Genomic DNA, 224,416 nt, shown 5'->3' with positions numbered 1-224,416 from the left:
TATACTGTGCTAGGAACACAGTTGTCTTGCTGCGTTCTTGGTGTACATAATTATGTAGATGAATAAATGGGGAGAGTATAAAATCCAGCCCTATACCAGTAAGGTCTCTACAGAGGTATAGGTAAGAAAAACACGGCCCTAGTGTCTAACTTTTTTAATTCTTTACCAATTTAATAAATTTTGGTATCGTTTTAAAGAAGAAACAACCAGCTTTCAGAAAAAGTTGTGTGTTTTTAATTTCTAATTAAAAAAATTATCCTAATATTATCTTAAAGTCATCGTTGAAAATCGCGTATTTTCACAAAGTGAAACAGGTATGAAAAACACGGCCCTAGGGTCTAACTTTTTTTTATTTTTTGATACTTTTTTTAAAGTTTTTGTATTATTGTAAAGAAGGAACAACCAGGTTTCAGAAAATGTTTTTGGTTTTTAATTCCCACCTTCATAAGCTATGCAAATAATGTCTAAAAGTCACCGTTGAAATTCGCGTAATATCGCTCAGAAGCGCAACTATGGAAAAACACGGCCCTAGTGTCTAACTATTTTAATGCTTCATCAATTTAATGTATTTTGGTATCATTGCAAAGAAGGAACAACCAGCTTTCAGAAAATGTTTTTGGTTTTTAATTCCCACATTCATAAGCTATGCAAATAATGTCTAAAAGTCACCGCTGAAAATCGCGTAATATCGTTCAGAAGCGCAAGTATGAAAAACACGGCCTTAGTGTCTTTCTAATTTAATTCTTTATCGATTTAATAAATTTTGCCATCGTAACAAAGAAGAAATAACCAGCTTTCAGAAAATGTTTTCGTAATTAATTTCCTATTGTAAAAAGTTATGATAAAATTTCCTTTAATTCATCTTTGCAAACGCGCTATACCGTAAAGTGATACAGGTATGACGACATGCCCTGTGGCATAATTCCAATATTTTTAAATCAACTTTGTAAATGAAGGTGTTGATGCAAAAAACGGAACAAAAGCTTTCACGACCTGTTTCTAGATTGAGAAAGTATTAAAAATTGTCTCGAATTTATCGTTGAAATGCACACAGTGCCACAATGGGGCTAAGTGATGAAAAACACGGCCCTGTGAATATTGAATCTTGTGATCTAATTACTATATTTTTAAATCAATTAATTAAATAAATGTGTCAATGCAAAGAAGAGAACACAAGCTTTTACATGGTGTCTTTGTTTTAAATTTATATCTTAAGAAATTATAATTAAATGGTCTTAAATTCAGCGCTGCAAACGCTCTTTACCGCAAACGAAGGGACACATTTATGAAAACGTGGTCCTATGGTCTTCTATAAGTCATACCTGATTAAGTAAATAATGGTATTGATAAAAAAAAACCAGACAACACGCGTCTACGAAATGCAAAATGATATAATTTCTCAAAACAATAACTTTAATTCAAATGCCATCTTTTAATTGCACATTGCATAGGTGTGAAGAAAGTGGCCATATGGTCTTATTTTATTCATTCTTATTCAATTTCAAAGAAAATAGTTAAGCTATTGTTGTAAAGAAAAGACAATAAGCTTTCAAATATTTTTTGGATTTAGATTTAAAAAAAATGTCTTGAAATCATCGTTTAAAGTCCAGTCCTTTACTCAAGTAAATACAGGAGAAACAAGGCCTATTGGGTAAGTTACGGTATAATTCCCGTTTCATTTTTATTATAGTTATATTGCAAATAAATGGAATGAAATAATATGTACTACTGAATTATAAGAAAAAAACCCACTTATAATAAATATTAAAAAAAAGCCGTAAAATAAAACAGGATCGAAGTCGAAAATGCTGAAAGAATATCATAGGTAAATCCTTATGGTTATTCATAGTTTTTGGTCATCATCCTCATTTTGTGATCCATTGTATCCAAATTCATCTATGACATATTGAATTTAAAAAAAAAATTGTTTCAAAAAGTTTCCAAAGTTTATTGGCATATCGGCATAAAATAGCATTTAAGAACATAAATATTGCAAAAGCATAAATCAACTGTAGAGAATAACGGAATAATAATTAATATACATTATGTAATTAAATTTCACAACATAAATATTGTACAAGATAAGTATTTCTTAATTCATGGCTTCTTAAATGTAGATTGCTTCTTTAGTTGTTCTATTGCTAACATTAGTCGTTTAAACATCTCTAAATTTGGCCATGATATATAACCTCAAGTTTTTCAAGCGTAAATGTCTGGATTAACTACAGCATAATTAAAAATGTTATTCATTTTCAAATACATAAGCGTTACAGCATTTGCATAGTCTTGTTTCCTCTCGCAATACCTGTATATCTTCTGACTTTGAATTCTAACTTGTGAGGAGATAACCTCATTGAAGAAAAAATGTTAGAAAAAGTATCATTTTCAATTTTATCAAGATATTCTTCGTATTCAAATTAATTTGATTCATATAAAAGTCTATAGATTATTAAAAAACAAAAACACGTCAGAATGTGTATTGCGCGATACTCGTTGTGGAAGTCACAATCTTATATCTACATGACACCTGTACTCCACCTAGAATCTTCCTGTCACATTTTCCCCTACATCTCACTGAAATGTACCTGTTTATTTGCCAAATTGATGCCACACATAAAACGTGTTGTGTTTGTTACAACACACACGTAACATTTGTTATTGTAGTTGTATAGTTGTATTGTATCTTCCATAAACACAAAACATTAAAACAGTCACCGTTTTATAAATTATTAAACACATGTGAGTACTGGTAAACACAGGAACTTGTAACATAGAAACATTTCCAGTTGTATTACAAATTAAAATAAAATATAAAAAGGAGAAAAATAAAAAAAAATGCTTAAGATAACAATGAATGTGTATTGACTCTTGTATTAAAAACTATCAAATTACAGCCGCAAATTTATTTAACATTTATTTCTTTGGTATTAACAAGGTTGGTAATTTTCCCTAATGAAGATGGTGCATTTTGTGATCACCGGTGCTTTTTATGATTTATTGGACCCTCCACTTCCCACTTTCAGTGGTCAGCCAATTGATCTTATGTTTCAAAAGATAATGTGTGATAGTGATGTTTTAAATCTAATTTACGTAAGCAAATTCTTCACGATTATAATTATTTTTTAAGGAACCCACCGGCAATACAACTGGACTGATCTTTTATCTGCAATAAAAGAGTTGTTATTATAATTGCCAATAGTATTTGCAGCGCTGAATTTATGAAACTTTAATTCTATTTTCTTAAGATATCAACTTAAAGATAATATAAACGAAAAAACAAGAACATCATGTGAAAGCTTGTGGTCTCTTCTTTGCATTGATACATTTATTTAATTAATTGATTCAAAAATATAGTAATTAGATCACTGGGCCGTGTTTTTCATCACTTAACACAAGATAAAAATTAAAAAAAAAACAGCTTGTGAAAGCCCATGATATACAAAGTTGATTTAGAAATATTGGAATTATACCACAGAGCCATGTTTATACTTATAATCACTTTACGGTATAGCGCGTTTTCAAAGATGAATTCAATGCAAATTTATCATAACTTTTCACAATAGAAAATTAAGCACAAAAACATTTTCTGAAACCTGGTTGTTCAAGATAATTTTTAAACTAGAATTTAAAAACCAAAAACATTTCCTGAAAGCTGGTTGTTTCTTCTTTACAACGATACCAAAATTAATTAAATTGGTAAAGAATTAAAAAAAGCCGGATTTTATACATACCTAATAAATGGAATACAAAATTAAGTGGTATTGTTATTCCATAAACACCAATATTAAAACATGGTGTCAGAAGTAATTCAAAGTGCGAGGCGCTGAAAGACTATCTTCGGGCAAATATGTGAGAGTTGCAAATTTTATTTGAACTATGGGAATGGTTGAAGGGCACATAAATAAAAGTGAAAAATGTTCCGAGAGCGCTTCTGCCCAGTAAGGGCAAGGAAACAAACATATCTATATCTTTATGGCGTTTTGTGTCATTTTGTTTTTGTAAATGTCACTTCAATCGTCGTAATCCCCCATCCCCATGTATTTAGTGTTACAATGCATGCCCCATTTCAATCGTTTCTTACGGTTTTTCGTTGCGTTGATTAGATAAGAAAATACAATATCATTTCCTTTTATTAACATACACGTTTTGTTTAGGGAAAATCATTTTTTTACAAACAACTTCAGCAATAATTCCATTCAAAATGCACAGCTTACCACTGAAGTCGACATATCCCAATGTATTTGAAGTTACAGTAAATGCTCTTTTCAATCGCGTCTAAAGGTTTTTGGTGCTTTGATTAGATAGCATACGTTAGACAAGTTTTATAAACTTACACGTTTTAATTGTTTAAGGAAAATGATTCTATTTTTACGAGCAACTTTATCAATATAATACCTTTTAAATCAGAGCTTATCAGATGGTCGTTTTCCCGCGGTGAGGACAAACATGTGGTCAGTTAATGTAGTTGAAACTATTTTTAGATAATCGAACTTGTCTGTTTTATGAATGAGAATATGATTGTGCTTTTTAAAGTTTATTCATAAATTTAATGTTATTAATGTTTTATGTAAGTACCTGTGTAGAAATAGTATTAGTGCTGTTATGAATGCTTCGTACTCTTTGGATGGTAAACAAGTTTAATCCGAACTACTTTGCTTCACTAAAACGTATGCATTACTCACTGTCGTATCAGGGCATGTGTGCTTATAAAAATTGAAAGCCTAATGTCTAAAATATGCCAAGAATACACCGGAACGAAGCTTTTATGCAAAAAATTGAAAACATCTTATTAGAAATATAAACGCCTAAAAATCATAAAATGAATAGTATTTTGTTATTGTGTAGCAGGTAAATTACGATGTATAGTATTTGAAGCAATAGCAACGCGAAACCTGAGATACAACTATTCTAACACTCAGACACCTTTTTTGTTTCTTATCTCATAAAAGTAAAATAAAACAGAACCATTACAAATAAGCGTGCTTCAGTGTCATGTCAGGTTAAATAACAAACCCTGCAGGCGATGGGACACTTAATTACGGTCGGTAATAATTTCTGGAACATCTTGGGCTAAACTCAGAGTGAATATCATTATGTTACCTTAAATTCCTCCCAGAGCCTCCATTATTTTGACCCACATTAATCTGATCAATATAGCGATCTAAAATAGTTATATTCTGCTAAAAATAAAACGCCGGGATACAGAAATACAGCGCGGAAATAGCCGGACAAATAAGAACTCATACTCGGACTGCAATACAATTAATCTATTTTTATGGTTTCGACGTCATTCTGCTAAACAAAGAGCGCATTGAGACAAAAAATAGATTAAAACGACATGAAAAGAAGTAGTTCTTTGGAGTTAGCGGTCTTAAGGTATGACGTCACTGCTGCCCTATAGTTGAAAGATCATTTTGGAAGAACTGTCATGGCGGACTGTGCAATTTTTAGAGATTGTTTTTCAAGTGGAGAGATTTTTCTTGACCCCCCCCCCCCCCTTTTTTTATTGGCTCAAAAGGTAATCTATAGCTTGTACTTTAAGAATATAAATGTTTATCATAGTCTCTGCATTCGCTCGAAATGCCTTTAAATGTTGTCTAAAAATAATAATTTCACATTCAATTATTGAGGAAATGACAATGGTGGTGTGTAACATGCTCGCATGCGCAGATAGTCTAAAAATGAATTTCAGGGAGACCATTCAATGGAACAGTTTGTTACAAAATTAAAAACGTTGGCAATAGACTGTGCATTCGGTGATGGTTAAAAAAATGATATGATAAGAGATCAAATTGTTTTCGGTGTAAAATCTTCAAAAATAAGAGAAAAGTTAATAGCAGAGGGCGAAAAGTTAACATTGACAAAAGCAATACAAATTTGCCAAACATATGAGTATGCACAAACGCAACTCAAATCAATGGACAGCAATGAACAGTTAATAAATGCTGTATATGAAAAAGCAATTTGAAAATGGAGTCAATGCAGGGGGACGTTGAGACACTCAAGTTTAAGGTCAGGATAACGGTCCACAACGGCGGGGTCATAGTAAACGGCTTCCCAGGTTGGTCAGACAGCTCCCGACGAAACCCACATATTTTTCTAAATATATCCCCATGCGTCAATCGAGTCCGGCACCAACTTGGCCAGGGCAGGCAACCTCCAACCCTAATCATGCCCCCACGTCCCCCCAAACACAAGCAGTACTTCGCCGAGGGGACACCAGGAGTCGTCGCCGGAAACGAGACCACAGCACAGTGCACCAAATCCACCCTCAATCATCAGCGGCACCGTTCCGTTTAGAGAACCACTACCAGTTGCATCAAGTGCAAGTCATCAAAACCAATATGTGTCATTATCACAGTGTTCAACAAAAAGCTCCTGTCAACAGTGCTCAGAGTAAACAACCGGCACGTGGTCGTCCGAGAAGCAGGTCAACTGGGCCTACTAAACCCCGTGGAAGAAGCTCGACAGCCTCGGTATCTCGTGCTACAGCAAAAATAGCTCCCAAAAAATTCACCTAATGATGACGCTATAAAATAGTCAAATAGGGCAGCGATTTTAGGACAGGTTGTGAAAAGAGAGTGTGAATAGTTGTCATTTTATAAATATTGGCTATCTTAATGTATGTGGGGTGATAAGAAAATCAGAATACACAGAATTTATCGAATTAGTTAATAATTATGACATTCTTTGTTTAGGTGAAACCAAATTGGATCAAAATAATACTATATTTATTAATAACTATACCTTTATATCGTTTGCAAGAAAGCAAAAAGTAATACGCAAAAGTGGTGGTATTGCGATGTTGATTAAAGATTCTATAGCACAATATGTAACAATCATTGAATCAGAATCTGAATACATATTTTGGTTTAATATTGATAAATCTGTACTACGTTCTCGATTTGAGGAACATGTATTTGTGAGAGCTATGTACATTCCACCTGAAAGCTCGCCTTATTTTTCACATGAAATTTTCGACCTTATGGAAAATTAAATTAGTAACTTTTCATTGAATAAGAAATACATCTTACTAATTGAAGATACTAATGGTAGGACAGTGTGTCTAGCAAACTATTTTCTTTTTGATTACGAGACATTGAATTTTTTCAACGCATTTTCTCAATATAAATATAAAAGTTTAACAAAAACAGAAAATCAAAAGATACGAGAACGAACAATATAGGACATAGACTATTAAACATATGTAAAAACAATAATATAATCATACTAAACGGAAGGTTCTCATCAGAAAAAAACTTTGGTGAATACTCCTTTAAAAGCCTGTCGGTGATTGACTACTGTATTTCAAGCTTTTGTTGCCAGACAATTTTTCTAACTTTGAAATTAAAGACACTGACAACTTATTGTCAGATGGCCACTCACTTTTAAGGACTTTTAAGCTCACGTCTAAATAATAATAGTACGATAAACGAACCTGAGTCAGAGCACAGCCTTCAAACATGCCCTAAATGGCAAACTGATAAAAAGGAGATGTTTTGTAACCAACTTAATCAAGAACACTTAGCTGTTCTTATGCAGGAACAAATGAATTAAATGTAGTAGTTACATAAACAAATAAATTTATAAGTAAGCATAAAGAAATAACAGCGCGTAAACTTCATAATTTTAAAACCCACGATATTATTTTTAGACAACATTTAAAGGCATTTCGAGCGAATGCAGAGACTATGATAAACATTTACCAGAGTACTGGTCGTATCTTAACAGAGTGAATAAAAAACTAGCAATGCTCTTACCCCCCTTATCAGATAATGTATAACCATTTCAATCAAAGCACTGAATGTGCTGATGGACGGTGACATTGTTCGGTCTGCTGCAAGTAAAGAACTAAGTCCTTTCTCTTATAAACACAGAAAATCATCGGAACCTAATCTAGAATATAGAAGCATAATTTAAACACTCTTATGTGAGGACAATTGGACAATGCTTCAAACCAAATATCTAAGCTGGATATTTATTTTCCAAACATAATTATTCATCTTAATGCTGTAGCTTTGAAAAGTTGATGAAAAGGTCACCTGGCAATATCATCGTTAATGTTTGTTTGCAGAACTACTTCATGGTCAAAATTTCATTCCAGTTGCATAACCAATACGCCAAAAGGACACAATCAAGATAACTGAAGCATAACATTAACAGATTTTTTTTTTAAAACAGTACACATGGTCCAAAGTTCAATGTTGTACTCAAAATTAAAAACGTAGGCCTTAATTGAAGCAACTGTGCACAAGATGATCAATTTGCAAGAAAAACAATTGTTGAAAACTGACATGAACTTGGTATAAATGTGTACAATACATTGAATCTTACTAACTGAAGTACCACATAGTTTACAATTTATTTTAGCTAAGCAGTGATTTTGTATTTTTCCATTAAAAATATTACTGGGTATGTCTACTAAGGTATATTAGCTTAAATATACCACCCGTTTGGAGTAAGCCTTCGTAGCACAGTGGATACAACACTGGACTGCTATTTTTTTACATTTTGGTCCTTTCTCTATAGTTATGATTCAAAGCTTAACACATTCTATTAAATAATTGTCCTGAGTTACATTACAGGAAAAATAAATTTGGTGCCAATCTGGTGTACTGTCCCTTAAAAGTAACCCGAGAACAACAATGATGAATTGTTTTCCAAACATAGCAACATTTTATTGCAGAGGCCACAAAAATAAAAAAAGTAAGTGAAAATGTCACAATCATGGTAAGCCAAACACAACATTTATAATTATTATTAAAGCAGTACATTTTGTCCAATCTGTAAACATATGAAAGAGGGTCAAAAGGTCACAGTAAAGAAGATCTGAGGACAACATTGATATTTGTTTTGCAAAACTTACTGAACTTTCGTTGCAGTACCTTAGAAAAGAAAAAGATGGTCAAACGGTAGTTATCAAGGTTATACAAGTACAATATTGATATTTGTTTTAAAAGTTATACACATGGTCTAAATTTCTTTGCTGTTAGAATAGAAATAGAATGTATGTCAAAAAATCATATTCTATGTCATCAAAGCACAACATTGCTTTTTGTTTTGAAAACTGTACCAAAAAACTTCCATTGAAGTAGCTTAAAAATAGAACAGTATTTCGAAAGAACAACGTTACCCAAGCACAATTTTGATTTTTGATTTCGAATAAATGGTCTTAATTTCATGGCTGAAGCTTCGAATTTAAATGTGTGTCAAAAGGCCACAATCAAGGTCATCAAAAGACATCATTAAATATTGTTTTCAAAACTGTCTAAAATGCTATAGCTATAATAATAATAATAATAATAATATCTTTATTTTAAGAAGGTGACATATTAAGATCATGTACAAAACTACAGAATCTTATTTTCGATATGGCCCTCTGAAACAGAATGAAAATATGGCAAATAATCATAAGACAAACATGAAGACGATGCTAACAACGATGACGATGATGATGATGATTATAAGTATGCTGTTGATGCTGACGATAATGATGCATATGATGACATGATGATGATGTTGAATCAATATTAGACAGATACTCTCAGTTAAATATAATTATGAATAAAACATCACAATTTGTATAATCACAAGTTTCCTATGAGGTACTGTTTGACCTTTATTTTATACGTATTAAAGATTTTTGATTCTCGTATTTCCAAAGGTATATTATTCCAAACAATTCTGCTGTAATATGTAAACGATGCTTTCATATAATTAGTACGAGGTCTAGTTTGTAAAACAATATCTTTGTGTGCCATTGATCTTAGCATATATACATTATTGTCTGAAACTGTTACTAATTCTGACATATATGATGGAGCCATGCTATTCAACGTCTTGTAAACTAATACTGCTGCGTGGTATTTACATCTATCCGAGAAGTTTAGCCATTTAAATAGATTTGTTGATGAATCTCGTTTAGATTTACCAAGTATGATTTTTGCAATTCGTTTTTGTAAGTTATTTATTTTATTCACATATGAATTGGTTCCCTTGCCCCAGACCAAGCAGCCGTAATCAAAATTTGGCAGAATATATGCATTGTAAAACATTCGTTTTGTATCAGGTGTGAGGAAATATATTATATTTTTTAGAAGTGCAATTTTCTTATTCAGATTTTTACAAACATAATCGATTTGCACATGCCAGTTTAGTGTATTATCTATATACAACCCTAATAACTTTTGCACAACAACATTAACTATTTGAACATCATTAATACAAAGTTCAAGATTCCCAGTGTTTTTTAATTTATTTGCAGACCCTATTAACATGCATTTAGTCTTGGAAGGATGCAATGACATATTATTTAGTTGACACCACTTATTAACATAATTTAAATGATGTTGTAATTTATTTTGAATATCCGTCAACTGATATCCAGATTCATAAAGTGTTGAGTCATCTGCATATAGATCTATATTTAATGTTGGATGCATAACTGCAATATCATTTATGTATAAAATAAAAAGCAAGGGTCCCAGTATGGAACCCTGGGGTACCCCAGATGTAACAGTGAGTTTTTGCGATTTAATTTTGCCAATCTTTACAATTTGGTTTCTATTTTCAAGATATGATTTAAACAAATTCAATGCTATTTCAGAAAAATGATACAATTTCAATTTATAAAGAAGAATTTCATGATCAACTAAATCGAAAGCTTTTTTCAAATCCAAAAATATTGCACCAACTAGTTTACCACTGTCAACATCTTTAAGCCAAGTATCTATAAGTCTTATTAGAGCAGTGTTACATGAATGGTGTTTTCTAAATCCAGATTGTGTTTTGTGTATGACATCGGTTTTCTCAAAGTACAACTGTACCTGTGTCGCTATATGCCTTTCAAAGATTTTTGATATAGTTGGGAGTATTGAAATGGGGCGGTAATTATTGGGGTCCTCTTTGTTGCCCGACTTGAAAATTGGTATTACTCGTGCTTCTTTCAGTTTATCAGGGAAAACTCCATGCGCTATACTACTGTTGATAATTGATGCTATACAAGGTGTAATAGTATCACCACATTGCTTCAAAATTTTGGGGCCTACTCCATCTATGCCTGTGGCCTTTCCAACATTTAATTTATCAATAATAGTATGGACTTCATAAGGGGTAATATGTTTAATCTCAAACCTATTTGTACCTAGTTTTGTATCTAGAATATGTTTTAAGTTTCTAAAATTTGTATTCAAAAACTTTCAAAAACTCTAAAAAATAATATGGTCAAAAAGGTCCCAATCAGGGTCATCCGAGAATGAAATATACAAATATATGTTTGTTTTCAAAACAGTACAGATGTCAAGTTTTCATTGATGTAGCTTTCAAAAACGTATTCAACAACTTCAGGAAATGTGTAAATAACTTAGCCTTTGTCGATCTTACTAACATATTTGTTTGACGAGTTGTATAATACAGTCTATTATAAGATGACGAGTCTAAGTATCTTTTTATCAAAATATTCTTTAAGTAAAGACAGCAAAAACAACTAACCTGTTTTACTTCTCTAGTAAACAAGAGCTGTCACAGAGACTGCGCGCTCGACTATTACACCGCTGTTCAGTGTAAGGATTAAAAAGTTTTGGCGAAACATGGATCACTGTAAAATTAGATTAGATTTCAATGCAATATATTATGTATTTGTTGTGATATTAACATGAATGTGGTTACATGGAAAATTTTAAGTCCAATAATAATGGGCCGTTATTTGCAAACTATAGTTATCTAACTTGGTTATTCAAGTAGGTTGGGTGGTTGAGTACCATTGTCTAAAGTCTCAATGCAATACATGAGTAGTTGCTGAGATATAAACCATGTGTGCTAACATGCAAAACCTTAACCAGTATTTCCAAGTTGCATAATAAAGGGGCAAAAATGATAAAATATAAAAGATAGAGTTATCTTTCCTGATTAATTAAGAAGGTTGAATAGTTGGGAGACTGTGTATAAGTTTGAATGCAATACATGATGTATTTGAATTTATATGTCAAATAATAAAGCAAAACCTTAACCAACATTTTTAAGTAGAATAATAAAGGGTCATTATTTACATTAAGTGCAAACTAGAGTTATCTAACTTGGTTAATTAGGAAGGTTGGATGGTTGAGTACCATTGTAGAAATTCTTAATGCAATACATCAAGAAGTTGCTGAGATATTAACCTATGTGTGCTTACATGCAAAACCTTAACCATAATTTCTAAGTCAAATAATAAAGGCCCATTATTTGAATTAAATTCAAATAAGTGTTATCTAACTTAGTAGGTTAAATAGTTAGGAATACATATCTAAAGTTTCAATGCAATACACGATGTATTTGCTGAGATAATGACTTAAACGTGCTTACATGCAAAACCTTAACCAGTTAAGTGGCCGACGCCGACGCTTGGGTGAGTAGTATAGCTCTCCACATTCTTCGAATAGTCGAGCTAAAAACAGGATACCATTAAAGCGATGCTATTCTCTGCACTACAAGCATGCATTGCAAAAAATTTGTATTTGGAAAAATTTCAAACCAAGAAATCAAGAAGTTTCCGAGTTGAATAATGACAGTAAATCGGCCGTTCTCCCGTTGTGAAAATGAAAAATGTATTAACAATTTGAATAACGGAAAATGCCCGTCTCAATTTGATTGCGGTTTTATCCGCATAACTGCATAACTCACAGATTGTATTAGGAAAAATTTCAAACCAGAAGTTTTCGAGTTGAATAATCGGCTTAAATAATGTTAAAAATATGCCAAGAATACACCGGAACTAAGCTTTTATGCAAAAACATGAAAACATCTTATTAGAAATACAAACGCCTAAAAATCATAAAATAAATAGTATTTTGTGTAGCAGGTATATTACGATGTATAGTATTTGAAGCAATAGCAACGCGAAACCTGAGATACAACTATAGAACTCATACTCGGACTTGCAATAAAATTAATTTATTTTTATGGTTTCGACGTCATTCTGCTAATAAAAGAGCGCATTGAGACAAAAAAAATGGATTAAAACGACATGAAAAGAAGTAGTTCTTTGGAGTTTGCGGTTAAGGTATGACGTCACCATTGCGACATTATGTACTTCAGTTGTGTGGAAAATTCTCAATAAAAAAATACCTTGAGTATCTATTATTGCTTGATTTATCCTAGGAGTAAGATTGTATTATTGGTCCCAGATTTATTATTTAGAATATAGATTTAAGCATGAACTGCTGCCCTATAGTTGAAAGATCATTTTGGAAGAACTGTCATGGCGGACTGTGCAATTTTTAGAGATTGTTTTTCAACTGGAGAGATTTTTCTTAGGAATAATTTGACCCCCCCCCCTTTTTATTGGCTTAAAAGGTAATCTAAAGTTTGTACTTTAAGAATATAAATGTTTATCATAGTCTCTGCATTCGCTCGAAATGCCTTTAAATGTTGTCAAAAAATAATAATTTCACATTCAATTATTGAGGAAGTGACAATGGTGGTGTGTAACATGCTCGCATGCGCAGATAGTCTAAAAATGAATTTCAGGGAGACCATTCAATGGAACAGTTTGTTACAAAATTAAAAACGTTGGCAATAGACTGTGCATTCGGTGATGGTTAAAAAAATGATATGATAAGAGATCAAATTTCTTTTCGGTGTTAAATCTTCAAAAATAAGAGAAAAGTTAACATTGACAAAAGCAATGCAAATTTGCCAAACATATGAGTACGCACAAACGCAAGTCAAATCAATGGACAGCAATGAACAGTTAATAAATGCTGTATTTGAAAAAGCAATTTGAAAATGGAGTCAATGCAGGGGGACGTTGAGACACTCAAGTTTAAGGTCACGGATAACACCAACCGAATCAGTGACAACGAATCAAAGACCTCAGATAATAAAGACAACATAAACCAGGTAACTTACAGAGTATTGCAAATTGACTGGAAATCTAGGCAACGAAACATTATTATTTTCAATCTTGACGAAAAAGACAATTAAAACCCCCTATGAATCAGTGGAAATTTTTCTATAACTTCACCATCACAAATGCAGAAAGATTAGGCAGCAAGGACCCACCTAAACACTTGGTTAACCGTCGTCCCCAGAACAGACCCAGAATAAGGCCACTCAAATATACAGTTTCATATGTATATGACGCGGACGAACTGATGGGGCGTGGCTTCCTCCTAAAGAATAGCTATGGACCGCGATTACCCACCGGAAATCTCGAAGAAACGTAGGGAAATTTGGCCCATATATAAGGACATTCGAAAGCGTTATGGTAAGGAAGTCCAATTTAAATTTCCAGCAATGATCGTCCACAACGGCTGGGTCATAGTTAACGGCTTCCCAGGTTGGTCAGACAGCTTTAAACAACTCCCGACGAAACACACATATTTCTCTAAATATATCACCATGCGTCAATCGAGTCCGGCACCAACTTGGCCAGGGCAGGCAACCTCCAACCCTAATCATGCCCCCACGACTCCCCAAACTTATGCACAAGCACTCACCAGTACTTCGCCGAGGGGACACCAGGAGTCGTCGCCGGAAACAAGACCACAGCACAGTGCACCAAATCCACCCTCAATCATCAGCGGCACCGTTCCGTTTAGAGAACCACTAACAGTTGCATCAAGTGCAAGTCATCAAAACCAATATGTGTCATTACCAGTGTCAAACCGTGCTAAAGTTATTCCAAGTATGCCACAAAATATTAATAAATCAAATATCCAAAGTGTAAAATCACAAAGTGTTCAACAAAAAGCTCCTGTCAACAGTGCTCAGAGTAAACAACCAACACGTGGTCGTCCGAGAAGCAGGTCAACTGGGCCTACTAAACCCCGTGGAAGAAGCTCGACAGCCTCGGTATCTCGTGCTACAGCAAAAATAGCTCCAAAAAAACCCATCTACCTAATGATGACGCTATAAAATAGTCAAATAGGGCAGCGATTTTAGGACAGGTTGTGAAAAGAGAGTGTGAATTGTTGTCATTTTATATATATTGGCTATCTAAATGTATGTGGGGTGAAAAGAAAATCAGAATACCCAGAATTTATCAAATTAGTTAATAATTATGACATTCTTTGTTTAGGTGAAACCAAATTGGATCAAAATGATACTATATTTGTTAATACCTATACTTTCATATCGTTTGCAAGAAAGCAAAAAGGAAGACGCAAAAGTGGTGGTATTGCGATGTTGATTAAAGATTCTATAGCACAATATGTAACAATCATTGAATCAGAATCTGAATACATATTTTGGTTTAGTATTGATAAATCTGTACTAGGTTCAGAAAACGGGTCTACTTCCGGTACGACAAACTTTTCATCGAGGTAACCAAATTCTTATACAGGAACAAATGAATTAAATGTAGTAGTTGACGAAATCAGTAACTTATTCATTAATAGTTCTTAAAAGGTGTTAACAAAATGCAAAACCAACTATAACGTCAATAATAATAATAATAAAACTTGGTTTGGTCCAGAATGTCATAACACAAGATGTACATATAATTTGGCTAAATCGAAATATAAAGGAAGCCGGTCTTTGCGCAATAAACTTTCTGTAAGAAATGCTAGTCACGCTTATAAAATACGATGAGTAAGCATAAAGAAATAACAGCGCGTAAACTTCGTAATTTTAAAACCCACAAACCCAAAGAGTGCTGGTCGTATCTTAACAGAGTGAATAAACAACTAGCAATGCTCTACCCCCCTTATCAGATAATGTATAACCATTTCAAAAATCTGAATGATAGTAGAAATCAAGAAGTTTTCGAGTTGAATAATGACATAGTAAATCGGCCGTTTTCCCGTTGTAAAATTGAAAAATGTATTAACAATTTGAATAACGGAAAATGCCCGTCTCAATTTGATTGCATCCATAACGAACACATTAAAGCTACATGGTCATCACTTATGCCAATTTATGTAAAATTATTTAATATTATCTTGGAGACCGAAGTTTGGGCAGCGGGAAGTTTTGGCAAGATTGTAAAAAATACAGACCAATAACAATTCTAAGTCATCTTGGAAAGTTATTCACATCGCTGTTAAATGATAGATTAAATAAATATTTGGAAGAAAATAAAGCTGGTTTTAGAGCAAAGTATGCAACGACTGATCATATTTTTGTTTTGTATAAACTTATAGATATACTACGTTCTAGAAAGAAAAAAATATACGCTGTTATGTCGATTTTTCCTCTGCATTTGACAATATTAACAGAGTTAATTTGTGGAGAAAACTACTCCAGTATGACATATCAGGCAAATTCATTCGTATGATGTACAATTTGTACAGCGATATCAAATCCTGTGTTTCCGGTGATAATAACATACTATCACCATTCTTTGAAAGTAAAAAGGGGGTCCGACCGACAAGGAAAAAAATTGTCACCGGTAATGTTCCAATGTATGGTTAGAACAATCTACAAATATAAACCCTAATTTACATAAATGTGTCAAACAAGTCCTTTTCGACCAGTTTAAACAAGATTGGCCCTTTGTAATAAATAATTCTTCTACTCACTGTTCAAGGAAACCCTCGAATTAGAAAAATACTTTTTAAATCTTGCTCCTAATTTGAAACTCTTTATAAGTAAATTCCGTATGGCGAGCCACAAATTCCCGATAGAAATAGGAAGGTATAATAATGTTGACTACGCAGAAAGATACTGTCATATTTGTAGGTCAGACCTTGGTGTTGAATACCACTACTTACTAGTTTGCCCATCCTTTTCGAATGTCAGAAGAAAATACCTACCAACCTATTATTTCAATAGGCCAAATACAATTAAATACAAGAAACTGTTAACTTGCACAAATGTTTAACTATTGACAAGAGTAGCCTTATTTATAAAACATTAAATACGCAACGCATGTGTAATTTCTTTAGGTTTAAATTAATTATACTGAGTTCCTCAATAACGTTTGTAATTTATTTATACGATATGCTTGTCCAAGGCACAGCCTTTGGAACCTGGCACTATATTGAATATCCCTTTTATCCCTCATATTTTGTAAAGATATTTAAAATAACTGTCTCCCTCTTTTCCATGATAAGATACATGTACGACCATGAAAAAAATACAAAACTATTTCATTTCCGCTTCTCGAGACAAAGCCTCCCTTCTTCGTATTTATATTTTATTGACACTGCTGACTAAACTTATTTGTCCTCATGTTGTCATGTATGTATGACCTGAGTGTAATAAAGATATTTGTTGTTTGTTGTTGTTGGTTAATTATCTTTCAAGATACGCCCCAAAAGGCGGCAACTCATGCATTTCAAATGCAGCGTTTTGACATTGAAGTCAAATATCGACCGGGCAAGGTAATACCTATTCCTATTACGTTATCAAGGAAATCTGTACCTGCCCAAGTCTGACTGAAGACATTGCCATACAGGTCAAATATGGTTATGGCTAGTTAACCGATAACTGATCGGAAAATGACAGAAATTAGGACAGAGACAGACAAAGACTCACAACTTGTACCATTGAAACAAGTTATTTTACAAGGTTTTGTAGGTCAGAAATAATTGAGTACTGGAATCATAGAGATGATGGAATCATTTTGAAGGGAAACAAAGTTGTTATACCAAATTCTCTTAGAAAAATATGTTTAGACATTGTTCATTCAGGTCATTGTGGTATTGACATGTGCTTAAAAAGAGCACGAGATGTCATGTTTTGGCCTCGAATTTCAGAGGAATTTAAAAGATTAGTTTTGAGCTGTCCAATATGCTTTGAGCATAGAGACTCAAACGCAAAAGAACCATTGCAACCTCATGATATCACAGAATATCCATGGCAAATGGTAGCCACAGATCTGTTCTCAATAGACACTCAAAATTATCTACTTTTGTAGATTACTACTCACATTTCTACCCATCAGAAATTAATGTAAAAATATGCAAGAAAATCTTAATGAAAGCAAAGAAAGATCCTTTGATTGCCATTTTAGGTCCACTCCTCCCAATATTGGCTACTCCCCTGCAGAATTGTTAATGGGAAGGTCATTTTTGCCAACTCAGAAAATGAAACTACATCACAGAAAGTTAGATCTAAATTGGCAGATTATATGGAGAAAGACAAAGTCTTTAATAATAGAAATGCTAAAAGAATGCCGATTTTGGAGTAAAGCTGTTGTGACTGAAAAGATAAATGAACGCTCGTATATTGTGAAAACAGAGGATGCCGTAACAGAAAACACCTTTAAAAACAAATGAGCACTTTATTTCACAACCATAGATTGACTTTCAGGGTAACAGCGAAAATGAAAATTCAGCACAAGCTGAAAACCCTGTGGCACCCTCGAACTTTTATAATCAAGATTTGTCACAACGTGAAAATGTTCAAACGCCTAATTCTCCAACTTAACCCGTAAATGAATCTGTCAAGCCAGTGTATATCACAAGATATGGCAGACAGGTTCAACCCAAAGTGATTATGTTAAAGTATATTGTTTCAATTATAATCACATTCGTTTTGATAAACTGTTTATTGGCAATTAGTGTTTTCTGATGATTATATTTATGTGTTGTTGAGTGATTGGAATTTTATTTGAAATTAAAACTGTTTCAGGGTCGCATTTAATGCGGTCTTTACAGCGGACGACATTAACAAAGAAGGCTTTTAAAAACTGTGCGACAATATAGACAATGAAGGAAATCGAATACTTGTGTTTTCCTTAATTCACGTATTTAAAGCGAATGTTGCAAATTGTTGTGTGTGTTTTATTAGAAGTTATATATTACATGTTAAAAGAGCTTTCATTGGTTTGTAATGTTTTTATTATCGATATATCGGCTTTTTTGTGGCGAAAAGTAAGATAATTTTGGCAAATTAAGTAGTAACATAGTAATAAGTTACACATAGTAACATAGTAATTAAGTAGTATTATTATATTAATTTAAATCTTAGTTGTATATGGATTACTTTTCTAATCGTAGGCGATAGAACGTATCCTTCGACATTTAGGCCACACCAAGTGTAGGCGATCTTGCAATGGCCCGTGTGTTGTTCAATGAATAATTTACTGAGTTAGTGAGTTCGTAATTGAACGAATGATTGAAAATCAAGAAATGTGTTTGAATAGGGCGGACGACATAGAAATACAACAAAATTCAACAATACATCTGTTTCAATAGTGCGAACGATATAGAATAAGAACAAAACCTCTGTTTCATACGGAATGTACGGAAAGCCGTTATTAGGGCCATCCCCTATGAATGTGTTGATCTGAAACGCGATACTCGACAGTACGATGATGAAAACGCGAAATCACGAAACTACGATGGTGAAAACGCGACAGTGCGAATGATGAAAACACGACAGTACGATAACGAAAACGCGATAATACGATAATGCGATAAACTATCGTGTTTTCACCATCGTACTTTCGCGTTTTCACCATCGTAATATCGTACTATCGCGTTTCCATCATTGTACTGTCGTGTTTTCATCATCGTACTATCGCGTTTTCATCATCGTATAATCGCGTTTTCATCATCATTTCATACATGTACACGCTCAAAAGAGAAGGTATTCAAGTACAGTAGTACAAGCAGTAAATATGGATGAGATTATACAAACGCATTTTGAGAAAATTCTTGTTTTATTGAAATCGGATGTGAGTTTATTGCAGATAATTTGTATCTTTTTATTGTTTAGTTTTTAAAATTACTGTGAGGCAATTGTTTACACTAAAAATTGACAGTATTTACTTAACCAGATGCCTTTGCTATACTTGACCTTTTTCACAGATCAGTGATATGAAATGGGTATATTTATCATAAAATGTGCCGCTTGTCCTGTGAACATGGAGTCGACTATGTCTGGCAGTGTTATGATTTTAGAACTGCATCTGTCAGTTCGATCCCCACGCTCGCGATAGGGTGATATGCAGATTCGACCACGGGTTTTCATCATCGTACTATCAATCATGATTTTCATATAGCTACATTTGCTAGTGAGCCAAATCAATATAGTTAACTAATCACTTTGTATGCCTTTTCAGCTATCGTCAATTGAACAAACATTTACAGAGAATGAATTTAAGGAGACGAGGCGTGTGATGTGCATTGCAGCATGGGAAGATATTCTTGGCGACTGGAAAGCAGAGGGATATTTTCACCGCAAATTAACCTTCACATGTAAGTTACACAATTGTTATTAACTGACATTAAGTATAAAATGTAACATGATTTATCTATTGGTTTGTTAGTATGTAGAAAAGACGGTAGAGGGATTGTTATATTGGCTGTCGAAACGGAAACCATTTCCGAAAAAGGCATAACGTATGGACGATAAGTTAGTTCCTTATTCCTTATTCCTTTTTCGAATAAGGAATAGGGAACTGGTTCCTTATTCCTGATTCAAAATAAATAATTGTAGATATGCATAAAATCACTTCTTTGTGATATTTTCATCCCAATTAAACAACTTTGTGAATAAAATAATACACGATAATAGAAAAAATCAAATATTCCTTATTCAAACTCGAATAAGGAATAAAAACTTTTTAAGTAATACATTTTTTTCCAATAACTATGCAGAAGTGGTCTATATAAAAAGTTTGCAGAAATGCATTGTCTATTCAAGAAGGTTTCAGTGCTTCAAATGCTTTAAAAACGTTCCAAAAACCGAATAAGTAACAGAATTTACGAACAAACCTCAATTTCAAAGTGCTTATTTTGCTAATTTTTTGAAGAAATATCAAAAATTAATCTTTTTAAACAACTTGAATAAATGCATTTACTTATTTAAAGCGATGGAGAGTTTCAATTTCTTTATAACGCACACTAAGTCGAATAAGGAATAAGGAACTAGTCTAACTCGAATAAGGAACAGAAACGGTAAATTTTCAACTTTTTAATTAAGACATAAACTTTGCAGAAGTGGACTACATAAAAAGTTTACAGAAATGAATTGTCTATTCAAGAGAGTTTTAGTACTTAAAGTGCTTTAAAAACGTACCAAACTCCGAATAAGGAACAGAAATCTGGAAAACTGCAAAAAAATTAACTTACTCGTTTTATCACTTTTCGACAAAATAACTATGCAAAAGTGGTCTATATAAAAAGTTTAAAGAAATGCATTGTCTATTTAAGAGAGTTTTAGTGCTTAAAGTGCTTTAAAAACGTACCAAACTCCGAATAAGGAACAGAAATCTTGAAAACGTCAAAAAATTAACTTATTCGTTTTATCACTTTTGATCTTATCAAATAGTTTGAATAAATGCGTTGTCTTATTGAGCAGGATGGAGAGTTTCAATTTCTTTATAACGCACACTAAGTCGAATCAGGAATAAGGAACTAGTTCCCTATTCCTTATTCAAACTCGAATAAGGAACAGAAACGGTGAATTTTCAACTTTTTAATTAAGATATATTTTGATCAAATAACTATGCAGAAGTGGTCAACATAAAAAGTTTACATAAATGCATCGTCCAATCAATAGAGTTTAAGTACTTAAAGTGCTTTAAAAACGTATAGACCACTTCTGCATAGTTATTTTGTCAAAAAGTGATAAAACGAGTAAGTTAATTTTTCGAAGTTTTCCAGATTTCTCTTCCTTATTCGGAGTTTGGTACGTTTTTAAAGCACTTTAAGTACGAAAACTCTCGTTTTTAAAGCACTTTAGTACTATAACTCTCTTGAATACACAATGCATTTCTGTAAACTTTTTATGTAGTCCACTTCTGCATAGTTATTTGATCAAAATATGTCTTAATTAAAAAGTTAAAAATTCACCGTTTCTGTTCCTTATTCGAGTTTGAATAAGGAATAGGGAACTAGTTCCTTATTCCTGATTCGACTTAGTGTGCGTTATAAAGAAATTGAAACTCTCCATCCCTTTAAATAAGTAAATGCATTCATTCAAGTTGTTTAAAAAGATTAATTTTTGATATTTCTTCAAAAAATTAGCAAAATAAGCACTTTGAAATTGAGGTTTTTTCGTAAATTCTGTTACTTATTCGGTTTTTGGAACGTTTTTAAAGCATTTGAACCACTTAAACCTTCTTGAATAGACAATGCATTTCTGCAAACATTTTATGTAGACCATAGTTATTGGAAAAAAATGTATTACTTAAAAAGTTTTTATTCCTTATTCGAGTTTGAATAAGGAATAAGGAACTAGTTGCGTAAACTAGTTCCTTATTCGATTTTTTCTATTATCGTGTATTATTTTATTCACAAAGTTGTTTAATTGGGATGAAAATATCACAAAGAAGTGATTTTATGCATATCTACAATTATTTATTTTGAATAAGGAATAAGTAACCAGTTCCCTATTCCTTATTCGGAAAAAGGAATAAGGAATAAGGAACTAACTTATCGTCCATGCATAACGTCTGGTTATTTTCGAGATTCTCTTAATCTCCAAAACTCATGAGAAACAGTGGGGTGGAGAGAAACGCATCTTCATTATTAGCAGTTTAACAGACGTGCACTTTTTTGATTTATGGAGTACGGTATAATGTACATTTCAGTGATTATGTGTGTATGTGTTTTCAGAGAATGTGTAAGATTTTGCTTCACACAAATACTTCAACACGAGCTGGATACGGTCCGACAAGAATGGAACGACCATCCAATCAGACGTCAGAACGGAGACGAAATCAATGGCAGGCCAGAAATCCTTTACCAACATCCGGACTTATATGGTATGCTTATTATTATTATCAGGAGCGATAGATGCGAACTCTTCGTCTTCACTGCCATACATGTTCAACTTTATGGTAAGCTGCATTTCAAAAGAAAGCATTCTAGTTCTAAATATATATATACAACGGTGCGGGATTCGGTGGTGGAGAAACTCGTTCCTGTCCAAATGATAGAATTTTAATTATTATTATTTAAAACAAAACGGAACACGCGACTCAGTATTTTTAAAAGTGAAATTTATTAAATATTCAAAAACAATATTTGTAAAGGATATAAGCCGAATCGGTGATAAAGACCTAATATGTAAAAATACATGATTTCAACACTTCTATTGCTAAATATTTGATAGTAACCTATAACCGAAAAATAATACATGGTATTCTGTCGTTTCCTTTTTCATTTCGCACCTGAAGGCACAAGAGACTATGAGTTTCCAGTAGAAATGGCAGATGTAGTCACCTTCCGCTCCTTTTGCAAAACACTGGCTGTGAAGAGGCCCTGCAAACTACCCTAATTGGGTTGTTAGAAACCATCGGAAAAATGCCCCCTGAAATGATGCAAAAGACCTTATTCATCCTTATTCGAGTTTGAATAAGGAATAGGGAACTAGTTCCTTATTCCTTATTCGACTTAGTGTGCGTTATGAAGAAATTGAAACTCTCCATCCCTTTAAATAAGTAAATGCATTCATTCAAGTTGTTTAAAAAGATTAATTTTTGATATTTCTTCAAAAAATTAGCAAAATAAGCACTTTGAAATTGAGGTTTGTTCGTAAATTCTGTTACTTATTCGGTTTTTGGAACGTTTTTAAAGCATTTGAAGCACTGAAACCTTCTTGAATAGACAATGCATTTCTGCAAACTTTTTATGTAGACCACTTCTGCATAGTTATTGGAAAAAAATGTATTACTTAAAAAGTTTTTATTCCTTATTCGGGTTTGAATAAGGAACTAGTTGCGCAAACTAGTTCCTTATTCGATTTTTTCTATTATCGTGTATTATTTTATTCACAAAGTTGTTTAATTGGGATGAAAATATCACAAAGAAGTGATTTTATGCATATCTACAATTATTTATTTTGAATAAGGAATAAGGAATCAGTTCCCTATTCGGAAAAAGGAATAAGGAATAAGGAACTAACTTATCGTCCATGCATAACGTCTGGTTATTTTCGAGATTCTCTTAATCTCCAAAACTCATGAGAAACAGTGGGGTGGAGAGAAACGCATCTTCATTATTAGCAGTTTAACAGACGTGCACTTTTTTGGTGTATATTTATGGAGTACGGTGTAATGTACATTTCAGTGATTATGTGTGTATGTGTTTTCAGAGAATGTGTAAGATTTTGCTTCACACAAATACTTCAACACGAGCTGGATACGGTCCGACAAGAATGGAACGACCATCCAATCAGACGTCAGAACGGAGACGAAATCAATGGCAGGCCAGAAATCCTTTACCAACATCCGGACTTATATGGTATGCTTATTATTATTATCAGGAGCGATAGATGCGAACTCTTCGTCTTCACTGCCATACATGTTCAACTTTATGGTAAGCTGCATTTCAAAAGAAAGCATTCTAGTTCTAAATATATATACAACGGTGCGGGATTCGGTGGTGGAGAAACTCGTTCCTGACCAAATGATAGAATTTTAATTATTATTATTCAAAACATAACGGAACACGCGACTCAGTATTTTTAAAAGTGAAATTTATTAAATATTCAAAAACAATATTTGTAAAGGATATAAGCCGAATCGGTGATAAAGACCTAATATGTAAAAATACATGATTTCAACACTTCTATTGCTAAATATTTGATAGTAACCTATAACCGAAAAATAATGCATGTTATTCTGTCGTTTCCTTTTTCATTTCGCACCTGAAGGCACAAGAGACTATGAGTTTCCAGTAGAAATGGCAGATGTAGTCACCTTCCGCTCCTTTTGCAAAACACTGGCTGTGAAGAGCCCCTGCAAACTACCCTAATTGGGTTGTTAGAAACCATCGGAAAAATGCCCCCTGAAATGATGCAAAAGACCTTATTCATCCTTATTCGAGTTTGAATAAGGAATAGGGAACTAGTTCCTTATTCCTGATTCGACTTAGTGTGCGTTATAAAGAAATTGAAACTCTCCATCCCTTTAAATAAGTAAATGCATTCATTCAAGTTGTTTAAAAAGATTAATTTTTGATATTTCTTCAAAAAATTAGCAAAATAAGCACTTTGAAATTGAGGTTTGTTCGTAAATTCTGCTACTTATTCGGTTTTTGGAACGTTTTTAAAGCATTTGAAGCACTGAAACCTTCTTGAATAGACAATGCATTTCTGCAAACTTTTTATGTAGACCACTTCTGCATAGTTATTGGAAAAAAATGTATTACTTAAAAAGTTTTTATTCCTTATTCGGGTTTGAATAAGGAACTAGTTGCGCAAACTAGTTCCTTATTCGATTTTTTCTATTATCGTGTATTATTTTATTCACAAAGTTGTTTAATTGGGATGAAAATATCACAAAGAAGTGATTTTATGCATATCTACAATTATTTATTTTGAATAAGGAATAAGGAATCAGTTCCCTATTCGGAAAAAGGAATAAGGAATAAGGAACTAACTTATCGTCCATGCATAACGTCGAGATTCTCTTAATCTCCAAAACTCATGAGAAACAGTGGGGTGGAGAGAAACGCATCTTCATTATTAGCAGTTTAACAGACGTGCACTTTTTTGGTGTATATTTATGGAGTACGGTGTAATGTACATTTCAGTGATTATGTGTGTATGTGTTTTCAGAGAATGTGTAAGATTTTGCTTCACACAAATACTTCAACACGAGCTGGATACGGTCCGACAAGAATGGAACGACCATCCAATCAGACGTCAGAACGGAGACGAAATCAATGGCAGGCCAGAAATCCTTTACCAACATCCGGACTTATATGGTATGCTTATTATTATTATCAGGAGCGATAGATGCGAACTCTTCGTCTTCACTGCCATACATGTTCAACTTTATGGTAAGCTGCATTTCAAAAGAAAGCATTCTAGTTCTAAATATATATACAACGGTGCGGGATTCGGTGGTGGAGAAACTCGTTCCTGACCAAATGATAGAATTTTAATTATTATTATTCAAAACATAACGGAACACGCGACTCAGTATTTTTAAAAGTGAAATTTATTAAATATTCAAAAACAATATTTGTAAAGGATATAAGCCGAATCGGTGATAAAGACCTAATATGTAAAAATACATGATTTCAACACTTCTATTGCTAAATATTTGATAGTAACCTATAACCGAAAAATAATGCATGTTATTCTGTCGTTTCCTTTTTCATTTCGCACCTGAAGGCACAAGAGACTATGAGTTTCCAGTAGAAATGGCAGATGTAGTCACCTTCCGCTCCTTTTGCAAAACACTGGCTGTGAAGAGCCCCTGCAAACTACCCTAATTGGGTTGTTAGAAACCATCGGAAAAATGCCCCCTGAAATGATGCAAAAGACCTTATTCATCCTTATTCGAGTTTGAATAAGGAATAGGGAACTAGTTCCTTATTCCTGATTCGACTTAGTGTGCGTTATAAAGAAATTGAAACTCTCCATCCCTTTAAATAAGTAAATGCATTCATTCAAGTTGTTTAAAAAGATTAATTTTTGATATTTCTTCAAAAAATTAGCAAAATAAGCACTTTGAAATTAAGGTTTGTTCGTAAATTCTGCTACTTATTCGGTTTTTGGAACGTTTTTAAAGCATTTGAAGCACTGAAACCTTCTTGAATAGACAATGCATTTCTGCAAACTTTTTATGTAGACCACTTCTGCATAGTTATTGGAAAAAAATGTATTACTTAAAAAGTTTTTATTCCTTATTCGGGTTTGAATAAGGAACTAGTTGCGCAAACTAGTTCCTTATTCGATTTTTTCTATTATCGTGTATTATTTTATTCACAAAGTTGTTTAATTGGGATGAAAATATCACAAAGAAGTGATTTTATGCATATCTACAATTATTTATTTTGAATAAGGAATAAGGAATCAGTTCCCTATTCCTTATTCGGAAAAAGGAATAAGGAATAAGGAACTAACTTATCGTCCATGCATAACGTCTGGTTATTTTCGAGATTCTCTTAATCTCCAAAACTCATGAGAAACAGTGGGGTGGAGAGAAACGCATCTTCATTATTAGCAGTTTAACAGACGTGCACTTTTTTGGTGTATATTTATGGAGTACGGTGTAATGTACATTTCAGTGATTATGTGTGTATGTGTTTTCAGAGAATGTGTAAGATTTTACTTCACACAAATACTTCAACACGAGCTGGATACGGTCCGACAAGAATGGAACGACCATCCAATCAGACGTCAGAACGGAGACGAAATCAATGGCAGGCCAGAAATCCTTTACCAACATCCGGACTTATATGGTATGCTTATTATTATTATCAGGAGCGATAGATGCGAACTCTTCGTCTTCACTGCCATACATGTTCAACTTTATGGTAAGCTGCATTTCAAAAGAAAGCATTCTAGTTCTAAATATATATACAACGGTGCGGGATTCGGTGGTGGAGAAACTCGTTCCTGACCAAATGATAGAATTTTAATTATTATTATTTAAAACAAAACGGAACACGCGACTCAGTATTTTTAAAAGTGAAATTTATTAAATATTCAAAAACAATATTTGTAAAGGATATAAGCCGAATCGGTGATAAAGACCTAATATGTAAAAATACATGATTTCAACACTTCTATTGCTAAATATTTGATAGTAACCTATAACCGAAAAATAATACATGTTTTCTGTCGTTTCCTTTTTCATTTCGCACCTGATGGCACAAGAGACTATGAGTTTCCAGTAGAAATGGCAGATGTAGTCACCTTCCGCTCCTTTTGCAAAAAACACTGGCTGTGAAGAGCCCCTGCAAACTACCCTAATTGGGTTGTTAGAAACCATCGGAAAAATGCCCCCTGAAATGATGCAAAAGACCTTATTCATCCTTATTCGAGTTTGAATAAGGAATAGGGAACTAGTTCCTTATTCCTGATTCGACTTAGTGTGCGTTATAAAGAAATTGAAACTCTCCATCCCTTTAAATAAGTAAATGCATTCATTCAAGTTGTTTAAAAAGATTAATTTTTGATATTTCTTCAAAAAATTAGCAAAATAAGCACTTTGAAATTGAGGTTTGTTCGTAAATTCTGTTACTTATTCGGTTTTTGGAACGTTTTTAAAGCATTTGAAGCACTGAAACCTTCTTGAATAGACAATGCATTTCTGCAAACTTTTTATGTAGACCACTTCTGCATAGTTATTGGAAAAAAATGTATTACTTAAAAAGTTTTTATTCCTTATTCGGGTTTGAATAAGGAACTAGTTGCGCAAACTAGTTCCTTATTCGATTTTTTCTATTATCGTGTATTATTTTATTCACAAAGTTGTTTAATTGGGATGAAAATATCACAAAGAAGTGATTTTATGCATATCTACAATTATTTATTTTGAATAAGGAATAAGGAATCAGTTCCCTATTCGGAAAAAGGAATAAGGAATAAGGAACTAACTTATCGTCCATGCATAACGTCTGGTTATTTTCGAGATTCTCTTAATCTCCAAAACTCATGAGAAACAGTGGGGTGGAGAGAAACGCATCTTCATTATTAGCAGTTTAACAGACGTGCACTTTTTTGGTGTATATTTATGGAGTACGGTGTAATGTACATTTCAGTGATTATGTGTGTATGTGTTTTCAGAGAATGTGTAAGATTTTGCTTCACACAAATACTTCAACACGAGCTGGATACGGTCCGACAAGAATGGAACGACCATCCAATCAGACGTCAGAACGGAGACGAAATCAATGGCAGGCCAGAAATCCTTTACCAACATCCGGACTTATATGGTATGCTTATTATTATTATCAGGAGCGATAGATGCGAACTCTTCGTCTTCACTGCCATACATGTTCAACTTTATGGTAAGCTGCATTTCAAAAGAAAGCATTCTAGTTCTAAATATATATACAACGGTGCGGGATTCGGTGGTGGAGAAACTCGTTCCTGACCAAATGATAGAATTTTAATTATTATTATTCAAAACATAACGGAACACGCGACTCAGTATTTTTAAAAGTGAAATTTATTAAATATTCAAAAACAATATTTGTAAAGGATATAAGCCGAATCGGTGATAAAGACCTAATATGTAAAAATACATGATTTCAACACTTCTATTGCTAAATATTTGATAGTAACCTATAACCGAAAAATAATGCATGTTATTCTGTCGTTTCCTTTTTCATTTCGCACCTGAAGGCACAAGAGACTATGAGTTTCCAGTAGAAATGGCAGATGTAGTCACCTTCCGCTCCTTTTGCAAAACACTGGCTGTGAAGAGCCCCTGCAAACTACCCTAATTGGGTTGTTAGAAACCATCGGAAAAATGCCCCCTGAAATGATGCAAAAGACCTTATTCATCCTTATTCGAGTTTGAATAAGGAATAGGGAACTAGTTCCTTATTCCTGATTCGACTTAGTGTGCGTTATAAAGAAATTGAAACTCTCCATCCCTTTAAATAAGTAAATGCATTCATTCAAGTTGTTTAAAAAGATTAATTTTTGATATTTCTTCAAAAAATTAGCAAAATAAGCACTTTGAAATTGAGGTTTGTTCGTAAATTCTGCTACTTATTCGGTTTTTGGAACGTTTTTAAAGCATTTGAAGCACTGAAACCTTCTTGAATAGACAATGCATTTCTGCAAACTTTTTATGTAGACCACTTCTGCATAGTTATTGGAAAAAAATGTATTACTTAAAAAGTTTTTATTCCTTATTCGGGTTTGAATAAGGAACTAGTTGCGCAAACTAGTTCCTTATTCGATTTTTTCTATTATCGTGTATTATTTTATTCACAAAGTTGTTTAATTGGGATGAAAATATCACAAAGAAGTGATTTTATGCATATCTACAATTATTTATTTTGAATAAGGAATAAGGAATCAGTTCCCTATTCGGAAAAAGGAATAAGGAATAAGGAACTAACTTATCGTCCATGCATAACGTCTGGTTATTTTCGAGATTCTCTTAATCTCCAAAACTCATGAGAAACAGTGGGGTGGAGAGAAACGCATCTTCATTATTAGCAGTTTAACAGACGTGCACTTTTTTGGTGTATATTTATGGAGTACGGTGTAATGTACATTTCAGTGATTATGTGTGTATGTGTTTTCAGAGAATGTGTAAGATTTTGCTTCACACAAATACTTCAACACGAGCTGGATACGGTCCGACAAGAATGGAACGACCATCCAATCAGACGTCAGAACGGAGACGAAATCAATGGCAGGCCAGAAATCCTTTACCAACATCCGGACTTATATGGTATGCTTATTATTATTATCAGGAGCGATAGATGCGAACTCTTCGTCTTCACTGCCATACATGTTCAACTTTATGGTAAGCTGCATTTCAAAAGAAAGCATTCTAGTTCTAAATATATATACAACGGTGCGGGATTCGGTGGTGGAGAAACTCGTTCCTGACCAAATGATAGAATTTTAATTATTATTATTCAAAACAAAACGGAACACGCGACTCAGTATTTTTAAAAGTGAAATTTATTAAATATTCAAAAACAATATTTGTAAAGGATATAAGCCGAATCGGTGATAAAGACCTAATATGTAAAAATACATGATTTCAACACTTCTATTGCTAAATATTTGATAGTAACCTATAACCGAAAAATAATGCATGTTATTCTGTCGTTTCCTTTTTCATTTCGCACCTGAAGGCACAAGAGACTATGAGTTTCCAGTAGAAATGGCAGATGTAGTCACCTTCCGCTCCTTTTGCAAAACACTGGCTGTGAAGAGCCCCTGCAAACTACCCTAATTGGGTTGTTAGAAACCATCGGAAAAATGCCCCCTGAAATGATGCAAAAGACCTTATTCATCCTTATTCGAGTTTGAATAAGGAATAGGGAACTAGTTCCTTATTCCTGATTCGACTTAGTGTGCGTTATAAAGAAATTGAAACTCTCCATCCCTTTAAATAAGTAAATGCATTCATTCAAGTTGTTTAAAAAGATTAATTTTTGATATTTCTTCAAAAAATTAGCAAAATAAGCACTTTGAAATTAAGGTTTGTTCGTAAATTCTGCTACTTATTCGGTTTTTGGAACGTTTTTAAAGCATTTGAAGCACTGAAACCTTCTTGAATAGACAATGCATTTCTGCAAACTTTTTATGTAGACCACTTCTGCATAGTTATTGGAAAAAAATGTATTACTTAAAAAGTTTTTATTCCTTATTCGGGTTTGAATAAGGAACTAGTTGCGCAAACTAGTTCCTTATTCGATTTTTTCTATTATCGTGTATTATTTTATTCACAAAGTTGTTTAATTGGGATGAAAATATCACAAAGAAGTGATTTTATGCATATCTACAATTATTTATTTTGAATAAGGAATAAGGAATCAGTTCCCTATTCCTTATTCGGAAAAAGGAATAAGGAATAAGGAACTAACTTATCGTCCATGCATAACGTCTGGTTATTTTCGAGATTCTCTTAATCTCCAAAACTCATGAGAAACAGTGGGGTGGAGAGAAACGCATCTTCATTATTAGCAGTTTAACAGACGTGCACTTTTTTGGTGTATATTTATGGAGTACGGTGTAATGTACATTTCAGTGATTATGTGTGTATGTGTTTTCAGAGAATGTGTAAGATTTTGCTTCACACAAATACTTCAACACGAGCTGGATACGGTCCGACAAGAATGGAACGACCATCCAATCAGACGTCAGAACGGAGACGAAATCAATGGCAGGCCAGAAATCCTTTACCAACATCCGGACTTATATGGTATGCTTATTATTATTATCAGGAGCGATAGATGCGAACTCTTCGTCTTCACTGCCATACATGTTCAACTTTATGGTAAGCTGCATTTCAAAAGAAAGCATTCTAGTTCTAAATATATATACAACGGTGCGGGATTCGGTGGTGGAGAAACTCGTTCCTGACCAAATGATAGAATTTTAATTATTATTATTTAAAACAAAACGGAACACGCGACTCAGTATTTTTAAAAGTGAAATTTATTAAATATTCAAAAACAATATTTGTAAAGGATATAAGCCGAATCGGTGATAAAGACCTAATATGTAAAAATACATGATTTCAACACTTCTATTGCTAAATATTTGATAGTAACCTATAACCGAAAAATAATACATGTTTTCTGTCGTTTCCTTTTTCATTTCGCACCTGATGGCACAAGAGACTATGAGTTTCCAGTAGAAATGGCAGATGTAGTCACCTTCCGCTCCTTTTGCAAAAAACACTGGCTGTGAAGAGCCCCTGCAAACTACCCTAATTGGGTTGTTAGAAACCATCGGAAAAATGCCCCCTGAAATGATGCAAAAGACCTTATTCATCCTTATTCGAGTTTGAATAAGGAATAGGGAACTAGTTCCTTATTCCTGATTCGACTTAGTGTGCGTTATAAAGAAAGAATAAGAAACTCTCCATCCCTTTAAATAAGTAAATGCATTCATTCAAGTTGTTTAAAAAGATTAATTTTTGATATTTCTTCAAAAAATTAGCAAAATAAGCACTTTGAAATTGAGGTTTGTTCGTAAATTCTGTTACTTATTCGGTTTTTGGAACGTTTTTAAAGCATTTGAAGCACTGAAACCTTCTTGAATAGACAATGCATTTCTGCAAACTTTTTATGTAGACCACTTCTGCATAGTTATTGGAAAAAAATGTATTACTTAAAAAGTTTTTATTCCTTATTCGGGTTTGAATAAGGAACTAGTTGCGCAAACTAGTTCCTTATTCGATTTTTTCTATTATCGTGTATTATTTTATTCACAAAGTTGTTTAATTGGGATGAAAATATCACAAAGAAGTGATTTTATGCATATCTACAATTATTTATTTTGAATAAGGAATAAGGAATCAGTTCCCTATTCCTTATTCGGAAAAAGGAATAAGGAATAACGAACTAACTTATCGTCCATGCATAACGTCTGGTTATTTTCGAGATTCTCTTAATCTCCAAAACTCATGAGAAACAGTGGGGTGGAGAGAAACGCATCTTCATTATTAGCAGTTTAACAGACGTGCACTTTTTTGGTGTATATTTATGGAGTACGGTGTAATGTACATTTCAGTGATTATGTGTGTATGTGTTTTCAGAGAATGTGTAAGATTTTGCTTCACACAAATACTTCAACACGAGCTGGATACGGTCCGACAAGAATGGAACGACCATCCAATCAGACGTCAGAACGGAGACGAAATCAATGGCAGGCCAGAAATCCTTTACCAACATCCGGACTTATATGGTATGCTTATTATTATTATCAGGAGCGATAGATGCGAACTCTTCGTCTTCACTGCCATACATGTTCAACTTTATGGTAAGCTGCATTTCAAAAGAAAGCATTCTAGTTCTAAATATATATACAACGGTGCGGGATTCGGTGGTGGAGAAACTCGTTCCTGACCAAATGATAGAATTTTAATTATTATTATTCAAAACAAAACGGAACACGCGACTCAGTATTTTTAAAAGTGAAATTTATTAAATATTCAAAAACAATATTTGTAAAGGATATAAGCCGAATCGGTGATAAAGACCTAATATGTAAAAATACATGATTTCAACACTTCTATTGCTAAATATTTGATAGTAACCTATAACCGAAAAATAATGCATGTTATTCTGTCGTTTCCTTTTTCATTTCGCACCTGAAGGCACAAGAGACTATGAGTTTCCAGTAGAAATGGCAGATGTAGTCACCTTCCGCTCCTTTTGCAAAACACTGGCTGTGAAGAGCCCCTGCAAACTACCCTAATTGGGTTGTTAGAAACCATCGGAAAAATGCCCCCTGAAATGATGCAAAAGACCTTATTCATCCTTATTCGAGTTTGAATAAGGAATAGGGAACTAGTTCCTTATTCCTGATTCGACTTAGTGTGCGTTATAAAGAAATTGAAACTCTCCATCCCTTTAAATAAGTAAATGCATTCATTCAAGTTGTTTAAAAAGATTAATTTTTGATATTTCTTCAAAAAATTAGCAAAATAAGCACTTTGAAATTAAGGTTTGTTCGTAAATTCTGCTACTTATTCGGTTTTTGGAACGTTTTTAAAGCATTTGAAGCACTGAAACCTTCTTGAATAGACAATGCATTTCTGCAAACTTTTTATGTAGACCACTTCTGCATAGTTATTGGAAAAAAAAGTATTACTTAAAAAGTTTTTATTCCTTATTCGGGTTTGAATAAGGAACTAGTTGCGCAACTAGTTCCTTATTCGATTTTTTCTATTATCGTGTATTATTTTATTCACAAAGTTGTTTAATTGGGATGAAAATATCACAAAGAAGTGATTTTATGCATATCTACAATTATTTATTTTGAATAAGGAATAAGGAATCAGTTCCCTATTCCTTATTCGGAAAAAGGAATAAGGAATAAGGAACTAACTTATCGTCCATGCATAACGTCTGGTTATTTTCGAGATTCTCTTAATCTCCAAAACTCATGAGAAACAGTGGGGTGGAGAGAAACGCATCTTCATTATTAGCAGTTTAACAGACGTGCACTTTTTTGGTGTATATTTATGGAGTACGGTGTAATGTACATTTCAGTGATTATGTGTGTATGTGTTTTCAGAGAATGTGTAAGATTTTGCTTCACACAAATACTTCAACACGAGCTGGATACGGTCCGACAAGAATGGAACGACCATCCAATCAGACGTCAGAACGGAGACGAAATCAATGGCAGGCCAGAAATCCTTTACCAACATCCGGACTTATATGGTATGCTTATTATTATTATCAGGAGCGATAGATGCGAACTCTTCGTCTTCACTGCCATACATGTTCAACTTTATGGTAAGCTGCATTTCAAAAGAAAGCATTCTAGTTCTAAATATATATACAACGGTGCGGGATTCGGTGGTGGAGAAACTCGTTCCTGACCAAATGATAGAATTTTAATTATTATTATTTAAAACAAAACGGAACACGCGACTCAGTATTTTTAAAAGTGAAATTTATTAAATATTCAAAAACAATATTTGTAAAGGATATAAGCCGAATCGGTGATAAAGACCTAATATGTAAAAATACATGATTTCAACACTTCTATTGCTAAATATTTGATAGTAACCTATAACCGAAAAATAATACATGTTTTCTGTCGTTTCCTTTTTCATTTCGCACCTGATGGCACAAGAGACTATGAGTTTCCAGTAGAAATGGCAGATGTAGTCACCTTCCGCTCCTTTTGCAAAAAACACTGGCTGTGAAGAGCCCCTGCAAACTACCCTAATTGGGTTGTTAGAAACCATCGGAAAAATGCCCCCTGAAATGATGCAAAAGACCTTATTCATCCTTATTCGAGTTTGAATAAGGAATAGGGAACTAGTTCCTTATTCCTGATTCGACTTAGTGTGCGTTATAAAGAAAGAATAAGAAACTCTCCATCCCTTTAAATAAGTAAATGCATTCATTCAAGTTGTTTAAAAAGATTAATTTTTGATATTTCTTCAAAAAATTAGCAAAATAAGCACTTTGAAATTGAGGTTTGTTCGTAAATTCTGTTACTTATTCGGTTTTTGGAACGTTTTTAAAGCATTTGAAGCACTGAAACCTTCTTGAATAGACAATGCATTTCTGCAAACTTTTTATGTAGACCACTTCTGCATAGTTATTGGAAAAAAATGTATTACTTAAAAAGTTTTTATTCCTTATTCGGGTTTGAATAAGGAACTAGTTGCGCAAACTAGTTCCTTATTCGATTTTTTCTATTATCGTGTATTATTTTATTCACAAAGTTGTTTAATTGGGATGAAAATATCACAAAGAAGTGATTTTATGCATATCTACAATTATTTATTTTGAATAAGGAATAAGGAATCAGTTCCCTATTCCTTATTCGGAAAAAGGAATAAGGAATAACGAACTAACTTATCGTCCATGCATAACGTCTGGTTATTTTCGAGATTCTCTTAATCTCCAAAACTCATGAGAAACAGTGGGGTGGAGAGAAACGCATCTTCATTATTAGCAGTTTAACAGACGTGCACTTTTTTGGTGTATATTTATGGAGTACGGTGTAATGTACATTTCAGTGATTATGTGTGTATGTGTTTTCAGAGAATGTGTAAGATTTTGCTTCACACAAATACTTCAACACGAGCTGGATACGGTCCGACAAGAATGGAACGACCATCCAATCAGACGTCAGAACGGAGACGAAATCAATGGCAGGCCAGAAATCCTTTACCAACATCCGGACTTATATGGTATGCTTATTATTATTATCAGGAGCGATAGATGCGAACTCTTCGTCTTCACTGCCATACATGTTCAACTTTATGGTAAGCTGCATTTCAAAAGAAAGCATTCTAGTTCTAAATATATATACAACGGTGCGGGATTCGGTGGTGGAGAAACTCGTTCCTGACCAAATGATAGAATTTTAATTATTATTATTCAAAACAAAACGGAACACGCGACTCAGTATTTTTAAAAGTGAAATTTATTAAATATTCAAAAACAATATTTGTAAAGGATATAAGCCGAATCGGTGATAAAGACCTAATATGTAAAAATACATGATTTCAACACTTCTATTGCTAAATATTTGATAGTAACCTATAACCGAAAAATAATGCATGTTATTCTGTCGTTTCCTTTTTCATTTCGCACCTGAAGGCACAAGAGACTATGAGTTTCCAGTAGAAATGGCAGATGTAGTCACCTTCCGCTCCTTTTGCAAAACACTGGCTGTGAAGAGCCCCTGCAAACTACCCTAATTGGGTTGTTAGAAACCATCGGAAAAATGCCCCCTGAAATGATGCAAAAGACCTTATTCATCCTTATTCGAGTTTGAATAAGGAATAGGGAACTAGTTCCTTATTCCTGATTCGACTTAGTGTGCGTTATAAAGAAATTGAAACTCTCCATCCCTTTAAATAAGTAAATGCATTCATTCAAGTTGTTTAAAAAGATTAATTTTTGATATTTCTTCAAAAAATTAGCAAAATAAGCACTTTGAAATTAAGGTTTGTTCGTAAATTCTGCTACTTATTCGGTTTTTGGAACGTTTTTAAAGCATTTGAAGCACTGAAACCTTCTTGAATAGACAATGCATTTCTGCAAACTTTTTATGTAGACCACTTCTGCATAGTTATTGGAAAAAAATGTATTACTTAAAAAGTTTTTATTCCTTATTCGGGTTTGAATAAGGAACTAGTTGCGCAAACTAGTTCCTTATTCGATTTTTTCTATTATCGTGTATTATTTTATTCACAAAGTTGTTTAATTGGGATGAAAATATCACAAAGAAGTGATTTTATGCATATCTACAATTATTTATTTTGAATAAGGAATAAGGAATCAGTTCCCTATTCGGAAAAAGGAATAAGGAATAAGGAACTAACTTATCGTCCATGCATAACGTCGAGATTCTCTTAATCTCCAAAACTCATGAGAAACAGTGGGGTGGAGAGAAACGCATCTTCATTATTAGCAGTTTAACAGACGTGCACTTTTTTGGTGTATATTTATGGAGTACGGTGTAATGTACATTTCAGTGATTATGTGTGTATGTGTTTTCAGAGAATGTGTAAGATTTTGCTTCACACAAATACTTCAACACGAGCTGGATACGGTCCGACAAGAATGGAACGACCATCCAATCAGACGTCAGAACGGAGACGAAATCAATGGCAGGCCAGAAATCCTTTACCAACATCCGGACTTATATGGTATGCTTATTATTATTATCAGGAGCGATAGATGCGAACTCTTCGTCTTCACTGCCATACATGTTCAACTTTATGGTAAGCTGCATTTCAAAAGAAAGCATTCTAGTTCTAAATATATATACAACGGTGCGGGATTCGGTGGTGGAGAAACTCGTTCCTGACCAAATGATAGAATTTTAATTATTATTATTCAAAACATAACGGAACACGCGACTCAGTATTTTTAAAAGTGAAATTTATTAAATATTCAAAAACAATATTTGTAAAGGATATAAGCCGAATCGGTGATAAAGACCTAATATGTAAAAATACATGATTTCAACACTTCTATTGCTAAATATTTGATAGTAACCTATAACCGAAAAATAATGCATGTTATTCTGTCGTTTCCTTTTTCATTTCGCACCTGAAGGCACAAGAGACTATGAGTTTCCAGTAGAAATGGCAGATGTAGTCACCTTCCGCTCCTTTTGCAAAACACTGGCTGTGAAGAGCCCCTGCAAACTACTCTAATTGGGTTGTTAGAAACCATCGGAAAAATGCCCCCTGAAATGATGCAAAAGACCTTATTCATCCTTATTCGAGTTTGAATAAGGAATAGGGAACTAGTTCCTTATTCCTGATTCGACTTAGTGTGCGTTATAAAGAAATTGAAACTCTCCATCCCTTTAAATAAGTAAATGCATTCATTCAAGTTGTTTAAAAAGATTAATTTTTGATATTTCTTCAAAAAATTAGCAAAATAAGCACTTTGAAATTGAGGTTTGTTCGTAAATTCTGTTACTTATTCGGTTTTTGGAACGTTTTTAAAGCATTTGAAGCACTGAAACCTTCTTGAATAGACAATGCATTTCTGCAAACTTTTTATGTAGACCACTTCTGCATAGTTATTGGACAAAAATGTATTACTTAAAAAGTTTTTATTCCTTATTCGGGTTTGAATAAGAAACTAGTTGCGCAAACTAGTTCCTTATTCGATTTTTTCTATTATCGTGTATTATTTTATTCACAAAGTTGTTTAATTGGGATGAAAATATCACAAAGAAGTGATTTTATGCATATCTACAATTATTTATTTTGAATAAGGAATAAGGAATCAGTTCCCTATTCCTTATTCGGAAAAAGGAATAAGGAATAAGGAACTAACTTATCGTCCATGCATAACGTCTGGTTATTTTCGAGATTCTCTTAATCTCCAAAACTCATGAGAAACAGTGGGGGGGAGAGAAACGCATCTTCATTATTAGCAGTTTAACAGACGTGCACTTTTTTGGTGTATATTTTTGGAGTACGGTGTAATGTACATTTCAGTGATTATGTGTGTATGTGTTTTCAGAGAATGTGTAAGATTTTGCTTCACACAAATACTTCAACACGAGCTGGATACGGTCCGACAAGAATGGAACGACCATCCAATCAGACGTCAGAACGGAGACGAAATCAATGGCAGGCCAGAAATCCTTTACCAACATCCGGACTTATATGGTATGCTTATTATTATTATCAGGAGCGATAGATGCGAACTCTTCGTCTTCACTGCCATACATGTTCAACTTTATGGTAAGCTGCATTTCAAAAGAAAGCATTCTAGTTCTAAATATGTATACAACGGTGCGGGATTCGGTGGTGGAGAAACTCGTTCCTGACCAAATGATAGAATTTTAATTATTATTATTCAAAACAAAACGGAACACGCGACTCAGTATTTTTAGAGTGAAATTTATTAAATATTCAAAAACAATATTTGTAAAGGATATAAGCCGAATCGGTGATAAAGACCTAATATGTAAAAATACATGATTTCAACACTTCTATTGCTAAATATTTGATAGTAACCTATAACCGAAAAATAATACATGTTATTCTGTCGTTTCCTTTTTCATTTCGCACCTGAAGGCACAAGAGACTATGAGTTTCCAGTAGAAATGGCAGATGTAGTCACCTTCCGCTCCTTTTGCAAAACACTGGCTGTGAAGAGCCCCTGCAAACTACCCTAATTGGGTTGTTAGAAACCATCGGAAAAATGCCCCCTGAAATGATGCAAAAGACCTTATTCATCCTTATTCGAGTTTGAATAAGGAATAGGGAACTAGTTCCTTATTCCTGATTCGACTTAGTGTGCGTTATAAAGAAATTGAAACTCTCCATCCCTTTAAATAAGTAAATGCATTCATTCAAGTTGTTTAAAAAGATTAATTTTTGATATTTCTTCAAAAAATTAGCAAAATAAGCACTTTGAAATTGAGGTTTGTTCGTAAATTCTGTTACTTATTCGGTTTTTGGAACGTTTTTAAAGCATTTGAAGCACTGAAACCTTCTTGAATAGACAATGCATTTCTGCAAACTTTTTATGTAGACCACTTCTGCATAGTTATTGGAAAAAAATGTATTACTTAAAAAGTTTTTATTCCTTATTCGGGTTTGAATAAGGAACTAGTTGCGCAAACTAGTTCCTTATTCGATTTTTTCTATTATCGTGTATTATTTTATTCACAAAGTTGTTTAATTGGGATGAAAATATCACAAAGAAGTGATTTTATGCATATCTACAATTATTTATTTTGAATAAGGAATAAGGAATCAGTTCCCTATTCGGAAAAAGGAATAAGGAATAAGGAACTAACTTATCGTCCATGCATAACGTCTGGTTATTTTCGAGATTCTCTTAATCTCCAAAACTCATGAGAAACAGTGGGGGGGAGAGAAACGCATCTTCATTATTAGCAGTTTAACAGACGTGCACTTTTTTGGTGTATATTTTTGGAGTACGGTGTAATGTACATTTCAGTGATTATGTGTGTATGTGTTTTCAGAGAATGTGTAAGATTTTGCTTCACACAAATACTTCAACACGAGCTGGATACGGTCCGACAAGAATGGAACGACCATCCAATCAGACGTCAGAACGGAGACGAAATCAATGGCAGGCCAGAAATCCTTTACCAACATCCGGACTTATATGGTATGCTTATTATTATTATCAGGAGCGATAGATGCGAACTCTTCGTCTTCACTGCCATACATGTTCAACTTTATGGTAAGCTGCATTTCAAAAGAAAGCATTCTAGTTCTAAATATGTATACAACGGTGCGGGATTCGGTGGTGGAGAAACTCGTTCCTGACCAAATGATAGAATTTTAATTATTATTATTCAAAACAAAACGGAACACGCGACTCAGTATTTTTAAAAGTGAAATTTATTAAATATTCAAAAACAATATTTGTAAAGGATATAAGCCGAATCGGTGATAAAGACCTAATATGTAAAAATACATGATTTCAACACTTCTATTGCTAAATATTTGATAGTAACCTATAACCGAAAAATAATACATGTTATTCTGTCGTTTCCTTTTTCATTTCGCACCTGAAGGCACAAGAGACTATGAGTTTCCAGTAGAAATGGCAGATGTAGTCACCTTCCGCTCCTTTTGCAAAACACTGGCTGTGAAGAGCCCCTGCAAACTACCCTAATTGGGTTGTTAGAAACCATCGGAAAAATGCCCCCTGAAATGATGCAAAAGACCTTATTCATCCTTATTCGAGTTTGAATAAGGAATAGGGAACTAGTTCCTTATTCCTGATTCGACTTAGTGTGCGTTATAAAGAAATTGAAACTCTCCATCCCTTTAAATAAGTAAATGCATTCATTCAAGTTGTTTAAAAAGATTAATTTTTGATATTTCTTCAAAAAATTAGCAAAATAAGCACTTTGAAATTGAGGTTTGTTCGTAAATTCTGTTACTTATTCGGTTTTTGGAACGTTTTTAAAGCATTTGAAGCACTGAAACCTTCTTGAATAGACAATGCATTTCTGCAAACTTTTTATGTAGACCACTTCTGCATAGTTATTGGAAAAAAATGTATTACTTAAAAAGTTTTTATTCCTTATTCGGGTTTGAATAAGAAACTAGTTGCGCAAACTAGTTCCTTATTCGATTTTTTCTATTATCGTGTATTATTTTATTCACAAAGTTGTTTAATTGGGATGAAAATATCACAAAGAAGTGATTTTATGCATATCTACAATTATTTATTTTGAATAAGGAATAAGGAATCAGTTCCCTATTCCTTATTCGGAAAAAGGAATAAGGAATAAGGAACTAACTTATCGTCCATGCATAACGTCTGGTTATTTTCGAGATTCTCTTAATCTCCAAAACTCATGAGAAACAGTGGGGGGGAGAGAAACGCATCTTCATTATTAGCAGTTTAACAGACGTGCACTTTTTTGGTGTATATTTTTGGAGTACGGTGTAATGTACATTTCAGTGATTATGTGTGTATGTGTTTTCAGAGAATGTGTAAGATTTTGCTTCACACAAATACTTCAACACGAGCTGGATACGGTCCGACAAGAATGGAACGACCATCCAATCAGACGTCAGAACGGAGACGAAATCAATGGCAGGCCAGAAATCCTTTACCAACATCCGGACTTATATGGTATGCTTATTATTATTATCAGGAGCGATAGATGCGAACTCTTCGTCTTCACTGCCATACATGTTCAACTTTATGGTAAGCTGCATTTCAAAAGAAAGCATTCTAGTTCTAAATATATATACAACGGTGCGGGATTCGGTGGTGGAGAAACTCGTTCCTGACCAAATGATAGAATTTTAATTATTATTATTCAAAACAAAACGGAACACGCGACTCAGTATTTTTAAAAGTGAAATTTATTAAATATTCAAAAACAATATTTGTAAAGGATATAAGCCGAATCGGTGATAAAGACCTAATATGTAAAAATACATGATTTCAACACTTCTATTGCTAAATATTTGATAGTAACCTATAACCGAAAAATAATACATGTTATTCTGTCGTTTCCTTTTTCATTTCGCACCTGAAGGCACAAGAGACTATGAGTTTCCAGTAGAAATGGCAGATGTAGTCACCTTCCGCTCCTTTTGCAAAACACTGGCTGTGAAGAGCCCCTGCAAACTACCCTAATTGGGTTGTTAGAAACCATCGGAAAAATGCCCCCTGAAATGATGCAAAAGACCTTATTCAATGGTTGACAAACTATTTTCAGTTAATGGATACACAGACACAGCCAATGTTCATATGCATGTATGGATTTGGTAGTGCACTTGCAAAGCTTAATTAGGAGATATTAAATATGCAAACGTGATGTGTCTTCTTTCCCCATCAACTGATTAAGATCAACCATAAAAAATTTCCTTCTGTGTTTAATTTCACTTTATTTGTTTATCAAGGATCCAGTGGTCCAATGTGGTAACGAAAGACCCTGATCTCAAGTAAACACCCTATCAGCTTCACCACAGCGCATCGACCAAAACATGTTCATCGTTTTCAAAAAACTGTCTTTCAATAACAGTTTTGTCCATATCTGGCAAACTGGAAGAAACTGCTGGTTAAAAGCAAAAAAGACATTATATGTACAAGAGTGTCGCTTGTATTGCGCATTTGTACGTTCGAAGGTTCTAGGTAAAATGGTCCTCAGTTATGTGTGACGGACGAACATAGAAGTGGTTCCTATGTGTCGCACTGGCACTCGTAGTAATAATAATAATAACAAGCCTAGTAATAAACAACAAATTTTGAATCGCTTATTTTATTTTGTTTGAATACAAAAAAAGAACATTTCTTATACTGACAGATAAAAACTATTTAAACAAGAGGGCCATGATGGCCCTAAATCGCTCACCTGAGTAAAGGTGTTTAACCTTTGTAATCAATATAGCTTGATCCAAATTTCAAAACTGTAGCTTCAAAAATAAGAGACCTGGCAATGTCAATATTCAAAAATAAATAAGGTCAAAAAGGTACAATAAAGGTAATCCAAGCACAGAATTGATATTTGTTTTCAAAACTGTACACATGGCCAAAATGTTATTGCTGCAACTAAAAAAATGAGTAGGTCAAAAATTCACAGTCAAGGTCATCCGAGGAAAATATTGATATTTGTTTTCAAAAACTCTACACATGGTCCAAATTACATTGCTGTAGCTTCAAAAATAAGATATTTTCCCAGCTTAAGAAGCAGGAGAACACTCAATATTTTTACTATCATTCAGACCTGTGAGGATCATAAAATTGTGTTTAGGAGAGTCAACATCATTATCCTGTAATGATCCCTATTGTACATATAACTGAAACAATAACATGCAGTTTTGAAAAAAAAAGTATTACATAAAATATGACCTTTCAGAGTAGTTAACCTTTGATAGTTAACTTTTATAAGCATGAAAGGTTAATTAGCCACATGATGTCAAAAATGCCAAACATCAAAGCTTCATGCTTTTTGCAACTTTAGAAAAACAATTTTTCATTTGGCTGCAACCAGATATCTGCACGGACTTACAAAAATCTTACATAATTACATCCAAGTTTCATCAACATTTGCCAAGTAGAATAATTTATCGTTATTTTCACATCAGCAGAACTTTCACACAATATAGGAGATTATGAATAGGAGATTATGATTTTCATTCACAACACAGAAAATTGAATAAATTTTTACCTAATTAAATATATTGAAATATCACTCTACAACACAACACAAAACGCATCATAAATCAATTTATAGATCCAACCTTTGCGGTACATGTACCTTGACCTGTATGCCTGGTATAGTGATGTTGTGGTATAATTTTCACTAGCAAATAACAAATATTTGTAGATCGACTTACAATTATGGGACATATCCCTTTATTACACAAAAACTCATCAATCACACACTGAACATAAGAAAATGTCACTTTGAGAATGATATTAGTGAAGGACTCAGGGAAATTACTGTTGTACACTTGAATTGGTTACAACATACTCCGAGTTAGAATTAAGATGCACATTACACAACACAAACTTATACAGCAAAGATAAAAGACGGCAAAGTTGATTCCGTTAATAAATAGATTTATGAATCAGAATAAATGTTTACCTTCAGACTCAGAATCCGACATTTTAATTGTCACATGGAGGGTAAATGAAAACATGATAAAAACACGACAGTACGATGATGAAAACGCGATAGTACGATGATGAAAACCCGATCAGTACGATGATGAAAACGCGATAGTACGATGATGAAAACCCGATCAGTACGATGATAAAAACACGACAGTACGCGATGATGAAAACATGATAAAAACACGACAGTACGATGATGAAAACCCGATCAGTACGATGATGAAAACACGACAGTACGATACTACGTTCATGCAAACGCGAAATCACGAAACTACGATGGTGAAAACACGATATTTAAGCATTAAGATGCACAATTCGAAGTTCGTTATAGTTTTTCTTTAACTTGTATGTGTAAAAACTTGGTTCAGTATCTTACATCAACAACACTGATAAAATATTCCTGATTATATATTACCATCTTGATCGGCAGATTTCTGCATTGACAAAGAAGTAATAGATGTAACTATGTGTTTTAAAATATAAATCAATATCTGAACTTTATACAAGTGTATGTAATATATAATTATTTATCAGTATATTGTGTAACAGAGTAAACTGATTCAGCTACGTTAAAAATTACAGTAGTATTTTTAAATCCTAATATGTCGCTTGAAATTGTATACTGTATAATTAAAAATGTATGTTTTGACACGGAACTATTTACGAGTTTATTTATTTATCCATGGTATTGATTCAATAAATTAAGAATTGTTCTTAATAAGTAATATGAATTCTCAAATTGACAAGTCATTTCTCTAATAATATGGATTAAATATTTAGATTTATTATTGTATATTCAGATACTTTTCACCCATGGGTGAGTAGTTGTATAGGCATAGTTTGGTTTTTAAATATGGGAAACTTTTTAACTGTATTCACCCTGTAGACATTTTTCATCTGTTGTCCAGTGATCAAGATATATAATATTTCATTTCAGAGATTTGGTACCAAAAATGCAGTTCTTGTATTGTTTGTGGATTTGTCAGATGTCCATTGGATATCAGAGATCATGTTCTGTGATTCAAAGGCATGAGGCATTATTTTACTAGTAAGTTTTAAAGAAGCGGCTGTATATATACTAACAAGTGAAAACAAACATTAAGCTGCAACTTTAATATTAATGTGGTTAATGTTTTGTATTCAGTACACCGAGTGGCAATTAGAAAATATGGAAATCGTTAATCCAATAGCTTTACATTCAATTGTTTCTGAGCAATGAAATGGAGCACATGTAGTTGTCATACATGTGTACATGTCGTACTTCCTTGTGTGTGCATATCCCAACAATTGGATTATAATTTTTGCCATAAAATAACAGTTATCAAAATAAAATGCTTATGAAAACACGGTAAATATAAAGATGCAATTGCAGAGCTGAAGACAAGATTTCCATGCCTTCAGGATCTTAATTATGTGCTTTTTTAAAGCTGCACTCTCACAGGTTTACCGATTTTACAACTACAATGCAACGAGTTTTTACTTTCAGCTGGGTCAGTGTTTCTGGCTTTCAAGATTTTAATTTTTAAGCCTGTTTAAATCATTGAAAAGTGACAGAACAGAACGACCATAATATGTATTAGACTTAAGCATATCAAGCTTATATTTACATACAAAGAACGTATATGGCATTTGGCAATTTTAATACGATAAATTTATTTGATTTTATTGTTTCTGGGATTTAAATGATAAGAATGAATTTAAATAATATCACTTTTTATGGAATATTAAATACAATCGGACGTTATTAAAGATGGACCAAACAGTAATTATGTATTGGTTATGTATAACCACATGTAATAAAAATTTTGAGTTTCTACACAATCAAATTAGAAAACATCCATGATAAACATATATATACCAAGTATACAGGATAATAAATGGTTGATAATATGCATATGCAAAACCATCGCTACCCTAAACATTGTTACGTTATGTTAAAACGTCGAGACGATATTGGAAGAATAAATTGGGTAACAAAAGTTAGAGAAATATTATTTCAGTATGGATTTGGCTACGTCTGGCTATGGCAAGACGTAGGCGACATTAATACTTTTAACGCGCAATTTAAACTTCGCTTAATCGACTGTATGACTCAGGGATGGCACGATACAGTTAATTCATCTTCAAGATGCGATCTCTATAAACATGTTAAATCCTTACTAAATCCGGAAAAATATCTTTCCATCAACTTGTCATATAAATTTGTCCGCGCGCTCGCGCGATTTAGGTGTTCAAGTCACCGGTTAAATATCGAAGTTGGCCGACATCTTAACATTGACAGAAATGACAGAATATGTGCATCATGCTTAATCAACGAGAACAGGCTTTTATTAGAAGATGAATTTCATGTGTTTTTCATATGCCCAAGGTTCTCTACTGTAAGAAATCAGTTTTTATTTAGCTGGTACACGGGTCGATCTGACCTACATGCCTTTTACAGACTCCTAAAGTCAGATAATAGTTTTGTTATTCGACAAGTGGCAATGACACCACTGTATTGTAATTAATGATGTATATATTATAGTATGTATTTTGGGCCGGAGGCCTTTATGTACTGAATAAAGCTGAGTTGAGTAAGAAAAATAAATTCCCGAGGGCTTTGTCTATGGGTAATTACTTTGTTAACAAACGCCTTGGATCGAGTGGTGGTTTGATTTATAAACCGATATCAACATTATTTTCGCATTTGTATAACATCTGTGTTTCAAGGCGGCTTCCTGATGAATATTGTGCTGGTGACGGCTGCGATGATGATATCGGTGATGACAATATTGGTGATAATGTGAATGTAAATGGAATACTGGTATGAAATCAGTTAATGCTTGACGGTTTTTTCAAGGAACTGATCATCCTTGTATAATGTAGTTTGAGAGGAAGCTCTTATAGGAGCTTGGTGAAAACACTCTTAACTCGTTTCTGCCAAGAGAATCGTACCTAAGGATAAAAATTGCGCCAACCATATTTTAGGAACCGCCAAACCTTTAAACTCAGTTTACTCGAAAGTATGAAAATGTCGCTTGGTAACTTTTTGCACCAATGGGACGTTATATCAGGAAGACAGTATCTTATAGACAATTTAAATGTTGACAAATTTGACAAATCGTTGAAAACGATTTTGCGACTTTTAATCTTTTATCACTTATCTCAAATGGTTGATTTAAATTTCTTTGAATTACCGATGGATAATTCAGGTAAAACTGCATGCTATAAGGTGCCTTATATCATATGGTACCTTATTGCCTGATGATTAGGCATAAATGTCAAACACAAAACATAAAAAATGTTCATTGATCTTTAATATCGCAACATTTGGTTCAATATATAAAATATAAGTTAACGTTATAATAATTCATTTATGGTGCAAAAATTTGAACTATATCACAAAAGGTGACAAAATACTTGTTATTTCGCAACGAATAAATGGTCACATAGTTTTATACAGAAGTTAAGCTCATTGACAAAAAAGAGTTGTAAGCACTTCCTGTGAGTCCAACGTTTCAACGTAAACACTACTGAAAGCTCTCTTTTTGACCTTTTCCTTCTCTTCTATTTTAACTGAAGTTCTTCGTTTTCTTTGGTCAAGTTTTCATTAGTACTACCATCTGCTTGCTACCTTCTATATAATTCACACACGAAAACATTTGTCCTGTTCATTAGTTTTTGATGGACATCTCTCATCTTTCCCGCTTCTCTTTTATTCGAGTCTTCATTTGCTGGATCTTGATATGTTTCGGAATTTTCTTCTATAAATTTCCTCGCTAAAACCTCTGTTTTCCGTTTATTGTTCCTAATTCAGTCTCATTTTCTGTATCAGTGGAAGTAAAATGATCCTTGCTTGGTTTGTATGTTTCATCAAGATCAATGTCATTGTAACCACTTGGATCTATTAAATTTTATTTGACAGGTTACCTCAGTCCTTCACACCTGTGTATATCTGTTAATGAAAAATCATCATTAGAATTGGAACACTGTATAGCCTCATGAATAGTTCCGTTTGATGCTATAGTATCTCCACATATTTGTATACATTCTGTGTAATACCACTTTAATCAGCTATCTTACCATAAAATCTTACTGAAACATAATTTTTTTATAACTACCTTACTAAATTTATAAACAATACACATTCCATGGTACATATCGCAATGCAAAATTAGAACAGGTAAATCCAAAATACCATTACTTTACAGACTAATAATATATTCAGTTATATTCAACGCACCCCAAATAAAGTTTTAATCATTATTACTTAATTTTGTTTTGTAGGTGACAGAAAACATTTGTTATGGTATCAATTATCTCCCTTCTTAATCTTCTGTCCTTATGAACAAATTACACTTCTCGAATGTGAAGTCAACAACATCTTATCCCACAAAAAGTGGCAATAACCTACCGAACACTTGTTACCTGATAATCACAGTTATCAGTGTTAATTTGTAGAAAATTGTGTATTGCTATCAGTACATAAAGGTACCATATAAACATCTATTATATTGTAAAATGTTAACATTTTAGTCTTAATCATTTATGCAAAAAAGAACTTGTTATCGGCCCGTTGTCCAAATCTCAGTACAGATGGCAATTTCAAAGTAACTTTTCCGCGAACTTAAAAGACACATTTCCGATTTGCAACATATCAATGTGATAAATTACGCCATATATGCTATATCGGAAGGCAGCATTAAGTCTTCAAATATCAAAGATAACCTTTGTTTTACAACACCATTTTAAATGAAACAAAGGGCAGTCTATGGCGCTTAGAGAGCCCCGCATTCGATTTTCTACCGGAGTTTGATCAGGTGATTAGTTTCATCAAACACTTCGACAAACCATTTTCCAAAATATTGTTTTAAAAGTGCTCCGTCAGACCGCCGTATTGTAAAAAGGTTTGTCGAAGTGTTTTAAGAAACTGAACTCTCAATCAAACTCTGGTAAAGAACGAAGGTGGGGCTCCGTAAGCGGCGTAGACTGCGCAATGTTTCATTTACATTGGTGAAACAATTGGAAAGTAAACTTTGTTTAAAGGCTTCATTCGAAGCAAAATATTGTGGCAAGTGGCATTCGTGCAAAAGATGTGGAAAGTCATTTTCGACTAAGCTTGATCTAAAGAGACGCCAAGAAATGCGGGGTAAAACAACTATATTGAAGTACTATTGCAAGTTTTATAAGAAGCTGATATACGTATTATCATATTTTATTGTGTGTAAAATGGTGAGGAACAACATTTAAATTTGCTTTGTTGACACTGTTTTAGCAAAATTGCTGTGTTAGTTTTTTAGCTTCGTTTACCATGTTTGATGATTTCGTGATTGAACTGTGATAACGAATTCCTGGGAAAATTATTTTCAAATAAATGTTTAATATTAAGTGCATATCTTATTATAAACAACTCCAGCTAAGTCGAGTAATATAAAAAGAAGCAACATCGTTTATTATGTTTAGTTATAACATACGTATATAATAAATATTACACATTATAAAACTGATATAATAGATGACGATATCCTATCGATATTATGAGAATAATATATATAAGGAATAACACTTTACAATGTTCAAATGTTAAACAATTATTTCAACAGTCAAATGTGAACAGTGAGTTTGATTGAATTTAGTTACACCTATGTACCTTTCATAACAATCAGAAATATTCTAAACTGAATACCGTTTGAAAGTTTAGTTTTGAAATTTGCACATCAAAGTATGCATACAAAAAGGAAATTTGTTACGATACAATAATGATATAAATTTTGTATATATCCAACAAATGGATACAAATAGCAATCGTCAATTAAAACTCTCATTTTTTGCTCATTTTTTGTATAAAACTGTTGTCAGTTTGGACAGAAACTAAAATAATACATAATTCTTCATCATGGATGGTGGTGAGGACTGCGAACCTTTTATTTCACTTAAATGCCCTTTTCGTCTTAAAAGTGGACACGGCTATTTGCACGAGACTTCAGTGCTGTAAATTAAAGTTTCACCATGAGGTTCACAATATATGTAATCAAGCTAATTTATTTTAGTGAAATATTTTACAGCTTTTATTCAGTGAAAAGTAAAAGACACTATCCATATTAACTAAAAAAATGCCCTTTTTAATTTTAATTAGTAAATATGAAATATATCTAGTTTATGTCAATTTATGCGGAACACTTAATCAAATGAGTACCTGGTTCCTTGTCATCTTCAAGCGTCTTGTTTTCTGTCTATTTAAGCTAAGGCTTGTTCTTTTTTTCGTTTCATTTTTCATTCCCTGAACTAATAAATTATAAATCAGTACACATTCGTATTATATTAATTAATTAACACAGTTTAATATAGTGTGAAAATAAAAAAGTTGAAATTACTGTGAATTAGGAACTATCCTAATAACGTGGCATAGATAAACCTGGGTTCTGAAAATGAACATAATGAACCAGAAAGCATTTCCTTAAATGTACCGATTTATCTCGAATTCTGGCTATCAGAACTCGGAAAACAATAACAATACTATCATTGACCAAAACAAGGTATCGGATGAGGTTTGCACAACAGAAAATGGTTTTAAATCGTAGTTTTGAAGAATAAAGTGCATTGAGTGAGTCGGTAAGACGAGTAAGAACGAGATATTTTAATACAGACATAATTTTCATCTGAAACAAGCGTCATCGTAAACAAGCAATTGTTTAGTCATTCGGTGACAAATGAAGAGTCATTCGGTGCACAAGGTCGTTTCTAAAATATATCGTTGAAACATATAGAAAACAGTGTTAATACTCATCGAATCGAGGACGTTTTTCAGCCAAAACAATGAACCAGGAAACCTGGGCGCACCTGACATTACTGCCCTTGCTAACGAAATCCGTGTTTTTAAGAGCGGACCTATTGTTGTTGTTTTTTTCAATTTCACCTATGTAGGTAATGTTTTAAATGGAAACTAATAACCGTTTACTAAAACGTCTGTGATACACGAGTCATCAGAAACCTCTCGCCACTTCCTAACATGCTCTCTATAAGCCTAGCTGTGGGTTCACTGATTTCTTTCTCGACAGACAATGGAACTTATCAAACCTTTCCAGCTACTTTTGAGCTGTGGCGTTTCTACGCTACGTAAACACAATCAATATTCATCTTATTAGTTGATGAACTGCCTGGATATTCCACACAGTTGAACCATCCCGGCTTGGGTGTTGCAGTCGATGTTACAGTTGACACTCTCGCTGCCAGTTTCCCGGAACCCCGCTGATATGGGAAGTAGCGTCCATGTGAACTCTGTCCGATTTATACTTCCGGGCCGCCCTGGATTCCGCTTTTATGATGCGCTTCTCTTCTTCTGAGGCCTATGCCATGCAAAAGGATTGGTTTCATGTTCATGTGCACTACCCTGCATCCAAGCGCGCTGATTTCCGCCAACAGAACGAGCTTTTGGCGATGTGATAACATCTCAATAGTTAAAAAATAAAAATAAAAACAACACTGTGGAATTATAAGAAAAATAAAAATTGAACAATTTTCTCCGTTCTGATGTTTGCAAAACAAATTATCTTTACATTTTTTTTTCTCCTCACTTATAAAAAAGTATCCGTTTTAATATCAATATTAGAACTTATATCCACCTGCAAATTGCGGCTAATATTTGAGCTTTATATGTTATTATTCATTTGTTTCATATAAATGTCCTTTTGTCCGCAAGATTAAAAGTTACACTCATTCTAAATCGTATTCACCGAATGAATTTATTTCAGAACTTCGGCCATGGGCAATAATGTGATCGGACTAGATCACCGGGTTCCCACCTCTTAACGATGATGCAAAGAAAATGAGCTGTCGACATTTGTTTACTTCTACAAACGTGAATGTGATTTAAATTGTATTTGATTATTTTATTTAACGGTCCTATTTTGAAAATCGGTAATAACAGTTTTTACTGCAGGACGGCTACGATTTAGTTTCAATCTTGTGCGAATATTGCGATGCAAGTAGCTTTTCTCCTGAATCGGACTTGTGAATATTTTGAGATCTGCTAGCATTTCAAAATAAATACACTCACCGTAAGAACATCTGGCACATGCAAATATAACTGTTATGTATAGTACTTACGCCAGAACACAACAAAAGTAAGCACTTCTGAAAAAGGAATATATGCACGTAATCATAAAATGATGGCGCTGTTGCTCTAGTAATTGGCACTGTCAAGTAGTAGTGGCGCTGTCGAGTACGTTTAGACGCGTCCTCATAACTTTTGCATCGAGCTTGTACTGCTCTTCGTTACTTTTAGGTGTTTCTGAAAAAACAAGCTTACTTTTTTATATTTCTTGTGTGTTTGAATTATAACTTAATTTAAACATCTGTCCGACCTGCTCCAACATATCAAGTTCCTCATTCTCTTACACCAGAGTGATGATGCTAATCGAATGACAGATTTATTATGATAATGAAAATGATCATTCCTATGCTGTTCAAATTTTGATTATATCATTCCATTCACGTCCACTCCCTGTATCTTGGATGTTAAACAAATAAAGAACTTGATAATTTAAATAAAACTTGATAGTGCCCCTAGAGCAGTCGCGATAGAAATGACTACCGCTCACAACAATGCCATAAACCACGTCACTACCCCGCGCTAAACAGCGCCACCTACAAAACTGACATACACACAGACAGACAGACAGTTTATTTCGACTTGAACAGTATACATCGCCATCAACACATATGATTATAACCACTTTTTATACTATTATTCACCATATGATGAATAATTTCTATGTATGTATGCATAGGTTGGTTTATTCGATTGTCCGTCCGTAATTTACAAATGCTTACAAAACACGCTTCTTATACATGTTTGCTCTTTTTTGCTAGTTTGACTCTATGAACAAAACAATTGGTCTGATTACAGGAATGGTAATTTAATTGACATAAACCCTGTCCCTCTATAAGTGCTCTTAATCGGCATAGATAACCGCTGTTAACATGTAGGAATGCCCCCCCCCCCCCCTCTTAATCGTCGATCTTTACTTTTTATGTCAATATCGGAGAAATGCAGGCTAGGTTTTGTTAAGAAAAATATTTGGGGTGTAACCCCAACCACTCTGCCAACATCTTAGACCATATAAATTTCAGTTCTGTGGGAGGGGCGCATGTCAAACGATTGCGCCCCTAAATTACGCCCCCTCTTACTTCGATTCCTGGAGCAAACAAAATGATACAGCTATTTAAAGCGATGTATTCATATATATCATATTACCGCTATTTATTTTTTATCACATAGTACTTTAGTAATCAATCTGACAAATAACTCTTCGTCTCATCCGATGTGTGTTATTACTACTAGAGTCCGAATGTACTTCCGTAGGATGTGTCCCACCAGGTCCGTGGTCCCACCTTTTGGCAGCAATCTCAAAAAGGGAGAATACGGGGAACGTTATGTGTATAAACATGTATGCTAAATATTAAAGTTGTACCTTTTTCAGAATAAAAATCTCAAATTATTTTTTGCGTTTTTAAATCTCTTGAGTGTATATGTCACAAAAATTGTAGTTAACGTGAATAAAATACTGTTTTGTTAAAAAATAATATTTATCATTTGTGGGTAAGAGAAATTCTAAAATAAAGTTATTTGCGTTGGTATAAATCATTCATAAAATATATTTCGCCAAATATTATGTTCAAAGTAAACACCAACGATGTGTTTCACGGCGTTGTTCGTTTATGTCCAACCTAAGCGCATAGTTAATTGACAAAACATTTTTTTTTTCAAATCTTATTTGAAACATCTTTGCAATTACTTCAACAACCACCTAAATATATTGCTAATCATCACATATAAAAATAATATATATATATCGACATGGGAAAGGAAAATACAGTCGAAAGAGAAACAGCTATATTGTTTCACAAATATATATTTAATTGTTTATAGAAAATAATAAAACATTTACAAACAGTTATTACTCAAAATTGAATGGATTTCACATTAACAAAATATTTTGTTCAATGAAGCAGATTATCAAAAAATGTAGCCATAATTGCTGTTAAAACTAGCATGCAAATTTACTTTTATCCACAATATGATTATTACAAAAAAGTAAAAGTATTAGAATGGACAATGATTATAATATTGTGTTAACGTATAATTATGAATAATTTATATTTTGGTTGGTTCATCATGGCTTTAGGCAGTGACGGCAAAGTTCAATGCAACAACGCATTTCAAGAACGGAAATCGCTTTCGGAAAGGAAATACAGTGTCCAATATTGATCACAGAAGTCTATGTGAAATGCTGTTTACTTGTAGTCTTTTCCCTGATATTTCCGGGAGAAAAGCGGGAATATTTTGTAAAGAATCTTTTTTCTCCGGCTTTTTGTCCAATAATGCTACGTGTTTGAATGGTTCCGTGTCAGTTTCATTGCGCGGACTATCAATAGATGAATTGCGAACGTTATCACAAATTGTGATAGTAGATGGCGCTGAAAATCCCTTTGAAATCTTTTTATTGTTGTGGGTATTGATCTTTGTTCCTGTAAGTGTATTACACAAAGCTTGCTTAGAGCTATCAGCTTGAGTGTTATAACCGCTTAGAACCATCTCAAAATCAGAATTGTAATTATGACTAGTAAAATAATTGTTAAAATTATTCCTGTTTTGGAATGCTGGGTGGGCATTGTTCGTTTCACCTTGTTGGTGGTTACTTGTGTTTTGTTTAACGTAAATCCGTGTTTTTTCCAACGGTTTCAATTCTTTGTGAACTACAGGCTTGACGCTAAATATATCAGTAGTAAGCGTCTCCGTCTTCTGTGGTAACCTTGGTGTAACACTAGATGAGCCACTTTCTCGGAAATTTGGACGAGTATGTTCCCGATATCTGGCACGACTATTTTGTAGTTTTGTAGACTCGTTTTCATTTTTGCGCAACCATTTTGCATCTTTTTTTATTTCGTCTTCTAAAGCTGTTATACGAGTCGAGAAATTTTCTATAAATAAGTCACTCGCCGATTTTAACATTTGACTGCCCGAAGGAATTGAATAGTTAGGCATGGGTGTCGGAGGTTCCGATTCCCTTTCATGGATAGTTTTCATCTTTCGCACCTGGCTTAGAGCACCATCGGAATGAGTACTTTTCACACGTGACTCTCGCCTATAAACAGATTTGGCACTGGGCTCAAGGTTTGATGCACCAAGGTCTTGTCCTGTCCGGGACAGGGTATCTTGAAAGTGATGAAACGCAACGCGTGTTTCCGGAGTTTGGTAAGGTTGGATTGTTTGCTTTTCTTTATTTGTTTGACTAGGTGGCTCTGACTGCGGAGGAGGTCGTGTTGTAGGTGGTGGTGTTTTTTCGATAACATTTTTTGACACGTAAGAAGATCTGCTAGTTTCTCCACCACTTGAATATGCATCTATACTTTTCCATGCACTGTTTTCTCTGATGCTATGAGAAGCACTATTCTCTTTTTCAGATTTACTAAGTTCCTTCTTTAACTGTCTTCGCATTTCTCTCTGAAGACGCTTACAATTTTGATGCCACGCTGACGAAACTTTCTCTGGATATTTCTTTCTGATCGTGTACCACTCTTTTCGTTCATCATACATGAACTTGTGTGTTCTGTAACTGCCATTGTCTGGTATATAACGGTAAGTGCCTTGTTCAATGTTTGATTTCCAAGGTGGGATAGGAAATGTTTCGACTTCATCAGTCACACATTTCACACGGGACTGGTGTTTGTTATTACACCAGTAATCGTCGTACTGACTTCCTTGATTTCCATATTGTAAATCAGTTACTGACCGATCTAATATTCTCTTCTTTTTCAATGTTGTGCCAGGGTTAGATGATTTTGATGTAAAAATACCTAGGGATGTCGCTGGTCGCCAACCAACGATTGCTTCTGACCAATCTGACACATTTTGTGTCGATAGGTAGTTCCTACTGTTCCAGTTGACATATTTTGAAAAATCGCTGATGTTTACCAGCGAATTTGTTATGTCCCTGTCATCTGAGTTATGGTGCAAGTCTGATTTTTGGGACTCCAGCATATTGATAAAACTTTGACTGTTTAAACCACGGTCAATACACAGTTAAAATCTGCTGACAAAACAATCCCACTGTGTTGACAATGGATCTGTTTCAATCCATAAAACCCATGACACAAATTCCAATATCACTCTGAAAGGTACCTAATCGCATTATATGCTATTCAAAATACGATCACTGTTACAACTTAAACTTGGCTCCTCAATATGACGTTGCCTGTTGAAGTTTTAAAAAGAAAACATACGCTACTTGTAATATCCGTCCTTCGATTAAGTGAAAACAAAATCAACATATCATCATTGGATATAAATACTAAACTGTAATGACTACAGAATAGATAAATACTCGTAGTCGTATAATAATCCAATTTATAAATCCAGTAGAACACATATAATTTCAACAGAACTATAGTTTGTTTCATTTCTTTCTTTTAAAATATAAACATTAACCGAATTTGCCATTTTAAGTGAACGTGCATTCTCAGTTTCAAATTCACGTACTTCGATTTGTCTATTTCGGTAGCAACATACCTACTTTCTGACAGACGAGCCAAACAATTGGCCGTTTACATCATATACAGTATGCCTATTTATAAAAGTATAAGAACCTTTTGCTATCCGCATTTCATACAAGTGCCTAATATATCAGATATAAAGTGAGTACGCAAGAGGGAAACTATTTTGACGGGCTTCCCATTCTTGACATTTTTCATTAATATATCACGATATTTATTTTTCCTTGATGTAAGCGGTGTTTTCATATGCGCAGAGAAGTTGCGCGGAAAAAATAGTACCCGCCGAGGAAAGGAAAATGTTTCGGCAAAGATCTCGTGTTGCTCCTAATCGTAAATCAGTATTTTTGTCACATGAAAGATGGCAGTACACGGGGAATTCATACACCCGAATGAGCCAGGTGTTTGAATAAGTTTCATTTTTGATAGCAAATTAGCGGATTTCCTCCTCCCGTTGTCGAAAGATCAAGTCGGTGGGTGGGGAAGGGCCCAGGAGTAATGATGCATTTTTGTTACAGTTTGGCTTCACTTTAATGTTAATTTATTGTCCATTATAATGCATGTCATATAAAATTTATTATTAATTTATAATAGAAAAATAACGCACACAACAAGCACAGTTTCTCGGTAATGTTTACTTAATTTGGCAGACTATATAAAATTCACAGTAGCTCGATGACATGAGCTCATTATAGTCAATCTAGCCATAATAAATCAGTTTAACTAGCCCAAATTACACATACTTGACAAAAAAATCTGAGAAATAAATAATGTAATACACAAACATTCTTGGGTCATTCACACATTCAAAATTACCCCCAATAAAAGTGTCCTAGTAACCATCAGACCAATGCGACCAGCTGCTTTTTCTGCTACGCTGAACTCTATAGCCTATATGTTGTAATCGGTCCAATCATGTGTATTAGTAGGTCACAGAAGGCACAAATACACAAACAATGCGTTCATTATGTGATTGCAGCTATCGTGATTAAGTGTTAAAATCAGTCCATATTTTCACATGGCAATTATGCTATGTCGTCGTCGATCAATACATGATATATCCATTTGTTGATTACCAAACTGTTAAATTTAAATTGTAATAAAGCAGCATTGCTGGTTATAAACGGTTTGAAAAAGATAAATGCAATTGCCATTGTTTATGGCGAAAGCATTAAAACTCCGAATTAATTAACCTAGTCATAAAGGATATCAACAGCCACACGCTTGATTAACTAGTGAGTCTAAGAGCTGAGTGCGCCGCTTACGTAATTTTAATTCGCAGTAATGAAAAAATCGTCGTCGATATCAAACTTATAGCATGAAGCCCTGATTATAAATCTAGACATATATTATTATTCAAGATATTCAGTTATTCATAAAGCAAATAAATCATAATACTGTTTCAGTTTTTGTCGTCTAACCACTTCTGGCCCCAGTTAATTACGATCGCAGTCGTTCTTGTTAGAAATGCAGCAGACCTCGATGATAATCTCATTTGAATTAAGCTAGTATCTAATCGGCTATGATGGCTCTAGAGCCCTCTTACGAATTGCCACATCCCGAAAAATATTGACAGAATACACGTCGCGAAAATGTGTGACATTTTGAAGGCCTCTTGTCTTTGATGGGGGGGAGGAGGGGGTTAAAAAAATGGGGGGGGGATGACGACGGACCCAGACCGATTGAGGTTCCAAACTTTTAGAAGCCCTGCTCCAAGGTGTATGCTTTGCTACTTTTGAAAATAAATAATTACATTTGCAGTTATTTCGTTTATAAAAATATTTTTTTCTCGTAAAGAAAGAAAGAATACCTATTCAATAAAACAATACATCTTCTCGTTCAGAAATTAATTTACCTTTCAACTAATATTCGTTAATTGCCTGTTGATATCCGCACACATTTAAGATATATATATATATTTATATATAACACCACGTGTTGTTTAGGGCTGTGTATCATCACTCAATTCACGATACGATACGTATCACGATACGGAGTACGCGATTCACGATATATCACGATACGCTTATATATATATATATATATATATATATATATATATATATATATATATGTGTTGTTGAGAACTAAATTGGCTTAGGGAGTAATATGCAGGTATTGAGTACCATGTAAGTGTGAATATTTTGCACTGTCACTATATCTTTTGTGATAAATATTGTTTTTCTGCATTCAAGATAATATCTAAATTGCATTGTTAATTATGAAGTTAAAAAAGTATGAAGGTAACTCATGTTCTGTGGTTTAAAAAATCGCCGATTTAATCATCATCTGTATGAAGATATTGTCGTAATCTATTTCCTACTCTAAATGAATATAATTCAGCTTTCAATTGAACTATTTTATGAAAGTTACGGTGTTAGTATGAATATTGTGCTTACCGTAAATGACTGGGTATAAGACGATAGGGGGTATTAGACGCAGGGAAAAAAATCTGTGAAAAATCTGAGAAAAAAACTTTTAATCTATGTTTTTGGTTAAAAGACGCATAGAAAAAATGTCAAAACGTCTGGCATTTTCAGCCACCATGTTTGTTGACAGTGACAATTTTTTTTTTTTTCGTGAAAATGGCGATGGTTATCTTTAAAACCATACAACCATACTGTCGAGAATAAAAAGTTATGTTATGCAAAAAATATTTTGACAGTGCCCAACTTTGCTTTTTTATATGTAAGTTTGATTATTGTTTAATTCAATTTATTATTCAAAATAATCCCTTGATTGCCCTTGTTGTTTGTTTAATCCTCAAATAAATATATCACACTTCCTTTTCAACAGGCAATAAATCGTTTAGGATGGGTAGTAACTAATTAAATTGTCACAGTGGTGTATACGGTTAGGTAATCTAGCCAGGCAGTGTAAAGATAAAAATCAATAATCTTCGTCTGTGAAACTTGGTAACTATGAAAGGTATGATTGATGTCCTTTGGGTGTCCGCAAATTAAATTATTTTGGGAAATAATTATGGGTGTCCAAATATTTAGAGTGTCCAAACTCTTAGGTGAATTACGGTAACTTTAATCGAAAAATATTAAATTATAAACGTCTTACGATATACCGTATCCCGATCTTCAACTGCCGTTTTAACCCGTATATACTCGATCAATATGACGCGAGTAACATCCCTTTATACATAAATCTAAACAAACTCTCGGCTTGAAATTGACCTCGGAAAAAAGTTCAAAAAATTGTTACTGGGTATTATATGCAGGCATTTTTTTGCATCAAAATCTTAGGGAAAAAAGTGCGTCTAATACCCAGTCATTTACGGTAAAAATATTGAAACCATAACTTCTTAGTTAATAATTAGAAATTATACGTATGAAACGCAATCTAATATTTTTCACAATGTGGAAGACACGTGATATGCAAGTTTCGTAGTGACGTATTGTGCCCTAAATTTAGACTTCTTTTGGTTATCTGGCATGTTTGTTACATGTATTGCGAAAAATGCATTTTTTTTTATCAAACTGCAGGTTTAAATGTAAAACAGTTAAGAGGAATTAATTGAACATACGTAGCAAACAGAATGTTTACATTACTTTAAATAACTGGGACTGTTGAATGTCAAATGAGTAAGATATAATTAGAACTCGGTCAAAAATGAACATTGACATATATTGCATTTTTGCGCTGTCAAAGGATTATGAGTCTTATTATGATTGTGCAAGTAAGTCTTAAAAATATTGAAACAACACATTAAAAGAACAGTATTCAAATAAATTACACAAAATCAGATACATGTACAGTAGGAGATTCTTATCTGTTTCCTCGGAGTTTCGCGGTGTTTTCACTCCCGAGTAACCCGGCGATTGTAATTATTCAGTCCACTGATCAGCCTCGGAGGGTGAATGAGTGAAAACAACCAGAAAAGCAGATTGTTATAAATTGGATGTCGTGTCCGCGATGACCAAAATCCGTCAAGGAAAACAGAAAGTGGTAGTTCCGCATGGAGTGTACTGTATAATTGAGATAATTTAGAAATTGTTGCTGTGAGAATTCTCTGTGCAAGGACGGTTCGCTTCTTTTTGCTGGAATGGTGGACGTCATGAGTCTGCCATAGTAAACTTGAATTTTTTCAAGGAATCCTTTAAATGTGCTTAATTTTAACACGACGTTGATTCGTCTGTTTTGGTATTTTGCCGGAGTACTGTACCATGTACGATAGTTTTGTGTGTAGTTTTGAGCAAGGGACACGAACTACACATGTTTTGTCACGTATGTATAAGAAAGATTTTAAACTGAATGAACCTATAGTTAAATATAAGACTTTTTATAAAAGACAATTTGTGGCCGTTTCTGATAAGACGTTTCCTGTTTGAGTTATATATAACATGACCGCCATCTTATACCAATGGGGAAATGGCCTAATGGATAGCGCGTCAGCTTTGGAGTCACTGGGAAATCCTATCAAAGCCCGGTTCGGGTATTCCTTTTTTTTTTAAACACCTTATTATTTATATCTATGTTTAGATGTTGGTAAACATTTTGGTAAATCAAATAAACTGTCAAATATCTGCCATTTTATTCAGCTCTGATTAGATATAATAGCTATATTGATTATATCATAATATATTATACATTCTTCACTTAATTTCAGATGCCTGGAATAAGGCTTCCCTTCAAGTGTATTATTTGCAAAACGCATACCAATCCAAGCAATAGACGTAAAATCAACACACAACTGAAACAACAAATAATTAAATGCCATCCAATTGAAGTGAAAAAGACTAACGTTATCTGCAACAAATGTCGTTTGAAATATTTTTACAAACAAAAACCTGAGACCAATTCCAAGCCTGAAAATGAAATTAATGAAAATAGCAGCGATGAAGAGTTTCATCCACCACTTCCAAACAAAGCTGCATTTGCGAGTCCTCCGTCTGTTAGACTGAATATTCCATCTACACCTAAGTCACATTCTAGGTGTTTCATTTGCAAAAGACCTGGGCCAAAACTGATAGTTGTGCCTTCAGAGGCCAGATTTGCAGCCTTTGTTCAGCGTAATGTCATTATCAAGAGCGGGACAAGATGCTGTCCAGTTCACATGAACCACTCCTTGATAAAGGATGAAGCACTTAAATCAGTCAAAGCAGCAGAATCTGCATATGTCAACCGAGGTATGGTTCTAGAACCATAGAGAATCTTGTAAAAAGTCTAACAGACGCTTTGACTTCACCACGCTCAACAACGTTACGAGGAGTATGTTGATCTTACGGGACTAAGCAAGGCTGACTTTGAAGATATCTGCTATTGTATTGTAGGACACATTCGCAATACCCCTGTCAGAGATGTCCACACGACCGTTGGTATTTTTTTCTTTAAATTAAAATCAGGTCTGTCTAACACAATTCTTTCCATCATATTTGGCATTTCTAAATCGAGCATACGCTGAGCGATCACTTCAACAAGACAAACTCTGACAGAACATTTTGTACCCCACAACTTTGGATTAAACCATATCTCAAGGCAAGAAGTGATAGATAAACACACACCCCAACTCGCCCACTCATTGTTTGTTGGCGGCTCTGGAGATAGCTCACGTCTTATTTTAGTGTTAGACGGAACCTACATTTATATCCAGAAGAGTCAGAATCACCACTTTCAACGCAGGTCTTACAGCATGCACAAGGGGAGGCCACTTGTCAAGCCAATGGTGATTGTATCCACAACCAGATATTACATGACAGTTGTTGGCCCTTACCTGTCTGATGGAAAGAACAACGACGCAAAGATCCTCAACCATATACTTAATACAAACGTTGTGGACATTAAAGCCTTTATTCGACCTGGGGACATATTTGTGGTGGACAGAGGCTTTAGAGATTCCCTACATCTACTAGAGGTAATACAGCGTTTTCGTTGCTCGTTGTTATCATGTTACCATCTTGTGAAGACATGTAATGCATCAACGATATTCTTAAACGATGGATAATAAGAGATACAGAAAGATTTTCTTTGAAATATCAATGTTATTTTAAGATATTGCATGATGTATAGTATATATTTTTTTCAGGATCTTGGAATACAATCCAAGATGCCTTCATTTCTACCAAGAGGTGCGAAGCAGTTTGAAGCCGAGGTCGCCAACACAAGCAGGCTAGTCACAAAGGTATTATTTTTCTTAAACTTTGAAATATATCATTAAATGATTGAAATTCATTTCGGGGGCATTCATGCGATCTTGAATGCTTCGCTCAAAATGGCAATTCCCGTGAAGCGTATTGTGTATGAATTCATAACATAATGAGTAATTCTATGAGTAAAAGTATGCAAATAAATAGGCATCATAAATGATCAATAAATACACAAAAATAACATTAATTATATGCGCAACAATGTTTATTAATTAACCGCTTCTGTCATAGTCTTGCTGTCCAAGTTATACTACACTCGGGGTATTTAATTGTTCAAAATGTATTGATGATATTCAGATCAGATGGGTGGTGGAGTCTGCAAACGCCCGTCTCAAGCGATGGAAGTACTTGGACAGAGTCTTACCAAACAGCCAGGTTCCATTTATTGGCGACTATGTCAAAATAAAATGTGCAGTATGCAATAAGTATTTGCCACCACTGTCGTCTTCAACCGATGACGATGAGCGCCAAGCACAACAAATGCTACAGTTGGTTATACAAGGGAACTCTTCAAGCAGAAATTGAGGAGGGAAACCTTGAGAAAAGTAGAGCCGTGTGGATACCGATTGACGACACCGAGTTAGAAAGCTTTCCGCGTCTGACAGGACACACTACGCACACTTACATGCGGTGTATATCAACTAAAACTGTGCCCTGGTTATATCCAGGAGCACCTTGAGGGCGACGAGGACATCCGTGTCCACAGGGAAAACAGTGGACTTATTCGTGTTCGTCTTCAAAGTCGCCACGTATCAGCCAAGCAATACACCCTTTGGTTGAAATTCAACACGGTCCAAATTCTTGGGTGGTATTGTAAATGCCGATCTGGGTCAAGGGTAGTAGGGATGTGCGCGCATTGTGCAGCAGTCATGTGGTACCTTGGCTATGCAAGGTACCGTTTTGTAGGTAACGTAGGTGTCCGTGACTGGTGTGATTACCTTGATGACGCCAGTGTTGTTCCCCCGACGATAGACAGTTCGGACTCTGACAGCGATTGAAGAGTTTATCTATATGAACTCGTTCACGGAAGGTTATTTCAATCGTTTAAAATGTCACGTTAATTATAGAAAATGATACGGCATGCTTTGGTTCTTGGTAGATTTTACTGCCTATTGTGATATTTCCTATTATTGTACCATAGTTATTTTATCTGCAGTTTCTCATTTTATATATACAAAGACGTATTACATAATTCCTATGACAGTAGCGTTAAATTCGGTCCAAATATCAACCTACTTGTTTCAAAACTCTCAAAAATAATTACACTTTATGTAACCTGGTTACAGGGTTCCCGCTGGCGATTGCCATTGTCGCCATTTGCGACAAAATCGCAAAAGTGGCGACAACTTTTCAAATTTGGCGAATTGATGGCGACAACGATTTTTTTTCTAAAATATTTTCTTAAAATGACGTAAGTGGTGACCATGCGGCCTGCATGATAATCGATTCTGTCACTGTCATAAATCAAGCGCATCTGCTGGTGCGACAACAAAAATTAATCCGATAATTAGGGCAAGCAGTCACGGCCCAGTCAACACCTCGCTAATTATTGCAGAATTTTATTGCTTTCACGGATAAACAATGACATCCTTTATCTGTTATGTCTCTTATTAGCAAGTAAGTTTTAAATATGCAAATCGTAGAATTTATGTTGTCGGAAAGTCACGTGATATGCAAATTTCGTAATGACGTTTACGCGCTAAAAATAGACTTGCTTTCGGTTTTGTCGCAATTTGTAATTGCTATAAATGCAGCATTCTAAGAGTTCAAAAAGTGTCAAAAAGATTAACAGAAATCAAATAAATAGGATTAAACCCCATTTGATAAGACTTCTAATATGTTGGCTGGAGTAAAGAGTAGGTAGACAAATTTCTATTAGGAAAGTTATGGCCCTAGTTTGACAATGTATATTTCTTTGAGTTTCCATTTATTTTAAATTTATCTCATAATTTCACAAATGTATTCTTTTATTGTATGCAGGCATTAGACTGAAATCAACATATTGATGTTTATGTCACATTTTTTGCAATAATTTTTATTTATATACTAGTCCATATACAATGAATTTTGTCAGCAGAATAACAATTTGCTATTAATATCTTGTGCTTCATGTACAACAAAATGTTATGATTTGCACGACAATGTGCTAATTAAATGCAATTTAAGGCTCTTAAAATGCTTAAACCCCATGAGCTTCAGGGGGCTTTGCCCCCTTGGCCCCCACAAGGGCGCTGCCCTGGACCCGTAAGGGGGCCTATCGCGGCCCCCTTAACCCCCCGCGAAAAAGTGGCGACAACTTTTTAGAACCCAGGGGGAACCCTGGGTTACCATAGTAACCACCATAAAACTGAGTTGATAATAACCGGAGATCAATATCAGAGCATGTGCAGTAATGACTTACATCAAATTTCATATCAAACAATGTTTCTACATAAAATATCATATATATGTTAGGCATAGTAAGAAAAATACGATTTATTGGCGCATTTCCATGGTTACATTTTAATTCTTCATTTAAATAACATACAACATGTCCTTATAATTAACAGGTTCATTTGTGTTCTAGTTAATATTTTGTGAATTATACAAGATTATTGAAAATATACCCATTGAATGAATTGTTGCCATAGCAACCAAAATAATTATCAAATAGCACAACACAATTTCATTTTGTATATGCTATTGGTTGTTCTTTCAAAACAAGAAACAGTTAAACCTCACAAAGACTGGGCCATTTTCGCCCATTTGTGAACCAAGCCCTTTACTGGTTTCCCAATTTCGTTCCATAAATAGCGTTGCCATAAGTGGTAAAATTCTGTCGACGATATCAGCCAAACGTTTCCGAAAATAGTCGTTTATTTTCGTTAAAAAGCATTGTTATTCCGAATTTCACCAAATAACCTTGGTAGTTTTGGCGCCAACAAAAACCAGAAAAAGCCGGGTTTTGCCGAATATTTACAGTCAGTATCCTTTACGACTTTTACAACATTTTACAACATATCGCAAATTGTAGGCAGAAATAAATAAATTGAAATGCTGCTGTCAAAATTGAACAATGAAGTTTCTAAAGAAAAAGGGAAGAAGTGGAAGAGGATAGGACAAGAGAAATTGAACACCTATTCAATTGCTGAAATTGGTGAAAGCCAGTAGAATTGCCAAGTTGGTGAAGTTGAAAAACATAATAGTAAACAGCAAAAGGAAAGCCACTAGTGGTTATAGTGGTGGACGCCAGTGGAAAAGAATTAAATTAATATAGACAGGCCATCAAACATTCAGTTTAGGGACTTAGTAATATTTTGTAAATACTTTCATTGCAATATGTTGTATATATTTTATATCCACTAGTCATTCTGTTGGGACACCAGTGATTTTTTTTTAAATTATTTTTACCGCCTGTGCCTTGCAAGTTGGGAAAAAAATTGACTTTGGGAAAAATACAAAATGAGGCCAAAACAGCTAATATAATGGCAAATATACATGTTTTAACCTTTTTATGCATACATTATGCTGTGAAAGGGTAAGTCTTGTCAAGATTTTGTTTATATTTCAAGAAATTAATTGCTTTTTTATTCATTAACATAATCTGTATTTATCGAATTGGGAATTTTTTTTAAAATTTTGGGAAAAATGGACAGTTTTTCGCAAGGGGAAACAGCCTTTAGAAGGCAGTAAATTGCACCAAAAAAAATCACTGGACACCCAGTGGAAAAGAACGAAATTAATATAGGCAGACCAGTGAACATTTTGTTAAGACTTTGTAATATTTTGTAAAAATTTTCTTAGCAATATTGTTGTATATATTTTATATATGTATGTGTATGTACAAGTTATTTAATGTGCTGTTTAACTTGGTAAAAATACAAAACACAATTCAATATAAATCTTGAATTCTATTCTGTTTTTCATTTTTTAACTTTTATTGAATGAGTTACAGAGTTTAATGAATTCTTGATTAATGAGCAAGTATTGAGGGATGCTTTTGTCAGGGGCCTTATGTATGTTGACAAAAGCTGCCAGAAATATCAATATACAACATAGATGTGATTGATCAGGAAATTCTTTGAAATTTGTTTAAAAATGCTTAATTCCTGGAGCTTCCGGGGGCCTCCAGCCCTCTGGACCCCTGGCCAGGGCTTTGCCCTCGACCCACCGGGGGCCCCCTGACCCTAAGCTTAATTTTTCAGTATTTTAAAAATTTGCAACTTTCACCTATGTGAATGTAAGCAGACCAATTCTCGTTGAATATTATAACTTCTTTGTATGCTACTAGCAAAATCCCTGGCGCAAAGATGCAGTGGCCTTTAATGTGCACAATATAACACAAGTATTCTTGTCGAGAGAAACAGTCAATCAAAAAATTCAGAGCTTTTAACAGGGTCTGAAACCCAAGAGTCAATGACTCTTGAGGTCTGGTTTTCATGAGTCAAAATCAGTTTTTCAAGAGTCATTGTCTGTTGTTGTTTTTTTTAATTTGGTTATCTTTGTAAATAGAAGGTCTCATCTGTCATAAGATGGCATTGCAAGGTAAATAATTATCTATACTTCATTAAATAGTTTCCAAATCTTAAATACATAAAAACAATTTCCAGTGTTAAATAAAGATCTGCTGTATTAGAACCACTGTTCATTCTGTAAAAATCTCAAGCATGACGAAAAATAATCAATATAACTTTTAATAGAATACCTTGCCTTATTTCCTTTTCTTAGGTGGTGAAAAAAATCCCAGAGTCCAAACTTGGAAAATATGTTCTGACTCTGATGAACATATTATCTATTTAATGCATGTTTGTTATGTAACCAAATGCATCCTTGTTAAATTCCAATATGCACCAATGATTGTTTAGTTGCAACAACATCTTTCTTACTTTAACTTTCACTTTCACGTTTTCATATTTTTCCAAAATATTCAACGTTCCTATTGCCAATTTTGCAACATTGTATTTTTTTATAAATGGCATAAGGCCAAATAAAAAAATTACCTGTGTTTCCGATAACGTGGCGAAAAAAAAGGGGTCCGTAGGTTTTTTTATTTTTTATTGTATTTTTTACAGTTTCGATCTCGTGCAATATTCTGTTGCATTAGATCAATTATGTTAAATCTAAGCGTTTCATAATTGACAAAAAGTCAGAAAAAAAAACTGAATTATGTCTGTAATAATTTCCTTACCTTCGACTACCGTATTTTCTCGCCAATTTTGCCCATGAAATCTGGTGTTTTTGGTATTCAATACTCGTTTATATGACTTGATTGGTCTTAGAACAAATACAGCACTTCTATTTCAACAAATCTGTGATAATCAGACAATTATCTAGCCAAACTAGGGATGCAAACGAATGGCAAAATTGATATTCGAATATTCGGTAATTCTTTCGATCGATTATACGTTTACCGAAATGAATATTTTGGAAGATGTAGTAAACTACTATTATTATTCGCTTAAGTAATAGCCGGGGCAATTTGACCGTATTTGTCGTAGCGGTGGACCCCGATTTTCTCCAAATATGCCTTTGAAATTCGCAATTTTCAGGAAGAAAAAAGAATACCTTATAAACAGACAAACAACACAATCAAATAATTTCAATTCCGCTGCCTTTATATGTGTAAACAATGTGAAATTAGCTGGAGTCCTAGTCAAATAGCGTTTTGCGCCAACAGAGGGTCTTTCCATAGGACAAGCAGCCTCGTTCTGAGATTGATCTTTAAATTGACTAAATTTAACTATGGAAAACCCAAACCAACTCGGGAACTAGTAAAAAAATAAAACAAAAACATATCTGGATTTGACTCATCCAGTGTTCAACAGTGGAGGAAATATATCATAAAACGCTATACTATACATTTACATTTTAAAGCGCAAACATTGTATCGAAACATGGAATACAATTTAAAGCACATATATGTAACAACATTACTGTAGCACATGGCATTCATATCATCACGGCGATTTGAGCTATGTTGCCCAGCTTAATTTGCAGCCAGGACAAAACATTGGTGTTTAAACGTTAAAGCCAATTCCTAGTCAGTTATTGTAAAAGTAAGGGGACTTTTTACAGTACCCGACGATATGTCCCTTAATGACATATGACACGTGTTTAGTGTATTGTCATCACATTCACACCTCTGGCATTAGGGGCCAGTCGTTGTAAAAACAAAATAAACAAACTTTCTTTATTGAGAATTAGTATCATTACTCTTTTTCCGAATATTCGAATAACGATTTTGACATTCGAATACCAAACGTTTGATTGAATATTCGAATATTCGAATATTCGTTTGCATCCCTAAGCCAAACAGACAATTATCAACCAAATTTGTTAATTTGCTTGAAGAAAATCACCGATTTTCTTGTCAACTTTGAGCTCTCTTATGTGGAGTTAGGTTAATAATAGAACAAGTAAACGCAGATATGGATTTATTTTTTGTATCTTATTTTCGTACAATCAAAGTCATTCATCTTTGTAGTGAATTCAAACATTTCGGTCATTGTTTCAAGATCCAAGACGACGATTACTGTTTATAATTTTTTCGATCATATGGTATTTTCTTACCAGCCTAGACAAAATTCTGGCAATTAAATTGGATCATACGGTATCTGACTGAGCAATTTAAATACAACCATACCAACGGCTTTTGATCTTATCGCCGCTCGTGCTCTGACGTCACACATTGTACCGTTTGATCTGCAGCCGACACATTCTAATTAATGGATTGTTACCTTTCGCAGGTTTTTGTTTGGATTACAGTTGATGGGACTTAAATTAGGCAAAATAAATAACCATTGATAACTGCGGAAAAATTAATTAAAACGATTGATGAAATGTGTATTGGAACCTCGCAGTTAGCCTGCATGAATTCGCAAAACCTAATTGTAAGAAGCCTGCATATATATGCCTTATCGTAAAAAAGTAAGTTTTATTTTGAACATGGATAAGAACACCGCGAAACATGGACAGCAAAATAAGTCGGACAGGGTTCGCCGAACTCACCATTTTGATTTCCTGTTGACAAAGCGTCTTGGTAATACATGATCAGGAATTAACGTTGAACCTTCTCCGTGGCCTGGTGGTTAAGCATCCGCCTACGGAGCAGGAGGTCGTGGGTTCGATCCCTGGCCGCGTCATACCAAAAGACGTTAAAAATTGGTACAAGTAGCTCCCTTGCATGGCGCTCGGCATTTAAAGGGTAGTGCTTGGAAAAATGGTGTACTCAGTACTGGTTTGACCCAGGAAAGGTTGTACCCCGTGTATCGGTGCTTTCCACCGAGAACGTAAAAGAACCAAGAGGTCTCTTCGTAAAAGACCCGGACTTCCTTGTGTCCCACACCACTGTCTCTTTAGCGTGCTGTCCCTTCAGCAAAAACAAAGGACCCCGTTGGAAATAAGTGCTTGCACTTTCACGGGTTATCCTTGACCGCAAGGTCTAAAGAAATACATACATACATACATACAACGTTTAATTGTTCGGGGACAGAGACAGACAAACAACGAAAATAATGATGATATATTTAAAAAAACAAAACTTTTTATGTGTAAAAAAAGATTAGTCGGCGAGGAAAAAAAAGGGTCAGTCGGGTTACCAGAAACACAGGTGTTTGTTTTTTTGCCTAACTATAACTGTTATACAATACTGTTTTGTTATAGAACTGAACTGTAACACTGACAACGATTTACGCAGTTCTCCTTTCACTTTCATTAAAATTGACAGGAAGTAAGCGTGCACCTGTTTCCTGCGCTTTTTAGACCATGTGCTACGAAAAATGTTTATTTTTCTGTTTCACATTAAAAATTTAGAAGAATATTTTTTTAGATTAACCCGAGATATAATAAAACATCTTAAAATGAATGAACAAAATATATCTTTATTATTGTTGTATTTCAAAACCATCATACTTAATGAAAAAGCAGAGGTTATCCATTAATTTGCATAATGGGCGGAGTTTGAGTGCTGCCAGTTATCATGGTCAGATTCCTGTAAAAACTGACGTGTACTACAAATTTATGATACGTCAATTTTAGGGTAATATACGATTTCTTTGCATAAAAACCCGGGAGCTCGGGTCAATTGAAAGCCCTGAAAAATGCTTTAAAAAGCGAATTATCACAATCCCTAGCAAGATGTTTTTTGTCAAAATGAAGTAGAACTCTGCTCACCTTCATCGATTAGGAAAAGCAAACTAAGTAGGAACCATGTAACACTCAGCACATAGAACACTATAACCATAGAACATATTAGTACCTTACCTGGGTTCTCCTCATCTTTGATGTATTTCATGTTTTAAACCAGTTGGGATACTGTTATGGTAAATAATTTGATCAGTGGTCTTTATTTTTATTGTAAGGCCTCTTTTTTTAAATTATATGTTTTACGCACGGCCAGAGATGTAAAGTGTCAGAGGAGGAGGAAATAAAAATAAAATTACATTTCTGGAATTTTATTTTTTGGTCGGGGAAAAAACCCACACAGAAAAGCAAAAGATATGATGTATCCTTGATGATTTTCTATTTGAATGTCAAGTCAATATGTAAGTGTGTGCACATTAAATTTTGTTTTTGTTTTATCTGACAAGTTCACTTCATATTTTCATTAATACCTCTTTATTCTTTGTAAATGCATGTTATAATAGACAAGTGACATAAAAAATTCAATTATTTTCGGTAAATATATTTGCCATTAAGAATTTAAGGAATCGGCCATCACTCCACTGCGTTGTCTTGGCTGCAAATTGTCTGATACCAATTCACCAACCATGTCATTGTTACAGTTAACAGAAGAGCTTTTTATCTGTTTGTTCCAATCTATAGAGCGAATATATATGCACCAGGAACTAGCGAACCAGGAACTAACGGGGGCAGCCATTTAATCAATGACGATGCAAATCCTGTGAGCTAAAACCCGGTACCAGGTATCGATATCGAGAAAAGCTGTTATCACAGTTTATGATACCGGATTATGTTAATACCGTGTTAATTAAAGTATGCATTGGTTGTCAATGAGCGATTTATAACCGACCATGGCTACTTGTATTTATCATCTGATAATTACCCCGATATCAACATAATCCGGTATCGGAAAGTGATACCGGATACAGGGGGATACCAGGTACCAGATACCGGGTTTTTAGCACCAGGCCTGCAAATCCGATGAATGTTTTTCATTGGCTACAACTTTTTCAGAGATGTTCACACCAACATTTTTACAGCAGCTTTTGCGATGTCCTCTGCTTTAAATGATTTGCCGCGAAAAAGTTGCCTCGGCAGAAATAAAAAAAAAACGAAATAAAAAAAATATTTTTATACCAAAAATGAGTTTTTTTGAGCGGCAGTTTGTAAAACATAGAATAAAGAAAAAGAAGGCCTAAATTAAGAATAGTCAAATCAATTTTTAAATTTGGATATATTTATAAACAGTACTTGGCCTGTTAGGAATCATATCTTGATAGGTCATGGTTGTTTAACATTATCATATAAATTTTTGTGTTTATGCTCATTTTATTATTGCAAGAAATTAGTTTGTAATGCCTAGACAGCTTTTTCTTGCATACCAGATGTGTGTGTCTGGTCATGTGACCAGTGCTGGAAAACCCCATCTTACACCCACATGTTATATGAGTCACGCGCAACAACGCGCCACTTTTTTTTTATTGTATGGTTTATGAAAAGTATATTTAATATGCCATTTCAATAAAGCGCAATCAAATATATAAGTCAGTGGTCAAATTAGCACAAGCCTGCAAGTCTGAGACTGGTTAAATGTCTGTTCAATGGGCTTGTTCATTATCCATGGAGCAAGTCTGATGGGCTTATAGACTTGGCTGAGAATGAAATTATAGTTACATCCATCAGGGCTTTCAACAGCGTCTTAAACCCAAGATTCAATGAATCTTGAGATCTGATTTTCAAGAGTAATTTTTTTTGGGGGGTTGTGAAAATGGCAAAGGGTCAATATAAACCATGCGATATTAAATTTTATAGCAAACTGATATGTGCTTCTTTTTTATTTCATGTAAATTTATATATTCATCTCCTGTCCGACATTATTGGGGGTAAAAAAGTGTGTCCTATGCATAGTATAATACAGTATTTACGCAGATCTCCTTTCACTCTCATTAAGATTGACAGGAAGTTAAGAAAGCGTGCCCTGTTTCCTGAGCTTTTTAGACCATCAATGTGCCCCGAAGAATATTTTTTCTGAAACAAATTAAAAACTAATACATTTATATTTCAGACATCGCGAAAGTTCAGAAAAAGTCTCGGTCATTCGGACCGACAGCCTCTGATATTTTGTCGGTCCGAAAGAAAATTGCAGGTCCGACAATTTTTGTTTGAAAACATGCTTTTTCAAAGCCTTTGTTGCTAATTTTACATTTACAAGAAATAAAAACGTATTAAGATATTAACCAGTTAAACTTGAACTCAAATAACAGTTCACAGAGCTACACTACAGGAAAACAACATCGGATTCGTAAACAAATGGTTATTTGACAATATCATTGATAAAAACGCTATTTCCTGTTAAACAAAATAAATTATTCTTACTTTTAAGCGGTGTTTGAAATTTTTTTACATCTGGCCGTGAAAACTGTCAGTCAGACAGACTGACCCCATCACAAATTTAGTTGGGACCGACGGTTTTCACGTTGTCTGATATTTTTTAGCTCACCTGAGCACAAAGTGCTCAAGGTGAGCTTTTGTGTTCTGTCTATGTCCGGCGTCTGTCGTTCGTCGTCCGTCGTCAACAATTGATTATAATCATCTTCTTCTCCTAAACCGCTTGGACAATTTTGATGAAACTTCATAGGAATGATCCTTGGTTGGTGCTTTTTCAAAATTGACAAACATGCATAAATCATTAAATGTAAATATATTTTTGAAGGCAACAAATAATACAAAATACACACCTGAAGTTTTTACCTGGACAGATGTAGTAGGTAGAGATGACCGACATGAAACTGTCTTTTCAAGGTAACGGTCATCCGAATTCCCGTCAAACATGTCCGAACTAATTTCAAACTTTGGATAATCACTGTCATTCACGATGAAATTCAGCACTTCTTGCCCAGTATATATACGTTTACTTTAAGCGGAAGCCAATTTAAAACAAACACATTTGTCCAATATTTAATCAAATTTTAAATGGTGGTGGAATTGTTATTTGTTCACGTAATTTTCAAGAATCAGGAAGTGAATGTTGTCAATTAAGTCTCGATCATCTAGACGCTTGTATCTGGTCTAAATCGTTCATTGAATCTAATTAGAGCGGCTGCATGATTGAGACTAGCCAGTGCTTTAATTACGGTTATAAGGGAAAAGGCTACATTCTACTTAACAAATTAGCGCTCGTAAAAAAAATAACTATTTTTTTTAGATGATGCGGGCGCAAGTGATAAAAATAATAAAAATATTTTTTTCGCTTTTCTGAAGAAATAGGTGCCGGAAATCCGATGAACAAGTTATTAATTTGGTGTGACCTTATGTATTTTGATAAATCTTTGATTTTGATTACCAATGTTGTTTATTTCCAAACATTATTTTTACTAGCCCGATCGGGCAGACGAGATGTAATTCCAACTTATCTGCAGAGTTTTTAACTTGATCCAGGCAAGGGGGTTATTTTAAAAACTTTAAATAATTAAACTGATAGTAAATCCAAGAAGTAAATAAAATATTTATAATTTAAGCTTCCCAAGCATGTGCTGGAGCTGGTTGCAGACCAGGAGGTGGCAAACACTGTGGTGGAGCTGGACGAAAATAGCATGAACCCACAATGTGACAAAGAAAAGTTCTTCCAAGATCTAAAGGTTAATTTTTGTGTTAATCAGTAAATGAAAATGTATTGCGCCCAAAATCAAGTTGGATCAAAAAGTCATACTTCCAAAAGGGCCAAATCTAGAAAGGCCCACTTTTTAATCCATATATGGGCATAAAAGATTTTGAATGAGTTTGATCATTTTTTAGCTTGACTATTCGAAGAATAAGGAGGGCTTTACTACTCACCCCACGTCGGCATCTGGTTAAAGTTTTAGGGCAAGTTGGGATTTTTACTTACAACTCCAATACCCTTCATTCAATTCACTTAATACTTTACATGGTTGTTCAGTGCCATCACTTTATGAGGTTAGATAACTCCATATTATCATTTATACATATTATGGCCCCTATGGAACTTAGGTTATAGTTTTAGGGCAAGTTTGGGATATTTATTAATAACTTTTATATCCTTCATTCAATTGACTTAATACTTCACACAGTTGTTCAGGGCCACCACACAATGATGTTATATCTCCATGTTATCCTTAATAAAAGTTACAGCTCCTGATTGACTTCAAAACCTAGGTTTAAGTTTAGGGAAAGTTGGGTTTTTTACTTATAACTCCAATTCCCTTCATTCAATTCACTAAATACTTCACACAGTTGTTCAGGGCCATCACATAATGAGGTTAGATAACTCCATATTATCCTTTATGCAAGTAATGGCCCCTGATTGACTATGGAATTAAGGTTAAAGTTTTAGGGCAGGTTGGGATATTTATTAATAATTTCTTTATCCTTCATTCAATTGACTTAATACTTCACACAGTTGTTAGGGACCATCACACAATGAGGTTACATAACTCCATATTATCCTTATTAATATATATATATAAGTTATGGCCTCTGATTGACTTAGGAACTTAGTTTTAGGGCAGGCTAAAGTTTGAGGGCAAGTTGGGATTTTCATTCAAGCGACATAATACTTTGCAGAATTAAACATAACTCCATCTTAACCCTAAGTACAAATTATGGTCCTTGATTGACTCTTTTTTCATTTTTTTTTATTTCTTTTGACAGGCACATTTTTATATTCTAAACCAGGTTTTCACAAAGGGAAAACTATTTAATAGAATAACTGCAGTAGAAGTGTTCTTACACAATAACACATTCTCCGATTTTCGAAATATGTCCGTTTAATGAAATTATCAAATGAAGTATAAATCATACTCACATTTGTTCATGTAAACATAGGGCACAGCTACACCACGGAAGTGTCGACAGCTCTTTTTCTTTGCACCACCGCAAAGTAGCTGGCCGTGTACATACTGTCATATTCATACTATAATGTGATAATTAATATATACTCGGCAAAAAAAGTAATGTGACAAAATGTTCCCTTATGATTTTTTCAGGCACTTAAAATATTCGTTGATAATGGTATTTGTTTTGTGAAAGCTCTCTTTATTTTGAACAACTGCATGCATATAAACTATTATTCATTGGTCATTCACTTAAAAATAACACCGTTAGAAATGGGTAGGGGTCTACAGTCAAAAGTCACAAAATGCATGTGTTTTTCAGATTTACTGAGAAATTGCTTAACTTTTTTCCGCATACCTGGTTCTGTTTTACTTAATAAGGATTTCATTTTGAGTTAAGCACAAGTTGTTTTAATTGTGTACGTCCAAATAACATTTTTGATAGAAATGAATCATAACCATTTATCCGACGATGTCCAGTTACGTACTATTGGATTTAAAGAAGCTGGATGGAACGTTGAAAACATTGAAGGCGCTTCAACATTAACGGTGCAACGATTTATCGCTTAAGACAACGGTTTCAACGGACAGGGACCGATAATGATATGACACGGTCAGGGCTACCCAGAGCCACTTCCAGCCAGGAAGACCGGTATCTTGAAGCAAACGCCGCTTGAAACAGGTTTCTGTCCAGTTTTGCTTTGCGTCAAACTCCTATGACGAGGTGGGGTCCAGGTGCAAGACCTGTTTCATTCCAAACTATCTGTAACTGGATGCACCCGCCGGGTTCAAGTCACGTGTTCCAGGCTTACAAGACCGGAACATACATGCGCTGAGCATACATGTCCGGCGAGCATTTTACGAAGAACACGTGTGCTGGAACAGAGCCCAGTGGCAAACTGTGTTGTTCAGTGATGAATCGCTCTTTTACCTTCTGAATGTTGATGGACGCCAGCGTGTGTTGCCCCAGCATCGTGAGCGTCACTCACATTGCACCATTATGCAGACTGTCAATGGAAGGGAGGATCAGTTATGATCTGGGGAGGTATAACTGCAGAGGGTAAAACACATCTTGTTTTGATGGCTCATTGATCGGTCAATGGTATGGAGGTGAGTTTCTTGGACCGCACATGCTTTTCTTCTTACGCCAGATAAACAATATCCGTCCAATCTATCAAGATGACAATGCTAGGCCCTATAGGACTTCTATTGTGAACCAGTTTGTCTAGTAAAATTGCATACAGCGCAAGAAGAGACCCGCATTGACGCTTGGCCTCTCATGCATTGAACACGTTTGGGATGTTAGTGGACACCGCGTTTCGCTGTGTATAACGCTACATAGCTACCAAATGGACATTCGAAGATTTCTTGAAGAGGAATGGGATGCGATTCCACAACAGGAAATGAAAAAAAACTCGTTTATTCATTAAGAGCCAGAATGTATGAATGCAGGGACAATTTCGGGGGATGTACACATTATCATATAAAAGGATTATATTGTGACTTTTACACCCTGACTGATATACTACTCAAATCGATAAAACGCATTGTTCACAGCAATAAACTTCATTAAAATTTGTAATAAACGATTGTCCTTGATTTATTTTTTCATATTATGTATGACATAAAACTAATTTTTAAATACATTCAAAATAATATACCATTATAAATCGAGTTGCATGACTTCTTTTGCCGAGTATATAAATTTCACAACTTATGCTAAGTTTCTGTGATACAACTTTGGCAATATTTATTTTAATGCATAAAGACTTGCTTTTAATATACTTGTGCAATTTCGATTACAGCCATATTTATATCTCCCCCATACATGTTTTTGCCCTGTCCGTCAGGCCGTCCATCAGCCTGTACTTCACACTTCGTTTCCACACAATATCTATTGAACGCTTAGACCCAGGATCTTCATACTTGGTATGCTAGTTGATCATGACTAGTAGATGACCCCTATTGATTTTGAGATCACTAGGTCAAAGTTCTGTGACCTTGAGGTTAAGAAACGATTTCCGCTCAATAACTAAAGATCCTTTTGACCCAGGAACTTAATACTTGGTATGCTAGTTGTTCATGACTTGTAGATGACCCCTATTGATTTTGAGATCAAAAGGTCAAAGATCAAGGTTGGTTACCTTCAGCTTAAAAATGGTTTCTGCTCAATAACTAAGGAACACTTGTACCCAGGAACTTCATTCTTGGTATGCCAGTTGTTCATGACTAGTAGATGAACCCTATTGATTATGAGATCATTATATCAAAGGTCAAGGTCACTGTGACCTTGAGGTGAAGAAACAGTTTCTGCTCAATAACTAAAGATCACTTGCACCCAGGAACTTCATACTTGGTATGCCAGTTGTTCATGACTATTAGATGAACCCTACTGATTATGAGATCATTAGGTAAAAGGTCAAGGTCGCTGTGACCTTGGGGTGAAGAAACGTTTACTGCTCAGTAACTTAAGAATGCTTGCACCCAGGAACTTCATACTTGGTATGCAAGTTGGTCATGACTAGTAGATGGCCGCTATTGGTTTTGTAATCAGTCTGTCTGTCAGTCTGTACGTCACACTTTGTTTCCACTCAATAAATAAAGAACGCTTGCACCCAGGAACTTCATACTTGGTATGCTAGTTGGTCATGACTAGTAGATGACCCCTATTGATTTTGAGATCAGTAGGTCAAAGGTCAAGGTCGCAGTAGATGATCACTTTTTAATGCGGGTGTATAAACCAAACTTCACTGTTGGTTCGTCTCCAGTCCAAAATTACAAATTTCATGTCCATCATTTATTTTTTCTCAGCTACGACCACACAAAAGCAATTTCTAGTATTATTTAAATATGCAATGCCTATGCCATGCCACCAAAACAAAGGACCACAATGGAAATAAGAGTTTTCTCTTTTTTGTGTCATCCTTTGTGCGGTGTGCCAACTGAAATTTTTTATTGCTTTTGACAGGCACATATAACATCATTGTTTTCACTTCTAAGACAAAGCGGCGTAGTCTTATGACAGCTCTTGTTTTTATTTCATAGTGGGCGTTTTTGGATCAAGCCTTCCCGGTACTGATCCTTGACCCGACACCCTAAGAAGTTTGCAAATTTACACATTTTCTGTAAATTTACGGATTTTTTTATCCACCAATGTAAGACTTGCATTTTGATGTATGAAAAGTTTTTTTAAACTTTCAGATTGTTTTGGGCCGATTGATGAATTTTGAATCTCGAAGAGGCCAAGATGATGGTGGGGTTGATGATGAACAAAACAAATATGCCATCAGTCTTTACAAGCATGGAGGAGTTGATGTAGGAGTTTTTATAGATAAAAAGTTTATGATACACCATGACTTTGTGTTGAACCATATTTTCTTTTAGTATATGTCAATTTCCTGTTCAATATCCAACAATGAAGATACAATCTGCCATATTAAAAAATCCGTAGGGATGGATATTGTTTAGGACAAACGAATCCTATACTGATACCAACGAAATCATACAGTCTTTATCAATACCAATGCTGATACGATGTCCCATGTATAAGGCTTTTTGTGCCCCCGAAGGTGGGCATATTAAAATTGCACCCTCTGTCTGGCCAGCTCAATTTCTTTTACTTGTAACAGATTATAAAGTAACTTACCACATGTCTTTGACATAACAAGACAACTTGTTTTGGTAAGACCTGGGTCCCTACCTCTTAGGTCAAGGTCACACTTAGTGTTTTTTCACAATGAAATGCTGCATATAAGGACATTGTATAGGTTGTTGTGTCCGGGCTGTAATTTTCTCTTGCATGGATAGATTTTAAACTTACTTGCCACATGTGTTCGACATACCAAGACAATGAGTCGCTTGCAAGACCTGTGTTCCTACCTCCTAGGTCAGTCACACTTACCGGTAGTGTTTGTTCACAATGAAATGCTGCATATAAGGACATAGAGTATAAGTTGTCTGGGCTTTAACGGTTTCATGTACTGATCTTTTTCATAGGTCAATGTCACATTTGGGGGCATTCGACAGCTCTTGATAGTACATATGATCAGCACAATTTCTAAGCATTTGCTTCCTTTATCATTGTAAATACACCAAATCAAACATTTGTATTTGGAAGAACTAAAATAAAGCCTGTTGGTGGAATGTATTATCAAAAGTTTCAAACGAATAACAATTAACAAATATACATTTTTGTTTTTAACAAACCAAATAAGTTATCAAAGAGCAGACGATTCTCTATGGCATGTGAGAACCAGTGACATTAAACATAGGTTACAGCTCATTTTTGTATTTTTTTTTCTCTATTATTTACTTATGCGTTTTGACAAAATATGGTATAAAGTTAAGAACAAATGTTTATTTTATAATTTATTTTTATCTGATTCATCTTTAATGACAGGTCTTTTTCTTGAAAATAATTACTATAATGTGAACCTACAGTGTGCTGGCCATGTCAGTATAAATTGTCACCCTGGAATTAAGTCTTTCTTTCTGTCTGATTTTTTAGCTCACCTTAGCCATAGGCTGATGTTGAGCTATTAGGATTGATGAATGTCCGTCGTCCTTCGTCTGTCGTCCGTCGTCCGTCAACACTTAGTTTGTTAACAATCGAGTGTTCACATTTTTACCTCAATTGTCAGGAAACTTGGTCAGGATGTTTGTCCCAGTAATTACTCAGACAAATTCGAATATGGGTCATTTGGAATGAAAAACTAGGTCACATGACCCCAAAATAGAAAAATCTTGTTAATACGCTAGAGGCTACTTTTTCAGACCAAATATCCTGGAAATTTTTCAGAAAGCTTGTTTTGATGATTTCTAGCTCAAGGGTGAATATTGGTCATCTGGGGTCAAAAACTAGGTCAAAGAGCCCAAATATGGAAAAACCTTGTTAACACTCTGTTCAGCCCAAATATCCTGGAAATATGTCAGAAAGGTTGTTTCGATGATTTCTAGCTCAAGTTTGAATAAGGGTCATCTGGGGTCAAAAACTCGGTCACAGAGCCCAAATATGGAAAAACCTTGTTAACACTCTAGAGGTAACATATTCAGCCCAAATATCCTGGGAATATGTCAGAAAGGTTGTTTCGATGATTTTTTGCTCATGTTCAAATATCTGTAATCTGGGGTCAAAAACTAGGCCACAGAGTTCAAATATGGAAAAACCTTGTTAACACCCTAGAGGACCCTAGAGGTAACATATTCAGCCCAAATATCCTGGAAATATGTCAGAAAGGTTGTTTCGATGATTTCTAGCTCAAGTTTGAATAAGGGTCATCTGGCCCGAATTTCTCGAAACTTCTTAAGTCCGTTATAACAGGATTTAGCTAAATGCACTATTTTTGTCGTTCTATAAAATGTGTTATATTTACTTCTTCAAGAATTTTTAGAAATTCTGTAGGAATTATCTGTATGATTATCAGAATAAACCATTTTTCATTTATCAATATCCATTTTCAGTATGTATTTTGGCTAATTTAAATAAGCGACTTAAGCCTTTTAAGCTTAAGAAGTTTCGAGAAATTGGGGCCTGGGGTCTAAAACTAGGTCACAGAGCCGAAATATGGAAAAACCTTGTTAACACTCTGTTCAGCCCAAATATCCTGGAAATATGTCAGAAAGGTTGTTTCGATGATTTCTAGCTCAAGTTTGAATAAGGGTCATCTTGGGGCAAAAACTAGGTAACATAGCCCAAATATGGAAAAACCTTGTTAACGCTCTAGAGGTAACATATTCAGCCCAAATATCCTGAAATATGTCAGAAAGGATTGTTTCGATGATTTCTAGCTCAAGTTCGAAATGGGTCAATTAAATCAAAGAGCACAAATATGGAAAAACTTTGTTAACACTCAAGAGGTGACATTTTCAGCTCAAATATCCTTGAAATTTGTCAGAAAGGTTGTTTTGTTGATTTCTAGTACAAGTTTGAATAAGGGTCATCTGGAGTCAAAAACTAGGTCACAGAGCCCAAATATGGAAAAACCTTGTAAACACTGTAGAGGCAACATATCAGCCCAAATATCCTGGAAATATGTCAGAAAGGTTGTTTCGATGATTTTTAGCTCATGTTCGAAATGGGTAATCTGGGGTCAAAAACTAGATCACAGAGCCCAAATATGGAAAAACCTTGTTAACACTCTAGAGGTAACATTTTCAGCCCAAATATCCTGGAATTTGTCAGCAATGTTGTTTCGAAGGTTTCTAGCTCAAGTTCGAAATTATCAATATCAGAACCAGGCTCTTTCGAAAGGTATATACCCATACTTTTGAAGAAATTATTCAGTACTGGTTGAGAAGCAGTTTCCAACAGTTTATATATCTTTTTATTGAATTAATTATACATGTTTAAATACCTACTAGAATTGTTCACATTTTACCATAGATAACAACAGCTCTAGCTATTGTCGATATTTAGTTTCACATGTGTGACGTAACAGATAGTGTATCTAATAGGGGCGCAAAGAGGGTACTTACACTGTTCTGATTAGCTTGTGATGAGAAGCAGTTTCCGACAAATGGAATGCGGGGCAGATTTGAGGTGCCTATTGTGTGTTTTTATTAACTGTTTTATTAGTATACTAAATATAAGATTGTAATAAGAGAAATATTATTAATTTTTCAGCATTTACGGAAAATTTAAACCTTAAAATTTACGACAGTCAATTTATACCTGAAATCAGGCAGACACTGAATACCAATGATATTTTAATTCATTTCTGATAGAAACTTGTGTTTGTATACATTAAAGTGAATGTGGGTGCGAAACACCCATGACCGCAGTGTTCACAAATATGTACACCATTACCATCGTTTGTATAAGTCAATTTAGGAAAACCTTGTAGTTATTCATAGATATGCAAATTAGGTTCTCAGTCTTCCCGAAATGTGCCGGTCCGCCGGACATGTCCGGCAAATTTTGTACGGGTCCGACAGATCTTCCAAAAATGACAGTCCGGATGACCGACATATTTTGAGACGACTAAATAGTGAAAAGGTATTTGAAAGCGAGATGTCTATAAAAACTCGCTGATTGTTTGCCTATGCGGTAGTTAGTCGATCCCATTTTGACGTCACATAATATCGCCAAAAGTTGGCAATTTCGGATTTCTGATATGCTATCATGATGTTGATTTCCGGTGATAAACGAGTTAATACGATTCATCAGTAAAGGCATGTTATTACAACAGTTTTGATTGGTTCTTGGTTTGCAACAAAGTACAATCAAAATTGCCGGCCCTCAATTTACTTCGTCTGCAGTCAAAATGGCGGCGGTTGGTGGAATTACCGGACGACAGAAAAACAAGAAAGCACCTAAATGGCGGCGGTGTTTAAACATTTTTTTGAGAGACCAAGTGTGTTTATTTTTACTTAACATGTCAATGTAGTGTTTATATGCTGTTGTTATTTTGTGAACTAAATCAGGAAAGCATTAAAAACAGTTGACATTCATTTTTTTTGCTCTTTTAGTTTATGTATACTATGACATATTTGTTCGGATAGGCAAATATTTTTTCGGACAGGCAAAAACTTCAAAAGTGGCTGTCTGGTAGACAGGCACATTTTTTCAATTTCGGGAAGACTGGGTTCACACGCATGTGCAATACGCTGTGCGTGCCGATCCCCCACGTGCAAGTTGGTGTACAAAATGAAAAATTAACATTAAACATTAAATAATAATAAAAGTTACTTACGTGTCTCGGTAAGAATGTCAACTTATTCTAAAGAAAGTACGCGAAAAAGCGATTTGTCGGAAACTGCTTCTCAACCAGTATACTACCAATACCGGGTATTGTGTCCATCAGTCTGTAAAAAAGATTAACACTCGACACTTGATCCTGAAACTGTAGTTTTCCCAAAGATGTACAAGTATGGTTTCATGTATTGAGCGCTACCTTATACAGACTGGTCTTTAATCAAGTTTTTAAATCGACTATTCGAAGAATATGGAGAGCTATACTACTCACTCAAGCATCAGCATCAGCGTCGGTGTTGGCGTCGGCGTCACACCTTGGTTAAGGTTCTGCATGTAAGCAACTTAAGTCATTATCTCAGTAAATACATCATGTATTGCATTAAAACTTTAGATATGTATTCCCAACTATCTAACCAACTTAATTAATGAAGTTAGATAACTCTAGTTTGCATTTAATGCAAATAATGGGCCTTTATTATTTGACTTAGAAATTCTGGTTCAAGTTTTGCATGTACTCACACATAGGTTAATTTCTCAGCAACTGCTATATCTATTGCATTACGACTTTATACAATGGTACTCAACTATCCAACCTACTTAATTAAGCAAGTTAGATATTTCTAGTTTGCATTTAATGCAATTAATTGGCATTTATTATTTGACTTAGAAATTCTGGTTTAGGTTTTGCATGTTAGCACACATAGGTTAATTTCTCAGCAACTAATTGATCTATTGCATTAAGACTTTAGACAGTGGTACTCAACCATCAAACCTACTTCATTAACCAAGTTAGATAACTCTAGTTTGCATTTAATGCAAAATAATTGCCCTTTAATATTCGACTTAGAAATTCTGGTTAAGGTTTTGCACATAACCACATTTAAGTCAATATCTCATGTATTGCATTATACAATACAATACAATACAATATTCATTTATTTGTAATATAAGGCCTCCAGCCCAAAATACATTCAAACAAGATTTTTCTATAAGAGTGATGCTATACAAAATGTTAAACAATAATATACACAAAATGAGAATATTAATACAAATGCAAACATAAAAATTATTATGATATAGTTGATCAGTTGTAACATAACCTACAATCTTTTTCTATAAATGTGAAGCTATACGATAAATATATTGTTGAATAATGCATAAAATAAGGATAATAACACAAATCCAAAATTAAAAACATTGAAACATTAGATATGTATTTCCAGATAACACTTTTTTGAATATAATGCAAATTATGGGCCTTTATTATTTGAATTAGAAATTCTTGTTAAGGTTTTGCATGTAAGCACACATAGGTTAATATCTCAGTAATTACTTGATGGATTGCATTAAGACTTTATACAATGTTACTCAACCATCCATTCTACTTAAATGACCAAGTGAGATAACTCCAGTTTGCATTAAATTAGAATAATGGCCCCTTTTTTATTCGACATTGAAATTCTGGTTAAGGTTTTGCATGTAACCACTTTTAAGTTAATACCTCAGCCAATACATCATGTATTGCATTGAAACACACAGACTCCCATCTATTTAACCTTCTTATTTAATCAAGTAAGATAACTCTATCTTTTTTATAACATATAATTTTTGCCCCTTTATTTTGCGACTTAGAAATTCTGGTTAAGGTCTTGCATGTTAGCACACATAGGATAATATCTCAGCAACTATTTGATGTTTTGCATTGGGACTTTATAGAATGGTATTCAACCACCCAACTTAATTGAAAATACAGTTAGATAACTGTATTTTGCAAATAATGGCCCTTTATTGTTAGACTTAAAAATTCTTGTTAACATTTTCCATGGAACCACATTTATGTTAATATCTCAACACACCATGTTTTGCATTGAAGTCTAATCTAAATGTGATCCATGCATGTTTCGCCAAAACTTTTCAATCCTTACATTGAAAAGCGCGGAATAGTTGAGCGCGCTGTCTCTGTGACAGCTCTTGTTTTTAGCTCACCTGTCACATAGTGACAAGGTGAGCTTTTGTGATCACAATTTGTCCGTCGTCCGTCCGTCGTCCGTCCGTAAACTTTTACTTTAAACGACATCTCCTCATAAACCGCTTAGCCAATTTCATCCAAACTTCACAGGAATGTTCCTTGGGTGGTCCCCTTTGAAAATTGTTCAAAGAATTGAATTCCATGCAGAACTCTGATTGCCATGGCAATGGAAAGGAAAAACTTTAAAAATCTTCTTCTCCCAAACCACAAGGCTAAGGCCTTGATATATGGTAGGTAGGATCACCAAATGGTCCTCTACCAAGATTGTTCAAATTATGGTCCTTGGGTCAAAATTGGCCCCGCCCCGGGGGGTCATGGGTTTTCTCTATATGTTTATAGTTAAAACTTCAAAAATCTTCTCCTCTGAACTTACTTGGACTAGAGCTTAGATATTTGGCATGATTCATCGTCTAGTGGACCTTTACAAAGATTGTTCAAATTATGGCCTTGGGGTCAAAATTGGCTCCGCCCCGGGGGGTCATGGGTTTTCTTTATATGTTTGTAGTGAAAACTTCAAAAATCTTCTCCTTTGAACTTACTTGGACTAGAGCTTAGATATTTGGCATGATTCATCGTCTAGTGGACCTCTACAAAGATTGTTCAAATAATGGCCTTGGGGTCAAAATTGGCCCCGCCCCGGGGGGTCATGGGTATACTTGATATGTTTATAGTTAAAACTTCAAAAATCTTCTCCTCTTAACTTACTTGGACTAGAGCTTAGATATTTGGCATGATTCATCGTCTAGTGGACCTCTACAAAAATTGTTCAAATTATGGCCCTGTGGTCAAAATTGGCCCCGCCCCTGGGTGGTCATGGGTTTTCTCTATATGTTTAATATATTAAAAAAAATCAAAAATCTCCTCTGAACTTAAGTTGCTTAGAGCTTTGATATTTGGCTTGATTCATCGTCTAGTGGACCTCTACAAAGATTGTTCAAATTTTGGCCTTGGGGCCGAAATTGGCCCCGCCCAGGAGGGTTAGGGTATTCTCTATATGTTTAAAGTTAAAACTTAAAAATCTTCTCCTCTGAACTTACTTGGACTAGTGGACCTCTACAAAGATTGTTCAAATTATGGCCTTGGGGTCAAAATTGGCCCCACCCCCTTTGGGGGTCATGGGTTTTCTCTATATGTTTATAGTGAAAACTTCAAAAATCATCTCCTCTGAACTTACGTGGCTTAGAGCTTAGATATTTGGCATGATTCATCGTCTAGTGGACCTCTACAAAGTTTGTTCAAATTATGGCCCTGGGGTCAAAATTGGCCACACCCCGGGGCTGATGGGTTTTCTCTATATGTGTTATAGTGAAAACTTAAAAAATCTTCTCTAAACTCACAAAGACAAGTAACGTCTTAATTTAAACTGGATAACATATTTAGTACACATACCAATTTTCAATATGGGCCACATACAACAATTAATAGCAAATATACATATATAGATACACACGTAAAATCAAGTAGTGACAAGAGCTTAGATATTTGGCATGATATATCATCTAGTTGACTTGTACCAATATTGTTCAATCTTTGGCCCTGGGGTCAAAAAATGGCCCCACCCGGGCGGTCATGGGTTTCCTTCTATATGTATATGATGAAAACTTATAAAATCTTCTTCTCCGAAACCAAAAGGCAAAGGCCTTAGATATTTGGTATGAAGCATTGTTTATCGGACCACTATTAAGATTGTTCAAACTTTAGCCCTGGGGTCAAAATTGGCCACGCCCCGTGTTCATAGGCTTAGGTTTTCAATATTTTTATATAATAAAACTTTAAAAATCCTCTTCTCCAAAATATAAGACCTAGAGCTTTCATATTTGGTATATAGTGTTACCTAGTGGACCTACACCAAAGGTTTTCAAATTATTGTCCCGGGGTCAAATTGGCCTTGCTCAGGGGTCATTTGTTTTTACATTGTCTTGTCACTTAAACATCTTTTCCTCTGAAAGTAAACGTCAGAATGACTCCATACTGGATATGTAGCATCCTTACATGGTCCTCTCTCAACTTTGTTCAAATGGTTTTGTTTGGCCCCTTTTAGGGGTCACCAGAGCAAAAAATAGAAAAACCTTTAAACAACTTGATCTTATTAACTGCTTGATGGATCTTCAAGTCTGAAGCATCCTAACATGGGCCTCTGTCAGGTCTTTTTAAATAATTTTGTTTGGCCCCTTTTAAGGGCCACCAGAGCTAAAATTAGTAAAAAAACTTAACATTTTCTTCGCATGAACCCCTTGATAACTTCAGCAAATTTGGTTTGAAGTGTCCTTGCATGGACCTCTCTTAAATTTGTTCACATAATTTTGTTTGGCCTGGTTGCCATGGCAACCTAAAGGAAAATGTCAACAATTGGTTATAATCATCTTCTTCTCCTAAACCGCTTTGACAATTTTGATGAAACTTCATAGGAATGATCGCTTTTTCAAAATTGTTCAAAGAAATTAATTCCATGTAGAACTCTGGTTGACATGGCAACCTAAAGGAAAAGTGTCAACAATTGGTTACAATCATCTTCTTCTCCTAAACCGCTTGGACAATTTTGATGAAACTTCATAGGAATGATCCTTGGTTGGTGCTTTTTCAAAATTGTTCAAAAAAATTAATTCCATGCAGAACTCTGGTTGCCATGGCAACCTGAAGGAAAATATAGGCTGTCGTGTCCGTGCTGTGACTTACTCTTATATGGACAGATTTTAAAATGACTTGCCATATGTTTTCGACATACCAAGACAACGTGCCGTGCCGTGTGCACATACATGCCATATTTTCTGGAGACCATTCAGGGGGATTTGTTCAAAAGGCTGAAAATTCAGGGGGATTTTGGTTGTATTCAGGGGGATTTTTTTAGCAGGTCTAAGTTGGCGAAATTTTAAAGTATTTTTAGACGCAAGTATGAAAAAATGTATTCACATATAGTTTGCTTTGAAAACCTCTGAACTTTTTCATTATACAGAATTATTTTATGTCATGATTTATCATATTTTTATGATACACTGTCATGTCATACTGTAATGCACTTGAAGAACAAAATATGTCATTGGAAAAATATGTTTTCGAGACAATTAAATTAAATTTACCTTCCTCCAAAGTCTTCAAAAAAATTGTGCTTAATTCTATCAGCTATGATGACTTTCAGACAATAAGAGAATAGAATAAATATTATTAATTTCTTCCTTCCAAAAGTGTAATATTTCTTTGCCTTTGATAATTACTACAAATTAATTGATCACTTGTTGTAAAAGTTTCCTTTTGGAGAGTTACACTCACATACTGTGGTTTCACTTTGTCATTATTGCCTGATGTAAAATTTAAAAAAAAATTAAATTCCGGGGGATTTTTATCTCCCGCCGGGAGATCGGGGGATGGATCGAAATTCCGGGGGATTTTTCCCCCCGCCGGGGGATATGGCATGTATGTGTGCAAGACCCATGTCCCTTCCTCTAAGGTGAAAGATACACTAAGTGTTTATTCATAATGGAATGCTGAATATGAGGACATAAAGAGTGTTGGCTGTCATTTAGTATGATTGTTTTTTTTTCTATGCTCAGAGGCAATTTAATATAACTTGCAATATGTATTTGACACATAAAGGCAAGATCAACTTTTTATGTACTTGTTCATAGATCAATGTCACATTGGGGGGCATTTGTCACATACTTTGACAGCTCTTGTTCAATATTCTTTGAGAAACAAGCTATATTAATAACAAAGGTTAAACTCTTTTACTCAGGTGAGCGATTTAGGGCCATCATGGCCCTCTTGTTCCTATTTTTAGCCAAAATAACCCTGACATTGATCTTACCTATACTACACACAATATGAAAAACTTAAACAAATATAATTATCCAAGAATATTTAGGTTACCGATCAAACAACTTGTATTTCCTATATTCCCACTCTTGAACAGTGGTTGTGTTCAATTTTGGTCAGATTCAACATACCAGTCAGGTTGCAAGAAAAACAGAATATACTTAAAAACAACGGCGGGGGATATAGCCGTCCTTTGGACTGCCTTGTGCTTTAAAAAACATCTCTGAAACTACCAGTCCAAATTCAATGAAACTTTACAGGGAGCTTCCTTGGGTAACCTTCTACAAAAATACAACAAGGAGTCGCGATTGATCAACAACAACAATCTGGCCAACTTCCTGTTTTGCTTTAAAAAACATCTCCTCTGAAACTACCAGGCCAAATTCACTGAAACTTTACAGGAAACTCCATTGCATGACCCTCTACAAAAATACATCAAGGCATTGAGATTGATTAACAACAACAAAATGGCCAACTTACCCTTTTGCTTTAATTTTTTTTTCTGAAACTACCAGGCCAAATTCAATGAAACTTTACAGGTAGCTTCACTGCATGACCCTCATTAGTAAGGATATGTTTAAATTGCAACATTTTTATTAATGCTTTATCACAGAGTTGTGGCCCTTTGCTTAGGTGGGCATTTTAGGGCCATCATGGCCCTCTTTTTTTAAAAACTAATAAATAGATAATTTGTTTATATTTATATGTTTGTTGATTTTTTTTATCAGTCAATATCTCATGCAGAAATATTAAGAAGTAAAACGATTATTCAGTTCTTTCTACTTAATAGTGCACAGTTATAAGTTTTTCATTTTAAAGCGGCACTCTCACAGATTTACCATTTTTACAACTTTTTTATTTTTTGTCTTGGAAAGGGCAATTTTTTGCGTAAATATCTGCAAACCAGTGATATTTCCGTTCGAAAATTAATGTTTTATGGCTTAAACCGTTACTAGCGGTTTAAGAAAAATGCATAAAACATCAATTTATGAACTTAAATATAATGATCTGCGATCTAATTTATTGTCAGCAGTCTTATAGAAATGGTTTCCATGGATTTTCGCAAAAATTGGCTTGTTCAAAGACATAAAATAAAAAAGTTGTCGAAATGGTAAATCTGTGAGAGTGCAGCTTTAACAATTAAAAATTTATTACAGTTTGTCGCTTGGCTGGCTTAGTATGGTACTAAAGAAAACATCTCAGTTTATATTTTTTCACAAAGAACTTATTGGCAACTTGTGTATCTTACATACCTTGACCTTGTTATCTTCTTTTTGACAAGATATTTGTTTTTCTTCACAGGTACTTGTGAGGATTTTGATGTTTCCTTCATTGTTTCCCCCATTCACCAAAGCAAGAGATGGTAAGATTTTAATGAGGATTTAACCTAGATCGTAGTTAAATGACTTCTTTTTTAGCAAGTCAATAGGAAATGGCATTTATTTGATTAATCATTATCAAAATTTATGATTTCTGATTTTTTGTACCTAAATATATGCACACAAAAAATAAATCAGGATTATGACATCTGCATGTATTAATTCTGTTATATGCAAATAAAGGACTGGTTGATTGTTTGATTTCAGAGAGTGATATTGACCTAAGAATAAAAGCAATGGTGCTAGATATTTTGACCAAAATTACACCAACCGTAAGTAAAACACCTTTATGCACATGAAAGTGACATCATTTTTTTATGGGATTTTACGTTCAGTTTTAGTGAAAAAAGTACCCTTTTCAGTATGAACACACCCACAGATAAAATTGTCAACAAAAACAATAGCTGTTTCTATATGTTCAAAAAATCCTAAACAATAAACATTCACATGTTTATAAGTTACCCACAATTTTAAATTTTGTTTTTATATTATATAAAACCCTCTAGTTCTTTAATGTTGTACAAGATATGGCTCCAAACTGCAAACCAAGATAACCTTCTTTCAAATCCCGCTGCAGGGGGAATATGTTTTCCTTTTTTTGCTCCCCAAACTTTCAAAAGGGAGGAGCATAAAGTTTGCCGCTTTGTCCGTCCGTCTTTCCGTCCTTCCATCACACCTTATCAGGAGGATAACTTCAAAATTACTGATGGATTGAAATAAAACTTTTAATACAATGAGAGGATATGCTGTGCACAAGAACCAAAATCCTATCATCCGTATTTATTATCTCCCCTTAACCATTTTTGCATAATTGTTGCTTGTCCCGGCCTAATTTGGAAAATAGTTAAAGGATTAAAATGAAACATGTCATATAGATGGATGGTAATTAGAGGAAGTGCAGTGCACAAGAATCATAATCATGCCCTGCATCTTTTTTTAGTTATCTCCCCTTTACCTGATATTTTTCAAAAATAGGTATAGTATCGGCCATATCTTGGAAAATACTAATGGGATTAAAATAAAACTTGAAACATTAAGAGGAAGTGGAGTACATAATCATGCCCAGCATTTTTTAAGTAATTTCACCTGAAACTCTCCTTAACCTAATAGTTTTTGATAATGGGAGCTTGTCTGAGCCATATCATGGAAAATACTTAAAATATTGAATTGCAACTTGAAATGTAGATCTATAGAAGGCAATGAGAGGAAGTGCAGTGCATAAGAACCATAATCCTACCCAGCATACTAATTTCAGGATTGGAATTTCATTTTAGGGGCATTCATGTGGTTTAACGGGAGCGCTGACCCTATTTTTGCCAAAACCAAATAAAAATAAAAGTTCTATCGTTATCTTTTATTTTATTCTGGCCGCAGACTGTCATTTTTTCGTGTGTTTGAAAAAAAGACTGATGACGATTCAAAGACGATTTGTCAAATTTTATACTATTCTGTGTGAATTCTATAACGGCTATTTTAATTGGATGTTCACTGTGGTTAGATATGATGTAAGCCAATCAGAATCATTGTAATTACGTCATCCTAGGCATTCCAAACAAGATGTCAGCGTTTGATGTTTACAACAATGCATGTGAAATTCAATATTTTAAATTGATTCTAATTGACGAAAACACTTCAAAACCCTTGATACACAAATAAATTAACTTGATCAGTCGGTGAAGATGTGGAAGATATTAATGCTCAGCTACAAAAGTGCATTAAAATAAATAAAGTTTTGGTGAATATCTTTAAGCGTGGGGAATTTGTTTGATGGCCTCAGAAATTTCAAAACATGCATGTTATCCATTGAAAATTGGTCAAAATCTCACCACCTAGCAGACAACACATTTCAAATTCAGGCCGAAACGCAGATTAGAATTTGTATATGTGTCTAACTCAAAACATCCAGGAAAAAAATTATCAACAGAAAATAGCATCTAGCAGTATTAAATTTTTAAGGTCAGAAAATGTCATACATAACCTCTTCTAGATATAATTTTGACAGCTCCCATAGCAAAAGTCGCGAGAGTGCTCTCCCGTGGATAAGAAGGGTACCAGCCTTTGGTTTCCATTCCCATTTAATGTTGCTGTCGCAAGATACCAATATTTACTGGTTCCCTTATAATTCCATTCATTTTGTGTGTTCGTCTAGTTTGTCCATCGTGTATCTGCTTATTGACTTTTTGTACACAATTTAGTTATTAAGTTATTTAAGATCTTGATACATGTCATTTGTCGTTTAGACATAAACACTAAGCAATAAAGTGAAGGCAACTTAAAGTTGTAAACATAGACAAATGCGTTTGTCAATAACATAAAGGATGAAGCAATTGCACAAAGGCACCTGCCGTTTAGACGAATGCACTTACAATTTAAAATGAGAAATGTCATAAAGCAGCATGCATTATCTGGCGGATAATCCCTTCAATAAGAAGCAGACAGAGGTGGATAACTCCCGTAAGACGAAATCATTTGGAGTTTTGAAATATGTTTTTCATCTAAGAGGGACAAGACGTTCAAACACATCGTTGTTAAGTATGACCCTAAATAGCTCAAGCTTGAGGCATAATAATGTTTGAAGTGGTTTTGACATGACTCTGTGTGCATGCATTTTGCATCTCAACAATTGAGCATCAGCATTTGGCAGAAAGTTTATTCTTGGGAATCAGAATGATCAACTTAGTACTATTTTATTCAAGTCATAATACAAGGGACCAACATTTTACCTTGTTACGACGATGTTGAAGATGACAGGTCAACTTAACTGGAACATGAGTCATTGTTTGGTCCAAATTGATGTATCAAGCTAATTTTTTTATCAAATTCTGACAAAACAACAGTTTTGAACAAATATCTTTTCACAAATAGCAATATAAACAATGGTCTGGATAAACCTCAACATAAGTAGGCCTAAGTTTATCATCTTATATTTTGTTTTTATTTGCAGCATAATCCGGGATTGTAATCATACTAATGCACTTGTCAATTGTAACCACTGCCCCGCCCACCCCTCGCCCACCCCTCGCCCTCGTTCCAGGGGTATACTGGGGACGGCGGAGGCAACGGGCTGTGTTTTTACCTTTCAGTTGCCTAGTGAATGTGGTTTTGTCTTCATATTGAAAATAGTCGGGAATTGGCCTCACATAGGTATCCGGGGTTGCGGGGCCATTTGGCGGGGATTTTACCAGCAGTGTGTCCCTGCAGGTCGGGTATTTTACCCGGGTTTTGAGAGACCTGAAGTCAAAGTCCCCGCTATTCCGGACTTAGGGGGGGCATATACAATTGGCTGGTGCATAAAAACATCTAAATAACCAAAAAAAGTACTCTGAAAATACCCTTGTTCTTTTTGTTTTAATAAGCACATGTCATTGCATTTCCTGTGATAATAAAAACAAAATTTAGTCTATGTTATATGTTTGATGATGCCTGTGTAAGTGATAATTTTTTACAAATCCAAAATCAATCCTTAGTATGTCTAAATACAGTTGCATATGATGTTAAAATGATTCAGGTAGATTTATATCAGTCGTTTCAAAAAATTTACTAAAAGTAGGGTTATTTCTTATTATGAATGATCGTCATATCAAAGTACATTTTAATTATATAAGAAATTAGATTTATCCATATAATGTTTGTTCTCAACACAGATGAATAAATAGTATGTATTCCGACATTTTCCCAATGTCCATTAGAGGTTCAGTTAAAGATGGCATTAAAATGGGTTTAAGAGCAATCATATTGAACAATCTTTCTTATTTATATTTAATATAAGGAAAAATATATTTTTCGCTCTTTGCTCATTCCGTTTTTATGAAAACTGATATTTTATTTTTTTCGCTCGCTCGCTCCAATTTTTTTTTGGCAAAAATCCGAGGAACAAAACATTAATTTGGTGTGGCCTTATGTTCGTCTTTTTTTAATGATGTCTTAGCTTAGGTCAGGGCATTCATTATGTGCCGGGAGTGTGGTAAACATATGATTTTGTACAGCCCAGCAAAATTTACGTCATCTGAGGCTCAATCGGTCATTAGAGTTGAGAAGAGCTTCTTTACGTATGCGTGGATCCGCTCTTCCATGCAAGGCCTTTCAGGTACCAAATCATTGTCGAGGAAGGCTTATTTTGCAGGTTGGACATTTTTTTCTAGCCTGAAAATCATCTACTTGAATACAAGCCTCACACAGTACCCAGTGTATTATCATGAATTATAAAAAAATATTGTTTGCAAATTATCTTTTTAGATGCCTGGTAATTCAATATGACTGACAACTTAGTTTACTCTATACATGCTATGTTCGAGCTGGTAAAACAAAGCCAGTTAAGGAAGGTTACAAATGAAAATGTTTGCTTTTTCAGGTCAAAGAAAGATTTTTGATGATATCTGCTTCTACTGTGGGGACAGTAATGAACTTGACACTGATTAGTACAAAATAGGAACACTTAGCCTTTGGCATTGTTTGTTTGATATGCACAAGATGCAGGGAAACAAAACCTATCAAGACCAGATGTGCTAAGAAAACAATAAAAGGGTGCAAAAATTGACATTTCATATCACCACAAAGAGATGTTTTGAAGTCTTAATAGAGACAATGAAAACAGGTGTAGCAATAAATTTTAGTCATAGCAGTGACATTGTTGAAATTGTTGTATAGAATGTCTTATATTTTTGTTTAGTTCTAATAGTGACATTTTGTTGTTATGTTTGGAAGTGGTTTTCTAGTTCTTGAAAAGACATTATCTAGTCATGTTTTAAATACCATCATGTGTTCTAGCTTTAATAGAGACATTATTGAGTCATGGTGTAAATGCCTTCATGTGTTCTAATTTTAATGTCATGTCTTGAAAGCTGTAATATTTTCTAGTTCTTACTTCTAATAGAGACATTATTTACTTGTGAATGGAAAGCTGTAATATGATGATCATCTACGTGTAATAAATTTGTTTCTTGTAGTAGCATATTTGCTTGAAGCTCTAAATTTTTAGCTTGACTATTCAAAGAATACTACTCGCCCCAGCGTCGGCGCTGGCATCTGGTTCAAGTTTTAGGGCAAGTTGGGATTTTCACTTATATGTCCAATACCCTACATTCAATTGACTTAATACTTCACGCAGTTGTTCAGGGCCATCACATGATGAGGTTAGATAACTCCATATTATTCTTTACACAGATTATGGCCCCTGATTGACTATGGAACTTAGGTTAAAGTTTTAGGGCAAGTTGGAATATTCATTAATAACTTCTGTATCCTTTGTTCGATTGACTTAATACTTCACACAGTTGTTCAGGACCATCACACAATGAGGTTACATAACTCCATATTATCCTAAATACAAGTTATGGCGCCTGACTGACTTAGGTTAAAGTTTTAGGGCAGGTTAAAGTTTTAGGGCAAGTTGAGATTTTCACTTAAAACTCCAATACCATTCATTCACTTAATACTTCACACAGATGTTCAGAGCCATCACATAATGAGGTTAGATAACTCCATATTATTCTTTACACAGATTATGGCCCCTGATTGACTATGGAACTTAGGTTAAAGTTTTAGGGCAGGTTGGGATAATGTTTAATAACTTCTATACCCTTCATTCAATTGACTTAATACTTCACACAATTGTTCAGGACCATCACCCAATGAGGGTACATAACTCTAGTGTTTTAGCTAAAGCTGAATGGAAGGGCGGCCCGCCCTGCCCTTTTTTGACCCCGCCCCGTTGCCCCTTTTTACACGCCCTGTCATATTTTTCCCACCCCCTTGCACCCTTCTGGCCATTCAGATCGTTGTTTATCACAAAGTTACGCCCTAAAAGTATTTCATTGGTCAATGGCGCCGTTTCCTAATCTGTCATAGATCAGTGTGTGCTAAGGCACATGACCGTCATCACCGCGGGTCTGATCAACGGTAATCCACGCTTATAATCAGGGTGCTTATTGCTGTTCATTATGACACATTATTCCTTGTCTGAGACATCGAAGTTGTACCTCTAAATGTCGATCTTTGATGTTGTTACAAATTTAATTAATTTAGCCATTTATAATCGGTAATCTCCTTATCACATAATTGGGTCATCTATCATCCAATTATGGAAACGTCCCATGTTAAGCAACCAGAGAAGACACTGGTCAAATGATTAAAAGTTTGTTAAATTGCGATAGAAAAGGCGAAGAATTGATGAAAAATGTTGTTAAGCATTAGTAAACAATTGATACTTGCAGTGTAAAAACAAGGCACAAATTATGCCCCTAGGGTCATTACTGGGCATGCCCAGGGTTCGCAGGTTTGGTATACTTAAATTGGGAAATGTTTGAAAATCTTTTTGTCTGAAACTGCAGACCTTTGCTATTTTGAATAAGGCATCATTTAGTGGTCCGCAACCATGATAGTTAAAATTATGCCCCTGGGGTCAAAACTGGCCCTGCCAATTTATTTTTTTCAAACCACAAGGCCCATACCTTTAATATTTGTTGAGCATCATATGATAACCCTCTACCAAAACAGATGAAATTATGCCCCTGGGGCCAAAGCTGCCCCACTCCTTTTGACCATCTTTTTTTATTTTTAAAGCTACAGCAATGAAATTTAGACCATGTGTACAGTTTTGTAAACGAGCATCAATGTTGACCTCAGATGACCTTGGCTGTGACCTTTTGACCTACTTTCCTATTTTTGAAGCTACAGCAATGAAATTTTGACCATGTGTACAGTTTTGCAAACGAGCATCAATGTTGACCTCGGATGACCTTGGCTGTGACCTTTTGACCTACTTTCTTATTTTTGAAGCTACAGCAATGAAATTTGTACCATATGTACTGTTTTGTAAACAAATATTTATTTTGTACTTTGATGACCTTGTTTGTCTTCTCTTAAAATAGTTCATGCAACTAATCTGCTTACAACACTTTCTGTCCTCAGATGTTGAACGTGCAACGTTTTCAGGTAACCCAAACACAAAACATGAACTATATGATTGTTGCCTATTACCCATACATGCATGCTCTGGATTGAAAATAACCACAAGAGCCATGCCAGTAGAGCATAGGCCCTCATGAGCCTCTTGTTCAGTAAATAACTATATATCATATATAATTTTGCAATTTTACCTCCGCTTCAGTTGTATTTCTGTCTTCTTCAATCTTCACGACGATGAGAAAACTTACTCTCAAAATTAATTATAGTTTGAGATTAAAGGGACTTGCTCATGATTTTGTAAAATGCACTATTTTTTCTTTGCAATATTAAGTAAGGTAAATGAATAGGAGTGTTAAAACTAAGATACCAAAAGCTGGAACCCTTTTTGCTCAAATATGGTGTTTTGAAGACAACAAGATTGCTAATGGTCACTTAATTGCAGCTTTGTTGTTGCATGATTGGTTGATTGACATTATCACATGATGTTATTAATGTATTGTTAAAGGGTCCAAATATGGATCACTTTTGTATAAGTTGATATCAGAGTAAAATAATGATAAAATAAGTGTTTTCAGGTGTATTCAAGAACATTAGTGGGTACCGTATTATATCATGCATAGGACGCACTTTTTTACCCCCAATTCTCGTCTTAAAAATTGCCTGCGTCCTTTCTATGCTATTAGAATTTCATTTGTTTTTTCCATTTTTTTCCAAGTCCTTTTCAGGTTGAAAATATCTGACCGGGAAAGAACGCGGTAATAGTAAGTATCTGTACTGCGTCACCGAAGAGAACAACTGATATAGGTAAAATCACGAAGTTACCACACGCAGAAATATATTGAATGTTTACTTTAAAATGATTTATTGAGAATTAAATTGAAAACAAACATGAGTGTTTACTTTTTTACAAAAGGGACGCTACTCACAAAAACTCGATGTGAGTCAGCACTTTAACTGGATTGAGTTATAACGGCAATGGAAAATCGGGAAAGGAGGTAAATATCAATTAATCGTTGTTCATGATTTTAATGATTCGATATTTACCAAAACATTTTGTTGTATGTTACTGTTTTAAAAAAAATAATAAAGGAATGTGCATAACGTAAAGTAGCATTATTGTCACTATCAAATCTTTTCAAATGTGCGAAGGTGTGAAAAACACCCGCTGTCTGTCATTAGAAAAACATCAATAGAACAAACTATTGTGATGGTTAAATACCGTATGGTTGTTTGTTTGCACCTTACCCGACGTGCCTTCCGCTGGCAAGGTTAATTACCGACATGCATTAATTATGCGCAGCGACAAGCCTTATCAAAACAATCATCAGTTTTGACAATACACAGTTGCGATTGCAACGGTTGCAACGGTTCTCTGTTATTCAGAAGGCATGTCGGGACTATTGCAACGGTTGCAACTGTTGACTGTCAGTCAGAAGGCGTGTCTAGAATATTACTGCATTTGTATAAGTCTTATAATATGCGTAAATGTTCTCAAAATGTCAAGACTTAAATCATTGTTGTGTACGCTAAATTACTGAAATACGACGATAATTATCGAAATACACAAGACAGTTATCGAATTATGCCTTATATACAATTTTTTGTTTGATTTTTACTTCAATATATGTTGTAAATACTAGTGTTGGGAATGGGTTGCAATTTTACTATCGATGATCGGTTCCACTCAAGTAACCGATTATCGATAGTACAATCGGTTTTTAAAATACTAGATAGTACCTGAGTTGTAGTTTAATTCATGTAGAGTATTAAACTCTTAATCATTATATGCCTATACCTTATGTCTATGATTGAAGTTATTAAGTGTTGTTGTATAAAAAATAGTTCATTTCCTTGCTCATTGTGGCTTTCATCAGCCATTTTGTTAAAGATAACATCTTAACACTTTCTAAAAATTTTCGATAATCGATTATAACTAAATACTATCGATTGTCGCCCATTTCAGACCCAACCAATCGATTATCGATTATAATCGATCATCGGAACATCACTAGTAAATACTTTACGAACCTCAATTTTTCGGCTCCGATTTTTACATTTTTCCGCTGCGTCCTATCTTATATATTAAGGGTTTTTACCCCGATTTTTCAACTATTTTTTTGCCTGTGTCCTATCTTTGCTAGCGTCTTATACATGATATAATACGGTACCTTTCAGCCAGGTCAAAAGAAAGAAAACAACATATGCTGCAAATTTGTTTTTCCATCATTTCCATTCTTTGAATGAATAATCCAGGAATTTGTTCTTTACAAATCACTGATACTCTTTTTTTCCATGTCTTGAATTTCACAATTTATTGTTAACACAATGCTCTAGTATCAAGAAGAACAACAAACTGTTCCTAAAATAATCTAAAACCTTAGTACAGTGCTCCAGCGAGCCCCTTTATTGAGGGCAGTCACCCCTGCCCCATTTCTAATCACCCTTCCACCTTTAAACTGGGCAGTGCCTATTTCATAATTACTCTACTATCGCCTTTTATCCTGAAAGAGCCTTTTTTATAATATTCCGAATTATCACCATGGCGTGATGAGTGATGGCCCTGTACCCTATAATCCGCTGTCATAATTGCACATGATAGTTATTTTGCTAGGTGTTTTGAGCATAATGCCAACGCCATGTTTCCCTTTTTGACTGCTGAAAAAGTGCCCTGCTGCCTTTTCATCTTCCAATGTGCCTTGCACTTGTCATATGACAGTTTCTTGTGTGTTTGTGTTATTAGCAGACGACCTGTGTTTTCATAATTGTTTATCTCCTAATCCAGTAATTGGGCAAAGTTACAGCTAATAAGTGGAACATTGCCAGTAGGCAGAGCTATTGTACATCAGCCAATCAAAATGTATATTGAGAACTCTCATATTAAATGAAATTTGTGAAATGGAAAAGAAAAAGCAAGAACATGCCATTTTTAATATGATACTTTTGAAGCAGACAGCATCCAAGATAATTGTAAACATAAGGGAGGCTAAGAATTCATCATTTACTGACAAAGGTTTGAAATATTTATGAAATATTAATGATGAAATTGCTTTGTAAAAAACCCCCCAAAAATGTACGTTTTTGTGGCAATTACTATTATGTCTATGATGTCAGAAAATGGAAGATTTAGTCTGTAATGTATGATCACATTGGTTTCCGTCCAATAACTTAAGCTAGCAATGATGTACAGTAATGAAAGTTGGTGTTTTGGTAGCTTATGTGATGAGCTAGCTTCTGAAGGGGGTTAGGTCAAGGTTAAGGTCACTGTGACTAAAAATAGGAAAATGGTTTCCACCAAATAATTTAAGTAAGAATTGAAGTAAGAATTGACTGATAGTGATGAAAGTTGGTGTGTAGGAGGTAGATTATGTGAAGCAGTAACTGGGATTGCTTGGGGGTGGGGGAGGGGTCATGTCAAGATCACTGTTACTACAACTAGAGAAATGGCGGAAATATTGGTTTCCGCCAAATAACTTCAGCTAGAATTGACGGATAGTGTTGAAAGTAGGTGTGAAGGTAGTTTATGTAAAGATTTAGCTTGGGATTGCTTTTAAGGTGGGTAGGGTCAAGGTCACTGTTACTAAAAATAGGAAAATGTTTTCTGCCCATAACTTAAGTGAGAATTGATGGATAGTTGAGAAAGCTGGTGTGTAGGTCGCTTATGTGAAGAGCTAGGTTGGGATTGCTTTAGAGGGGTGGCTAGATCAAGGTCACTGTTGCTATAAATTATGACCAAATTACTTTAGTAAGAATTCATGGGTTAGAATTGATGGATAGTGATAAAATTTGGTGTATGTAGCTTCTCGGAAGTGCTTGCATGCGATTGCATTTGAGGGGGTAGGGTCAAGGTCACTGTTATGAAAAAATAGAAAAATGGCAGAAAAATTGGTTTCTGCTCAATAACTTCAGGCCTTTTATTTTTTATTGTTTGTTTAATGAGCTGCCATGATTGAATATGTTCATAGGAGGAGGAAATAAAATAAAAAATATAATTTCAAAACCTTGTTTGATTTTTTTGTAGGAAATGAAACGTTTGTTAATAAGCTACTTATTACTTTAAACACCAAACAGAGTTGAATCTTACCACCAGTGTTATATTAAACAATAGTTTTCTTCCAATCACTGAACAATTACTGCCTGAATGGTGTTCACATCATTAAATCTTAACAGCTGTTCTATATCACTATTATTAAGTTTTATTTAAATTATCACATGATAGATAATACTGACTAGGTACTGTTCGCAATCTTAACATAAATTTTATATTAAACACTTAAAGTTTCATTTGAATCATCACATGACTGGTAATACTCACTAGATACTTGTTCACAATCTTAACACAAGTTGTATATTAAACAATATTATACCTTACATAAATGTGTCCCCTCTTTGTGAATATAAAGTTGATTGGTCCGTATATAAATGTATTTTAATAAAAATCCAGTTTTTATGACGTCAGCGGTCAATATGTTTTTGGCCGGTCTGGACCTCCCTTAAAATGGGTCATATAATATAATATGGACAGTTGATATCATAAAACTGGTGAGTGCTGCTTGCAATTTTTACAACAACCTTTTTTTGCAAGTAAACATTATTAGATTTGTTCAATAAAACACATTAGTAAAATTAATTAAACACATTAGTAAAATTAATAAAATTAATAAAATTATTAAATGGTTAAAAAGGGTTCGGTATAATGTAAGAAATATAGCACACCACTTCGGGCCATAATTATACACCTTTGGAGGCTGACTGGCTGGTCCTTATAATGTCATATGACCCTCAGGAGTGTGTTATATTTCTTAATTATTAAGTTCACATGATAGTTTTAACTGACTAGATATTGTTCACATCATGGAATCTTCAAAAAACATTTATTTATTTTTATAAAGAAAAACTAACTACCACAATTGCACAGTTACTGCCTCTGTGGATGGTGTTCACAGCATTGAATCTTCATACAAGTTCTTTTAATTTACACTAGAACTATTTTACATGACAGTGAAAAGTTTATATGGCAGGTGTTGTCTTTCTTTACCTGATATTTTATTTAAATCGCCGGGTAAAATTTGGAGTAGAGGGAATAAAAAGTTTGGGATTTCCAAGTTATTTTATTTTTTTCCGAACAGCTAGTTTGTAATTGCTTTTAGGGGGGTGGGGTCAAGGTTATTGTTTCTAAAAATGATAAAATGGCTTTGCCAGATTACTTTTTTACTAACGCTACAAGAAATTAATTGGCTATAAAATTCTGATTGCCCATGTTAAAAACCTGGTTTCGTCACATTATGTTTCTAGTTTTGAATAATTTTTTAACAAGGACAGTGATTTTAAATGCTGTTTTGTTCTAAAATGTCAGCAAATTAAAAATTTAATAAACCAGAGACAATAGTTTGTATGCTATTTGCTTTTAAAAAATTGCATGATTTTCAATATTATTTTAAATAAAATTACAATCATGTAGTTCAAATTAAAACTCATGTGATGGATGCTGCGTTTAATTTGATAATTATTGTACAACAGGGTAACATTCTGTATTTCCTCGACTATAAGAAGGGGAAATTGGGTCTAGAGGTTTAACCTTGAAGTAGGAGGTCTTATAGGCGAGACTATAAGAAATTCAGAAAGAATAGAGCCAGAATCAGGAATATTCAACATACAGTATTTGACTGACTGATTTATTGTCTGTTAATGACAACCCAATAAAAGTGACACAATCACACCCATCGGATTAAGATGACCATCTGCTTTGTTTCGCTACGATGAGCTGTTGATATCTTCTAAATGGCAAACACTTGTTACCGGTCCAAACAATTTGTTTATTACAGGAGACACATTTTGCTGCCTTTATAATTAAAATAGTTTGAAAAAAAAAATCCCCGTTATTTTTTCCATGGAAATAAAACAATCATGGTTATTTATTTCTCCTAATTTAAGTGCCATCAACTGCAATCCAAACAAACACCTGCTAAAATTTAACTTATTATCCCCCGCCTTGAAAAGGCGAGGGGATATAGTAATGGTAGGCACAATTCCGTGCGTGCGTGCGTCCATCTGTCCGTCCATCCCACATTCATTTCTTTGCATCTCCTCTTACGTTTCTCATGCGATTTCTATCAAACTTTCACAGATTGATGATCATAAAGTGAAGCAGGGCATAATGTCTGGCTTTTGCGATTTGACCATTTTTGAAAGAGTTATTGCCCTTTGTTTATTTATTGCCCTTTGTTTATTTTACATTTAAAATTGGTTTCTTCGCAATGACGCAGGGCATATTGTCAGGCTTTTGCGATTTGACCTTTTTTTGAAAGAGTTATTGCCCTTTGTTTATTTTACATTTAAAATTGTCTACGGGCTTTCATGAAGGGATTCTTTTAGGAAGAGTTATTGCCCTTTCTAATTTTACGCATTTCTTATGTTCCTGAGAAACTATTCTTACAATTGATTGGCTTTCGTTACAAAAAATGCTCCCATGAGGTGGGGGATATAGCTGTCTGTGACTGCTCTTGTTCTTTAGAAGATATTTCATTTTTACTTAAAGCTGCACTCTCACAGATATACCGTTTTGACAACTTTTTTATTTTTTGTCTTGGAAAGATCAAATTTTTGCGTAAATATCTGAAAACCGATGATAAAAGATTGCTGACAAAAGATCAGATCGCAGATTTATATATTTCCATTCGAAAATTAATGTTATATGACTTAAACCGTTACTATCGGTTTACGAAAAATGCATAAAACATGATTTTTTTAACTAAAATTATATAGATATCGATCTACTTTTTTGTCAGCAGTCTTATATAACTGGTTTCCATGCATTTTTGCAAAAATTGGCTCGTTCCAAGACAAAAAAATAAAAAAGTTGTCAGAACGTTCAATCTGTGAAAGTGCAACTTTAATGATAAATTTAATAATCAGACTTTTCCATTGAACTTCATGTAGATTATTGTTCATGCAGATGCTACAATCTTATGTTCTGTGTGAATAGTGTTATTCACTTATAATGTTTATAAAGAAGTTTTTTTTTTATTAACATTAGAAGGAATGTGATGTTGTCCTAGATGGGCAATTGTGGTAGTATTAATTGAAGGTGTTGAATGTGATCTAAAGTTTGATTTTTAGAGCTTAAGGCAGTTGTGTATCTATACTAAAAGTTCTTTCAGTGTGCAAGCAATTTAACATAGATTTGTCCGTGTGCAGACAATTGAACAAAGCCCTGTCACTGTGTAGGGAATTGAACAAAGTCCTGTCAGTGTGCAGGCAACTGAAAAAGTCCTGTCAGTGTGCAGGTATCTGTACAAAGTGCTGTCACTGTGCAGTGAATTATCAAGTCCTGTCAGTGTGGTACGCAGGCAACTGAACAAAGTCCTTCCAATGTGCAGGTGAGAATCAAATTCTGTCAGTGAGCAGTCAAACATCAAGACCTGTCAGTGTGCTGGCTACTGACCAAAATCCTGTCAGTGTGCAGCCAATCACCAAGTCCTGTCATTGTGCAGGAAACTGACAAGTCCTGTCAGTGTGCAAGGCAACCGTGACAAATCCTGTCAGTGATTATTCAGGCAACATGTTTGACCAGTATGTTTTCATGCCCCTGAAGGTGGGCATATTAAAATCACATTGTCTGTCCATCCGTCAGTCTGTCCATCAGTCCGTCCGTCCGTCCATCCTTGTCTGGCTCAATAACTCGTGTCCATACTGTAACTTTCTCTTGTATGGACAGATATTAATATAACTTGCCACATGTGTTTGACATACCAGGACGACGTGACGTATGCAAGACCTGTGTCCTTACCTCTAAGGTCAAGGTCACGCTAAGTGTTTATTCACAATGGAATGCTGCATATAAGAACATAGAGTATAAGTTGTCATGTCCGGGCTGTAACTTTCTCTTGTATGGACATATTTTAAAATAACTTGCCATGTGTGTTTGACACACCAAGGTGACATGTCGCATGCAAGTCCTGTGTCCCTCCTTCTAAGGTCAAGGTCACACTTAGGTGTTTATTAACAATGGAATGCTGCATATAAGGACATAGAGTATAGGTTGTCGTGTCCGGGCTGTTTCTTTCTCTTTTATGGACATAATTTAAAATGACTTGACACATGTGTTTGACATATCAAGATGACGTGTTGTGTGCAAGACCCGTGTCCCTACCTCTAAGGTCAACGTCACACTAAGTGTTATTCACAATGGAATGCTGCAAATATAAGGACAAAGAGTATAGGTTGTCGTTTCCAGGCTATAACTTTTTCTTGTATGGACAGATTTTAAAATGACTTGTCACATGTATTTAACATACCAAGACGACAGGTCACGTGCAAGATCTGTGTCCTTACCTCTAAGTCAAAGGTCACACTTAGTGTTTATTCACAATGGTATGCTGCATATAAGTACATGGAGGTTAGGCTGTCGTAACCGGGCTGTAACTTTCTCTTGTATGGACAGATTTTAAAATGACTAGCCACATATTTTCGACATACCAAGACGACATGTCGTGTGCAAGACCCATGTCCCTACCTCTAAGGTGAAAGATGCACTAAGTGTTTATTCACAATGGAATGCTGAATATGAGGACATAAGAGTGTAGGCTGTCAAGTATGGGTGGTATTTCAGAGGCAATTTATAATAACTTGCCATAACAATTTGACACATAAAGGCAAGATCAACTTTTCATGTACTTGTTCATAGGTCAATGACACATTAGGGGGCATTCGTCACATACTGTGACAGCTCTTGTTCAATATTCTTTAAAAAACAAGCTATATTGATAAAAAAGGTTAAACTCTTTTACTCAGGTGAGCAATTTAGGGCCATCATGGCCCTCTTGTTTCAGTTTATTACAATTGACAACCCATGTATTTTGTTGCAGACTGTGGGCGAAGAGGTTACTACATACTTGATGGAACAGGAGGATGTTCTCAGCTACATGTTCACACTGCTTGCACACCAGAAAACCTTTATCAACGCCTGCCAGCTCATTGAAGACATGCTACAGTCCAAGAAAATACTCCTTGATCTGAACAAAATCAGTAGGTTACATTAGATCTTAACAAATCAATGGATATATTTGAAATATATATTATTGTACACAACTGTAATTTTGTAGCTTCATTTTCATTTTTAATGAATTATTGATGGAAAATCCGTCCATCTAAATGTTTTAATGTTGTAGTCTTTATGAAACTGATTTAGAGACTTCTGTCAATATGACTGGACAATGGGGTTTTCTCTGGGTACTTTGGTACACCCCACCACAATTACACACTCAGGGCAACATCGTGCCAATGAGTATGACTAAACATAAATTAATAAACAGGGCTCTCACTAGGCTGAAATTTTTGGGAGAAGTGACTTTTCCCTCCAGTTAAATTATAAAATACTATGATGGGAGGGATACCGTAAATGACTGGGTATAAGACGATAGGGGGTATTAGACGCAGGGAAAAAAATCTGTGAAAAGTCCAAGAAAAAACCTTTTAATCTATGTTTTTGGTTAAAAGACGCATAGAAAAGATGTCAAATCGTCTGGCATTTTCGGCCACCATGTTTGTTGACAGTGACAATTTTTTTTTTTTTCGTGAAAATGGCGACGGTTATCTTTAAAACCATACAATGATAAACTGTTGAGAATGAAAAGTTAAGTTATGCAAAAACCTTATATTGTATGGGTTTGTTTTCAAAATGTCAACACCTACAGAAAAGAATAAAGTACCGTAAATCACCTAAGAGTTTTGACACTCTAAATATTCGGACACCCATAATTATTTTCCAAAATAATTTATTTTGCGTACCTAATTTTCGGACACTCAAAGGACATCAATCATAACTTTCACAGTTACCAAGTTTCACACGAAGATTATTGATTTTTATCTTTACAATGCCTGGCTAGATTACCTTACCGTATACACCACTGTGACAAGTTAATTAGTAACTACCCCATCCTAAACGATTTATTGCCTGTTGAAAAGGTGTGATATATTTATTGGAGGATTAAAGAAACAACAAGGGCAATCAAGGGATTAAGAAAACATGAACATGACATGTTTGTAAAACGATTTGCCAATAAACTTTCAAACTTGTACCACACTTATAGACTGTAAGAAGCAATAATCGTACAGTTATACATTAATCCTGCATAGCAATGTCCATGCTCTCCACGAGATCCTCATGGGTATAACTGTAAGTTATTTGACGTCACACAGTGTGACTTTTTGATTTAAAGCCGATAGAATGTGTTTATTCAATTCAATGCATGTATAAAATGGTGTTTTAATTAACTTGATAAAGGATTTACACTTATAGGCGTAATAAATAAGTTAATGACCATTGATAAACAGGTTAAAAGCAGTCGAGTTTTTCACACCTTGTACAAATGACAAAAATATTTTGACAGTGCCCAACTTTGCTTTTTTATATATGCAAGTTTAATTATTGTTCAATTCAATTTATTATTCAAAATAATATTGAACAACTTTAATAATCAAAAAATATTTTTGTTTAAATTATAAACGTCTTACGATATACCGTATCCCGATCTTAACTGCCGTTTTAACTCATATCTACTCGATTGATATGACGCAAGTAACATCCCTTTCTACATAAATCTAAACAAACTCTAGGCTTGAAATCGACCTCAGAAAAAAAGTTAAAAAAATTGGTACTGGGTATTATACGCAGGCATTTTTTTGCATCGAAATCTGAGGGAGAAAAGGGCGTCTAATACCCAGTCATTTACGGTACTATGATCTTATTTTGGTACATCGGGAGATAGGGTACAAATGTCACATTCAACTCTGCTGTTATTTACTTGTCTTTGGTTAAATAATTTTTAATATGCTGACCTTTTGGAACCAAATGACATTTAAAATCACTGTCCTTGATGTAAAATTTACCAATACATAATAGAAGGTTGTGAAATGAACTCAGAACATTGTTCTGACAAAATGGCGCCATTTTCTGACATCATAAACATGAGGAAAATATTGTGAGTAAATGTTACATAATGCCAAACAAATAATATTATGATTACAAAACAATTTTTTTTATCATAAACATTTAACTAAAAACTATCAAATATTTGTTAACAAGTCGTTATTGATTTTCTTTCCGCCACTTTGCCAATGACCGTCTAATTCAAAAGCAACAATGTTTAAAATGTCTTGCCTTTTTTGTACAGTGCTGTTACATTTATCAATTATTTTTATGCCCCCACAAAGTGGCGGCATATAGGGTTGCCCTTGTCCGTACGTACGTCTGTCTGTCTGTACGTACGTACGTCCCGAAGATTGTTTCCGATCTAATTCTTGAAAACTGTTTGTCCAATCCTCACCAAACTTTAAACACATGTTTGTGACCATAATATCTTGATCAAGTTCGATAGTCATGGAAATCGCTTTAGTCATTTAGGAGTTACGGCCCTTTTTTGCCAAAAATACTTCAAAAATATATGTTTCCAATCTAATTCTTGAAAAGTATGTGTCCAATCCTCACCAAACTTTACATACATGATTGTGACCATAATATCTTGATCAAGTTCGATAGCCATGGAAATCGCTTTTGTCATTTAGGAGTTACGGCCCTTTATTTGCAAAAAAAGACTTGAGATTATCCTGAATAATCATTATGGCTTATTTTCTGTGACAAAAAATCGAAGTGGGGGCATCCGTGTCCTATGGACACATTTCTAGTTTTAAATTGATTCATGTTTGACAAGATTTTTCACAATAATGTTGCTTTTTCTATACAAATTTAACAAACTTTTATCATTTGATCTGGTTCTTCTCAATGTACATTTTGATTGGTTGACTTTCAATAGCTCCGTCTACTGGCGATGTTCTGGATGATACACGGCCCAATCATCGGATTAGGAGATTACCAATTATGAATGGCTAATTGCGATGTTTTGACTGATGGAGAACAATGGCCAGATACTCTCTAATTGACAGATTTCCAATGTGCTAAAAACTGATGGTGAAGTCAATGTCGCTTTGATGATACAAATGGGCGAAGTCTGGGAATTTAGCGACCACTTCGCCCAAGTCACCCCCTCGCGAGAGCCCTGATATAATTTTCTTAACAATCTTTAATTGATTATCTAAGATAAATAAAGCTTGAGCTTAGAGATGAGACCAAGATGAGGCAATGTTTAATGTGTGTGTTTTAATGGGAAATCCAGAATAATAAGCATGTCTAATGTTTATTTCAGATAATATACAGACCTTGATACAGTGCTTAAGAGATGAACAATTGGCAAATTTCTGTCGTATTCTGGCAGTAGCAATATCAGATTTAGATATCTATGACAACAAGTCTTCCTGTGAGTATATGCCGTGAAACACAGGCCTGACCTTTTCTGATGTTATTTGAAGCAATGATCAAACGTACATTTCAAAATTGTTTTTAGCTCACCAGAACACCAAGTGCTCAAGGTGAGCTATTGTGATAAGTCTTTGTCCATCATCCGTCCGTCAGTTCGTCCGTCCGTCCGCCCGTTAGTCAGTCCGTCAGTCAACAATTGCTTAAAAAACATCTCTTTTGAAACTACCTGTCCAAATCCAATGAAACTTTACAGGAAGCTTCCTCTACAAAATACAACAAGGGGTCACGATTGATTAACAACAACAACAACAAAATGGCCAACTTCCTGTTTTGCTTTAAAAAATATCTCCTCTGAAACTACCAGTCCAAATGCAATAAAACTTTACATAAACTTTACAGGAAGCTTCCTTGGGTGACACTCTACAAAAATACAAAAGGGTTCATGATTGATCAACAACAACAACAACAGCAACAACAACAAAATGGCTGACTTCCTGTTTTGCTTTAAAAAACATCTCTTCTGAAACTACCACTCCAAATTCAATGAAACTTTACAGGATTCCTTGGGTGACCCTCTACAAAAATGCAACAAGGGGTCACAATTTATTACCAACAACAACAACAAAATGACCAGCTTCCTTTTTTTGCTTTAAAAAAACAACTCCTCTAAAACTACCAGTCCAAATTCAATGAAACTTTACAGGAAGCTTCATTTCATGACCCTCTACAAAAATACAACACGGCATTGAGATTGATCAACAACAACAAAACGGCCGACTTACTGTTTTGCTTCTGAAAAATCTCTGAAACTACCAGGCCAAATACAATGAAACTGGAGGTAGCTTCATTGCATGACCCTTTACAAATATAAAACAATGCATCGTCATCAGGAAAGATATGTTTAAATTGCAACATTTTTATTAATGCTTTATCACAGAGTTGTGGCCCTTTGTTTTGGTGAGCGTTTTAGGGCCATCATGGCCCTCTTGTTCATATATATATACTTATTAGTTATCAAAACAGCTTTTCTTGAACAAGCCTGAATACTGTTTGTTCATATAGACTCATTAATTCAAACCAGGTTTTTATCCCCCGCCTATGAAATAGGGAGGGGGATATTGAAATGGCGTTGTCCGTCCGTCCTTCGGTCCGTCCGTCCGTCTTCCTTCCGTCGGTCCTTCCTTCTGTCCGTCACCTGCGTTTTCTCAGTAACTAGCCGGTATAATTTCATGAAACTTAAAATAAATATGGACCACTATACTGGAATGATGCCCGTCCAAAAAAAAATTTGATTCGTCAATTGTCCTTGGAGTTATTACCATTGATTTTTTGAAAAATGCACATTCACAGCCAGTTCTCAGTAACTAGCTGGCAGAATTTCATGAAACTTAAAATAAATATGAATTACTATACTGGGATGATGCCTGTTCATTTTTTTTTTTGGATTGGTCAATTGTACTTGGAGTTATTGCCCTTGATTTTTTGAAAAACTCTCATTTACAGCCATTTCTCAGTAACTAGTTGGTAGAAATTCTTGAAACTAGAAATAAATATGAACCAACATACTGCGATGATGCCTGTTTATTTATATTTTGGATTGTGTAATTTCTATATGAGTTATTTGCCCTTGATTTATTAAAAAATCCATGTTTGCAGCCTTTTCTATGCAACTAGCTGGTAGAATTTCATGACACTTGGAATAAATAAGAACCAACATACTGTGATGATGCCTGTCTATTTTTCTTTTGGATTGGTCAATTTTCCTTAGAGTTATTGCCCTTGATTTATTAAAAAATCATTGTTTGCAGCCGTTTCTCAGTAAAACCAATGTGCTTATCTTATTCTTTCTGAGATTTTTTTTAACCTTCAAGCACAAACAAGCCATCAAGCACAAACAAGCCATCGTTGGCGGGGGAGATCTTTTCACTGAAAATGCTTGTTAATCTTGATCACGGTTAGATTTACTTCTGTTTAAGTTCTAAGATGTTTGAAATCTAAAAATGTGTTGGTCATTAAATAGGTGATGTGCTTAAATCTGAAGATTTGCTCATGTAAACTAAATTTCATAATTTTTGTCGAGTCTGCTTGCTGAAAGCGAGACATAGTTGTCACAATGGCAGTTCTGTGCACGTGTGTGAGCTGTCCATCCCGACTGAATTTGTCTGGCCTGTATAGGATTTTCAAAAAACTTGCTATGTAGGTTCCCCATGATGAGGTGGCGTGCTATGCACAAGACCCAGGTCTGTTTCTCAAAAATTAAGGTCACACTTGAGACCTGTTGATAGGACTGGTCTGGACAGAACCTTATCAGGGCTGTATCTTTACCATACAATTTTGGATTTTCAAGAAACTTGCCATAAGAGTTAACTATGCTGAGGAGTCTTGTTGCAGGTTTCATGTATTGTTCTACACAATGTTATATTGTATAGCAATTGCACGAAAGAGCATTGTGTCTGTGTCAAAGGCTCTTTCAACAGGCTCAACTTGTCACCATTTGGCATCCAGTGTTATGGTTCTCAGTGAACATTTTGTCTCTTTTAGTATTTGCACAGAATAAACAGAAAAGAAGTAAAGGTTTCATCAATGTCAGAGATATCAATCAAGGTAAGAGAAAAATATATAAGTATGACTTTAAACCCGCACTTCATCATCAACAACATTGAAATAAGCAGTCAGTATTCTTTTGTATGTCTTTTTAGTTACTTGCTAGCGTTGTTATCTTATCCTGACAGATGAATTGTTAATTACTTTCTGTGCTGTAGAAAATAAATAAAAAAGACTGTAAGCACTACCAGTAGCAAAAATAGCCATTTCATTTTATATTTTAATCTTAATTGAAATGTTATTGATATATTTTAAGGTTGTTTATGAAAAGTATTCCTAAATGACAAGTATTTTCTGCGTCATTTAACTACTATTTTATATTTCTAAGCATCAACCTATCAGCATCAAGAGATGGTAAGAAATATTTTTATTTTGCAGAATTACTGTTGAGTATACCAGAGCTTCTTCCTAGACTTGTCAACCTGGCAGTGTCAAAAACATGTAAGTTGTAATGTAAGGAGAAATGAATTAAAGTGATTCAACTTTTGACTCAAAAGTAAATATGTAGATTTATAAAGATTGTGATTTTAATTGATTGATGATTATTTTTATGACAAATGTGTCTAAATTTAATTAGCAGTGCCTACAACTAAACTCTCTGTATTCTGTTTTACAGAAGATTTATAGATATTCTCAATAAACTTAATTTCCATAGAGAAAGAAGGAAACAATCCACTGTACAAGGTGAATTGGGTATAACCCACGCATTCTTCTTGCAATTGGTTAATTTAAACATATATTTTATGATTGTGAAGAAAGTTATGATTACTTATACTAAGTCACTCTTACGATGTTGCGAGAGAGTGTGGTTTTGTGTCGTGGTTGAAACCACACGCAATTGGTTATTCAGACTTTAGAATTAGGTTAAAAAAAAGATTCTTACTGACCGATTTGAAGCATATTGGGTTTAAAGGAAATCTTTCATATTTTTAAAAATATGTCTTAATAAGGTGTTAAACTGTTAAGTTTTACCCCATCATGAAAGATATCCAAATTTGTTAACAACATTACCAATCCAACTCACTGTCTAGACACCCCACGTTACCCGGGGATGCAGAGTGAGCTGGACTGCTGGATGGAGTGGATCGAGAACCAGATGGCCGAGGAGTCTCATGACCTGCCTGTGGACGACGAAATGGATGACTTCATCGGAGGTACAATTATCAGCATTACGCTATTACACTCTTCTTTCTATTTAAGAGTAGAAGTAGAAGCATTGATATCAGCAGCTTCATTATCCTTCTAGAACTCTTAATCTTTTCCATGAGGCTACACCAAAATAATCTTCTGTTCTACAGATTTTCAAGAAAAAAAATTGGGGGGAGCGAGCGAAAAAAACCCGAATATAACTTTTTTCATTTTAAAGATAAAACATAGCGGCAGAAAGGCGATTTTGATAAAAAAACACAAAAAAAACGCATTCTGAAGGCAAGGGAAAAGTTGTACATATTTGGGCTATTCCATTTAAACATATAACCCACGGGGGAGAAGGAACTAGACCTCCCCCCTACAGAAGCAAATTAACCGTTTGGGGGTCCTACCTCGATCTGTTTTTATAGATCCGTAATAACCCCCTTCAGAAGCAATTTAAAATTTACAAGTATAATAGGCAGGGCTTTTTCACCAAAAATTGTGAAGAGGCCTAGCCTTTTCATTTTTGGAAATTTAAACGCGTGAAATTCTGCAAATTGGGAAATTTAAATGCGTAAACGTCTCAAAATGGGAAATTCCACATATGAGGATTGAAGACACCTTTTAAACACGGGTCGAGGTATCCATATGAAACTTGGAACTCGTGTTACAAAAAACAGGCTCATATCTTACGTGAGTCTGCTTCTAGCTGATTTTTTTCAACTATGACCTTTTTAATATGAAATGTGTACAAAAAACTTCACAGGGTCAAGCTTGAAAGGTCTTAAATGTATGGACTCCAATTGATACACATGCAGATCTTATTGGGTGAGCAATCATGTCTTTGACTTCGTTTTTTTAACATGACACAATGACAAGTGAGGGAGAGAGATTAGTTTTTAGCTCCACTGGCCAAAGGCCATGGAGCTTATGTCGTCACAGATTGTCCGTCGTGAGTGTGTGCGTGCGTGCGTGCGTAAACTTTTACTTTAAACGACATCTCCTCTGAAACTGATAAGCGGATTTTGACAAAACTTCACAGGAATGTTCCTTTGGTGGTCCTTTACCAAAATTGCTCAAATGGTTCCGGTCCATTGCACAATATGGCCGCCAGAGCTAAAAATAGCAAAATCTTTAAACGACATCTCCTCTGAAACGGTTCGGCAGATTTTGATGAAACTTGACAGTAATGTTCCTTGGGTGGTCCTTTATTAAAATTGCTCAAATGGTTCTGGTCCATTGCACAATATGGCCGCCACAGCTAAAAATAGCAAAATCTTTAAACGACATCTCCTCTGAAACGGATAGGCAGATTTTGATGAAACTTGACAGAATTGTTCCTTGGGTGGTCCTTAACCAAAATTGCTCAAATGGTTCCGGTCCGCTGCACAACATGGCTGCCAGGGGAAAAAAATAGAAAAACCTTTAAAGAACATCTTCTCAGAAACCGATGATCAGATTTTGATGAAACTTAACAGAAATGTTCCTTGGATGGTCCTTTATCAAATTTGCTTCAATGGTTTCGGTCCACTGCACAAGATGGCCCCCAGAGGTAAAAATAGAAAAACCTTTAAACGACTTCTCCTCAGAAACCGATGATCGTATTGCAATGAAACTTGACAGAAATGTTACTTGGGTAGTCCTTAACCAAAATAGCCCAAACAGTTCTGGTCTGCTGCACAACATGGGCACCAGAGCTAAGAATAGAAAAAAACGTTAAACTACATCTTCTCAGAAACCGATTATCAGATTTTGATGAAACTTTACATAAATGTTCATCGGGATGCCCTTTAACCAAAATTGCCCAAATGGTTTCGGTCCGCTGCACAACATGGCTGCGAGAGTTAAAAATAGAAAAACCTTTAAGGACTTCTCGTCCGCAGTCTTCACGAAAAACATTTTAACCTACTAGCCTGTTTGACTAGCATAATGGCATATTTTACTAGTCCGAATGACAATCTAGTGGTCCGACTATTTTGCCACATTATAAAACTGTATGCTTGAGGTAAATACCTATTTCAATTGAGCAGCTTGCAGTTTGAGTAAACATTTCTTTATTATGATGCTCATGCAGTGATAGGGAGTGACATCCTTCTGTTGGGAATAGTGCTCCTTGTTTTTCAGAACCTATGGGTACTATGTAAAAACAAAAGGCATCTTGCTTGAATAGATTGTAATAATATCAACATGGTTAGAAAAGAAATGCCATGCTTAAATAGCTTTGATTACATTTTACTACTGAATTACCTCCCTTTAATAGAAAAAAAAAATAATGTCTTAATTTTTCACGTATAGCATCTTTAAATAATTTTTAAACAATAATAATTTATGAGTAAACATATAAGCATAAAGTTCTCACAAAAAGATCAATTTAAAAACCTTACATTTATACATAGGAAAGTATATATAGACTGAACATTAATTTTCGTTTAAGTGACATTCTGAAAGTTTATGAAACAGCTATATTTAGTAACTTAAATGGCCGAAAAGTGTAAGTCGATTCTATCTCGTCAGTTCTTGTTCAGGTTAGATATTTGCTTCATAATCTATTCAGATTAAATGTTTATTAATTGTTTAACTTTTAAGCATTATTTTGGGTCGATATTTATAGTTTAAAGGAAAAACTTATATCTTAAACAGCGACAACGTGTCGCGAGTGGCAAAAGACCCGACATCACATCAGAAGTGAAAAAAAGATGGTCTTATGCAGGACTAAGTGGATGCGTGTTGAATGCTGCTTGTATAAATATATTTTGATAATCAGTAACTAGTGATTAAAATCGATATCACTTAAGTTAAAAACTAAAAAGACAGTAAATGCTTATATTACTTCAGGTTGAGGGTTCTTTTCTGTTGTTGTTGGTTCTTGTCGGTTTTTAGTGACAGCGATTATTCGGAACGTCTCGTCGATTTCCAGATAATTTCCCGCGGAAAAACAAGCATGGCTGCGAAAAGAAAACGTGAAAATGACTCGGTAACGGGTTATTTAAAAGACGTGTCGCCATTAAAAGTCGCAAAAAACAATAATAAACGTCTCCATTTCCATTTGGAAAACAATGGTTTGTAATTTTTAGCTCGCCTGTCATATGACAAGACAAGATTACATGTTAGTCAGTCGTCAGTCCACAAATTGCCTGCGTCACAATTTTGACATAATCTTTATGAGACTTAATAACAAGGGTCATCTCAACAAAATCTTTGACAAAATGGCCCAAATGGTTCCGTTCCGCTGCACAACATGGCAGCCAGAGCTAAAAATAGGAAAAACCTTTACACCACTTCTCCTCAGAAACCGATGATCAGATTTTGATGAAACTTGACAGAAATGTTCCTTGGGTGGTCATTAACCAAAATTTGTTAAATGGTTCCAGTCCACTGCACACCATGGCTGCCAGAGCTAAAAAATAAAAAAAACTTTATACGACTTGTCGTCGAAACCGATGACCTTTTTTCGATAAAACTTGACAGAAATGTTTGTTTGGTGCTCCTTTACTCAAATTGCCCAAATCATTTCGGTCCACTGCACAACATGGCAGCCAGAGCTATTAAAGTAAAAATTTTTTTTAAATAACTTCTCCTCAAAAATTGATGATTGTATTTCTATGAAACTTGACGAAAATGTTCGTTAGGTGGTCTTTGCTTGAACCTTTTGGCCAGTGGAGCACAGGCACTGATGTGCCTCTTGTAAACTTCATAGAGTTGATTTTAAATCGAAGGAAAGAATTGATAACAATATATGGACGAATTGGTCCTCTATTAACGTTTAGATTATACAGCATTCTTCTTATGTTAATTTAAAAGATAAAAAGAATAATTTGCTCAAACAGAATAAATTATATTGTAAATTTTTGAAGTAAGACCTTCCTTTTTGGGAAAAATATCTGGGAATTGTGAAAAAAATATCGGGAAATTGGGAAAATATGCCATTTTTCCCAATTGTGAAGTAGCCTAATTTCGGCCCCTAGCAAAGAAGGTGAAAAAGCCCTGAAAGGTAAAATATTTAATTCACTGATCTTACATTAGGCTTTTATGGATGTACAGATATTGAACCATTTCTGTTTTAATTCACAACATTTTCCCAAAATTTGAAGGGTTACTATCATTTTAATGTTACACTCTATAGTCACCGTGTTTTATGTTTCAAACTATCTTGTTGCTGAAGATAGAGTGCTATAGAACCATCATAGCCGATTTAGATAGTCATTGATGCAAGCTTCATCCAAATGAGATTCTCATCGAGTTCTGCGGCATTTCTAACAAGAACGACTTCAATCATAATTAACTGCGGCCGGCGGGAAGCGGTCAGACAACAAAAAGTGAAACAGTTTTTGATATGATTTATTTGCTTAATGCTTCTTCAGCGGGTCAACATTCAACTGATAATCTTGAGTAATAATATATATCCAGATTTATAATCGGGGCTTCAAGCTATAAGTTTGATATCGACAACGAATTTTTCATTACTGTGAATTAAAATGACGTAAGCGGCGCACTCGGCTATCAGACGCTGTAGTTAATCAAACGTGTCACTGTTGATATCTATATGATAAGGTTAACTAATTCGGAATTTTAATGCTTTAGCGGATTAACAATGACAATTGCATTTATCTTTAAAACCGTTTTTAACCAGCAATGCTTCTTTATTACAATTTTAATTTAACAGTTTGGTATTCAACAAACGGATATATCATGTAATGATTGGCGACGACATAGCATGTTATTGCCATCTGGAAATATGGACCGATTATAACACTTAATCAGGATAGCTGCAAGCACATAATTAACTCATAATTTGTTAAATGGTGTCTTCTGCGATCTTCCAATACACGTGATTGGACCAATTGCAAGCGTCTGCTAATTTAAAGATATCGAGTGTAGCGGGAAAAGCAGCTGGTCGCATTGGTCCAATGGTAACTAGGACACTTTTATTGGGAGTAATTTTGAATGTGTGAATGACCCAAGGATGTTTGTGTATTACAATTTTTACCTACTTAGTCGTTTTGGACAGAAATTATAAATAAAAATGAGAAAATTTCGGACCAATTTTTTTTACACTTTTTGAAACTGAAATCGGTCTGGCTTGGTCAAAATCAGTCCAGACCGGCAAATTGCCGGTTTTTAGAAGCCCTGATCTCTACGATGTATTATAAACGCATTGAAATGCCATAATATTATAATGAGAAAATATAATTCATAACAAACCTGGGGTGGTAATTAATCCGATTTTAGCGCTGTTACTAGACTTCGTTCCAACCCGGAAAGAAAGCGGAAGTTACTGTTTCGCAAAGGATTATGGTATTTTGGGAAGTTGCTATCAACGTAAAAAACAGAAGTATTCCGCAAAGTATAAACAATTCAAGGGAGGTAACACAAATTATCTGTTTGATCAGTCTGAAGGGATTTTCACCCTTTCATCATATGCGATTTAAATTTCAACACCCCCCATTAGAAGCATATTTCACAATTTGGCAACCACTTACAGATGCATATTAGCGAAAAAGACACCCCACCATATATGATTAAAAAAATTACAATCCCCCCATATGGGGGTTATATGTTTAAATGGAATAGCCCTTAATAACCTTCAAATATTTGATGCAAAACACATTTAACTGTGATGTACTATGATGTATGCAGTTTTTGTTAGCATATTATCATCATTTATACAGGTACAGCATGAAATAAAGTCACCATAGCAGTAGTTCTACATGAGCAGTGCGTTCGAAATTAAAAGAACACTTAATAACCGTAAATGACTGGTTATAAGACACATATTTTCCCCTCAGATTTTGATGTAAAAAATTGCCTGCATCGTACAAATAGTAACCACTTTTTGACATTTTTTTCTGAGGTTGTTGTCATGTCGGTCGGTCGTCTGTCGGTAGACCAAAGCTTGTCCAAGTGACAATTCCTGGACGTATGGACACCAAACTTGACATGAAGGTTGGGTCTAACCAGTAGATGACCCTTATTGAGTTTAGGGCTCTTAGGGTCAAAGGTCAAGGTCACAGTGACCTTTAATGGTAAAATAATTTTAAAGCTTGTCCAAATGATAACTCGACAATGCCTAGACCTATGGTCATCAAACTTGATATGGAAGTTGGGCTTAACCAGTAGATGACCCCTATTGTTTTGGGGGGTCATCGGGTCAAAGGTCAAGTTCACAGTGACCTTGAATGGTAAAAGGTTGTTCGAGTGATAACTCAACAATGCCTGCACCCATGGCCCTCATACTTGACTTGAAGGTTGGGCCTGACCAGTAAATGACCCTTATTGTTTTTGGGGGTCATCGGCCAAAGGTCAAGGTCACAGTGACCTTGAATGGTACAAGGTTGTCTGAGTGATAACTCGACAATGCCTGCACCCATGGCCCTCTTACTTGACTTGGATGTTGGACCAGACCAGTAGATGGCCCCTATTGATTTTAGGGGTCATTTGGCCAAAGGTCAAGGTCACAGTGACCTTGAACGATAAAAGGTTGTCCGAGTGATAACTCAACAATGCCTGCACCCACGGCCCTCAAACTTGACTCGAAGGTTGGGCCTGACCAGTTGATGACCCCAATTGTTTTTGGGGGTCATCGGGCTAAAGCTCAAACGTCAAAGTGACATTGAATGGTAAGAGGTTGTCCGAGTGATAACTGGACAATGCCTGCACCCATGGCCCTCATACTTGAGTTGGAGGATGGGCCTGACCAGTAGATGACCCTTATTGTTTTGGGGGGTCATTGGGCCAAAGGTCAAGTTCACATTGACCTTGAACAGTAAAAGTTTGTGAGTGATAATTCAACAATGCCTGCACCCATGGCCCTCAAACTTGACTTGGATGTTGGACCAGACCAGTAGATGGCCCCTATTGATTTTAGGGGTCATTTGGCCAAAGGTCAAGGTCACAGTGACCTTGAACGATAAAAGGTTGTCCGAGTGATAACTCAACAATGCCTGCACCCACGGCCCTCAAACTTGACTCGAAGGTTGGGCCTGACCAGTTGATGACCCCTCTTTACTTTGGGGGTCACCAGGCCAAGGTCAAGGTCACCTTTAACACAAAAAGTTAACAAATCTTCTCCAATTGATATCTCAACAATGCCTGAAAATATGATCATCAAACTTGACATGGAAGTTGGACCTGACCAGTAGATGACCCTTATTGATTTTAGGAGTCATCGGGTCATAGGTCAAGTTCCCAGTGACCTTGAATGCGAAATTTTTTCTAGTGATAACTCGACAATGTCTGCACCCATGGCCCTCAAACTTCATTTGGAGTTGCGTCTGACCTGTAGATGACCCCTTATGATTTTAGGAGTCATCTGGTCAAAGGTCAAGGTCACAGTGACCTTGAATGAAAAAAGCTTGTCTGTGTGATAACTTGTCAATGCCTGCACCCATGGCCCTCACACTTGACATTTAGATTTTTGGTGACCAGCTGATGACTCCTATGGATTTTGAGGTCAAAGGTAATAGTCATAACACATTCTACCCTCACACAACATGGTGCTCAGGGGGGGCATGATGTTTGACAATCATCTATTGTTTAACATGCATATAGGAAGCATAGCTGTGCACTGTCGAAATATTTTTTGTCAGTCGTATGATAAAGTGAAAACTCGCACTGCCTTTAAGCACTTTAACATATCAATGGTACAAACTGTTACGATAATAGTCTTGTTTGTTTGCACTTTGTCACGTTCTTTATACTATCCTGTATGCGTTGAAATTTTGAGAACAAACATGTACAATTTAAGGATTTTGCTTTATAAAAGATTCAGTCTCGACAGGTAATTGTTTGTGATACACCATCAGAAATAATATTTTGCTTGGCATTAGCATTGCATGGTTTAAAATAACCATGGCCATTTTCACAGAAAAAGGTAATTTCGTCACTGTCAACAAACATGGTGACCAAATATTGCAGATGATTTTAACATTTTTTCAATGCATCCTAAAACCCAAACATAGGTTAAACAATTTTTCCTCGTTTTTCACGGATTTTTTTGCCTGTGTCTAATAACCACTATCGTCTCATAACCAGTCATTTACAGTAATTGTATTGTTTTGTTGTATACAGAAGTCACACCACCTTGAATTATAGTTTTATACATTGTTACACACTGAGAATTGATTTTGAGATCAGTAGGTCAAAGGTCAAGATCGCAGAAAATGTTCACTTTTTCATACTGGTGAATAAACCAACTTTACTGTCTCAAGTCCAAAATTACAAATTTCATGTTCATCATATATTTTTTCTCAGCTGCGACCACACAATAGGGGAGACAAGCGCTTTTTCAAAAAAGCAATCTATAGAGTTTGACTGATGGTCAAATCCTTATGTACTTTCTTCACTCCAAATTCTTGAGTACAATCTGTTAACTGCCATGTCAGATTGGTAAATTTGGCCCATGTCAGATTTCTTGACTTGTTTATGTCCCAAGAAGCAGAAAATATTAACTGCTTAGCACAATCACACTTTCTGCTTTCAGGACTAAAATAGAATTCTTTTTCTAGGTTTGCCTCCTGAAACAAAATGGAATATAATCTCCTGTCAGTCATGATAAGTAGATCCACAAAATGATGCCGAAAACTGAACAGGTCTGAAATGAATCAACCTGGTTTCAGGATAGTTTGTACCATCTGTGTGTGTTAAACACACAATTCTGACAGAAAAATAAGTTCTGTTCAAGAAAATGCGTTTTTATTTCCAATTCGTCATTGTTGATATTCTAAAGTTTGTTTCGACGAGGAGGATGAAATTTGCTGGTTCATTTGAAGATTTACTTTTTGAAAACAAATATAGATATTTTTTTCACAAAAACAGGCATTAATAATTTTGATCAGAAAATTAAAAGTATACAAGTGTATAAATAAACATTTGTATTTTGTTTATTGATTTGAAAAGCTGTTTTGACTTGATATATAGAAATGTGTTGCAGTTTTAGTTAACCCTTTAGCACATAGACAAGTGGCCAGATTACACCTCCCAGTCAATAGCCATCTTATTGATAAGCAGTCCTTATCTGTATAGGTACTTTTCAGGAGATTTGAAAATAAGCAAATGAACACTGCAGTATGACCTTAAAATCAATATTACTCGAGCTATGTCGGCCTATCTCGTATACATGCGCTAAAGGGTTAAATAATCTTGGTTTTATAAAATGTTGAGAATCATACGTTATATGCATCAATATGTTAAATCATGTACAAAAGGATGTGATATTCAGAATACTTTGATATCGCATTAGGCAGGTGGAGATAATCTCTATGATAATGTTTTCATTGTATATCGAGGACTAAGAGCTATATTTACAAAATAGGACAAACTGTGGCTAAGACATAAATTATTTATGTCTTATACTTTTAACTGTTTGCAGATGACATGTGTATACTAGGCACGTCACCATAAGATGTACAAACCATGTTAGATAGACTTTTGACTATTGTACGAATTTGGGCTTAGTTAACGTTGCTAAGACGAAAATAGTAGTATTTAGAAAAAGAGGTGGTTGTGAAGTTTGGGGCTTTAAGAAAATATTCTTCTTAACCCTTTAGCACATTGACAAGTGGCCAGATTACACCTCACAGTCAATAGCCAACTTTACTGATAAGCAGTCCTTATCTGTATAGGTACTTTTCAGGAGATTTGAAAATGAGCAAATGAATACAGCAGTATGACCTTAAAATCAATATTACTCCAAATAATTGTGTCCAAATCTTTTTTATGTGAATACATTTTTTATAGATAATTAAATTATCTAATAAATGGTGTCAATGATGAAATATTAAATTATTTTATTTCATCTGTGAATGCATTTCCAAGATTGAATTGTAACATTTCTTTGAAATGTCATAATTGCATTAAATCAAAGAGTAATAAAATGCTGGGATCGATCTAAATTTGATTACCCCTATCATAAAAAAGACCCATCTGGATTAAAAAGCCGACAATTGATGTTCTTGTGTATAATACACAGAAATATGTCAGGAATATCCGGTGTCATCCAGCTGAGAGATCCAGTCCAGAGTGTCTGTTTAACTTTATTACCCCCTTTGAATAAATATAATCTCTATTGATTTTAATGGTAAACTGAACTGACATAATATATTTAATGATTTACGCATCAATGAATTTGGGGGATTTTCCATACTGTACAGTACTGCTATTCCTCGAGTTCTTATTACGTCACAGTGGGATCCCACACCTGTGATTGGCAGTAACATAAACATCCGGGATATTGTTTACAAAAAGAACGATGCATAATTGAAATATTGAAATATGCGGGCCATGCGTATACATCCAGTAAGTGATACGGTCGGCCAGATGCGTATACATCTGCTAATGAGCTATGTCGGCCTAATACATTCGCTAACAACATTGCTGTATACGGAGAGTTAGGGCTTTTTCAACTATGTATATATATATATATATATAAAAACAGGGCTTCTAAAAGTTTGGAACCTAAATCGGTCCTAACCAGGCAGAAGCCCTGTATATAAATATATATACTGTTGAACACTGTTAATCAGAAATCGGAAGGACCCAAAAAATTATTTCGAAATAGCGATATTTCGGATTTACAATTTTTTTTAGAAAATGACGTGAAACATTAAGTCGTGAAAATTGCAATGTTGGTAAAACGTTATCAATACTACTGAGGGACCTTTCGTACACATGTTCGTTGAATTATTGTTTTTAAATAAATAAATGACAAGTAATTTGTTATTATACTTCTTTATTAATACAACATTAAATATTTAAAACAAAATGCCAGCACCACTTCGAATCTGATGAGACAATTTTGAATGATATTCCACTTGTGTTAACATGCAATTATATACACACTACATCACCCAAATAAATTGCTCATTTTCTGACAACGATGTTTGTAACATACGCGATGATCTCAATGTCATTCTTTAACAAGCGCTAATTGTGCACCATTGTCACCTTAAGTGGATGCCCGAGTGCAGTTGCAGTATGTTGTGAAAACCTATGAGATGATAGAGTTCGAAATAAGGATTGATGAATAGGTGTGAAATACCAAATCAGGGCCGTATTATTTTTTTTACTTTCAAATAGCGATTTTTTCGGAAAAGCTTAGAGATTCAAAATTTAGTTAACCCTTTAGCGCATGTATACGAGATAGGCCGACATAGCTCATTAGCAGATGTATACGCATCTGGCCGACCGTATCTATTACTGGATGTAAACGCATGGCCCGCATATTTCAATAGGGTCATTTCAATTTTGCATCTTTCTTTTTGAAAACAATATCCCGGATGTTTATAAAAAATTAAAGTTTAACCTTTTGTGTATTGAGTTTCCCTTGAAAATATCGTCTGCCAAATTGAGAAGGTGTTTATACTCCCAATCGCAGGTGTGATATCCCACTGTGAGTAATAAGACCACGAGCTGAGTACTGTATGGAATTTCCCCCAAATTCATTGATGCGTAAATCATTAAATATATTACGTCAGTTCATTTTACCATTAAAATCAATTGAGATTATATTTACTTAAAGGTAATATTTTGTTTACAAACAAAAGAAACAATTAGTAAATGGGAAAATGATGGGTAAATTTTCTGTGAAGCTGATATAATGTCCATCATAGTTTTGGCTGTAAAATAGGTCATGTGCAAGAGTTTTGTTTGATCTAGATCTTTTTATTCATATCGGAAAATCATTTATCAGCTTTCTTTTTTGTAAACAATTTTATGAGGGGGTAATAAAGTTAAACAGACACCTTGGACTGGATCTCTCAGCTGGATGACACCGGATATTCCTGACATATTTCTGTGTATTATACACAAGAACATAAATTGTCAGCTTTTTAATCCAGATGGGTCTTTTTTATGATAGGGGTAATCAAATTTAGATCGATCCCAGCATTTTATTACGCTTTGATTTAATGCAATTATGACATTTCAAAGAAATGTTACAAATCCATCTTGGAAATACATTCACAGCTGAAATAAAATAATTTAATATTTCATCATTGACACCATTTATTAGATAATTTAATTATCTATAAAAAATGTATTCACATAAAAAAGATTTGGACACAATTATTTGGAGTAACATTGATTTTAAGGTCATACTACTGTATTCATTTTCTCATTTTCAAATCTCATGAAAAGTACCTATACAGATAAGGACTGCTTATCAGTAAGTTGGCTATTGACTGGGAGGTGTAATCTGGCCACTTGTCTATGTGCTAAAGGGTTAACAAAGAAGTAATAAAATCAGGACCAAAAATAATTTTGAAATAGCGATAATTTTGGATAAATGGTGTTCAGAATAGCAGTGTTCAACTGCAGGGCTTCTAAAAACCGGCAATTTGCTGGTCTGGACAGATTTTGACCAAGCCAGACCGATTTCAGTTTCAAAAAATGTAAAAAAAATCGGTCCGAAATTTTCTCATTTTTTTTTATAATTTCGGTCCAAAACGACTGGGCTAGTAAAAGTTGCAGAAATTGTAGTACACAAATATTCATGGGTCATTCACACATTCAAAACTACCCCCAATAGGTCATAAAAGTGTCTTAGATACCATGTGACTAATGCGACCAGCTGCTTTTTCTGCTACACTGATCACTCTATAGCCTATCTGTTAATTAGCAGATGCTTGCAATCGGTCCAATCACGTGTATTGGTAGGTCGCAGAAGACACAATTAAACTATGTGTTAATTGTGTGCTTGCTATCCTGATTAAGTGTTAAAATCGGTCCATATTTTCACATGGCAATATGAATATGATATGTCATCGTCGATCATTACATGATATATCCGTTTGTTGATTACCAAACTGTTAAATCTAAATTGCATATGTCATTGTTAATCCGAACAGAGTCATATATAGGATATCAACAGCGATACGCTTGATTAACAACATTTTAATACGCAGTAATGAAAAAATCGTTGTCGATATCACACGTATAGCATGAAGCCCCGATTATAAATCTAGATATACATTATTATTATTATTCAAGAGTATCAGTTGAATGTTGAATGTCTACCCACTGTAGATGCATTAAGCAAATAAATCATAACACTGTTTCACTTTTTGTTGTCTGACTGCTTCCCGACAGCCATAGTTATTTACGATCGCAGTCGTTCTTATTAAAAACGCCGCAGAACTCGATGGGAATCTCATTTGAATTAAGCTTGTATCAATTACTATCTGAATCCACTATGCGGCTCTAGAACCCTCTTAGGAATTGTGACATCGCGAAAAAATATTGACAGAAAAGACGTCGCAAAAATGTGTGACATTTCTATGTACCGAATGAGGTTCCAAAGTTTTAGAAGCCCTGTTCAACTGTATATATATAATTATATAGATATGGATAGTTATATTAAAATAAATAAGTTTTGGTTCAAGTTGAATCAAACAGACAACATTATATTAAAGGATTTTATATGGAATAACCTTTTGGGCATACATGTGATAACGTCCCGGACGTCCGGGATTGTCCCGGAAATAGTATCTCTGTCACGGAGTCACGGAGGGTGCATGTTTGTCCCGGAAAGTCATAAAAAAAAACGAAAAAAAAAATATCTCGGAATCGGAATCGATTATCTTAATTTTACCAATGTAAGTCAGCTATTTTGCCTGTCCGGGACACTGGTCGTAAAACACAGGACATGTTGACACTAATCCGTTAATTGGTACGTGTGTCGTCGAGGTCATCGTCAATCACCCGATAATTGATCTATCGGCCTATTGTTGTGCTTTACGAGTGGGGGAGGGTTCTTGTATACAAATTCATTGTTTTCATATGGATTTGTTTGGTCTTATGAATGATAGCTTTTAATTGATGAATTGATATTTTTCACACATTTTACCAACAAACGAGCATGAAGGTAAGTTCAAAGAAAGTGACAAAATGAGTAAAAAAACAAAATTAAAACACGGAAAACATCCCATATTCCTTTCAAATTTCAAAGCCGATACGTCGTTATACTTTAAACAACTTACGCCTCCATAAGGAATTTTAGTGTTTTGACCTTTTTTCCGAACTATCGTGTGTATTTTTACGCCGAAATAAAACTGACGATATGGGGTTTACAGGTGATTATATAGAGTGCTTTAATCACGTGACCATGGTAAGTCACGTGATCGCTTTATGCAGCCGATTGTTGACACGTCTCTATCAAAATTATATGCATCTCCAAACGGAAAAAAAGCTCATCGACTGGAAAATCTTCTTTATCGTCTGGAAAATATTGTGTGTCATAAATTGCAAACGTTTTAAATGTGATAAAAAAATAAATATTTTGTAACGCATGTTCTCAAAAGCGCGGGAAAACAGGTGCCCGTATAGTTGTTTATTTCCTGTTTTGATGAAACCGAAAGTAGACTGCATATCCTCCTGGTTAGCACTTCATTTAAAGCCTGGGAAAACATCTGGTGGTTTTATTTTTTCAAGAAAATGCAGAAAAAAACAACCATGTCAAGTAAAAAATACGTCTTGGCAGTCAAAATAGGTACATTTTCCCGACGTTAAAAACGACTACAATAGCCCCAGATATGCTATAGAATGCACCACAGACGTTCCCCATTAAAAAAAATTTCCGGGGGGCATGCCCCCGGACCCCCCTAGTGTGCGTTGACATAACGACGAGTGTCCCGGAATCGACCCAAGAAATTATCACATGTATGCTTTTGGGTCTTGAAACTACTAAACCAAACTGGTAGCTAATGTTAGCTAGGTATGGATTTTTAGAACTTAATGAGTATGTTGCCAATGTAGATGCTGACGTTTTTATTAGCTCAACTGAGCACAAAGTGCTCTTTGTGCTCAAGGTTATAATCATCAATTGGTTATAATCATCTTCTCCTAAACTGCTCTGACAATTTTGATGAAATTTCATAGGAATGATCCTTGGTTGGTGTTTTTTCAAAATTGTTCAAAGAAATGAATTCCATGCAGAACTCTGGTTGCCATAGCCACCTAAAGGAAAATGTCAACAATTGGTTATAATCATCTTCTCCTAAACTGCTCTGACAATTTTGATGAAATTTCATAGGAATGATCCTTGGTTGGTGCTTTTTCAAAATTGTTCAAAGAAATGAATTCCATGCAGAACTCTGGTTGCCATGGCAAGCTAAAGGAAAAATAACTAACCTTTTTTTGGCAAATACTATGAAGCCTAGTGCTTAAATATTTGGTGTGTAACATTGTCGATTGGTAATCTACCGTGTTTATTCAAATTATGTCCCTGGAGAAAAACTGGCCTCACCCCGTGGGTTATAAGTTTATTATAAATACATTTTGTTAAAATCTGATAGTTATGTAAAGTTTACTCTTGAAGCAAGGGCAGCAAGTCCTGTTATATGGTCTCCCTTTTTGTTGGAGATTCCACTACTTTCTATTTTTAGTAACAAGGGAATAGATTTTGAATTTTATAAATTTGTCTTCAACATAGTCACTTCTGAGGTAATTATTGTTCTTTTTTTAGGTTCATAGATTCAAATAATTCTTTAGAAGAAATTTCAATTTTACTTTATAATAAGTTTAATAATCAGACCTTTCCATTGAGCTTCATGTAGATTATTGTTCATGCAGATGCTACGATCTTATATTTTGTGTGGATAGTGTTATTCACTTATAGTTCATATTAAGAAATATTATAATACTAATATTAGAAGAAATGTGATGTTGTCCTAGTTGGGTTAATGTGATTATAATAATAATAGATGAAGGTATTGAAATTGATCTGATATTTGATTTTTTAGAGCTTAAGGAAGTTTATTGATTTTATTGGATGGTGCTGGCACTGTTTGTTGTTTGTGTATCTATACATAAGGTTTTTTCAGTGTGCAAGCAATTTAACATACCGTAATTCACCCAAGAGTTCGGACACTCTAAATATTCGGACACCCATAATTATTTTCCAAAATAATTTATTTTGCGTACCTAATTTTCGGACACCCAAAGGACATCAATCATAACTTTCACAGTTACCAAGTTTCACAGACAAAGATTATTGATTTTTGGACGGTGCCCCTCAGGGCCTGTCCTAAGTAGGCACATCAGCCGATCCAACTACAAGCCAAAGCACGCCAGTGCGCTCAGTAAATAGTCCGCATCATTGTTTTGAAGACACAGCTGATTTAAAGTGGCTGTTACATAGTATATTCAAAAATATCTGGGCGAATAGTGAAAGAATGTATAATTTATTGACAATTGGTTCTCAAATTAAATAATTATATTGATAAATCATTTCGCCAATATTGACTACTACATGGAAATAGTTCCACTACATTACTACAAAACTGCATTCGGAACTCCTTGGCGATTTTACTGTATCGATAAAAATAAATCCGTAAATGTTTCGAACTGAATACTGAAGTACATTGTTGCTAAACATAATTACATGGGTGAAAATTTTCTGGCATATGCCGGATTTTCCTGATCCAGAGGGGTTGTTTTTCCAAATCGCATTTTATTCCCTTAAAATTCTTAAATCTCAGGAGCCCAGGCCCCCAGCAAAATATTTCAGGTTTTTCAAAATTTCCAACTTTCACCCATGTAATTCATTCAATACTTTGAACAATCAAAATATTTTAAAATATATAACATACTGTAGAATCATCAAAATATGATGTGTTAATGGCATGACCCAAAATGACCTGGTTTATCCAAGATGGCGGACAAATCAACACAAAGTCATGTACATGGAATTTCCGATGTAAAATGGGATTTAAGGCATCACACTAGAGTTTTACAATGAATTGTTAGTGCTAAAAAGGAGAATTAAATATAATTAATTGAATAATATCATCACCTTGTGGTCATATTGGCTGAATTTAACACAATACAATTAATGAATGAAATACATCTGGTGAAAGATCACCCACTACTAAAAGTAAGTTGCAGTAAAACACAGAAATACAAACTTAGTGAAAATCCAAAAAACAATGACGTCGTTTTGCTTTGTGTCATTAGTAGATGTTAATAATTGTTGCAAATATTGATGTGAAAAATAATGATAATAACTCGAAACAACTTGCATCTGCGTCACAGTTGTCATCTTTCTGCATAAAACATATTACAGTACAGTAGGGTATTTCAGATTTTCTTTAAAATTGTGATATTAATGCACTAGTCAATTGTAACCACGGCCACCCCAGGTCCGGGGATATACGGGGAATAGCCGGTGAAATGGGTCGTGTTTATGCTTTTCAGGTGGCCCTGCATTGCCGGGTGAATGCGGTGGTTTTGTCTGTTTTAAATATAGCGGGTAATTGGCCTTACCTAGAGTCCCCGGGGTGCAGGGACTTCGGTGGGGATTTTACCAACTGTTCGTCTCCGCATGGCATGGAATTTAGCCGATGTTGGCTGTACTGAAAGTCCAAGTCCCCGCTATTCTCAAGATCTGGGGGGTGGGCGTGGTTACAATTGACTGACCAGTGCATAATTTGGTTACCTTTATGCCATGTTGATCTGAATCATACCATAGTATGAATATTTTCTTCAACTGTAACAACACTTCAATATTAAACACTGCATTGCAAAATAGAAATACAAAATTTTCACAAAATTTATCTTGAGCCAATATCATTGTTTAATCACACAAGTGTGTATAATTACACAAGTGTTTCATTAAACACTTAAATTCTGATCAGCTTCTGTCAACATAGCATTGCCATTTTGGAACTATCTAGCTGATGCGCGTCATCTTGAAGCTCAATATACATCAAGTCGAAAATTGTAGATGTGTTCACTACGTGACTTGCCATATCAAAAATGGTAAAAAATAATTCAATGTACAATTATTTGAACTAAATAAACTTAGTGCTTGAAATGGCATTCTTGGCTAGGAGAAAAAGTTGGATGTGGACATAAAGACTCGCCAAAACAAAACTTGTCAAAGACTCTGAAGTTACTGTTTATTTGGACTAGTCAAGTATTAAACTTTTCAACAAGATAAAGTTACTTTAAATGATCCTGGCATTAGGACACGGAGCTAGCCTGTCTGTAATATCTGGATGGTGCTAAGCCACTGGTGAGCCTCAAATGCCTTGATTTGAAATCTGCTACTTATTATTCTCTATCATTGACGACACATTTTTCAGGTAAGTGTAAATTACAGTATTTTCTTGTATATTAAAATTAACAATGGTAAAAGATAATGCATAACTTAATTGTGCATGCTGGGGATATCAATATTGTATACATGTACCGTAAATGACTGGGTATAAGACGATAGGGGGTATTAGACGCAGGGAAAAAAATCTGTGAAAAGACCGAGAAAAAAACTTTTAATCTATGTTTTTGGTTAAAAGACACATAGAAAAAATGTCAAAATCGTCCGGCATTTTCAGCCACCATGTTTGTTGACAGTGACAATTTTTTTTTTCGTGAAAATGGCGATGGTTATCTTTAAAACCATACAACCATACTGTCGAGAATGAAAAGTTATGTTATGCAAAAAATATTTTGACAGTGCCCAACTTAGCTTTTTTATATGTAAGTTTGATTATTGTTTAATTCAATTTATTATTCAAAATAATATTGAATACCGTAATTCACAAGAGTTCGGACACCATAAAGTAATTATTTTTTTCGCTCTCCGAATACATAGAAATTATCATTTTTACATTTTATTTACATGTTTGTTTAACCTGCCTTTTTTCTTCATGTTTGCTTTTTACCACTTATTAATTTATCCGTAGTAATCAATGGTCATAAACTTATTTATTATGCCTATAAGTGTAAATCCTTCATCAAGTTAATTAAAACACCATTTTATACATGCACTGAACTGAATAAACGCATTCTATCGGCATCAGATCAAAGAGTCACACTGTGTGACGTCACATAACTTACAGTTATACCCACGAGGATCTCGTGGAGAGCATGGACATTGCTATGCAGGATTAATGTATAACTGTACGATTATTGCTTAATATAGTCTATAAGTGTGGTACAAGTTTGAAAGCTTATTGGCAGATCGTTTTACAAACATGTCATGTCGATGTTTTCTTAATCCCTTGATTGCCCTTGTTGTTTGTTTAATCCTTAAATAAATATTTCACACTTCCTTTTCAACAGGCAATAAATCGTTTAGGATGGGTAGTAACTAATTAAATTGTCACAGTGGTGTATACGGTTAGGTAATCTAGCCAGGCATTGTAAAGATAAAAATCAATAATCTTCGTCTGTGAAACTTGGTAACTATGAAAGTTATGATTGATGTCCTTTGGGTGTCTGAAAATTAGGTATGCAAAATAAATTATTTTGGGAAATAATTATGGGTGTCCTAATATTTAGAGTGTCCGAACTCTTAGGTGAATTATGGTAACTTTAATCGAAAAATATTTTGTTGAAATTATAAACGTCTTACGATATACCGTATCCCGATCTTCAACTGCCGTTTTAACCCATATATACTCGATCAATATGGCCGAGTAACATCCCTTTCTACATAAATCTAAACAAACTCTCGGCTTGAAATTGACCTCAGAAAAAAAGTTCAAAAAATTGTTACTGGGTATTATACGCAGGCATTTTTTTTTGCATCAAAATCTGAGGGAAAAAAGTGCGTCTAATACCCAGTCATTTACGGTATATAGCTTTACGGATATTTACAGTGTTTAAATAGCCCAAAAGGGTCTTACTCAATGAAAAAAAATAAATAATCAAAATACTAGAATGTAGACAGGATTTTGACATTTTTTAGCAATTAATTAAATTCAAGGGCGTAGCCAGGCTGTACTAAATGTGAGAGGCTATGGGATGGGGAATCCCTGTAACCGTAGGAGGTTAAGGGGGGTTGCTCCCCACGGAAAAATGGAACTAACATGTTAAGCATTGATTTGTATTTGTCGGGATTTATAGGTTCGAGGCCGGCAACTGTAGTTACCAAGTGATTTTTAAGGCTGTGTTAGCTATCAAGCACAGAGAAACAATGCTTTCTATAGCTGATCTTCCCTTTAAGGTTTTATTCTGATGTCAAAACATAGCGTAACCCTCGACTTTGATGCCATGTTTGGCCATTTTTTTATCCCCCGCCTATGAAATAGGGAGGGGGATATTGAAATGGCGTTGTCCTTCTGTCCGTCCTTCCTTCTGTCCGTCCCTCTGTCCGTCCGTCCGTCCGTCACCTGCGTTTTCTCAGTAACTAGCCGGTTGAATTTCATGAAACTTAAAATAAATATGAACCACTATTCTGGAATGATGCCCGTCCAAAAAAAATTTGATTGGTCAATTGTCCTTGGAGTTATTGCCCTTGATTTTTTGAAAAATGCACATTCACAGCCATTTCTCAGTCACTAGCTGGCAGAATTTCATGAAACTTAAAATAAATATGAATTACTATACTGGGATGATGCCTGTTCATTTTTTTTTTTGGATTGGTCAATTGTACTTGGAGTTATTGCCCTTGATTTTTTGAAAAACTCTCATTTACAGCCATTTCTCAGTAACTAATTGGAAGAAATTCTTGAAACTTGAAATAAATATGAACCAACATACTGCGATGATGCCTGTTTATTTATATTTTGGATTGTGTAATTTCTATATGAGTTATTTGCCCTTGATTTATTAAAAGATCCATGTTTGCAGCCTTTTCTATGCAACTAGCTGGTAGAATTTCATGACACTTGGAATAAATAAGAACCAACATACTGTGATGATGCCTGTCTATTTTCTTTTGGATTGGTCAGTTTTCCTTAGAGTTATTGCCCTTGATTTATTAAAAAATCATTGTTTGCAGCCGTTTCTCAGTAACTAGCTGCTAGAATTTAATGAAACTTGAATGTTATATGAACCAACATCCTGCAATGAACTTCTTCGGTGAATTTCTACGGCTACATTTTTATCTCAACTATTGAGTACTATCATGCAAGAATCCTCTGATTTATTTTGTTAAATTTTTTTATCTTAAAGTAGTCCCGGTCGATATTTTATAATTTGGCTCGGAATGGGATAAACCAATGTGCTTATCTTATTCTTTCTGAGATTTTTTTTAACCTTCAAGCACAAACAAGCCATCAAGCACAAACAAGCCATCGTTGGCGGGGGATATCTTTTCACTGAAAATGCTTGTTCATTTTTCAAATTGATGTTACGCATGTGCGTAAGTGTGTAAAGCTGGCTACGCCCCTGAAATTGTTCTGTTGCAATTTTGGGCAAATCATTCTCATTGGTATACCTAAGAATCTATGATCTGATTTTTTGTCAGCAGTCTTATATTACTGGTTTCCATGGATTTTCGCAAAAAAATGGCTCGTTCCAAGACAAAAAATAAAGAAGTTGTCAATACTTTCAATCTGTGTGAGTGCAGCTTTAACAACAAAAACAGAATAAACCTACAATTAAGCAAATGAAATTTCAGATAGGCATAAATGAAGTGCTATCCTTAATCATTAACAATTTCATTCTTCAAGTTTGGTTTTTCCTCAGCCTACTGTCACTCACCTGATGCACAATCCCTGCATAAGTTTTTACGTCGACAATGAATTAGACAATGAGGTTGTATTCTAAGTCAATTAAATGACCTAAAGTAACTAGCTAAATGATTAAGAAGGGCTCATTATCATCAATCACTCCACCCATTCTGAATAATGTTTTTTCATAAAGATTTTTTTTCGTGTTTTTTTATTTACTTGTATACTTTATATCCAGTTAAATACAGCCATCACACATTTTTCTCCTAAATACACATGGGGATATCAATATAACATTGGTCTATTTCTATTGGTAAAAAAAAATATCACGACTCCAATATTTATGAAACACCGCTGTTGGTCAAGGACAGGTCACGCGGTGACACCACATTTTTCCAAATTTAAATTACACCAAAATGGCGTCTTTATTCGGATTTGATGAATATTTCAATGAATAAATAAAAAATTTAAACAGGGTAACAGGTTGTCAACGTTATACTTACATTACAGGGTTAGTAGGTGACATAGTATTGGAAATATGGGGGGCAAGAATCCATATTTAGGTTCGTGCTTCACTCCACCGCAATATGGTTTTCTTTACATTGAAAATCCCATATCGCGGGTTACCTACTGACCATGGAACTTATAGTATCCTTCCACATGTTTTTAAACAAATTCATACGCAAGAATGTTTTTCTTCAAATGACAATTTGTCATTTTGTATTCATTGTGATGAAAAAATGTAAAATTGAATTTCCATCCAATTCTTAAGAGGAAAATGTGATATTTATCTTATCTCCTGATAAAAACTTTCAATCACGTTGGGTACTGAATGGGGTACTATATTGGTTTAAATAGGAAATGACGTCATGAACACATAGTAATGTATGACTTTATCTTACCGGTGACCATTATGATGTCACAATTAAAAAGAGTTTAGTTTTTTGTTGTTATTCCTTTCTGCTGTACTTGATATCACCTTTATATGTATTCTTCTTACAAACAGTGTGAGAATGATCGCATGATTCTTTGGTTTAAAATTTTTCCTAATACAAATTTTTTGCAATGCATGCTTGTAGTGCAGAGAATAGCATCGCTTTAATGGTATCCTGTTTTTAGCTTGAGTATTCGAAGAATATGGAGAGCTATACTACTCACCCAAGCGTCGGCGTCACACCTTGGTTAAGGTTTTGCATGTAAGCACCTTTAAGTCGTTATCTCAGCAAATACATCATGTATTGCATTGAAACTTTAGATATGTATTCCCAACTATCTAACCTACTAAATTAATGAAGTTAGATAACACTTATTTGAATTTAATGCAAATAATGGGCCTTTATTATTTGACTTAGAAATTCTGGTTAAGGTTTTGCATGTAAGCACACATAGGTTAATATCTCAGCAACTACTTGATGTATTGCATTAAGATTTTATACAATGGTACTCAACCATCCATCCTTCCTAATTAACCAAGTTAGATAACTCTAGTTTGCATTTAATGCAAATAATGACCCTTTATTATTCTGGTTAAGGTTTTGCTTTATTATTTGACATATAAATTCAAATACATCATGTATTGCATTGAAACTTTATACACAGGCTCCCAACTATTCAACCTTCTTAATTAATCAGGAAAGATAACTCTATCTTGCATATTTTATCATTTTTGCCCCTTTATTATGCAACTTAGAAATACTGGTTAAAGTTTTGCATGTTAGCACACATGGTTAATATCTCAGCAACTACTCATGTATTGCATTGAGACTTTAGACAATGGAACTCAATCACCCAACCTACTTGAATAACCAAGTTAGATAACTATATTTTGCAAATAATGGCCCATTATTATTGGACTTAAAATTTTCCATGTAACCACATTCATTTTAATATCTCAACAAATACATAATGTATTGCATTGAAATCTAATCTAATTTTACAGTGATCCATGTTTCTCCAAAACTTTTTAATCCTTACACTGAACAGCGGCGTAATAGTCGAGCGCACAGTCTCTGTGACAGCTCTTGTTTACTAGAGAAGTAAAACAGGTTAGTTGTTTTTGCTGTCTTTACTTAAAGAATATTTTGATAAAAAGATACTATGACTTGTCATCATATAATAGACTGTATTATACAACTCATCAAGGAAATATGTTAGTAAGATCGACAAAGACTAAGTTATTTACACATTTCCTGAAGTTGTTGAATATGTTTTTTAAAGCTACATCAATGAAAACTTGACATCTGTACTGTTTTGAAAACAAACATATATTTATATATGTCGTTCTTGGATCACCCTGACTGGGACCTTTTTGACCTAATTATTTTTAGAGCTATAGCATTTTAGACAGTTTTGAAAACAATATTTAATGTTGTCTTTTGATGACCTAGATTGTGGCCTTTTGACACACATTTAAATGTGAAGCTTCAGCCATGAAATTAAGACCATTTATTCGAAATCAAAAATCAAAATTGTGCTTGGATAACATTGTCCTTTCGACATACTTTCCTATTTTTAAGGTGTCCAAACTCTTAGGTGAATTACGGTAGTTTGGTCAGTGTGCAGTCAATTGAACAAAGTCCTGTCAGTGTGCAGGCAACTGAAAAAGTCCTGTCAGTGTGCAGGTATCTGTAAGTAGTGCTGTCTGTGTGCAGTGAATTATCAAGTCCTGTCAGTGTGGTGCACAGGCAACTGAACAAAATGCTGTCAGTGTGCAGGTGAGAATCAAATTCTGTCAGTGTGCAGTCAATCATCAAGTCCTGTCAGTGTGCAGGCAACTGAACAAAATCCTGTCAGTGTGCATTCAATCACCACTGTGACAAGTCCTGTCAGTGATTATCAAGGCAACATATTTGACCAGTATCTTTGATGCCCCCGATGGTGGGCATATTAAAATGGCATCGTCCGTCTGTCTGTCCGTCCGTCTGTCTGTCTGTCTGTCCATCCTTGTGTCTGGCTCAATAACTTGTGTCCGTGCTGTCACTTTCTCTTGTATGGACAGATATTATTATAACTTGCCACATGTGTTTGACATACCAAGAAGACTGCAAGACCTGTGTCCCTACTTTTAAGGTCAAGGTCACACTTTGAGTGGTGAATGCGAAAAGGTTGTTTGTGACATTAAATAAAAAACCTTTTCGCTAGCACCCCACTGTCTTAGTGTTTATTTACAATGGAATGGTGCAGATAAGGACATAGAGTATGGGTTGTCATGTCCAGACTGTAGCTTTCCCTTGAACAAAATCCTGTCAGTGTGCAAGACCCATGTCCTTACCACTAAGTTGAAGGTCACACTTAGTGTTTATTCACAATGGAATGCTGCATATAAGTACATAGATTATAGGCTGTCGTGTCCGAGCCATAACTATCACTTGTATGGACAGATTTTAAAATGACTTGCCACATGTATTCGACATACCAAGACGACGTGTCGTGTGCAAGACCCATGTCCCTACCTCTAAGGTGAAAGATACACTTAGTGTTTATTCACAATGGAATGCTGAATATGAGGACATAGAAGTGTAGGCTGTCAAGTATGGTTGGCATTTTTTCTATGTTCAGAGGCAATTTAAAATAACTTGCCATAAGTATTTGACACGTAAAGGTAAGATCAACTTTTCATGTACTTGTTCATAGATCAATGACACATTCGGGGGCATTCGTCTCATACTGTGACAGCTCTTGTTCAATATTCTTTGAGAAACAAGCTATATTGATAACAAAGGTTAAACTCTTTTACTCAGGTGAGCGATTTAGGGCCATCATGGCCCTCTTGTTTTAAAGAGGCAGTGTTACTACTCCCAAGTAAGATTTACCACAATTGATAATTTTGTTTTAATATTCCAAAAAGGATGAATTAATGTCGAAAACAATGGTTCTTATGATCGATATAGAGTTTAATTTGAAAGAAATTAGCATAAAACACAGTGTTTCTACGTTATGAGACTATGGTAAACCACAGTAAATATTTTAGCATTCACCAATCATTTATTATTTTTACACTTTCTGCTATTAAATACATGGTTACAATCTTAGTATCAGTAATTGATATTTTCCATAAATGCATTATTTAGTAAGTAGTTAAAGGTTTATCACTCAAATTTATGTTTGTTATACATGTGTATGTAATGATTTTGAATAAGAGTGTCACTTTAAAGTATTTTTTTTGCATTTCGGAAAAAAAGAGGTGTAGTTAATCTGACAAACAACTGATTAATTTGTTGTGGCTTAACTTTAAATCTTCAAGCGATTCAATTGAGACATAATAAACCAGTTGCAAGAGACAATACGCACTTGTATAGTAAGGTCCGTAAATCTGGGTATAATTTCTATTTAGTTATGCTTTTTCTTTCTCAACTGAAAATAAAAGACTAGCAGCACTGTTCACGTAATGCTTTTAAAGAGACTCAGTGATTTTTATTTAAATTTTCAAAACCACCTGTGGCTTTACAATTGGGAAAATAAGCGTGTTAATTTCCAAAATTTTGGTCATTTAAAATAAACAGTAACAAAGACACCTATTAAAACTGTTTCAACTCTCTTTAATGACTCTCTTGTTTGGCTTTTGTTTTATGTACATTTGTATTAAAGATGCTTTTAATGAATGTCATTAAAATAATATATTGTCGGATCATACAGGTGTCACAGCACCGACAACAGCAGGTAGCCCAATGTTGTTGCAGCAGGGCCTCAAGATTACAGAAGAGTTGGTACAGCGAGTGGAGGTCGTTTATGTGCTGGGTCTCTTCCTACTTGGCAAACACCGGAAAAAGGTATGAGGCACAAGTAGTGTTTTTCTATTGGCTGTTGTCTTGTTTAGAAGAAAGAAGTTGAGTTACAGTAAAAAAAGCTTTGGTGTCATTGTGAAAATCTTGTGGCTTAAACATGGTATTGGTCTTGTAGTGTCACACCTTGGCGAATAATGAAACTTCAATGCCGAATCTTATTTCAACATTATCCATGAAGTTTAAGGTTTCAACTGTTTAGATACAATCATTGTTTGGTATTTTTGTTTGATATTTTTTATGCACCTGAAGGGTGGACGGGCTGTCCCCACAGTTTGAATTTAGAATTTGAAACGGGAAGTATGTCAATAAATTATGGAAGTTTTTCACCCAAATGTGGATGATTAAGTCTCCGAATACAATATCTTTTTCAACTAATTTTCAGTCAGCTTGTTAAAATAAAACTATTTGCAACTTTAACTTGCCAAATTCACAGACTTCTATTTTGATACCATTAATGAATGATTATAAGACACAGTAAAAAAAAATCCGTGAAAAGTCGAAGTTTTTTTTTTTATCTATGTTATGGGTTATAGGATGCAACTCAAAGTATTAAAATCATCTGCCAACATCGGTCACCATGTTTGTTTACAGTGAAAATGAAAATGGCGATGGTTATTGTAAACCATGGATTTATTAAATACAAAGCAAACTATGTTTCTTTGTTTATTAACCAGGTTTTAACCTGGTTATTAGAGTGTCGAACTTCATTGTTTGGGCGGGCGGGGGGGGCGGGCGGTCAGGCGGGCGGCCTCAAACTCACATAGGAAACTGAATAATTTCAGTAAGGGTTGACACATCTTGACCAAACTTGGTTTATAGAAAAGTTTATGGATACCTTTCATGGGATGCGTTTGGGGTCCCTAGAGTCAAGGTCACTCTTACAAAAAATAGAAAAAACAGTTGAAACTGAATAACTTTAGTTAGGGTTCACATATTTTGACCAAACTTGAAATCAACTGAATTATAATTCTCACAACACAGGCTGAAGTTCTTCTGTCAATCATTGAAAACCTGGTTTCGTTGCATTGTGACGTTTCTTGTTTGTTTTATGATATAATAATTATGGGAAGCAAGTAAGACAGGCAATGAATGTACAGTTTGTGACAATTTGTAAATTGATGGCACTGAAAAGTACCTTTTATGACAATTTGTAAGTTTTCTTTCTGATGGTGTATAGTAAACAATGACCTGTCGAGAATGAAGAAATTTTGTAAAGCAAAAACATTATATTGTACATGTTTGTACTCAACATGTCAACAACTTCAGCAAAATATAAAGAACATGGCAAAGTGCGAAAAAAACAAGACTATTATCGCATCTGTTGGTATTTGGTAATTGGTATGTTAAACTGTTTCAAGGCAGTGTTATTTTTTTACACCATTGACAAAAAATATTTAGGCAGTGCACAGCTATGCTTCTTAACATGCATGTTTAATTATTGTTTTATACAAAATAATATTGAATAATTTAAATCACACAATAATAATTACAACTTTTTAATAAATAATTAACGTTTTTCGACACTACGCATCCCGATCATTATCTGCGGATTTTACCCGTTTTAACTCAATGAAGTTGATGTGAGTTACATCCCTTTACTAAATAAATGTACAGTGTTCCTGAAATTGTAAAAATTTTGCCTTCGGAAGTTTTTGCCTGTCCGAAAAAATATTTGCCTGTCTGAACAAATATGTCATTACATAGTATATAAAAAGAGTAAAAAAAATGAATGTCAACTGTTTTAATGGCTTCCCTGATTTAATTCCCCAAAAACTACATATAAACACTACATGGACATGTTGTTTTGTAAAAATAAACACACTAAGTCTTACAAAAAATATTTAAACACCACTGCCAATTAGGTGCTTTCGGTTTATCGGTCTTGCGGTAATTCCCATAACCCCTTGCCATTTTGACTGTAGACAAAGAATATTGAGTGCTGACGATTTTGATTGTACCTTGTTGCAAACCAAGAACCAATCAAAACAGTTGTAATAAAATGCCGTTACTGATGAATCGTATTTACTCGTTTATCCCTGGCAATCAACATCATGATTGAATATCGACTTTTGGCAATGTTGTATAAAGTCAATATCAGTATGCGATCGACTAACTACCGCTAAGGCAAATAATCAGCAAATAGTTTTTAGAGATATTTCGCTTTCATTTGCCTTTTCCCTATTAAGTCGTCTCAAAATATGTCACTTATCCGGACCGTCATATTATGAAGACCTGCCGGACCCGTACAAAATTTGCCTGACATGTCCGGCGGACCAGCACATTTCAGGAAAACTGAATGTACCGTAAATGACTGGGTATAAGACGATAGGGGGTATTAGACGCAGGGAAAAAAATCTGTGAAAAGTCCAAGAAAAAACTTTTAATCTATGTTTTTGGTTAAAAGACGCATAGAAAAGATGTCAAATCGTCTGGCATTTTCGGCCACCATGTTTGTTGACAGTGACAAAAAATTTTTTTTTCGTGAAAATGGCGACAGTTATCTTTAAAACCATACATTGATAAACTGTCGAAAATGAAAAGTTAAGTTATGCAAAAACCTTGTATTGTACGGGTTTGTTCTCAAAATGTCAACACCTACAGAAAAGAATAAAGAATGTGACAAAGTGCGAAAAAACAAGACCATTATCGCAACAATTTGTAGTATTGGTATGTTAAACAGGTTAAAGGCAGTCGAGTTTTTCACACCTTCTCGTACAACTGACAAAAAATATTTTGACAGTGCCCAACTTTGCTTTTTTATATGCAAGTTTAATTATTGTTCAATTCATTATTCAAAATAATATTGAATAACTTTAATCGAAAAATATTTTTGTTTTAATTATTAAAGTCTTACGATATACCGTATCCCGATCTTTAACTGCCGTTTTAACTCTTATATACTCGATCAATATGACGCGAGGAACATCCCTTTCTACATAAATCTAAACAAACTCTCGGCTTGAAATCGACCTCAGAACGAATTCTGAGGGGAAAAAGGGCGTCTAATACCCAGTCATTTACGGTAAACAAACTAGTTTTTTTTCTCCATTTATTTCTAACGGAAATTATACTGTGTAGGAAGTTTGAACACTACAAACAGATGAGCCCTTTGATAACGGAAACTAGGATTTCAATATGGTAAACATAAACACATCATTTAACTTAAAAATTGTCCAGTGCTTGTTATTTTGTTTCTTCATTTTCTTTAACGTTTCCTATTCATTTCTTTCCATTTTTAGCTCTACTGGCCTAAGGCCAGAAGCTTATGCGATGCTAATGTGTACGTATTAATTGTGCGTCTGTGCGTCCGTAAACAATTGCTTGTGAACACAATACAGTCTTCAGTTTTGATTGTATCTCGATAAAACTTGTACAGAATTTAGATATCCATCAGAGCTTGGTTCCTTTCGAAAACAAGCTAAATCCGCCCTTGCATACCTAGATTATGGGCCTTGAAAGTATTAAAAAATGCTATTTTTAGCTAAGTCTATTTTTAGCCAAGTCCAAATGAGCGAAGTCTATTTTTAGCCAAGTTTACATGTAAAGTCAAGTCTAGGATTAAAGGGAAACAACTTGCTTTTTAGCTCGAAGAATAAGGAGAGCTATACTACTCACCCAAGTGTTGGCGTCGGCGGCGTCACACCTTGGTTGAGGCTTTGCATGCAATACCTTTAAGTCATTATCTCAGTAAATAAATAGTGTATTGCATTGAAACTTTATATATGTATTCCCAACTATCTAACCTACTAAATTAATGAAGTCAGATAACACTTATTTGAATTTAATGCAAATAATGGGCCTTTATTATTTGACTTAGAAATTCGAGTTAAGGTTTTGCATGTAAGCACACATAGGTTAATATCTCTTAATATCTAGCAACTACTTGATGTATTGCACTAAGACTTTATTCAATGGTACTCAACCATCCAACCTTCCTAATTAACCAAGTTAGATAACTATAGTTTGTATTTAATGCAAATTATTACCCTTTATTATTCAACTTAGAAAATCTGGTTCAGGTTTTGCATGTAAGCACATATAGGTTAATATCTCAGCAACTACTTGATGTATTGCATTGAGACTTTACACAATGGTACTCAACGTCCAACTTACTTAATTAACCAAGTTAGATAACTCTAATTTGCATTTAAGGCAAAATAATTTCCCTTTATTATTCGACTTAAAAATTCTGGTTAAGGTTTTGCATGTAAGCACACATGGGTTAATATCTCAGCAACTGCTTGATGTTTTGCATTGAGACTTTACACAATGGTACTCAACCATCCAACTTACTTAATTAACCAAGTTAGATAACTCTAGTTTGAAATTAATGCAAAATAATTTCCCTTTATTATTCGTCTTAAAAATTCTGGTTAAGGTTTTGAATGTTACCACATTTAAGTCACAGTCTCGGCAAATACATCATGTATTGCATTGAAACTTGAGATATGTATTCCTACCTATCTAACCTACTAAATTAATGAAGTGGGATAACACTTTTTTTTGAATATAATGCAAATTATGGGCCTTTATTATTTGACATAGAAATTCTGGTTATTACATTGAGACTTTATACAATGGTACTTAATCATCCAATCCACTTTAAGTAAGATAACTCTAGTTTGCATTCAATTCAAGTTATGGCCCTTTTTTATTCGACATAGAAATTCCAATACATCATGTATTGCATTGAAACTTTATTCACAGGCTCCCAACCATTCAACCTTTTTAATTAATCAGGAAAGATAACTCTATCCTGCATATTATATCATTTTTGCCCCATTTTTATTGTGTCGCCTGAAAAGACGACATATAGGGGTTACTTTTGTCGGCGGCGGCGGCAGCATCCGCGTCCCATTTTCGCTTGTCCGGGGTATATCTCCTAAACTATTAGTGGTATCAACTTGAAAATTTATATGTAGATAGATCTAATTGAGGGCAAGTGCAGTGCACAAGAACTGTTGCTCTTGCTTCCATATTTTTAGAGTTATTGCCCTTTGTTATTTTTCATGCTTAAAGTTTTGTCTGGGGCATATCTTGAAGAATATAAGAGGTATCAACTTGAAACTAGATAGATCTCATTGAGGGCAAGTGCAGTGCACAAGAACCGTAACTCTTGCTGCCATATTTTTAGAGTTATTGCCCTTTGTTAATTTTCTTGCTTAAAGTTTTGTCAGGGGCATATCTTGAAGAATATAAGATAGCTAGATAGATCTCATTGAGGGCAAGTGCAGTGCACAATAACAGTAACTCTTGCTTTCTTAGTTTTAAAGTTATTGCCCTTTGTTAATTTTCATGCTTAAAGTTTTGTCTGGGGCATATCTTGAAGAATATAAGAGGTATCAACTTGAAACTTCATAGCTAGATAGATCTCATTGAGGGCAAGTGCAGTGCACAAGAACTGTAACTCTTGCTGCCATATTTTTAGAGTTATTGCCCTTTGTTAGTTTTGTCCGGGGCATATCTTGAAGAATATAAGAGGTATCAACTTGAAACTTCATAGCTAGATAGATCTTATTGAGGGCAAGTGCAGTGCACAAGAACCGTAACTCTTGCTGCCATATTTTTAGAGTTATTGCCCTTTGTTAGTTTTGTCCGGGGCATATCTTGAAGAATATAAGAGGTATCAACTTGAAACTTCATAGCTAGATAGATCTCATTGAGGGCAAGTGCAGTACACAAGAACCGTTACTCTTGCTGCCATATTTTTAGAGTTATTGCCCTTTGTTAATTTTAAGCTGTATTGGCCAAAGTGTCTGTCGTTCGCGCATCCATCTAAACACAATTGCTTGTGAATGTTTGTTCAAATTATAACCCTGTGGTCATTAATGGCCACGCCCCCGGGTTCACAGGTTTGGTATACTTAAATTGGGAATGTTTGAAAATATTTTTGTCTGATACAGCTATGCAGACCCTTGCTATTTTGAGTAAGGCATAATTTAGTGGTCCACTACCATGGTTGTTCAAATTATGCCCCTTGGGTCAAATCTGGCACTGCCCCGGGGGTCACAAGAAATATTTTCAAAATCTTCTTGTTTCAAACCACAAGGCTCATACCTTTGATATTGGTTGTGGAGCATAATATGATGACTGTCTACAAAACATTTGATATTAAGCCCCTGGGCCAAAGCTTGCCCCACCCTTCTGACCTACTTTTTAGGCCCCCGAAGGTGGGCATATTAAAATCGCACCATCTGTCCGTGTGTCAGTCAGTCTGTGCGTCCGGCTCAATAACTCGTGTCCGGGCTGTAACTTTCTCTTGTATGGACAGATTTTAAAATAACTTGCCACATGTGTTCAACTTACCAAGATGACATGTCATGTGCAAGACCCGTGCCCCTACCTCTAAGGTCACGATTACACTTAGGTGTCTATTCACAATGAAATGCTGCATATAAGGACATAGAGTATAGGTTGTCGTGTCCGGGCTGTAACTGTATGGACAGGTGTCTATTCACAATCGAATGCTGCATATAAGGACATAGAGAATAGGTGGTCGTGTCCAGATTGTTACTTTCTCTTGTATGGACAGATTTTAAAATAACTTGCCACATGTGTTTGCAATACCAAGACGACATGTCACGTGCAAGACCCATGTCCTTACCTCTAAGGTCAAGGTCACACTTAGGTGTTTATTCACAATGGAATGCTGCATATAAGGACATAGAGTATAGGTTGTTGTGTCCGGGCTGTAACTTTTTCTTGTATTTACTGATTTTAAAAAAACTTGCCACATGTGTTTGACATACCAAGACGACATGTCACGTGCAAGACCTCTAAGGTGAAAGATACACTTAGTGTTTATTCACAATGGAATGCTGAATATAAGGACATAAGAGTGTAGGTTGTCAAGTATGGGTGGTATTTTTATGCCCCCTTTTGAAAAAAGTGGGGTATATTGTTTTGCACATGTCGGTCGGTCGGTCGGTCGGTCTGTCTGTCTGTCGGTCGGTCGGTCGGTCGGTCGGTCGGAATACCAAATGGTTTCCGATCAATAACTTGAGAACGCTTTGACCGAGGGACCTCATACTTGGTATGTGTATTGGTCATCACCAGCAGATGAACCCTATTGATTTTGAGGTCAGTGGGTCAAAGGTCAAGGTCAGTGTGACCTTTACATGAAAAACGGTTTCCGATCAATAACTTGAGAACGCTTTGACCCAGGGACCTCATACTAGGTAGGCTTATTGGTCATGACCAGCAGATGAACCCTATTGATTTTGAGGTCAGTGGGTCAAAAGTCAAGGTCAGTGTGACCTTTACATGAAAAACGGTTTCCGATCAATAACTTGAGAACGCTTTGACCCAGGGACCTCATACTTGGTAGGTGTATTGGTCATGACCAGCAGATGAACCCTATTGATTTTGAGGTCAGTGGGTCAAAGGTCAAGGTCAGTGTGACCTTTACATGAAAAACGGTTTCCGATCAATAACTTGAGAACGCTTTGACCCAGGGACCTCATACTTGGTAGGTGTATTGGTCATGACCAGCAGATGAACCCTATTGATTTTGAGGTCAGTGGGTCAAAGGTCAAGGTCAGTGTGACCTTAACATGAAAAACGGTTTCCGATCAATAACTTGAGAACGCTTTGACCCAGGGACCTCATACTAGGTAGGCTTATTGGTCATGACCAGCAGATGAACCCTATTGATTTTGAGGTCAGTGGGTCAAAGGTCAAGGTCAGTGTGACCTTTACATGAAAAACGGTTTCCGATCAATAACTTGAGAACGCTTTGACCCAGGGACCTCATACTTGGTAGGTGTATTGGTCATGACCAGCAGATGAACCCTATTGATTTTGAGGTCAGTGGGTCAAAGGTCAAGGTCAGTGTGACCTTAACATGAAAAACGGTTTCCGATCAATAACTTGAGAACGCTTTGACCCAGGGACCTCATACTAGGTAGGCTTATTGGTCATGACCAGCAGATGAACCCTATTGATTTTGAGGTCAGTGGGTCAAAGGTCAAGGTCAGTGTGACTGTAAGCTGAAAAAAGGTTTTCTGATTGTCCATATTTTTTTAATGCATGCACAGATGATTGGGATTGATGTATAAATGTTTGTATAGAAATGATTTTCTTTTATGTTACTATTTTAGTTGGGCATTTATTTGCCTTCTTAAGTTATCATAAGTAGATGACCTGCCTCATATGCATCCAATGACAAATCAGCTGTCATTTCAGTCCATGCATATTTCATTCAATTGTCCAAATATTTCTGGCAACTTGGCGCTCAGGGGGCATAATGTTTGACAAACATCTCTTGTTTATGTTCAGAGGCAATTCAAAATAACTTGCCATATGTATTTGACACGTAAAGGAAAGAAAGGCAATGTCACATTTGCAAGACCAACTCTGTAATGTTGTCAAGCAAACGGGGTTTTCAATCCCAAGGTATAAAGTTTTTCATAAGCATTCCTTACTTTATATTATTATGAAATGCTGCATATATGCACAAAGATGTCATAACCAGGCTGTGATTTTGTCATGTATATGACAGATTTACAACAAAAACTTGGCACATGTGTTTGGCATATAAAGATTGTGTGTCGTATGCAAGATACACATGCATACATCAAAGGTCATTGTTTGATCTTTAACTTTTCATGTACTGACCTTATTCATAGGTCAATGTCACATTCGGGGGCATTCGTCACATACTGTGACAGCTCTTGCTTATTTTTAAAGCTACAGCAATGAAATTTGGACCATGTGTACAGTTTTGCAAACGAGCATCAATGTTGTTCTCGGATGACCTTGACCTTGACCTTTTGACCAACTTTTTATGCCCCCCTTCAAAGAAGAGGGGTATATTGCTTTGCACATGACTGTAGGGTGGTCGGTCGGTTGACCAAAGCTTGTCCGAGTGATAACTCAACAATGCCTTAACGTATGGTCATCAAACTTGACCTTAAGGTTGGGCCTGACCAGTAGATGACCCCTATTGATTTTAGGCCTCATCGGGTCAAAGGTCAAGGTCACTGTGACCTTTAATGGTAAAAGAATTTTAAATGTTGTCCGAGTGATAACTCGACAATACCTAGACCTATGGTCATCAAACTTGATATGGATGTTGGGTCCGACCAGAAGATGACCCCTTTTTGTTTTTGGGGGTCATCAGGCCAAAGGTCAAGGTCACAGGGACCTGAAATGGTATAAGGTTGTCCAAGTGATATCTCGACAATGCCTACACCCATGGCCCTCAAACTTGACTTGGAGGTTGGGCCTGGCCAGTAGATGGCCCTTATTGATTTTAGGGGTCATTGGGCCAAAGGTCAAGGTCACAGTGACCTTGAATGATAAAGGTTGTCTGAGTGATAAATCAACTATGCCTCCACCCATGGCCCTCAAACTTGACTTTGAGGTTGGGCTTAACAAGTTGATGACCCCTATTGATTTGAGGGGTCAAAGGTCAAGGTCACAGTGACCTTGAAAGCAAACTTCAATTCCTGGACCTATGGCCATCAAACTTGATATCAGACATGAAGGTTGGGCCTGACCGGAAGATGACCCCTATCGACTTTGGGGCTTAGGTCAAGGTCACAGTAACCTTTAATGCAAAAAAGTTAACAAATCTTCTCCCAGTGATATCTCAACAATGCCTGAACCTATGATCATCAAACTTTACATGGATGTTGGACCTGACCAGTTGATGACCATTATTGATTTAAGGAGTCATAGGGTCGAAGGTCAAGGTCACTTCCAGATTGAAGGCCTCACAGATCGATTTTGAGATTGATGTAAATAGCGATTCACTTTCTGATCGAACAATGTGTGTAAGAAAGGTGAGTTGTGAGTGTGATTCCGGAAAAATAAGAACATACTTATGTTTTAGGAAACAAGCTACTGTGAAATCATTTATATTCGTTGGCATGAAATTTCATGGTTTTCCTATAAATTACATTTTCGTGGTTACTTGAATTCATGGTTTTACAATTTTGAAAAAAAAATCTGAAACTGCGATCGTCCTAAATCGTCTGCATAATCACCACGCGCTGGGTATGTGATTTCCGTCTTCTACGTCACACGATTTATGACACTCGCTATGGTGGTACGACTTGCCAATTAGTACATATACCCATGTTAATTATCGATTTAATTGGAAATTAAGGTCTTAAAAGATGATGTACCTTGATCAAAGATATCGATAGGCGAAGGCATTGAATACCAATTAAGAATTTTACAAGCTGTAAAAACACCAAGAAGGTGCGTATATTTGAGTAAACAATCAATGTAATCGATTAAATATTTCATTAAAGAAAAAAATCGAGAACCAACACTCAACACGCACATCTTGAAAAGATGGAGATATTCATGAACAGCACGCGTTAAGGCACGTGTATGTCATTTGGTTAAAAAACACAATAAATTGATTTGTTTTGTTATCTGTTGAAGGAAGATATAATATATTAACAAAACAATAATAGTATACAAATAGTTCGGTATTTATGCTGTATATCGCTGTATACTGCGATCTCTGTAAAGTAGATACTAGAGTATGTGTATAACATGGCAATTGAAAAAGTGAATAAAGGGTCTTTATTTCGTGGGATCTTGAATTCGTGGATAACCCAACCCACGAAAACCACGAACATTAATGCCCCACGAACATTAATGATTTCACAGTATATGATTAGTTAAGATTAACATGGAATGATTATGGAACCTAACGATGGGACCTGACTACAGTTCTCGGTAATGGCAAAAAAGGAACAAGATCGAAAGAAAAAACAATCGTTGAGTTAAAGGTATATTTGCAAAACAATAAAAAAGGAAATCCTTGAAAAGTTTTGAAAATTGAATAGAATATTTGTTCTTTAGTTTATTTGAGTTAAAATAATGTGATCAAATTTGGAATGGCTTTTGCGCATATATATTTGGCAGATTGAATTAAACGGTGTTTACCATTTCTTAAATATACATCAATACTGTAACTTTTTCCAGAATGGAGTTAGCTACACATAAAGACAATGTCAGTGAGATTGATAAAGACCCCAGAAACAAATGGCGGTAGAACTGGCTTAAAACTAACCTTATGCAACAGCATTTACAGTACCATTTGGGTATTACTAATGCTAGTGACTTTCACTGGTCCACTGACTTTTGTGAAGAACATAAAACAATCTCTGAGTTGATCAAGATGAAGTTCACAATGCCAGAGCGCTTCACCAGCCACAGGTTTCTTTATGCTTATCTGGCAGTGGATACAGCAAGGCTTTAGGCTATTCTACTTCGAGCTCCTTTCTTCGGCGGAAACGAATGTCAACTTTGCTATTTATAATACAATTTTAGACAAGAGACACATATCTGAACTAAGCAAAGAAGAATAAGATTTGTTAGGGGCTTGTCTCAGCAAAAAGGGAATGGCAAAAGATGTGAAAAACGGAAATAGAAAGCCATCAATAAGCTTTTTGACCAGCGCAAAAAGATCAAAATGCTTCTTGGCATCTACATGTAAGCCCTGGTATGCTTCTAAGACAACTCCTTTTCTTTCAAGGAAAACAGCCCATGGGCCACACACTCCATGACTGCCCAGTGAACTTGCTGAAAAATTTCAAGTTTTTTTTTGTTAGGCCAAAGAAGATTCTTGAATCTGTGAAAAAGTTGAAGGAATTTGAACTGGTCTCTTCTGTGCTACTACCCAAGACGTTCATGGGCTTTGATGCCCATCAATATGTGGCAACATTCAAACTTAATAGTGCAACTCAAACATGCAGATTTGATAAGTCTACTGAATTCTATTCTTTTTATTGAAATGCTGTTTTATAATTCAACCAAATAATATGTAATAAAATTTAGATGCTAAATATGATTCAAGATTTATTAAAAGGAATCCATGGCTCATGTGGACAAGTGATTCAATGCATTGATATTAAATGCTGAATATGTGATATGGATATGGCCCTAGCCTGAGATTATGTATTCATTGCAGTATTATTTTGCTTTTCAATTGTGCTGTTGTCATTTTTAGCTCACCAGAGCACGAAGTGCTCGAGGTGAGCTACTGTGATCGGTCTTTGTCCGGCGTCAGTCCGTCCGTCCGTCCGTCCCGTCAACAATTGCTTAAAAAACTTCTCCTCTGAAACTACCTTGCCAAATTGAATGAAACTTTTCAGGAAGCTTCCTTGGGTGACTATCAACAAAAATACAACAAGGGGTCACGATTGATCAACAACAACAACAAAATGGCCAAAATGTTAAAATTGGATAGTTATGTAAAGTTTACTCCTGAAGCAAGGGCAGCAAGTCTTTCTATATGGTCTCCCTTTTTGTTCTAGATTCCACTACTTTCTATTTTTAGTAACAAGCGAAAAGATTTTAAATTTTATTTTAAGTCTTCAACATAGTCACTTCTAAGGTAATTATTGTTCATTTTTTAGGGTCATAGATTCAAATAATTATTATATACTTTATTCTTTAGAAGTAATTTCATTTTTACTTATTGATAAATTTAATAATCAGATTTATCCATTGAACTTCATGTAGATTATTATTAACTTCATGTAGATTATTATAAGCTACAATCTTATCTTCTGTGTTGATAGTGAATAAGCCTTGATGTATTTAAAGAAAAAAAATGATTTTGAACTTGTGAAGGAAGGTGATGTCGACCTAAATGGAAGAAGCAATGATATTAGTGGAAGGTGCTGAATGTGTTCTGATATTTGATTTTTAGAGCTTAAGGCAGTTTATAGATTTTATTGGATGGTGCACTGTTTGTTGTTTGTGTATCTATACTAAAAGTCCTTTCAATGTGCAAGCAATTTAACATTGTTTTGTCAGTGTGCAGGCAATTGAATGAAGTCCTGTGTATGTGCAGGCAATTGAACAAAGTCCTGTCATTATGCAGGCAACTGAAAAAAGTGCTGTCAGTGTGCAGGTATCTGTACCTAGTGCTGTCAGTGTGCAGTCAATTTTCAAGTCCTGTCAGTGTGCAGGCAACTGAAGAAAGTCATGTCAGTGTGCAGGTATGTGAATCAAATTCTGTCAATGTGCAGTCAATCATCAAGTCCTGTCAGTGTGCAGGCAACTGAACAAAATCCTGTCAGTGTGCAGTCAATCACCAAGTCCTTTCAGTGTACAGGAAACTGTGACAAGTCCTGTCAGTGTGCAGGCAACTGTGACAAATCCTGTCAGTGATTATCCAGGCAACATGTTTGACCAGTATGTTTTTCAATATTCTTTGAGAACAAATATCAAGCTATATTGATTACATAGGTTAAACTCTTTTACTCAGGTGAGTGATTTAGGGCCATCATGGCCCTCTTGTTTAAATGGTATGTATGCTTATAAAATGTGTAGTTAATGGAATAAATACTTTTATGATAAATAAATATTGAATAGATAACACTTTTCATTGGAAACATGTACAATAAACATTTGCAAGCTTGATAATTGATATGTTGTACATTATTATTAATCCATTAAATATCCTACAGTATAGCCTGTTCATACACAGGCATTTGATCATAGTCAGTTGAGTTTATGGGTAGTGGACAGTTGAACCAAAACTTCAGGTACATGTCCAATGCCTGTGACTTCAGTTATTTTTTTTTATTTAATTTTGTTCAAATTGACCAAGGTGTTGACCTTCACTGCTAAGTTGCATGATAATTTTTCTGGTCAAGGTTGTCTCCTGTTGAAAGGTACAATACTATTCTCAGGCAAATAAGGGTATGGAAACCCTAAAATACTGAAAGCTTCATTGGGGGTCTTTGCCCCCCTTGTCCCCCACAATAGGGCTTTGCCTATTGGGAGCCTTCAGCAGGCCCCTGAGCCCCCGCCAAAAAATCAGGATTGGCAACCGGGCTCTTACATCATCCCTGCTGTAGTAATGGAATATTCATTATTTTTGGGCACAGCAACACTTTTGTTTAGACTTGCTTTGCAAAACTGCTGATTTAAATGAAGCCAATGTATGGATAGATTTTGATAGGCTTTTATCATAGTATACTTTGAACAGGATAACTTATGTTTCAAAGTTCAAATATGCAATAAAACTTTATCTCGAGAAACATTTTAGTATGCTATGTGAATCTCATATATTAATTTAACAAAATGAAGGAGAGGTTCTGTTTAAACCTGTTCTGAAGCAGCTTTTATTTCAGAAATGCAATCATCGCCAATGCTTAAAAAAACTCTCAGAGAATGATGTAATTAGTATGATGCAATATTACTCCCAAAACAATGTTGCGTCATAAATTACACCATATTTTTATGAAGTGAAAATATAATGCAATATTGCATAATATAAAATAAAAAATCTCAAGAAGGATCTTTGATCGCAGTTATTATGACCAACATCTCTGTTTACGAGTTGTTTATAAATGAAACTCCTCTTGTCTGTGATTCAATGGAAACATCGTAACTACTCGGCCATCTTAACATAGTAACTGAATGTTTCCAGTTGACGACAAAAAATTTCCTTCACAATAGTGGGAATGTAACAGGTGTGCTGTTGTTACAGAGTTGAAGTTTGTTTCGTTAAGCATGAAGAGGGTGAGCTATTGTTGTCACTCTATGGCCAGTGTCTGGCGCAAACATTTTTAAAATAAGCTTCTTATTTGAAACCATCAGGCACATAACCGTAATAGTTGGTATGCAGCCTCATGAAGTGGTCATTCAAGATTGTTAAAAGTGGGGTCAAAAGTGGGCCCGCCCCAGGGATCACAAGTTTTCTATATACTTAAATAGTAAAACAGCGATCACTCGAGGACACCTGGACCTGAGCTAAAACCTTGAGTGATTAGTTGTTTGAAACAACTCAAGTTTCAATTTTAGTCCATTATGAAATATCTTGCATTAAATTTTGTTTTTTTGAGTTTGAAGTCCTCTTCTGATTATGTATTGCATTATGGAGATGACTCAGATGTTCAAAGGCTGTCGTATACTAAATGTGAAAATGTCAAAGAAAATCATTACCATGAACAGTGAATAAAAAACAAAATATATTTTTTACAGAAAACAACAACATTTTCTAAACAAGCAACATTTGAATATAACAGTGCATATTAAACATTAGTCAGATTAAAGTTTCGCAAAATCAATAATGGATCATCTTGTCTGTCTCCTGGAACTGTTGAATCATAATATCAATATATTTCAGTTTCCTATGTTGGACCGTTATAGTAGGGGTTTATTCATGTTTAATGCTCATTTACATTTCTCACAATTAATCACCTGCATCGCAGTGCATAGACTGGATGCTGGGGACCAAACTCGCAAAACATTAGCTTCAAACTCATTTAGTTACGTTCGGAGCGCCTCGGCAATCTTTCATTGAAAACAACCTCGGATGTAAATTGAGATATTGACGGTTCACTATGTCAGAAATCTTAACATTATCTTCGCTGCAAATAGATGGCGTAGTAATTTAAATTTAGCAGTTAAACGACTCGTATAATTATCTTCTCAATCCCTTTTCATTAATAGCGGCCATGCGTAAACAGATTTAAATGTTTTTTCACACCTTATCAAATTTAATTTCATCTGTCATTGCAAATTTTACAACTTAGGAATTGTTTCTTTATTTTGGAAAAATGTGTGAACTTATAACCACAAGGTAATCAAGCTCAAGTCCTCCACTTATTTAGGTTTCGATCCATCGTTAGTGTATTTTTTATAAAAAGAGATGAAATAATGGGTGGGATTAAGCCTCGACCTCAACTTATTGCCAGCTCTCGAACGACAGCCTGGTTAAACGATCCCAGTTTTACTCTGAAACCGCAAGGCCAAGACCCTTGATATTTGGTATGCAGGTGAAAAAAGGATTTCTGCTCAGTAACTGAAGAACTGTACGAAAGAACTTAATACTTGGTATGGGAGTTGGTCATTAATTCGTATATGACCCCTATCAATTTTGAGATTTGCAGGTCAAAGGTCAAAGTTGCAGTGACCTTCAGGTGAAAAACGATATGTTGGCACCTTGAGTTGAAAAACGGTTTCCACTCAATAACTAAGAACGCTTGCACCCAGGAACTTAATAATTGGTATTCCAGTTGGTCATGACAAGTAAATGACCCCTATTGATTTTGTGATCAGTAGGTCAAAGGTCAAGGACATGGTGACCTTGATGTGAATAACGTTTTGGCCCAGGAACTTGGTATGCAAGTTGGTTATGATTAGTAGATGACCCCTAGTGATTTTTAGATCACTGATCTTATGCAGTAGATGTTCACGATTGAATACGGGTGAATAGGCCAAACTGTAAGGTCACTGTTGGTTTGTTTCCAGTCCAAAAAAAAACAAATTTTATGTCCATCATTGGTTATATCTCAGCCACTTCCATACAATGGGACGGACGAAAAAACAATCTCTTGTTAAACTTTTTGTTAATGATTCATAGAGTGGCTCAGGTTTATAACACTATTGTTTAGTGCAGCTACCTGCTAGAAAATGTTTAGAGTCTGTATCAAAAACAAGGAGTCTTGTATTGCCTGAGCTCCAAAACCTAGGAATTTGCACAAAATTTTCATACTGCAAATCTCGAACTCTATTTAGTGTCAAACCTTGAGAATATACAGAATTCTAGCGCAAAGTATGACTACTGTTAGCATAACATGACCAGGATGAAATATATAAAACTGACTTGGTCAAATTTTCTGTCTTTATAACAGCAATTTCATTCTGCAGGTGCAAAGAAAGCTGGCAGAGTTGAAGCTAGCCCCGGGGCTTAGTGAACTGTTCGACCAGTTCATATGGAAGTGCCAAGTGTAAGTTATACCAATTTCTAACTTAAAGGCTAGTTTTCAATTTACTGTGTGAACATTACCTTAAGTCTACACTTCATAGTTCAGTATTTAAAAAGTGTATAAACTTGTCCACAATTTGAATGTTACACATAACAAATTATGTTGTACTTATTGACATATTACTTCAAAGTTTATGACCAATAGATATAGAGCATTATAGTGTATAGGAATATTCACAGTAAATGCCTAATGGTTTAGGCCTTATAAATTGATTGTGTTTTTAAAAATCAAGTGTATCAAATTTACATGTATTTGAATGTTAGGTGAAAATGTACAAGATGTGCTGTTTTTCTATTTCAGTGGCAGGTACAGCAGTCGACATCGAATGCGAGGTCACAATGCAGCTTGTGAATGCAGTCCTGTATGTGTACTATAACTGGCATTGACCAGTCACCAGTCGACTATCAAACAATTAGTTGAACAATATTAGAATTTTGTAAAAAAGTTAAGCACATGGTTGCATTATCCAATAGATTAACTGAAAAACCTCCCCAATTGATCATGGCAGGTTATAGTATAAGCTTTGGTGACTGGTTGTTTGTTTTGTCATTGTCATGCATGTTAATATTGTCCATGATTTGAAAACAATTTAAGATGAAATTGGTTTGATACTTGGTACTCATGTTCGTATTTATTTGAAGCATTCATATTTAGATGAAATCTCAAGTTATTTGTTAAGTTGTGCTCTTTTGTTAGCCAGTAAAATGGCATTTGCATCTAGATATTTGATGCGATTTCATCTCATTGTGATGATGTAAACTTAGCTATACCTTCTTTTGTTTTGTTAACCTGCATTTATCTGTTTTTCAGGAAGTTGCCTTAAAGATACAGTTCCTTAGATTAGTACATAGCTTCTGTGATCACTCTGAGTAAGTAGAGACTTAAAGATACTGTTCCTTAGTTTAGAACTTACTGTTATTTTCTCGCTTACAAGACGAGGAATTTGGGTCCAGATTTTAACCTGAAAGTAGGGCATAAGAAATTCAAAAGGAATCAAAATGAAATCAGTCAAAATCAGTAATATTTAACATACGACCAATATATTGTCTGTTGGTGCAGTTAAGAAAACAACAACTCAGGCCATTAATAATCTCTTCACTGCTCATGCTCTGAGGTCACACAGTGTACCGTTTGATCTGCAGTATGTCATGCAGAGCTTTGTCTGTTTAATTTTTTTGACAAATATATTAACACAATAAATTGGAAACTAAAAAAAGATGTAGGTACCTAACTGTCAAGTTGATTATGCAAACAAATGATAATGCCAACATAAATCCTTTATCATCACCAATCAAGTGACAATAATGTCTTCTAATGCACCAGTCAATTGTAACCATGGCCCCCCCCTAGGTCCGGGGGTATACCTGGGATAGCCGGGGAAACGGGCCATGTTTTAACTTTCCAGGTGGCCCCGCAGTGCCGAGTAGATGTGGTGGTTTTGTCTTCCCGCCAAATATAGCGGGGAATGGGCCTTATCTAGAGTCCCTTGGGTGCGGGGCTATTTGGCGGGGGTTTCACTAGCCGTTCGTCCCCGCAGGGCGGGGTCTTTGCCCGGGATTAGCTGGGCCAAAAGTCAAAGTCCCCGCTATTTCCTGGACCGGGGTGGTGGGGGTACTATTGACTGGTGCATAAGCATACTGGTAATTGCTAAACAGGCTGTCAAGCGGTCCTTATTATACCCCCACAAACGAAGTTTGAGGGGGTATATAGGAGTGAGCTTGTTGGTCGGTCGGTCTGTCGGTCGGTTTTCATGGTTTCTGGATGATAACTCATGAAAGGCTCGACAGATTTGAAAAATTTTTGGTACACAGGTGTAACATCAGAAGATACAGGTCAAGTTCGATATTGGGGCTGGTGGGGCCAAGGTCAAGATCACTGTAACTAAAAATAGAAAAACGGTTTCAGGACGATAACTCATAAAAGGCTTGACAGATTTGATTTTTGGTACACAGGTGTAACATCAGAAGATAAGATCAACTTCTATATTGGGGCTGGTGGGGCCAAGGTCAAGGTCACTGTTACTAAAAAAAGAAAAAACGGTTTCCGAACGATAACTCATGAAAGGCTAAACGGATTTGAACAATTTTTGGTACACAGGTGTACCATCAGAAGATACAGTTCAAGTTCGATATTGGGGCTGGTGGGGTCAAGGTCACTGTTACTAAAAATAGAAAAATGGTTTCCTGACGATAACTCATAAAAGGCTTGACAGATTTGAACATTCTTTGGTACACAGGTGTAACATCAGAAGATACAGGTCAAGTTCGATATTGGGGCTGGTGGGGCCAAGGTCAAGGTCACTGTTACTTAAAATAGAAAAATGGTTTCTGCTTCATAACTTTAATTGGGCATGAGATATTGTGATGAAACTTGCTGTCAAGGCAGCCTCTGTGAAGACAATGCTTGTGATTGAAAATGGGGCCAGTGGAGTAAAGGTTTTTGTGCACTGTTACGAAAATAGAAAAAACGGTTTTGTCTTATTCCAGAAGAGATCAGCTTAGGTTTGCCATTCCTGTGTCCAGGCGGCATTTGGGGGTATTCGTCACTCCTGAAATTTCCTCCTTTTTTGGTTCAAGTTGTGTATTTCACAATAACCTTATATAATAGTTAGAAAACGGTAGTATATCTGTAGGATCTTTCCAATTGGGAGTGCAGAAGACTGGAAACATCTTGATGAGAAAGGTGTATGAGAGTCAAAAGACCAGTTTATGCAGTCTTGTCAAGATGTATTCTAGTTGCAATTCATGTCTGTGAGTAATACAAAGTTCTGCCCAGATATATGTAAAAATCCTCCTTTTTTAGTACAAATTGCTTATTTTTCTTATTTTTCTCCTACTTTTTTGTAAATTTTATTCCTACTTTTCTCCTACTTTTTAAAAGAAGTTCACTTGACAGCCTGTGCTAAACAAGCAGCTATTTATGCAGGTGCTGGAAATACTAAAAAAATACTATCGATAATCGGTTTATGAAACCGATCAATGATCAATAATTAATCGATTTAATCATCATTTAATTATCTTTCGTCTTCATATTAAGGCATACATATACATGCACACGTTTTAAGCATCAATGTTCCCTTACAATATTGTTTGTACATTTCTGACTTTGTAAAAATTACATAATATATTCAGAACGCGACTCTATCTTTTAGTGTTAACAAGTTACTATTACAGAAGATGAGACCACAGGCTCTATTTTTGGTCTTACATTTAGTATTGTATACATGTGTATAATAAACACAAAGAAATATATCAATTTCTTTTTAATAATCAGTCAGTAACAAGTACAACAAGCAGTTGAAGTTTTACAAGAATATTTTCTCTTAGAAAACTGAGAAAACTAAATTTTTACATGGTAAGTAGTAACATGTTTTAAAAAATCTTTTTTAAACCACAATCATGAGAAGTTGAGAACCAATCCTTTAGCAGTTAAATTACAAAAAAACTAATAAGGTATTGCAACGACTCACTGACTTGATAAGAATTTGACTAAATAACTTAACATAGTAACACCTTAATATTTCAACATAAACTAGCATTAACCTGAAAAAGAAAATTAGTCGGTAGCGGTTACGTCCCTTGTTTCTATAGTCGATATTTCAAATTTCACTATTGATTGTCGCCGTCGGAGGCCTTTCTGATCAATTGTCGATTATAATCGATCATCGGCTCAACACTTATTCATGCATTGACTCGGCTTTTCACAGATTCTGATATTGATTTTTATAATATTTAATATTGCAAATATTTGGGATATTGTTCACTGCTACGTTTTCCATGTACAAAATAAAACTTACTTTTTTCTTACGATAAGGCTTTGCGTATTTCATACAGGCTAAAAATTGGGTTTCAATACACATTTTATTAATTAGTTTATCGGCAATAATCAATGGTTATTTATTTCACCTAATGTAAGTCACATTAACAATTACTGCAATCTAAACAAACACCTGTGAAAGTCTAACTTATTAACACTTTTGAAATGTGTCGGCTGCAGATCAAAAGGTACTCTGTGACTTCAGAGCACAAGCAGTGTAGAGATTAAAGGTGCGTGGCAATATCGGTCAGTCCAATATTGTATGATCCCATTTTACTCTAGGCTGGTTAACGGACTACCATCTTGATCACATTTGCGTCTAGGCTGGTTAGTAAATACTGTAGAATCAGAAAAATAATTATCACTTGATCACTCCAAGTAAGAAGATACTTAAAGATACAGTTCCTTAAATTAGGTCAAAGCTTCTCTGATCACTCCAAGTAAGTAGAGACTTACAAGATGCCGTTCCTCAGATTAGTACATGGCTTCTGAGTAAGTAGAGACTTAAAGATACAGTTCCATTGATTAGGACATAGCTTCTGTGATCACTCTGAGTAAGTAGAGACTAAAAGATACAGTTCCATTGATTAAGACATAGCTTCTGTGATCGCTCTGAGAAAGTAGAGACTAAAAGATACAGTTCCTTAGATTAGGAGGTTGCTTCTGTGATCACTCTGAGTAAGTAGAGACTAAAAGATACTGTTCCTTAGATTAGGAGGTAGCTTCTGTGATCACTCTGAGTAAGTAGAGACTAAAAGATACAGTTCCATTGATTAGGACATAGCTTCTGTAATCACTCTGAGTAAGTAGAGACTAAAAGATACAGTTCCTTAGATTAGGAGGTTGCTTCTGTGATCACTCTGAGTAAGTAGAGACTTAAAGATACAGTTCCATTGATTAGGACATAGCTTCTGTGATCACTCTGAGTAAGTAGAGACTAAAAGATACAGTTCCATTGATTAGGACATAGCTTCTGTGATCACTCTGAGTAAGTAGAGACTTGATACTGTACCTTAAAATAGTACATGGCTTCTGTGATCACTCTGAGTAAGTAGAGACTAAAAGATACAGTTCCATTGATTAAGACATAGCTTCTGTGATCGCTCTGAGAAAGTAGAGACTAAAAGATACAGTTCCTTAGATTAGGAGGTTGCTTCTGTGATCACTCTGAGTAAGTAGAGACTAAAAGATACTGTTCCTTAGATTAGGAGGTAGCTTCTGTGATCACTTGAGTAAGTAGAGACTAAAAGATACAGTTCCATTGATTAGGACATAGCTTCTGTAATCACTCTGAGTAAGTAGAGACTAAAAGATACAGTTCCTTAGATTAGGAGGTTGCTTCTGTGATCACTCTGAGTAAGTAGAAGTACTTACGAATAATGTTTTTGATTTAAGATTAAAAGAAGAAAACAAAAGTCAGTCAGTGAAAATTTATTAGTTATATACATAGTTTTTATATAAGAAGAAGTTGTTTGCTTCTATTAAACAGTTGAAGAAATAATAAGAGAGGAATTGTATTCATTTGAATGGTTATGTATTTCTTGATGATTTTTCAGCTACAAACATTTGTTGTTATCAAAGAATGAGTTGAATGAGGTGAAAAGAATAAATGGTATGTATAAATATTTGATAAAATATATAATGCAATGTTCTTTTGCTGAAAAACATATTTGCTTCAATTACTAAGTTATGAGGCTTCATTCTTTTCATCTGAATAGTAAAATTTTAAACTAAACTGCAATGGATAAGGCACTTAAGTTGTAAAAAGTTATAATAGTACAGTACATCATTCTATACATTTTAATTTTTATTTCATTCTTTTTTCAGCCAAAGCTGGTTCTTTGCAACTTTTAAATTTAGACAATGTAAACAAGTAAGTTGGAAGTTAGTATTCTTGTCGTATGCATAATTATGTACCCTCCTCAGTGTTCAGATATAAACAAATTAGGTGAATACCATACCACATGCACATGTACACAACATACATGGTATCTGGGACAATAGAGTTTATATATATATATATATATATATATATATATATATATATATATATATATATATATATATATATATAAATATAGGAACATAACAAATGAAAAAGACATGTTAAGCCAATTTATTTAAAGTAAAGAAGCTCAAACGGTGTAGTTTCATAATGTACAAACTCCATATACTGTTAGTGTGTTTTGCCTTGTTGTGTCCGTTTGCCATACAACAGGCTGTTGATGTGTCAAGCTACCATGTAACAGTCCATTTATGTGTCAAAATGCCATATACCAGGCTGTTGATGTGTCATGTTGCCATGTTACAGTCCATTTATGTGTCACAATGCCATATAGCAGGCTGTTGATGTGTCATGCTACCATGTAACAGTCCATTTATGTGTCACAATGCCATATAGCAGGCTGTTGATGTGTCATGCTACCATGTTACAGTCGATTTATGTGTCACAATGCCATATAACAGGTTGTTGATGTGTCATGCTACCATGTTACAGTCCATTTATGTGTCACAATGCCATATAACAGGCTGTTGATGTGTCATGCTACCATGTTACAGTCCATTTATGTGTCACAATGCCATATACCAGACTGTTGATGTGTCATGTTGCCATGTTACAGGCCGTTGATGTGTCATGTTGCCATGTTACAGGCCGTTGATGTGTCACAATGCCATATACCAGGCTGTTGATGTGTCATGTTGCCATGTTAAATGTTGTTTATGTGTCAAGTTGCTATGTTACCGACTGAAGATGTGTCATGTTGCCATGTAAAATGCTGTTGATAAGTCAAGTTGCTATGTTACAGACTGTTGACGTGTCATGTTGCAATGTTTTGGGCTGTTGGTGTGTAATGCGCCTTGTTACAGGCTGTTGGTGTGTATTGTTGCCATATTAAAGGCTGTTGGTGTGTAATATTGCCATGTTACAGGCTAAAGATGTGTAATGTTACCACCTTAAAGGCTGTTGGGGTGTAATGTTGCCATGTTACAAGCTGTTGATTTGCCATGTTACGCACAGTTGATGTGTAATGTTGCCATGTTACAGATTGTTTTATGTGTTATGTTGCCATGTTACAAGCTGTTGATTTGCCATGTTACGCACAGTTGATGTGTAATGTTGCCATGTTACAGATTGTTTTATGTGTTATGTTACCATGTTACAGACTGTTGATGTGTCGGGGTAGTAAGGGACTTCTCACCAAAATTGTTGACGTGATGAAGAAAGAGCCTACAACATCAACATTCAGGTAAATCGGCTGTTAAACATCATTAACACTTGTCATGCTTTAAGGTAACTCATTCCTGAAGCAAAACATTTCATGGCTGAATCTTTCTTGAATTTACTAGATGTGAAAGTGTTTGTTTTGCAAACTGTTTCATTTTGAAGGCTTACATTATGTTTCTCATGTGCTAGTCAAAGAATCTTTAGATGGAATGTTGAGATGTCAATCATATATCTGTTTAAATAATTAAAAACAAACCAAAAAAATGCATTATTTCATGTACATGTAAAGTGGTGGTGTTTACGATTTGTAGGTTTTGGTTGGCACGTGCAGTCGAGAGCTATCTCCGTGGTAACACCTCCTACTGTGATCAAATCTTCCTCATGAGGCGCGGCCTTCTCCAGGTATAAGCCATGCTTAAGCACAATCTCTTACGCAGTGATCTCAATTGACAGGCTGATAAAATCTCTGCAACCATGTACAAAAATAGCTGAATTTCAGCTATATGTAAGCTCGACTTTTCAAGAATATGAGAGCTATACTACCTTACCCTGGCATCAGTGTCATATCTTGGTTGAGGTTTTGCATTAAGGCCTTTTTTATTTGATTCTATGTTTTACGAACACCGCCGCTCAAAAAAACTCATTTTTGAAATAAAAATAAAATTGTGATTTCGTTTTTTTTTTTATTTCCGCCGATGAAACTTTATCGCTGCAAATCATTAAAAGCAGAGGACATCGCAATAGTTGTAAAAACATTGGTGTAAACATCTCTGAAAAAGTTTAAGCCAATGAAAAACATTCATCGGATTTGCAGGCTGGTGCTAAAAACCTGGTATCCGGTACCTGGTATCCCCCGGTATCCTGTATCACTTTCTGATACCGAATTTTGTTAATATCAGGGTTAATATCAGATGATAAATTCAAGTATCCACGGTCCGTTATTAATTGCTTTTTGACAACCAATGCATACTTTAAATAACACAGTATCAACATAATCCGGTATCATAAACTGTGATAACGGCTTTTCTCGATATCGATACCTGGTACCGGGTTTTAGCTCACCCGGATAATCCTTTGCGGCAGAGTGACTTCCGGGTTATAACAGCGATAAATATGGACTAATTATCGTTCCAGGTTTGTTATTATTTATTTATTTTTATTAGATTTGTCATTTAAATGAGTTTATATTACATTATTGTGATATAATTTGAATGTCATGAGCTATAAATCGCTTGACTGTTTACCTGGACAGTTTAGTTCTGGTGGGTGGGGTAGATGGTTCAGAAAAGACTGCGGTTACTATTCTTATTGGAGTATTATTAATAACAAAAAATATCTATTCTAAAACCTTTGTTTTGAAAATTAACACAAATAATACATTAAGCTGTTTTACTATCTGACATGTAATTATGATAATCTATAATGAGGAATCTGTATGTATATTACCAGGTACAGTATAACTATTTAATAGTCTTATGAATGAACATATATAAATCATCATCAATATAAATTATGTTATTTATACTGCTTTGTGTGTTATAATACTATGTAATAATTTTTTTTAGATAAATAAGTCTGAAAGTAACTTATTTTTTTTATAAAAAATATACTTTTAATGTTCCATTCTTTTCTTTACAGATATGATTCAAATATGCTGATGTTATCTACTGAGACCATCACTTTCAATGTAGAACATCACTACAATCGGTTGGGCTGCTAGATTGGTAGCAACATGATGTAAGCTAGTGCCTGTTGAAACTCTATTGTTGGTTGGGCATCTATTGCTTACTGGACCGCTATATTGGATGGACCATACATGTTGGTTGAACAACAGTTACTATAAATGGATGGACCAGAAGTGTTGGTTGGACCACCAGTGTTGTTTGGACTGCTTGTTGGACAGAATGTGTGATGGACAACTAGTATTATTTGAATCACTGTTGGATAGACAGCTTTTGTTTTATCAGACAGCTATAATCAGTTGATTTACAAGTTCCTGGATCGCTAGTTCCTGGCGGATAAATATTCCCTGTATAGAAGGAAACAAAAAAGCTCTTTTGCTAACTGTGACAATGACATGGTTGGTGAATTGGTATCAGACAATTTGCAGCCAAGACAACACAGTGAAGTGATAGCCGATTCCTTAAACTCAAAATGGCAAATAGATTTACCGAAAATAATTGATTATTATTATGTCACTTGTCTATTATAACCTGCATTTACAAAGTATAAAGAGTGATTAATGAAAATATGAAGTGAACTTGTCAGATAAAGCAAAAACAAATGTGCACACTTACATATTGACTTGACATTAAAATAGAAAGTCATAGAGAATACATCATAGCTTTTGCTTTTCTGTGTGTTTTTTTCCCGACAAAAAAATAAAATTCCAGAAATGTAATTTTATTTTTATTTTTATTTCCTCCTCCTCCGACACTTCACAACTCTGGCCGTTCGTAAAACATATGATTAAAAAAAAAGGCCTAAAGCACATTGTGGTAAATATCTCTGCAAATATTTTGTGAATTGCAATGAAACTTAAGGAAAGTGTTCCCAACCAATTAACATAATAAATGGAGTTAGATTAATAATATCTGTCATGTGTTCCCGTTCCGGATAGAAAAATCCGACCCGAGGGCACCTGCGTTGCCAGGTAACGAGGCTTGCCGAGTTACCGGCTACGCAGCGTGCCCGAGGGTCGGATTTTTCTATCCGGAACAGACACACATGATAGATATTTTTTCTAGCATACATTAAATTACATTTTTTGTGAAGAAAATAATATAAAAAAGCATTTTTGTACATATCACCAAAACGCGCGTGCGATGATGTTTACTGACGTCATGACGCGCAGTAATTTGTATTCACTGCATACGTCAATAAGTTCCTTCGACATCACGTCTTTTAAGGGTTATTATACCCCCACAAACGAAGTTTTAAGGGGTATAAAGGAGTGAGCTTGTCTGTCGGTCGGTTTGTCAATCGGTCTGTCTGTCGGTCGGTTTGTCGGTCAGTCTGTCGGTTTTCATGGTTTCCGGACGATAACTCATGAAAGGCTAGACAGATTTGAAAAATATTTGGTACACAGTTGTAACATCAGAAGATACAGGTCAAGTTTGATATTGGGGCTGATGGGGCCAAGGTCAAGGTCACTGTTACTAAAAATAGAAAAACGGTTTCCGGACAATAACTAATGAAAGGCTTGACAGATTTGAAAAATTTTGGTACACAGGTGTAACATCAGAAGATACAGGTCAAGTTCGATATTGGGGCTGGTGGGGCCAAGGTCAAGGTCACTGTTACCAAAAAAAAAAAAACCGGTTTCCGGACAATAACTCATGAAAGGCTTGACAGATTTGAATTTTTTTGATACACTGGTGTAACATCAGAAGATACATGTCAAGTTCGATATTGGGGCTGGTGGGGCCAAGGTCAAGGTTACTGTTACTAAAAATAGAAAAACGGTTTCCTTACGATAACTCATGAAAGGCTTGACAGATTTGAAAAATTTTTGGTACACATGTGTAACATCAGAAGATACAGGTCAAGTTCGATATTGGGGCTGGTGGGGCCAAGGTCAAGGTCACGGTTACTAAATAAAGAAAAACGCTTTCTGGACGATAACTCATGAAAGGCTAAACGGATTTGAACAATTTTTGGTACACAGGTGTAACATCAGAAGATACAGATCAAGTTCGATATTGGGGCTGGTGGGGTCAAGGTCACTGTTACTAAAAATAGAAAAATGGTTTCCTGACGATAACTCATGAAAGGCTTGATAGATTTGAACATTTTTTGGTACACAGGTGTAACATCAGAAGATACAGGTCAAGTTCGATATTGGGGCTGGTGGGGCCAAGGTCAAGGTCACTGTTACTAAAAATAGAAAAATGGTTTCTACTTCATAACTTTAATTGGGCATGAGATATTGTGATAAAACTTGCTGTATAGGCAGCCTCTGTGAAGACAATGCTTGTGATTGAAAATGGGGCCAGTGGAGTAAAGATTTTTGTGCACTGTTACGAAAATAGAAAAACGGTTTCCGGACAAACAATACATGCATGATAAAAAAAGATGCAGTGTGCAGTAACCTTGGAGTTATGGCCTCTTCAAAGGAATGGTTTGCCATACCTGTGTCCAGGCGGCATTTGGGGGTATTCGTCACTCCTGTGACAGCTCTAGTTTTGTTTTGTTTTTTAAATTTTATTTTTGTAAAGTTAATGTTAATGGAACTCATATATTTAAATCTCATTATAATGATTACATAAAGTGTATTATAAAAGAAATTGAAATTATTACGTCACAGCGCGTGACTCATCTGGCATGGGGGGATGCCAGATGGAGTTTTCCAGCACGGCTGAATTCACCGGAAATGCCTATCCGGTGTGCTAGAAAACTCTTGCATATAGTGCAATATTGGCCCTTTATTATTCAATTACGGTTTTGCATAAAAGCACACATAAATCAATATCTCAATGTATTGCATTGAAAATTTATACAAGGGTTTTCAACCATCCAATCTTATTAATTAATTAATGCAGAAAAAACTGGTTTCATCTAATGCAAAGTATTGCCCTTCGACTTATAAATTCTAGTAAGCGTGAAAAGGTCAATATCTCAGCAACTTCTGAGTACTGCATTGAAACTGTATGCAATGGCTCCCAACCTACTTATGTAATCTAGTAAGCGTGAAAAGGTCAATATCTCAGCAACTTCTGAGTACTGCATTGAAACTGTATGCAATGGCTCCCAACCTACTTATGTAATCAAGTAATACAATTATCCTTCATGTAATGCAAGTTATTGCCCTTGATGATTTGGCTTCAAAGCTCTTGTTTTGAAAATCATTATTTGCACATATTTATGTTAGCAAAGTTCCAATAACTGATGATATTTTTAAAGTTGCATTATAAAATATTTATTTCAAATGAATGAAAATTTTAGATTTTGACATACATGCCATATCCCCCGGTGGGGGGAAAAATCCCCCAGTGGGGGAGGGAAAATCCCCCAGAATTTTGATCCATCCCCAGGTCCCCTAGCGGAAGATGAATGTCCCCCGGAATTAAAAAAAAATCTGTTCAATTACACAAATTTATCACAGGGTAGAATTTTAATAGCATGTTAACAGTTATAACTCCTTTCCTGTCAGCTAATTGGATTGTCAACTGATGGTGTGTTATTATAACAACACTAAAGCATTTAGAAACGCACATGTGTTCCATTGTTTTGATAAAAACTGACAGAAATTGCGTCACAAGTAGAGTGGTCTGATGAAAGGTGGATTTTCATTGGTTGAACTCTTTTTTTAATCCAATTAGAGAGCATATAACAAAAAGAGAGTTCCTCACATTGTGTTAAAAACCTGTGTCATTGTCAACTTCAATATAAATATTGATATATTTATTCCATTCTCTCTAGTCCGCCCGGTTAGCTCAGTCGGTAGAGCGTTGGACTCTGAATTGGACAACCCGGGTTCGATTCCCGGGCGGACCAGGTCACCTCTGTTGTGAATTGGTTATGAAATCATTTCTACGATCATTCGCACTGTACCACTGCCCCTGGCATGTACAGAAGTTGTCAGTTCCTTGCAGAGGTGAAGGCACCTAGTACTGGTTCTGCCCAGGATAGGTGTGCGGTGGTTGAACTGTCACTCTGGGACCCTTCAATGTGCTCACGCCGGGACCCGGAGTATAAACTACTAACACCACCACCATTCTCTCTATTAGGATGAAAGTCATCATTTTTGATAAACAGCAGATTTAGTATCGATTTTTAGCTCTACTGGCCAAAGGCCAGAAGAGCTTATGCGATGGTAATGTGTACGTAGTATGTGCATCCGTGCGTTCGTGCGTCTGTAAACAATTGCTTGTGAACACGATACAGTCTTCAGTTTTGATTGTATCTCGATAAAACTTGTACAGTATGTAGATATCCATTAGAGCTGGGTTCCTTTCGAAAACCAGCCAGATCCGCCCATGCATGCCTAGATTATGGCTCTTGATAGTATAAAAAAATGCTATTGTGTATACAATTGGTTGTGAACACGATACAGTCTTCAGTTTTTATTGTATCTCGATGAAACTTGTACAGTATCTAGATATCCATTAGAGCTCGGTTCCTTTTGAAAACCAGCAATATCCGCTCATGAATGCCTAGATTATGGGCCATGAAATTTTTAAAGAAATGCTTTCTATTTTTAGCCAGGTCTGCAGGAGCGAATTCTATTTTTAGCCAAGTTTACATGTACATGTAAATTCAAGTCTAGAGTTAAGGGAGACAATTTGCAAGTCTAGGATTTTGAGAGACAATTTGCTTTTTGCTTTTGCAGTTGATTTTGTGAATTACTACGCCTTGTTCTTGTTGACAGCCCAAAGGCCATTTTCTAGCTTTAAGTTCTGTAGTTTTCGCATTCATCTTAACAAAATTGGTTGTGAATGTTTTAGTTATGCACCTGGTGTGATTACTGGCCACATCGTGGGTTCACAGGTTTGGTAAACATAAATCTGGAAAGGTTTGAAAATCTTTTTGTGTGTTCGTGCATCCATCTCAGCACAATTGATTGTGAATGTTTGTTCAAATTGATCAATGTTGTCCTAGGATGCCCTTGACTTTGACCTTTTGACCAACTTTTTTTAAATTTTAAAACTACAGAAATTTTTACTATGAGTACAGTTTTGAAAGCATTTTTTTTTTTTGTCAGATGACTTTTACTTGGCACATATTAAATTGTTCATGCAACTAATCTGCTTACAATACTTTCTGGGCTCAGATGTTGAACGTGCTACGTTTTCAGGTAACCCAAACACAAAACATAAACTATATGTCTGTTGCCTTTTACCCATACATACATGCTCTGGATTTGATATGACCACAAAAGCCATGCCAGTAGAGCATAGGCCCTTTTGGGCCTCTTGTTTTAGGAAGGTAAGCCCATTAAATTTTCACTAAAATATATTTTTCATTCAAGCATTTTGTTATGCATGTGAGTGCTTTTATTATGCAATATGAAAATGTCTCATAAAAATATATATGTGTTGGAAAAATGGGTTAACAAAGTGAATTGGCATGCGCGCCAAAGCACTACATGGCATGATGAAAATCCCCTGGTATGTGACCCAAATCCCCTGGAATTCAGAACATAATCCCCTGGGGAGCCTTTGAAAAATATGGCATGTATGTTTTGAACTATTTCCCCCAGGTACCATGTCATTCCTTCACAGGCACAGCTGGGTTTCCGACATGCTTTAATTGGTCTTACATGCCTAATCCAGATAAGCTACATGTCATTTAAGTTATGCAATAAACCTTGAGACTGATCGTTATTCTGCCTGTGTGAAGTTGTTATGTTAACCGATTAATTTAATAGCGGTGCTCCACTCAGTTGGGGTGTTTATCAATATATTGTCAATATCAAACTGTACCATTATTGCAAATTTGGGAAACAAAATGTTTGAAATTTTTGTATTAATTTAAATCAAACAATGAAGACTGATCTTTAATTATCACCTGCTGAAAGGTGAAGGAGATATAGTAATGGTAGGCATGTGTGTGCATCCAGGCAATCTTGTCTGGAGCATAAGTTGCAGTTGATTTCAAACTTCATATGCAGATAAATCTCATTGGGCAGAAATGCAGTGCACAGAACCATAACTCAAATGCAGTATCTTTTTAGTTATTGTATATACTTGTTTTTTGTCCGGAGCTTTACTTGAAAAGTCTTTGAGGTGTTGTCTTTTATACAGATAAAAATTCAATTTTGGAGAAGTGCAGTGCTCAGGAACTATTATTATGGGTCAGGGCTTCTAAAAGTTTGGAACCTCAATCGGTCCGGACCCGGCGACACATTTTCGCGACATGTATTCCGTCATTTTTTTTTTCGCGATGTGGCAATTTGTAAGAGGGCTCTAGAGCCATCATAGCCAATTTAGTTAGTCATTGATACCAGGATACCCGGATTAACAATGACAATTGCATTCATCTTTAAAACCGTTTTTAACTATCAATGCTTCTTTATTACAATTTAAATTTAACAGTTTGGTAATCAACAAACGGATATATCATGTAATGATCGACGACGACATATCATAATTGCTATGTGAAAATATGGACTGATTTTAACACTTAATCAGGATGGCTGCAAGCACATCATTTGTTTGTGTCTTCTGAGACCTACCAATAAACGTGATTAGACCGATTGTAAGCGTCTGCTAATTAACAGGTATCGAGTGTCCAGTGTAGCGGAAAAAGCAGCTGGTCACATTGGTCTGATGATAACTAGGACACTTTAATCGGGGGTAATTTTGAATGTGTGAATGACCCAAGAATGTTTGTGTATTACAATTTCTACAATTTTTACTGACTAAGTCGTTATGGACAGAAATTTAAAAAAAAAAAATGGGAAAATTTTGGACCGATTTTATTTTTACCTTTTTTGAAACTGAAATCGGTCTGGCTTGGTCAAAATCGGTCCAGACTGGCAAAGTGCCGGTTTTTAGAAGTCCTGCTCTGGGTGAAGTATATTTTTGTTATTGCCATTTGCTAATTTTCAATGTTATCCTCCATCATTAGGCGAAGTTGATACCGTTCTTAAGTCGGAAGGAGATAGGCAGTCTGTGACTGCTCTTGTTAAATTTTCTTTTTTCACATTTATATGAAAATATGAAATTTATAAAAAAAAATGATTTCCTTGGTGGGTGCTTAAGTGGAGAAGTTTGACTTTGACGAAAAATCAGTTACTTGTGGCATCATGTTTACATTTTATATCACCTGTATATTTCCATAGTATGTAAGAACTAACTTTGAAACTATTATTTGAAGTTTTTAAATTTTATTCACTTTGCATTCATTGTGTTTTCTTTTCATTTTGACTTGAAAGATCTTGAAATATATATGTGATATTGCACCAATGATGTATGAAATACTATAAAAAAAGAGGTGGAAAAACCTGTGATTTTTTTCCTTTCTATTTCATGCTTGTAAAATAAAATTTTAAATACCAAATGCAACAGTCTAAATTAACTGCATTTTACTGGATAATTTGTCAATTTTTTTTAACAAAATGAGTTAAGTCATCACATGTAACAAAAAGATGAGGAAATTAAATTAAAATTTTATCAATATTCCAGCATGTGGCTTCCAACATTGTAGACCATGAGATTCGACACAAGGAGATCCTACAGAGCAGCTTTGACCTGCTAGGGGAGCTTGTCAAGTTCAACATTGAGGCTTTCAAAACATTTGACTCCATCCTCACTACACAAGAAAAGGTCAGGAATGCCTTGAAATGAATTTATAACAGTTAAATTTAGAGGAATTATTTATTTCTGCCAAACAAAAACACATGAACTTTAATTACAAAATAATAGTTTTAAATGGTTGAGAACCTGCTGCTGGCAACTTTGCATGGTTATGACAACCTGAGGTTGGTTTTTAGCTCACATGAGCATGCTCAGGGTGAGCTATTATGATTGGTCTTTGTCCATCCGCACAAACGCCTGTTACAATTGCTTGAAAGGAATTTCTGAAACCATCAGGCCTGTTTTGATAAAACTTTACAGGAAGCTTCTTGGAGTGACCTACAAAAATACAACATGACGTCTCGATTGACCTACAGCATCAACTTCCTTTCTTCCTTTGATACTATGAGTCAAATTTATTGAATCTTCAAAGGAAGCTTTGTTGGGTGCTGATCTACAAAAATACAACAAGGTTTCTCAATCAACCTACAGCAACAAATAAAAATGGCTGACTTTCTGTTTTACATTTAAAAAATCTGATCTAGTCGCACAGAAAGGTCAAAAGTCATATGACTTATTGTGTCCACTCAATATCTCTTGAACCCCTTGAAAGATTTTTAAATGACTCACCATAAATGATCACCATATTGATACAGTGTGCAGAGCACATGTTACAACCACCTCAATTCAAGGTCAAGGTTACACATAGAGATCAAAGGTCATATGAATTTAATATGACTATTATTCGTGTTCGTTCCATATATCTTGAGCCCATTGAAGGAATTTGAAATAACTCACCACAAATGTTCACCATATTGATATGATATGCATAGCGGATGTTACAACCAGCTCAGATCAAGGTCAAGGTCACACTTAGAGGTCAACGGTCATTTGACTTCATTTTTTGTCTCCTCTATATCTCTTGAACCTCTTGAAGAATTTGAGATAACTCGCCACAAATATTTACCATATTGAGATGATGTGTTTTTTCTTAAATAATACATCAGTTTTATGTTTCAAAAACAACAGTCTTCTTTTTATAGACTTACAGGCTAAAGTAATTATTATATTTCTTAAATTACATTGTTTTTTCCCAGTCTTCAATTTTATATTCAGACTTTTTCCATTGAACTAGACCATAGTACAGAATTGTACATAATGCAATCTCTTGCTTGCATAACCACTATCATCTTATTTAAATGAGTTTGAAAACTTTGTTAATAAGGAAAACCATGCTGTGTACCATCAAGGTTGAGTGAATATGAATGGAACAAATGGGGTCAGTTTTTGTGTACCTCAATATTTAGTATACATGCAATCAAAAGACAATGTTGATAATACTTTAACAGTTATATTTGTTTCAGTGAATACTCGGGGTGAAGACGAAAATCTGATCACAAAGGGAGATTTTTGACAATTATCTGGGATAGTTTCATTGTAATAGGTTTACTTTTCGGATGAAACATCTTTGGTTTATGTGTCGACATCTGACAAATTACAAGTTCACAATCTTATTAATTCTATGTCGAAAATCGAATATGGAAAGAAAGTCACCCTTCAATTTATGCTATTGTCAAGGGCAGAAGTCCAGAACTCTTGTCAAGTGTTTTTTTTTTCTTAAATAATACATTATTCTTAAAATGACAAAAGTATATTGAAACAGACAAGTGTTTCTAGTTTGAACTGAATTACAAAATAACATCTAAAACTTGATAGGTAATACCATGGTAACCGGCCAAAAGTACCCGGGGGGGGGGATGTAATGAGCAGTTGCCTTATATTGGAATCGCTTAAAGCATCGGACATCTGAAAAGTAATTAAGCAACAAAATGCATGATAAAATGTATGTTCATTGGAATCAATGAAAACCGGAAGTTTCTTGTTTCTTATTTATTTTGAATAGCTGGAAGCCTTTTAAATTTTTAAAGATAATGATTCATAAGAATTTGACTTTATTATGTTATATACTAATATGTTTTATATTTTAACCAATTTACAAGTTGTTTAAATAAACAAAATAGTCATATTTATGCTGTTTTTGATATTTCAACTGAAAGCTGAATTTAATTAGATTGAAGCAAAGGGAGGTAATAAGACTATTGGCATTGACCATTTATATCGAACAACATGGCAATTTTTTTACTCAAATACTTTCATTATATTTATTTAAAAAAAAACAGGAGCTTCATTTTCTTCATGTGGAACTTCTTTGGAAAATCTTCAGTATTTCTCCAGTTATTTGTGATAAAACACATAGGCTCCATTTTAGGGTCCAGGACCCCTAACCTGTGTAATGTGTTCCAATTTCTTCAATTTTACATCTATAATATGTTGCAATGACACAAGGTAAGATGTTGTAGGTAAAATGTTAAATTTGTTTTTCAAAACACTCTATTCTACTTTTAAATATCTGAAATTCAGGTAAACATAACTGAGAGGCCTCAAAGATATCTATGAACCCTGTGACATCATTCCCGCTAGGTGCCACATTTTTAAGATTTTAGAAAAATACCCAGAAGAAGATGAAAGTTTACTAATGTTGCTAAGGCTTGTGTCTGTATTGATCTAGATCATTGATCATCATGAATAAACATGTGTTTTAACATATGTTCGAGATTTGTGTCTTGGTCAGTTTTGTACTTGTCAACCAGTAATGAGAAAATGAATTGGAAAAAATTATTGAACATTATGAGGAAACAACATGGAAATAATTCTTTGAATAGCATAGTAAAATGAACAAATAAGTACAATGTTCTGTAGCATTCAACAAAATGTCGTACGATCACCAATTTAAATTGAATACAAAGCAAGTGTCAGAAAAAAAATAGAACTTTTAAATCTAAACAGGCCTAGAGTATTATTTCCTTTCAAAACTTTTGTTTCAAAATGTATCCAATTATAACCAAGAATAAAGGATTCGAAAAAAAGAGTACTACGTAGGAGATTGACAAATAAATTGTAATGATACCGTGTAACCTTCAGCTATTTTGGGAAAAGTATCAATTAAATTGAACATTTTTTAAAACACACCGTCTATCATGTTTAATCATGAAATGTGGAAAATATCAACAGCATTATTCTGCATTTTATGAACTGGTCTGTAAGTAAAGCTATATCATTGACAATATCAGATATAGTTGGCGCCCTCCTGGGGAGCCCAGCTGATTTAATTTAAATGTTATATACTTAACAACGATTGTGAAGAACGCTATGATAGCTTTTACTAAGTCACTCTCGTTAGCAAGATGTTGCATGAGAGTGTGGTCTTGTGTTGTGGGGGAAACCAGAGTATTTGGAGAAAACTGATTTATTGTCTGTGGACGACATCCCAATAAAAGTGACACGATCACACCCATCGGATCAAGACGACCATAGATCTGCTTTGTTTCGCTACGATGAACACTCAATATAACACATGTTATCGGTCAAAACACGTTTTTCACAGGAGACATATTTTGTTACCTTTAAAATAAAAATATTTTGACAATTTTTTTTTTTTTTAAATGCATTGTTATTTTTTCTATGTCGTAAATAAAACTTACTTTTTTATGCCCCCTTTTGAAAAAAGTGGGGTATATTGTTTTGCACATGTCGGTCGGTCGGTCGGTCTGTCTGTCTGTCGGTCGGTCGGAATACCAAATGGTTTCCGATCAATAACTTGAGAACGCTTTGACCGAGGGACCTCATACTTGGTATGTGTATTGGTCATCACCAGCAGATGAACCCTATTGATTTTGAGGTCAGTGGGTCAAAGGTCAAGGTCAGTGTGACCTTTACATGAAAAACGGTTTCCGATCAATAACTTGAGAACGCTTTGACCCAGGAACCTCATACTTGGTAGGTGTATTGGTCATGACCAGCAGATGAACCCTATTGATTTTGAGGTCAGTGGGTCAAAGGTCAAGGTCAGTGTGACCTTAACATGAAAAACGGTTTCCGATCAATAACTTGAGAACGCTTTGACCCAGGGACCTCATACTAGGTAGGCTTATTGGTCATGACCAGCAGATGAACCCTATTGATTTTGAGGTCAGTGGGTCAAAGGTCAAGGTCAGTGTGACTGTAAGCTGAAAAAAGGTTTTCTGATTGTCCATATTTTATTTAAGTGTCCAAATCCTACTAACAATTTGGCTCCCAAGGGGGCATAAATGTTTCACTAACATCTCTTGTTCCTTACTATAAGGCTTTGCATATACAATGCACATGCATGTATCTAGCAGATTTCAATACATATTTCATTAATCATTACATTAATTTATCCGCAATCATCAATGGTTATTTATTACTCAAAATTTAAGTCCAATCAACTGCAATCCAAACAAACACTTGCGAAAATATAACTCATTATATGTAATGGAATTTGTTCTGTTTGTCGGCTGCAGATCAAACAGTACAATTTGTGACGTCACAGCATGAGCTGTGTAAAGATCAAAGATGCACTGCAATGTTTTGTATTTAAATAGGTCCATCAAATACCGTATGAACCCACTTAAATCCCAAAATTGGGTCTAGGCTGGTTCAAACATACCATACCATCGGAAAATAAAAATCAATAATCCCAAGCAAATGAACAAATTTAGTTGATATTTGACTGTTAAGCTTGAACATTATCACAGACTTGGAGAAATTCAAGTGCTGGATTTGCATTAAAAATCTACCCCGTCTTATAAACGAGTCTAGACAAAAACATGGACCGCCTTATAGTCGGGGAAAATACGGTAACTGTTGACTCAGACTGTACCAAAAATAAAAGTCATCAATTTTCAGGTTTATCAGCAGTTTTTAAACATGTTCCATGCTTCAAAGGAAACAATCTTTATTTGTCTGGTTAAATACTTTGACAATGATGGTTGGATTTCAACTAAGTTATGGTACACCACTCTTTCATTATTAAAGACTTTCCAGAAACGGTTTTACTTTTCTTAATGCACCCTTTTGCCTGCCTGTTACATAATTACATGGAGAGTGGGACAGCAAATTTACCATATAAGCCATCAGCCAAAGAAACCTCAATGCTGTGAAGAGGACCTGGGGGTTCAGGTTTGAAGAACAAGTAACATGCAGGTTTTATTGCCAAAATTGCACACTTAAGTCTGACATATCAATCCGAAAGTCAGTATCTGACACATTTGTATCTGACAAGAAAATAAAGTTCAAGAATTGAAATATACCTGTCACACAAGCACAAATTACCTGTAATTCACCTTAGAGTTTGGACACTCTAAAAATTACACCCATTATTAATTTCAAAAATAATTTATTTTGCATAGTGACTACCTAATTTTCGGACACCCAAAGGACATCGATTATGACTTTTACAGTTATTAAGTCTCACAGACAAAGATTATTGATCTTTATCCTTAGAATGTATTTGACTGGCTAGATTACCTAACCGTATACATCACTGTGACAAGTTAATTAGTTACTACCGGTAACCATCCTAAACGATTTTTTGCTTGTTGAAAAGGAAGTGTGATATATATAATGGAGGATTAGAGAAACAACAAGGGCAATCAAGGGATTAAGAAAACACAGACATGACATGTTTGTAAAACGATCCGCCAATAAACTTTGAAACTTGTACCACACTTTTAATATAGACTTTATGAAGCAACAATCGTACAGTAATACTCATTGGAACATCAATAGAACAATAAACAAGAGGCCCAAAAGGGCCTATGCTCTACTGCGTGGCTGTTGTGGTCATTTTCAATCCAGAGCATGTACGTTTGAGTAATAGGCAACAAATAAATAGTTTACTTTAGTGTTTGGGTTAGCTGAAAACGCTGCACGTTCAACATCTGAGGACAGGAAGTGTTGTAAGCAGATTAGTAGCATGAACTATTTTAATATGTGCCAAGTAAAGGTAATCTGAGGCTAAAAAATATTTGCTTTCAAAACTGTACTCATCGTCAAAATTTCATTTCTGTAGCTTTAAAAATAAAAAGTCAGTCAAAGGTCAAAGTCAAGGACATCCGAGGACAACATTAATGCTTGTTTGCAAAACTGTTCACATGGTCAAAATTTCATAACTGTAGCTTTAAAAATTAATAAGTAAGTCAAAAGGGGTTGGGCCAGCTTTTGCCTAAAGGGGCATTATTTCAAATGTTTTCAATTGCATCATATGATGCTCCACAACAAATATCAAAGGTATGGGCCTTGTGGTTTGAAACAAGAAGATTTTGAAAATATTTCTTAAATAAGTCTCTAGGAAAATTGTGACACCCAGGGCAGTGCCAGTTTTGACTCAAGGGGCATAATTTGAACAACCATGGTAGTGGACCACGTTTTTGGCTAATCTCCGTGGGGGGGGGGGGGGGGAGTAATGACCCCAGGGACATGATTTGAACAAACCTTCACAAGCAATTGTGACTTTACATGTAAACTTGGCTAAAAATAGACTTCGCTCATGTGGACTTGGCTAAAAATAGACTTAGCTTAAAATAGCAATTTTTATACTTTCAAGACCCATAATCCAGGCATGCATGGGCAGATCTGGCTGGTTTTCTGAACTGAGTTCTAATGGATATCTAAATACTGTACAAGTTTCATCGAGATACAATCAAAACTGAAGACTGTATCATGTTCACAAGCAATTGTTTACAGAAGAACTTAATTTTTAATACTTTCAAGGCCCATAATCTAGGCATGCGTAGTCGGATCTGGCTGGTTTTCGAAAGGAACTGAGCTCTAATGGATATCTAGATACTGTACAAGTTTCATCGAGATACAATCAAAAATGAAGACTGTATTGTGTTCACAACCAATTGTTTACACAATAGCATTTTTTTATACTATCAAGGGCCATAATCTAGGCATGCATGGGCGGATCTGGCTGGTTTTCGAAAGGAACTGAGCTCTAATGGATATCTAGATACTGTACAAGTTTCATCGAGATACAATCAAAACTGAAGACTGTATCGTGCTCACAAGCAATTGTTTACAGACGCACGGATGCACATAATACGTACACATTACCATCGCATAAGCTCTTCTGGCCTTTGGCCAGTAGAGCTAAAAACGACACATTCAATGATACAGATATTAAACTATTTAATGTGATGAATTAAAGTTAGAAATGCAATACTTCAGTTACAATCGAAAACACCACCCAGACACATTAATCCTGTATAACAATTTCCATGCTCTCCACGAGATGCCTTGTGGGTATAACTGTGAGTTATGTGACGTCACATAGTGTGACTGTTTGATCTGAAGCCCATAGAAGGTGTTTATTCATTTCAATGCATGTATAAAATGGTGTTGAATGGGATTTTAATTAACTAAGTTTCAATGCCTGTAAAAAGGGGTACAAAGGTGCAAAAATGACATTTGCAGTTTTTGGTACTTATTTATTGAGTACATCATTAGAAACATTTTGACGAAAATTTGAGGTCAAAATCTTAAGTACTTTTGTTGTTATGACGATTTAAAGAAGCACAGAGGTCGATAAATTGTTCCATGAAAGTGTCAAAAAGTGTCGTATTTTTTTTAGATATACAAATAAAGCAAAACCTGTTTTTTCATGTCTTTATATAACTTGTAGTTATATTTCATACATAAAATAACATACTATTGAACTGGTGACAAAATTCTTGTAAAATCATGGTAAAAGTTTTGAATGGCAATCAAAATGTTACCATGACAACCACAATAAAATGCAATTTAAAATATATAACATAAAAGGGATCACACATGCATCTCTTCAAAAGTTCTTAAATTGCCTAAGTATGGGCAGTCCCTTTACAATATATTTAAAAAAAAAAGTCAGAATGATAAAAACTTTCATTGCTACGGTGATTTAAGACCAAGGGGAATAACCTCTTCTATTATCGAAATACTCAGAAAATGTACATCAAATAGGTATTGTCATGTATCTATGCATTTTGTAGCTATGCTCATTATACACAATATAATTTCACTAATGGACAAATCTTCTAAAAAAACAATAAATGTAACAAATATATACAGAAATGTTGCCATGACGACAAACATACAAAATAGTGCATTTATTGTCTCTGTGCATGTTTTGGAATTATATTTCTTAAAACAATATAAGTTAACTAAATGCAATATTATATTTATATATATATATTAAATATAATAACATTAAGAAGTTGGCAACCACAAGTATCTATTTTCAATACATTACATGTAAAAATCAATTCTAGAAGATAACCTGATGACAATAAAAATTGATGATATAAGCATTAGAAAATTATCACTTCATCATTTGTTAATAGTCAATGTTACTGTAACTTGATGAAAAAAAAATATATAAGGGTATTAGCTAATGAGTTACGGAAGGTTGCTGCACCCTGTTCTTTTTTGGAAGCACCCATCATGAAGAGAAGATTGGCAACCTTCTGCCTTCATAGAATAAAAAGCTTAAGACTGTCAAATATCGATTTAGTTTTGATAATAACTTTATATTAACATGATTATGAATACACATAGGCTTTACATAATTGGCACTTGAAACCTAATAGTACTTCAATTAAACACATAACCTAACATTTTCTGTCACATTCAAAATGTTAAAATTCTACACAGCTAAATGAAGGGTGCTCTCTTTTCTGTGGCTCCCTGTCTTTCTTAAACCTGGCTAAACCCCTAAGAGGTTTGTTTACATAGTTAGTTAAATACAAGTTTCTTATACCTACAGTTTTCTTAGACTGTGAAATAATGTTATTACTAGGGATGCAGGAGTTGGCGTTATAACCATCGATAACTACGGATAAATTAATAAGTGGTAAAATGCAGACATGAAGAAAAAAGGCAGGTTTAACATACATGGAGATAAAATGTAAAAATGGTTATTTTCAGTGAATTCGGACAGCGAAAAAAATAATTATTTTTAAGGTGTCCGAACTCTAAGATGAATTACGGTAAATACAATTAGAAATCCAACTCTAATATTGTCAACTTTTCGTATACGTTTCGTAACAAATGCTTTTCGTACCCAAATCACATTTTTTTCAGGGAAAATAGGTTAGGGTCGGTGGGAAAAATAGGGTCGGTCGGGTAACCTGAAACGGACCTATTTTTTTATTTGGCCTAACCTATTTTTAGCCAAGTCTGCATGAGTGAATTGTCTTTTTTGGTTCTGCAGTTCATTTTATGAATTACTCTGCCTTGTTCTTGTTGAAAGGCCAAAGGCCATTTTTAAGCTCTATTGGCCAAAGTGTCTGTAGTTTGTGCATTCATCTAAACAAAATTGGTTGTGAATGTTTGTTCAAATTATGCCCCTGGGGTCATTACTGGCCATGCCCCAGGGTTCACAGGTATGGTATACTTAAATTGGGAAATGTTTAGAAATCTTTTTGTGTGTTCGCGCATCCATCTAAGCACAATTGCTTGTAAATGTTTGTTCAAATTATGCCCATTGGGTCATTACTGGCCATCCTGCGGGGTTCACAGGTTGCTATACTTAAATTGGGAAATATTTGAAAATCTTTTTGTCTAAAACAGCTTTGCAGACACTTGCTATTTTGAATAAGGCATAATTTAGTGGTCTGCTACCATAGTTGTTCAAATTATGCCCCTGGGGTCAAAACTGGCACTGGTTCGGGGGGTCACAAGTTTCCTAGAGACTTATTTAAGATATATTTTCAAAATCTCCTTGTTTCAAACCACAAGGCTCATACCTTTGATATTTGTTGTGGAGCATCATATGATGACTGTCTAGCAAAACTGTTGAAATATGCCCCTGGTGCCAAAGCTGGCCCCACACCTTTTGACCTTCTGTTTTTATTATGCCCCCCTTCGAAGAAGAGGGGTATATTGCTTTGCACAGGCATGTCGGTCGGTCAGTCGGTCGGTCCGTCAGTAGACCAAAGCTTGTCCGAGTGATAACTGAACAATTCCTGGACGTATGGTCATCGGGTCAAAGGTCAAGGTCACAGTGACCTTTAATGGTAAAATAATTTTAAAGCTTGTCCGAGTTATAACTCAATAATGCCTGCACCCATGGCCCTCAAACTTGACTTGGAGGTTGGGCCTGACCAGTAGATGACCCCTATTGTTTTTGGGGGTCATTGGGCCAAAGGTCAAGGTCACAGTGACCTTGAATGGTAAAAGGTTCTCCAATTGATAACTCAACAATGCCTGCACCCATGGCCCTCAAACTTGACTTGGAGAATTGGCCTGACCAGGAGATGACCCCTATGGTTTTTGGGGGTCATCTGGCCAAATGTCAAGGTCACAGTGACCTGGAATGATAAAAGGTTGTCCGAGTGATAACTTGACAATGCCCGCACCCATGGCCCTCAAACTTGACTTGGAGGTTGAGCCTGGCCAGGAGATTGTCCCTATAAATTTTAGGGGTCATTGGGTCGAAGGTCAAGGTCACAGTGACCTTGAATGATAAAAGGTTGTCCAAGTGATAACTCAACAATGCCTGCACCCATGGCACTCAAACTTGACATGGAGGTTGGGCCTGACCAGTAGATGACCCCTATTGATTTGAGGGGTCAAAGGTCAAGGTCACAGTGACCTTGAAAGCAAACTTGACAATTCTTGGACCTATGGTCATCAAACTTGACATGGAGGTTGGGCCTGACCAGTAGATGACCCCTATTGATTTTAGGGGTCAAAGGTCAAGGTCACAGTGACCTTGAAAGCAAACTCGACAATTCGTTGACCTATGGTCATCAAACTTGACATGAAGGTTGGGCCTGCCCAGTAGATGACCCTTATCGACTTTGGGGGTCATCAGGCCAAGGTCAATGTCACAGTAACCTTTAACGCAAAAAAGTTAACAAATCTTCCCCCACTGATATCTCAACAATGCCTGAACCTATGATCATTAAACTTGACATGGATGTTAAGCCTGACCAGTAGATCACCCTTATTGATATTAAGATTCATAGAGCCAAAGGTCAAGGTCACAGTGATCTTGAATGGTAAAAGGTTGTCCGAGTGATAACTCAACAATGCCTGAACCCATGGCCTTCAAACTTGACTTGGAGTTGCATCTGACTTGTAGATGACCCCTTATGATTTAAGGGGTCATCTGGTCAAAGGTCAAGGTCACAGTGACATTGAACGAAAAAAACTTGTCTTGTGATAACTTGACAATGCCTGCACCCATGGCACTCAAACTTGACATTTTGGTTTCTGGTGACCAGCTGATGACTCTGGATTTTGAGTTCATAGAGTCAAAGGTCATGACGGTCATAACACACTTTATCCTCACACTTTAATGGTCATAATCTTAAAACAGCAACAAATCAGCTGTCATTTTGGTCCATGCATATTTCATTCAATTGTCCATATAATCGCTCCTATAATCGAACATGGCGCTCAGGGGGGGGCATAATGTTTGACAAACATCTCTTGTTTTTAAAGCTACAGCAATGATATTGTCCTCGGATGACCTTGACTTTGACCTTTTGACCAATTTTTTAGCCGGATTTTTCATCGAAAAATTACGGGTTATAGAATGGCGAAAACTGGGCGGGCGTTAACAATTTTGCGTTAAAGTTTTCATTTTATGTAATAAAATCAAGAGTTTTTATCCAGTGGTAATCAAACTTCATACAATGGTAGAGCATAAGGAGAGGAAGTGCAGTGTACATAACCATAACTCTATTCTTGCTTATTAATGAGTAATTACTTTTTTTTGTCTGGAGTATAACTTGAAAAGTACTGGATGGAATTCATTGGAACTTCATACAATGGTAAAGCACAGTGAGAGGAAGTGCAGTGTACAATAACCATAGCTCTATTCTTGCTTATTACTGAGATATTGCCCCATGTTATTTTTATTTTTTCCGGAGTATAACTTGGAAAGTACTGGATGGAATTCATTGGAACTTCATACAATGGTAAAGCACAGTAAGAGGAAGTGCAGTGTTCAAGAACCATAACTCTACCTAAACTAATTGCTTAGTTATTTCCCTTTATTTTATTTTTTTTATTCAATGGTAAAGCACAATGATTGAAAGTGAAGTGCACAAGAACCATAACTCTATTTCAGCTAATTACAGAGTTACTGCCCTTTGTTACTTTTTTCTTAGCCGGAGCATAACTTAAAAACTATTGGATGGGATTTAATAAAACTTCAAACAGTGATAGATCATAATGAGAGGGAGTGCAGTGTACAGGAACTGCAATTCTATTTCAGTTAATTGCATAGTTAGTGCCCTTTGTCACTTTTTTCTTGTCCGAAGCATAAGTTGAAAACTATAAGATGGAATTAAATAAAACTTCATACAGTAATAGATCATCATGAGAAGGAGAGCAGTGTACAGGAATTGCAATTCTATTTCAGCTAATTACAGAGTTACTGCCCTTTGTTACTTTTTCTTGTCCGGAGCATAACTTGAAAACTATTGGATGGAATTTAATAAAACTTCATACAGTGATAGATCATAATGAGAGGGGGTGCTGTGTACAGACACCGCAATTCTATTTAAGCTAATTACAGAGTTACTGCCTTAGGAGAGAGAATTCCACGGCCATAAAAAATCATTAATTTTTGTCAAATCTTTATTAAACTTGCTTAGAATATTTGTCTTCTTGTTGTCTTAAATATTTGTTTATATGGGTCACCTCAGATCAAAAACTAGGTCAGATCTTAGGAAATATTTTCCCAATGTCATAAAAACTTCTCAAATTGTCATGAAACTTGTACAATATTTTTTCTCCAAAGTATAATAAAAAAATAAGCAAAAATTACAGTTTTTTCATTTTTTTTTTTTTTCAATTTTCATGACATTTGGTTACTTTACATAAATACACACATGCGCACACATGCTTTCACACTGGCACACACACCATTGACCTGTAAGCACCACAGTGAAACTACAGGCTACCACTCCGGCACCATTAAGTACAAATATGGGTCTTTTGGGTTAAAAATATTAGCTCAAATATTAGGTTTGCAAAATTACATCATCAAATAAAAAATCTGGCTTTAATGCGACTTTGTCATTTTTAAAGCTACAGAATTTTTTTGTCAGATGACCCTTACTTGGCACATATTAAAATAGTTCATGCAACTAATCTGCTTACAACACTTTCTGTCCTCAGATGTTGAATGTGCAACGTTTTCAGGTAACCCAAACACAAAAAGTAAACTATATGTTTGTTGCCTTTTACCCATACATACATGCTCTGGATTGAAAATGACCACAAGAGCCATGCCAGTAGAGCATAGGCCCTCATGGGTCTCTTGTTATCCCCTGCCTTGAAAAGGCGAGGGAATATAGTAATGGTAGGCGCGATTCCGTGCGTCTGCAAGCGTGCGTCTGTCCGTCCGTCCCACATTCATTTTTTTGCATCTTCTCTTACATTTCTCATGCATTTTCTACCAAACTTTCACAGATTGATGATCATAAAGTGAAGCATAGCATTTTGTCGGGCTTTCCAGATTCGACCATTTTTGAAAGAGTAATTTCCCTTTGCTTATTTTACATTTAAAATTGGTTTCTTTGCAACCCCTCTTACGTTTTTCATGCGATTTCTACCAAAGTTTCACAGATTGATGATCATAAAGTGAAGCAGCGCATATTGTCAGGCTTTCCCGATTCGACCATTTTTGAAAGAGTTATTGCCCTTTGCTTATTTAAAATTGGTTTCTTCGCAACTCCTCTTATGTTTTACTTGCGATTTCTACCAAACTTTCACAGATTGATAATCATAAAGTGAAGCAGCGCATTTTGTCTGGCTTTTGCGATTTGACCATTTTTGTAAGAGTTATTGCCCTTTGCTTATTTTACATTTAAAATTGGTTTCTTTGCAAATCCTCTTTCATTTTACGATTTACATCTTATGTTTTACTTGCGATTTCTACCAAACTTTCACAGGATGATGACTATATAGTGATGCAGCGCATATTGTCGGGCTTTCGCGATTCGGCAATTTTTGAAAGAGTTATTGCCCTTTTTTAACATTTAAAATTGGTTTCTTCGCAACTCCTTTTATGTTTTTCATGCGATTTCTACCAAACTTTCACTGATTAATGACTATATAGTGACGTAGAGCTTATTGTCAGGTTAGCTCACCTGTCACATAGTGACAAGGTGAGCTTTTGTGATCACAATTTGTCCGGCGTCCGTCCGTCCGGCGTCCGTCTGTCCGTCCGTAAACTTTTACTTTAAACGACATCTCCTCATAAACCGCTTAGCCAATTTCATCCAAAATTGCACAGGAATGTTCCTTGGGTGGTCCCCTTTGAAAATTGTTCAAAGAATTGAATTCCATGCAGAACTCTGGTTGCCATGGCAACGGAAAGGAAAAACTTTAAAAATCTTCTTCTCCAAAACCACAAGGCCTAGAGCCTTAATATTTGGTATAAAGCATCATCTAGTGGTCCTCTACCAATTGTTAAAACTATCCCCCTGGGGTCAAAAATGGCCCCGCCCCGGGGGTCAAAAATGGCCCCGCCCCGGGGGTCACTTGTTTTACATAGACTTATATAGGGAAAACTTTAAAAATCTTCTTCTCAAAAACCACAAGGCCTAGAACCTTGAAAATTGGTATGTGTCATCATGTAGTGGTCCTCTACAAAATTTGTTCAAATTATTCTCCTGGGGTCAAAAATGGCCCCGCCCCAGGGGTCACTAGTTTTATTACATAGTGTTATATAGTAAATCTTTAAAAATCTTCTTCTCCGAAACTGTAAGGCCCAGGGCTTAGATATTTGGTATACAGCATCATCTAGTGGACCTCTACCAGATTTGTTCAAATTATTGCCACAGGGTCAAAATTGACCCCGCCTAGGGGGTCCTTGTTTTTACGTAGTGTTATATAGTAAATCTTTAAAAATATTCTTCTCCAGAACCGTAAGGCCAGGAGTTTAGATATTTGGTATACAACATCATCTTGTGGTCCCCTATCAAAGTTGTTCAAATTATTGCCACAGGGTCAAAATTGGCCCCGCCCTGAAAGTTATTTGTTTTTATATAGTCTTATATAATAAAACTTTAAAAATCCTCTTCTCCAAAATATAAGACCTAGAGCTTTCATATTTGGTATATAGTGTTACCTAGTGGACCTACACAAAAGGTATTCAAATTATTGTCCCAGGGTCAAATTGGCCTTGCTCAGGGGTCATTTGTTTTTACATTGTCTTGTCACTTAAACATCTTTTCCTCTGAAAGTAAAGGTCAGAATGACTCCATACTTGATATGTAGCATCCTTACATGGTCCTCTCTTAACTTTGTTCAAATGGTTTTGTTTGGCCCCTTTTAGGGGTCACCAGAGCAAAAAATAGAAAAACCTTTAAACAACTTGATCTTATTAACTGCTTGATGGATCTTGAAGCATCCTAGCATGGGCCTCTGTCAGGTCTTTTCAAAAAAAATTGTTTGGCCCCTTTTAAGGGCTACCAGAGCTAAAATTAGTAAAAAAAACTTAACATTTTCTGCGCACGAACCCCTTGATAGATCTTCAGCAAATTTGGTTTGAAGTGTCCTTGCATGGACCTCTCTTAAATTTGTTCACATAATTTTGTTTGGCCCCTTTTAGCTAAAAATAGAGTAAAAAACGATTATTCTTGTGAACCTCTTGATGGATATTTACCAAATTTGGTCTGAAGCACCCTTGCATAGACTTCTCTCAAATGTATTAAAATAATTTTGTTTGGTCTCTTTTATTTTCATATTTCTTATAATATGCATGAATGTTCTCAAAATGTCAAGACTTAAATCATTGTGTACGCTAAATTACTGAAATACGACGATAATTATGGAAATACACAAGACAGTTATCGAATTATGCCTTATATACAATTTTTTGTTTGATTTTTACTTCAATATATGTTGTAAATACTAGTGTTGGGAATCGGTTGCAATTTTACTATCGATGATCGGTTCCACTCAAGTAACCGATTATCGATAGTACAATCGGTTTTTAAAATACTAGATAGTACCTGAGTTGTACTTTTATTCATGTAGAGTATTAAACTCTTAATCATTATATGCATATACCTTATGTCTATGATTGAAGTTATTAAGTGTTGTTGTATAAAAAATAGTTCATTTCCTTGCTCATTGTGGCTTTCATCAGCCATTTTGTTAAAGATAACATCTGTACACTTACTAAAAAAATTTTTTTCGATAATTGATTATAACTAAATACTATCGATTGTCGCCGATTTCAGACCCAACTAATCAATTTTCGATTATAATCGATCATCGGAACATCATTAGTAAATACTTTACCAACCTCAATTTTTCGGCTCCTATTTTTACATTTTTCTGCTGCGTCCTTCCTATCTTATATATAAAGGGTTTTTACCCCGTTTTTTCAACTTTTTTTTTGCCTGTGTCCTATCTATGCTAGCGTCCTATACATGATATAATACGGTACCTTTCAGCCAAGTCAAAAAAAAGAAAACAACATATGCTGCAAATTTGTTTTTCCATCATTTCCATTCTTTGAATGAATAATCCAGGAATTTGTTCTTTACAAATCACTGATACTCTTTTTTTCATGTCTTGAATTTTACAATTTATTGTTAACACAATGCTCTAGTATCAAGAAGAACAACAAACTGTTCCTAAAATAATCTAAAACCTTAGTACAGTGCTCCAGCGAGCCCCTTTTTTGAGGGCGGTTACCTCTAAGTTGAAGGTCACACTTAGTGTTTATTCACAATGGTATGCTGCATATAAGTACATGGAGGTTAGGCTGTCGTAACCGGGCTGTAACTTTCTCTTGAATGGACAGATTTTAAAATGACTAGCCACATATTTTCGACATACCAAGACGACATGTCGTGTGCAAGACCCATGTCCCTACCTCTAAGGTGAAAGATACACTAAGTGTTTATTCACAATGGAATGCTGAATATGAGGACATAAGAGTGTAGGCTGTCAAGTATGGGTGGTATTTCAGAGGCAATTTATAATAACTTGCCATAACAATTTGACATGTAAAGGCAAGATCAACTTTTCATGTACTTGTTCATAGGTCAATGACACATTCGGGGGCATTCGTCTCATACTGTGACAGCTCTTGTTCAATATTCTTTGAGAAACAAGCTATATTGATAACAAAGGTTAAACTCTTTTACTCAGGTGAGCGATTTAGGGCCATCATGGCCCTCTTGTTTAAAAGAGTTATTGCCCTTTGTTTATTTTACATTTAAAATTGGTTTCTTCGCAATGACGGAGCGCATATTGTCAGGCTTTTGCGATTTTACCTTTTTTGAGAGATTTATTGCCCTTACTTAATTTCACGCATTTCTTATGTTCCTGAGAAACTACCCTTACCCATACATGTGATAACGTCCCGGACGTCCGGGATTGTCCCGGAAATCGTATCTCTGTCACGGAGTCACGGAGGGTGCATGTTTGTCCCGGAAAGTCATAAAAAAAAAAAACGAAAAAAAAAATATCGGAATCGATTATCTTAATTTTACCAATGTAAGTCAGCTATTTTGCCTGTCCGGGACACTGGTCGTAAAACACAGGACATGTTGACACTAATCCGTTAATTGGTACGTGTGTCGTCGAGGTCATCGTCAATCACCTGATAATTGATCTATCGGCCTATTGTTGTGCTTAACGAGTGGGGGAGGGTTCTTGTATACAAATTCATTGTTTTCATATGGATTTGTTTGGTCTTATGAATGATAGCTTTTAATTGATGAATTGATATTTTTCACACATTTTACCAACAAACGAGCATGAAGGTAAGTTCAAAGAAAGTGACAAAATGAGTAAAAAAACAAAATTAAAACATGGAAAACATCCCATATTCCTTTCAAATTTCAAAGTCGATACGTCGTTATACTTTAAACAACTTTAAACAACTTACGCGTCCATAAACATTAGTGTTTTGACCTTTTTTCCGAACTATCGTGTGTATTTTTACGCCGAAATAAAACTTACGATATGGGGTTTACAGGTGGTTATATAGAGTGCTTTAATCACGTGACCATGGTAAATCACGTGATCGCTTTATACAGCCGATTGTTGACACGTCTCTATCAAAATTATATGCATCTCCAAACGGAAAAAAGCTCATCGACTGGAAAATCTTCTTTATCGTCTGGAAAATATTGGGTGTCATAAATTGCAAACGTTTTAAATGTGATAAAAAAATAAATATTTTGTAACGCATGTTCTCAAAAGCGCGGGAAAACATGTGCCCGTATAGTTGTTTATTTGCTGTTTTGATGAAACCGAAAGTAGACTGCATATCCTCCTGGTTAGCACTTCATTTAAAGCCTGGGAAAATATCTGGTGGTTTTATTTTTTCAAGAAAATGCAGAAAAAAAACAACCATGTCAAGTAAAAAATACGTCTTGGCAGTCAAAATAGGTACATTTTCCCGACGTTGAAAACGACTAAAATAGCCCCAGATATGCTATAGAATGCACCACAGACGTTCCCCATTTAAAAAAAATTCGGACCCCCCAATTGTGCGTTGACATTACGACGAGTGTCCCGGAATCGACCCAAGAAATTATCACATGTATGCCCTTACCATTGATTGGCTTTCGTTACAAAAAATGCCCCCATGGCAGGGGGAAATAGCTGTCTGTGACAGCTCTTGATCTTTACAGATCTCAGGTGAGCGATTAATATTAGATATAGTTGGCGCAACCCGGGGAGCCCAGCTGATTTATGACCTACTACAGGTCAATTGGCTGAATGGTTTAATTAGCAGAGGAACAGTTATAGTGCTGATATAAATAGAAATATTGTGCCAGAGAATCCCGACACCCGTTTCAATAATTATCTTAGTCTTTTTTAGTCACACAGACTTCCTGGAAGCCGTCAGTCCGAGGAACATGACCGGCAAATTTTGATCCGGTCAAACGATTTCTGAATAAAAATCGGTCCAACTGTCCGGCTATTTTTTATTCTCGGTGACCGGGTTTTAGCATAAAATCCCGGTAACCGGGTTTTTGCATGAGGGCCTTAAAAAAACGTTACACGCGTTTTCATTGGTTGGTTTCCGCACAGTGCCCGAAGAATAACCAATCGGTTCGTATGTTACATACTGTCAGTCATTTGCGCATCCAACGTGGCTTCTCTAACATTTTACGAATGCTAGTTAAATAAAGAGAATATTATCAATAGATGAATGCTCTGAAAGGAAAATGAATATGCAACAAAATGTCTTAAAAACTTTTTTTTGGTAAAATGGCAAAGAAATAGGAAATGACTCGTTATTGACAAAGAAAAGCAAGAAATAATCTGCAATGATGATGGTGAAACTTAAACCTCCAGAAATATTAACTTTCCATCCACAGAAAGCTATGGACCTTTTGCTGGTAGGCAATTATTACTTCTATCTTTAAAAAATAGCTCTACCTTTATAAATTTAAAAAATAATTTATTCTGTACAAAAAAAACTAAATCCATAATAAGCTATCAAAGTGTATTCTAAATTCACCACTGTAATATAATATTTTGCATGTTGTGAAAGGCATTTTATTTGTGAATAAAAAAAATGTTGATAAAAGTTATTTGTACATCCACTGTCCATGAAAATTTTTGTACTTTTAGGCAGAGTCTAGATGTGCCTGCGCATAAAATCGAACAGACTACACCAGAACCATTGGCATCACAGGAGGTTGTCACCCTGTCCAACACTGAAAAAGTCTCTAGCGTTTCTGAGCAGGGATTCCAGCAGGATATAATAGACCTCGCCTCAGAATTTTTACCTTTGTCTGATACTGAGATAATACAGAATTCTGTAAACCATGTGCTTGAAAGTCCTTACATCAGGCTATTGAAAGGGAGATTTAACACTCTTCGTGACTTTAACCCTGCTATTGATGAGAGGTGTTTCGAATATCAAGATGAACTTTAGAATTTTGTCAGACTGATGATTTTCATAAGAGACATACTATAAAGCTTTTACTTAGAATAAGCTGCTATTGATGAATAAAGCAATTGTTATTACTTCGTTTTTGTTGATTTTGTTTCGGTCTGACAGATTTTCTTTTGGTCTGACAGATTTTTATGTCTTGTCAGACCGAATGTCTGCCAGTTTTTTCATCTTTCAGGAAGTCTGGTCATAAATATAAACTATCTTTATGTGTCATATCTTCATTTTTTTGCTTCATATTTGTTTGTTTTGACCTTTAACCAATATAAAAAATGAATGCAAAGTTGAAGAAATAATAAAATCAACTTGTTGCAATTTGTGATGTTCATACAGCATTAAGATTAATGAAGTTAAGGCTAAGATCCTTTAATGAAATGGACCCTTGATCTATCGATCTTATTGGTAAAAATGAACTGGATGTGAGCCCTTCAGAGAATCTCATTAAATAGTGAAAGAAATATTACTGTTGGAAGTAATGTAAGGATTTACAAATATATATTTTAAATTCCAAGTTGAAGCGAAATATTTCAGGAATGTTTCTGCTTTGTTTAATGCATTAAAAAAGTTACTTAAATGTTATACTGTTTTCAGTGTGACAAGTTCATAAACACGGTGAATCGTAACCTGGTAGACTCGAACATGTTCATCCGCAGTCTCATTCTGTCCCTTGAACACTTCCGTGCAGAGGATGAGAACCAGAAAGGTAGAAGTAGTTTTTGAACAGAATCCTTGGTGAAAAGTTGGTTTGCTAACCAGATAATTATATCAGGGCAACTGTTTGACACTTGAATTTCAAACTGGAATTCAGAATTAGGAAAGCCATTTTTGTAAATTGAATTGTATTGATAAACTAAGTATGATTTAACTTCACATGAATATCATAAATTATGACACAAAATAGTAAAATTGTAAAAGGGCTTTTTTTCTGAAGTAATTTTCTAAGGTTATAAGTATTTTACATGTTATTTTGTTATGCCCCCGAAGATGGGCATATTAAAATCGCACCGTCCGTCCGTCTGTCCATCCGTCCGTGTGTCCGGCTCAATAACTCGTGTTCGGGCTGTAACTTTCCCTTGCATGGACAGATTTTAAAATAACTTGCCACATGTGTTCCGCATACCAAGACGACGTGTCGCGTGCACAAATTGTGTCCCTACCTCTAAGATCAAGGTCACACTTAGTGTTTATTCACAATGTAGTGCTGCATATCATGTCCAAGCTGTAACTTTCCCTTGTATGGACAGATTTTGAAATAACTTGCCACATGTGTTCCACATACTAAGACGACGTGTCGCGTTCAAGACCCGTGTCCCTACCTCTAAGGTCAAGGTCACACTTAGGTGTTTATTCACAATGGAGTGCTGCATATAAAGACTTAGAGTATAGGTTGTCGTGACCGGGCTGTAACTTTTCCTTGTATGGACAGATTTTAAAATAACTTGCCACTTGTGTTCGACATACCAAGACGACTTGTCGCCTGCAAGACCCGTGCCCCTGCCTCTAAGGTCAAGGTCACACTTAGTGTTTATTCACAATGGAGTGCTCCATATAAAGACATAGAGTATAGGTTGTCGTGTCCGTTCGTGTGTCCGGCTCAATAACTCGTATCCGGGCTGTAACTTTCCCTTGCATGGACAGATTTTAAAATAACTTGCCACATTTGTTCCACATACCAAGACGACGTGTCGCGTGCAAGAACTGTGTCCCTACCTCTAAGATCAAGGTCACTGTTTATTCATAATGGAGTGCTGCATATCGTGTCCGGGCTGTAACTTTCCCTTGTATTGACAGATTTTAAAATAACTTGCCACATGTGTTCCACATACTAAGACGACGTGTCACGTTCAAGACCCGTGTCCCTACCTCTAAGGTCAAGGTCACACTTAGGTGTTTATTGAAAATGGAGTGCTGAATATAAAGACATAGAGTAAAGGTTGTCGTGTCCGGGCTGTAACTTTTCCTTGTATGGACAGATTTTAAAATAACTTGCCACATGTTTTCAACATACCAAGACAACTTGTTACATGCAAGACCAGTGCCCCTACCTCTAAGGTCAAGGTCACACTTGAGTGCTGCATATAAAGACATAGTGTATAGGTTGTCGTGTCCGGGCTGTAACTTTCCCTTGTATGGACAGATTTTAAAATAACTTGCCACATGTGTTCAACTTACCAAGATGACATGTCGCGTGCAAGAACTGTGTCCCTACCTCTAAGTTCAAGGTCACACTTAGTGTTTATTCACAATGGAATGTTGCTAATAAGGACACAGAGTATAGTTTGGCGTGTAACTTTCTCATGTATGGACAGATTTTAAAATGACTTGCCACATGTGTTTGACATACCAAGACGAAGTGCCGCGTGCAAGACCCATGTCCCTACCTCTAAGTTCAAGGTCACACTTAGTGTTTATTCACAATGGAATGCTGTATATAGGGACACAGAGTATAGTTTGTCGTGTCCGGGCTGTAACTTTCTCTTGTATGGACAGATTTTAAAATAACTTGCCACATGTGTTTGACACACCAAGGCAACGCGTCGCATACAAGACCCATGTCCCTACCTCTAAGGTGAAAGATACACTTAGTGTTTATTCACAATGGAATGCTGAATATAAGGACATAACAGTGTAGATTGTCAAGTATGGGTGGTATTTTTTTATGTTCAGGCAATTTAAAATAACTTGCCGTATATATTTGACACGTAAAGGCAAGATCAACTTTTCATGTACTGACATTGTCATAGGTCAATGTCACTTTCGGGGGCATTCGTTACATACTGTGACAGTTCTTGTTTATCCTACATATCTAACAGTTTTGTTTTTGTGTTCTTCAGTCTTATACTAGATCCATAGTGACAGAAAAAATAAATCTGCTTTGGATAAGAGTTAAATCTAAAAATTATCATTATAATCTATACTTTAAGTGTTTTTCATGCATCACAATGCATTTATTGACCATGCAATGTTTTCCTCTCTAAGTAGATTATTCAAAGCGTGACAGCAAGTTACTCAATTACATAGCAGACTTCAGTCGTCAATTGGATTACCTATACCGTCTCATCTCCATCATAGATGTGCAGAACCTCACACAGGTAAGAGCCAGGTTGGGGCATCAGGGGATGGACGGTGACTTCAAATCAATTTGAACTTATTGAAGTTTTGGGGTACACGGCATTGAAGGTATACCGTAATATATACAATCTTTGATTTGTTTTTAAGGTGAAAATACTGGTTGGAATAAAAATAATACTTGGCGCACATGTTGCCAAAGATAAAGCCAAGAACTCTGGCTTCAAAAATAGTCAAGTTCTGACCCTTCTTTGACTGAAAAGCAACCGACCAATTAAAGCGTTTGTTCCATCGCATTCTTTTTTAAAAATTCCTTTCAATGTTTCAGGAGAATGTGAGCTGCCTGAACACGACCCTGGTATTCCTCATGTTTGCCAACCGGAAACATCAGCTGGGCAGATACCTCCAGGCACTTAAGGTGAAAACAAGGATTTCGTATAACAGGATTACCAGATTGTATGACATTGTATTAAGAAAGCAACTTTGTCTAATTTTAATAGGTGTGTACCGACTGGTAGCAAATAATTTTAGGTAGGTTTGACAAATAGTGACCAAACAGGGTATATAGGAAGAGTTTATGGAGACCTTTCTTGGGACTGTGTTTGGGGCCCCTAGGATCAAGGTCAAGATCACTGTTACTATAAATAGAAAAGTGGCTGGTATTGAATAACTTTAGTGAGGGTTGACATATTGTAGCAAAACTTGGTATATAGGAAGCTTTTATGGAGACCTTTCATGGGATTGCATTTGGGGCCCCTAGGGTCAAGTTCACTGTTACTAAAAATAGACATGATTGATGGCAATATATCTAAGACAGTTACATCAGCTGCAAAGTAGTGAATATTTCACCAAATGTTGTACAACAAAATTCGAAAAAGTTTTAGAAAATGTAATAAAATGCACAAACAGGCAAAAGTCACAAACATTGAAGAAACATGGTCTAAATTCAGAAAAATCCGAAACGAAACATCTTTAGCTTGAAAGTCAAAGGCTGACTACTACAATAAATTAATTGCACAAATCAACACACACAATATAACAGCTTAGAAGTGGTTCAAACTGGCAAAACAGCTCACAAACAATCATAAGTCATCAACTATCCCTACATTGATTGAAAATAGTATGAAAGCAAACACAGACGAAGCTAAAGCATCCATCCTTTATGCCTTCCTCTGGTCGCAGTCCAAACTGGATAGTACCAATCATGGTCTTCCAGAATGAGCAACTGTCAACTTATGACTTTGATCAATTACATGACACAAGATGTAAAGGCGCTATATCTCTTATTGACACTTCCAAGGCCAGCAGTCCAGATGAAGTCAGTCCAAGAATACTGAAAGAAGGTGCAGACGAATTAGCTTAACCAACATACTACTTCAGCATTAAGTTTTTCCTTCCTCTTGGAAACTTGTTGCAGCAATCTTCAAAAAGTCAGATCTTTCAAATCCTTCCAACTATCCTCCTATTTCACTTCTTATTTGCATCAGAAAACTCATGGAACTCACTCTCGACAAATATTTGTACAAATACCTGTTGACAAATAACATTCTTATAAATTTGCAATTTGGCCTCAACAAAGACGACTCCGAAGTGAACCAGCTCACCTACCTTTACGATGACATCTGTAGAGCATGGAGGAAGTTTGTTCTTCTCTTATTGATTGGTTTTCTTCTTATCTGTCAGACCACAAACAATGAGTTGTTATTTCAAACTCTTCTTCATCTTAGAAATCTAAGAAATGCCACAACGTTCCATTCTTGGCCCTCTATTTTTTCTTGTTAACATAAACAACATTGTTGCTGACATTTAAACCAATATTCGCACCTCCTTGCTAATGAAACAAGTCGGAGTCTGTACTTTATTGTAAACAACCCTATCGAAGCCAGTTCCGTTCTCACTAATGACTTGTCCAAAATCCTAACATGATCCTGGTTGGTATCTTTCAACCCTGTCAAAACCGAATAGATGTTTTCACGCAACAAGCAAGCACATCCAGAAATTGTTTTGGATCAAGTACCAGTGAATGATGCCAAAACTAACAAGCATACTGGTCTTTCCCTGTCGAACAACGCCAAATGGACAACACACATATCACCTGCAGTAAACAAAGCTTGGCAGCGAATTGGTATCCTAAGATCTCTGGACTACCGTTTATTTCGACAAAGCCATGAACCCATGAACATATCCTTTATCAGGCAGCTTCTTGAATACAGTGATGTGGTTTGGGATAATTGTTCTAATGACCTGAAGAATGACATCGAATCTGTTCAAAATGAGGCTGCAAGAATAATCACAGGAGCGACCAAATTTGGTAATATCAAACGGCTACTCAAGGAACTTAATTGGATTTCTATGGCTGAATGAAGACACTAAAATAGGCTCATACTTTCCTACAAGATGGAAAACAACCTCAGCCCAGCACATTTATCTGACCACATTCCTGCTAACAACAGCAAAGTCTATTTGCTTCGTCCTGCCAACAACTTTCCAACAATACACACTTGAACACAATCCTTCTTGCCCCTCGCAATCTGTGAATGGAACGAACTTCCTCTTAGCACCAACACTTCTGGCATATCGAACATAACATCACCATGGTCAGCACATCTTTGTAAGTTTTGCACCAGAAGAATGCAGATATTATATATCACACACTCCTTCAACTTTGATGCAACAACTCTGCAACAACTCTGCAATTTGAACTCCATTGCCGTAATCTATCCAAAACACCACTATGCATCTGCGGGCAAACTGAAACTCCCACTCACTACCTTATCCAGTGTCCAAGGTATCAAGAAATCCATCCTCTTTACCTTTCTGTCTTGTCCTGTGCAACAACTGTAAACAACATGCTGTATGGCAACGATCATCTTTCACTGGAAGAAAACAGACGTCTGTTTACACTACTCCAAAACATTATTGCTGCAACAGTTTGACCCTGAAAGAACTCACTAAGTATGCACACTGACTTAAAATAATAAATATGTTTTTCACCACATTTTAGCTAGTTAGCATGCTCTTGCAATTTTGCAACAAATTCTATCTTTATCAGCTAAATTACCGAACTGAATTGCAATCTAGAACAGGTAAACATGGAAAGGAACTGATATAAGTATTCAATATGCTTGTCTTCCAATCCATTTAGAAATTTTCAATACACTATATATTTGTACATAATGAATTTATTTTTATATAAACTGAACTGAATAAACTTATACATGGAACAACTTGTATTGTACACAATGATATTTCATTTCATAATGTATGACTCTCCAACGTTTGACTCTCTACTCAATTGGGTATCACTATGTAAAATACAAAACATCTGTTTTTAGCTCACCTGAGAGAGCACTAAGTGCTTATGGTGAGCTATTGTAATTGGTCAATGTCCAGGTGTTTCTGGCGTCCAGCATAAACAATTGCTTTTAAACATCATCGCCTCCTATTGCCTTGACAATTTTGATGAAACTTCACAAGGATGTTCCTTTGGTAGTGCCCTTTCAAAATTGTTCAAAGAAATGATCTCCATGGCTACCAAAAGAAAAACCTTAAAAATCTTCTTAACATAAACCATGAGGCCTTGAGCTTTGACATTTGGTGTGTTTCATTGTCTTGAAAAAAAAATCTTTTCCAGACAGACTCATTCATTGTCATAAAAAGACATTGGCCGGCCGCCTTAAACTTTTTCCTCCAAACAAGTTCTCCTCCTTAATCATTGGGACAATTTCAACTACACAGGAATGTTCCTTCCCAGATTCCTTCAATGCAAAACTCTGTATGCCATGGAATCCGAAGGAAAAACTTGGCCGCCAGGTGGGGAGGGAGGGTGGCTCCTTTTCACTATATAATTATGGGGAAAAAATGAAAATCTTCTCCACTGAATCCACTGGTCTGATTTTTAAATAAATTCACAAAAATGATCCTCAGGTGTCCTTTGATCAAATTTCTTCACCCTATGTTGATTCGTAAAAAAAACAGGCCACCAGGGGGCGGGACTTCTTTTCACTCTATACCATTATGGAAAATTTTGAAAATCTTTTCCTCAGAAACCATTGACCCAATTTCATAATAATTTTACAGAAATGTTCCTTAGGTGACCATATGAACAAATTCCTTCACCCCATTGTGATTAAAAAAAATGGCTTCCAGGGGTGGGGCTAGTTTTCACTATACAACTATATGGAAAACTTTGAAAATCTTTTATTCAGACACCATTGACCCAATTTCTAAACACTTTTACACAAATATTCCTTATGTAACTCTTTTATCAAAAATATATTTTTACTTCTTTTTATGCTTATTTCATTGTTTTACAATTATTGAACATATCAACTTCAAACTTCATGAACTTATTCACAGTAACAATATACTCTTGTGACAAGCTATGGCCCTTTGTAACCTTTTAAACAAATACATATTTTTCACGTTTATTTACGTCCGTTTTAAAAACGAGATGTATTATAGTTTCACCTGCGGCATACGGGTGGACAGGCATTTTGTCAGGTGGCGTCCAGTATGTTGTCCAATCAATTACTTTAGAACCCTTTGTCCAATCATGACCAAATTTGTTCAGAATGTGTATGTTCATAATACCTCAGACGAAAGTACCTAAAAATGGTCTTGTAGGATCAATAACTTTACAAGCCTTTGTCCAATCATCACCAAATATGGTCAGAATGTGTTTTATAAAAATTGCCTAAATATGTGTTCAGAATTTATTTTAGAAATTACCTAAAATTACTCTTGTCTGATCAATAACTTAACAAGCATTTATTATATCATCACTAAATTTAGTCAGAATGTGTATGGGCATTAAACTTTGGACAAGTTCAAATATAACTAGCCAAATTGTTGTCGAAACATTAGAGTTTTTGCCCTTTAATTATGGAAATGTCTTGAGGACCATTAAAGTTTTTCCTCAGGTGAGCGATATAGAGCCATATTTGCCCTCTTGTTTACTTTTTTCTTGCATACAATGGTATAGCTCAATGAGAGAAAGTGCAGTGTACAAGAATCATAACTATATTTCAGCTACTTACAGAGTAATTGCCGAATGCTACTTTTTTCTTCTTTAAATGGATGGAATTTAATTAATTTGTACAATGATAGAACATAATGAGAGGAAATGCAGAGTGCAGTGTACAGGAACTGTAGCTCTTATTTAGCTAATTACAGAGTTATTGCCCTTAGTTACTTTTTTTACGCGGAGCATAACTTAAAAATCAGTGGTAAAGCTCAAAGAAAGTGCAGTGAACAATAATCATAACTCTGTTCACAGCATTGTCATTTTTAGGTGTGATTTCTAAATATTTCACTATCATTTCCTATCAGGTCAGCATTCGAGGTTATTAATTACATTCAGTGATAGCTCTAGACTCTAACCATATCAACACAATTTCTCCTACCTCCTTCCCAAAATCGTAGGAATAAAAAACTGAATTTATACTGCGGTTCTGTCTAACAGTGGTCAGAATAAGCACAAACCTGCAAGTCATGTGCAAGTAATTTGGGCCTCTTATGGAAAGAGGAAAGAGACTTAAGTGTTGTTCGTATTAGAACTTTTAGCTGCATTTAAAATCTGACAATATGATATAAATTACAGTGCATGGTATGCAAGAACTGTTCACAGCTTAAACTAATGTTTAACTATCCTTTACTTATTTGCCAAGTTGGGAAGGAGGGTGAGGTTTTACCAATTATTTCTTACACTTTATCTCTGGCGGGATGAAAAGTATGTTTCAGGTGAATGGGGGAGTAATTTATAACAAACTCTGATACATATTAGTTTAGATGTATACAAATTAAGAAGTTAAACAATTGTCACATATTTTGTGTAGGATGAGAAGGAGGGTATGCTGGAGGTGAATGGATCCGTACAGTTCATGACCAACTTCCGAGACCTGCTCGTCTTCTGGCAGGACCACTACCTGCACAAGGACAAGGACTGTAGCGCCCTCGAGAAAGTAATTTTAATAGCAAACTTTTAATTGTGTCAAACATAGGCACTAACAGATTTGTCTTGTTTCCTCTGATAAAAAGATTCATTGATGCCATCACCAATGTGAGACTTTTATGTTGATGTGATGCCATCACCAATGTGATACTTTTATCTTGATGTGATGCCATCACCAATGCGATACTTTTATGTTAATGTGATGCCATCACCAATGTGAGACTTTTATGTTGATGCCATTACCAATGTTAGACTTTTATGTTGATGTGATGCCATCACCAATGTCGGACTTTTATGTTGATGCATCACCAATGTGAGACTTTTATGTTGATGTGATGCCATCACCAATGTGAGACTTTTATGTTGATGTGATGCCATCACCAATGTCTGACTTTTATGTTGATGCATCACCAATGTGAGACTTTTATGTTGATGCATCACCATTGTGAGACTTTTATGTTGATGTGATGCCATCACCAATGTGAGACTTTTATGTTGATGTGATGCCATCACCAATGTCGGACTTTTATGTTGATGCATCACCAATGTGAGACTTTTATGTTGATGCATCACCAATGTGAGACTTTTATGTTGATGTGATGCCATCACCAATGTGAGACTTTTATGTTGATGTGATGCCATCACCAATGTCGGACTTTTATGTTGATGCATCACCATTGTGAGACTTTTATGTTGATGTGATGCCATCACCAATGTCGGACTTTTATGTTGATGTGATGCCATCACCAATGTGAGACTTTTATGTTGATGTGATGCCATCACCAATGTCGGACTTTTATGTTGATGCATCACCAATGTGAGACTTTTATGTTGATGCATCACCATTGTGAGACTTTTATGTTGATGTGATGCCATCACCAATGTGAGACTTTTATGTTGATGTGATGCCATCACCAATGTCGGACTTTTATGTTGATGCATCACCATTGTGAGACTTTTATGTTGATGTGATGCCATCACCAATGTCGGACTTTTATGTTGATGCATCACCATTGTGAGACTTTTATGTTGATGTGATGCCATCACCAATGTGAGACTTTTATGTTGATGCATCACCATTGTGAGACTTTTATGTTGATGTGATGCCATCACCAATGTCGGACTTTTATGTTGATGCATCACCAATGTGAGACTTTTATGTTGATGCATCACCAATGTCGGACTTTTATGTTGATGCATCACCATTGTGAGACTTTTATGTTGATGTGATGCCATCACCAATATGAGACTTTTATGTTGATGTGATGCCATCACCAATGTCGGACTTTTATGTTGATGCATCACCAATGTGAGACTTTTATGTTGATGTGATGCCATCACCAATATGAGACTTTTATGTTGATGTGATGCCATCACCAATGTCGGACTTTTATGTTGATGCATCACCAATGTGAGACTTTTATGTTGATGCATCACCAATGTCGGACTTTTATGTTGATGCATCACCATTGTGAGACTTTTATGTTGATGTGATGCCATCACCAATATGAGACTTTTATGTTGATGTGATGCCATCACCAATGTCGGACTTTTATGTTGATGCATCACCAATGTCGGACTTTTATGTTGATGTGATGCCATCACCAATATGAGACTTTTATGTTAATGTGATGCCATCACCAATGTCGGACTTTTATGTTGATGCATCACCATTGTGAGACTTTTATGTTGATGTGATGCCATCACCAATGTGAGACTTTTATGTTGATGCATCACCAATGTGAGACTTTTATGTTGATGTGATGCCATCACCAATGTCGGACTTTTATGTTGATGCATCACCAATGTGAGACTTTTATGTTGATGTGATGCCATCACCATTGTGAGACTTTTATGTTGATGCATCACCAATGTGAGACTTTTATGTTGATGTGATGCCATCACCAATGTGAGACTTTTATGTTGATGCATCACCAATGTGAGACTTTTATGTTGATGTGATGCCGTCACCAATGTGAGACTTTTATGTTGATGTGATGCCATCACCAATATGAGACTTTTATGTTGATGTGATGCCATCACCAATGTCGGACTTTTATGTTGATGCATCACCATTGTGAGACTTTTATGTTGATGTGATGCCATCACCAATGTGAGACTTTTATGTTGATGCATCACCAATGTCGGACTTTTATGTTGATGCATCACCAATGTGAGACTTTTATGTTGATGTGATGCCATCACCAATGTCGGACTTTTATGTTGATGCATCACCAATGTGAGACTTTTATGTTGATGCATCACCAATGTCGGACTTTTATGTTGATGCATCACCATTGTGAGACTTTTATGTTGATGTGATGCCATCACCAATATGAGACTTTTATGTTGATGTGATGCCATCACCAATGTCGGACTTTTATGTTGATGCATCACCAATGTGAGACTTTTATGTTGATGTGATGCCATCACCAATGTGAGACTTTTATGTTGATGCATCACCATTGTGAGACTTTTATGTTGATGTGATGCCATCACCAATGTCGGACTTTTATGTTGATGCATCACCAATGTGAGACTTTTATGTTGATGTGATGCCATCACCAATGTCGGACTTTTATGTTGATGCATCACCATTGTGAGACTTTTATGTTGATGTTTGAAGAACTGCCAGTTTTGATACTTTAGAAATATGAAGCAAGATCAAGCAGTCCAGTTGTTGTGGATAAATTGATAGATATGGAAACCATATTACTAAAATGTGTGGTAAACCAATATTGATGCAAGTTTAATGAACATTCCAGAACCCATAATCAACACTGATGTATTAATAATGCATTCTTTGAAATATCCTTTTTCTATGGCTTACAGAGTTCCCGTATCAGTTTTGACTACTGGAAGCAGACTGTGGCTACATTAGTGTCTGGCGATGCTGAAAATGAATGTGCTATAGCCCACTACTGTACTCGCCCACCTTGTGAGCGAACCATTTAGACAGGGGCTGGCTGCCTGTTGTTATCGTGACTTCAGTATGCGAATCCCAGATTGTGTACTTCATTGAAGCATTTGTGAATGTTCTGAAGACCTTTCTGATGTACTAGAATGTACATGGGAGCTGTGTGCTAGTCAGCATATGGAGAGTTAAGCATTTCTGGAGTTGTATGCTAAATTGGACTAAAGCCACTGGACAGGAGAGATTGTAGAGACATGTGGACTCTTGGAGTAACTGTTTTGATGGGTTCAGTGCATGTAGTAGGCTCAAGCTCTAGTGTTGTGTGAAACAGAGGTTGTGTCCAAATGACAGACACTCCTTGTGCAATGGTGCAAAAGTCTTTGCTATCACTAAAAATACTTAAACATGAATTACAAAAAAAAACAATGTAGACAATGATGTATGTGAAGATGAAAATATATTTTGACCTAGTGAAAGGATACTACTGGACTACTAGCCCAACTACCGTGCATGAAATTCAATTTAGCAACCTGACCCAATGCAGCACAGAATGGTGGCATTTCTTTCACAAATCTACATTGAACCTGACTGAAAAAAAATGAAAGAATAGATGTGGAAAAGTGTAATCTTTGTATTATGGTATAATACTAGATGAGCTGGTTAAGTACAGGTCACTAGGAAGGGACTTTCCATGGAAGAAATATGGAGTTTCTGTATTAGGGCATAATTCTGTGCTTTTTCAGTGATATAGACTGCGCTAACAACTGCCTCTTTTATGAATTATCTGTTAGCTGTTCACTGATTGTGTATATATTATATATTGCGTTGTTTGAACATAAAAATTGTAACTTTAATCTGTGTGAAAATGTTATATGCATAATTATTACGATTTTAATAATAATAGATATTAACATTACCAATTTGTTTACATGTAACAAAGTCTGATTGTATCAGAAGTATATAAGGCACTGTCACAAATTAATCTGGAAAGTTAAACACTTTTCAGCCTAGAGTCTAGTTAACGATACTAAATCTGAAAATATCTACCTCAAAAAAGCTCTCTTCTATAACTATGTCTCTGTGTAATAAAATAAAAAAATCAATACTTATACGCTAGAGTATTCAAAATGCGTGTTTGTTTAAATGTCAGCAAATAACTTGGTGTAAATGTTAAGAGTATGTGCATTATACACATACTGTCATCAAAGTGTATATATTAGAAGTATGAGATATTGGACCTATTTATTATTTAAAGCAATAAATTGGAAGCATATTGATTAAGCGAATTGTGTAAATATTTCTGGAAATAATTTTATTTAATGTTGCTTTGTGCTCACAAATGATCCATAGATCATAATGTAGTCCTGACATTGTGCATTTTTGCCATAAGATAATAATTGTATATTTCATTGTGTAAATGTTGCCTATCTTGGTGTTAGTCAAAAGTCGTGTAAATGTTGCCTATCATGGTTGTTAGTCAAAAGTCCAGGGGACCATCTCATGGAGAATCCTAGAAGCAGGGTCTGTGCATGTACCTTGAAGATAATTTCAACAGAACTGCACAGTTGGAAAGACATCCTTAGGTTGTATGAAACCGCTCTTAGTATTCTTGATGAAACGGACCCTGTAGAACAGTCAGTAGTTTTGCTTGTACATTTTAACTGATCATTGTTGTTTAGTGCTTTACCGATTAAATGGAGAAAAGATGCCATCTATATCATACACATACACATATACATTTTATCTGCATATTTATATCCCATGCAAACAAAGTTTGAAGGGGGTAAATTGGAGTCACCCTGTGGTCCTCTGTTGCAAATTTTCTTGTCTGGAGGATAACTTAAACTACTGGATGGAATCAAATAAATTTCATACAATGATATTACATAATGGGAGGAAGTGCAGTGTACAAGAACCATAACTCTATTTAAGCTAATAGTTATTGCCCTTTGATACTTTTCCTTTTGCTTGTTACTCTTTCTTTCAGCAGTGTATCTTCTTAATTACTCAATGGATTTTAATTATATTACATACATTGGTTAAACATGATAAGTTGAAATTCAGTGTACAGTAACCTCAGAGTTATTGCCTCTCGTCAAAGAAATAGTTTGCCATTCCTGTGTCCAGGCGGCATTTGGTGGTTTGTCACTCCTCTTACAGCTCAAGTTAATGTCTGGTATTTGCTCTCATATGTTATCGTTTTTTAAGTAAAGATGATTGAATTTTTATTTGCTATTGAAATATTTTAGGATCTACCAAATGTTGTTGAATGTGTTTTTGTTTTTTTCAAAATCAAATGCAGATAATATTTTAGACTTAAAACTATTTTGGAGATAAAAAAAGTCTTACTTCCCTAAATTACAGCTATGTTTAACATTAGTAAAATCACTTGCATGCTTTTCTTCTAAAATTCTAATAACCAGCCTATTATTCAAATTGTTCAGTCATTAAGATTTATTTGTTAAAATCCAAATAATAATTTCATATGGCATGCTACGTAGCATTACATAGTTTCAGATTTTGTCTTACTACTACAAAATATCAGTTTAACTTAACAATATTGCTTATGTTTGGTTTGATTGGTTTTGTTCACGAGTTATATTGAAAACAGTTCAAAACCAAGTTTTACCCAGGCATTTTTATAGGCATTTTTGGAACAAGTATTTACACTCATATTTTGGTAAAATTAACTTACCAGGAGTAAGAATTGGGAATTCACCATGATTTTTACTTTGGGAATGGGACAGAATATCTGACCCATGTTGCCTTGAAAAAGGCCTGTTGACCAATTGTCCATAGGCTATAAGTTACATTTATACATACATGTTCACCTTCATCGAGATGTCTGTGCATGGCTTTTTGATGAGAACTGCATTTAAGTAAACATTGATGCATAAAGCTCTTTTAAAGTGGCATTGTTTTTCTCAGTATGAATTGTAATCTGTTGTGTTTGTTAAATACTGTTGTAAGGCGTTCCATTGTCACAGGCTGGGTACTGTAAAATAGTATTACTAGATGTATGTGTGTCATATTTATACCCCTGGTTCACAAAGTGAAGTTTGGGCTATATAGGACTTGCACACATCGCCATGTGTCCATTGGGTGGTCAGTCCATCACGTTTTAGCGCAGTCCATATCTTTCTCATTGTGGTCAGAATTTGAGATTATTTGGCAGAAGTGACCACCATAGCATGAAGATGTGTCGGGCACAAGACCAATGTCCCTACCTTCAAGGTCACAGCAATAAGTATGTTTTGCTATATAAGCCTTACTGATAATAGTTAGTGTCTTGTCCATATCTTTTTCAGTCATGGTTGGATTTTAAAATTATTTTACATAAGTGACCACCATAGAATGGGGCTGTGTTGGGCACATGACCCATGTCCCTACCTTCAAGGTCAATGTCAGAGCAACCTTTTGAATTTGGTATTTGTCCCTTGGTTTGTTCCGTTTTTGTCTTGTCCATATTTTTCTCACTCATTGTCAGATTGAAACATTTATTTGGTAGAAGTGACCACCATACCATTAGGATGTGTCCCGCACAAGACCTGTGTCCCTACCTTCAAAGTCAAGCTACCTTCTGAACTTAATATGTTTTGCCATAATAGCCTTACTGACCATTGTATGAGGATATGTCAAGATCAAGGCAACCTTCTGAACTTAGTTCGTTTTGCTATATAAGCCTTACTAATGATAGTTTGTGTTCGGTCCATATCTTTATATATCAGATTTAAATAATTTGGCGTTCTGACACTTGACCGTGGGGAGATATTAATCTCATTCTGTAAATGCTCTTGTTTTTTTTTGTTCCTTTAGATAATGCTGTACTTGTGGAAGGCTTACAAAATATTTTGTCATAATTATATTTTTCATACAAGCCATACATGTCAAAAGGTACAATTCCCCAAAAAACATCTTTTAAATTTGATACATGTTACTTTGTTTTATTGCAAGTGCAAATGAAGATTACAGGCAAATTCACATTTGTGGTTTGATCTGAAATTTGATCAAGACCTGAAAATTTTCCAAAATTTGTTGATGAATCTCATTGTAATTGATCTCCAATGATATAACTGCTCATTAATTCTGCCCCTGAAATGTGTACAGAAATGTCACCATATATTTGCCATGTAATGGTTTACTTGCTACACTAAATAACAACCCCAATCAATGAACTCATGGAATTTCTGTATGCCAGTATGGAGCCTAGGTTGTGACATTTACATTGAAAGTCTTAATATTGTTCAAAAACAATACATCCTGCTCGACTATTTCTTATGATCATTTGCTGGCAAAAGTCATTTACTAGAATCCAGACCTCAGTCAAATTTAAGTTTGTTTCTTTTCCAAATTCTTGCTAGTATTTCATTTATTATTTTCTATTTTGATAGTCCAATTTAGCTGGTGGAATGCTAGTTGTTTTAATTTTGTATACAGTAGTGACTAGGGCTGCAACAATATGCCAAATTGGAATCAGCTGTTAATCACGGCAACTAAATTTAAACATTTAATTTTTGCTTTAAACCTTACAAATACCTTACAAGTAATTGTCTAATCTGACATGTTCCAACTTGTTATTCTTTTCTATTAATAATAATATTTTCTTTGTATTTTTGCACTGACTAGTAACCTTTTCTTTAAAAATACTAGTTAATTGTTGCAGCCCTAATTGTGACTATTTATATGCCATGTATTTATAAGGCCAAAGGGTGGATGTGTTTGAAATTGTAGTATATGTTGATCATGCTACTATGTCTTGTTATTCCCATTTGCAAATGTATTATCTGATGAAGTGTTCTGTTATAAATTGATGGGTATGTAAATAAAACATTTTTAACATGCATTAAATGTTTTGATATCAAATGCTGTATATTGCAAATGTCTTGTCCACACACTTTTTCTGTGTAGTTTTTTCTCTCAACAATTTGTGAACGGGGCTAGGGTCCTTTGAATGACTAATACATGAAACTTATTTTAAAAACAATGAATATTATACTTGTGGAGAGAGCTAGAAATGTGGTTTATAACTTTTCTCACTTAATTCTGTGTTTAAATGCACCTACAGGGGTTATTAATGGTTTGGTGATATTGTGGAAAAAATGTGAACATTGGGTTAAAACTTTAAAACTTGGGAACACTTGCAAAATAATATGAATATGATTAATATGAATGTGATTGAATAAGCTCATGACTCACTCTGGAATCATCCAATATGACTGCCAAAATATATGATGGCCACCATTATCATAATTATTATGCATTCTTTCGTCCATCTGCAGACCAAAGCTTGTCCTAGTGATAACTCGACAATTTCTTGACCTATGGTCATCAAACTTGACATGGAGGCTAGTCCTGACAAGTAGAAGACCCTATTGATTTTAGGGGTCATCTGGTCAAAGGTCAAGTTCATAGTGACCTTAAATGCTAAATGACCTTAAATGCTAAAAAGTTGTACGAGTAATAGCTCAACAATGCCTGCAGCCATGGCCCTCGGACTTGAATTGGAGGTAGGGCCTGACCAGTAGATGAACCCTATTGATTTTGGGGTCATCGAGTCGAAGGTCACGGTCACAGTGACCTTGAAAGCAAAAAGCTAGCATGTGTGATAACTCGACAATGCCTGCACCCATGGCCCTCAAACTTGACATTTAGGTTGGGGGTGACCAGTAGATGACCCTTTGAGTTCATAGTCAAAGGTTTAGGTTACAGCTCATATAGGTCATTAAAATTTAATCATACAGTAAAACTGCGATCGCTCAAGGACGGGGACTGAGCCGAAACTTCGAGGGAACGAATGTTTCGAACAACCCGAATTTTAATTTTCTAGTCTGTTATGAAATATCTTTGAGTGTATATTAAGTTTGAAGTCGTCAAACCGACTGTTTACTAATACACTGATTATGTGTTACATTGTGGAAATGCTCATATGTTCAAAGGCCGTCATACTTAATGAATACTAACTGTAAAATGTAAAAAAAATATCAATAAATTAATAAATAGAAATGTTTATTTTTACAAAATTGCCATATTGCAAAGTAAAGTGACAAGAAGGAATTCTTTTCAGAAATTCCGATATTGGATTGATATGGTAGTGTTTATTCATATTTTTATTACTCATTTACATTTCTCACAATTAACTTTTCGTCATTAACTTCTCATAATTATCTTCTCAAATGCCCTTATCAACTAATAGCGGTCATGGGTAAACAGTGATAAACGGTTTTTCACACCTTATCAAATTGCCTTCCGACTGTCATTGCAATTTTTACAACTTGCGATTTTTTTTTTACTCCTAGCAATTGTTTGGTTATTTTGGAACACGCGTTTGGGGAAAAAGTGTGAAATTATGACCTTCGAGGGAGCCATAAGGTTTTGTGCATGATTTGTGTACTTGGAACCACCTATATTGCTCGACTCCTTGACATATTTAGGTTTCGATGCAGTATAGGTATATTTTATATGAAAATAGAAGGAAAAATGTTCGGGACCAAGCTCCGACCTCCGGTTCTCGAATGATCGCTTGTTCTGCTGCCATTTTATTTAAACTATTTTTTTATGATTGCAGTTGACAGCATGACAAGTGAAAAAGGTCATGCAGTAGTTTGTGGGGTATATTTAAATTAGACTGGCATTCAATCTTATGTTTGGGAAAACTTATACTATTATCTAGAGACATTTTGTTCCATTGTATATACCTTACTCTGAAGAACGAAAAGTCGGAGAAGTTCCAGATGAACTGTATGACAGGAATGTCGTACAGCTGTTCTTCATACAAACGTCCATTGCCCTTTGTCGGATGTTGACATGACGTTTATGAGGCACCGGTTTATGACGGCGGAATTGTCGGCCATGTTTTTTTGCTGTGGCGTTTCGCAAAACTCAATTTTTTTGCTACGTGCTGAAACATAGCACAAAATGGCGATTTTTTTTTTCGCAAGTTGCACCAAAAAAAACAGTACGGTCGGCGATATTTTCCAGGTAGGGTCAGGTGACCCGAACCACACAATTTATTTTTTCAGGCCTTAGTAATGTTTAAAGATTATTAAGATGTTGAAATTACCTATTTCAAATCACTTACAAATATTTCTCAAAAACAAGATTTATGTTGCCCTGGCAAGTATAATTTTCCTGAAAATGATTATTTTAATGAATATTTTATATGTAGCTTGTGTAGCATGGTATGGTTAAGTTGACTTTTAATATGGGATGAAAGATGAAATATAATTAAAACTGTTTCCAGGGATCGAATTTAACTTTTTTTGCCACTAGCAAGTGTTTGCTTGTGCCATTTTTTTCAACTAGCAAAATGGTGGGTTCCACTAGCAGTTATTTAAAGGCTGTTTTACTTCATGTAAGTTCCAAATAAACAAGTAGTTTTGTTGTAGCATTATGTACATTGTTTATCAAGTGCACTGAGATAAGAATAAACTATAAACCTTTACATTTTGTTTTTAATTCTTACATAGATTAAGTCATATACCCAGCTGGGCTAACTAAGCTCCTGGTTACTCAAAACCCTTGAATCATTAGTAGTAAGTGACTACACTCCTCCCCAACTAAGTTTATACTTTCATAATGTTAAGTGGGGAGGAGTGTAACAGTCATTATTCTTAGCCATTCAATGCGTCTGAGTAGCCAAGTGCCTGGTAAGTCATGTTGGGTAGAGGACCAGACTTGCAAGCAGGGGTTCATAAGGCTCGAATCCTACACAGAGTAGATGTTTTTCTCTTGAAAATATATATGTACACTGACATTTTTCGATGGTAATGTATGTTGCACACGTGACATGGAGGATCTAGCCAGTAAGATGGGCAGGGTGCGACCTAGCTGTTGCTTAGTAAATAAAAAATAAAATACTGTAATGCCTACATTTGATGTTTTATCGCTGGCGAATTCTTTACAAACATCACACTACACTTTGAAATCAACATTGCCATTATTATCTTTTGTTGCATACAAAAGTTTGGAGTTCAACTCCGTTTCCTATTTTTTGACGGTTCTGACAGATGCCGTAGAATCGGACCGAGAATTTTTGGTTTGTGACAAAGTACCGACAATTCATGACTTTTCGCTAGGTTTGGTTTTATTGGAGGGCTTTTCGGTCAATCCCCGCGTCGCTGTCAGCCTATTCACACTTCCAGGCATTTTCGCGTAACAAAACTTGGTTAATTTCCACTTTTTTTTGGCAGTTGCGAATCACAAACCAGACGAAAACAGTTATCTCCTAGGCGCTTGCTTAAATAACTGATAATAACATTTAAGCATAGCGACAAGCGTCCATACACGGTCACTTGACATTCGGAACTCCTCGGCCATTTTTTCAAAAACAACCTCGGATGTATGCCGGTACATCTGTTGAAGTAGTCCGTATTTTTTTGAATAAAAGCATTAATTAAATGTAGTGTTTAAGAGTTGTATTCATTGCTCTCAGTTTAAATTGATTGCCAGTGAAGTGTATTATTGCAAACATAATTACGATTCCCAAGAGTTAAGTCATAAATTTTAACTACTAAATAAGATTACTACGCGATCTATTTGCAGCGGACTTAAACGTACCACTTTTTAAGTATGTAAACCGTCCATATACATCCGAGGTTGTTTTTGAAAAAATGGCCGAGGAGTTCCGAATGGGTCACTTGATTATCTTCGAGGCGCTTACTAAAATATCCGATAACATTTGTACACATCGACAAGCGTCCATATACCGGGTCACGTGATTATCTATAATGCGGTAAACTTGCGGAAATGAGTTTTTAAAGCGCAAAGAAGAGTTTGAGCGAATTCGACGATTTTATTCGCGGTCGCAAAAATATTCGAGTGCCAGGATTTTCTACTCGCATTTTTCGATTCTTACTCGCATTTTGCGAGTTAGCGACCGCTAAATTCGATCCCTGATTGTTTCATAATTTTATGAATGTTCTGACCTTACAAATAAAATGAAGATAAAAGTAATAGGGCAAATATTGGTCGTGTTTGCTTGACATTCAAATGATTTTGACCTTTTTTACTACAGCTTTTGCTGAACATTTCGATATATAAAATTGCTTGTCACCTACTCCTGAAAGAAGCGCATTTTGACCTGATTGTTATTCCAGTCTTTTCAAATGATGATAATAAGCATTCAACATCAATGACTTAAAAAAAATTATACTGACAACATATGTATTATACAAGCTTTCAAAAAAAATAAACAAAAATTACTGAACTTCAAGAAGTAAACAGGTGGAGGGTCCATTATATAAGCTAACAAATCTTTTTAGGTTGAAAATGGTTGCTATTGCAGTCAAAAAGCCTATTCAATAGATTAAATATTTGAATTTTATAGGGGTTCTTTGTTATACATTAACAAAAAGTGAACTGAACTTAAATAATCTTTTGATTGAGGTCATATAACAATTTATTCATTTATGAAAGCGGCCATCTTGGTTTTTTGCGGCCATCTTGGATGTAATAAATTAGGCCTAGGGTCCCGAGCTTTTTTAACCTAAGCATGCAAAGATTCATATTTGTAACCATTAGTCACAATTTGGTAAAATCCTAGCTTCAGTCATTGCTGAATTATCCTCCCCTTTGAATGTGTTACTGTATTCATTAATAAGGAAGCTAATTGTCTGGATTGTAACTTGATAAGTATCAATGACTTGGATCCAGCAATATTTGGATCTAGCAACAGTCACCCTCTGGACCTCATCAGGACAATGATCGTGTTCACAAGCATGGAAGACAATGGCACTGACCAAAGTATCCCTTCTAGAGATGCGGCATTACTAGGGATAAGCATTCTGATGGACGTCAACCAGCTGCAAAGACAGATTTGCAAAGATACTGCAATTCTGTCAGATCAAAAGCAGGAACCACCCCTGAATAAGATAAACAGTACTAGATTCATCCGGTCATGGAGAAACTTTCGTATACTTACTGCCAGACTTACTTTTCAGTGCTCCAGCCATGATTTGAAAAGGGCAGGGTGGAGTTTTGAAAAGGGCAAGCTACATGAGTCGTGTAGGGGCAATTGGGGGAGGGGTCCACCCCTGTCACAAGTTGTTTTTTTTTGTGTTTTTTTTTTTTTGGGGGGGGGGGGGTCTCCCCCTAGAATTTGTTTTGTTTTCATACCATACTCAATTTAAATCATTTTCCATGATTTCCAGACTTGAACAAAATGGTGTTTATTTCTCAAAATTTAGAAGGGTGTATTTGAATATCAAAATTAAAATTTGTCTTTTTGTCTGTGGTAGTATGATTGTACTTGTCTGGAATCTTCTTTAGTGCAATGTCACATATTTCTCAAAAAAAACCCATGTAAAATGAAGAAAAAAACAAAGACAGTTAAAATTTGAAGCAATCAAATATTTTTTTTTATAAATACACAAAAAAACGAATCTTAGTTTGGTACGATCTGGATTGGGTACGAATGTTACATTCAGCCTGGCTGTTATTTAATTGTCTTTGGTAAAATAATGTTTAATATGCTAATGTTTTAGAATAAAATGACAATAAAAATCACTGCCCTTGCTTAAAAATCACTTATAAAACATAGAACATTGATAAATTAACTCCGAAATTCGTTCTGACAAAATGGCGGTTTCGGCGATTTTTGACATGATCGTATCCATGATAGGTAATAGCTACATAACGCATCAACATATATTTGTAGGAAACAAAGAAATTTTCATCATGAATATTTTACAAATAAGCTTTCAAAACATTTACTGAAAAAGTGACGTATTTGATTGTGTTAGCGCCACCTTTGTTATGTTTAATTCGGCAGTGACCGTCTGCTTCAAATCAACAATGTTTAAATGGCAGTCTCGTCTGTACAATATAATTAACAATTATTTTATAAGATTTAATTGTGCTTGACAACATTTTTCACCATCCCTTCGCATTTTCTATCGCATTTTACGAACTTTCATCATTGAATGGACGAATTCTCAATGTATATTCTGATTGGCTGACATTCAATAGCTCCGCCTCCTGCAGATGTTTCCCTATTTGGCTCTTCTTAATTATTGGATTAAAAGATGACCGATTATGAATACACAGGTCGTCTGCTCACTACACATATACACAATTAGCTGTCATATGACTTGGACAAGGCACATGAGAAGCTGAAAGCGCAGTGCGGCATAATTTAAGCAGTCAATGTGGGCATGGTGACACCTAGCGGGAACACTGAATTGTCATAAGTATTACGTAATTTGTCTCAATTATGACAGCGGATTAAGGGCTGCCAATCTTTTACAATGATTTCAATAGTAAAAAGGGCACTTACGGGATAATTGATGCTATTAAAGCATTTGTGAAAAGGGCACTACTCAAAAAAGGGGCAGGGCGGTCAGAAAAGGGGCACGGGCGCTGCGCCATTGAAAAACGGGCTAGCTGGAGCACTGCTTTTATATAGACTATTTCGTCACCTTCAGACGCAAGGGGGTCTACAAAAAACAACAGGACTGAGGTACTTGCTTTTGCAAAAGCCTCAGTGTGTTTATAAACAATAAATTAATGGGCAACATTGACCAGAATGTCGGAGTCGGCTAGGAAAAAGGTGAGAGTTGAAAATTCTGTCTCACCTAAAAGACCTGGCAACAAAAACAATTTGAATTTAATTGGGAATTTCTTGAAAGCTATAATTTTGAGAGAAGCTGGCAGAGCTCATCAATTCATAAAGGAAATAAAGTCCACAATTGAGCATTGAAACAAAATTGTTAGAATTGCTGATAACTCCACTGCTGTATGGAACACTATTGCTGAATATCAATTGTATGAGGTTGCTAGTGATTCCGATGATGATAAGTGGATTTGTAAGGCTGAACAGAAAGCTCTGGTCAAAATGGATAAAGCTAGAAAGCAGTCTGCTTTGTTTGTTAATAATGGCCCTGCTGGGCAGACTTCTTCTTTTCAAAGCTTTCGGGGAGATCGAGGTCACAGATCCCTGGCAGAAGGACGTTTCCTGCAGAGTGGAACAGTCATCTGTTTCAAATGCGGCTCAGAGGGACACTTTGCAGCAACCGTCTATTCACAGACGCAGCAGTTCTTCTCACCCAATGGTGGACAGTGATTATGATAAGGACTGATTATCGAATGAAAATTGTTTCAAACAGACTGAATTGCAGACTTTTTTTCAGAAAATTTTGAAAACTTGGTTGATAATTCACAACATTCTGTTAAAGGAAAACTAAAGAACTGATTTATATTTTGGAAAGATACTTAAAAGGCTGATAATGAAATTTTGTCTATTATAGAAAATGGATACGTCTTACCTTTTATTCTTAAACCACCAAGTTTTATCATGAAAAACAATCAACATTACAAAATAATGAGTTTGTATCTTCAGCAATTCATGATTTGATTCAGAAAAAGTGTAATTATGAAGTACCTTTCATTCGACATAATGTCAATGCCTGTGATATATTTTCAAGGTGTGCTTCTAAAGGCATTTTATTGAAAAGTGTATGGATATCACAAAATTCGTTGGCCGATGAGTTAAGTAGAATTGTTGATTATGCTAGTACGGGATTTGTCAGGATTTTTGTAATTTTTATCTCAATACATTGTATGGCCCGCATGATATAGACAGATTTGCTAAAGATGCACTCTTACTCCCAAATAAGATTTACCTCAATAATACAATTGTTTGGATATACCAAAAAGGATGTTATAAATGTTGAAACAATGATTCTTATGAAGGATACAGAGTTTAATACCGACTAAGAACGCCGGTTATAATAATTATGAATTTACAGTTTGTACTGTCACTTGATGGTGTGAAACTAGTTACAATGTGTATTCATTTTCGTATTAATATTCAAAGTACACAGCTTTATACTTCTATGAACGGATATTTACATTGCATTGTTCATGATATTCTTTGCTGACAATTTTTTTTTTGTAATTTTGCAACAAAGTTGTTGTTTTTTTCTACATTTGTATTCAACCTTCTTTAATGGTACTGATGATACTGATAGCGGGGTGAGGTGGTGGTCAAGATGTATAATCAACCTCTGTTTGAATAAAGCCAGTGTCAGAAAAGTCATATCTGGACTAATTGGCCACCTGTAGTAAGCAGCCACTTTCACCTTTTCCAAAAGGTGGCCACTTAATACAGGTTTGACTGTACAGTACCTCAAAGTCTTTGTGATAGCCAAGGTTAGCTGCCCTTTTGTGACATTTTGTTTGGATAACCAGGGATAGAGGCCCTTCTGTGATAGTTGGCTTTGATAGCTGGGGCTAGAGTTCTTTTCGGATATTTAGCTTAGTCAGGGCTAGGCTCTTCATATATTTAGCTTATCATTTTGTGATATTTGGTTTGGATAGCCAGTTCAAGAGACACTGTGCTATCTAGGGCTTTTTGTCCTTCTGTGATATTGACTTTGGAAGCCAGGGCTAGAGGCCATGCTGTGATATTAAGTTTAGATAGTCAGGGGTTAAGGTCCTTGTATGATATCAAGCTGATATAGCTAGAACTTGAGACACTTTTGTGATATTTAGCTTAGATAGTTAGGGCTAAATACTATTTGTGAACTTAAGCTCAGATAACTTTGGATAGAGGCCTGTTTGCCATATTCAGCTTGGATAGTCAGAGCTAAAGGCCCATTTGTGTTATCTTGCTTCGGGCTAGAGACCCTTTTGTGATATGTTGCAAAAATAGCTAGGCTAGAGGCCCATTTCAGATATTTAGCTTTGATAGCTAGGAGTAGAGACCCTTTGTGATAGTAAGCTTAGATAACTAGGGATAGAGACACTTTGATATTTAGGTTAGATAGTTAGGTATAGAGATCTGTTAGAGATATCTAGGTTAGATAGTTAGGTATAGAGACCTGTTAGTGATATCTAGGTTAGATAGTTAGGTATAGAGACCTGTTAGAGATATCTAGGTTAGATAGTTAGGTATAGAGATCTGTTAGAGATATCTAGGTTAGATAGTTAGGTATAGAGATCTGTTAGAGATATCTAGGTTAGATAGTTAGGTATAGAGATCTGTTAGAGATATCTAGGTTAGATAGTTAGGTATAGAGATCTGTTAGAGATATCTTGGTTAGATAGTTAGGTATAGAGATCTGTTAGAGATATCTAGGTTAGATAGTTAGGTATAGAGACCTGTTAGTGATATCTAGGTTAGATAGTTAGGTATAGAGATCTGTTAGAGATATCTAGGTTAGATAGTTAGGTATAGAGATCTGTTAGAGATATCTAGGTTAGATAGATAGGTATAGAGATCTGTTAGAGATATCTAGGTTAGATAGTTAGGTATAGAGACCTGTTAGAGATATCTAGGTTAGATAGTTAGGTATAGAGACCTGTTAGAGATATCTAGGTTAGATAGTTAGGTATAGAGGCATGTTTGTCATATTATGTAGGTTGAGGACTTTAATGTGGTACGGACACTTTTAAAGGTAGTATTTGTTTTTATTGTATTTGTTACATATATTTATTTATTTGTTACATGAATAATAAGAATAGATATAACAACAATTGATTGAATACTAACCTCTTTGTTTGTCTCGACATGTTCACCAAAAAAATGCCAATTCCTAAACTGTTTGTGTTGTTGTATTTTGAGACAAGTGAATTTAGTTCACTCACATATTGAGTAAATACAATTATTCACATTTTGAAAAATATAAACATTGATTTCAGGAGATTGGTTCAAGTACTCGTAGTACTTCAGTACTTAGGTGGATTAGTTTGGTAGGACACTTGTCACATGATTTCCTCGTGTGTTTGTTGGGTATATGGGGAAAACTATTCATTGTCGTCACTCGAGGTTTTGTATTTGGTGAAATAAGAAGTTATTTTGAAATGTCTTGAAAGCAAAGATATAAATTTGATCATATTCCCACCCATCCCATCCCTATTTTCAGATTGATTTTGCTGTTACATGTATTCTATTAATATGCATATTTATTTTCATTTACAGAGTTCCACTGTTTGATTGCCTAACATAAGTTAGTAACATTTTTGTTACTTTTATGATTTGAGATTAACCATATGTTTAGTTTCGTTCCAGTTGTTTCATGATGTTTTCTAAGAAACCAGTCATTATTGATGTTGCTGACTCTTAAGAACAGATGTTGCCACGATTGATCAATGGTACGATCCAGGTGTGCTAAGCTATAACCAATCTTCCAGCATCCGAATACTGCCTTTTCATGTGTACATGTTCACCAAATACATTGCCAATTCCTAAACTGTTTGTGTTGTTGTATTTTGAGATAAGTGAATTTAGTTCACTCACATATTGAGTGAGTAAATGCATTTATAATATAACAAGAGGCCCATAAGGGCATGGCTCTTGTGGTCATTTTCAATCCAGAGCATGTATGTATGGGTAAAAGGTAACAAACTTATAGTTCACGTTTTGTGTTTGGGTTAGCTGAAAATGTTGCATGTTCAACATCTGAGGACAGAAAGTACTCTAAGCAGATCAGTTGCATGAACTATTTTAATATGTGCCAAGTAAAGGTCACCTGAGGAAAAAATATATATGCTTTCAAAACTGTACTCATGGTTAAAATTTCATTTCTGTAGCTTCAAAAATAAAAAAGTTGGTCAAAAGGTCAAAGTCCGAGGACAACATTGATGCTCGTTTGCAAAACTGTACAAAAAATCGGTCAAAAGGGGTGGTGCCAGCTTTTGACCCAGGGGCATAATTTCAACGGTTTTGCTAGACGGTCATTATATGATGCTCAAAAACAAATATCGAAGGTATGAACCTTGTGGTTTGAAACAAGATTTCTAAAATATTTCTTAAATATGTCTCTAGGATTTGTGACCCCCAGGGCAGTGCCATTTTTGACCTCAGAGGCATAATTTTAACAACCATGGTAGCGGAACACCTAATTATTCCTTATTCAAAATAGCAAGGGTCTGCATAGCTGTTTCAGACAAAAAGATTTTAAAATATTCCCTATTTAATTATACCAAACCTGTGAACCACGTGTGATGGCCAGTAATGACCCCAAGCGCATAATTTTAACAAACATTGGCCATTGGAGCTAAAAATGGCCATTGGCCTTTCAACATGAACAAGGGAGAGCAATTCACAAAACCAACTGCAAAACCAATAAGCAAGTTGTCTCCCTTTAATCCTAGACTTTACATGTAAACTTGGCTAAAAATATACTTTTGCTCATGTAGACTTGGCTAAAAATAGACTTAGCTAAAAATAGGATTTTTTATATTTTTAAGACCCATAATCTAGGCATCCATGGGCGGATCTGGCTGGTTTTCGAAAGGAACCGAGCTCTGATGGATATCTAAATACTGAAGACTGTATCGTGTTCACAAGCAATTGTTTACAGACGCACATTCTACATCGCATAAAAACAGATCAACACAACAAACCAAGAAAAGGTACACCCACAATGACTTAAGCCAGGCCTAGAAAGAGGATCAATGATGGAGGCAAAACCCTTCATGCCATCAGAGAACCTGGTAAGCCACACACCCCAGCGCCAGGAGTGTAACTGGCGGATCTATAAGTTCCACAAGGAGAGGACAGGTAACCGACATGAACGTATGGGTGTGCAACAAACACCCCTGCAGAGACTGTTTTACAGAGCACCATACTGCCATAGGATGGTTATTTTCTGGATAGGACATTAATTTTGTGAGTTTATATTTTCTATTTTTAGTGTTTTTGTTCATGTCTGTCTGTAAATTTGCATTCTCTGTTTTGATTTCTAGTTCATTATGTAACTGTACTCTTTTCGTTCACAATTCTTTTGCACCATTTCCAAATCATATGATCACTTTCACATATCTATCTTAACTAGAACTCCGCGAGTCGGATGTGTCGCCTGACGAATTATTTACTGTTGACATTATAGCTGTTAGATTGGCATTTTATTCATTTATAGACAATTATTGTATTCATTTATAGACAATGATGTTGCCATTTAACTTTCAAGTGTAGGTGTCATTTGATAGTTTACGAGATATGCCACGGACAAAACCTAAGCAAGAAAATTAACAAAGGGCAATAACTCTAAAAATATGGCATCTAGCATAAAATGAGATCTATCTAGCTATGAAGTTTCAAGTTGATACCTCTTATATTCTTCGAGATATGCCCCGGACAAAACTTTAAGCATGAAAATTAACAAAGGGCAATAACTTTAAAACTAAGAAAGCAAGAGTTACTGTTATTGTGCACTGCACTTGCCCTCCATGAGATCTATCTACATATGAAGTTTCAAGTTGATAACTCTTATATTCTACAAGATATTCTACAAGATATGCCCCGGACAAAACTTTAAGCATGAAAAATAACAAAGGGCAATAACTCTAAAAATATGGGAGCAAGAGTAACAGTTCTTGTGCACTGCACTTGCCCTCAATTAGATCTATCTACATATGAAATTTCAAGTTGATACCACTAATAGTTTAGGAGATATACCCCGGACAAGCGAAAATGGCAATAACTCTAAAAATATGGCAGCAAGAGTAACGGTTCTTGTGCACTGCACTTGCCCTCAATGAGATCTATCTAGCTATGAAGTTTCAAGTTGATACCTCTTATATTCTTCAAGATATGCCCCGGACAAAACTAACAAAGGGCAATAACTCTAAAAATATGGCAGCAAGAGTTACGGTTCTTATGCACTGCACTTGCCCTCAATGAGATCTATCTAACTATGAAGTTTCAAGTTGATATCTCTTATATTCTTCAAGATATGCCCCGGACAAAACTTTAAGCATGAAAATTAACAAAAGGCAATAACTCTAAACATATAGATGCAAGAGTTACGGTTTTTGTGCACTGCACTTTCCCTCAATCAGATATACCTAAGGAATAAATTTCAGGTTGATACCTCCCATAGTTTACGAGATATGCCACGGAAAAAACCTAAGCATGAAAATTAACAAAGGGCAATAACTCTAAAAATATGGTAGCAAGAGTTACGGTTCTTGTGCACTGCACTTGTCCTCAATGAGATCTATCTAGCTATGAAGTTTCAAGTTGATACCTCTTATATTCTTCAAGATATGCTCAGGACAAAACTTTAAGCATGAAAATTAACAAAGGGCAATAACTTTAAAACTAAGAAAGCAAGAGTTACTGTTATTGTGCACTGCACTTGCCTTCCATGAAATCTATCTACATATGAAGTTTCAAGTTGATAACTCTTATATTTTACAAGATATGCCCCGGACAAAACTTTAAGCATGAAAAATAACAAAAGGCAATAACTCTAACAAGAGGGCCAAATGGCCCTGAATCGCTCACCTGTCATATATTGCACATTGGTTTGATAAGAAATCTGGATGGTTCAAAGAAGTTAAGGTTTTTTAGAAGTCTGGGTCATTTTTTAACCCCAATGCCAAAGTTTGGACAATAAAGGTAGAGGTCCACTTAATTATGTATTATGCCAAATAGCTCTAGTCCTTGTGAATTCGGAGAGAATTTTTTTTTATGCTTCTATTATATACAAATATTGAAAACCTAAGCCTATGAACACGGGGTGTGGCCAATTTTGACCCCAGGGCTAAAGTTTGAACAATCTTAATAGTGGTCCAATAAACGATGCTTCATACCAAATATCTAAGGCCTTCGCCTTTTGGTTTCGGAGAAGAAGATTTTTTAAGTTTTCATCATATACATATATAAGGAAACCCATGACCGCCCGGGTGGGGCCATTTTTTGACCCCAGGGCCAACGATTGAACAATATTGGTACAAGTCAACTAGATGATATATCATGCCAAATATCTAAGCTCTTGTCACTACTTGATTTTACATGTGTATCTATATATGTATATTTGTTATTAATTGTTGTATGTGGCCCATATTGAAAATTGGTATGTGTACTAAATATGTTATCCAGTTTAAATTAAGACGTTACTTGTTTTTTTGAGTTCGGAGAAGATTTTTTAAGTTTTCACTATAACACATATAGAGAAAACCCATCAGCCCCGGGGTGTGGCCAATTTTGACCCCAGGGCCATAATTTGAACAAATTTTGTAGAGGTCCACTAGACGATGAATCATGCCAAATATCTAAGCTCTAAGCCACGTAAGTTCAGAGGAGATGATTTTTGAAGTTTTCACTATAAAAATATAGAGAAAACCCATGACCCCCCAAGGGGGTGGGGCCAATTTTGACCCCAAGGCCATAATTTGAACAATCTTTGTAGAGGTCCACTAGACGATGAAACATGCCAAATATCTAAGCTCTAGTCCAAGTAAGTTCAAAGGAGAAGATTTTTGAAGTTTTCACTATCAACATATAGAGAAAACCCATGACCCCCCGGGGCGGTGCCAATTTTGACCCCAAGGCCATAATTTGAACAATCTTTGTAGAGGTCCACTAGACGATGAATCATGCCAAATATCTAAGCTCTAAGCAACGTAAGTTCACAGGTGATTTTTGATTTTTTTTACTATAAACATATAGAGAAAACCCATGACCCCCCGGGGCGGGGCCAATTTTGACCCCAAGGCCATAATTTGAACAATCTTTGTAAAGGTCCACTAGACGATGAATCATGCCAAATATCTAAGCTCTAGTCCAAGTAAGTTAAGAGGAG

At 35.2% G+C, this 224,416-nt stretch overlaps 2 protein-coding genes and 1 pseudogene across 3 annotated transcripts; 2 read left to right on the top strand and 1 right to left on the bottom strand.

The window, feature by feature from the left end:
- Positions 1–54,402: 54,402 nt before the first annotated feature.
- LOC128244636 (uncharacterized) lies at positions 54,403–56,920 on the bottom strand. The gene has a single exon (XM_052962653.1). It carries the CDS (start codon positions 56,407–56,409, stop codon positions 54,637–54,639), a length of 1,773 nt encoding a protein of 590 aa, XP_052818613.1. The 5' UTR covers positions 56,410–56,920; the 3' UTR covers positions 54,403–54,636.
- A 271-nt stretch (positions 56,921–57,191) lies between these two features.
- On the top strand, positions 57,192–209,750 carry LOC128243800 (short transient receptor potential channel 4-associated protein-like). Of its 2 annotated transcripts, none has more exons than XM_052961751.1 (24): positions 57,192–57,319; positions 74,752–74,871; positions 79,285–79,398; positions 90,918–90,978; positions 91,202–91,266; positions 106,765–106,924; positions 110,101–110,211; positions 112,755–112,817; positions 113,196–113,258; positions 113,849–113,971; positions 139,976–140,109; positions 156,757–156,836; positions 157,176–157,236; positions 157,686–157,744; positions 162,248–162,303; positions 162,519–162,564; positions 163,856–163,939; positions 164,229–164,319; positions 173,046–173,186; positions 193,543–193,654; positions 195,934–196,043; positions 196,349–196,438; positions 201,858–201,983; positions 204,806–209,750. In XM_052961751.1, the coding sequence occupies exons 1-24, from the start codon at positions 57,218–57,220 to the stop codon at positions 204,926–204,928; spliced, it is 2,295 nt and encodes a 764-aa protein (XP_052817711.1). In that variant the 5' UTR covers positions 57,192–57,217; the 3' UTR covers positions 204,929–209,750. The 2 variants fall into 2 exon arrangements, with proteins under 2 accessions (XP_052817711.1, XP_052817710.1); XM_052961750.1 differs by having other exon boundaries at positions 195,931–196,043.
- On the top strand, positions 59,154–66,923 carry LOC128243802 (uncharacterized; annotated as a pseudogene).
- Positions 209,751–224,416: the final 14,666 nt, after the last annotated feature.

The sequence above is a fragment of the Mya arenaria genome, chromosome 8, assembly GCF_026914265.1.
Source record: "Mya arenaria isolate MELC-2E11 chromosome 8, ASM2691426v1".
Lineage (NCBI taxonomy): Eukaryota > Metazoa > Mollusca > Bivalvia > Myida > Myidae > Mya > Mya arenaria.
This window is presented reverse-complemented; position numbering and strand designations above follow the sequence as displayed.

Excerpts from the sequence above, each read along its gene's own strand:
- LOC128243800 (XM_052961750.1), top strand. The coding sequence starts at position 57,218 with ATGTTTCGGCAAAGATCTCGTGTTGCTCCTAATCGTAAATCAGTATTT. Across the intron at positions 74,872-79,284 it reads AGTTCTTCCAAGATCTAAAG|ATTGTTTTGGGCCGATTGAT; the intron begins GTTAATTTTTGT and ends TTAAACTTTCAG. Across the intron at positions 193,655-195,930 it reads AGAGGATGAGAACCAGAAAG|TAGATTATTCAAAGCGTGAC; the intron begins GTAGAAGTAGTT and ends TTCCTCTCTAAG.
- LOC128244636 (XM_052962653.1), bottom strand. The coding sequence starts at position 56,409 with ATGCTGGAGTCCCAAAAATCAGACTTGCACCATAACTCAGATGACAGG.